The sequence below is a fragment of the Pieris brassicae genome, chromosome 2 (genome assembly GCF_905147105.1).
Source record: "Pieris brassicae chromosome 2, ilPieBrab1.1, whole genome shotgun sequence".
NCBI classification, from domain to species: domain Eukaryota; kingdom Metazoa; phylum Arthropoda; class Insecta; order Lepidoptera; family Pieridae; genus Pieris; species Pieris brassicae.
Window position 1 is genome coordinate 9903885 of NC_059666.1, and position 288358 is coordinate 10192242.

Consider the following 288358-nt stretch of genomic DNA (forward strand, 5'->3'; position numbering starts at 1 on the left):
TTAAAAGGACATAGAAGTTACATATATTGTGAGTCATATCATTATAATCGATTCTTCATTTCGTCAATATTATTTTATCACTTCATCATCACATTATTAAACTTATCAAATTAACATTAATTACATTTGTATATTTTTTTCAAAAAGTCGATTTTTAAAAACTCTAGTAGGAAGATCTTTTAATGTTTTTGGTAAATTATTATAAACCTTGATTTTATTACAAAAAATCACAGCCAATTTCAACCCATGTCTACTTGGACATTTGCCTATTCCCGTTGACTTTAAATCATAACTCATATGAATATGCGAGCGAGGGAATGATGCCAGTATTAACCTTTTTACTGCAGGGTCCTTCAGTATAGTAATATATAGTATATATTGAATATAAACTATTTAGACGTATTTGAAGAGTTCAATAAATCAAATTTTAGATCTAAAGTTGATTCAAATAAAAAATTAAAATCATTTATTCATATAACATAATTTACACTTATGAACGTCGAAAAAGAAATATATATTGAAAGCTTCTATATTACATTTACTGCCAGTTCACAAATCCAGTTCACACACAAAATAGAAGAACTGGCAATAAATTCTCCGCCACTCTTTCTAATCGCCAAGCTTTTTGATTTATTTACAGTTTTTTATACCAATTATTAATGAATGGAACGCGATTTTATTTCATACGCTTTTTCAGTCAAGCGAATACAATAACTTTGTAAGGTTTTATCAGAACTGCTTTTTATCTAATCTTGCGCAAGAAAGCAATTAAATTAATATTATACTATCGGGACTATCACAACTACCAATAAGAAGCTTCTTGCAATAGCATCGTTCCATTTGAGCAAGATTTTACTAGATTTTATTTCTTCATGTTACCGGATTGACATTATTAGTGCAAAACAATATTCCGTGTGTTTAGAAATGTATCTGAAGTCTGAGCTCTAGTGTTTAATAATTTGTGATTATTTAAAACCGAAGTGTCCAGAAATAAATTAATATTAGTATAATAAGCACACACTATTACAGTCTACTCTATACTCTTAGTTTATCCATATAGCATATCCATTATTCTTCTATATATATTTTACTCACCCGACCTCTGAGAATGGATTACGTTATTTTATTAAACACTTGGAGCTATAATATCTCCTAGGAACGCCCTACATTGGAAAGCTCAGCTCGAAAACTAAATGACGAGTGACATCTGTGGAAATCTTTTGTTTGACCGGAATTATTTACGACTCATTTATAAGTATATTCGAAGAAAATTCAAGAACCTAGTTTAACTAAAACTGTAAATTAAGTTTAATTTAATATAATTTTATTCGTCTCCTCCTGAAAAATTATGTTGTGTGTATATAAATATAGTTTTAGTTGGGTTTTGATAAATGGTTATGTTTAAAAAAAACACCGTTGCTCTGCATCTTCCCTCGCATTTACCATGGAAAGTATTCAGAGGAGTTGTTCGGACTAATACCTGTAATAGCTTCATTTCATCATCGGAAATAGAGGCAGAATACAAAGTACCATCCGTATCACCTCGACGACCGACTGCCACGCACCACCACTATGTGGAACTGCCCACTGAAGTGTTCGGTGATACTTCAATTTGACTTTTCGGGCCTCTGAAGAAAAAAGCGTACCAATTCTTCAAACGCTGGCAACGCCTTGCAAACCTTCTGGCAATGTGAGTGTCCATGGGCGGCGGTATCACTCATTAGGTGAGCTCCAGCCGTTTGCCACCTGTTATATAAAACGTGCCTCCAACTAAGACTAACCTTCCGAAAAGGTCACATAGGACTTGCATAAGTCAACGAATCACATAATTTAACGGGCCTTTTTTATTGCCTGTTGAGTGAACTGAGAAAAGTTCTACTATATACTAAATGTCTCAAAAGAAAGTTCATATTTAGTTTATCGATTTAAAAAAAGCAAGTCGTGTCAAAAAACTGTTTATTAAAAATAGTACCGTCCAAATGTTGTCTCTCGCGGTCGCGACACTCGTTTAATCAAACAATAAAATTACTTATGACGGCTCGATAAGTGGATTCAGTGATGGCTGCCATTTCGTGACGGATATTTTCTTTCAATTGTGCCAGATATGTCGGCTCATTGGCGTAGACTTTAGTTTTAAGATAACCCCATAAGAAAAAACAATCAGGACTGCGTGGAAGCCAATTTATGTCACCTCTCCTGGAGATCAATTTGCCTGAGAAAATTTTACCAACTCGTGGCAGAGACGTATTGCACGTGTGTGACGTTGCTCTGTCCTGCTTGAACCATGTTCTATGGTTATAGCCAGGAAAGTTTTGCACCAAGAAGTCGTCTAACATTTTTACATAACGCTCTCAATTGTAAATTTTCTGTTGAGACACCTGTTATTAATAAAATATCTATCATTTAATCGTGTCTTGCGCACTGTGAATATTATTGCATGTGATAGGGTATATTTAGTTACACACTGGCTGTAATCACAACAATAGCATTCTTTATAATTAGTTATAAAAATAGGTGTTATATTTTTTTATGTGCTTAGTTTAGTTTTTATATTAATAAGTTTTCTATTGTATAAGTATAAGCTACTGTAAAAATAGAAAACAAGGAAATAAATAAATATGTATTTGTTCGTGCCTAATGTGTGTTACATGTTTTTCCTAATAAATTTATTGTGAATGTTTTTGGCTGTTAATTTTGTATTGGATATATAGTCTTAATAGACAATGTAATAAATTAAGTTGGCAACACTACCTTTTTAATATGGCTTTTTATCTCTAATACTTTTGTAAAATGCTGTATCACGTTGTTCTTCTAATAAAACTGCAAGTCCAGAAATATATTACTTTTTATTAATATAACAACATTATGCATTCTTGTTGATTTAGGGTCTCCTCTTAGGACAGTATTGTTTTTTGTAAATAAATAAAAAGCCTTGAAAATTGTTTGTAACATTAGTTATTATTACCTATATTCAATAAAAACATCAAACCATCATAACATTTGATAGTATTATTATTGGGCGAAAAATTTGTAACACTTGACAAACCCAAGGTAGGTCATGAAGAAACAAGATGGAGCGTTCTAGTCTTCAGTAGAAACTTAAAGACAAAGTTAAAACAAGTGTAAAATGAAGCCTAATATAAATAACGTCGTAACAAATTCTAAAATATTAAAGTGTAAATGGGCAATTAACATTTCCCGCGTTTCTGGCGACGGATAGGTAAAAAAGACCCCCACTTGAAATGACCCAAAAAGGAAAAAGAAATAAAATAAAAGAGAGATGAGAGAGAAGTAAAAGAAACCAGAGGAGGCCTTCACTCGGAAGTCGTGTACTCGTTAAACATTGTGACTTATACTTAATTTAATACGAGGCACTGTCTCCTTAATAAACAACTTTTTGCCCTGTGCTTCTGGGAGGAGCTAGACTGGCTTAGTTTGCCAGGACTTTCCGCAAAACGAACCTTATGAGTATCTAAGTGCGGAAACTGAGCAGACATGAACTTCTAGACTTAATGTAATCCTTACTATGTAGTACTTAATACAGGATATTTTTCTTACTTAAGAATTAGGTTCATTACAGCCTAAACTTACAAGTGTGGTTACTATGTAGCAACTGACTAACATTACTTGTGTGCATTGTAAAATATAAAAATAATACATCTATCAATTAATTTCCACTTCTCGGACAAAAATTATTAGCATGACGCAATGCTAACATAAACTTTTTTGCATGGACAAATTTTTGCGTAAACAAACATATTTTTATTATTTAATATTTGATACAATTATCTGTACCTTACAGACTAGACACTCGACGAGACGTTACATGGGCGGCTGCTAAAATTCACATATAAGCTTCTTGGTTTGTTCTTGAAGGAGATTGAAAAGAAGTATGTTGACAATAAATTAACTCACCGATATACAGATTAAGTATTCTGATATACGAGCTACGGTCTGGATTTCCATAGTTGCCACTCTCGCACATTGAAATTGATTTTGCTTAAATGTATATAATTTAATTTTTTTCATCTCTTCGTGTATGTTGTTTGCCTATAAATGCTTGTCACATTAAATATTGTATTTTATTTCTCATGTACCAATGTATCAGTGTGCCGAGCGTAGACAAGCTTTTATAAATAAATAAAAAGGTTAACGCGAGCCTCAATGTCCCACTGACTACATAAGTGTAGAATGAAGAGACGCACAGAGGTTCTCGCCGAGTATTTACAATACATTAAAATTTAATAACAGTCAAAAACTTATACAGTAATTGGAGTGTGGTAGCAAACGTATATATATTCACGGGTATAATATTAGCCGCTAACAATTTAACAGGTTTCTGTGCCTGCAGCAGGATAACATACACCATTCTCTTTTCTCTCACATCAAACTTATCCCAGCCACACGCATACACGGCTCTTTCAAAAATCTCCGATGAGTCAATCAACTTCTGACACAAATAGCAATACAAGAAGAATACCAGAAAAGAGTTTATAAATATGGGACTAAAATTAACGCATTCCTGTAGGGATAAGTAAAAAAATAATGCGATACAGACGGCATTTGTGCCGAAATTCACGCCCGTGGGCATACCGTAGAGATCTTGAAGATTCTTGATAATATCTAAAGTTAGGACATGCCGGTTAATCAATTTTGGTAGCTTTTCTTTCATTTCTTTGTAATGGATCTGGTCAAAGTCCTGTTTGTCGAGTAGAAGCATCTCGCTGGATAGGAGTTGGTACATGGCTGATGTGTGAGCTATAAGGAAGAGGATTAGAGATTGAAAGGTGAGCATTATTGTTATAATGCAGAACTCAGGTAGTGTGAGGATTATTAGACAGATCTCACGGTTCGGGGAGGCTGTTAACGGCTCCAATCCTGCGAAAATATGGAAATAAGAGATTCAATATATCCATTATTTTATTAATTCAAATTAGTACCGTAATTTCAAATTACGGTCATACTTGAAATCTTATTTTTTAAGTCTTAATTCATGGATACAAGGCCTTTCGACGAAACAAATTACAAATATCATGATGGATCAAAAATATATTTATTTTATTATCAATCCATTATTTGTAATAGGTACCAAGCTGGTTGGAAAATGCTCCAAGTTTTTCATTATTAAAAGTTCGATATCGGCTCAAAAAAATATTTTCGCATTTCAGTAATCCTTCCCTAACCTAACCTAACCAAAAATAATTAATTATTTTTAATACAAATCCCGGACTTCCACGCGCTCCTTAACCACGTACTCGTGATATGTTAATAATTTTATAAATCACTTACCAACACAAGGCGTCATTGAGTAATAATTATTAGAAACATCAATGCGATGTGGCAGATAGATGAAAATAGCGTCAATCATGTTACATCCATTGAAAATAAAAACAATCTTTTTTACCACAGACAAAAGATTCTCGTGTTTCTTTAATAGACAATCAGTTTCTCTTGATAACCTATCATTTTCGGTAACTTGCTTCAAAACAGTTTTCAATAACGGTCTAAAAGTATATTTAAACATAGTAAATCATAATTATAGTCTCGGACACAGCTTGGGCAGATTTTCCACTTTGTATGAAAGCTTCCTTGTTCCTTTAGTGAAAAATCTTGGAAAAAAATATCTTAATTAAGCTTTAAGCCTTTCTTTAAATCCCTAATTCTGTATCCAACAACAAACTCAATTGAGCAATTCCAAAGAAACTCCACACATCAAAATACATCTAGTTTTTGTAAACTAGACGACTTCTTCAATACAAAGAGAGACTTGTATGCTCGCTGCAGCGATATTAAGGGCTCGATTCTGAGAAAGATGCATGGATCTGCTTAACGCTAGGCCTTCCTAAGGGACTTCTTCTGTCATTTTCACACGTATATATCCATTCTATAAGATACTTCCGTAAGTATCGGACTGTTCTCGTTTTAACATGTGTGTTTGAGAACAAAAATAAAATAAAAAGAACTACAAATGCATCACGAGTCTGGCTGTCCATTATTAGAATTGTGCCTTTCGGCTACTGAATTCACAGTTATATGCTTATTAGATTTATTGTTGTAATATAGTGTGAATATGTCTGCGAAACATCAGTCAAAGTCGTAAAGATTCTATGCCATATAACAGTTAGTTAAAACTTAAGCCAAAATCTACACCTTTAGAATCAAGAATAGAGATCATTCTTTGAACCCTGGCAACACAATTACGAGGCAGTGTAAGTGCCCATGGATGTCGGTATCACTTAACATCAAATGTACCTTTTCGTTTGGCTTATAAAAACATCTTGCATGACCTTTAGTGATTATAAATTGAAACTATATCTTATAAAACATTTTATATTACCTTTGTTTTATCCACCAATAGCAGTTAGTCAAAACAAATATCAGAATCGAGACGTTAAAATAGTTCTTCACGAAGTCGCTTGGCAATCGTGCGAACTTCGCTTGATAAACTATACTTCCAACTCCATATACGTAAATTAAAATGAACGCAGTTCCAATCCAAAATGGTACTAGAATATAAAAATATTATTTTACATAAACCAGCTCTTTATTTCCCTAACTGTTTCGACATTAAGACACCTAGTTTCTTACTAGGCAATTAGATCAAAAGCCTTCTGGTCTTAACACGCCGTTGATGTTTAGGTTTATTAATAAACGATGTCCATCACCGGAGCTAGAAAAGTCTATTGCTGCATAGTGACGATTGAAACACACGACCTCAGAGTTTAAAGGCACACACGCAAGACACTATTCACATAATATAACACGGGCAAAATGCACAACGGACCAAATGGGCGTCTAAGTGCTGAAACTGAGTCCACAGTCCACTTTAGAACAAATAGCAAACGGGCAAGAGGCTCACCTGATGTTAAGTGATACCGCCACCCATGGACACTCTGAATGCCAGGGCCTCGCGTACGCTCTTTTCTTGAAGGACCCTAATAGGAATTGTTACATGTTACATTTAGTGTGTAATATTAGTGAAGGTATTATATATATTTTAAAAAACTTAATTTGCCCCCATCGGCGTTTGTTTCTTCTTGGAACTAAACGGAAGTAGGAACTACATCCAATGGCACTTTCTATATACAGATTTTGTAAATAAATATATATATATATACTTGAATGCAATATACATTGTTACTATTTATGTCCGAATTTCAACTTTAAGACCTACGGATCCGTAGGAACGCATTCTGGCATTCTTGCCAGAATATTGACGAAACATTACTGACAGTTCCCACATATGAATTTAAACACACTATTTATTACTAAGGTAACAAATTACAGTATTAATTAGATTTCGATTCGACAGAGGCCTCACTACGTATTCCAAAAACTAATATATGGCACGCTTAAAAGTTAGAACAACTCTCAAATACATACGCACACACACCCATTTACATTCACGCATACTTGTAGGATTTGTGTTTATTGTAACACTAAGACTACTTACTTATTCTTTATAAAGTGTTTTTAATATACACCATGAATAATTGTTATCTACAGAGGCTCCCTAGTGTGAGGACTTTCGTTTGATCAATTTGTCACAGCTTTATTTCTGCCGTGAATGAAATTGTTGTTATTATTATTAATTAATTTTAAAACATTGGGTTATATTAAAGTAAGAAGATCTATATCTCTTTTTACTTTTTTTCAATGATTTTTTTAGAGAAATACATTTTGTATGACAAGTTCACTGTCCTATGTGTGTACAACAAATTTTTTTTTAATGTTTTCTTAGTACCTAGACGAAAACGATTTTGTATCAGTCCACCTAATTAATAAATACATATAAGAGTTGATTTTATTTATATTTTGTTGGAAGTAAAGATTCTTAGTAAATAGAATATTTTTATGTATCAAGCGTTGGAGATTTTTTAGACCCAAAACTTTTGACAACAGAGACATAAACAACTTAACTGTAATTATTATGACATATGAAATTTGCATGCCTATTTTTAATGGCTGACTGTGCAGTTTTTTTATAATTCATCTATTAAAAGGTACTTCCTTTCAAAAGAACATTTTTATTTATTAAGCGTAGAGATATTTTAGATCAGAAGTTTTGACAACAATAAAAAACAACTTAACTGTTATTATATTATGACATTGTGATAATTAATATGACATTTGCAATTTTTTTAATTGTTGATTGTGCGGATTATTATTTATTAACCAGAATAAACGATTTAAACCAAGATTACTGATTGTGTGGACTATCTCAGTTATTTTCATTTCATTATAAATTAATAAAACCCATACCAAACACTTTATCCCGTTCTAAGGAAAATCCAAGCTGCTTAGGAACTATATTAACGAACCATAAGATGTTTTCAATACGGTTTCCCTTTAGGTGATTTTTGGTTTCGATAAAAAAATTTGATAATTTAAAAACCATACCGACGAGCTACCTTTAGAAATATTAAATCACAATAGGTGACATAGCTTCAATTATCTTCATTACTACCTATATAAGAATTGTCTACCTATAATTATAATTTAGACTCTTTATACCGTCTGCATAAAAGTTAAAAGACGATAATGACATGGCTTAGTTTATCCGAAGGCCTTGTTTTTTTGAAGTGAATGGAAGTCGATGAAACGAAAAAGGGACAGACACATACATTCATACGATTTAACTTCCTAAGAGGAATTGATACGCTCGTTTCTTGAACCCTAAATCGAATTGGTACGGAAATATTTCAGTGGCCAGCTGTTTCTACATAGTGATGAAACTGAAGTATTTTCGAAGCAATTCTTGAAAAGGCGACAACGCACTTGCAAGCCTTCTGGCAATATGAATATCCATGGGCGCTATCACTCAACATCAGGTGAGCCTCCTGCCCATTTGCCTCCAAATACAACACATCTTAAAAAAATCTGAGCGTGTACACACGTAAGAAGTGAAACTTCTTTATGACCTTATTTTTCGAAAAATGATCTACTATATGCAACTTAACAGAAATGGATTAAATAAAGTTAAATTAGATAAAGTTTAACAAAAGGATTTTATCATCATACATGAAAAATTAAATGGATATCTTATTACTACTAAGATCATTACAGAATTTCATTAATTGTAATAGAATAATTACTATCATTGTTATCGTTATTATATATTTTTGTTATTAATGGCTTCGAATCTCGTCGGGTAACGGAAAAAATGTGACACGTAACCGAAAATAGTGACGGAATTTTTTTTCCAACGCCGAAAAAGAAGTTTCACTTCAAAAATTATGCTTATCAGCTTAGTACGAAGAAATGTTATAACACCTTCAATTATGAAGATAAACTTTATTTAATATCTACATAAAACCCCGTAATTGCTATTCAATCACATATTTAAAATTTTACAACAGTTATGAACTTATACAAAAATTGTATCGTCGTTGCGAACGTATAAATATTTATCGGTATTATGTCAGCCGCTAACAGTTCTATCGGTTTTTGGGCTTGCAACATAATTATATAGATAATTTTCATCTCCTTAATATTATACTTCTCCCAACCACACGCATACACCGACCGCTCGAACATTTCCGTCGCGTCGATTAACTTCTGACAGAGATAGCAGTACAAAAAGAATACAAAGAAACAGTAAATAAGAAAGGGACAGAAGTCTATCCATTCTTCGGTAGGTAAATAGAAAAAGAGTGCAATACAAATAGTGTTTAAGCCAAAATTAACACCCATGGGAAAGCTGTAGAGAGATTGAAGGTTCTTTATAATGTCCAAAGTAAGGACGTGGCGGAAAATGAGGGATGGCAGCTTGATTTTGATTCCTTGGTAATGATTTTCGTCGAATACTGGAGCATCTAGTTGCTGCATTTCTTCGGCTAGGAGACGATACATCGTGGCTGTATGAGAGATCAAAAGCAGCTGAAGGGTCTGGTAATTCAGGTCTATAATTACTAAAATGACTTCTTGTATGAATAGGATTGTTTTACAGATTTGCCGGTTCGGTGTTGCTGATAGTGGCTCCATGCCTGGAAACAACATGGCGACGGTATATGATAAAGTATATATAATGTACGGTATACGGTAATTATGGTAAATGGTTTTAATAAAGTCTCGAGAAACATGCCCTTTTATCAACAATATTTAACATTTTATTTTACAAACTAATTTATTTATTTATATTTGAACTAAAATTACATATATATTAAATTCCTGTAGTGTGTTAGTATGATAGATGCTGTATGTTATCAGGTTAACAGATAATGCATATTTTTGCGGGGTTATATTGAGTTACGATAATATTTCGTGTAATTAAGTTAAATATTTTTGTTTTAACCTGGTCCAAATCTCAGTGTAAATAGCCAAAAAATTAATATACATGTATTTATTTTCCTCCAATGTGGTATAAAATAATGAAAACCCAAAAAAGTCTTACCAACACAAGGTGTCATGCAATAATGATTATTAGAAATATCTACACGATTAGGAAGATATATGAAAATGGCATCTGTCCAAATAGAACCATAGAATATAATAATAATTTTTTTGACAACCGACATCAATTTCTCGTGAATTTCAAAATGGCCGGGTGACTCTTTGGCAAGTCTGTCATTTTCTTTTACTTGTTTTAAAACTTTCTTTAAAAGTGTTCTGTAAAAATAATACACAGAAATTGAAAAAAAACCTTAAATCCTCCTTTTTCTTAACTTTTTTTTTAATATTTTGATAAAGTATTAACATACATTTTACGTCATTATTTTCGACAACTCTTGAAATGTCTACAAGATTATAGTATATTTAGATTACCAAGAAGCGATTCGATTTCAAAAATATATTCTTCTGGAATCTAATATTAATATATACAATAATAATGCAATCGATTGTTGAGATTATTATGACCAGCGTCTGGCCTGCGTTGCAACTACGATACAAGCGACTGAATTGTACACATTTACACAATAAACAAAAATTCACAAAGAAAGTAGTAGCATACCATTATTACTAGGCTACTATTTATTATTTGTTATTCTTATGATATTAATAGCAATAGCAATAAGCATAAGCATAATTACTATTTATTTGGTCCATACATATGAAATTGGCGTTTTGTATGGGAGGAACAAAAAGTCGAATATTTTGAAATATAATATACTTAACTAATAAAAGTATGAACTATTGTTTTCTATGCACTTTTGCCATCTCATAGGTAGTTCATTGATCCCTTTACTAAAAAAAACAGTCGGACGGGAATCAATAAAATCTGTGAAGGCGATTTGGACTGCCCCATCAGAGTTAAATTTTTCCCTTGCAAGAAGTTGTCCAAATTTCGAAAAAAAATGGTAATCTGTTGGAGCAAGGTCCGGGGAGTACGGAGGATGTCTTAGACATTCCAATTGAAGTTCTTCTAATTGGGTGCCTACCAAAGGTTTCGATGAGAACATCGTGATTAAAGTGGCCAGTACGAAATACGCCAATCTCATATGTAAGGACCTAATATAATAAATTAATCAATAAGTCAATAGCGCTCCAACCTTTTCAGGTATGGGCCTCAGATTTCTGTATCTGTTTCATGAACATTAGTTAATGAAATAGGTAAGTAGGTGATCTATAGTGATAGCCTTCTGTGCCTGACGCTCACCGTCGACATTTTGGGTTTTTTAGGTCTAAGGCAAGCCGGTTTCCTCACGATGTTTTCCGTTCGAGCTAATGTTAAATGCGTACATAACAAGAAAATCCATTGATACACATCTGGGGATCAAACCTACTTCAGGGATGAGATATAAATATTTTTTTAAATATTTGAAAAATAAACAAAAGCGGTTAATTAAAATTGGTCTTAAACCAGCCAGATCTCTTGAACACCGATGTAGCAAATGATGAATGTTAAGTACGCTATTATTTATTTCTACATATAATAATTCTAGTGTATTATTTTTATTATAACACAACTTACGATTGTCTTAGCCACCAGTAGCAGTTATTATATGTGAGCAATAATAATAAAACATTGACATTACTCTTGATGTAATCACCGGGGCTTCTTGCGAAATTCAGTTGAAACATCACATTCCCCGCTACATACACGTATGTAAGTAGACCCACAGAAACAACCCAAAAGAGGACTGAAATAACAGACTTTACATTAAACTACGCTCTCTACATACACATATACACAGTTATCATATACATATTTGTCAACCAGTATATGTCAAGCATTTATATTGCTATTTAACAAAAACAACTTGTACGGGAACGATGTTGTTCGAATTCTAGTCGTGTTCGCATGTTGAAGGGACAGCATCGCTTTTTATATGTATGTATGTTTATGTGGGCCAAATAAAAAAAAGTGTTAGACTTATCCGTCTAACATGTATTATATTTATGCATACGCGAACAGCTCTTTTAAATTTAACAAGCCTTGGTGATCTCAGATTTATGCATGTTTCGTAATTATTTGTTTTCTCTGGCATAGGTGATCAATCTCTGCCTGACACACGCCGTGGACATTTTGGGTTATAATCCGGTTTCCTAACGATGTTTTCCTTCACGATGCCACTAGAACAAAACTCTTAAATTTAACAATATTTTTTTAAGTAAATACGTTAAAATGTCACCGTTAGGCTTCCGATTAGAACCTAAAGAGGACCCCGAAACACTTGGTATTAGGTTTACAAGCCAAAGTAAATTTTCTATTGAATTTTTCTGCAAACGGCTTTTAAGTCTAAAAAAAATATTCTTAATACATGATAACATTTTTACAATCAAATCTAGATTAACACAAATCCTCAAAGGGTTTGAATAAAAGTATTCACAGCTAATTGAGCTATTAGAAGTTGCTTTTTGTCGCAGCTTTCTTCGGTTTAGAATTTTTTTATTTTTTAAAGACGAAAGATATCATGGCTGCGTAATGTTGGGGAGTGAATTGGTATTACGACTCTCGAGGAGTATCTGGCGAACAGAAAACACAGCTGAAGAAGAAGCGACTTCAAAAGTGTAAAAGATTGCTAATATCAGAGCCTCCTGCCCGTTTGCCCCCTATTACTTAAAAACATATGAGCGGTGCTAAAGAAGAGATTCAGAAACTAACCTTTGCGCTAAGTATGTCAAAAATGTATTGGTAAATGGATTCTGACATGCGCTGCCACCACCAGGAGGCGATAATTGATGACGAGTACCTAAATATTGATGCATTTATCAAAATTTTCGTAAATACATGTGTACTTAGACTTAGTGTTACTAGTCAACAATAGTCATAGTTTAAAATAAAAATAGGTTTTTTTAACACAATTTACGTAAATATACATTGTTTACAACTTTGACAACTTGCCTATTTGTTTGATATGTTTATAATTTTGTATAATGCACTACATTATAGGGTTATAACTAGATATGGTACCTTTACTTTAGACAGTTTTTTTTTATTAAATTTTTATAAAATTATATATAGCATTCTATCTATTAGAATACTAGACTCAAACAAGCCTACGGGACGCGCAAAAAGGAAGGTCATCGCAGCCCATGGACACCCATTTTTAGTGGATGCGTTGTAGGCCTTTGTAGGAGTATACTCTTACTCTCACGGAAGACCTCCACCGGCAGTCGATTCCACAGTTCGCTCGTTCGCAAAACAAAGTGTCTTGTGACACTTGACCGTGGATCAGCCATCACGATGATGATCAATCTTTGAATTGATACGGCTCGTATTGTGTTGAAACGAGGCAGGACGGATCAAGGTTTCGTAGAATCCGCATAGAGACGGAATATCTCTGCGTAGAGAGAGAGAGAGATTGACAATCTGTTAAAGCCTTCGCTAAATTTGGCCAAAGGAAAAAGCTGGTCTTGGAATTTCTTTTAACTATATTTCGTTTTTTGGTTAGACAAAACAATGTGATCTTCTTCATGTAGGTGATATAATGAGTTGGATGATGGCTCAATTCTCAGGGATAACATGTCAGAAATATCGTAACCGCTAAACCGATTTTAATTAATCTCCAACAGAATCTCCCCATCACTAAAAATATCTTCTAATAATAATAGAAACAGATAAGCACGATAAAAATATTATATGTAAAATGTATTTTGGCAATTAAAAATGTATGCAGGTTTGTCCGTCAAATTATTTTCCCGCGGTGTATAATTACTGGGGCTAGGTGTTGGTGTAAAAACTGTGATTAGTTATAATAACCTGCAATTTAGTACAAAAAGAATAAAATGTATGTCTTTTTTAATATATAATATTGTGAATGTTTATTAAGGAAAGTTATATAACTATTAAGATAAAGTAAATAATGTTTGAGATTATATGTGTAAGCATGTGTTTGCAAAAAAACAGATCGAATTTTCAGAAACAAATATTCTTTTTTCATTATCAGATGCCACTTTATTTCTAAAGTTTGGCTGTTACTTGAATTTCGAGGTATCTTGGGCTAATCTAAAAAGTTCATCGGCTGTCGTGATGCCGGTCCATTCCCGTACATTCCCTAACCACGACTTCTTCCTTCTACCAGCCCGTCTCTTGCCTTGAATTTTTCCCACTACTATAAGCTGCAATAAGTCGTATAGATGATGACGCAAAACGTCTCTGAGATATGCGGTTTCCGTATTTTAAACGCTGCAAGGAGAACTATTTTGGACAAATATTTTGCTATAATAAATATGTTTAGATGAAAAACGGCTTAATGTTGTTGCCGATACTTTTATTGTTTTTCGAAGTAACCTCCGTTCCTCTCTACACATCGTCGCATACGATGGAACCACTGAAAAAAGCAGTGGGCCCATTCTTCCTTAGAGGTCTCTTCTATAGCATTTTCGTACGTTTTCACCGCATCTTCAGGGCTCCTAAAGCGAATAGCTCGAATTTCATATTTAGTTCTTGTGAATAAATGACACAGGGCGCCAGGACAGGACTGTATGGCCGAAGACATCATTATCTCGACACTTGCCATAGTCAAATATTCAACAGTACGTTTTACGGAGTGCGCTGAAGCATTGTCGTGGTGAAAGGGGGGATCCTGCTTCGAGGGCGCTGCTGTCGATTTTTTTCCAAGACAACAGGCAAACAGCGATTGACATACCAGTCTGCAGTAACTATGCTTCCATCTTCTAGCACAACTGTAAAACCAATTGTAATTTGTGGCACGAGATGGGGCTTCATTAAAAAATGCTAATCAGAACCTATCATAGCTTTGTTGTCGAGTAAGCACACAACGAAAGTCATAATAAATCATTGACCAAACATTTTCTCGCGATAGGTTCATTTTCACGTGTAACAAGAGTTTTAGTTTTGCCGCCAATTCACAAAAACAAAATGACAAATGAATATAATATACTACATTAGGTTACCAAAGACATTTTATAATTGAACTTAAAAAAAAATATTATCAATGTTTCTAACTGGCCAGTTCTAAACATTTTGTGTTTCTCATGTATTAGGGCCATCTATGAAAGTTCACTTGAACTGTGGCATCTGCCATGTCGTTTAATAGTACAACGATGGGAAAACAGATGGCGCCACGAGTAAATAGAAAGTTAGTATGCGAATTATTTGTCAAGGCCTTAGACAATACCAATTACGAATCCATCAGTCGTCAAGGAGACTACCGTAAAATATATAATTATGGCGCTTATTTAAAGATTGATTCGCATATATTTTAGGTAAATAATACTGTTGTATAAACTACTCCGACAAAAGTATTATTTACCTAGCCACATGACTTGCGAGGACTTTGCATCCGATGCGACTAGACATAATATTGACTTATTATCAGTTCATTATATCAATGTATTTTTTTAGGCATATGTTGTTATATATTGATAACCACAGCACTGTTTGTTTGTTTCGTGATAATTTATACGGTGATCCACTGCATTATTTTAACCGACCACACATTCTACCTACCACACATTCTAAGTCTTAGGATTATAAAAGAAATCCGAGAGAAAATCGAACTACATTCTTACTCAGTGTATCCCATGGCCAATTGCGGTGTCGAGTTCTACCTCACAATACGAAGGTTCAGTACATATTGAGGCACAGATATTGAGAGAATTATATTGAAATCAAATACAAAATAGTTGTGTTTGGTATCACTATCGCTATTGAAAGTTACAGACCCGTAACTAAAAGATCTTACTTTTGTAAGACCCAAAACTCGATATATGTTCCAGAATTATTTAGAATTGTAATAATTATCTACCATTAGTATTAATTTAGTGGACGACTTGGTTAAAAAGAAATCGTTTGTATCAAAAATAATAAGTACATTTCCTGATAAAAGTTTAGTACCAAATATTTTCGAATTCATTTTCAAGATTTCTGTTATTCTACATACATCAGATTTCCTTTTCCTCATTAGTTCCACGACTGAGCGTTTTTCAAGGCAATTTTTGCTGCGCACCACCGCTATGTGGAACCAGCTGCCTACTGAAGTATTTCCGAACCAATTCGACTTAGGGTCCTTCAAGAAAAGAGCGTACAAATCCTTAAAAGGCCGGCAACGCACTCGCGAGCCCTCTGGCATTGAGAGTGTCCATGGGCGGTGGTATCACTTAACATCAGGTGAGCCTCCTGCCCGTTTGCCCCCTATTTTATAAAAAAATTGTTGTTTGTGGTTTCCATTAAGAACCACGTTTCCAATTAATCACCTTACCACCAAATTCCAAAAAATACAGTAATTTGCTCACATACATTTATTAACCAAGCAATTGACTCCTTTTAGAAGCGACGACATCATTCAACACATTTAAAAAATATATCTTAATAAATATGGTATTTACAAATGACACTAAAATAATTAAAGCTTTATTCTGTGTGAAATGCCGAGTCTCGGCGGATCTCATGTCAACTTCTGTCCGAACTGACACTTCGCACTCTCCGAATAAAATCCTCAACCTTCCGACAGGGTCTTTGACACTCCTGATTGGATTCAATCAAAAAAGGTCCCATGTGATTGTCCAGTCCTTCCGCTCTCCGACCATGAGTTCGACTCAAGAAAGGCTCCAAATCTGGATTTGTAGATACCGGGTTACCTGCTATCCTTTTCTTTTCTTCCAACGCTAATCTTTCGACTTCCTTCTGACGCAACCAGACTGGAGAGTTCACATACACTCTGGGTCTCTCTCGCAAGGCGTTACATCTTTCCAAGGCTGGACGTCGTATCGGTATTGGGGGTCGATATGCAGCTGGTATGGGTACTCCTCTCCCAATAATCGTACAAAGTAGACCCTTTAAAGCTGCTCGGAAATCCTTCAAATGATACGCGTATAGGAGAGGGTTGATGGCAGAGTTTAGATGCGAGAATATAATACAAAAGTAAGTAATAGGATTTGGTATATCGAGCTCAGGCATGAATGCTTTTATAGCGTTCATAGTGTACAATGGTATCCAGCAAACGATGAAGAAGAAAACTATAATGGCAAGGTTCTGTGTCGCCTTCACTTCTCGTTTCTGTGCAGCACCAAGCACTCGTAACATTGTTCCGGCACGTCCTTGTCCACCTTCAACAGTTACCACGGCGCTCATCTGAAAAGAAGAAAAGACAATATAAACTTTTTACGTTAATTTGTTATAATAAGTGAGTAGTAGTGATAGTCAACCCTTTACGGTTCCTGGCCACAGATGGCATCTTGATAATTTTCATGATATAACATTGTTTATTTATATATGTGTCTACACAATGCTTATTAATCTATAAATTATAGAAATAAAACGTTTATTTAGCAGACACTACAGGCTTTAATTATTGTGTTAGTAAGAATAATCTTAAAAGCTACTTTTACTCGTATCGTAGTTGAGTTTATCTGTTAAAAACAATACAAATCTAGAAGTTTTATAATATTAGATATGTCTTGCTCAGTAAATATGCACTTAATACGTGGGTAACACTGAAAATGTTTAGAATTGGCCAGTTAGAAACATTTGTAATGATTTTTTTAATTACTATTTTAGAAATCTTTGATAACCTAATGTAGTATATTGCATTCATTAGTCATTTGTTTTTGTGAATTGGCGGCAAATCTAAAACTCCTGTTACACGTGAAAATGCACCTAAGACGAGAAAATTTCCGGTCAATGTTTTAATATGACTTTCATTGTGGGCTTACTCAACAACAAAGCTATAATAGGCCGCGATTTGTATTTCTGCTGCATTTCTTAATTAAGCCCAATCTCGTGCCACTATTTACAATTGGTTTAACGAGTTTAAGCGTGGACGTAGCAATCTCAATGATGATCCGCGTGAGGGTCGTACATTAACAGCGACAACTGAAGATAAGCACATTGCAGGCGCTTGATTGGAACCCGCAAGGAAAGCGGAAGCGTGGCCGTCCCAGGCAAACCTGGCGCCATTCAGTTGCGGATGAGGCAAAAAGAGCTGGAGCGAGGTTAAATACGAGGCTCAAGAACGAACGAACGCCCTCTGCCCCATCTAAAGGTTAAAGGACATTAAGTCAAAAAAAGTAAGTGTCAGCAGGGCAGCGCCTGGGCTTGGCTGAAACAAACTCTAGGTTGAGAATAGCTACTGAACCAACACTAATACAACGAAACGAAACGTATAAATTCTCTTTTTTTATAAGAACATTGTTATCTAAAGAAATCATTGGCTGCGAAAAACAAGTGTTTAGTAATATTGTTTCGCTTTTTCCTTATCGGAGTAGGTATGTATTTTCCGCTTGAAACCTTTCAAGAACAAGATAAAGGTAACGAATTTATTTTTTATATAGCCTTTGTTTCCTATCACAGAATCACGTGACAATAATGCAATTTTTAGAATAACACTACGTCTTATATCATTATTTGTGTTATAAAATACTTTTATAAATCATTAATTAAAAATACAATATATATTATTACTAGTACTTTGCGGTTAAATATTTGTCACGAAGTAGAGCAATACTTGATATTTTAATCATCCACTAAACATCGATAATTTTAAATGTGTTAATCCTTGAAATGATCGTATATGCAATAATGCATAAAGATTTTTTTTAGTTACAGGAGGATCATCTGATGTTAAGTGAAAAAAAAGTGGTGGTGCGTGGCAGTCGGTCGTCGAGGTGATACGAATGGTACTTTGTATTCTGCCTCTATATCCCATGATAAAACTCAGCTACAGGTCCGAACAACTCCTCTGAATACTTTCCATGGTAAATACGGGAAAAGATGCAGAGAAATTCCACATCATTATAAAGATGAATGAGGTTTTTAAAAAGTCTTCATATAACACGTCATGATATCATTTTACACTAAAGCACTGATCTGTCTCTTTGTATCAAACCATAATTATAATTTCATAGAACGAGATGTATTATTTTTCCTTACTATACCTGTGTAGTGTTCGTAAGCGTAATATTTCATGTAGTTTAAGCAATGAGGATAGCATTAACGTAACCATATTACACATTAAAATCCCTTAACTACGTTAGTAAGGTATGAAACATCACGCCTGTTTCTGTGGTGTCTTGAAGTCTGTTACAAGTGATTGCTATAGGTTGTTTAAATCTTGTGCTAATATTATCTGTATTTTTGTCTCTTAACGTAGCACATATCGAACGCATACACTGACGTCACAAGAGAAAGTATTGCGAAACACTTTCACTCAGGAACACACGGTTTCTGTGTAATTCTGTTAAGGGTGTTTTTTAGTTGACATATTCTAATTTAAATTGTGTGGAAAATGTTAATACCTTTTTTGTTTGGTAATTATTTTTTGGCGTTTCAATAGGTTTTTACTTATAAACGTGTATTTTAATTATTTATCATTACATACATAATTTATTATAGTAGTATGGTGTAAAGAGAAACACAGTCCACCAGGACGTCGAACAAATTTATTTACCAATGATAACATCTTTACGCAAAACAACAAAATATATTTTGTGGGCCAATATCACCAATCCATTAAGAAAACATTGATGCAAAAGAGTGTAGATAACGATCAGGTTGATATTAAATATTATTTTATAGGTATAAGATATATTATTGAGAATTTTAGAAAGAAATATATCTTATTAAACGACATTTAAAGTTCTCTCGTCTCCTCAATTATCTCCTCTTGTTACTCTCCAAGTTTTTTATCACCATCCAAAAATCACAAAATCATCTTCATGTCATCCACCATTCCATCGTGCGTCACTACGATGCGTCGCCTCCCAACCTCCACAGCCAACTTTTGATAGCGCAAAGCGCGCCAAATTCTAATTTAACAACAAAATTTGACAAACACGAAACCATATCTTTTCTAATCTTTGTCATTATTGAGTAGTAAAGACAATATAGTACAATAGCTCTTGGCGTTGAGTAGAGATGTGGGATCTCTCTGCATCTTCGACAGCTTTTTTCATGGAGAGTGTTCAGAGGAGTTGATCGGACGAATACCGGCAGCTGAGTTTCATCATCGGACGTCATGGCAGAATATCCATCCGTATCACCTCGACGTCTGTCGTTCCACAAATGAGCGTTATTTAAGGCAATCTCTTCCGGGCACCACCACTGTAGAACCAGCTGCCCACTGAAGTATTTCTGAACCAATTCGACTTAGGGTCCTTCAAGAAAACAGCGTACTAAATCTTAAAAGGCAGGGCTATTGCAAGCCTTCTGGCAGTGTGCGTGTCCATAGATATATTATATTATTTAACACCAAGTGAGCCTTCTGTCCGTTTCCCTCCGGATATATAAAAAAGATATAGTGACATAAAATAAGATTATTCGACATGTCTGGATATCAACTGGATAAGTTAAGCTTATCTAGTTGAACCGCAGAAAAAGCTGTCTCAAAAATATCTGCGTATGTTCTATACATTTTTCATACGAAGATATTTTTAACAGATTCAAATATCCACGGTAGACTATTATACGCATATGTTTTTATCTCTCATCTGTATCTAACGGCACGACTATACATCTAAAAATAATCCTGAAATAACCTTGATGCTTTTGTTTATCCAAACCAATCAAGACTAAATATAATATTTAATTTCAAAAGCTTAGTTTTTAAAATTGTCATTCAAAAATAAACCTGTACAAACAGGAAAAAAAGCTTTCGCTTATTGATATATGATGTATTCATTATTTTATAGAATCAGATTTCATATTCGGTCAAAAATCATATTTCAGCCTGCTGAGTTCTCTAAGTAGTAGTAAAATCTTAAAACATTGCAGTCGAACCGTCTTCGTAACAATATGTTTGAGTTGCGTCTGGGTTTTTTGTTGGATGTTTGACTGAGCTCGTTCATGAGGTCAACCATGTGTCATTCGACTGAGCCAATTATTAACATAATAAATGTTCAGAAATGTTGTTGATAAAAATGTTTAAATATTTTTGTACGGTACTTGAATGTCCTCTTGTTATACTGATATTTCATACATACATATAGCATAGTGCCTGGCTGCGAGCTTTGGCATTGTTTTCTAGAAATACCCTTAGACGTAGAAATTTATATATTAAGTACGTTAATATATCGCAAAACAAAAAAAAACAATTTTACTAAAGTTTTATTTATTTATTTTATTTAACCTTATTTCCTATCATAACAGTAACTAACTAAACTGGAACTTTATACGTATAAATACACCATACCGTTTATTTATAATTTTATGCAATAAAGTGTGGAGACACATGTTTGCCCAAAAATCACAAAATATCGTAAATTAGTTCGAATTGGCTTGACCATTAGTGTTAAGGAAACATGACGTGTCTCTAACAAATATAACAAGTAAAACAAATTTCCTTTTTAAGATTTCTTAGAAACAGAGGCGCTGGTTTGAAAGGTAATGGTAATCACTGATAACGTCATGTTGACTTAACACAAGCTATTTCCCGCGCAACTTCGGTCGCGTAGAAAAACATACCGAACGCATGTTTTTAAACAAAATCATGAGACGCACTTTTATACAAAATTAAAAATTTAATGAGAAAATATCTTATTGTTTACTCGTTCACAAATAACTCACTTTCAACAGTCGAAATAACTATCAGGATTTCGGAGCTGACCATGTAAGGAAAGAAGAAAATTATTTCGGTAATATAGAAGGAATAACATGTAATTGTTACATAAAAGGTCGCTTGCGCATAGGCATAAACAGCGGTATCACATAACTTAATCGCTGTTCTATAAAAAAAATCATCATGTGAGCCTATGTAGTAGATCTTACCTGTTTGACTACAACTCTATAAATATGGGTATAGAAAGCCGCCAACAAAACGCTAGGTGTCACAATCGTCGCAAAGTATAGGAACAGCAGATAGTTATAGTCCATCACTTCTACGAAGTAGCAGCCAGGCGATGGCCCCACGGCTGCATGCCACCCCAGTAATGGCAGGAATCCTACCAACCCGCCAGCCACCCAGCATACTGATATGATACCTGGAAAATACCAAAGATTTTTATAAATATTACATTTTTGTTTAACGCTACATATAAATTAGTTTATGAATTAAAATAAATATACTATACATTTTATAGTGACTGATTGTGCCTGTTCAGTGATTCACACCTATATATGTAAACTATGATAAAGGGGTGTTATATTTATTTTAACATTATGTATACCATTTCAGCAACTTATAATATTTCCTACCGAAATACGTGCCCTACAAGCCTAGATCTTGGCCTTAGATTTTAGGTGATCAGTCTTCTACGCCTGACACCCGCTATTGACTTATTGAGTCTAAGGCATGCCGGTTTTTATTGACCGTACGTCCGTCCTAAATATACAGAAAGTCCATTAGTGCACAGCCGGCCACCAAGTCCATACCCCAGCTCTAAGAGTCGCACTAAGCCATCACTGTTTATATACAAGGGGAGTAAAAACTTTATTATGTTTACATTAAGTCACGCTATAGCCCTCAGATTTGTTTCACTGATAACAACACGTCATCAATTTCTTAGTATAACCAAAGACAATAATTGCCTTCGGTATAACCTAGAAACAACCACAGTCTTAAGCCGGTTTTCTAGTGATATTTTCCTTCCCCGTTGCGCATGTGTAAATTGCGCATATAGAAAATCTGTTGATTCCTGCTTGGAGTTGAGTCTCAGTCAAGATGTAACGTACTTTCGTAAATAGATATATTGAATTTTTAACTACTACTTACATATATAAGTCAATTTATGTTCTTAATATAATAAGCATTTAGTTTGGGTATTTATTTAATTTAGTGTTTCAGTCTGACCTTTTATTAAAGTTAAATAGCACGACAATTATAAAATGTGAACTTTACACGCGATCTCTTCGTTAAAATTCAATAAGACTTAGTTCGTAGTAACATAGCTATAATATTAAAACCAAAAACTAAACAAAATTCCGTTCCTCTATTGATATAAATGAACGATAGAATGCAGACGCAACGAGTCGTTTATCGAACATTCTAGTCAGAACAGACAGCTGTTTTTATATTTAGTATCGTTTGCCTAATTAGACGTAATCTCATATAATGCTAGTAAAATATATATATATATACGTTTTTAGATGTATTTCACAATACTCAACTGCCATAAATAAAATTATTATAGATATTATGAACACAAATAACAAAAATTTATAGCTATGTAAATGTTTAGGTAATGATTCTTAAACGACGCAAAACAAATTATTACTTACTTTACTATCTTGTTATAAAAAAATATCAGAGCAGGTTAGACTAGTGACTCCAGCATGTTGACTGTCATCCCTGAGGTCGTAGGTTCGATCCCCGCTTTGCACCAATTGACTTTCTTTCCATGTGCACATTTAACATTAGCTCGAACAGTTAAGCAAAAGAACGTGAGGAAAAAAGCTTGCTTTGACCCAAAAATTCGTGTGTGTCAGGCACAGGATGCTGATCACCTACTTGCCTATTAGATTGACAAATGATCACGAAACAGATACAGAAATTTGTGGCCCAGACCTGAAAAGGTTGTTGCGCCACGAAATGGATAAGTTGTTAAATATTTTAGATGTATAGTATGAATTCCACAAAAATGTATTTTTATTGAAATCATGAGCAAAATCATTATAATTAATTGCTATTGAATCTAAAATATGGTATGTATGTATAAAAGTTTGGAATGTGAATATCCAAGACAATCCTTGTAAAAATGTCATAAACCATCTCCTTACTTTCTATTTGATAGAAATAAAGTCTAAATAGACCGTAACTGTTCCACCTCATTGTATATTAGCTGCACAAATAAATTATAGATTGTAATTTTCAATATTTACTTCCTAGTATACGATAATACAATATAATATATGTGCTCACATCTACCATGGGTTGATATATATACGTTATTTATATACTCTTTTATATTATTAGAAGTGTTCACCAGGCTAAAATTATAAATAGTGTATGAACAATTATATCAATCGAATTATTATTAGAAAATTATATTTATTTATTTGGTTTTAAACTTTACAAAACACCAGATTTTTTTCTGCGGTTCAACATCATTTTTCTAAGGCTTTGAGCAAAACTGTTCTGTAGTGGAGTGGCTTTCCATTAGATGCTTGTACCCACCTGCTGCCTAGAACGAGCCGTTCTATAGTGAGTTGGCGAGCCAGTTCGTTGGGATTACGGTTAACCGCTCTTTGTTGCTGCAGCTGCCAGTCTTCGGATTTCGTTTGATTGTTCTCATTTCAAGTGGTTAGTGAACGTTGTCTATACCATGTGTGGGCTAGATGATCTGTTTCTTAGGGTAGGAAATTAAACACTCCAATAATGAATTGATTCACTATAATTCACTTCACTGACTTTATAGTTTTGTATAACTTCAAACTTAAACTAAGGAAATACCATGAAGTTTCTCTTGCTTTTTAAAGCAAGTCACTGATCACGTGCTTGATACCCCAAACAATGATTGTATAGCCAGGTGTCAATATTTAAAATTTACTATTGATTTAGTTGACTAGTTATAGTTACAATCGAGCGTATTTATGTTGCGTGACATACTTTGTAAATTATAATCACTTAACATAGTCATTTCATAGGTGTGACCCCACTAGTACTTTTATTACGCGATCAATACTTCAAAAATGTTAATTTGTATAATATGTAGGAAAAAAATGTTATTTTTTTATTTGATAAAACAAACAGTAAATAGTTTTAAACGAGTGTATATTTGCAGTCAAGGGCATTATTTCAAATATATTCTACCTGTTTTATTTCCAGACTAGAATCTTTACAAAATAAAAATAACAACGACTTTTCCAGCGTAACTGTACCGGCGGGGGAAAAATTAAAAATTATATTCTGTGAATAAGGGAACCTTCAACATTTAAGATATTCTATAAATACGAATTCTTTTTAATATTTACTTTCATTAGTTCTATGGCTGATAACACATAAAAATTTCAACCTGTATGACGATAAATTATATGAATAGCCAGATAAGAGCCATGAAATAGGTAAGTCGATGTAACAAGCACGCCAACATTTAATTAGATAAATTAATTTAATTGCAATTGCAAGGAAGAAAAACAAATTTCGTAACACAAGTTTATTTACACTACAAATACTTTATAAAATATCACATATAACAATATAAGGTCTAAAAGTAAGTACTAGAATAAGAGTATAAAATGTCTTTTAAGGATATCGAAGCTGCCTGTAATAGTACCATTTATTCAGACTTACGATCTTTTGTGATCAAAATCGATCAATGTAATTTATTACAAATTAAGGCCTAAACGTAGGGAGATATAAATTTTTGTGTTTTTAGTTTGATAAATTCGAAAGTGAAAATACGCTTAATGGACCTATCGATTAAGAACTAATTACGATTGAATTCATTAAATTAATGAATCACGAGCATACTTAGGATGACTGTGATTATAGTAAACACAGGTACGGTCCTTGAGGCCGAATTTTTCTTCAGAGATTGGTCTGCATAGGACTGTAAGAGACGGCAGGGCACAGACCGCTTCATGTTTGACGTCGAGGTGTGTCTTATGACGTAACATTGCATACCAGGTGTCACTTCCACGGGCTTCCCCTTTACGTCTAAAGCGCTCGTTACTGTCGTATTGGTAGTTGTAATTGTCGTAACGGATGACATGTTATTGATTGCGCCATCGCTTGTTGAATTACCTGCGCTGGCGTCAGTTTCATTAAAGGGGACAAATGTTCCATTGGCCAACTTTTTATACATCGTATCGTGCATTTGCGGTACCTCTGACGCAGGTGCATTCACTGTCGTTACATTAGTCGTGGTTGTCGTCACTGTCGTGTTTACGCCGCCATTTTTAGGTTTCGCTTCTTCTTCGAAAATAAAACTTGTTATTAACCGACAGTCGATTTTCGTTTCCTCATAATCGCCATTTTCTTTTTTAATGCCAAACTTACAGATCTCGCCTGGCTGAGGCTTGTAACTTGAACTCGAATGACCCGAATGGCTAAGAGCGTATGCGCCTCCGGCTAGTGTTCCAAGGTTAAGCAATGCTAGTCCGGCCAATAATGTGCCATATTTACTACCAGAGTCTTTGTATTGATAGACGTAGGTGGGTGGTGAGCCACGGTACACAGGATAGCTTACGGGAGCCCCACCGTGGACCGGAGTGTACCTGATTTGTTGTGGGGGGCTGTAGTGGTAATGGTTGTGTATGTTCGTTGTATGGCCTGCTCCACTGCTAGGTGAATTCCCAGACAATCCTTTTCCTGCGGGATAACCATGGCTTCCTCCGGAGGAAGGATATGTATGACTGCCACCCGATGAGGGATTCGAGTGGCTACCTCCCGACGAAGGATATCCTGAACCACCACCAGATAAACCACCGGAAGACGGATAATGACTGCCCGATGATGGATATCCGTGACTACCTCCAGACAATCCACCTGAAGAAGGATAAGAATGGCTGCCTCCACTACCCGAAAGGCCACCAGATTTGGGATAACTATGTCTACCACCGCCAAAAGTTCGTTTTCCTTCTAAAGTATCCGTAACGGACAGTATAAGAATAGCACAACATAATGCATAAATATAACGATGCATATTTACTGTAGCAACTATATAACTGTCTTAATTAAACAATAACTAGCAAAACACAAGAAATACACGAACACTCGCGCGCACTGTATGAATCAACTGATTATATTTTGATTCATAAAGTCAGGCCTCGGGGCTTGCGTAAAGTGTAAACTACGTATTTTTTATTAAACATGGCAGGTTTGGCAGCTTGACAAATGTCAGAGTTTTTCACCCAATACTCATAGAATATACACGCGACTGCACGGTGCACTGTCCAATTACAAATAAGCAAAGCTTATAGTTGCCAGCTATAAAAAAATATAAAATAAAACTAATGATACAAAATATTAAAATCAAATGTGCCAATGATTCATGTAATTTAATATTACTTTCTAAACAACATTTCAAACTGTTTTATTAAGTCACAATCATGTGATTACATTATTTTTTAAATGCGCCATCTATCATTAATGTTTCAAACTTACATAATACTGAACGAGCATCCAGGAGGTTAGGTTTGTAGTTGGTCTGGGTTGATTATAAAATTGAAAACAAGTAATATGAGTGTCGCTTACGTTTATTAAATTTAAATGATTGTTATTTATAAGAAAATTAAATTAGAAATTACAATTTAACCTAACGAGAGAAAGGATTTCCTGTCAAAATCCAATACGGTTTTAAAACTATTACTTACCGCTAGGGCCCATTTCTTTTCACATTGCACAGAATAAGTAAACTTCTAAACCATTTTATAGGTTGAAAAGCGAAAGAGAATATGAATATTTATGACTGAAGAGCGTTTTGGTAAGTTACTTTTTATAACAATTGAAACCATTTATCCGCATTTTTCATTTTACGCAAGGTTGTTAAGCCTATAGATACATAAGGTAAGTAATATACTAGATAGAGTATTGTTATACATGAAACTAAAAATTAATTAAACCTTTTTACCTCGGGGTACTAGAAACAAACTACAAATTGATTACGTACATGCCTATAAAAATGTAAATAAAACAGATGTACACATGCCTGCAAGTCAGTTGCTAGTCAACCTTCAAACAATAAAATGTATATAAATCTAATTATTCGGACCTTTTAAAATGTCACAACAATAGACACTAAATTGAAGCAATAACCATTTAGCACTCGTAATCATTCGACGTGAAGGTTTTTGCATTTCCTTTTACGACAGTTTAGTTACCATAATGGCAGCGTCACCACTGCTCACGTAAAATGTTTCTTTCTTTGTTATTTACGCATATATTTCTAAGTGTCAACGGCAAGGAGGTCGAAAAAACCTACGTCGTATTCCCTGTACCGTTAGACTTTCCCCATCGGAACGAGAAGGCAGAACAATGCTGGGTAAGAATAGAAGATAATGAAATACTAGAGACGGTAGCTGTGTACTGCTACATAGCGCAAGGTTTTCTAAGAAATCACATCTATGATTATAACTCTAGGAAGATGACTGATGACAATATTGATGTAAGTCTGTGGAGTGAAGAGCCGCGAATTCAAGAGATTAACCCGCCAAAAACGATTAATCGAAAATCGGGCGTTGTTGACTGGTAGATTACCACTATTTTGGATCCTATCACTCATTTGAGGTTGTATGTAACCCAAGATGCCAACTGTAGACTTATAATGTATAGCAGAGAGGCCGAAACTAATTATAAGGTGGACTGTGATAAAATTTTATTCTTCATTAATGACCGCATGACGAACGGCGCGCAGTTACACAATATAACAACAAAATTGCCTGTGATTATCTTAATTGTCATGTTCATTATACTATAGATTTACTTAGTATATATTATGTATTTGTTATATATGTGTAGATTCCAATATATTTTAGTTTTTTCAGCTGTTTACATAAGTCAATCTGTTGTCATTCGTTAATATTAAAACAAATCGAAACTACAATGTTCTTCGGTTATGTTTTCAAAATTCGTTAATGCTTTTAAATAAAAACAATATATAAAAGTACAAATTGTATTTTTATTAAAACTAAATGCGTAATACTCAATAACCTGACCATACTAAATATCTAAAGTATTATTGGTGAAATAACAATAGATATAACTAATATTATTTATCATTTCTGACATTCACAACGTGACAAACAAGTGTGTATTGTCTTAGAAACAATACATGTTAATGAAATATAATTTAACCATGAATAACACACGTTATCATTTGTATACCTTTAATTCCAAACTCAAATGTGTTGGTGTATATTTTATAAAAACGCCGTAAAAAAGATGAAACTCTAAATTTCTTCATTCCGATTTCGTTAAGAATATATTTCTTGATGAGATTAATACAAGTCTTAGTTTTTGTATTAAGGTAGCAATCGAATTATTGATGGAAAACAAAAAGTTTTTTGAATGCAATTGTTTTATACCAAAAGCAATTAAAGTTACTTCTTTATTTCCCCTGTGTGTATAACGTATATTTTGGGGCTCATTATATTCATGTATATAATATATAATTTAAAAACTATAATCATCAGTTTAGTGAACTTCCTGGCATCTAATGACAGAAAACGGAATAATTGATTTTGGAAGCGAATATTGTTTTACTGGTGTCTGATGTTTTACAGCTAAAAGTCTACGAAATTTACTTTTACTTGTCCTTGGACATTTGGTTCAGCAATCTTTTATTTTTTAGAGCAAAACAGCAAATTCGCTGCCTACCAGTAATCGACTTCTGCACCCTCAGCTCACGCTTTGTTGCAATAAAAAGAGTGAAATTTTAGAAAATTCATTTCTCACTACCCTGTTGCGTCTATCAACAGATACGTGTCAGTCCTACTACTGCTATTTTGTGCTAAAATAAAACCCAAAAATTATTGTATGTGCATTTTCAACGAAATTGTTGGTTGTTAATCTGCCGCTGAGTAAGGGACCGTTCAAGTATTACGTCACGCAATTTTTGGAGACTCTTGACCCTCCACGAAACGAGCCTTAATGTTTTCTAACGTTTTCTGTATCCAATAGTAAAACGTTTCGTGACCACCCCCAGTGGCTCCTTTTACCTAGGTCCTGGAAAGTGCAAATGATATTAACAATAACGCGTCATTCAATCCCCGCCCCGCATCGTAACGTTTTACAAGAGGACCTTCCACCAAAATTCGTTACGTAATATTTGAACGCTCCCTAAAAAAATATTAATATTAATGTTAAAAATGTATACTTTAATTAAACGTGATAAAATACAGGTGTTTTGCGTGGGCGTGGGCCATCGTCGCGGTATAGCGTGTCGGGAAGCGGATAAGTCTCTTCCATTACCGAATCCCGAATAGGGCTATTGTTGATAGCGCCTTGGGGTTTTAGTTATGACAGTTTTATATATTTTATTCGCTTTAATCTTAAGTTGAAATTCAATAATATTATCCTACCATTAAAATACAGTCAAAATAATTACCGGATATAGGTATTGTACACAAGCCTAAACTACGCAATTAGCATACAGAGGTATTGTATTTCTAATTTGTTTTGTTGTTGTTTGTAATACTACATTTTTTGTACAAAAGTATTGTTTACAACCGTTTTTTAATGATAATTTTTAACCTCTTTACCTAAAATATATGTACTTCCATACAGTAAAATCCCCCGTCTTTGACCCAATAAAAAAACTTCATGTATTCGGCTCCCAAACGCACAAAAAAGTTTAATCCAATAAATAAAACAGAATATATATACAAAGTGAAACAGTTGTAATTTTGATATTAGAACATAAAATATGGATACCATCGTTTTGTAACACTATGTATAGTAAAGTCAATTTAATAGATCACATTTGACAACCTATCGAAATTAAATGGTGACCTTGTAACAAAATGAATTCGAAAACGGTTTAACTTAAGTATTGATAATGAAGGTAATTTTGCGTTTTACTTTCACAAATAAAGCATTTCAAAAACAATTTCTGTTCTATAAAGAAATAAATGTCGTTACGATGTTGCGTCAGTGAGACCTTTATCTTTTTAGATTCTATACGCTGTTACCCAAAAAATCTAATTTTGATAAGTGGAATAGAATGCATTGATTAGAGGAATATTTCACCATACATAATATCTACAATACTTTTTCATAATAACTGGATTTCATTCACATATGTTTGAAGTACGTATCGCTTGAAGCTGGTACTCAAAAGTGATCTATTACATTGGCATAACTATAAACTCACACATTGTTTTTTACAACATTTATTACATTATATTAAAAAAATTACGCCCCCTTGAGTCGAAATATAAATGTTTGGCTACTGTTTAATTGAGTTTTCGTACCGCGTAATTCCAAGTTTGCGACATCAGTGCTACAGAAATTGGTTTCGAATCTTTGTCATACATTGAGGTTATTTGTTAGGAAGTGCTAATGACAGTCTACTCTTGACTAATCATCGAGTGAATCATAATGGAATTTAATAAGCGCGTCGCGTTTTGCTTCTGAAATTAATAACCTGTTTTACATCAGAGTGAATAAATGTTCAATAGACACGCTGTTCAGTTTTATAATATTCATAATAGAAATAGACAACATATACAAAAATAATATCACTCAAATCTTAATTGTGCATTGTAACTATTGCTTGTTTTTTTTAACAGGCGCAATAAATCCGTTATATTAAAACAGAATAGACACATAGCCTTGTAAACAATGAAGGCAAACTATAATTTACCGATCCAATCCAAAAACACAGTAAATTACATTGTATTTACCTCACGTACGCAATTAAGTGATTGCTCTGAGTAAATGGTGTAGTGAATACGTATTCTACAACGCCTGGGACTGATGCCGTTTCCTCACGAGGCGATTGTTTCCTTTCACCGTACGAGTGTTAGAAGCGCGAATAGAAGAAAACGCTTATAGCTCAGCCGTGATTCGAACGGCTTCATGTTTGATAGTCGCACGCTGAAGTCAACACTGCTCCCATTTTGCTTACGAACTCATATATAAAACTTCAAACGTTAATCATAACTTCAGGTCACCTTAACCATAAACAATTTTGATTTTTCGAACCTAATGTATTTTTACTTTTCATGACGTAGAACTATGTTCAATTAAGTTGATATTCATTTGACCAAGTTCATTGCTGTGTCACCATGCACTACAAATGAATTACATTAATTAAATTTTATTATAGAAACTGTGTAAACGATGTTTGTATACGTTAAATTAAAGTAGAACCAAATAATTTAATTTGTTATCTTTATAAATACAAAAAAACTTGGGTCGCCCAAGTACGAATGGGAAAGCATCAATAGATATGTTTTTAAATTAAAATACAAAAAAAATTGTAAGTAATCTTCTAAGTATTTTATCGCGCCTACAAATTATGGTTATCCATGTCAGGTTACGCGGTTTTTTACGACGTTCACTCGCATTACGTAGCGCGTAGTGAAAATCCTGTAACCCTAGCCACAAGGTCAAAAGGGCACGTATCCGAGAAACAAATTCAGAGAATGTACAATTTTATGGCTAGCTACACTGAACTGAAAAAGAATCAGGAAATATTTGTATATAAAATATATACGCAATTATTTTATCGCTGTAGTACTGTAGCTTATATTACACTTTTTGATATATGTTAATAATCGTTAGTTATTAAATAATAGAATATTAATAATTATTTTGAATTATGTAAATATCAGGTCTGTTGGATATATAGTAACAAACGATATACTTTTAAAGAATAAAAATAAAATGAAATCACCAATATATACTTTTTCTGTGACCATTAAAAATATAGGCTCGTGTTTTGAAACAATTCCAAATTTAAAGCAATATTTTCCCGCCAATTAGAAGCGTTGTTTTATCTGTGGTGAATTACAACAATGGCATCGTATTTCGTATAATGGGATTTTGCGTCTATGATAACGTCGAGCTGAAACTTATTGACTGTCGACTACAAATACAGATAAAGTCATCCTTACGAATTCTCAACGGATTCCATTCCATGTAATTATGCGGGGAAAATGTAAAAGTTTTGATAAGAAACTTTTAACAGGAACGTGGGTACACAATACTTGTTTAAGATACATTAATTATATTTTCCTGTGTGGTAATTAAACTTGGCCTGGTAGTTTCTTTGGGATGGCGCACATAATATACTTATCTAAATAAGAATGTCCACAGGAAATCCATGTACGCACAAACAATAAGAATTCACAAATCGTAATAATTGTAGTTCAAATTAATGTTAACTAAAACTAGTATTTATACTACTTCTAGATAACCCCCGAATGTATCTCAGGGGCCTCAAAAGTTAATTTTATCTCATAATTTATTAGTACCTGTCGTGTATTGCTTTGACACTTCGTTTAGATGTCAACATAAAAATGTCATAATAATTTATGGACATATGTTGGAGAATCTTTTGTCTCATTTTACAGCTTTAAACACATTCTACTGCTGTTTATTTGCAAAGAAAGTGGTACATTCACATTGATAAAAAAACGCTCAATCAGCCATATGCAAAAGTCATAATAATTATCGTAATGTCAAAATAATAATTACTTATAATTGTTGTCAAAACATAAGTTAAAAACCATAAGGTCTAAATGCTGTCCCACACAAAAAAGGCACCTTGCCTTAAAAAATAATGAAATGTGTGCGTGTACTAGTGTACACACGTAAAAAGTAAAACTTCTTTATGACCTTATTTATCGAAAAATGATCTACTATATGAAACTTTACAGAAATTGGTTAAATAAAATAAAATTAGATAAAGTTTAACAAAAGGCTTTTATTATTATAGATGTGAATACAAATAATACAATTATTTCATTTTACCTTATTATTACAGAATTTCATTAATTGTAATAGATTTATTACTATCATTGTTATCGTTATTATATATTTTTGTTATTAACGGCTTCTAATTTCTTCGAGTCCACCATGGTAGGGACAAGAAAAAGATGGCACGTAACGGGAAAATGTGAAGCGTAACCCAAAAATGAACCGGTGTTTTTTCCAACGAAAAAATTAAAAAGTTTCACTTCAGAAATATATGTTAATTAGTTTATGTTGTGATGACTACAGTTAACGCAAAAAAAGTAAATACAAATGTAACATAGTGTCACGGCTTTATTTGTATAACACAACATATTTACGTACAATACGTTCAACTATTTGGGGCAGTAGTTCAATTTGTGTTTTACAACGTCAGCGAAATAAAAACCAATAACGCGGAAGAATTCACACTAGCTGACACTTTTGGTGACATTTATTTACTATACATCAGGTATTCAAATAACTGGTCTTTTCTCAAGACACGATTGCCGCGCACCACCACTATGTGGAACCAGCTGCCCACTGAAGTATTTCCGAACCAATTCGACTTAGGCCTTTAAGAAAAGATTTTTTTAATAATTTGTCTTTGCGTAAAGACACAATTTAACATTACGAATTAGCCTAACTTAATACTAAGTTATTTAAAACTAGCCTAATTTACTTAAATAGAGCAGTGTTGGTCTAGTAGCTCCAGCGTGCAACGCTCATTCACGAGGTTCGATCCTGGGACCAATGGACTTTCTTTCTGTTTTTAATATTCGCTCACCGGCTTCTGTCAGGCACAGGAGGCTGATCACCTACTCGCTTATTAGATTGACAAATGGTCATGAAACAGATTCAGAAATCTGAGGCCCAAACCCAATAAAATTGTAGTGCCACTGATTTTTTTATTTTTATTCACCAAAACACTTCTTAGTCTGTATTAAGACTATCTAAAAGAATTTATTACTTTGATGATTATTAATCATTATATTAGAAGAATAAAGGTCAGAAAATCTTCTTAGAAACGGCATTTAACGATGGCTACTTAAAGTTATCGTACGCCTAACGTCCTATGTGAGGCGTAACACAGGAAACCTTTTTTCGACTCACACATAATTTTCTTATATAGCTTTTCCTTTATAGCACATAATTTCTATATTTTTTTCTCTTGTCTTAAGCCTCATTTTTATTTAATATTTTCAATCATAATTATGTATCAATATGATTGTTTAATGTTTTTAATTCGTTTTTGTATAAATTGTTTTTTTTTCTCACCTTCCAGTCACTGTTACACACACACAAGTTAAACTCCTTAGTATTTTTTGTACCGTTAGTTGATTTTGATTGTATTGTATTGTAATACTAAGACTCACCAGTTACTAGCAACGGTACTCTGCCACTATTGATCTATCTACGATAGTAAACCCGACATTTTGATACATTTTCAATATAGTTTTCCCAATATATGTCGCAACGAGTTTAAACATTGAAGTCAGGATGACTATTAGGATTATCGGCAAATTTTAGTAGCTAACAGATTCCAAATTGTTATTTTAAATTTGGAATTTATTGGCTACTAGAATTTTCTAATAACTTTCGTACCGCCGGTATTTTTTACAAATTACACACAATAAAAACACGAATTTGTCTTTCGCTACGATTGTAAATATGATTTGCTCAATATCATTTGTTTATATATATAAACAATGTTTATAAATTTACATTTACTGTCAGTTTTCAAATTAAATCGTAGAACGGGCTAGAATGACTGACACTAAAATGTCCATCACTCTTTTAAAAAGCCGTTTATTTTTAAAAAAATATTGTAAGGGCCTGTTAGCCATTACTTCGTGCCGGCTAACAGGCCCCTACCGATTATAAATTATGATAATGAAACATTGTCGAAATATATTGGTAAATAATATAGTTAATTGGTGTTTTTAGGTCACAGATTTCTGTATATTATCATTTAGCGCCTTTTTGGTTTTAAGGCATGCATTTCTCACGATGTTTTCTATTACCGTACGGGCGAATATTCCTATAAGACATCTTGATTTCTCCTTAATTTGGGGGGAGGGACCCCCAAGCCATCACTAACCGAAAGGCCATTGGTAAAGCCACGACCTCAGTTATGAGAGTCACTACTGAACGACAACTTTAAGTTTACACAAAACCAAAATTCCAGAGAAAAAATCGCTTTACTCCGTGTAGCATTTCATTACTTATTTCTTATACTTGACGATGAACTTTGCCGTATCGCAAAACTTTTAGATTGTACGTCGTGACGTGTTTCATAAAAGCGTGCTTCGATTTGTCGACCAACTTGAAAATATATTCTGAACCATACACGCTGAACAGCGTGCAACTCTCATCCATGAGGTCGTAGGTTCGATCTTTTCTTTCTGTGTTCATACAAACTGTGAGAGAAAGCATCGTGAGGAAATCGGTTTGCCTTAGACACAAAAAATCGATGGCGTGTGTCAGGCACAGGATCAAATATCTCGTACTTGCCTATTAAATTGAAAATCATGCAACAGATACAGAAATCTGAGATCCAAGACCTAAAAAATATTGCAGATTCACTGATTTTTGTGTACACCTATTTAAAATATTAATTTAAAAGTAAAAACAGTACACGCTGTTCCCACATACTTTACGTACCAAAGTAGGCAATTTTGACCAGGTAATTTATTTTTATAGACAAGAAACGAAAGTAAGAATTCTGGCTTTATCTAAGGCCTATATTTCTTTTGTATCAGCGAACATCACTGAATTCTTAACAGACGTAAAATTATAATTATGTCACATAATAATTTCTAGAAATCACCCCATTTCATTTTTATGACAATAAACATGAAATGGGGTGATGTTGGCGCCTACGACTCTATTAATTTTATTGATCCATAACCTTTTCGCCGAAATAACAAAACAGTTATATAATTTTACAACTTCTATACATATATTATGTATAATATTTGCAACCTCAAAGACGTGGCGTTGTGGTGAAGCTAAAACTTCCCACATACATGTACGATATTTCAATGATTTTTCTTAAAAAATTAGGAAAATCAGAAATTCGCCGATTACGTTTGCCATATCTAGCTATCAAAATAATAAATGAGTCCTGCTCATTTAATGATTCTTAGACACCATGTGTGGGTAAAAACAATAACAGTAAGGAGTATACTAGCTACGGCTTGGAACGTCAGAATGGGCTGTAACCCAGACAAGGCAGTCCTGCCGAATTGCGTATTTATATTATATTGTATATATTTTTATTTATATAATAGAGTATTTTATTGATTAATTCCAGGACTGTGTTATCGGGAAGAAACTGCTTGCTCGGTCCTAATTTTTATTTTTCTATATTGAGAATTGTTTGTGATATGTTTTTATTGTTACGGTCCCTCATAGTCACTTCGTACCGCTACTCATGGGAAAAAGGCACTTATGATATACCCCCTTCTGAGATTTTCTGTCCCGTTAAAGGTGAAAAATTGGAGGTTGATATTGCCTATTTTTAATGTACGTTAATTGACATTTTTAAACTTTTGTTTCATTTTGATGGTCATCTGTTTTACTATTTTTCTCTTAGTGACAGATCTTACAATAAAACAAATTAATTTATGAGGCCAATGTATTCCCAGATCTGGAATCAAGCCAAAATCCTTGAGTAATTGATGCATATGACGTTAACAAATTTAAATATGTCACAATATTTTCTAAACACGAAACCAAATGAAGTACCAAGTATTAGTATTTATTATTAATTGTGTTTTCTACTCTTGCTTTAGTAACATCATCTTCTAATGTTAAGGTGTACCGCTCATGGACGCACACAATGCTCACGAGTGCGTAGCCACCCATTTGAGAATTGGTACGCTCCTGAAGGACCCAAATGCGAAATGGTTCGGTGATACTTTAATAGGAGCTGGTTCATCATAGTGCCGAAAATGAAGTGCCTTAAGAACATCGGACGTTGAGATGATACAGGCAAAGCTCCCTGTTCTGTCTCGACGACCGAAGACGAAACTCAACTGCAGATAATACAAACAATAATTCTCTCAACACTATCGTATTTACGATTAAAATACAAATCTGAGTAATTTAAGCAAGCAAAAGTGTTTACTGTGTTTCCACATTAAAAAAATATAAAAGAAAATAGTATAATGTTCGTTCCCATAAGCCATAAACAATTTTCCTTTTTAAAATAACATAGTACGTAACATTATCTTTATCCACGTTTTATAAGGCCTTGTAAATCTCAAAGCTGTGATGCCTTATAAAAAGTAAAAAGTGTTTTCCTTTGTACAACTTCGCATCTAATTAACAGCCAACCTGTCACCTCGCAGAATTATGATAATTAGACGCTAATTAGACACCGGAGTATCTAATATTCATTACGCAAATCGTCCTTGTACTATTTTTCTAGTTAACTAGACACCTTGCAACTAGAATCCCTTTAAAATAACCAGTATAAGTTCATGATTCTCATAGGAAGACAGATAAGTTTAAAAAAATGGCTTACACCTGTAACAGTAGTGTTCAGATTTCATTTGAACATTGACCAACTGCTGACACGGCTCAAGCGTGTTCCAAATTAAGCTGAAGAGTAATTTTGTTATATTTTATACGAATATTGATCAATTGCTGACATGAATTACGTGTGTTCCAAAATGTTAATAGCTGAAGGTGCGCAATACACCAACAGCTCACATAAATAATATTATGTATATGTGATAGGTGTAAGTAGTATTTAAGATATTGTCTTTGAACAATAAATCAGATTTGAATATTGCTCTGTCGTATTTATTTCTCGCTTCCTCTCAAAGTGGCGAAGACTACTTGAAACCCTTAATTATCGTGGTGAGCCTGCCCGATAGCTTTGACATAATCCCACCACCTCGAACCTTTGATCCTACCCGTAGGGCTCCGTCTGTTACCTTAGGTCTCTTGGTGCAGACATCCCGTACTTATTTATATATTCAGTATTTATGTGTTAGGGTACATGTGTAGGGCTTAGGGATCCGTAGGGTTGTTAGGTTCTTACATACATCTCACCCTCTTATATATTTAGTAATCTAGTGCAGCTTGCTCATACATACATTACATATACAATACAGATACTCCTGACATTCAATACATATACAGATTAAACACACATTTCACAGTCTGTACAAGTAGCTATCACAATTCGCGCAGATGTCACTGTCGATGACGTATAGAAGTCATAGTAGTCTCATTTCTTTACCTTGGAGTTTAGTAGAAAGTCTATATTTGTATGAAAATTTGTCGACACGAACTGTCATTAAGCGCTATGTGTATTTTCCATACGTCAAAATCGAATTGACATACCTAAGTGAAAATTCGCGTTTCTGAATATTTTACATTACTCCGAGCGTATAGTAAGCGACAAGCAAGTGTGTTAGTGTTTAACTCAAAGACAGATGTTTCATTGCCAGTTCTATTTGTTTTAGATACATTATTATTGATATTAAAAACATGAAAAGTACATAGATTGTATATTATTTCCTAAATATTGCCCCGTGAAACAAATGATGGTAACAGGGTCTTAAATATATCCAATAAAATGCAATTTATATTTGATTTACAATAATAGGAGAACTCTAAGTGTCTTACAAATGACCTTTCAAAGTAAATCTAAAAACAATGGAGTCGTTGATCCTCGATCTATTGTTTTCAGTTCAAATATTTGTTATAGCTTGAATGGCAAAAGTTCATTACGCTTTTCATCCAAGCTTTCCACGAAGTGAAAGATCACATGACGCATAATAAAAAAATCGATTACGTGTATAAAATTTATTTGTAACTTAAATTATTACATTTAATTTATTGGAAACATTGTTACGCGAACACACTTTTCAGTCGGATAACTTAAATGATTAAGAGGTATGTCGAGAGCGCTCTATTCTCTAAATTAAACCGTGATAAAGAGATTATGAAAAATAACATAACTTACCTTTCAATTAAGTTTGAGTTTTTTTGTATTTGTCTGTGTAAGTGCCATTTTACGTATCTTATAATTTATAAAGGAAAAGCGTTTTTGACATAAAACTATTTTAATACTTTAATATAGAACAAATATCTCGGTTATAGAAAACGGTGCCAAGCAACTACAATAAAATACCGGATTTGTTAATGGCCACTTTGAATTTCTGTAGAAATTCTAACATATTATTTTTAACTGTGGTACGGAAATATTGGTTTAAATACACCATAATGTGCGACGTGTAAATTGGAATCTCTTTTACAAGGTACCATTTTTAAAGTAACTAAATTATATAGTGCAACGAATTATTCTGCATGTTTGATAATAATAATATTAATAAATTCTTTATTTGCCAAAATAGTGGTACAATTAGATCGATCAACTACAAATACCCGCACAATCAGCCATAAACTTAGTCTAGCTATAAATACTGTCACAATTGAAAATATTACATTTGAATTTGGAATCTGTAATTTTTCATAGTTCATTGAGTTTTCTCATTTTGGCGCCAATATTGTACAATATTTTGTTTATATTCATTAAAATGGAGTGTGGCGATAAAGAGAACCGAATCTCTGTGATTGCATAACAGAAAGTAGGTATGGAGCCAAATGCAATTAAATTAAAAAATTTAAAACTCTCCATACGCTTGGTATTGGTAAAATGTTTGTGTACCGGACTATTAATAGGTACAATGAGAGAGAGAGAGAGAGTAGGGCTTGCTCTAAACGCCATGATATATTGCAACAGAAAAACCTTTTTTTTACTTTGTTTCAGTGTTTATGGCTAGACTAGGTATATAATTTAACTATTATTTATTACCTGCAGTTCAAAATATAGTTTAACCATATTTAGGGTTATATAAAAAGCCACAATGCGTAATAGGACCTATCCAAATAGGTGATGAGCTTTCTGTACCCGACATGCAGGCCTAACACAAGCCAGGTGCTCCACGATATTCGACACTAAGTAACTATCTCTCTCTTTAATCGGTCATGTATTCACTTGATCGGTCCATCTGGTACGGAACTGGAACGGCCACGTTATCTTTTGCCATCTGTGTCACCACCATTCTCCAAGTTCTCATCGCCTCAGCGCATTGCATGGACGAAATGAGATACAATACTAAGTAACTATACATTTATATAATTCATCAGTAATAACCATGTGCTAAAGTATGACGTACAACTAAATCACGTTTAAAGGAATATAAGCTTACACATTCACACAATACACCTACAGACAAAACGCTATACGCTTTTCACAATCACTGCATTGTACTACAATATTCATCTCTAGGTACTCTGACTGTTGTTTATCTTAGTAATAATAGTGAGAGTAAAACCTTATAACACTTGGCTTGAGGGACTCATCCTTCCTTGACTTGCTCTTACAACAACATTGGCAAAGTATGTAAATAGTAATGACAGTCCCAATAGTTATTGGAAGCCATACGTACACCGGAATTCCGGATGGCTTCATTGTCTCCGCATATTCCTTCAGTAGAGCACACGGTATCGCGTTCTTTTCCCGGGAAATGGTAGCATTGTGCCAGATAATACACTCCTGGTCTCTGGTCACTTGTAGGGCTGATCCTGTATGCGATATGTATGGTCTGACATCAATTTGAGGTGAAGTTATGTCCAACGCCTCGGGATTGGGGATCAAACTCTCCGGCGATCGATCCATGAACGACGACATCATGAAACATGGGAATGCAGTCTCCTCAAAATGTTTCTGGTCCATCACTTGCAAAGAACAATTTTCGTTTTTATTTATTGAGTAAAAGTGCGTGTAATCCCAATGTTCAGCCGAGGCTCTGCCAAGGTTGTACAACGCCAGTCCGCTTAAAAGGTAGCCGAATTTTCCATTCGATTCGCGATATTTATAAATATACGTCGGAAGTACTCCATGATAGACGGGATAGGGTGCGAAATTGGAGCAGCGACGACACATAAAATGTATTTCACTGGGCGGATGATACGAGTAGTGTGCGTGATGGGCTGTAACATGGTGAGAGGCTTTTCGATGATTTTTGTCATCGAAGCGTCCGCGAGGTCCTCCACTGATTTTACCATTAACTGACACAATTATAACAATGAATATTGCAAAATGAAGAGGTTTCATAGTGCAGTGCAAAGGGCGGGCCTCGACACGCGACTGTCGTAGGATTTCAGGAAAAGTCGGCTTGGCGCCGCAGGGAACGGGCGCCAGTGTGTCGCGCCAGCCCTGGATAAATGAATGGTGAATTCTTCAATGAAATATGAGGCTTCCTGGTATTGCTACAATGCACCAAAATAATTAACATTTACCGTTTCGCAAATATTACAAATTCATTGTCCAACAGACGGGATAATCATTCAAAATTTACGATACGTATGTTATTACGTCAATGTCTACCTGTACGACAAAGGAACTGTGTAATGTGTATGTACTGTTTTGGTCCGTATAAAACTTTAACGACTCGTAATATAGTGCTAATGGATCAACGTATTTTATGAGATGTCTGAAGTTGTCTATGCAGTCCACTTACAATAACGATATTTTATGGTAGCTTTGTAACATCACTGTCATATATTTTCTATACATATGATATATATATTAGATGGTAACAGTAAATCTGTGCTTGTATTTTTAAGGTATCAATATTTAGTAATGTTCCTCCTCCTCTTTCCTCCATATATATTTACTGTTGTGTGATATTCTTTGTGATCATCACTTAAACCTCACTGCGGGAAATGAATGAAAAACAAAAGACGACACTATGGCGTTTCGTTTAGTTGTCATTGGTCAAACGGAGAAACAGATTATGCATGTGAACAGACTGGAAAAAATAGTCTCACGCCACATTTAAATAATCTTTTGACATATATAAATGAAATCTTGCTGCATTATTTACATAAAGTTAATGTCGTAGTGGTTTACAGCGGTCTAGCGGTCAAACGTCGAGTTATATAAAATATAATCGATTCGCGTCTTTATGTTTTAAAGTTTTATGTGATTAGTCTAGAGTTTTTTTTATAGAACAGGGGGTAAACACGCAGGCTAACATGTGGTTAAGTAATACCACCGCCCATGGACACTCAATGCCAGAGGACTTGCAACTGTATTGCCGGCCTTTAAGGAATTGGTACGCTCTTTTCTTGCTTCAGAGGGCAGCTGGTTCCACATATGGGTGGTGCGCAGCAGAAACTGCCTTAATAACGCTCAGTTGTGGAACAGCAGACGTCGGGGTTATTCGGGTGGAATTATGTTGGCCTGTCCGTCCGATGATCTCAGCTGCTGGTATAAATCCGAACAACTCCTCTGAACATTTTCCGTAGTAAATATCGTAGAATATGCAGAATCTCAGCATATCCGCTCGGAAAGTTGACCAATAACAATCAAACGAAAGCGACTTCTTAGCTTCAACAGAACTTATATAAAAATAATAATAGTGACAATTACGAGCCACTGTTCTTAATAAACATCTCTCAAACATATAGGACATATGCGACAGACATATTATGTTTCAGCGCAGAGGAATCAGTCACCCACTTAGTCCTGGAATGCGTGACTGAGGCTTGCCCAACTATCAGAATTCCTCGGAGCAGTGAGGTCGCTCCGTGAAGCCTTGCGAAGTGTTAGGAAACTTCTGAGCATCTGGAAGGAGCAAGGCTGGACTTTACGCACAACGGACCAAATGAGCGTCTAAGGGCGTAAATCGTGTCCACACAACATACATATATACAACAATCAAACGCAACTCCATCTTGTATCTTTCGATTCGAAAATCAATCATAAAACGACTGGATGTATCTAGTAATTATGATTAAAAATCATCAGAAATCCACTTGCAAGATTAAACATATTACCGACCTATACAAGCCTTTACAAAAAGTAATAAATGTAAATTCTTTTCACTTCATTTTATTTTCTTTTTATCTTACGTAAACACCTACACTCATTCCGGGCTCCAATTGAACACGTCTTTTGGCCGATTGGTAAGGTATCAATTTATCATTAGTTAATCTAAATTAAAAAGAAAAGACCTGGCGATCTCTTGTCTTGGCATCTGATTTATGTATGTGTATGAGAACGCTTTTTAATGCACTATTTTGCTCGTGACACCACTATGTGGCATCAGCTACCCCCTCCAAAATATCCGAATTGGACTTAGGGTCCTTCAAGATAGGAGCATACCCACTCCTAAAAGGCAACGCACTTGCGAGCCTTCTGGTAGTATGAGTGTCTATAAGTAAGCCTTCTGCCCCCTTACTATAAAAGATAATCAATTATTTTCTTGATTAGCAAGTAGTTCTGTGCCTGCCACACCGTCAACTTGTGAGTCTAAGGCATGGATACCATACGGTGTTTTTCTTAGAAAGAAAAGTCTATCGATGACCAGCCACAAACCCACAACGTTTAGAGGCGCAAACTCAAGCAAATGTTACGGGATAAGTGGACACTGCCACTAGCCACCTGCGACAGGACCAATATCATGCAAAATAAAATATTGTATAAGAGTGATTTAATCAATGTCCTTGACATTGGAAAGGAATACTATCGTTTATTAAAACCTAAACATAACAATCAAATACACAGTACTTTATTACACAGTAATTTTCGTAACCAACATATGTCTTAAGAATAAATATAATTAAAAATTAATAAAAAGTAAATTAAAACAAGTTTAAAAGGGGTGGTCCCTGTGGCTGTGACCTTTAACTTAATACTTATTCGTTGAGCAAGGAAAGCACCAGCTCTGGGGTCACCAGTACTATCTATCAGGCGCCAACTTAAATCTTTTATTTACGCCTGTGCGCTTGAATCACACTGTCAAGGGCCTTTACGCTGAAGTCAAAGTAAAAAATCTTTATTCATATAGGTAACACAATGTAGTGTACATTGAATGAACGTATGAACGTCAAAAAAAGAAATACATATGAAATGCTTCTAATTTTACATTTACTGCCAGTTCTCAAATCAAGGGCGTAGAACGGAAGAGAAGAACTGGCAATAAACTCACCGCCACTCTTTTTAATCGGGATCAAAATCTAATTTAGAGGAAAGAATTAGAAATAAAATTTTATATTTATTTATCGAAGTTGAGTATCCGGAGCATCTTTGACATAAATTTTGGAAATAGATGCCAACCTGTAGGTGCCTCAGTTGTTACGGGATTTTAAAAGTGAATTTAGCAAATTCATCTTGTTATTTAAATAATTCTATAAATTACATTCAGTCCCCTTTGTGACTAATCCTGTGACATCAATCATTTTGAAACATCGCCATACCTATGAGCTATTATAATCGGACCATATGACGTGATATTGGATGATGAAACCTAATCAACGAAGCAAAGCCGGATTTAGTGTAGGGAAACCGGGGCCATAGCCCCGTGGCCTCCACAAAAGAGACTTTGGATGAAAAATGTTTTAAATTCCGACAAGTAAACACTAGTAAAAAAATTGTTTTCATATATTTTTATATGTTTGTTAAATACTAAAAGATTCTACTTGGTTTTACAGTAAATTATTTATAGAAAAATTCGACAGAAAAAAAATTGTTTATTTTATTTGGAAAATAATTTAGTAAATAATTTATGGGTCCTTCAAGAAAAGAGCGTAGCAATTCTTAAAAGGCCGGCACCGCACTTGCGAGCCATCGCATTGATGTCGCATGAATGTCCTTGGGCGGCCGTATCACATGTGATACCAGTGATATCCCAGTTCAATAAAAAAAGGGAATTACGCATGATTCCTTATCTTTCAGCCAGCGTTTGTACCTATTCATATGGTTATGAATCTCACACCGAAATTTATCAAATCAATGAATACAAAATATTGTAAAGACTATTTTTAGTTCATTGCCCATTCTTCTCCATATGAAACTACCTTTTAGAAGGGGCAACTTAAGTATTTTTTTGTAATTTTCACTTTTAAAAGATATAAACAGATCTTACTTGTTTAAGATAAGTGCGTGTTTATACCTACCTAAACGGCCGACAACGCACTCGTGAGCCTCATGGTAATGCGTCTCTGCGGCAGTATTACTCAACAAAACCTATTCGTTTTCCGTAAATAAAAAATACTTTGCAGAAATGGGCGTAGTTTAAAGTCGTGAATTTATTTATTAAATATTTTCGTACAATGCAATATTATTATTCAGATTTTCAATTATTTAAAAATTCGGGTCACGGCAATTTTGTTCTGTATTCGTGGCTAGATGAGATCAAGGCTAGTCCATACGTGACAATGGTGACGAGCCACGCCTCCACATAACGACTTCTTCCTGTGAACTGAGATGAACGATTTCCTGAACATTGTCCCCGTGCAATCCTTATGTCATCATACTTTTTACGTTTGGACTTAATATAAGATATTTCAACTATTTTTTCTGCTGTATATTTCTTCCTAAGGTCATGTTCAGTGCCTTATCCGATACTAATAAGTATAAAATTTAATCAATATTAAAAATAAAATAAATCAGTGGCGCTTTAACCTTTTCAAGTCTGGGCTTCAGATTTCTGATGATCATTTGTCAATATAATAGCCAATTATGGTAGCCTCCTGTGTCTAACACATGCCGTCGACTTTTTGAGTCAAGCCGGTTTCCTCGCGATGTTTCCTTCACCGTTTGTGCGAAAATTAAATGCGCACATAGAAAGAAAGTCCATTGGTCCAGCCGGGGTTTGAACCTACGACCTCAGGAATGAGAGTTGCACGTTAAAGCCAACACTGCTCTTAAATCAATATAAGTTATTGTCCACTACTTACCACCCTGTAATATACCTTCTGCTAAATAAGGTATAGAAATAAATATGTGTATAAAAGAACACTCATGTATATAAAACTAAATAACATACAAATTCATGCGCACCAGCGGAATCCAGAATACAATTTGAAACCAATTGTATTAACTACCTTGATGACTACATGTTGCAGTTAAAAATAAAGCTTGCGTTGATATTTTAATTTTGGCAAAAAGGCAAACTACAAGAGGTTTACACTGAAACCAACATTATGTCCCTGCCACTTCTCTATAGAGAATCACAAAGCAAAACATACCAATGCACCCAGCATTGGTATGCCATCCTCCTCAGGATAGGACAGGATTTTTAAAATCATTAAAATTGACTATTATATACATTTATCGCAGTCAAGTTATTAAAACGTTCACGTAGCAACCACTTACTTCCGCAAAAAAATCCCTCGAGAACCCATTACTGGATAAAAAGTGTGTAATATTATTCCGAAGTAATTTTCATAATAAATCGATTTCCGATCTTGTCGGTTTCCATTTCAAGATGTAGTTTGAAGTTGTAGAAAAAACATTTAAAGCATCGTAGGCATGTGCCTATCGCTCGCTTGTTAATTTAAAAGCTAAGGCATAGAGACTCATTACTTCATACTAAGAGGCTCAGAGTCGAGACTTACTGCTAAGTATGATTGATGTATTTTAAATTAATTAAGTGACGTACGGGATTCATCTTCCTTCTCAGTTGTATTCTTTATCTCTAAAGGTCGTGTCACTGTAAGGTGCCTGCTGCACTGCTTGTGATATCTCTCCACTTTCTTCTCTCGTCTCATCTATAGCTTCTCTTAACGCAGCTGTTATGGGAAGACTCGTGAGAATCAGCTTTTACCTTTCACCTTGCTGACGACCACCAGCCAGTCTAGGTTATCTAGTTCGCGATAGAACTCTATATAGCATGTTATTGAGTGTTTACGAAGTCTGTGTTGATCCAAGATTGATTGGTTAGATCTTTTAGCGGTCCATGGAATTAATAAACGCTGAATATCGACTTCGAAATTACTGCCTAAAACTTATTAAGGTTTGTTTAGGGTACGTTTAAGAAGGACGACTATGTAAACAATCTTGTTAGAAAACTTGATCTGCCTTAATAGTTACGATATCGCCTCTTACATTCTGGGCAGGTATATTTAAATACATATATATATATATATATATATATATATATTCTTGTTTTATAATATATATGTAATCGGGCTTATACCCCGACTATGCTACTACTTTATATAGTTATGCGTATAGATATAGCATTAGCAAAATAGCACTTGTAACTAGTGTGATTAAGTACTATTTATTTCTGTTAACAACTTTTTGTATTATATTTACAGCAAGCTTTTGAAAAGTGTCTTTTAAGCTTTTGTTCAACATAAGAAATATTATTTGAAGTCTGTCCCTGTTATGTCCATTCCTCCATTTTGTTTAGTTGTACCTGTCGTAGCTTACTTACTAGCTGTACTTGTACAAGTAGCATTTTGCTAACTCTAATTAATTGAGAGTGCGAATCCACAGTGACTTGACATCTGTGTAATAAGTCAGTCAGTAGATTTCAAACAACATTTGGAAGCTAACAGCTGTATCGCCGTGGCTATATACGTACATAAATTTTTTTTTCGTGTTTTACCTTTCCTTCGGATGCGTTATGGGGAATCTATTGTACACGGGCGCCTTCTCGCGCAACCTGACCTAGGTGATAGGTGTACAAAGTATAAACTCGATTATGTTTTTCTAAAAATACCACAGACCGCAATTATATAAAATGCAGATGTGAATTTTTTGGCCATATTCGATCCCATATTTTTATAAAAACATGGAGGGAAAACAAATATACGGGTTTTCTTTTTAACGAGTTTGGTGATAAATGACTTCTGTGCCTTCGAAAACAAAAGTTTGAGAAGCTATCAATTTACCAAAACAGTTTCACAATACACCTGACTAATATCGTCATGGTGCATTTATAATTGTGATTTTAATTATATGTATCAGAAAATATCTTAGCTTAAATCCAGACTTTTTACATCGGAAACCTTTTTTAATCAGGATGAGCACTGAATAATCAAGAATGGTGTGAGACAGGATTGCATCTTGTCATCTGCACTATCTGACTTATATGGAGAGTAGGTAATTGGGAACGCCATGGAAAATTGGGAGAAGGGTTTCCCAGTGGCCGGATAGAGATAGCAGACATACAGTATGTCGACGACACAGCTCTGCTTCATACATGGAATATAAGGAAAAACTGTTCCAAAGACTTCCTAACATATAATACGCTGTCGACAGAGCAAAAACTAAACTGATGAAACGTCGTCACGTGTCACTTGCAACATTCCTGGCATCAGTATTAATGACCGCTGTATACATCTCGGATCTCTAATCTTAAACGAAACAGCTCTGTCCCCGAAATAAAAAGGCGAGAACTGATCGTGAATACAGAAGGCAAACTATCACATGGCCGTTCACCAAAGAGATGGACCGATCATGTGAAAGACTCATCGTCCTCAATACTATAGGTACACACTGTCATAAGAGAGCCGCTGGACAGAAACCGATGAAAACAGATGGTAGTGATATATCAGAACATATACCTTGGTTAAGCTTTATAAGGATATGACTATTTCTTTTACGTTTAAAAGTGTGTATTTAAGTGAGTAGGTCTCAAAATAGGACGTGTCCGGGCACCGTAGTAAAACATTACATCGAAAATACCATAACCTATTGTTACGTGATCAAGTAAGGATTTTCCGGATTTCCGGCAAAGGGCCGATAATACTTATCATTAAGATTATATGATAAACCTACGTAGCAATCAAAATACAATGTTGGCAGAAATTATATGATTTATAAAGCAGTTTGTGAGCAGTGTTGGCCTAGTGGCTTCAGGTAGGTTCAATCCCTGGCTGTGTACCAATAGACTTTCAGTCTATGTACCCACTTAACATTCGCTCCAAGGAAAACATCGTGATAAAACCCGCTGCCCAAAAAGTCGATGGTGTGTACCTGGCACAGGAGGCTAATATACTGGCCTACTTGACAAATGAAACAGGTACTAGGTAGCGCCAATCATTTATTTTATTCAATTAACCAATAAGTCATTTGCAATTGTTAAAAGCTGTAATATTGAAATGACAGCTTTTATTTATTTAGAAAACGCGTGTTGGGTTACTATGACATTTTGTATCGGTGAACCTAAATTAGCAATATCATGTAGGTTGAGGTCGGTGACATGAATCATACGTATCTAAGAATATGTATAAAATACATTTCCAAATTGCTTACTTGAACTTCCATAAATCGTGGTTAATAATAGTTTTTAGCCAACTGGAAAGAGCTTACCGAATCCGAAAATTGGACCCAGTAACTACACGAAACGAAAGAAAGTGTACTTATTTGTTTGAGGAAGGGATTGAGTCACCTCAATGCAATTTAACGATACATAAAATAAATTAATCTAAAGATCGTCCGTTTGAATCTTGATTGTACACGAATGAAATTTTCCATTTTACACTCGTACGGTGAAGGAAAACATTGTGGGGATTGATAGGCCGTAGATCGACGACACAGACAGCATGTACTTGCTAAATATTATAATATTACTAGCCGCCCCCGCAAACTTCGTTTCTCCTTAATTTGATTTTACTTAGCCTACCTTTTTAGTACATACCAACATGGATCATTTTGCTAAGCTACCCCTGAGACTGTTCGGTTTTCCGGAATGAAAACTTTTTTGGTTTTTCTGTGATTTTTTTTCTATATAAACCTCAGAGTTCAAATCATAAGTTAAAAATAAACAAATAAAAAATAGGGGTTGATCGTAGAGGATTGAAAATTAAGGGTTTGTATTTTTGTCTATTGTATCATAAAAATAAAAACAAAAAAATTGTCTAAAGAATAAATATAGGGTTGGACCACCGCCTAAACATTTAGGGGGATGAAGAATAGATGTTGCCCGATTCGCATACTTAACCGATATGCACATAAAATTTCACGAAAATCGGTCAAGCCATTTCGGAGTTTAATGGCAAACACCGTGACACGAGAATTTTATATATAAGATTATAAATACAGAAATCTAAGTTCAAGATCTAGTGGTTGGGTTTTTTAATTTGTTCACAATTCAATATGCATATTCTTTCCTAATATAGTACATCAAAGAGAACTCAGCAAGTAGTTATCTTTTATTACTGTTATTATATTATAACAATTGATACTGTATTCCTTTCGCGATGACCTTATTCAATTTTTTATTGCTATCATGAGCTCTATAACCTGATTTCAAATCTTTATCAAAGGAAGATCGACTCTTTATTATACGTAATAAGTACGTACGATAACATGAGTTGTTGAAAGATATATTAAGTTTAAGATTTTATAAAATATTATTTTCTTTTCCATCATACCATTGGTTTTGTTTGATGTTTATGATCAAAGCATTGTAAGTATCTAAATGAAAGTCATTACCCAACGAATATATAAGCCTATATGATGAAAGTGTATAAACAATTCGTAATTTTAATAAAAACTCGTAGAGAAAACGGTTTCAAATTACGTAGCAATTGCTACGCAGTTACGAAAACGCGCACTTTTGTTCAATACATGCCGCGTAGTAAAAACTCAAAAGCTAGTTATTATAATGTTGCTGCTTGGTAAATTCCTGTAGTGTACCTTAAAACGTAAGACTATATAACAATAATTTTGTTGCAAACGGATATCATGAATAATACGACAGCCTATATACGTGGATTTAGCCCTAATGGGATGATTCATGGATATTGGAGATTACACTCAATATGTAGATCATAATTTAGAATGTATTTAACTTAAGCTTTCCGCTGAATATACGATGATGCTTCGGACCCCAATTCGTGTGATTTTCAACTATTTCAACACTCAGTTTAACTGCTTTTATAGCGTCTGCATTCTGCGCCGGTATTTATGTATAACTCTAATTTTATTGTAAAAAATATATTTACTCTGTTTTAGCACCACTGGTGCGTGTGTATTACTCTGTATATAGAGAGTGCTCGGTGATAGAGAAGTGAAACGCTCGAAAGTCAAGGTAAACATTAAATTAACAAAATTGTTTCTTTAAAGTAATAGTACATCTAAACAAAATATTCATCAAAACAATAGAGTTACCGATGTACGAGCTACTTTTGTCATTGTACGTGCTGCGGATAAGGCAACTCACATTTTATCGGTTACCTGTTCTAGGTGCGCGATGTCAGCAGTTAAACGTCCTTGAAGATTTTTTATTTTAATCCCAATGGCAGAGGATTTACTGGATGCAGAGTAACGGGATACGGGATTAAAATACAGTTTTTCTTTTAATTTCTTTTCAGTGTTACAGAACTGTTAGTGCAAAATACACTCATTTATTGTTAATATTATAACGGACAAGAATTATTGCTGTGACATTGTATAATAGCCCTGTCCATCCGTTTAAATCCGTTTTAATTTCCAGTCATTATTCAGAAATGTCAATCACGATGTAATCAAAAATCCAATTATATTTTGGAAAGCTAAAGCAATTAGTGGAAAAGTAACAATGTTTCCAAATGAGTAGCTGGGCCGATGTGAGTGGGTGTTAATTCTTACTCTTATCATCGACCAAATTTGTCCAAGGACTTCTGGTTACTGCGGTTTAGGTCTTCTAATGAGTTCTTAGAGTGTCTACCGTACCCTTACATTCCTACTATATTTTATTAGACAAATATTCAAGTAATATGAGACGTGGAATTATCATCTAAAATAAATTAAAATTGTAAGTATTGAAAATTAAACAAATTTCATGACGACATTTCGATGATGAGATTTTAATAAAAATATTAACTAAGAAAACACTTTTTAAACGGATTGAAGCTACGTATTATTATTAAAAACTTATAATTATTTACATGATTTTAAATTTTATTTCCGTTCTTCAATCCGTTTAAAAAGTGTTTTCTTAATTTGTAAAAGCTATGTAACAAAAGACAATATTAACTAGCCATATAAATGATGCAATGTAAAGTGTACACGCTTTAGAGACTAGTATTGTTTAAATTTTAATTTAAGCAGGCGGAAATTTTTATAAAACAATTGGCAGCCTTAAATTAAAACAAATAAATGACTAAATGACGTTCAGAGGTACTACTATATTTTTATTTTCCCTAAGTAATTTAGACGTTTAGCATGTACAACATAAAAAATTGTAGTACATTACTCATGTATAAAATATTATTATCTACTCTGTTACTTTTTATATGAATAAAGACTAAGTTACACTTTGACCTATCCCATGGAGCCGCTGTTGGTCTAAGGCGAGTTCATGTTGTTTTTTCGAGATATATGAAGTAAGTTTTATTGCTATGACAAAACTTTGTTTTATTAATGACAGATTTCTGCGTGGTTTCTACAATAGTTTTATATTGGGTTTCTCTTTCACATTGTTTTAAATAGAGGGTGATTCGAATAATTTCTAATTATCACGTTTGCTCTCTTAGACATTTTGTATTAAATATTATATAATTAATTCTAAAATATGAGCCATTTTATAAAAAAAGGGTTCTATAATAAAATGTAACGTATACAATATTAATAAGTAGTATGTTTTATAATTATTTATCTGGATCTAAGCCTTGATATAAACGTATTAGATAATACTCATACAATAATCTGTGCGATATAAAGTATCGAATGAAATCTTTATTAAAAATATTTAAATGATCTAATTACTTACAGATTGCCGTTTTCGTCCGAACATTCCTCGAATAACCCATTGGATGAAGTATCGCCCAGTAGCGATCCACAGATACTGCCACTAAACAGAAGATACTGATCGTGCACAGCATAACCAGCAATGACACTGTGAAGAGACAGGCGTAGAGATTTCTCGGTAGTCCAACTGAAGCCAGGATCGCAAAAGGGATCCCAAGCAAACCGACCAAAAAGTCCGCAATAGCCAACGACACAATATAATAATTCGTCCGTCGACGCAACCGCCTGTCTTTACGAAACACGTGTATCACCATCGCATTTCCAACAACAGCCACAAGGGCCACCAAGATCTCAAGACTTGTGTACGTCGCGTGAAGTTCCGGAGTCGGCGACCGATGCGGCGTCGGGCCAATCGTGCTCGACACCTCCATTTTCCAATAAAAACAACTGCTTTGAATTAAAAATAGACACGTTTTAATTTGACGCAAACATTACGAAGCAACAGTTTTAAAACCATTTTAAAATGTTAATGTATTGGAATGTTTTGAGTTTCGCGGGAATTTCAGTTTGACCGTGTCCCGATCGTGTGGCGCGTTTCCTTGTACTGCAGCCACAAGTTGGCGCGAAACCACGCCGGCCAACGGACGGGACGCACGCAGCGCGCACTTGTTGCGGACACAGCTCGTTTACCCTTGAAAGCGAAATTGAGACCTATAAAGCTAAACTGAGTTTAATAGGCCCTACATTTGCGCGACAATCCATTAGTTCGAGTATTTTCATCTGACCAGGAGTTTGAATTTACCATGGCGATTTTTATGAAAATTATTATATAATTGTTTTATTGGGCTTAAAAGAGGTGACGTTAGAAGAAATGATTTTCAAAGTAAAGGTAAATCTGAGAATAATTTCACTGTCGAGAATGAATGCTAAGATATCTTCTATCATTTCAATGAATGTCAAGTAATAATATTTGCTTTTTATGATGAGACATCTCCGCCTCATCATTCAAATTAATCTACTTAAATAAAATAAGTTTAAATGGGCAAAGAAAACTATGAATATGTTTTAACTATCTATTGTTTGAAGGACAATATCAGGATAATAAATTTTTAAACACAATAGTTATAACAAAACTGACAGAAATAAAATAGCGGGAATGTTCAAAATAGATTTTTTTTATTTTTTATTATTATGCTTCAGTCACACAACACCAATTCGTCATACTTATTATAACCATTTAAGTTGTATTATGCTTTAGTTATAATTAAGCATATACAACATTTTATATAAACTTTATATAAACTTATGTATATAAAGAAATAATATTTATTTATGGTAATATATAGAATTATTATTTACAAAATAAGGAAAAATCTTGTATATTATGTCTACTATAAATTATTATCATATTAAAATATAGCCGGCCTCATTGTACTTTTAAATTAAAAATATGTGTTAAATATACATAAGTCTAAAATAATAATACCCTTGGTATTGATTGATGTATACTAATATATATCTATTTACATATCTGAGATTATATTATTCACATTTTTTTTCTATATTGAATATGATCTTATCTATATTCAAAATGCCCGTACAACCAAGATCATTTAGGGCATCAGGCCTTAAAGAGCCAATTGATTTTTTTTTTAAATTTTGTATAGATGTAACACCAAAATGTTTATCAACCCATAACATAACATCTGCTTTGAGTAAAAGTCATGCTGCAACATTTTACCCTATTTTCATAGGGTGTATTAACCATGAATTGATTTCAAAATGTATATTCAAGCTGAACCTAATTTGTAATAAAATTCATATTACTAAATGTATAATTTTATATTTTAATGATTAAGCAATTTTTATTATCAAATTCTAAGGTCCATTTTGTAATTCATATCTCAAGTCACAATCCCATCTGTGTGCTAACAAATATGTCAAACTTATTGAAAAAAAAATGGTTTGACAGTTTCTGAATCTAGATTTAATTAGAATAGACATTGACATTCTAGAATACAGGACTAAGAATCTTCTTTTTTTGCTGTTTATTTATCTTTATAGGCAAAATAGACAATTTTGAGTTTATACCACAAATGAATCCAAAGACATTGATATCTTAACCAGTATGCACTCTATCAACAATGTGTTGAGGAATACCTATGTTAAGTAGTTCCTGTTTTTTGAGTGTTGCAACTTTTGGATAACAACTATGGAGTGCTTCCCAACACATTTCACTTAACTTTGGAATACATAACCACATTTTATATAACTTATTCTTTCTACATGTTGCATTTTGTAATGATTCTATGCCGCCAAATATATACATACATCCATATGAAGTGACTGCAGATGAATGGAAGTACAGTGGATTAGGAAGAACACTTTTTTGCATTAAATGCCACTGGAGTTCAGGTAAATCTAACCGCCAAACATCATTAAACACTGATTCACTGTCACTCCCCCCAACAACAAAAACTTGAACACCACTCTCTGTATCAATTTGAACTGCACTATGACACTTTCTTGGTAATGGTGCAATGGTTTTCTCTAAACTATCATCGGGCTTTGGTAATAAGCTTGACCAAGTATTGTTATCTAAGTCAAACATGGGGATTTCCATTAGTTCAAAGGCCATTTCATTGGTGCCTCCACCAATGATATAAAGTTTGTTATCAGCTTTTGCAATTTCATGTCTATATCTTCCTTGTGGTTCATTATCTTGTCCTGTGCCTATAAATGCAGGTTCCCATGTCCTAGTACGTAAATCTAATCTGTAATGAAATTGGCTCAAATCAAAAGATAAATATTGATATTGTACATACTACTGGATAGATTTCAATATATCTTGGGTAGGTTGCCTGGAGGACATTTAAAAATTGAACAAAGATTAACATATATAATAAAAAATCACATTTATATACATAAATATACACATTTTACAAAGGGTTCCATTTGCTAGTGCTTACTAGCAAATTGCAAACAGATCATCAAGCACAAAATATTTATTTTTCTTACCTGTGAATATCACAATTGTACTCATGACCATTTGTTCCTCCTATAGTATAAAAATAGCTATTGTGGCAGAAGATAGACTGCCCATATTGCCCAGGTGGCCTAGCACCTGTTACTTCCAGTATTTCTAGGCTATTATTACAATTTTTGGTATTCCATACTATAACATCATTACTGCATTTGTTACCAAAGTGAAAACCAGTACCACCATGTATCTAAAAAAATAAGATTTTCATTGTGTACATTTGGATCCTTATGTAAAAAACCATTCATAAAATCTAAATCAGTCTAATTACTGTACTCTTTCTGTCAAATTATGTTTATAATGTGATGAAAAGCAGATGTAATTGCACATCTGCTTTTCATCACATTATATGCAGACCTTTTTAATTAGGATATGAGAATGAAACATGCAACTTTTATTGCAAGAGATACTCTGTTGAAGTAAAAATTACATACCATAAGATGTCTGCCATTGATACACATAGCATTTGAAGCTAGTTCTTCAGGCATATTTGCAGCTATATCATGTTCCTTCCACAATCTTGTGGCTACATTAAAACTCCACAATTCCCTAAATAGTGGTTTTGTGGGTGACCATGTGGAACTGTTAAGCTGTATTTCTTTCAATAACAAAGAAGGGTTGTAACCTCCGAAACAGTAAACATTTCCATCATCACAAATAATTCTATGTCCACTTCTAGGTCTGGGCCATTTACGTCCTTCGAATTTAACTTCAATAACTTTAAATGGTTCAAATAAAAATTCCTTAACATTCGACGCCATGATTATTTTATAAATTCGATATTGATTTAATTGTTTGATTAATACAATTCGGTGGGCTACAATGTTATGCTTACTAAAATTTTGAAATGTAGATTAAGTTTGATTTTAGAAGTTATTTTGATGTTTAACAAGTGATATCTGACATTGATTGATTGAGATTTTTATCTGTTTCGTTAAAAACAGGGAACAAATCTCTTATCCCGGGAATGAAAGCACTATTACGAATGTTTTCTCAATTTTGACTTCCTTGAGTGTAATTTTTTTCAGAATTTTTGCAAATCATTTATGGCTAGAAAAGTTAGTTAATATCCCAGTCATTTTATTAAATTACCATCTTTTATTTTTAAATTTTTTTTTTTAGTTTTACGACTTTGTTCATCGGAGCAAGCCAAATGAGAAATTCAGTGTTATAGGTGGATATACAGGTGAAGTTACAGTCCATAATTAAAATCTATCCCTATATTAACAGTATTAGTTTTGTAGCAATGGTATAATCAAGCGATATCGCTCTTTTCTAGCGTTGTTATTTTTTATTTATTTTATTACTATTGACGCCTTTTTCCCGAAGAGGTTAGCATAGACTAAGTATCTCTCATTATATAAATATATAATAAGAATTATGTTTGTGCACGCCGTCCGCACGTATTATCGATGCTTGGCAGTGGTTATAAATTTGATTACTTCTTTCCTGGTTTTTGCTACAAGTGTGGCTTTGTTGATGCGGCTTTAAATATATAGGTAAATAATCTCCACTCTACAGTCCTCACATATCTACCCCTCTCGCTTCATCGACTTTCATGACATTCATCATGTATGCTCGTCGCTTATGAGAACTTTTAACTTTTTTATATAGAACGGGGCAAACCTGATGTTAAGTGATACCGCCACCCATGGACACTCTCAATGGGCTCGCGAGAGCGTTGCTGGCCTTTTAAGAATTGGTTCGGAAATACTTCAGCGGGTAGGAGGTGGCTACAGAGTGGCGCTCAGTTGTGGGGGCGGGGGCCTAAGGGACGCAGAACGATGAGATTCCCAAGGCAAGTTTGGCGGACTAGCCTTTTCTATCTAGCCTATCCTGTATTACCCTAAGCATTAGACGCAACTTTGTTTAAGTTGCGTCTATTGTCCTTGTCCATGTCCTTGCGAGTTCATCGTCCGAACAGAAATGGTGGTGGACATTTAATAACCTCCCGCGTGCACGGGGACCTATATCAAGGGTTAACACATCACACCTCTTTGGTTTTTAGATTTCTCCTCACACGAGTGACCCTGCACTACCCATGGTCAATTGGCTGTGATATCCCTTAAGCGAGCTACCAAGCGAGAGATGAGTTAAGCGAGTCACGAGACGATGATGCGAGTAAGCCCGTGCTTCCTTGTTACCTGCCATCACGTCTGCCTGTCTTCGCGCTCTATACCGTACGAGTAGCTCTGACGTCTACTGGCTGGCTGAAGAACGGTCGGAAAGGGTAGAGTTACCCTGACGAACAGGGTGAACTTACAGTGGATCTCTCGTCAGTGCAAAGAAGAAAGCAAAGCTACCAACGACTATGCAAAGAGAGGATCCAGAATTATGGTGAGGCTGGCTCGTACCCGCTCCTTACCTTACTTTTTTTGCAAATGCGAACCTGAATTCGCCAAAGGTGAGTCGAGGTTATAGCTATTGGGCGATAGTTGGACGAATCAGAGCCATCGCGTTTTTGAGGAAGCAGATGATCAGGTATAGGCACCGGGAAAGGCGTGTTAGGATTGATGCCAACTTAGGAGTGTAGGTACGTGGGACAATTGGGGGGATCCTAACAGGCTCGTCTCGCGCTCTGCGGTCATCTAAATTCGAGTTGCACGCGAGATCGAGTTCACAGGGGTGAAACGGAGAGCTGACAGGAATTCCCTTGGACATCTTTGGCGAGAGACCAGAAGGTTCAAGTTCCCGAAGAGAAGCGGCCCAAACTTTCGTCAAATCTGGCAATGTGCTCTTCGCCCTAGCAATCTCCTTTGAGGGACTACGAGGCAGAGTTATACACTTTTTAGAGAATTTCATGCCCTGCAGACCAACTTCGGCGGCAGATTCAGCAACAGAATCTGGAGCATCTGACGAAATGCATAATGACCCTTGGGGTAGAATCCAAAGACTGCATTCCGTCCCAATCTGCTGACCTACAGGTCAGCAGTATACTGTTGAAACGGCAACAGCCCGAAAACCGTAGCGACAATCAGACCATTTGTGTCAAGTCCTACATCAAGGTCAAATTTAGTAAGGACCTACCCACGTTATAGGTGATGTCAGAGCCCAGTTGCCAATGGTGCATCGGTACTGCACCGGTCTCGCCTGCGCATTTGGCTGAGGCTCGAAAGCAACAGTACTCCCACTGAAGGGACTGGAATAGGGAAAGGTAGACTGGACTTAGTGAAATAATTTCATAGCATTATTTTATCATAATTCATAATCTTACTTTACATCAGATATTTTTTATACATATAATAATATAGTCAAACACTAATAACGAATCTACGAACCAGAATCATCGTTGGCAAACATGATGCAAGGTTAAATTTAGTATTTTGTAAATAAAAACAAATATCACTTTTTTAAAGTAGTTTTTATTTATACGATTCTACGATGACAAAATGTGTTTAAATATATATTATATGTCTTTCACACCATGATAAATACATTTTTAAGATTACATCGTGAAATCGTTCCACATTAACGGATAGTTTAACGATCAATTTTATCTTGTTAATTCTTAGATGAAACAATATTTTTTCCCAAATTGGGAACACGAGAATTTAAACAACAAATGTAACTTATTATGAACTGTACACAAAAATTTGGACTCGCCAAGGATAGGAACAAAATCTTAAATATTTGAGCCATACGCTTTGTAATTTAAGCGCATGTCAAATTAAAAAATATATACATTCTCTATAAAATATAATATAACATTGTCCACATCGGCACCTGATACCATAAATGTTAAACGAATCTGAACACAGATACAAACTGAATGCAAAACTTAATGATTATGATAAACGTCAAACTCAGTTATTTTACAACTGGGTTAAAAACTTATGTTTCAAACATTTATCTTAGTTTAAAAAATTTAGCATATTGTGTTTGTCAATGCTACCAAACTGCGAGACATTGAATTTGTATTTATATATTTTTCCAGCTATGCTTACAGGGGCCGATCAAGTATTAAGCAGATTTACTAACATTTATTCCCCCTTCCACCTCCTCAAGTCAGCAAAGCTCTCAAAAACAATACTAACATATGCTACTGACATTAAATCGATATTTGTTGTGCAAAAGCGGGCCATAAGAGCGATCTGTAAGTTGTCCCCACAGGAGTCAGTCCGAAGGAATTACATATTTTGACTTTGGCAAGTCAATACATTTATGAGAATATATTGTACGTTTATGAGAATACATGTATGTGCGGAAAAATATAGATACCTTTAAAAATAATAGTAGCTTCCATAATTATAATACCCGTAATAAAGACAAAATTAGCGCACCAACCACAAGCCTGCATAAAACGAGTAATTCTTTCCAAGTTAATTGTATAAGTTTTTTCAACAAAATCCCTAGTGAGATACAAGTGCTGTCAATAAATAAATTTAAATCGTACATTTAAGTAAAACTGCTAGCTAAGGCCTATTATAATATAAATGAATATTTAAACGATCCTAGTGCTAAGATATAAATTGCTCCAGTATAAATAGGTAACGCGACTGAATCTCGCAAAAAAAACTGGGAACAAACCGTGATCCATGTGGTATCAAATTATTTCAGTATAATTAGTATTATTATTTTCTTATGTAGCCAAGTTCACATTTCTCGGATCGTTATGCTCGCTTAAATGTCATTGCCTGTGGCGTCCATGCGTCGGGTTGTCTATCTCCCTAAAATATGGCGAGGGGGCCAATGGCTGGCCATGCGTCATACTCGTGAACGGGTGCTACTTGTGGTGACTGGTCGTACTTGAATTCGTGTATGCTGTGATGGTAGTTATTTCGACTATGTATTTGCGTGTTGTTCCCACGAGAATGTAAGTGTGTGCTCCTATTTCACCATGCCTCCTGATGATAGAGGATCTTTGACAATCTGAGACAAATCTTTGTTTTAAATTTATTTTATTATTATTTAGTACTTAAGATGTTATGTGTAACACGGTGTAATCCTTGCACGTTTAACGTTGTGTAAAATAAAAAACTTGGCGATTAAAAAGAAGTGGCTGAGAGTTTATTGCCAGTTCTTCTCTGCCGTTGTACAAGGGCGTACATTTGAAACCTGGCAGTTAATGTAAAATTAGAAGCATTTAATGTATATTTCTTATTTCGACGTTCATAAGTGTACATTGTGTTACCTATATGAATAAATGATTTTTGACTTTTTTAATTTGTAGGAATGCTCAAAAATGCATTTCATTTTCAAGCATAGACAATGTGTAAAAAAGTATTACTATTGACGTAATCACCAGATAAGAAAATCAAAGACTATGTAATACTTGAACGGCCCCACAGATACTTTCATAATAACCGTAAGGTTATACAAATATCAAAGAATTTAAATAGTATACTATAGTATTATCTAATGGAATCTGGTAGCACAAATATTTAAGTTTATGGAAACCGGTTCATACCGGTTGCAAATAACAATTTTGGTTTGGATTTTTTCTTTTTGGACGGGGCGTTTGAAGGACTCGCTTGTAGAGCAGCTTCTATTGCGTCGCTCAGTACTAGAGAACGTGGGGCGTGGCTTTCCTCATTTACTTCAATGGGAGGAGGTACGTTATTCTTCCGAACCCGCCATGTTCCGCTCGTGCCTGCCATCTGAAATGTAAAAGGTTTATATTTATGATTTTTTAATTAAAAAAAATAGTGTAATCTGTACCAGCACCCAAAACACCAGCTCACTTGTTTTTGTTGTGAATAAGAAAATGTTTTCATCTGCGTCTTCGGACCCATGGTTATAAAAATAAATGTGATGTTTTGTAAAAAAATACTTCAAATACGAGGAAAACAAGCAAACAGACTGAGGTAGGAGAATCTGTTAGTGTAGTGTGCGATTCGTCGTATCTCAAATCTTGCTCTCATCTCAAAGCAAAATATCGCTCGCTTGGCTGCTCTTGTTACGTTAAAACAATCGTATTTTAGGGCACTTGTATATCGAGGTACCACTGTTGGAATGTGAAAACTAATTTTATTCAAGTGCTTGTACAGCCAGACAGACATTTATTACTAACGAAACACACACACTGAAACACAAAAAATAATAATAATAATAAAAAGGCAAATAACAAAAAAATCTGAAAAGATGAAAAATGTACATTTTAAGTGTATTACATACACACTGTGTGTACACGTGTGTGTGCTGTGGTAGTTACTGGCTCAGCATTATGCTGTGGAGCAGACGTGTTCCACAGTGCTGGTCTTTCTGCCAGGGATCACAACAGTTAGTTTCAGTTTTAATAATAATTGTAAAAATCGAGGTATCGCTGAAGTACAGTGATAAAGCAATTTTTGTTACCTCTTGATATTTTTCTTGAGGATTATCATCAGTCATATCTGCCTTAGGAACACAAAGATTTAATTGCTGGATCTAATACCCTTAGTTTGATTTAAGATTGGACTAGGACTACTTTAGATTAAAGTGAAATCATTTTGTACCGACGTCAAAAAAGCCTTTTTACCTTTGCAAAGGACGGTCCAGCAGAACCACTGGTAGACGGTATGGGTTGTTCGACCGAAGGGCCAGGCTCAAACAAATTATGTTCTGGTGGGCTTCCCAAGGGGGAAATAGGTGGCGGAAACAGCACATCAGAATTGAAATCAGGTTTAGGTGGACCCTCCATAGCGCGATGGTAAGCACGTTCACGACGTCTTTCTTCGCGTTCCTGGCGAGCGCGGTTGCGGGCACGGCGCTCTATTTCCACTGAAATTAACCAGAAATAGTAATATAATATGTAAATGTAAATTGCTCATCAGCCTTCATTTAAATATGAATATAATGTTTATTTATTTTTATTTATGAATAGCATATATTTCAAATATATATTTGAAGTTCATATTTATATTTAACTTTATATACTAACAATTTTCTGCTTTTTAATTTACAGGCGTGAAGACTGTACATTTCTTAACAACTGAAAATATGAAAATAAAAAATCAGGTCACAGAGTAAATAATTACCAGCGAAGTTTTCAAGTGCCTCTGGAGTGACGTAGGGTGGCTTTAAGTCTAGTTCGACGACATCAAAGGAGCAGTGAAGCGGCAAGTGGGTTGTGTATGGCATGTGTCTACGTGTCTGAAATAAAACAATTATTTATGTACAATGTATAATATACATGCCAAAAGGGTTTATATTAGGCCTAATTGAGTTTTATAGGCACACTTACTATCTTCTTCTATTTAAGTAAAAGCTACTTTTTATTTCAATATTAAATTAAAAAAGAAATATACAGTAGTGGTCAACTAATTAGGGACATGCAAGATAGTGAAGAACAATAGTTTCCTCCTAAGTTACCCTGAACTTTCCTCACAGGTCTCACTCCACGTCCAGAAAATGAACCCCACATTTTAATGTTTCCACCGCCATGTTTCACCTGCTTTTTTGTGAATCTTGGATTCATTTCCGCTTTTACTGGACGCCGTACGTATTGCCTTCCATCTGAAGAAATCAAATTAACCTTGGTCTCGTCAGAGAATAATACATTTTGCCATTGGGCGTAGGTCCAATGTCCATATTTACGTGCAAACGCCAAACGAGCATTTCTATGTTCTTTCTTCAACAACGGTACTTTGCGAGCCACTCTTCCGAACAACCCTGCTTCTACCAGACGTCGCCAAACGGTCCTCGCTGAGACACCAGCTCTTTCGTCTGTCCCAAACACTTCGTGTTTAATTAAAATAGAGCCTAGAAACGGATCTTTCTTAGCTAACCTGGTTATCATTCTATCTTCTTGCGGAGTTGTTTTTCTCGATCTTTTTGTTCTGGGCACATTTAAATCTGTGTTATTGCGTCTGACATGTTGCACCATTGTATACCATAGTTTTTGAACAACTTAAATGTTCTGCTATCCTTCGGTATGGCCAACCATGCTCGACAACAAACTTCATGATAATTTTTCGTAGTGTTGGATCGCAACTTTTATTTTTACCCATTTTTCTTTAAAATATTTTTCAAAACTTAAAATAAATATCGGGATTGCCGCCAAAACTACCACGAACCAATAAGAGAAGAAGTAAAAAAGTATTGAGATTCAAATTTTGAAAATAGAACGCAATATCTCAGTGTCCCTAATTAAATGGCCATCCAGCATTATTTGAACAAATCGCACTACGATAATCTATCAGCTATACTGTAATGAGGTTTAATGTTAAAGAAGTTGTTATTGTTTGTATAATCGGCCACATAAATGACTAATTATATTTACATGTAAGAGATATGGAATATGGTTTAGACTCGTTGGAAAATAAAAAATAAATTCACAATTCGCTTTAACCAAAGAGTGTCCCTAATTAGTTGACCACAACTGTATATGTTGCAGTAAAGTAGTTAAATAAGAGAGTTAATTGAATATCTAGACAGTTAATTAAAAATCGATATTCAATCAAGTTACCATACCATACCAAGTTTTTCTATCCACCTAGTCCTGGTGGATAGAAAAACTGTGCACAGTTTGTGTTTCCACTACATCAACTTCCTTTACATTAAGAACACTTATACAATAAATAAATAAATAAAAATAATATATTCACAATAAACGGTCACTATGTTAGCACTTGTACACACTACATTTTGTACATGCTTTTTTTACAAGTATTTAAAGGTCTACCAAAAAAGATTATGCTATTAATTATTACATAAAATGTGACATTACCTGTTCACCTAACGAGACCGTATCTCGATGCAGCACTCGTGACCGTATAAGGGGCGGAGCTGCCACAAGGGCGCCCCAGGAAGCAACCAGCAGCCGCACGTTCAAACTGTTTAGAAACACTTGTTGACCATCCTCAGCTGAAAATTTATAAAAAAATGTTATTCTTTACAGGACGAAAGTCTTACTTTATATTTCAACTAGCTGCCCCCGCGAACTTCGTTTCTCCTGAATGTGGTTTTAGTAAGCCTTAATACCGTGACACGAAAGAATAATTTCACTGTAATTTGATTTACACTTCGGTCTAAGTAACACGTGGTTGGCTATGCTAACACCAAAAATTAAAAAAAGTAGAAATAATTGAATATTCACGGTATTTTGTTTACTACAAAATAAATTTAATTTATACTTAAGCCTAAATAACACGTGGTAATCATGATATTGAATTGTAGCTTATATAACACGTTTGTCGGTTTACCATAGCAGTGCCATCTATTGATTACTTACTCAATCCAGTCGAAAAGTATTGACATCTGTTAGAATCTTTTGGAGTTTACAGATAATTGTGACTATAATCAAAGATCTAAGCTATCCTATCTCTTAAGTTGGACCAGACTGCTCACGGTGTGCCAATTTAATTTAAAATCGGTTAAGTAGTTTAGGAGTCCATTGCGGACAAACATCGTGACAGGAGATTTATATAAATTAAGATGAATGATGTAACAATAATTGTATTTGTAATGGCATATATTGGAATCCTATTTAATTATAATAATAAATCAGCATATATGGGTCTTGAGTTTACACCTCATAAACTAACACACAGTTAGTAATATCCTTACTAACTGTGTGTTAGTTTGTATAATTTTCATGTTAATATTATTACATAGATAGAAAAAACTTTATACCTTGATAAAAATAGAAGTATCTTGATTGATTCTCCCTGTCAACTTCAGTTATATTAATCGGATCTATATCTGTGGGACTGTCCCTAACATCCAAGTCTTCCAAAGGATTATCATTGAGATCAAACCCAAATTTGGGATCAGGTTCCGGTGGCATATCAGGTATTTCATCATTTATGTCTAATTCTGACAAGTCATCTAAGCAAGCGGCACCCTCATCTTCATCAAAATCAAACCAATCATATTTTTTCTCAGCTAAATCATGTTTCTCGATAACAAGTTTATCGTCTACCTCCTCAACAATTTTGGGTTTTACATGTTGCCTTTTTAGCTTTTCTTTTTTAATTTTAAGCATATTTAATGCTTGTTCTAAGTAGACAAGTTCTGTTGTATCTATTTCTGCTTGAATTTGAGCTGAAATCTCTTCCTTATCTCTCTCTATTATGTCAAGAATCTGGAAATATTTAATTATTAAAAAATAAAATTAAAGCACTTTCTTTAGTTATTTGTTGGGCTTTTTAAGTATTGGTTTTAATTCTGGTTCAATAGGATATAAACACACTATAAGTTTGCTAGTTAAAATAATAATGGTTATATTTCTATATAACTACCATTATTATTATTGTACAGCCTAAGAATGTTATTTTTTTATATATTTTAATCATAGAGCTGCACTGGTTTCTTACGAACATGATGAATTTTTATACAAGTAAATGCAAAATACAGCAAACACCTTAAAATTATAATAGTGTTAAGGACACGAATTGAATTTATAACTCTTATATGTATTGCATACCTGTTGTTGAGTAGCCGAAAATATTCTTGCATAAGGTGAGGTCAGCTGTTCCTCCAACGGCAAGACAGACGCGTCATTGATCTCTGTTATAACACCACGAGGTGGCGCTGCTTCAACTATTGTGGATCCACGTAAGCGGCGGACGAGACGCATTGTCACCTGTTTAAGAAATTAATACTTGCTATTACAGAAATCCTCTAATTCTTTAAAGAAGAGAAAATATATTACTGTGTACGCTACATCGATTTATTCCTGTCAGCCAATAAGCGACGCGTGTGATGAGTGAGAGCTACTTAGATTTAGAATTGATAATACAATAATTAATCTGTTGGAATTTTACTTTTTTACTGAAAAATAACTCAGAAACATCTCTTTCCAGACTTCTCTCATGTACAAGTGTAATGAGAATAATAGTTAAGTTATAAATATAATATAATAAAATATAATAAATAAGTCCAATGTCCAACATACCTCTTCTGTTGTATCCCACTTAACCAATCTGGTTGGTTTCATATTGGCCACATTGAGAGTCACAATACAGACAGGGCAGGGCGGTGGCTGCTTCTCATGAGTAGAGGTGTAATGCAAAATGCAAGCCCAGCAGTATACATGGCCACAGATACCTACACGACCAGCTACTGGATGACCCAAGCATATGGGGCATTGCCATTCACCAACCATCCTTACCACCTATAACAGTAAGGTAACACATTGGGTGAAATAAATAATCATCATCATTTTATAATTCCGTTTTGCCAGTTGAGAATAAAAAGTAGATTTTATTGGTATTGTTATTATATTATAATTAAAAGCTTTAACAAGAATGCATTTTTTGTTATAATTCTGGCCTTTCTCTAGAATTTTTTTAACTTTTGGCTCGCCATTAAAAAAGCTTGCCCACCACTGATCTGGTGGTGATGGTTTTCTTGATAAAACGTATTTTAATGTAAATTTAAGCACTTGATGAGAATCCCAAATTATTACTAAAACCTGTAAAAATATCAAACAACTTTTCTAAATTCACTAAAAATGTCAAATCAAATCAATGCTTTGCTCACAAGTGTCCACAGTAACAAACTGAGCAAGGCCAAATTAACACTGTGCACTATAACAATTTTCCTTTCTATATTTAGTTTTATGTTGTTCATGTTCAGTGCATATGTTTCTTTGTCTAGCGTTATATAGTTTGCAAAATACTTACAATTTCCTCGATTTGTTCCCATTTAATTGGAAGGTCGGGGTTTAACAGATTTTCTTTATAATCTCCATCTTGTTTGACAACAAATTGACAACTATAATAATATTATGGAAATTATTTATAGTTAAATAACTGTAGTATTTTTTTAACAGCAATGTCAGTCTAATAGACTTAAGTAATTTTAGTGTGCGACTGTCATCACCGCAGTCATTAATTCAATCCCAGGCTGCTTTAGACCCATAAGTCGATAGCATGTGACTGGCACAGAACACTGATCCTAATACTATTAGTAAACAGGTTCCTGATAACTGATGGATCTGGGCCTTAAGGTAGTAGCACCTATGACCTCTCTTCTCTTATTTAGATGTGAGATCATAGAATATAATTAGAAAAAAGTTTTATTAATAAAAACGAATACACTTGCTGATAGTTACTAACTTTTGTATAATACTGATTCCTTTGAAAGTTCTGATTATTTACCAAACAAATATAATTTTCATTGATGGTACTTGATATAAAGTAATTACTCACTAGGTCCTTAAGTACAAGTCATGTTCAAAATGATGGTGAACGCGGTTTTGGGGCCTGCCAACCTGCCTTCGAGGTGGAGGCCCTCTCCGCTCATTACTTCCTCGAGGGTAGTACATAAAGTTCAGCAAATGGTTCAAATTTTGCTTTTTGCTTCCTGGCATCAACAAAGAACCTATTTCAGGTTCTTCATCATTTTCTAGCCTGTAATATAGAAATATGGCAAATCAAAGATGACTCAATTTACACATAACATAAATAAAATAAACCGGCAATAATAATTTTACTACATGGGGATTTAATTGTGGATTGTACAACACTTAAGTAGTTAATTAATTTCATGTTCAATATAAAGTTTTAAAATGTTAAATATTTGATAAAAATGATCTCATAAATAAAAATAAAATCATTTTACCTGGTGTTCTCCGCTCCACCCACAGTAAAATTATTGGCACCAAGAGAACGGGGCTTTTTGTCAGCCTGGCCTCTTCCTCTCTGTACTGGTAAATTTTTACGGTAGTTTTCATTTTTTGGTACAGTACCCGATGATTCACGTTTTTTGTTATTCCTTGGCCAAGGTTTATATGTCGATTCTAGAAATTTATCGTAAAAAATAAAATTATTTATATTTTGAAGGGAGAAATAGTATTCATAAATAAATTCTAAATGATTTAATATGGTTTATTAATTGAGTAAGAACAAATTATTACAGGTTAGTAATTAACCAGACAATAAAATTGTGACATCACGAGATGACCTTTACTTATTTACCTGTACTTTTTTTACAGTCGACGGCAGTTGCCCTCGACTGTGGTATAGTAGATCGATTTATAGACTTTTTGTCCATTCTGGTTTCCTCCAACATCCACAATAGAAAAGCGGGAAGCTCCGCGAGCAGACACAGTAATTACATTCAAAGCCGACATTTTAAAAGGCCATGTTTATAGCTTTACACAATGAGAAAATAACAAACTCTGAACTAAAAATATAAGCTTTTGCTAAATTTACACAGAAGGACTGCGACACACTAATAAGGGAGTACTGGCTACTCCCTTTCGTCGGTATAACGACGAAAACGTGAAAAACCACAACTACTCAACTCGCCACAAATATGGCGACCAGCTTAGCAGCCGGCAGCCAGGCAGATAATACACTGCGCACTTCCTTTTAACGAAACCTAAATTGAGAAAAAATAAAAAAATATACCTTTGAGTTATCTTTATTTAAGAGTTAAACTTATTTTAAATTTAAAAAAAGACTACATAAATATGGTTAAAACCAGAATTAAAAGAAATAAAGCTTTGCTTTGACTTTTTCTTTGATCTTGTCTATGTTTATAATTTGAAAAGTCATAGAAAAGAAAATATTTTAAGAAACGATTTAAAATAAATTAAATTAATAATTATATAAGTACATACTGAGTATTATTTTTGTCAATAAATGTTAATAATGAAATAATATTGTAAGCAAAAAAAATAATTTAAATTTAAGTCCAACTAACTATATTTGCAAAATTTAATTAAATTGGTCTCAAAGCCAAACCACAGACAAATAGACTACGCGCCTTTTCTTTTATTTTGTTACAAAAGTTGGAGGGAAAATAACATCTTATGACGAGAAAGAAAGTTCGTAGATAATACATACCCTAGAAATTGTGCTAACAATTTATAGACTCCTAAGAATATAAAAACATCAGAAAACCTTAAGAATCTTCTGTGAGCATACACAATATCAGTAAATTATGGATTCCTTAACTAAATAAATGAATTTTATGTGAAATAAATTATCTTCCTTACAGTATTTCGGCAGTGAAACGTCTGAAGGTCCAGCAATGGATAAAGTAGATTTACCAACGGGCACACCCTCCGAGCCGGAAAATGCATCACAACCAGAGGTAAGTGCACTATTTTCAACTATAATACAAAGCAAGTAATAAAAACGCGGATACATGGTAAATTATTATATTAACATCAATGAACTACAATGATTATTAGTATACATACCGTATTTTTGGTTGTGGTTGTGTATATAAGATGGCAGATTTTTTATAATTAACGCTTATAAGGTCTATAATTGAACGTATATGAAGGTAGAATATAAGTACCGACAATATCATTGTTTGTTGAAAGAGCCGTGCTAAAATACACTTGGATTTAGAATAAATTATAATTTGAATTTATAGAGGGTTCTGAAAAACGGTGAGATAATTCATGAAAATCAAGTAGGTATAACACGACAGTGTTTTTATTTAAATTATATATAAATGTTCCGTGAAAGAATCGTAAATACAATAATGATTTAAAACTCGTTAAGACAGAGTACAAAATCGTTTTGTGTTAGACATTATGATAATCATTTATTGCCATGAACTACTTACATAAAAAAACATGTGTCCCAGACTCCTGATGTGGTAACAACTGTTAGGATATTTCAGGAGGTTGTGACTCTCCCATTACATCTAATGTGAAGCAATTTAAACCTTTAATTACAATGTATTAAAATAAATATATATATTATAGAGACACTACTTATGCGAGTGGAGCATCAATAAGAAAGGTATCATTAAAGAAAAAAAATACCGTATAATTATAAATAGAATGGCTGACTCACTATAACTTTGATATCTGGTAAAGAATTCGGTTTTAAAAACAAACGTAATTTTTTTTAACATATCCTTATCCAAATAATTACGTCGGTAAATGGTCCAAGAGTAATCGCGATTATGATGTATGGGTCTAAAATTCACAACAGGAGTGGTCACGTTGTACAATTTTCAAAAATCCTCAAAAATTACTTTAGGAAATCTGTTTATATTTTTTCTTTCCAGGTTATATCATCATCCATACGCTCAATGGCTTCTCAAAGGTGTGTCTTATTTATCTACTATACATCACATCTTTTTTTCCTTAGCCTATACAATAATTATGCCTAATAAGTAATATTATGTTGACTTAAGTTTCTACAATACAAGTGAATAGCTAAAACAGTCTTGATCTATAATGTTTTGACACTATGTTCGTGTGTCCGAGATACCGCACTTGCACTTATAATAACTACACTAGGTTTATTAACTCAAAAGGCTTAGTTCTCTTTACGCGTCTCAACAACATCTATCATCATATAAATTTCTCTCGCTATAAAACAATCATATCCATGAAATTAAAAATATAGAAATTTCCTTTAGCCAAGAGCTTCTCAGTCAGCCTCCAGACGAATTGACCCAATTTGAGAGATTGTTATGGTTCCAAGAACGCCGAATTGAATCTAGCCTTTGGGTACAATGTGACTCCTGTAACAAATGGAGACATATCCCTAATGTATATGAGCGACAACAATTGCCGGACAACTGGTTTTGTAAATTACACCCAGGTTAGTGTTTAAATCTCTTTACTCGTGTAAACGTAATTAAAGTAAGTTATTATATAAGAACACAACATAGAAATTTTAATAAATAATTTTCAATTCATTAATTACGCTTCTTTAGATCTGAAACATCCCTGGAATCCCCCTCCTCTCCCTTTTCAAACAACCCTCATCTAGAAGCAAGAGTTTTACGCCTTCGTCGTTGATATTTCCATGTGCTGCACTGCACGACTTATTTCTTGTTTCTTATAAAAACAGCAATGAAGTGGAACTCACAGGGGACATATACATCATATCAAAAAATCTTGCATGTTTTTAATTTTTATTTTCATCATAAATATTAATAAGTTAATAGGTTCATACATTATTAATATTTAATCAATTATAAAAATCATAAGATCCTATTAAACTGCGAATTTTATATAGATTCTGGATTTTACACCGTAGGGGAAAAACGAGATTTCTGATTCGAATTCTGTGCATTCATTTTTTTTTGGACTAAAACTATAAATTACGTCATTATATAGACACAGAACAGGTAATATAAAAAGATAGATAAATTTCCATATCAAAAATTGGTTAGGGATTTTAAACGACTGAGAATCGTTTCCTTTAAGGTAGATTAATACTTAAAACTAGATATAATTCAAATACAGATATAATTAGTTGCTCAGTACCAGAAGAAGAAATTCCCTTACAAGTAGAAGCTGATCTTTTACATAGTGAATATTCGGTTGGATCAATAGTGATTGCTCGCTTTGGGGATTGGCCTTGGTGGCCCGCTATGGTTGATGACGATCCTGATACGGAGCAGTTCTATTGGATTGATGGGCTCAGTGATATACCGGTAAGGCCAACAAATTGACTCCAGTGGGACCTGGGACATGGGTGCTATCAAATCGTGTTATATTCAAAATTGTTTAATTTGTGTATTTATACGTATCAGTAGCTATGACGACAAAAACTTTTAAAATAAATGTACAGAGAATATTAATTTGCCACAAACCAAAATAGGACCATTTGAAGCTTTCTTAAAGTATAGTAATCAGAAACGCAAATAATTTTTGGTTGTGAATTCATTTTACGCCTACCCACTTCTTGCATGTAATCTGTGTATACTTCATGCTTCAGGCTTTTTAGTCCATAACTATTATATTACAGAGTCACTACAACGTAACATTTTTTGACGATAATGCTACGAGAGCTTGGATTTCTACAAAATGTATCTTACCATTCGCCCCAAACAAGGCTAAAGTGCGAAATTGTAAAGAAAAACTTCTCAAAAGCCGATTAGAGCGTGCTTTACGGCAAGCCGAAGAGTGTGAAGCTTTAGATTTTCCGATGCGTCTAAAGAAATTTTCTTTTATAAGTCGCTACAACGGACCCATTAACGAACCGAAGAATTTTACTGAAGAAGAAATAAAAAAATACAACGCAAAATTAAAACAAAAACTTAATAATTAATATTAATTGAGTTTACTGAATATTAGATCTATCCTTGTGCTAATACCTACAGCCTAATACTACTTCTATGTTTTTTTTTTGGTAAAATAAATACGACCATCGCATATCAGTATCCCATTTTAACTTGATATAATTTTATGGAATATTTTTAAAAAGTAATTGCATGTATAATATACTTCATTGGTAAGATAACTATTCGCTAATTTTAGTGAAATACAATGATTTAGTCACTTGGCTATGTCATTGATTGTTGTATTTTATGATTTAACTTTTGGATTACTATTTTTAATAAATTTAACTTAGTAATAACTTAATTACGCGTTTTATTGGCTTTTTAATTGTAGCCATAGCCAAGTATGTATATAATATTGGCGCTACAACCTTTTTTAGGTCTGGGCCTCAGATTCTGTATCTGTTTCATGATCATTTGTTAATCAAATAGGCAAGTAGGTGATCAGCCTTCTGTGCCTGACGCACGCCGTCGACTTTTTGGGTCTAAGACTAGCAGGTTTCCTCACGATGTTTTCCTTCACCGCTCGAGCTAATGTTGAATGCGCACATAGAAAGAAAATCCATTGGTGCACAGCCGGGCATCGAACCTACGACCTCAGAGTTAAAAGTCGTACGTTGAAGCCACTAGGCCAACACTGCTTAAGTATGTATACCGAGGCATATAATGTTAGTAAAGGTAAATAATCGGCACGTAAGATATGTCGTTGAGGCAAGCTTGAGTTTCAAAACGCCAATTTCATATGTAAGGACCTAATATTAAACTCTTCCACCTTAGCCACTGGGGCCTTCGGACTGGCCATTTCATTGTTAGACTGGTCGATGATACTCCATCTAGTTCCGAGAAAGAGCAGCACCTTCCGTCCTCCACAGTCTGTACTCAGACACCGTGTTAGCAAACAACAAATTAATCAGTGAATAAGACATGCCCAAAATTAACGCTATGCTTATATTATATTATAAACCATAATAATGCATAGCTGCATTATATTTTATGCAAATAACATAATAAACTGTCGTACCGTGTGTTATTCACATAAAAGGTCTAAAAATCTATATTTATAGTCTTCATTATTCGTAGTATGTCATTATTTTTTATCTGTGAATAGATTAGAGAATAAGGATTTTTAGGTTGGAGTTCTAAATTTCATACTTTATTGATTTCAGAAAATATTAAATAAATAAGGGTTTTATTTCTCGACATATTAGTAGTAAAACCAAAGAACTTATACTTTTTATTCAATACAGTGGTATTGACAACCATGGCGACAATATCATTCGCTAAAAGTTTGGTTAACCCAGGTGAGCCTACAGGAGATTTTTCCAAGTTTAGATAACTCGATTTTTGTCCATTTTTATAGTTATTTAAAAAAAACTAACAAAATGGATAAAAATCGCACAAAATAACAATCGGTACAAATTAGTATTTTGAAAGTAGTTCAATATTCACATTCGCCCTTTGCGACATATTATGTAAATGTTTTCATTCTCTACGTTAAAAGGAATAGTCTCAGTTTTTTTAGAATTCTTTTTGTAAGTAAGAGACAATACCTACTAGGTCGTGATGAATGCATTGAGTTTAAGATACGATTTAACATTGCAGTTTTACCAGTATCCTTTCTGACAAGTAATATGAACTTGCCTCTTAAATCTTATTTATTTTTAGCACTGAAAGTATTTCTGAAGCAAACCCCATGTCCAAATGTACGTGTCAGTGGAACACCCGCTCTTACACCTCTAAGTATTATACTTCGTAGAAATTATGCAGAAAAACAAGTGTTCGAAAGAACAAAGCCACACTGCAATGTTGGTACTATTGGCCATGTAGATCATGGAAAAACCACATTAACTGCTGCTATTACAAGAGGTATTCCATAGATCATTTACTAAAATATTATTTTTTTATTATTGGTTAAATAATATGCTAATATTAATTAAGTTAGTTACGTAGTTAGCCTTGAATATAGTGTTGATAATTGTAATGCAATTCTCATTTTGATTACATAGTTTTGGCCGACCGCAACCTAGCACAAAGTAAAGGCTACACAGACATTGATAATGCCCCAGAAGAAAAGGCCCGTGGTATCACTATCAATGTTGCTCATGTTGAGTATCAAACAGAACAGAGGCATTATGGCCACACTGACTGCCCTGGACATGCTGATTATATCAAGGTAAACCAAATTAATTTTAGTTGTTGGCTTCATTACTATCCTGTCTGTAATGAAAAAAATATGTATTCAGCATGTTTATTAACTGTTCATTACATTATCTGCATTAGAAATTTAGAAAAGTAAAGCAGCATACACGGGTATCTCTGACCACATTCACCTTTGCAAGACAAAGAATACTTTTTTATTTGGTCCTATTGCTTTTTTGAGATTGTAATGTCTAATAATTAATTTCAAATTCTATCTATAGGACATTCAAGACTGGTGTATTTTAACAATATAAATTCCTTATGAAATTCCAGAATATGATTACTGGGACAGCTCAAATGGATGGTGCAATTCTTGTAGTTGCAGCAACAGATGGTGTTATGCCACAGACAAGGGAACATTTATTGCTGGCTAAGCAAATTGGTATTCAACATGTAGTAGTATTTATTAATAAAGTAGATGCTGCTGATTCTGAGATGGTAGAACTAGTGGAGATGGAAATTAGAGAGTTAATGTCTGAGATGGGATATGATGGTGACAAAATACCTGTTGTCAAAGGTAAGACAAAGTTTGTATAACTACAATCCTATTCAATATGATAGACAGTGTAGTTATGAGATTATAAGAGTTGATCACAAATGGATTACCTGGAAATGCTTTTACCTGGTAGTTAAAACTATCAGTCATCATAGTAAATAACTGGTTTATTTTGGAAATATCATCTTATACTTGATAACAACATTATTTCAAAAATATATGTTTGCTTTACTTTAATAAAGTTTAAATTTCTAAATTACATATTATTATAAATATACAACATTATCAAAATAAATCATCATTCATCAACTGGCATGAGGGACTATGTAGGACACAAAAATCTCTTCAATTAATTAAGCTCACATTAGTTTCAGTATAAATATGAACATAGCAAATTCAATTTGCCATAAAACCTCATATTAAAAACGTAACAATTAGCTAAAATTAATTAAACAAAACTTACAAAGTTATATACTTTGCATACACATTACAGCTAGTGTAGAGACAATATGGTTAAAAATAATTTATTGGCTAAGTCTTGTCATAGGTTCAAGATCATGTATAGATATTGTATACATACATAAATTGTATTTACAGGATCAGCTTTATGTGCACTAGATGGTAAAAGTCCAGAAATAGGTGCTGATGCCATCACTCAGCTTTTGGACGAAGTGGATGCATTTATTCCAACTCCAATTAGAGACCTGGACAAACCTTTCCTCTTGCCCGTTGAGTCTGTGCACTCAATACCGGGACGTGGGACAGTTGTTACAGGACGTTTGCACCGAGGTATATATTATTAGAATTCGATGCATAATTAGACACTCTTGTTCTTGTACATCCTTTACCAATGTTGACTTTTATCTAATGGCTAAACAGGGTTGTAAGAGGTATATCAGTTGGTAATATTTATTTAAATTAAGACACAATATCTTGCTTGCATATGATTAAAAATGTATTACCAATATATTTTATTAATGATATTTTTTTAGTTATAAAATTGAAGGAGATCAAAAACTAACTAAATTAGTCCAATTACACTTTTAACTACTATACTCATTTGCCACTTACAGTGTGATAAGAAACTAATTATTAAACATGATGGAGATATTATTAATCAATTCCATTAAATGTAATACTATACAAATATTTTATATTTTCAGGTGTATTAAAGAAAGGTACAGAATGCGAAATTGTTGGTCATGGTAAAGTGATGAAAACCACAGTCACCGGAGTTGAGATGTTCCATAAAACGCTAGAAGAAGCACAGGCTGGTGACCAATTGGGTGCCTTGGTTAGATCCATTAAGCGAGAACAGATCAAACGTGGAATGGTAATGGCTAAGCCGGGAACTGTTAAGGCCCATGACAATATTGAAGCTGCTGTTTATATCCTCAGCAAGGAAGAAGGTTCGTTTTGTCATATTAATAAGGTTCTGTGAAACAACTGTCATATTCACTTTAGCGTCCACGAATGGATTTTTATCAAATCTTATGATGTATTTTTTATGTGTAATATGCAGTTTAAACATGAGCATTTAATATTACTATTATCATTAATCTCTTTCAATTTAAAAAAAAACAAGTATTGGTTCAAATCATATATTTTTACGTAATTTATTTAAGGTGGTCGTGCAAAACCGTTCACATCATTCATTCAACTGCAAATGTTCTCAATGACTTGGGATTGTGCTACTCAGGTCACCATTCCCGATAAGGAGATGGTCATGCCTGGAGAAGATTCTTCGTAAGTATTCAATAATTCCACCGAAAATTATACTCAGTACTTTAGCTATTAGTTCACAGAGATAGTTTATGACTATACTTTTGAAATTTTTAGTAATATTTTTATTTAAAACCCGAAATTGTGTGAATTTAGTATGATTATGCTACAAAAGCCTATGCCTAAAAATGGGTACCACACGGCAATTTACAGAATATAATATAACATGGCTAAAATATTTATATAACATAATACAATAAACATAAGAACCATATTTAAAAAATGATTTTTGTAGTATTTGTACATATAAATAATTCACATATTTAATTATATGTGTTAAATAAACATAAACCATTTTATATATGTACAATATACATGTACAATCTTAAATTTTGTGGAGCTCAAATCATAAATGTATTTTTTTGTAAAAATACAAATAATAGTGTGTTATAAATATATAGTGTATAATATACATACATAGTTCTAAAAGATTCATTTTTTCAGATTACAACTAAGACTACTAAAACCCATGGTTTGCGAAACTGGACAAAGATTTACATTGAGACTTGGTGACATTACTCTGGGAACTGGTGTCATCACCAAGATTAACAAAGACCTCACAGAAGAAGATAGACTCAAGCTCCTAGAGGGAAAGAAGGCCAGGGATAAGGCTGCCGCAAAGAAGTGAACAGTTTCATAGTATTAAGAATAGGATTGTAGTTTATTGTATTATGCATTTAAAATAAAGGTGTAACAGACCCTTTCTTAGTATTTATTATTGTACTTATCTAAACATGTTTTTACCACTACTGGTTGTTGAAAACACTGGCTATTTATTTATCACATTCAGGGATGAAATGTTTCCAAGTATGCAATCTTGACTTTTTGTACACTATGTTGGTGTAGGTCCCTTAATAACTAGCAGTGACGTACAACAGACCACACTGTAGCGCCACAGCAACGTTGGTATTGCAATTGGTGCATATTTTTGTTTAGGAATAAAGTGAATTAATCGAATTCATCTTTCAATTGACCAAAAACGTATTAGGTTTTTGTATTATAGGATTTTTTAAACCTTGCTTTCACTATAAAGTTAGTTTTTAATTTGAATATGAATAAAAGGGAAGCACCATCTAGTATGTTTAGTATATGGTACACAATACTCAAACTATTAGTTTTAGTGTGATGCAAGATGACTCATGCCAAATGCCTGACCATACATGACTCAATAATTATTTAGTAGGTACTTACAATGAAATAGGTTAGGTTAATAGTAGAATTTTTTTGTTAAACAAAATACATAATATTTTTACAACTTTATTGAAAAAGTATCACCACAATTTATTTTTAAAATGTTGTTTAATAGTAACAAAAAATGGAATAGTTTATGTTAACAAAATGTTATGATACAAACCTCTAGTTGTTACATTTATTGGCGGCGCTTGGATTTGACACTCATCACATGCAACATTTCCTAAATTGTATTCATTTAATACTAAAAATAATACAAAGAATGAATTTCAACAGATCAGGACATAGCTTAATGATTAACGCATAAGCAATTCAATGTTATGATGAAAATATTGTTGCTTATAGCTTCACTGGATTTTAACTGAGTTTTTATTTACAAGTCTTCATCTTCCTCCGGGAGAGCAGTATCTTGAGCCTCTTTGAGATCTTTTTCAATTTGGTTTTGCCATTGTGGGTCCATAGTAACTTCTGGTGGGACAAGTGCAGGCATAGCAACAAATTCAAGGTTTCCGTCACCAATCAACTTTCTTGCTAGCCATAAGAAGGGCTTTTCAAAGTTGTAATTTGATTTAGCAGAGATGTCGTAGTACTAGAACAGAAAATTTAATCATTAAATTACACAGTGAGTAAAGCTTTTAAACTTAATTTTAATTAGAAAATATCTTATCTACTAGACTAACTTGTATGTATTAATTAACCATGGTATCATACATGTAATTATATATTTACAAAACAATATCAATTATTGCAACATATGTATTACCTGTAAGTTCTTTTTCCTGTGGAATACAATAGTCTTAGCTTTAACTTTCCTGTCCTTTATGTCTACTTTGTTACCACACAGTACAATAGGGATACCTTCACACACTCTGACTAAATCTCTGTGCCAATTCGGTACATTTTTATATGTGACACGGGAGGTTACATCGAACATAATGATAGCACATTGACCCTGTATGTAATAGCCATCTCGAAGACCACCAAATTTCTCTTGCCCAGCTGTATCCCACACATTAAATCTGATAGGTCCTCGGTTAGTATGAAAAACAAGGGGATGAACTTCAACACCGAGTGTGGCGACATATCGTTTCTCGAACTCTCCAGTCAAGTGTCGCTTCACAAAGGTAGTTTTTCCAGTGCCTCCATCTCCGACCAATACACATTTAAAAGTGGGCATATCATCCGTCATTTTTAAATATTTACTTGGTACTCTCCTGAAAATATACACAAATAATTAACATTACTAAAATAGAAAGCATGACAACATCTGAAAAGATTATGCGTATGACTTTTTTTGTTTACGTTACGAAACAGTATTTTTAGTAGTTTTACTAATCAAAAACACTATGATATTAGGATTTAAATTGTTCTTAAAACAAATGAGAACTGACAAGAAGTAATTTCAAGTTTTTGATCAAATGGCGCTCAATTATCCTCATAGGAATTTAGCTTGATAGTACCGAACACTAGTGAGAATTACACTATAATTACATAACTCATCACATAAATATAATTATAACTAGAAAGAATTAAGTATATAGAACTTAATCACGATATTTGAAAGCACTATTTACCAAGATTAACTAAGAAATTCGAGATTAAACTCCGTGGTCTTAAAAGTCGTTACGGCTCACAATGGCGTCACTTGACTAAACGGAAGAAAACTCTGACATCGGCTACTGAACGACAGTCCCGATGACAGCTCTAGTCAACTGAGATACCATAATTGTTTTAAAAAAAAATTATATTTCTTGCTACGACATCATCTTTTACAATTTAGTTTCTTACAAAAAAAAATTAAAGTATTATAATTTTATTAATATTTTCTTACCATTTCATGATATATTATAAAATATGTCATTTAAAAGAAGTTAATATGATCGTCTTCTACTCTTTTTTACTCATATCCGCAATACTGACGTCATAAGTCACAACCTTTGGCGCCATCTACAATTGGGTGCTGCTAGACACATAAAAATTACCTTGTTTTAGGCTGAATTTATCAAAATGTTATATTAAGCCAATCAAGACACAACAGTGTTTTTTCTTATAAATGCTATAAAAAAGCAATTTGCCCAATTTGATGAGGTTTAATAGAAAAATAAATGATATATATGTATATATTTTCACCATCGGAAATTTATCATTTTCGATTATTCTTGCAAGTATACAAGTATAATAATAAAAGCTTATGAATTAAGTAATATACATTTTAAAATGAAATATGTATTATTCTATAAATGTTTATATTTATAGTCATGTGCTGGCTAGCCTACATCCCAGCCATTTCTGTAGTTAGGCTTCTTCTTTTATGTATATATCTCTATATTATTAATGTATTAAAATTTATCCTGGGAGCCGCAAATCGTATGGTGCCTCCAGTATCTTACCACGTTTTAGTAATATTCTTCCCTTTCTTGCACTAAAACCTTAATGGTATAATCTCTCCTGCCATTACTACTTTATAAGCTTTATCCAAAGCGTTAGAGCTCACTTCCCGTCCTGTACTGTACAAGCATTACCTATCCATATCGTATACCTAACTTATATACTAACTGATTTGAAATTATGGTGATCATGTGCACTTTTTCTTTTTTATTCGACCTTCTTTAATTATTATCGTGTTCACTGTTTACATGTTTTATTTCCTATGTTATGTTCCATTAGTTTCTTCTAAATAACTATATGTCTTATGTATATTTGCACATTAAATTCTCACAGTGGTTGCCTCAAAGAAATCGCTCGAAAGAGATAAGGCTGCCAGTCAATTGTATTATATTTCTGTGCATGCTACGAAGTATTAATAAATAAGAGAAATATATTAATAATATACATTAAATAAAAAAATGCAAATAATAATTAATAGAAACGTCTTAATATTTTTTTAATGGAAGGATTGTTTTACACCTATCACCTCCCATAATTTGCCGCATATTCGCGGAATCCAACCTTAAAAAAAATCAGATCGAAACCGTGATAAGTAACCTTAGTTATATTATTGCAAAACAGTTTTTTTTTATAACATATTATCATTTTTTAATTAAGCGTGTTTAAGATGAAAATCTCACGCCACCAGTTTAATTTTTAAACGTTAAAAATTGGCTAGTTTTGTCAAGAGAAAAGTCAATCTACTTGGCAAAACATAAATGGAAACTGGCAACACCACAAGTTATTTCGTGAAAATTTTCTTCAGTTTACTGACGGATAGAAGTTTCGTTCGTTCGTTGTATCGATTTTTTGAGTGAAGTGAACTAGTGTTCGTGTCCTTTAGTTTAGTGACGTTCGTTAAGAAAATATCTGTGAATGGGATTGTGTAATAAGATAAAACCTTTATTTGGTGTGTGATTTTCTGTAGAGGATGACGAAGGACAGGTTTGCGGCGCTACAAGCGGTAAGCGGTGTTTTACTTTGGCAAGTCCTAGATAACCAATCGTTTTTGGGTGACCTCGAAATCATAAAGAAGTAGCATTAAAACTATGCGTCTTTTACTGCAGATTAACTGTTAGGAAAGACTCTTCACTATAAGGAAGATACTTATCTAATAGGATTCTTATCGCCCCACCCGTAAATGCTTTGAATGACCCTATACAGTCTGTGGTTACCTAAAACAGTTGTTGCATTTCGTGGGTTTTACCAATAACGCCTACATCGATTTATTCTTGTACAGACCTTAAAATCTTTGCTCTCATCAGGAAATATTTGAATGTAACCTTGTTGGTGATATAATTCACACCTAGTTTTTAGGTGGCGCACATCCACTTTGACTAAACTAAATTTTGTGAAAGCAATTATCACCATTTGTTTATCTGTGAGTTGACAACATTTCATTTAATAACAGGATTTTAATTTGCATTTAAACTATAAGGAAAAAGAGATTCTTTGAGCATGATAATTTTCTAATATATTATAAGAATTTTTCCTTGTAATGCAATTATAAAACTATGTAATGATTTTGATATTGTACATTTAAAAACATTATTATTTCTTTGAATTATTGTGATAAGGTGCATTTTTTTATAGTTATGATTACTCAGATTAGTAAGGGTTGTGATTTTTAACATCACCTAGAATTGAAGAACCTTGTACACTGAATGTAAAAATGTATACTTAAATAAGCCAGCAATTTTTATTGCTACACAAATTATACTTGCTACACCTGGCGATGGAACCAAGTTCTTTGAATAACTTTACTGATAGCCATAAATTAACAAATATCTTGCATAATAAAATATAGTTGATTTGATACTTCTGTTTTGTTTATTAAGTTTTTAATATTAACATGACACATTATGTTGGTATAAGTTCTTTTAATTATATAAACTAAGTTCCTTTGACTTAAAGCATTTCTGGATTCTTTAATTACCATCTTATTACAATACCATGATGATTTAAAGAAAATTGAAACAGGTCTATGTGTAAAACTGAATAAATAATAATTTTAATCAATGCTATAATTTGAGCATAATACAAATTAATTTATTCATATTGGTAACTATATATAATTGAATGTCAATATAAAAATTGGAATGTCAAAATTTTAATTTACTTCCCATTCGCAAATCAAGTCTAGAGCAGGTGAGAGAAGCTGGCAAGGAACTCTATGCCACCCATTTAATTAAAAACAACAAAAAATACAAGTAAAAAGTTAAGATTATTGTACTGTCATTATCTGAAAAATTTAGGGTATTGTTATGAAAAACCAAACTTGTTATTGTATAAATACAATGTTGTTTTATAAATTATAAATAGAAAAGTATTGATTATATATGAGGTATTTTGAGTTATTTTTTTGTAGCCATCATTAATCTATAACATTTTTTTCTTATTAACTTATTAAATATATTGTAATAAATCTACAGTATATGTTGCAAACTCTTTTATCTAAAATGTATGACAATTTAGGTGTACACAAACATTAATTAAAAATGCCAATAAATAATTTGAATGATACAAGATAAAATAAAAATACCAGAAAGTTTTGTTAAGCAGAAAAAAAATCCAGCAAACAGATTAGGTTCAAGATAGGCACTTAACAATGTTTTATTTAAAACCGATCAGCCCACTTCCGAATATATTCAGGTCCGGATAAATACTGTTTACTGTAGGCTCAGCACCAGGATCACATTCCAGAAAGAGAAACTGAATTTTAGAATTTTCTCAACCATCATCTCATCTATGAAAGAGGTGTTAATGCCTTATATCAAATGTCAAAGTCAAAATCTTTTATTCATATAGGTAACACAATGTACACTTATGAACGTCAAAAAAGAGATACACAATAAATGCTTCTAATTTTACATTTGCTGCCAGTTTTAAAATACAGCCAGGTCTTCTACAAGGGCATAGAACGGCAGAGAAGAACTGGCAATAAACTCTGTGCCACTCTTTAATCGCCAAGTTTTTTGTTTCACACAATGTTTGTAAGGAGCTGCAACCATTACACGATGTTCGACATGACTTCCCAAGTAGTTAATAATTAATCCTCTATATAATAAGTCCTCTATCAGCAGGGGCATGGTAAAATAGGAGAACGCACTTACGTTCCCGTGGTAACAACACTTAACACACAAATAACTAACATCGCCGCATACACTAATTCAAGTACGACCAGTCACCACAAGTAGCACCCGTTCACGAGTATGACGAATGGCCAGCCATCGGCCTCCTCGCCATATTTTAGAGAGAGACATCCTGACGCATGGACGCCGCCACATTATCTTGCGTAAAAGCCTTAGTAGGGGTTAGCGACACTCAGATAGGAGTAATTGGCTATCCAAGCTTGTAAAATGCTGCCAGCGTTTTAACATAAAGGAAATTTAGTACTTGACCTCTTTACAATTTTTATCTCGGAACTCGCGATCTGCGAACACAATAAAACAAAATAAATTGGAACGATTTCGAAGCGTGCAGTCTGTATTTTAAAACATAGTAAATATAATATGTTATATTTGATATGGTACAAATGCTTTAAGTGAGATGTTCAAGTATATGTACATTTAATCGGAAAGAATACAGCCCCGTCGTTCTGGTCCATTCGCTTTCGTTAGATTTAATTTCGTTAAGCCTGAAATATGTTGTTTCATTTTTTTTTTAAACGCTTAAATGGTTAGTTTTATATCAAAATAACAGTATCTGCTACGAAGCGTTGAAATATTTTGTAGATTGAATTGCTTACGGTATGATTCCGAAAAGAGACGTCACAAATGTATTGGATTTTGTTGACATACGGTAATCATAGTTCGCATTAAGTTTCGTTTCCTCACCTTCGAATCTCGCTATCAGTCCGTGAAAGAATTTACGACTTAGAAAATAACTAAGCTTAAGTTAAGCTTAAGCTTAACTAAATTCTGATAAAACAAACTTCTACTACTTTTTAATAGTTTTTTTAGTTTATTCAAAAGTTTGTATTAAGTACTTACAAAAATATTTAAGGAGACCCGGCGGAGGTTTTCTTTCTTGTTGTTCACAAAGAAAACTACTTTACGCCACATAATTTATAAATATTAAACAAATAGAACATGACATATATTTAATTATATGTAGTTAAGTTAACTGTGTGACAAACCTTAAAAAGGTTCGTGTTAAAGATTAAACCCGAAATATCAAATCGACATTTTCCTCAGAGTTTGTAACTTATAGTGATTAGTATCGTGTGGTTTGATAAGGGCTATCGGCTGTGCCAGCATCCGGCGCTCGACCTTCGTCAGGTTGACTCATAAACATCCGTCATCCTCGCGTCACTCCGAACAGGGCCTTGAACGGGGAAATTAAAAAATACAGTTGTAATTGATTCCGATCGCTCATAATGTACATGTTTGCGTTTGACGTTTATTTCAGATAATTTTTAAGCGAAGTCTTCTCGCCATTTGGCACAGCGCAAGGTGCGCGAAACTACATATAATATATAATAACTTAAATATAAATAAAAACAAAGTTAACTGAAACAAATATAGATAAACCATGAGTCACGATAAATTCTAAGTTATGTAATTTTCTTATTAAATTTAATGAATGTAAAGTTATGTTAAATAATTCTGTTTTATCCGATATTATCATAATAAGCTTTTAATTTAGAACTCGTTTGTTATCAAAGATGGGTTTCGATTATTCTGATCATTTCTGATTTCAATGTTTACAGTTTTATAAGCTCTGTTATCTGTGCTTTTGTGAGTACAACCCAATGCAATGATTGTTTTGGCGGAAAACTAACCTAGAAGTCCTGCGCTTTACAAGTGGGTAGACTAATATCTATTACTACGCTAAGTATTCGTAAAGCGTTAACTCACTTACTCGCTAAGGTATATCGTATGTTGTCGAATATAACTTAAATTTATTAATGCATAATAAAATTATTCATAATGTTAATATTTGAAATTTTCTAATGTACCCATAAAGAAACTTAATAAATTAAAATGTTTTTCATATAATATTTGGGCTAACAAGAGAAATAACCTCAATAAAAACAGAAAGCGTGAATCCAAATTACAAAGTTGTAAGAAATTTAAATATTCCTTGGGAAACGTTAAAGTTTACAAAGTAGGTATGAAAAATTCGCGATTGTTTTATCTAAACAACTTTCTTCCTTGAACTTAATCTGATTGCATCTAAAATTCTATCGTGCTTTTCTTTTGAAATTGTATAATTGACCTTGTTTTCCTGGATCGGAGTTCCTCCAATTTGGGAAATAATGTTTATTGCTTTTATTTTTTCTGTTGATTTTACATATATTTGAATTGATATTTAGTTGTTTTTTATTTACAGATTGTCTGTTAATTATATAAAAATAAAAAATTATCGATATTTGAGATACTTGTTTAACGGTAAATGCTCAAGTACTTCTAAACAAAACTATGTTTTTCAATCTAATGAAATTAATACTAATAATGCCGTCGCCACCTTAATAATATATCTAAGTTTTTAAGGTTAAATAGAGAGGCTATATACGACAAAAATAATAGAAAAAAAACAGGTATGTGTACTTATTTACACGCGTTGGAAGTTGTACTTCTTTGGCATAACAAGATCAAAAATTGTATTCTACGTTTGTAGAAAAAACGACACTAACAATAGAAAAAAGAAATAAGAAATCCATTGAAAGTTTAATTATAACGCATTATCTAGTTAAATAAAGTTCATTTCAATATCACAAAAAAAATATTTCTACATAATTGAAGAAATTTACTTTTTTTTTAATATTGACTATGCTAACTTCAGGGTGTCGGTTTTTTGTGACTGTTTGGTGAGCAAGCGCATCGAATAAATTTACTTTCATCATTTTCCCCTTAACTCTCTAAAAGAAGTATAACTACCAAAATATATTATTTTGTGTATGTAAATGTACATACACAAAATAAGCTAGAGACCAAGAGACGGCTTTGTCAGATGCGAAAATCGAATGTCAAAACGGTCATTCCGTGATAATTTTACTGTTCTTTTTAAAAACAACGTGATTTTTTAAAATAAATTGGTCCGTTAAAATTGTTCGTCTTCTTTGACGCTTGAGCAAATATGAGATAGTAACCGGTCGTTACTAATGACTTATTTCTAATTATATACAAACAAAATGCGTTTTAATTTGCATTCAAGCTCTGTAATATTGTCATAATTATAGTTATCAATGTTGTTGCAGCGTTCCAAGCGTTGAGAAACTTTTAAATTGAATTTCTGCGTTATTTTGAAGTGCTCTATTATGTACATGAAGCGTTAGGAAAGCGTTTTGAATAGAATACATTGTCATCGTACTTCTTTTATAATCTTAAATCCATCAACTAGTAGCTTTTAAACACGTCTCCCTTATACTACATAAAATTATCGTTTTGCGATCGCAAATGCTCTTGCGAGTCCTTCGTAGTTACATGTGTCTCCATGGCCGGTGTCCTGCCTTTCTTAACTCATAATTGACCTTAAGATTTTCTATTTTAACTACTAGCCACGGCTACATGTAGGTAAATACTAAAAGAATTTTGAATTAGACTTTTGAAGGAACATTGTATTGGATTAAACACGTTTATCACATTCTTACACATAACTCGTTGTCAAACCGTGACGGTTTACGAATGTAGAGTCAAAATATAAAGGTAATATATATATATAACTGTTAAACAGTACTATACAATAAATAAATCTTGGTTGATTTTACAGATATCTTGCTGCCCAGCTTGGCCTGTGTAGATTTTTTGTATTTTGGCAATCTAGTTGGATTTTTTGCGACCTCTTCAACAATAATTGTCATATTTCAGTCAAAGCCATAAAGGCATCGTAAACTAAATAAACTTCCTAGAGAATCACATTGTCTATTAAAGAAAACTGCCAAAATCCATTCGGTAACTTTTTAGTTTCTCGCGTTTATACCGAGAGTCGAGGCCGAGTGACATCATTTTATAATATGTTAAAATACAAGTTTTATATAGATGCGAATTTAAAAATTGCTAAACTCCTAAGGAAATTTTCTTAGGTGCCCGATTTTTTGCAAATGAGTTTATGTAATATCTTCACTGTCACATAGAAGACTATAAAAGTATCGTGGAATTTCAAAATGGTCTCGAGAAACGTCCATCCTATTTTCTACGTGTCCTGTATTCCTTTGTGCTCAGAACTTGTTACTAAATATGCGCTTTGGTTATCGTACTAAGAATACAATATAATTTCTATACGTAAAGAAAATAAGTGTGCATATATGTATATGTATAGAAGTTTGACTTTAATATGGCGATAATCCAAATAATATTTCTTAATGTATATTTCTGTACGATGACGTTCAATTCAGAGAGTTTTTCACTTGCAAACAAAAAAGTGAATTTATAAATTTGACGAGTACTTCTTTCTAATGAGTTTGAGAAAATTTGTATAAAATTGGTGTTCTATATATGAGTATATTAGTAGGTGGGATATTCAAAGTTAAAATTTGGTGCTCAGGTTGACTCTGTTCTCCTCTGTTCAAAACATAACGGATTTTTCTTGAGTCATAGTTCGTGCTTAGAGTTGAGTCTAAATCTAAAATAAAGACGTTACTGATCTTGCTTAACGATCTGTTTTACCATTTAATTATCGAAGGCAAAATAGTTACTTATTATGTTATACCGTAGTCATATGACTCAAAGACAGTTGCCTTTGTTAAAGACGTAATGGATAGGCTAAAAGTATGCCCTCAATGTATATGCTTAGACGTTTTCGATGCTAAAAGTCAATGCAATAAGTGAATAATAACTAGAAACCAGGGCAGCATATGGTGTTAGTCGCATCGGAAATAAACTCGGTTCCCAATCAACTTTGGCAATGCAGTGTAATACATAACTTGACGTTCGTGTGTTTAATACAGTTTTGAAATTACATACGTATGAAACTGCGGTCTTGATTATTGTATTCATTGATTTAGGGTTTTTAAAGCAACGAGTAACATTATTGTAGCTCAGTACCATAGTACGTTTGTAAACCAACAGGAATGTGGTTTTGGTTTTCATTTTGTTGCAGAATAATCTTATGTTTCATTATATGAACGTAATTATATATTAGATAACTACACTATTGAATAATTAAATGCTGTTAAGTCGATACAAAAATATAAAAAAATATAAATATAGAGATATCTATATATATGTAAAAATGAATTGCGGTTTGGTTGTATTGCTGAAAGTCGAGAATTGCTAGTCGGATTTGTCTAATTATAATCTGGAAATATTTGTGGAAGTTCAGGGAAGCTTTTAACGGAAAACAAATAATAAGTAAAGAAAAATACTAATAACGACCGTTGAATTTTTCCAATAAAAACCGTTAGGGAAATATTTTATGACTGTTATGAGGTTTGATTATTTAAAAAAATCTATTAAGTTATGATACAAATACATGGAGGGTGATATGAAGTTCATTGGGTCTTAATAGTTTAATATAAATCAACACATATGTGCACTGTAACCATATCTGGAATGGCAAAGAAATTTGACTTTTCATGTGTTAAAAGCTACGTGTAACTTGAATGAATAACTTTAAATAAGGCTTCAAGTACAAGCGTGTTAATGTCAGAAAAAGTTTATATGATAAGAATGATTTATGAGAATCGTTTCAAGCGATTATGTAAGTCTGCAAGAATAGAAGTAGAATTACCATTCTTTGCCTGAAGCGTAGTTTGAAAAGCGAATGGTATAACTTCAAGAACAAAAGGTTAAACTCCGCAATTTCGCCCTGTTGCCCCAGTACCAATTAGTACACAATCTGCACAAAAGGAATAAAAATTTGTTGATTTTTCAAACGATTTAGATGTCCAGCTTTATTAATAGTCGTTTTAATCTTTACAGGTAGTTTAGTTTGCGAATGTTCATGGGAAATTGCGATATTTACCAAAGCTTGTCAGTCTTGTTATATCATACTAGTTTTTACGCATATTTTTTACATTTACAGATTGTATTTTGTTTTTGTAATTCAAGTTGTTTGTACAAGTTGATGTACGGTACAGTACAAAATAGATTTTAATAATTGTGTCTTTTCTTTAGTCTCAAATATTACGCACAACGGACCGACTACGCGTCTAAGTGCGGAAATTGAGTCCACCCTACCTTACCTAGTCTCAAATATCGATCAAAATCTAGGTAAATTACAGACCATACAGGAACCGTCCGATAAAAATCTTCATTTTTTGAAATTAAAAGAATGTGAACCTGAATTCCATATGGTTCCTACATAAGTGTATTACGAAGCACTATAAGATAATCCTATGCTTACCTTACACGTTCAATTTGCACTTGACAATTTTTAAATAAATAGCTTATTTTGTTAAGTTAAAGTAGTTTGTTTAACATGGTTACAGAGCTTTACGTTATAAACATAAAGCAGAATTATATACATATGTGATAGTATGTCTTTGGTTAACATAGCTTTTACACATTGAAAGAAAACAATTTTTTAACCGGATTATAGCTATTTCTATTATTATAAACTTACCTACCTCACCGTGACCACGCACGCTGTAAAGCATGCGAAACGTCGGAAAATTTAAAATTAAGTTTATAATAATACAAATAGCTATAATCCGGTTAAAAAATTGTTTTCTTACATATGTGATTCTCAACCTGAGCTCATGCATTCAAACCCTGTACACCTGTTTATGATCTACAAACCTGAAGGGTGAGGTTAACAATTCTTAAATGTATTAACTACGTGGAAATGCATTTACACTGTGGGACTCGATCCTCACCAGCTATTAAAATACTGGGTGATACCAACTAAAACTTCTCAAGTAGTTCATACATATGCGTTAGAGAGGCTCCAGGGTCGCTCTCGCATTCTACGTGAAACTCAACGACTTAATTGATACCCTCAAAACGATGGATCGAGATAAGAAAGAGATAGTCATATCGTCTCCTAGTGTACCAACCCTAGGATTCACCCAAGAGCTTTCTCCTGTATAATATAAATTAAATGAATCTATGCTAAGTAAGGTTCAGAGATCTCTAAGTTATATTTAGCACTAAGACTCAACTCTACTAAGATATCATTACAATAACCTAATTAGCTAAAATAGCGCAGCAAGCATGTTGTTTATTTAGACGATGGGGGGTTACGAACGCTTAAAGCGTGACTAACACAACAAATACACACAGTAAAATACACCTTAATAGCTTACAATAAAGACGCCATTGAAATAATCCGAGTAATATTGAATAAGCTACAGCCTTGCTCATTGCTGTGTTTCAGGTCAATCTGTCTTAAATATGTAATTTGTTGAACACAGACAGCCCCTACGAAATTTCTATCCCCGAATTGTAGACGCAGAAATTGTGACATAGTGGCGTATTTTTAGACTTAAATTTAGTGGTAACTGTTCTACGAGATTTTCCGCGTTTCTTTTTCACGGTGCAGTTTATCTCAATAATAACTAGAGATGCATCCGATACCAATATATTGTCGATACTTTGGATTTGGCGATATTCGGTATCGGCGATATTTTAATTTCCGATGCAACGATACTTTTCAAAATTCGCGTTTAAAAAAAGTAATGTAACTTGTTTGATCTAGGCGTTGTAAACGAGGAACGTGCTATCTATGCCCGCTTTGTCTCCGCGTATTCCATTTCGCTAGAAACTTTAGTTGGCTTTTAACTGCTATCGCGCGTAGTATTTTTTCGATACCAAATTAAATAAAATACAGAATTACAAAAATCTTATCAATGCAAATTTAAATATTAACAGTTATTTATTTTATTTTAATTTAATTATTGCTTTATTTTAATAAGTAATCCATTAATCTTATCCAAAGTTTGTGACTGTTTATATTTTATAATTAAAATTAAAACCTTTAACCAAACATGATATAAAACCTTAATTTAATTTTAATTCAATAAGCGTTGGTATCGGTATCGGCGATATTTCTATAAGAGTATTGGCATCGGTATCGTATCGGCAAAAAAGCGTATCCATGCAACCCTAATTAAAACGTATACATTCGTGTTTTTTCACGTCCTTGCTGTTTCTGCTACTTATTTAAACAGAGAGAGAATCAAAAGGTTCACTAAAGAAAAATTAAGTAAGATATTTCGTGGAGGAACTAAATGTTCGTTAACGATTACCAAACCGTCTGTTATGTAATCCCTACCGCAGTCTATCTTTACCCTCAATGTTAGCTGTTTCCACGCACGTCTCTTGCTAAGTTATTTGTAGCATTTTGTATATAGTCTCTAGCCTAGCCTATAACACTTATTTTAGCCTATTTATTGAGCAGTGTTCGCTTAGCATGCGATTCTCATCCCCGATGGACGTAGGTTTATCCCCTATTGTGTACAAATGGACTTTCTGTCTATTAGCGCATGTAATACTCGTACGGTGAAAGAATGCATGTCCGAACCTACTTGTCTATGAAACAAAAACGATCATAGAACCGGATGCAATCTATCCAAGACCCATAACGTATAGGGTTATTATTATATCTGTGTCAATATTTTAACGTTAGTTATCTTCTATTAAATCAAACAAAAGCACCGACCACAGTGGCTTATACATATGATAGAAATGCGTACGTCATATTTATGGTATTAAATTTTAATCACGAATGAACGTGGTAGCAATGGTACCACTACGTACGTTAATACGTTTAAATAGCTGAATTAAAGTATCGATTAAATTAAGCATCATATCGCAGAGAACTTCGCAAAATAGGTCACTGACGTTAACGTGGTATGGCAACCACTTTTCGTTCAAGTAATGTACTTGTTTCTCTGATAGAATACTCCCGGTATTCAGTTCATTTTATTTAAACACTTACCGTCATCATTTTATAAATGTACACTGTATATTTAACATAATTAAGACTGTACAATGTACAGTTTTATTTAAGTATAAAAAATTTAAGAATTTTTTTTGATTGAACCGTTTGAGTGCCATTGGTTTTTACTCATGTATGCCTAAAATGCAAAAAAGTCGTTGAGTTTGATGTCAACTGATTTTGGACCTTTTCCACATACGCCTTGCAGTTTACATACGCGCAAGAAAGTTTTTAAGCGAGTTTTTCGAGTGAATTTTCGCGCACTTTTCAGCAATCATGGTCAAATCTGTTGTAGTCCAATTGAAAGAAATGTTTGCTTGCAAGAGGTGTGGTAATAGGCACCGAAGCATGACTACTTGCCTATTAGAAAAAAATAATCAAGATATTCTGAGGCCAAGACCAGGGGTTCTAGAGCCACTGCTTTTTTCAAGAGGTTTGATATAAAATACGATATAACAACCTATAATATATATATTACGTTCTATAGGAACTTAGTATCGAAATGAATTTCTTATATGTATATATTTTTATCCAACTACAACCAGAAGGAACGTTATTCTGTGTTTTCTTGTACACCAGTAATGCGTATCAAAATATTTAAGGCGTTCTGGATCTAATAAATAATGATCCTTTGGGACGCTGTTCCGTTTAACCTCAGTAAGCTATTTACAGTTAATCTGGGTTACATAAAAAATGAATACAGAGCGTGTTGAATAAATCAATAGTGATATATCACAAGGTTATAGTACCGTGTAATACTACTAACGCTTGACAATGCAGTTGAATCAAATAAAAATATAATTTATATAGGATTAGTATACCCTTATGAACGTCTATTAAAAGATGATATGCTCCTAAATTTAATTTTGCTGCCTGTTTTCAATTTTAAGGCATGGCTAGATAGGGAAAGGCAATAAACTCTACGCCACTATTTACACTTTTTATGCCACAAGTATTTTCCTAATGTTTTAAATAGCTTCAACACCATGCATATGACATCTTGGTGAAATTAATTATAATAATAAAAAATATTATTTCAAATTCAGACTAAAACCTTACCTATTGTTAGATTACTGTATTGACATTGCTTTATAGACAACAGATTGTTTATAGTCTACAAACAATCTACAATAACTGCTCCAAAGTAGCTTTATTGCAGAAAGTCGCACACACCCACACACAGAAACGCACACGTAGTCTACCATTTGCACAATACACGTACTTATTTTAGTTACTATGTGGTATAATATAGAATAAACGAATATGAATTTTAAATTGTTATATAGCTCCACACTGAAGTATTTTCGAACCAATTGACTTAGGGTCCTCCAAGAAAAGAGCGTACCAATTTTTAAAAGGCCGGCAACGTACTCGCGACGCCTTTCGCATTGGGAGTGTCCATGGGCGGCGGTATCACTTAACATCAGGTGAGCCTCCTGTCCGTTTGGCCCCTGTATAAATACAAAAAGCGTTACTCAGTAAAATAAATGATCATTTATATAAATAAATAATGTACTCGATCTATAGAAAAGTCTACAACTCGTAAAAATTTCGATTTATTAGGAAAAGATAACGTTTTATCTTAGCGCTGGGATTTCGCCGTGTAATGTATTACGTAATCCGACACATGAGATAAATTCTAGTTGTCTTTATTTAATCAGAATTTCGTAGAAAATAGAACTCGAGAAAGTTGTTACGTTTGTTATCGTATCACAATTAAACCATTGTTGAAGGCGTTATACGATAATAATGGTTTTTTAACAATAGATTAATATTATGTCCGCATCTGTCAATTGTACTAAATTAGTTTAACTGCCGGATAAATCATGTTGACGAACGAGCCTATTGGGGCATGTAATGCACTAAACAGTCATACCTTGTTACAATTATAATCAAAATTTATTCATGTAATTAACTTAATATACCTATGAACGTCGAAAAAAGTATGCTTTTAAATTTACATCTACTGCCAGTTCTAAAATAAATGGTGTAGAACGGACGAAAAGAACTGGCAATAAACTCTCTCTAAAAAGTATTTTTTAATCAAATGTCACTGACATTACATCATGTATTATCACATATTAAAACTGTTAATTATTGTTTTTAAATAAAAATTAATAAATATGAAAACCAATTGTTTCACCTTTATCAGTAAGGCGTGGTGAAATAGCAGCATGCATTATCGTGAGAACAACACGCAAACATACACGGTTATCGATTAAATTATTAATTTTATCTACCTTTTTTTCTGTCTAAATAAGAGGGTATTCAGAAAAAACTATCCGTCAAACATTATTTATGCATACTAATCCAAATAACTACTGATTCTCTTGCAGGCTTTTTACGGTACGTGATGGTTAATTTAAATAATGTATGTTGTTGTGGCTAAGAAGTGTTTTAGTTAAAACTGGGTTAAAATAGTTATATGACTGATGTAGTGAAGGAATGAGTTAACGGTTGGAATTTTTTGTAATGGGCAAGCGTTGTAGATGACATATTAAGAGGCCTATGATTCATCAAATTTCAAGTTTGCTAACTGGATATGTTTTGGCATATCTATTATAATATTCATTTTTGTATCTTGCAAATATCAATAAAGTGTACGAGTGATATCCGTATGGGCACCTCAGTATATAAATCCGATATACGTGGAAAATGTGCTTCAAAAGAGCGGAATGTTTTAATGAACAAACTCAAGTTACTTATGCTAACGAGATAGCATATTCATAGTTAAAAATATGACCGGTGTCGTATTGTGGATATTATTATATTTTCAAATTTTCATTGACATCTTTGAGTAAGTGTAATTTTGGTTTAATTTTAGAATTACACGTGTTGGTTGCACAATTTAACCCTCAATTATTCAAGGACGACTTAATGTCTATTACATTACATATACACGCCCATACTTAAAGTATCTGTAGACTGAATATTTACAATCTATTATGAATATATATATTATTCTCGGGTCACGGTGTTTGTAATTAAACTTCTTCGAAATGGCTCGACAAATTTTCGCGAAATTGTGTGCATATCGGTTAGGTCTGTGAATCGGACTGCATCTGTTTTATCTTTTAAAGAAAACACTTTTTTACCGGATTGAAGCTATGTATTATTATAATAAAATGATTTTACATAGCTTCAATCCGGTAAAAAAGTGTTTTCTTTTAACGTGTAAAAGCTATGTTAACAAAAGACAAAACTATCTATTTTATCTATTTAGACAAAAAAAAAATTGTTATTACTTTTTTATAATACAGCATACATACATTGAAATTTAAGGGTTGTAACCCTTAAATTTCAACACTACGATCAACCCCTATGTTTGATTTTTTAATTTAAATCTTATTACTTGAACTCTAAGGTTTACATAGAGAAAAAGTCACGGAAAAACCGGAAAAGTTTTATTTTCGGAAAACCGAACATTCTCTAGGGTAGCATAGCAAAATGTTACATGTTGGTATGTACTAAAAAGGTAGGCCAAGTATAATCACATGAAGGAGAAAGGAGGCGGAGAAGTTCGCGGGGGAAGCTAGTTATAAGATAAAGCTAAATTTCATAAATAAAAGTCCAGTAGATAAAATATAATCATAGCAAGTAGCAAAGGGATTCAAGGTCATAACATTCATGAATTTTAATTTTATTAATACCTGAATTTTATAAGTAAATAATTAAATGGAGCAGGTTAAAAGCCGTCGAGTGCCTTCCCACGAGTCGTGACTTCGTAATTATGTAGCGAGATTTTAAAATCGCGCTTTAACTGACCTACATCCGTTTAATACCATTATTGTCTTGGTACCGCTATCGAGCATTGTTTTGTTCGTATCCTCTATTTGTAAAGAAGTAAATTCGTAACAGAGCCGTTTGTGAATTCGACAATGGTGCTGTGAAACACTAAACTAGACAAAAATTTTGTAGTTTGTAAATTTTATTGATTTTATTTTAAGAGCATGGCTGAAGAAACCTTCATATTAAGGCTTAAATTGCTAATAAAGCAATAATGTTGAGAGATTAATGTTGACTGTTTGTAATACTCTCGGGTAAATTCAAACGATTTTCAGTCACAGCGCAAATGCCTGTGTTAGCACAAATGTACAGCATTGGCTCGCACTCTCTCGTACTCGTCTCGATAAAAGAGTTATATTTTGGTAAAGCTGTGTAGTAAGGGATTTCAAGCTAAGGGGAAATTAACTTTACATGTTGGTTACAGATTACATCAGCCAATTTATAAGTTTAAGTTTCTCCCAATACACTTCAAGGTATTTAGAATAATAAAAAAAATATCAAAAAAAAGTGTTAGGTATGAGTGTGAACACTCCGTTGTATACAGAATGCAATTGACATAATTAAATGAAAAGAGCCTTATCGCTTTCATACTATCTCTTCCAGGTAACCACTATAACCAATAATATATGTACTTATCGTTTAAGAATGTTTTATCTTGTTCTTTTGATTCCCTTATCCGTTTTTATTAAGCTCAAGACACTTATCTTACTATCGAACTCTCTTACTTTGTCGAATAGACATAAGGATCATCTTACAAAAGAATATGATCAAGTGTTAATAGTTATAAATTGATTTAACAGTTATAAAATTGGTTCAGCAACAAAACATCTCTTCTTTTCTTTTTTTCAGACGCAAGTATAAGTATGCTATATGTTCCGCTTGTGTGGCATTGTCTGTTTTACAATTTCGCTTTCGTATTCCGTGAAATCTTCTCGTTAAATTGAAACGTATGGGTTTAAACGCTTAATCCGTTTGCCTGTATCATACCCATCCCTGGTTTGTACGTGTATTATTATTGTTGTTGTGTTTGTGTGTAGCACTGATGTGAAATACGTTTATGTGCGTTTGACAAACTAAAATCTTCTTTAACACTTTAAGAAAAATTATGGAAGAATAAAAGTCATAGATATATTAAGATATCGTCTAGTTATAAAAAAATAACATTAATTTGTTGTAATTTCGTGTCGTTTAAGTCCTGTGTCCATTGCATTGCGGCAGTCATATGTTTCTATCACTGAATATTCCGCAAATCGCCTCCGAACTCAGGATGTATTTTGCTATGGGCGTCACCTGCTGCAGCAAAATGTAAAATTATGATATTTGAACACAAGGTTACATATTCAATCTAATTGTTATGGTTTGGAGATATATTTCCCTGATCTTAACGCATATAATCTAAAACTTATTTTATTTATATAAAATACCTACGAAGGTATTAAACCTTAAGCAATACTTAGCTATACTATATAATTAATTGTTATAGAAACTATCGACAACTAAGCAAATTTGGGAACCCATTTATCGTTTGCTATTTCAGTTTCCTTAACAGTCAATACCACTTGAAACGGCGAAACTTGTTCGATTGAAATACGTGTCTTGCGTATAAATTCACAACAACATCCACACGTCTATTATGTAATAACCAAATGTATTTGTTAGGTTTATTTTCGGATTTTCCTATTATTACCTGTATACCCTCAGGTTTTCCACTGTTTATACTTATAACTATTCATACCCATAAGCCTCAATTAGATAACTAATGTTTTTAAGTGATATGCGGCTTACAGTACGTTTATTATGTATATAAGAGCTTAAACGTAACTAAATGAGGAGTCACACCTGTGTCAGATTTTGAGGCCTTTTAAAGAATCAATATCTGCCTCAAGCTTCAGTCCTATACTCCAAACAGTAGGAATGGAATAGAAATTTCTGTATGCAACGAATTTTTTTTCTTCTGTATAATACCTATAGCTTACTTAACTTATCATAGATATATATAGAGTTAATTTTATTCTATCTGACGCGGGACGCTGTATATTATTTACATATTTTCTTAAGAAAACTGGGAGCAGACTGGCGTAGCCAATTTTTCAGTAATATTTTTAATATTCAGGCGAGTGAGGTCCCGCATTCTCGCGAGTCCCACCCCTATGTATTTGTTACGCAAGTGACGTACAATTCTATTGCAGAAATCTTCCAGATGCGAGGTTGAGGCTTCATAATGTTACGGCTTTCTGCCAGTTACCTTTAAATCGATTTGTTGCTCCAGGTCGCATATGGTCTCCCAACTATTGGACATTCTATAATGTGCAATAGTTGCAATCCATGTTGTCCAATAGATGCATTACTGTCTGACTGGTTTGTAGGTCACACGTACATGTCGAAACTGATTTCAAGTTAAATCTTTGCAGGTATTCAGCAAACGCAAACTCATATCCCGTTATGATCTGCATCATTTGTGGGCAAGGCAGCTCTTTTGCAGCCGTCTATGACATGTCTTATAAAGAATTTCGTTGTTTCGGCGATATGAGATTATTTTTACCGTTTCTCCCACTCCGATACTCCTGTCTAACTTCTTTCACGTTTCACTTCTTTCGCGAGCGTGAGTCACAGGATGATTTTCGTTTTTAACGACATCTTTTAATATTTCGTCGGTCTCCGGCCGTTCGAGATTGTTACTATGTTAAAATGTAGGCCTGTTTGTTTTGAAGGGTTTAGTAACTCCTTAAATGATGACCTCCATTCGATCTCAATATCGAGATAAACCCCTACTGCCTTCATACATAGTAGCTTCCTCTCGTACTCTAATATCCTGGGCCAGTGTTCCTGAGAGTAGTATGGAGGCGTTCAATGAAACTGTCTAGGTCTTGAAATCTTCTAGGTACTGGTTCCCAGTTTATTGCGTACTTAAGGTCGCAACTGGTACCCTGGCAGCAGCATAAATAATAATAGGCTCTATTGCAGCGTGATAAATACTGGTATAAGATAATATCTGCACTTAGTCTCCAGCTAATTTGGCTGCTTTAGACAGTTTGTATTGTCTTATTACAAACGTTGTTTGTATAGCCGTTAAATGTAAGTTTTTGATCTAGTCTCTCCCAATACTTTCGTTTTTTTATCCATGCTGATTAATACCGAGTACATGTTTAGGCGTGGGGTATGTTAAGCTTATTTTTTCGCGTTTCCACCGTGGCTTTGGTCTTGTGAGGCGCAAACTATACTTTGTTTCGTGCATCTCATTCGTGTACGAAGGCAAGCGTATAATTATAATTATTACTTTCTATCTAACTATCGGCTAACGGTTGTTTTTGATCAGCTTGTCCAAAACGACAAGAAGTTTCAAGAATGAAAATCTTCCCATCTTCTTGTCCGTCTGCTTCTCTTTCGTTTCCCATTCCGTGGGTATTAATATAATACCCACTTTACTTATACTTAAATTAAGTGGGGATACCAGAAGAAGAAGCATATAAAGAATAAAAGTGGTGGTATATGAGTTGACGTAGTAGAGGAAAATCTTTCTACTTTTCCACCAAGAAAAATATCAATGAAATGTGTCTGCACTAGAACGTTACAAATATTGAGTGAAATTCTGTTCACAACAAAGTTAATTCCTTCTGAACGATATATTGGCAGGCGAGTTTGAGCTTATATTGTTCTAATAATAACTTAGTAATCATATTAGGGTGCTCATACTTCCTCTTAGTAATAAGTTTCAATTATTACGGTAATAGAAAGGAAATGCTTGTTATAATGTTGGTATTTCTATGCACTAAATCGATTCAAAATTATTTTAATTAAAGTGCCTCGTAGCAACGGTAGCAACCTTCCCAGTAAATATTTATTACTAAGGAGGATATAATATGCTAGTTAGTATTAGGTGATTGGATTGTGATTTTTTATCCTGATTTCCCTTTACTAACCTGATAAGTTTAATTCATTAACTGTCACACGTATGTGACTCATAATGTATTAAGTTCATTAGTGGAACTATTGTATTGGAGTTAATAAAAGCTATATACACGTATAACAGCTTAATATATAACACAAACATTAATTCAAAATATAAGTGATGTTGACTTCCTGCGAAAATACATCAATTTTATACGTACAACACGAATATTTTTCACCGATCGTTGGCTTGTTTTGACTATCCTCTATAATACCTGCTCTATCCTCTATAATTCTCTAATTGCATTGCTACAAGTTCATACGATCTGTTATCATTTTCATTTGGGTGAAAACTGGAACTGGAACGTTTACGTCATCTATCGGGCGAATTGAAGTGGTTGCGTCAGCAATTTTATCGTCATATAACGTATTTACATGATGGTATTAAATGCATTGCGTGCGAGGGTAATCAACTATAATTTTTTATATAAGGTTAAGGTGTAAACCGGGTTTTCTATGACCCTGATTATATATATGACTATTTTTCTTGTTTGTTTCAATGTTTTTTTTTTAATTTTTTGTACGGCTTGTTTTGACGATAGACTCTTTATTTCTGTAGTAATGAGTTTTTTCCGACACGAGATTGTCTACTTGCATTATACATATAAAATATATAATCATCGACCATGCAATTATTATGTACATACAACAATTGCTGTACTATAAATGGCATTAACTAAAATTGAATTCAAGCCATCATATTCTATATAACACCGATAATCTTGCTACTGTAATACGCGTATATTGTGTATAAGTTTAAAATGTATTTAATAATCCAAATACGATAAAACACATTAAATTGTAAATAAAAGTATTGTATTTTACCCGGTACAAAACGAGAATTATACACAGCGAGTGGGCATTGTAAGACTTGAGCCCAGTCATACGTTCATGAAGTTTACGCATATGAACGCCATTTTGTATTCTGCTCGCAATTCGTTTATTAAATTTGTAACAGGGTGTAATATGAAATAGCCCTGGCCTTTACAGTATCCTGATTTCGTTCTTGTAGTTGATGAATTATTTACAAAGGTTCTCTCGTGAACATAATTAAACTAGGGCGATTGTTTGCCTTTCAAATACGTGGCTTTGGGGCATAATTGGTAACAGTAAGTAAATACAAAGTCTTTATTAGAATGTTCTTAATAACTATTTGTTTGTCATCGTGTCGACCACGACTGCTTTATAGAAGAATTAACGTTCAAATTACCAAGTTTACTTAGTTTCCTTAAGGAGTAAGTTTTCTAATTCAAGTCGAAATATAATTTTTGTCATAGTGAAATATTTCAAATCATTTAGAAATTCCTGTAGTTTTTTTTATAACAAACAAACGGGCAGGAGACTCATCCGATGTTAAGCCCTTGGGTTGGACACTCACATTGCTAGAAGGCTCACAAGTTCGTTGTCAGCCGAAAGAATTGGTACGCTCTCGTTATATTTTTGTCAGTTTACTTAAACCCTTAATTATGTAAGCATATCGTATGTAAATTCTCCTCTATCAATAATAAACAAAAATGAAATGTTTTTATCAATTATTATATATGATATTGATGTTTTACTATAAATTTAACTACCAGTTAGTTGTTAATCAGTTACCTGAACATTAATAAAAAAGCCTATTATGGGAATATCCCGTGGTCTTATCGCGTAATGGTTTTATCATAATGCCTATGGCGCTGCCAACAACTTTGCCGTGACCTACATACGGACTTCTTGCTAGTTCTATGACAAAGCCTGCGCGTTATGCATAGTAACTGAGCAGCTTTGCCTCCATTCATGTAAAAAATCGAGTATAAGAATTTTGCTTAAGTGCTGCGTGGTAGTTTGACCGATGTAGAGAAATAATATAATTATGTTTAGAAGTTTACGTTAATTTAATAAAACGTATATGTGGTTTTGTATTAAAAAGAAATTCATGGCTAATGGATCAAAAACTCCTTTGAAACGGCTTAAGCGGTATATGAGGTTTTTCTGTATTTTCGGTAGGTAATAAACCTAAATATATTTTTATATCCCTAAGTGGTAAGGATTGCTCACCCGAAAAATCATTTATTTAGTATCGGACAAACAATTTTATATATAACTAATAGGTTTGGTTTAAGCTAAAATTAAAGTGGAAGATTTTTTGATATGATTTATCACTTGCCAATTACATTATGTATATTTTTTAAAGTAAATCCTGCGTGTAGGTGGTTGGCTTGTCGATCGACCCTTCCATTTTCTCCGTCATTAAAAGTTTATCAAAAGGTTTCCATGCCCAAAAATTGCATAACTTATAAAAATATAAAAATTTGCTTAATGTTTACTCTTCTACCACCAAGTTTTTTAATAGAAATAGTGGGACTGCAATAATCTTTATAGGGCAGCTTTATATATAAGCATATATTGTAGCTCTAAGATTGAAAAGTACGCACTAACAGTTCTTTGGTCTTATCATATAACAAACATAAGAAAAGAAATAAATATATATGTATATCAATAAAATAATATAATATGTGAACCCTGAAATTTTAAATAAGAAGAAGGTATGCTTGATATGTATGAGTGATAGAATCTCGGTCGAAACAACTTTGCTTTTACATGTTTGAACATTGAATGGTGATCGCTATATATCCGGATCACAGGATCTTTGTGGGGACGGAACTGCCCGTATAAATTGAATAATGGCTACCCACCTCAACTAAGTGCGATCCATTGCCGAGCGATATTAAAGTTGAAATTTTGTTTGTTACAATATTCAGAATGCGACACATTATTTGGGATGGTCTTTAGTTTCAGTGGAGTCGTTATGTTTAATGCTAATAACATTTTAAACTATGTGCTTACTTCTTCAACATGCTATCATTTTTGAAAGATATATCGGTCAAGCTTCGTACGAATTGGTATTTTCATCAAATTGTGTTTACGATTCATTAGTTTTTGGTTAGGACTTTTTGTATTGAATAAAATAGAGCGCGACCAACAAGCTCTGTAGAGGTTGAAAAAAAAAAGTATAATACAAAGTGTAAGGTCGGAAATGTTTTTTTTTAATACAAAATATTTCTTTCTTTCTTTCGTACTCCAGCTAACTTTATATATAACAAAAACAATTATACTAGAGATATAGCCAAAGAATACATAATATGTACAAAAAGGTCAAAGATTTGCGAAACTTAGGATAGAAATATCAATAAAAATAGATTAAATATTTACAGCTAATTCCGGTGTACGCGTATACGTATAATGCGAAAGGGGTAGTACTTGAGGGGTGTGTTTGTGGGCTGTGCTCATGATGCTTTGGAATATTATATGCTTTTTCACTTCCTCTAAATAATAGCGTCCATCAAACATGTAATCTTTTTTTCAATAATTGGTATAGTTGGGAACTAAAAACTAATTTATGTTAAAGCTATAATTAACCGCAATGTCGTATCATTAATAGACTTTTATTAACTTATCGATAATCAGTTTTTAAAATTAGTTTTCGATCATAACCTCATACTTATTACGTACCTAATTATGTCTTAGGCATAATCTTGTTAAAGCATTTGAGGCGCGATGTACGATAAATAATGTGACCTAGATTATCTGGATTTAAAAGTTGTAAGCCCCGAACAGCAATATATTTCTGAGTCTGTTTCAAAGAAGTTTTCATTATATACTTAAACAATTATTGTTACACCGAGTATTGTATCCAGCGTGTCCGAGTAAAGCGGTGTTACTAAACCTATGAGAACTGGAGGCATTTAAAACCAGTGTTTAGATACATATAAACGTATTATTTGATTTCCTACGTGTTACACAAATTAAACCATTTTATCCTCGTGTTCTATAACAGTCTCGTAGTAATAATTGGTAATAATTGCAACGGCTCGTAGATTTAAATCTGGCGAGTTGAATAGCCGTTTTTGTTCATGGAATAAACCACGACTTGTAACTATTCCGACTCATATTATTATTATTAAGGCATAAATTACGCTCCAAATAATACGGCTGAAACCAGTGGCGCTACAACCTTTTAGGTCTGGGCAACATATTTATGTATTTGTTGCGTGATCCTTTTATTAAAAATATACATATTTGGTTCTAAAGCATCCCGGTTCCTCAGATATTTTCTTTCACTGTACTATGAGAGGTCAAAGCGCACAGAGACAGAAAGGCAATTGGTGCACGGGGACCTATGATGAGATGAGAAACTCACGCTAAAGCCGCTTGGCTCTATAGAAGTACATATTTGTTAGGGAAAACTCATTAATTAATCAACAATTTGAAATCTGATAAAAATATATTCGTTAGTCATTGTTAATGATTTTGGTTTATACTGATAAAAATGTTGCATTGTCTAGTAGTTTTAAGTGCTGGTTCAGATGAAGGTCTAAAAAGAGTATAGTACGATGTAGCGTAGAGTGAATGCTATAGCAACAATACAGTTCTTTTACTTTTATTGTTAAAGCGCTTGTTTTTATTCACTTATTTTGAGAACTATTCACGGAATCAATTTTTGTAATTTAAGCTTAAGTAATTATAATAATAGTTAAGCAGCATTTATTCCTTGAAACATTCGCAAAATATACATACACTTAAAATATATAAATATAATAAATTGTGTACCGACACAATTTATTATATTTATATGTACCGAGGCCTCTTCCAATTCTCTCTTCTTTTTTAATTTCTTCAAGCTTATGAGCATATAATTGATAACCAAGTTTCTAAAGGTGTGCTGTGTAATCCCCTAGTATGATATAAAGTTATAAAATTATTTTTCGGAAATGAAACCTAGTACCACAATAAATTCTTTTAAAAAAATTGTAAGAGTCCAGTATAACCACTTATGTATGTAGACACGCAATCAGTAAGACAATGACTAGAGATGATTTCCCTATAATGTCTTCTGTAGATTACGATAAATTAAACGTCAAGTGTCATGTTCAAATGCCATTTGGAATCGATAGCAATATCTAGTTTTTTGTTACAAATAATATATTTTTATAAACACGTTTAACTTTAATAAGATTCTAAGGTATTTGACTGTGGTAGCATGTTCATGGCCAATTGTACCTTAAACAATAAAATTCTCGCGAATTGTAAATCCATGCTACAGATTTTTGGAATGGGTTATTTATTGATACACACTTCATGTCCAATATATCTTTTTTTACAATTTTTTTATTTAAGAAACATTACACATTGCAACCGATGAGAAAAATTGAGGCCACCCTAGTTATAAGTATAGGGATAACTTAATCAACGACTTCATTGAAATGGAAATTCAATGGTCAAGAATTCGGTCGTTTATATTTCTAAAATAATTCAATTGTGCAATATTACAATAATTTAGAATGTCTATGTACTTGTTTTCGGCGACAATCAAGGTTTTTAATTTTATATAACTATATGGCTTAAAAGACCACAGAGTAGTGTTGGCCTAGTGACTTTAGCGTGCGACTCTCATACCTGAGGTTGTAGGTTCGACCCCCGGCTGTACACCAATGGACTTTTTTTTCTATGTGCGCACATTTAACATATACTCGAACAGTGAAGGAAAACATGTTTGGAATCCGGCCTTAGATCCAAAAAGACTACGGCGTGTGCCAGGTTCAGAAGGCTGATCACCTACTTGCCCATTAGATTGACAATGATAATGAAACAGATACAGACACCTGAGGCCCAGATGTAAAAAGGTTATAGCGTCACTGATTTTTTTTATATGGTTTAAAATATAATTATGTTTTCCAGGCGCAAAGCGATGACGATGACGTTGGGCCAGATGATGTCAACGTCGCCGTCGAGGGCGGCTACATGGACGAGTTCTTCAGTGAGGTATGTTAATTGCCGTTTTAGAAATCCAAAATTTACACCAAATTCCATCTCGAGTTGAATTATTTCTATTCATAATCGGATTAATGGTAAGACCTTAGTATAATGAAAATACGGGATAATTTAATGTGACTTTTCAACCTTAATAAATGTTGAATGTAGAGATTATACTTTTAATAACTTGATTTAAAGTAGTTTAGGATAATAGGAAATGAGATTGATGTAGGTACTTAAAACAGGAGTGTTTTTTTTAATTGTATAATAAAACCTCAGATTGTGATGAATAAAATGATACATTTTCTTGATCTGTCATGGGCTTAGTCTAAATAGGTCTGTCAGTTTTAAAAAAAACTATTTTGCTCTCCAGAAATGTCATTAGGCTATAAGTTAGACTACAGTTTTTTTCCTGTCTTTATTGCCTATCATAGGACTAGTACCTATCAATATAATAGGTCTGTAGTAGACTAGCCCACCACCAGTGGTCACCAGCCCTATAGGACATAAGATTAATATGTATACAACAATTAAGAAATTTTCGATGGTATAAAAAAGCTTTATTCATAACAAAACAAAATATGGTTGTGACAATCGATCTAACGCTACTTCTTACAATAGGGAGTGTGTTCTGAGCGAATAGATTGCAGTTCTACCGTGGTATATGTTTAAAACTAAAGGAATATAAGTTATATATGACACTACATTTTAAGTATAAATTTCTTAATCTTAAACAATCTCAAATAAATAAATATTGCACATATACTTTTTAAGATCTTGCTTCTTTTATTATATTATACGGGCAAACGAGTCTACGGGATGCCTAAAAAGTCATCGCAGTCCATGGACACCCATAGTTGTACAAGACATACAATAATAAATTATAATAAACAAATAACAATAACAAAATATATAATTACATTTAAAACTAGAATTATAAGGATGATGCTAAACTAAAATCTAAAAAAAATAATAATATTGAAAAAGTGAAAACTTATCTTAGGATTAATGATAATTAATATACAATAAGTAGCTAATTAAAAGTATTAGTTAAGTCTAACCTCCGTACGTCAAAAATGGATTTTGACATTCGGAAGTGATAGTTTTACTTTTTCGGTGTAGAATTTCAGAACTACATCAATAACATTAATGATTAAGTGGGGTCAAATATCAAAAGAAAATATGCTTTACGACCTCTTCCGTTTTCCTTAAATTAAAATAAATATTTTTCTAAATACATAAAGCTACTTCAAGTTGAATGGTCTTTAAACGCTCGAGATAGCAATCTCAATCTCATCAGGCTCTCAGTGTGTTTGACTGCGGGTTGTTCGAACGGCAATATTGAAGATTACCTGCACTCGAGGGCTTCGTACCAAAATCCTTTGTAAATGAGAATCTTAATCGCTCATACTGGTCCTTTAGACATGGTTTTTACCAGTACGCAGTTTTCTGCGATATATACTTTTGATGATGTTGATTATGACACGCGAAACGCTTCTTTTTTCTTGATCTTTTGCAAACGTCCACCCGTAACAAAGCTTATCAAAATTTGCTACACCGTAATGGGGTAACAATCTGTAAAACAGTTACAGTAACGTGTCTGCAGTCATACAATCTACTGGACTTTCTGTCACGTCCCCTGTTTTTTTTCTCCAACATTTTGTGAGGAACTCTCGCGGGTATAATTTCCGCCATTAAACGCAGAGCGTGCTCGGTATAAATTCGTATTTTTTAATTATCCTCTTTCTTGTGAATTGTTTCACTTTTATATGGTTATTAAAAGAGAATCATATTTCATGTCGTTCGTTCATTCTCCTTCAACTCTACAGTTCGTGGTCGGATCTCGATTTTGTGATAATCGCTTAGTGTATAACAAATCTGTAGACAATAAATATATATACATTTTAATATACTACGACAATGGTTATTTGGAATATTCACTTCTGTTTATAGTCTTGTTTTAACACTGTTTATTAATGTTTTATAACAAAAAATAAACGTCCTGCCAGCTACACATTACATGTGTAAAAACAGATATAACATGTTGTAAAACTAACAAATAAATAAATTCAATTACATTCCGCGAACCTCAACAAAGATTCTTGGAAATGAAAACATATTATTTGCACTTACGTATAAAAATTCCATCTATAATTTAAAATAAAAGATAAAAGAATACAAATACCACACAAATGAGAAACGGCTCTGCTAAGATCATATCATAACTGTAGCGTTTTATAGGTTGTGTCGTAAACATACACAAATAATTAATTATATTAACTATAAAAATACAACACGAAAATAAATCCTTGATCGTGAACAATGCCGATTTTATCGCCGTCAAACATCATGATAACGCTGAAGAATCGGCACGTGTATGGTTTTAGTTGTTATTTAATTAAGAGATCGATACTCATTGTGTGAATTAAGATGAAATAATAGAGTACAAATACAATATACAGCGCGAACTATGCGCTTGTCAAATTCAACACGAAGAAGTTTTTACACACGGTACTAAATCTCGTTGGACCCTTAGAGCTTTGAGATTATTTAACTTTCAGACTTTGAATGTAGATAAAATAAAATATTTTTTAAAATAAATTATGAAGTTTAAAATCAGCTGTGTTTGTATCCTACTTATCATCAGTAAGGTGCTTAGAATCCTACGTCAACCGTCAGTCTCAGCTGGGCACCAACAGTCTTTACTGTATGCACTACTTATACTTCGCAAAATAATTCATTAATTAAATTGGGAAGCAACTCAGAACATAAAACCTAACATCTAGCCTAAAAATTAGTAATTAATGCGTCAACAGGTCTTCCTACAGTCAGACTGATTTCTGCTTCTAATGTATCGGTTGTAGACTTTTATTAGTCTGTGGATTTATGCAAATGCTTTAAAACTAACTGTCACGTCAATGACGTTTATATTTGTAAATTTCCTTCTATCCTTATCTTATCTACGTTACGGCAAAGAGCTTATCTCAGATAACCATAAAGTGTTTGTTTTTCTTTACTTTCACTTTTCACAGTGTGACATGCGTTAGTTTTACTGATAGTTTGTAGAAATAATTCTTTGAATTGTTAATTCGTAATAATTATCGCTAAATTTATTTCAATCGTAGCACGTCACTGGTATTTTGATTAGAATATTTAAGTATCGGTTTAGTGTTTGGAAAATACATAATATTCTTTTACTCCTATTCGGGGATATTCTAATCCAAAGAGAGGGTCGAGGTAATGCGGAGAGGAAATTTAATCTCCTGTGCCATGTAGCCCCAGTTTGAGGAGCCTAATGCTATTTGAAAAAGGCAATATCACGAAAAAAATATCGATTATAGAGTGAACAGTTTATGTTAAATATTAATAATTAATACGAATGATTTCGATCCCCTATTAATTATACGTGTCAGCGTATCTAGATCCTCCATAACAATAATTACAATGATACCAATACAAATGCGCGTGTGTGCAAAATTTCCCGCTACAACTAGAATATTTTTTTATGTGGGCGGCGGTATCACTTAACCTTAGGTTCTTCTTCTGCCCTTCTATCCGTTTGCTCCTATTACATTAAAAAAAACTTTTATGTGTAGCGTAGAGCTTATCTATCTACGACTGAATCCTTTAGTCTAGACCTGTCCTAATGTAAAATCTAATGAGTTATAAACATATTAAAGTCAAAGTAAAAAATCATTTATTCATATAGGTAACACAATGTACACTTATGAACGTCAATAAAAAATAAATATACATTAAATGCTTCTAATTGTACATTTCTGCCAGTTCTTCAGCCTGCCGGACTCGTACACCGCATAGTTCGCGCTAGACTCATGCGCAAGGTTTTGCAGGTTGTTCCTTCATAAAGTGCACAAAAATCTGACCTAGACTAATATTTTACTATATATTATATTTTATACAACTAAATTTCACCTTTCTAGTGGGGTTGTCCGGAAAAGGGCCTCAAAGTCTAGCGGTCTTATTAAGTGTCCGCCAGCTTAAGGATATCGGGTTCGAGTGCCAGTTTTAAGTAACTTAAAATTTTTTATCGGCCTTTGCGAGGGTTTTGCGATACCGGGCGAGTGCTTAACCCCTACATGGAAGGCTCGGTCGAATTTCTAAGGCAAGAAGTGAGCATGCTACTTAAGAAAATAGACTGTGAGGTTTACGATGTCTATAATATCAATACGTTCTAGGCTGAGTATGGAAATTCAACATCTTGGTAGAATGCTTACGCGACCCTGAGTTACCCCAACAGTGACGTGATTGATGGGAGGGGTTAAGTGGATAGGGTTTTTAGAGTGAGTCCCAAGTCTCTCTCCGGAAATGCATTCCCATCAATAAAAAAAGGGCTGTTCGGAAAGTTATTATCTATTTTATAATGCATCAACATTCTATACAATTAAATCCATGACACCATTATTCTTTGGCTGTGAGTTTAATCTGTTTGCTATTCATCATGGTACCGCAATTCATTTGCATGTTATGTATGCCAGAATACGACTTACCTAACTATACATAATACTCTCCACATAAATCTGTCTGGAAAGTTAGACCTACGTAATATTTTGAACTCATATGATTATAACTTTATTCTTGACTATTAACTTATATTTTGTTTATAATTAAACCACGTTATTCACCAATTAAATTAATTAAAGATATTCTAACGAATAGTGAAATTCTATTATATGTTATGCTTATATATTATGCTTGATTTAAGGAAAAGCTTTTAAGCTTTTTGTAAGCTTGCTCATGCTTAATTAACTGATATTCGATATATTTAAGTCGAGGATTAGTCCTTAGTGTGACCAGTATCTTAAAAACCAGTTGTCATACGGGATCTTGCTGAATATTTTTACACAATCTCATTTCACTAATCACATGGGATTGTGGCCTTTTGCTGAGCACTCCTGTCTAGATGGTTCCTTAATGAAGCCTGAATCCGGAAGCCGAAATATTAATGTTGGTATATTTTGTGTATTAGGTGTAAACAATTGAATTATATTAGAAACCCACAAGAATTTGGTTGTGAATGAACAATATTCTATTATAATTTATATTAAGACGGATTCCTTGTAAATTATGCCATAAAACGGTCCAGATATATAGTAGAAATAAATGGGATTCAGTCTCATGTAATACTTCTAAAGTCACATTAGCCTAATTTTTGGAAAGTCGACCGCAAAGACGTAACATACGCTGTTGGCGACAGGGCGGCGACGAACGCCCATCGAGACGAACGACCTGTGACGTCACCCACTTATTGACCCTTGAGCCTTTTCATTTGTTCTGAATATATGCATATCAGTATTCAATAGTTTTAGTAATGTAGGCTTCGGAAAATAATCCACATAGCTATCTTAAGAGAAAACAAGAAATGTTTTAAAAATACATACAGTTTATAATAAAAATACAACAAATAAAAGTAGCATTTATATCCAATCCTTCTCAGATCTTATTCACTTATTTTAAATAAAGGAAACTTATTTCCTGTAGGATTATTGTGTTTCCGTCAAGTCTTTATCCCCTGACATTTTGAATATAATAAAACGTGTTGTCTGGTAAATATTTGAGTCTCGACTTTGTTACGTTCTGTGCTTTTTTTAAATTCTTGTAATTAAACCTATTTAGTAAACGTATATGAGATGTTTGTAAAGAATTGCTTACTTATAACAATTGAGTGGCTTGTTGATGAGTATATTGTCTGGGAAAAGAGGTTCTGCTTATATAGTTAGCACTTTTTAATCATCTCACATTTTAATACATAATTTGTCTGAAACATATGTCTATCGGAGACAAAATCTTTGGGTTAATTGATTTTGAGATGGGTACGTTTTAATGATTTGGATTGTGAGAGATAGCTTATTTGTGACCATGCCGTACATTCTACTGCGTTACTCGAAACAGAACCAATTTGAGTGTATCACCAACCAGACTCCAGAAGATAAACCATTCCTTATATGGAAATTGTATTTTTTACAACAAACTCCCAAAAGAAATTAGAGAATTATCACTAAATAAATTAAAAGAACTCGTTAAAAAGTAAATTAATAAAAAAGCTTTTTTATAAATTTGACGAATACTTAAATGATCCTATTGATTTGCTCCAGTTCAAGCAATGTAGTAAATGTAAAATTTACAATTAATTTAACTTCTTTTCTGACGTTCATAAGTGTACTTGTTTAATTATATGAGTAAAGTTATTTTGAGATTGAGTTTGAATTATTTATTTCTTTAACATATACTATGTCTTCTTGTTCTTAAACCTCCCGGCTCTGCTATAAATGTTTTGAATTTGAGCACAAGCGGGCCTCTTGCTCATCCACTGTGGTCCGTAGCAATGTGTACTACAGGTGCGGAAAAGCGGGACACAGTTCTGCCGGAGGTGACGAAGCACCACATTGTGTTGTATATGCGATCGAGAACATGTCGGCGAATCACGTGTTGGGTTCAAGCAATTGCAACCCTACTGTAAAGACTTGTAAGTCAGTGTAATGGAAGATGGTTGCCGAAGCAGCCAGTCATGGGGTCTCTTGGTTGGACAGCTTACGCGACATCAAGGGGTATAGTGGATAGGGCTTTTAGTGTGAGTCCCATACTCTGTGCGGTTATGAATTCTCCTCAATAAAAAAATAAAATAAAAAATGTTTGTTATTATGTAATGATGTATGAAATTTAAACATTTAAAATCTATTTTTCTAATTCCTCCGTAACCGTGAACTTGTACAGTTACAAATCAACAATTTGATTCAATATCAGCCATATTTTGAGAGATAACTATTCGTTATCTTTCTGGTTCAATAAATTGGTTAGCTGTGTACGAAAAATGCTCTCGGAAAATGTATATACATTTCTATCATTGTATTCAAAACCTATTTACTGTTTATATGATGGTCTACAGTTACAGGAATTAAAAAGATTTCATTACAGAAGTATGGGTTAAAACTTTTAAGTAAATGTAAATTAGATTTTTACTGTCGTTCATCAAGCTTGCCTTACCTACACGAATAAATAATATTTTGAGTTTGATTTTAAATGTGATTTTAAAAAATCATGGCCCTTAATGAACGATTTTTTTGATCAAATTTAATATTTAAAAATTCGTAGCCATTCTATATAAAATTAATAATTCGAAGTCGACAAAATATTATGCATAGCATAGTGTATGTGAATATTTTTAGAATGGATAATATTAACTAGTTTATCGATTTAATATGATTATGGCGCAGTTTTATTACGTTCTCTGAATTTCTCTGAAATTTTACAATATTTAATTAAAATACATTTAACATTCACAGTCAAATTATAGTTGTGCAGTGTGTTGTCTTATTATAAGTCTGATTCTCGCAGTAGGACAATATAATAAGTAATCTTATCTACATTTGTCAGTGTTATAACCTTTTAAAGGTTTTGCGATGTATTGAAGGTCCTTGTTATTTTCCCACGCAAATACAGTTCCAATAAATGTCTTATATTATTGCCATTAATAGTCACGAAACTTCTTATTTGTAAATTAAGTTAGGCTTAAATTACTGATTAGTCTTAAGTAAGGTTGGATCGTAATATTCCATGATGGCTTTGTAAAGACACATGTGAATAAATTTAAAAAAAAAATGATGTAACTCCGTAAACGTTAATATTGAAGTCTTTATTGTTATTACAACTAAGTATTGACATTTATAAAGCATTAGTGCGAGTGAGGTTTCCAGGCTGTGTTGCCTGTGAGAAAATATGAGAAATATTTTGCTCTGCACCTTTACAAATCAGCTAATTGCACAATTTTAACTAAAGTAGTCTTTCATTTCTTTCTGTAAAATTTTGTTTGCGCTGTGGTGAAAAGTGACAGATGAGTTCTATAGTGACAACGGTGGACTATTATGAATAAAAGTGCTAGTCGCTACGTTTTATTATGACTTTAGTTTTTAAATAAAATATACATCATTAATTTTTATCTTAAGATAAATGCTAGTCTATATATTAGTCAATTCCGTGAAGGTTGAGTCACGCGGTATGACATCATTGGCGTAATTCAATTAGCCTACCGCACTTGAAGAATATATTTAAACGTATTGAAGGGTGACCTCCTAACAAGACATCTATTTCATATTTATAAGAAGTACCCAAAGTAGGCCAATACGGCTGTGGGTGCCAGTATGTAACACGAACTGTATCAAAAAATAGCCACGCGATAGCGAACGAACTTATTTATCACCTTTCCAGAAGTTACAGCTTACTACTGGGTAATTTATAGATTGTATATGTTGTAGGTTGTATATACTGGGTATATATATTCGATTTTTAAAGGCACAGTTCTATAATAAGTTAGAGTGCTTACATTTTAAGGTTTTGACTTACTGTTTTGAATTACATTTTGACTTATAAATCTGTAAGTCATACAAGCTGTTGACGTCGTCATTTAATAATAATCCAGTAGTCGGTCTTGGCCTCAGATTTCTGCATGATTTATTAGAATTGCTGATACTGTTTGTGGCTGACACGCGTTATTGGGCCAGACATGTCGATTCCCTCACTTTTACTGTACGAACAGTTCATTTTTATCCCTGATACATTGTTTTTTTACCGTTCAATCATCACCTCCATAGCTAAAAATCAGTCACAGTTCACTTCTATAGGCATTTAGTTTTAAGAACTATGCCTAGTTGTGGATAGAAATACGACCTCTATGTATTTAAAAATAGCTCGTAATCCTCAAAAACCCCCAAAGGTCACTTGGGTGTCACTATGTATCACTATGGTCGGCGGTAGCTGCCTTTTATGATTTCCCGTAGGCTTGATTGCCCCGGGGTATCATACAACAATTATTAACGATTATTATATCAATTCTTATTACCTTACCCGACTTACATCATTCATTATCGAAAAATAAGTGTGTTTCCTACACACTTATTACCTAACTTTATGTTAATTTTAATCTTGGCTACATCTATTGTGGCCCACGCGATGAATGTTTCGTAAATAAGTCTTTTGTGCCGTAAAGTCATGTGATAGACGATTGTAGGTATTCATATTTTGTTAAGAGACATTATGAAAACATAATATCATTATCATATCAATTCGTACTATTGTTGTATACGACATCTAAAAAAGAAGTACTATGTCTCTTGCTTAAGTGTCATAGTCAGTACAATAAAGATTTAAAAGTTGTTGAATTTTATAAGTGTATGACGATCACGTATGAACATTTTAATTTAATAGACTGGAAATTTGTCGCAAAAATAAAGAGAAGGCTTAGGCTTCACATTGACCATTTCAAATAGACTCAAGGCAAAGAAACCTTGAATGAGACTAAACTTTCGTGTATTGTAAAATGAACCTATATACTATGCAATAAGAGCTATTTAATATTTTGTGTATTGATTTGGTCCTACTGTACGAAATGGTATAAAGGCTCAAAGTATCTCTCTGAGTTTGGAACCTTTTAATTTAAATGTTGGTATCTGAAATTGTGGTCGGGGTTACTCAAAGTCACCTGAAACTTTGTCCACTTGTAGTTAAAAATTCATGTCTGGAACTTCATTAGTGTCAAATGAATTGTTTATCTTTGTTTCATTAGACCCTCAAATTGAATTTCTTGAACCAATTTATTGATTAATGATTTATTTACTAAGTAATATGAACATGAATTACTTCATGTCTTAGTTTAGGACTCAGTTTGTTCTATTACACGGGGTTCTGACTAAATAGTAGGTAGGCAGGTAGGTAAGGTTGACTCATTTTCCGCACTTAGACTCGTAATTGGTCCGTTGTGCGTTAAGTCCTGGCTTGTTTAGCCACCCTAACTCCTTCCAGAAGCACAGAAGTCTCGCCAGCACTTCAGGGCTTCGCGGAGCGACCTCACTGTTCCGAGGATTTTTGTACGTTGATTAGCCTCAGCCTCGTATTCCAGGACTACGTGGGTGACTGATTCCTCTGCGCTGAAACAGCCTCTGCACAAACGGCTGTCTGTCGCGCCTAGGACAAAAAGATGTTTATAAAGGAGACAATGACCCGTAGTTGTCCCTTTCATTGACTAAATAGTAATAACGGGCGGCGCAATAGAACGCTAAAAAAATTAATACAAAAGGTATAGGCGAAATAAAATATAGGCAATTAAAAGTTTTTTTTTTAAATATCATTATCTAAATGACGGCACTCCTTTAAACGCGAACGCAGATTTGTGAAATCTCTTGTCAATAAATCTGGGGTGATAGCTGCCATTTCCCCACGTAGCCCCCAAAGTAGCTCTGACTTGACTCCTGATTTTTTTTTGTGGTGATTGAGTTGATCCCCAATCATCTTATATTTCATTTCAACTATTCCTTTTGTAATTTATTTTTTAAACCTATACTTGTTAAATTCACGTTCAATTGCGCCACCTCATATATCGCTAGGCAACCTGCCTACTGACACCCTCTCCCCCGTTTCTCTACTGGCTTGGTGATTTGAGTGTCATGATCAACATCAACATGGTTGCCTCCGTCGGTTTCTGAGAAGTGCTTTTATATTTGGTTATAATTTTGACAACGGTGACTCTATCAGTTGCTCGACTAGCGGGATAATGGATTTATTTATAGCACTATTATTGAGCGAGCTATCTCATAAAATATACCAATTTATCAAATATTATATAATAAAATACATATATATTTCAGATTCTTTACGAGTTTTATGTGCGATAGAATTTAAAACTACCATTTGTATGTTATGCCCATTGTTAAGAGACTTGAAGAGTTCTTTGCAGACGCTTTCACGCTCTTCAGATAATTACTGTCCCGGTTCTTTTTTATTATTCGAACGTTGAACCCTTTCCTTAATATTTTATGAAATGTAGGCGAATTGGATAATGAGGTTAACATTTCGGAAGGTCTTATGCAGATGCTTTGGAGAACATTTACATTCTCTGAATTACTAATTGCTCTGAAACCTGTGAGGGTCGATCGTGGCATTGCATTGCACTACATTGCCTCCAATCTTGCTAATTGCCGGAACATTAAAGCTTTTCATGGCCCTGCGTTAATTATGGATACAAAAAATACGATATAGTACTTAAACAGTGGTGAGGGAAGATGCCATTGACTCATTATCAATAATGTTATCTTGTTTCTAAATCGGAATGTAATTATTTTTTATTAGTAGTATTGATTTGACTTGGAAAAACTGGCATTATTTTGGGAGGCATAAAAACCTGTTTTTTGCCCTTAAAATGATAGATAAGGACGATAATTAGTTTTGTCTGCACCATGATAAAATGTTTGTAAATATCATTATTAATTTTCCTTGTTTGAGAGACTTTGTTTGAGTCTACTACATGTATGTGACAATATTTATTTTGATGTTTGTCCTCAGGTGGAAGAGATACGGGAGATGATAGATAAGATTCAGGCTAACGTCGAGGAGGTAAAGAAAAAGCACAGTGCCATTCTATCGGCCCCCCAGTCAGATGAAAGTAAGTGTGAATTAATTTTATCGCCTCCGCAAAGGTTACAGAAATATCACGTAAAATAAGGCAGCTGGAAATGTTAAAGCTTTAAAGTCAACGTGCAAAAATAAACAACGATTGACGCCGAGCTAATAATACCTCGCCCTTTGCACCCACGAGTGGATAAATCGTGGGCGTGTCTGCTATCTGTAGTGTTTCTTGTTTGTGGGCGGATTTTGGGTAGGCTCTCTCATAAAAGCGTGGGCTTCTAAACTGTTTTCAGAACTGATCCTTTAGTATTATATTGTAAAGTCTATAGTTAGGATAGGATAGCTAGGGATGCATGCAGGTACCCGCATTTTTTTAAATTTCTCTACAGCATAGTTGGGCATTTATTAATGTACGTATTGAATATACACATATCTATATGATCTGTCACAGACAGCTTATGGAGAATCAATAAATAAAGATATTTGATTAAAGACGCGTTGCTCAATTATCATTACTTTGTTTAACGAGGTTTCATTCACAAACTTAGATTAAATAATACGCAAAATATACGTTTAATAGTGTCCACAGCTTGGGTTGACCTAATTTCGACTTCAACTGGACTGAAACGAATGTTGTACAGTTATGTTCTGTAGGTACTGTTTGGACCACTTCGGAAAGTAAAATAGGTGAACATGAAAATGTCAAACTCAATCAATTATCCCATAAATATGTAATTCGGATCACGGATGCCCTTACAATTATGACACGAATTGCTAATGGAAAAGCATTTTATAATAATGAACATTTTAAAAATTCTTTATTAAGTACATGAGAGAAAGCTCTAAAGGCTGCTTGTGAAAGTGTGAGGCTTTTTGTGTTGCCCTGAAATGAGTCCGGGTATTTGAGTTATTTTAATATTTTTATCCATATTTAATAAAGAAAATTTTACTATATTGTTATGTAAAGGTACTCTTTGGCGACGTAAATGGTTTTCAGACCTGTTTTCTTCGCCAAAAGTCAATGGTGTAGCAAGGTTTCGTAGTATCCTACCATGTTTCAGTTGCAAAGTTACGCAATTTAACAATATTTTAGTATAAACGTGAATAGAAATGTAATATAATTTATATTGAAACCTTACTGTCTCCGTGGCCGACACCGGCCGTCCGTTTGTAACTGGGGTTGGGTTGAAATTCCAAAACAATGTTTTGCGGGTTGACATGTACGATGGTAGTACGCTGATTTCCACTTCGAAAATTATTTGCTTTTGTTTGGGAAGATTATGATTGACTAATAAGGATCATTAAGGACCGTTTGTTCTAAAAATATAAAGATAATAAATATTGTATTATTGATGACAATAAAAACGAACGTGCTATATAAAAATGAAACCAAGGAAAATTCTAGTTAACTTTAACGCTAAACAAAAGTAAATTATAAAGCAAGCTTTAATAAAATATATGACGAAGTATATACTTACATTTGAACTATGTCGACGATTACATTTCTCTTGGGAATCACTAACAGAACACATGAATAGACTGGAGCTGTACGAGCGTGTAGCCAAATGGATTTACACATTTTATTTGCCAAGTTTATTTCAAACTTTTCCGCAATTTAAAGTTGAAATTGAATTAAATAAATGAGGTAAATGTTAAAATCTTATTCAAGGCTTATTTGCTTTATAGCGTAATATTCTATGGAAAACATCTATCTTTCTAGAGAAATTCTGTAGCTCTTGGCTATTACGACTGATATTTGGGGTATAGAGCCTAGCCAGAACCAGAAAAATTGCCGGAAAGAAATAGCTTATTCTTAATAATAAAGTAAAAAGATTGGTACACCTACACAGCAAAGTGATGAATGAAAAAGCTATTCCAAGAGAGGTTTAAATCAAGTTCACCAAATAAATTAGGGCCACGTAAAAATTGTGGTAAAAATAGATGAAATGTTACGTGTCAGATGGAACGGTAATACTGCTGTGGAGGTAAATAAAATTAATGAGTACTTTGCCCTGTACATGTCGGCTTAGAAGAGGTCGTGTGGCGGATTGTTGTTACCGATGTCAGAGACATATTTCGTGCGGCCAAATTAATGCTTGTGGAAAAGGGAAATATGTTAACATTGGACTGAATAATTAAATATAATGAATCTGTCCTATGAAATGAATTGGATATTTTAACTTTTTTTTGTAATACCCTCATTTTTATAATTAATCAATGTTTTATTTTTAATGAACTTATGAGTTGTTTTTGTGTACCTATGTTCATTAAGTAGGATTTTTAAGTTATGTAGTGGTTGTTGTAATATCCTTAATTTTAAATCTATGTACTATCGTCATTGCTGTTTTTATCCTATCTATAATTTACTAGCATCTTTAAATTCTTCTAGAGGAATCTTATAATACTGTATGGTTTTTTCTTCGTTGTATTTCGAGTAGTGTTCGTTAGCTAAGTTCCATGACACTTGACATATATATAAACGTTTATCTTATAAACCAAAACAAAGCTAGACATACACGTACTTATTAAAAAAAATATGATTTAACAGCTAATTAAGTAACAATCTGAATTCTATTGCACATATATCTGAACAAATAAAGAATAAATATTTTTTTTTTGAAGTCACTGAAAAGATTTGAATAGCAACTGATTCAAAGATCAAAATGTTATTAAAAACACCCTGTGTTAAATAAATAATTAATTAACTAATCTGGACTAAATTTCGAAAGAAGTTACAATGTTCTTTAGCTATATTATATAAATAGCTGTACCTCCCTCGGTGGTTGCGTGATATTAGCCTTATAACATTCCTTATTCCGTTAATTGGACTATCAAAAAATAATTGTTCAATTCGAAGTAATTCCTAGTTAGTATTCAACCAAACTCAGCAGCTTTAACTATTTTGGTTCATTTAAGCGGAGGTTAAACAGGCATCTCTTGGACAGGCATGCCCTACAATAGCTCCCATATGACTTAAGATCAGTTGGGATGTTGTCATCTGTTTAGTTTTGTATAAAAAACTATATGAGTTTATAGCTATACTATATTTGGCATAAATAGTAGTATAACTTAGTACACTCGACACAAAAATGTATTAAATTACTATACATTTACATTTTCGACCTCTCAAATAAAATGCGTAGAACAGTCGAGAACTGGCAAGTAACTCTTCGCCCCTCTTTTTAATTGCATACAATTTTATATTACAAGATGCATGAAGAAGCTGCATTCATTACATCTTGCTTCACATTACATGAATATAAAAAACACAAACGTTTTAGCCTGCATGCCGAAATTCATGACATTTTAAGAGCGGCTTGATCTCTTGGCGTTGCGTAAGAAATGTGGGATCTCTCTACATGTTCTTCACCACCACATGCGGCACCAGCTTTCCGTCGAGGTATTTCTGCACCAATTCGACTTAGGGGCCTTCAGGTCTTAAAAAATCGGCAAAGCACTCGCGAGCTTTACACGTACGAAGCTACAAGTCGCCCATGTGTTAAGTCTAATTGAAATGTGTTTATGGTTAGATAAGTTCGTGTAAGTTATAAGACGACTTTACTGCTAATTGTATCACTTTGTTGAGCGCCCTGCGGCAGAGAAATGGCACTAGTTATCGCTCCGATTATATCTCAACTTCGACTAGAGGAAATCAGGCTGTGGCCTCCAGTTAATTGACTAACTTTGCGCCGTAGTGGACAATATAGCAATCTGCAATTATTGTTTGTTCGGTAACTTCTAGTTATGGCGGATATAATATGTATAAAAATATTTAGTTGTATATTAGGAGGAGTTGTTCGGACTAATACCTGAAGCTGAGTGTCATCATCGGACGTAGAGTTAGGATACGAAATTTCACCGGTATTATCTCGACGTCCGTCATTCCACAACTGACGCGCTTAAAGCGCTGAAGTATTTCCGAACCAATTCGACTTCCTTCAAGAAAAGAGGGTATCAATTCTTAAAAGGCCGCCAACACACTCGCGAGCCCTCCGGTATTTAGTGTCCATGGGCGGCAGTATCACTTAATATCAGATGAGCCCCCTGCCCGTTTGCTGTTCAAGAAAAAAATAAAATACTATTTAATATTTAACAAAAAAACGTGCGATAAAATATGGACTAAGTCAAGAAATGGCGTATAGTTTTATTTTTGGTTTCTTTAAATATGTATCACCTATGATATTCAAGAGCCAACTGAGATACTGTGAGATGTTACCTAGACGATATAACTTCGAGACGTTTATTTCTTACGTATTTTAGATTTGAAAACCATTAAAAAAACAGTAGCCCTACAACCTATATAGACTGAAATGCTGTGCGTTTTGGGTCTAAAGCACGTATAGTCACTATTAAGAAAACACGTTTTAAACTGATTGAAGCTATGTATTATTATTAGAAACTTATAATTATTTAAATTTAAATATTTACCGACGTTTCGCGTGCTTTACAGCGTGCGTGGTCACGGTGACTGAAGACAAAAGGTGTTGAATGTCAAAAGTATCACAGCTGTAGTGAAAGTTGTGTTATCTGTATTTATTACCCCGAAGTTGATATCGACTAATCTTTTTCTTAATGTGTAAAACCTACGTTAACAAAAGACAATACTGTGTACTCACGATGTTTATCTTCACCGCATGAGCGAGTATAAACGCGCATATAGACAGAAAGTTTATTGGTGATTACAGCCGGGGTTTGAAGCTCTGAGCTCATGAGAGTCGCACACGGAACATTGCTCGGCGTATTTAAGTAAAGACAATAATAGCCTTACGCAGTTCCATTATGGTATTTCTCTGTTCATGAAACTTATGATTAAAGATTTTAAGGAATACTAAAAAAATCCGCAAATGTGTACAATATTTTGCTAGATTAAGTTGTTGTAATGTAAGTTATCTATATATAATATATAAAAATTAATCCCTATTTCCCTTGGTCACGGCACGACCGATTTCGCTGATTCTTTTTTGCTGTGTTTGTTATTGTCAGGAGAAGGTTCTTATCAAAGAAAATTGAGCGGAAAATTAGAGAAAATTTAAGAATACTTTGGTACGATAGCAATTTTTTTTCAGTGCTTAGCGCCTTTTCAATTCAATTCAAACTTTTTTCATGTAACGTTATGGTATTTGACATAACATTGACAGAATATCGTCAAAGAGGATGTAAGAAAAATTAATATCGTATAAAACAAATGCTTCGATCAGAGTTATAATGTTGATAAAATACATGTAAAATATTTACAGTTGCTAATTGTTTGTGGCATTAATCTTGAAAGTCCATGTTTTTACATCCAGTTATATGTCGCCTGTTCCCGTGTCGGAATACCAACAAAACTATTTATATACGCGCCAGAAAAACAAACAAAGAATGGTGTATATCATAAAGCATTTTTAGTTAATTATACCAATTCGAAATCAACATAGTTAAGACTTAAGACATGAAAATGTCTGTCGGGTCAGCTAGTTTCATTATTGTTATTAAATCGCAATCGAAATGGGTCAGTGGAAGTATATATGTCTACCATCACAATGTGGAGCATGCTTTTTTAATGTTATTAAATAATGCAAAGTAAAATCGTATATCAAAATACAGGAGTGCTGTGCTATTGATCGCGCGTCACTGCACCAGACAAGCAATTAGATTTCGCTCCCACGCGCTGGCTGTATAAGCGTGGGTATTTTTATTATGTGGCGTTTATATTCATAACGCCGTGTGAAATATTAAAATGTCTGCACTAGATTGTGTGTGTGATTGTATTTTTATCTAGAGAGTTTGAGCTCGTAGGTTTATTTTTGAATGGCACACACTATTGTCTATGTACCTCAGAAGTAATAGTTGCTAGGCTGTACTTGGTGATAAAGTTTATTCACCGGCGTAAGAATCATTTATGGTAGGTACAGAAGCCTGATCACTGGCAACACTGACATGTTGGCCTCTTAGAGGCGTTACGAGACAAATTAAACAAAAATCGTTATGTTTTACCAAATCTAATAGTGGATAGTATAAAGACAGCCGTCAAAGACACCTCAATCTATTTTTCAATACAGTATTCTAGTCTGCGATTAAACTTTCTAGTCTATTACATTTGAAATATGTTTTGGTTTATCGTTACTGTCAATTATTATTGATCAACGTAATGTTATATAGTTAATATGGAAATTCTCTGGAAAAGAATGTTGATTTCTGTCTGATTTTCTTTGTAATAATTTCTCTAATGCTTGAAAAATTTCTCCGGTAAAGGGAATTTCAATTAGCTTTGTAACATGATTTTAGCGAGATTTTCTCTTTATGTTGTTGATCCCATCTCGATTTACATCCTTCTCGATCCCTGAATAGACCGAATTAACTCGATTTCTGAGTTCCAATAAAATTTTATAAACATGATCCGGAAGGAAAACTTATAACCCCTCCAATGTGTGGAGCAGATATTTTTCTTCTTTTCAAGCTTTCTGTGCTTGAGTTGTACGTACAACTGTAGAAATGTTTGTTTTTTATTTATTCGTGTTATTTGTCTTTAGGAAGCTATTATACAAAGAATATAAATACAATTTAAAGCTCAGTATAGTATATATATATATATATATAGTGGTGTGGTGGAGCAACCAAATCCCTAGATCGAAAGAATTAGAAACGGCTGTTGACGTGTTACCAAGTCGAGCGCTAAACGACTCTTCTCCCGACAAGTGTTCTCATTGCGCATGATTCTTTGTATCATTCCATCACCTTTTTTTTTGCGAATAATGGTATGTGATAGAAAGGGATGGGTAGTAATCTAAGTACGAAACGATTCCCTATAAATATATCTTTCAGTGCTTTAAAAGGAAACGTTTTCTCTACTTTTAATAAAATATGCAATTAATATTTTTATATAAAAAACATATCATTATATAAGTCGAATGTTGTTTCTACGCGCTAAATTTAGTAGTAGATAGATATACATTTTAAGCCAAGAAGACTAGTTAAAAAAATATACTTATAGTAATAATCTAAAGTAAACAAACAATACATTAATATTTTTAACCATTACAAGAAATGTTTATAGGGTAAATATTAAAGAAATAATATATATTTTTCAGAAACAAAGCACGAGTTAGAAGATCTCATGGCCGATATCAAGAAAACTGCGAACAAAGTTAGAGGAAAGTTAAAACGTAAGTTTTGTTATTAAAATAACTTGAAACTTTTATTGATTCCCACAGAAGAAATCTCGGGTAATTGCGACATTTGAACAGGTATGGTTTCGTTACTTGTCAGTGCAAAGTTTCAAATTATGAAATTATATCGACAACTGTATTTCAGGAGACTGATAATGACTTTGAAATATTTTAAGAATATACTTAGTACATCTGTCATGAAAGAAAGCAAGAAAAACTTTATTATACAAAATATATAGGATATTTAGGTAAAGTAAAGTGCACTGGCCCACACACTAGGATTCCCTGTGTTGTGGGCAGCCAGTCTCTTCCTTTTAACATATAAACTGTGTTTACCTTTATGATATGTACATAACACAAATTTATATTTAAACTATTTTTGCACGATAGGAATATTTTCCATATTAGCATAGGACAGGTTGACAAGATATTCTTTGAGATTTTTAGTAAGTGTATGTATTGTGAGTTTTGAAATGTTTCGATTCGATATCCCGATTTGAAAAATAAATAATAATGTTATAGTCAGAAGGTGGATGAAGTTGACGGTGGTATTGAAACGAAATAAGTTCGCGTATATCACCTGATTAATTTTGAACCATTTAACTGGAATTATCTTGTCCAAAGTTAAAATTTAAAACCGATTAAGAACATGTTCATGTGATTTACTGGTGTGTTTTTACATTCACTATTATTTTGATAACTGTGGGGCATTTTACGTGAAGCGGACAGCGAAAAAAAAATTGTTTATATTCGAGTTAATCATACCTCTTAAACGCAAATACGTATCATTTTTTTTATGATGTTTATTTTTCAAGTTCCGATTTTTTTGGATTAGATTTTTATAGGATTTTTTTTAATACAGTCAAAATCTGTTATAACGACATCGAATGGACGACTCATATTTAGTCGTAACAGCCGATGACGTTGTTATTAAGTACCTAATACTTTTACCCGCCGGGACTGTTGATTTTGATCAATATAACCGGTATGTTGTTCTAAACGATGTCGTCGTCGTTTTTGACTGTATCACGCTTTGCAAATATAGATCGTTTTTCCCTTTTTGATTGTAAAATAAATTTTGAAAAATAAAAAAGTTATTCATAAAGTTTATCTAAATAACCTTCGGGACTGAAATTGTGAATTAAATTTTTAATAATTTGACCAAAAAATACCTATTTCCGTCCATAGACATAGAGCAAAACATCGAACAGGAGGAGCACTCGAACAAATCCTCAGCGGATCTGAGGATAAGAAAGACTCAGCACTCGACGCTCTCTCGTAAGTTTGTCGAGGTCATGACTGAGTACAACCGTACGCAGACGGATTACCGAGACCGGTGCAAAAATCGGATACTCCGGCAGCTCGAGATCACCGGCCGTGCCACTACTGACGATGAGCTGGAGGCGATGCTGGAGCAGGATAACCCGGCTGTGTTTACTCAGGGGGTGAGTGTTTAACCGAGTTATAAATTTTCTGTAGTGAACTCACGTTACAAAATAATAATTGACAATAAAAGAAGGGATTTCCTCAGTTGGGGTAGTCATTTTGTTCCATTGTTCCAATTGATTGGGTTCCATTAGGTACTTTTTTGCAGAATAAGATTGATGAAAGAAATTTATTATAATAAGAAAAGTCTCTTATATGGCGTATAAGATTTTTATATTTAACTTCAGGTTTTAATTTGCTCACAATTGGAAGCATATTGAAAGCAATTATTGTTTAAATGAAGACAAAATAATACGCCAATATATAAACAAAAATCTAGTATCACAATACTTTCTTTATATTTTGGTATTCAGGATCCTTTTGATTGTATATAAGTAAATGTATTGATTAAACCAATACGTGACGAAGTTATTATGGAAATATTTTTAATTAAAAAACGAATCTGTACATCATAATATAATGTTAACAATTCCTAATTATTTTTATATTTATCAAACAAAAATCAAATTTATTACATTAAATGTGTATTCTTAACCTACACAGTAATATTGATACAAATTAAAAATGGATAAAATCAATTTAAAAAGTTTGGTCCCTGTGGCAGTGTACCTTTAACGCTGGCAGCATTTCCTCGGAGTATTGCGTTACTTATTCGTTGAGCCAGGAAAGCACCAGCTCTGGGGTCACCGGTAGAAGCAACTTAAATCGTTAATTAGCGCCTGTGCACTTGAATCTTACGGCCCAAGAGTCAAGGACTTGGAAGAAAGACTTTTATTTTTGCCGTTCGTTATTTGGACGTGAGCAGTGTTGGCCTAGTGGCTTCAACGTGCGACTTTCATCCCTGAGATCGTAAGTTCGATCCCCGGCTGTGCACCAATGGATTTTCTTTCTATGTGCTCATTTAACACTCGCTCGAACGGTGAAGGAAAACATCGTGAAGAAACCGGATTGCCGTAGACCCAAAAAGTCGACGGCGTGCGTCGGAAGGCTGATCACCTTCTTGCCTATTAGATTAACAAATGATCATGAAACAGATACAGAAATCTGAGGCCCAGACCTAAAAAGGCTGTAGCGCCATTGATATATATATATATTTGGACGTGAGTCTGGTGTAATGTCTATACTAAAATACTATACTATAAAAATGCACTCATATTTAAACAACAACTTAACAATTATTGTTATCATTTATTTATTTATAGCCTTATATCAGAAATACAAATTATATATATTATAACTATTGTTTTTTCTTAATCTACGATAACCGATTCTGTGTGCCTACGGACAAAGGCCTCCCCCATTGTCCTCAAATTTTCTTTATTGTACACTAATTTCGTCCAGGTCTTTCCAGCCATTTCCACGATTTCATCAGCTCACCTTTTAAATTGCCTACCTCTTTTTCTTTTATGGCCTCTTGGTTGCCATGGTGTTACAACATTGTTATGAAATTGTTTCGATTTTAGTTGTTTTATTTTTAATATGTTACGTCAGCAAACCCTGTTTTATCTCTTAAATTCTTGTTACTTATTTTGTCAATTCTTTTTTTCTTTATAATACTTCTTTCCATGGCTCTCTTCTTTCATGGCTGGGTTACGCTTAATCTTTCACATTGTGCTTTAGTAAGTGCCCATGTTTGGCAGCCGTATGTGAGAATTGGTTGGATGCATGTGTTGAAAATTATTCTCTTGATGTGCATGCTTGTTTTACAATTTTTCATGACTTGTTTAAGGGACCAATATCTCTTCCATGCATTTCCGATTCTTCTGTCTATTTCCTTTGTAGTTGAATCATGGTTGGTTATCATTACCGAAATTGTATTAGGGGCGACATGTCATTAACAAATCTATTGGTCCAATACAAGCGCTAACAAGCGTATTACCGCATAATACGGGGATGTATTATGCGATATTCGTACTATCACAGTAATTGCACTCACGTGCATAATGACCCGTACCAAATTAATGTAATACACGCGATATATGCGGTAATGGCAAGTTGGCCTATCCTTATAAAGTATGAATGTATGTTTGCATTGTGTGTATTACACTCCACTTACAAAAAATATTTATGAATTCTCATACCTCAATTTGACTTATCGCTAAGTCGCTCGCACTCCAGTTTTTATCTTCCATACATTTAAATTAATAAACCAAGTATGGGTTTGATCTATTCGGGAGTTGGGACTTCACGGCTACTTTAGAACTAAAAGGTGTTATGTATAAAAAAGTACAGTCTTCATATTAGCCACCGTCTCGCTTAGGTTACGAGGGAACGTGTACTTGATTGAGTGATTTTTAAATAAATCAGCGAGAAAGCTGCCTTTGAGTGGAATTCGTTCAGGAATAAATAACGTAACAAAATGTCTTTTAATACCTTGAATTTAACACAAAGTTGTATATCATCAGTTCAACTTTCAGAAAGCACGATAAAAAGTGCCAAAGCCAATTGTTTCAGGTATATGTTAAACTTAAAGAATTCCTTAACACCATTATCGCATACATAATACCTCCTTTACAATCTTGGAATGATATCCATTGAATGAATGAATGTTCGAATTGGAACAAGTATATTGTGTGTTAATATGTGCACGAAGAGACAATGCAAGGCCCAAGAATGAAAAGAAGAAAATAGAGGAGAATCCTGGTAGTTGTTAGTTATAGAGATCAACTGGAAATTTGCTAATATTTGAAGGGTCTGCCTATGGATTAAAAAATTTTCAACACTTCTAGACTTAATTTAATCAATTTCAACACAAGGTTTTGCGTACGTTGATCAAGATCTATTGCAATCAGTTACGTAAATGCTTGTACCAGCTACGATTATAAAACAATCGTGTTTATGGACGATTCACGTAAATCCTAGATTGCCATTGCTTTTCAAGGACATAGAAGGTGACATAACTAGTGCAGAGTTTTTAGCCAGCTCTTCGTTTCGACTCTTCCAATTGGGAGAAAATGTAAATTTCTAGTCATTTTATTTTTTATCAATAGTCTACAATATAATTAGAAAATCTTTCGCATTTCTCGTATAAAAATAAACTAATTGGCCAATTGTGTTAACATCACGGGTCTTGTTGGTAATAAATAACCCAGGGGGTTAAATAAAGTATTTTTTATAATACTTAACAGTTAAAAAAGTACGATAAATTTGCAAATCGAAGAAGTCAAAAGACTTTTCAAAAATCTTTCGCATTTCTCGTATAAAAATAAACTAATTGGCCAATTGTGTTAAAATCACGGGTCTTGTTGGTAATAAATAACCCAGAGGGTTTAATAAAGTATTTTTTATAACAATTTAACAGTTAAAGTGCGATACATTTTCCCTTTTATCCATAGCGGATTATTTAAATTTTCATAAACAATTCTTTTAGTAAGTAATATTATATTTATAACCTATCGGTAAAGCCAAGATCTTAATCAACGGATGAAATCACTCTTATAATTATGTAGTTACCTAAGAGTGTGATTACTCATATACCTCGCTCAGTGTTACCAATGCAATATGATAACTATGGTTATCAAACTTTGCAAGACAAACATAGTCAGTTTTCAAAGATTATAATTGAAAAGAAAAGTTTAAAATAATATTAGCTTTATTACAAAGTTGGCTATATATGTAGCTAGTTAGTTATAACTAAGTATAAAGAATGCCACTAAATATACCGTCTCACATGCGCACACGACACACGTTTAAATGATCGATATTTTTATTAATAACCGTTAATACTTAGATTACATCTAGGAACCGCTTGTATACATCTAGCACTTGACACCCAAATACACTAACGAGCTTATTTAAAAGATTTATATTTAACATATTATACTTATTTATATAGTAGAAATAACTATATTAATCCTGGTTTTAAAAACAGACTAATGTAACAATTTGATCAGTCGCAAGTGACTACGATGGACCACTCTTACTGGGCAGGTTTTCTGTGATTTTGAAGAAAAAAATCCTAACATTAAATTTCTATTATTATATAGAGATAATAATGTTAGAACTGTGCATTTTTTAATTAAGGTGGTCATATTTCTATGGGTGATACTAGTCTTAACAATAATAAAAATCTTTAATTACAAACTTAAGCGTTCATTCAATTAGTATAATATAAGATTTAACACACTGTACCGTGACTTACTTTTCATTAAACAATTTCAGATTATAATGGAGACGCAGCAGGCGAAGCAGACCCTCGCCGACATCGAGGCGAGACACGCTGACATCATCAAGCTGGAGACCTCGATCCGTGAGCTCCACGATATGTTCATGGATATGGCCATGTTGGTCGAAAGCCAGGTCAAACATACTTTGTCTAAATATTTTATCTATAATAGTAATATAGCTATTTAAGTCAAAATACATTTAATAATTCGTGTAAACTTGAAATGTCATTTATAAGGTTCGATTGTTTGATTTCGAAGGTATACGAAACTTAAACTAAAATTTTATTACAATGAGGGTAGTTGTTAAAACACTATAATATTAATTCCTGTTTCTAATCAACCAAATCATAAAAATTTTGCATTTTCCTGAATTCGTGCTAAATATTATATAGATTGATAAAATTATATTAACAAAGTGATAAATACAAAATATTGATGAGGTTGAAGTTTATATGAGATCTCGAAAACAGCCTTGTCCGCATAATGGACTTTGTTAAGAAAACTTATCAAGATTTATAGAATTAATGAAAGTGAAATTCATATTTCATACGAGAACTAATACACTAACAATTTTTTTAGAAGATACTAGTACAAAGTTTTTTTTTTTTTTAATTTGTTTAGAAAATCTTTCGATAAAATATTGTTAATCGATATTTAGGATTGAAAGTAGTCATGTTTATTTCACTTGATCATAATTACTAAGCCTTTAAAAACAGTAACGATGAATGATGTACAATAATTTACTTGAATTTAAAATTATTAGACGACGTGCGTGCTTTGCAGTAATTTTGGTCGTCAACCTAATTATTTTATAACTTTGCGATGGTGTACATTTTAATGTTGCCATAACAATAAATAATAATAATGGCTACAGGGTGAGATGATCGACCGCATTGAGTATCATGTTGAACACGCTGTGGACTATGTCCAAACGGCCACGCAGGATACAAAGAAGGCCCTAAAATATCAGAGCAAAGCTCGACGGGTGAGTTCGCCTCACAATTTGCTAATGCGTATTTTTTTTGTTTACCCTCCTACCCACAACCTCCTATCCTACGTTTTGTTTTCGTGAAATTCCATTTACGAATTGGTGATTGGTTCACTGGCTTTAATTGTTGAAATGGAAGTGGGCTTCTATTGTGTGCGTAATTTGCCTAACGTTATGAACTAACACTTATGTATGTCTTTGTTTATTCTTCGCCTGTTGTAACGCTATATGACCTAACACACTATGTATACCTATTTATAATATATTTTCGGTCGGTTCTAAACTTATTGTCATACGGCCGGTTCCGCCGTGGGTCTAATGTTTGAATTTCTCTACTAATTTATGAATTCTATTATCTATATCTATTAGATTTTCGGTTTTAACTACTAATATGAACCAATCGGCCGTTCGGAACCGCGTCCTATCCCCCCAGCGCCTTACCTTAGCGCGAGCAGGGCGAGTTAGTTGACCGCATCGAGCATCATGTCAGTGAAGCGACAAACTACGTGGAAACCGGCGGGGGCGAACTAGTCCAGGCCTACAAATGGGCGAGAAAAGCCAGGAAGGTATGGGCTACGAATTAAAATGGGCCTAAGATGGATCTAACCAACCTCTCTATCGACTACTTAACAATTTCTATCGACTAACAAGGAATGTTTTATTGACTAACAACCAGGAGGTTTTGATTGGCGAAAATAAATTCTTCGACTAACTACGAAGGTTTCAACTACTAAGAATGTTTCTACTACCAACTTCTCAGAGGTTTCAACGGACTAACTACTAAGGGTGTACCTTCGATCAACTACTGCGGTTTCCATTCGCAACTAAGAATATTCTAGAGGGAGACAATCCGATCAGGGATATGACAAATTTCTTCTTTATTTCGCTTCGTTCCTCTTCGCATGAACAATATTTGCATGAGTTGTTTTGATGTAAATTACAACTGAACTATTTTAATTAGGAGACATGCTCTATACACTTATACATTCGTTTATAACATTAAAACTCCATAAAAGGTAATCTAAATTCTAGTTCATTTGAAAGAAAGTACTCATACATTTTAGCTCATCCTAAACCAATGTAACCTAAACAATGTATAGTCTCTCACCACCACTTGCTTCATGTCGTATGGGGCCGTTAAAGTATTACTTAAGTAATAGGGTCCATAGTAATTATTTACTTTTACACATTGTCTATGCTTGAAAACGAAATGCATTTTCGAGGATTCCTACAAAAGAGAATTCCTACAAAAAGTTGTCTATGCTTGAAAACGAAATGGATTTTTGAGGATTCATACAAATTAATACGTTTATCTACTATTATTTTTGAGAGCTTTGCTTACTTTTGCTGACAAGAAGAAGGAGAGGAGGGGGGGATTGCAGTGAATCTGCTTACGTAATACTTGAATGGCCCTATGCTATGAGTTAAAGTTCATGAGAACTCGCAACCCGTGTTATATTTTAATGTAGCATCAAGAGCTGCTTTCGACGATTCTTTGAGGCATTGTGGTCGTATTGTGTGCTTTAGTCTGTGCTTTCGCTTTATCTATACGCTGTTTTTGGCATATTCCGCTTATAGTCTGTGCGAAAACCATCTTTTGATTTGAGGTAGCACTAAATTACCTTCATTGAAAACTCTTTTACGTCATTATAACAATGTCATAACTATTATATCAGTTTCCACAGACTAAAAATTTCTAATTTGCTTGTACTGAAAGTTACCAGTTTCAATACACAACATTTCCCTAATTTTTAATATTTAATTTCAAATCAGTACTTCTCTGTTTTATTTTTATAAGTGTGTTATGTTAATAACTGGTCGATGTATGTCTAAATCACACAAGTTAATTGTAGACCTGCTTTTTGTATGTCACTGTTATTTTAAGTAGCTGTTAAGTCGGTATTGGGTAGTTTTAATTCCGTTGCTAATAACCTAAAAGAAAACCGATAATTTTTAGTTTTGCTCAAATCAGTATCTTAGAACTATATATACAGCGTGGCAGCGCCAAAATTGAAAATAGGTTTCCTAGAATTAGAAAAAACCGGATAAATGTGATGGTGAAGTCGGATTGGTTAGGCCTACTCGTAAATACCTGGATGTCCAGGAGGTACTAGACAAGGAACAAGTTAAAAGTATGATAACCGATGAGCATACATGGTGAATGTCATGGAAGTGGATGAAGCGAGAGGTACCGTAGCAAGTGGAGATCCGTGATATCTGCCTACCCATTTCGGGAAATAGGCGTGATGATATAAATAAATAACTAAAAACTTTAAAAAAATCCCATGTCTATAGAAAGGCTGGATAACGGTTACGAAACTCTTTTAACGCACTAAGTTGATTGATTAAGAGAAGGTCCAGGGTCGAGAGCGACACACTTCCGTATGTTTAATCCAATTTGTTTCTGACATATGTACTTAGCGCTAAGTCTTGATTCTGTATCTGACCCTAATGATCTGGTAATCGATATACATTTTTAAACCTAGTCAAAGATTTAGTATAATTTATATAGAAATCCGATTTCATTGTTTTCAAATCGAGTTTACGACTGCAATTATTACGTTATTATCGATATATAGCGTTTGCTCGTCCGAGTCGAGTCAAGAGCGTCAAGTATTCGTATACTATATGTACTAACGTTGAAAAAGTGCTTTCTTTAAATGTGTAAAAGTTATTTTAATAAAAGACAATACTACGGTGCATATTATTCGTCGTATATTATTAGTGAACGAATAACAAAGAATAATTAATTAATTTCGTTTTGTACATATTATTTAGCTAATATTCGTCAATGTATATGTGTATAACTTGCAGTTGGTTTATGCATGTATCCAAAATAACTTAATCAATAAGGTTTTTATTATTAATTTAACGATTATTTAAATCCATTCCTTGGGACGGATTTGCTCCAGTTCAAATATTTATGGCTCTGTATTACAATTTGTATGACTCAAAATTGCGTTCATACTGGGTACATATAACCATCGTTACTATTACAAAAGAAACGTGTATTAACATGTATATGTCGCAGTAAAGTAGTTAAATCAGAGAGTTAATTAAATATCTTGACAGTTAATTAAAAATCGATATTCAATTAAGTCGCTAAAGTTCCGTCAGAAAAGTGAGTGAACGAGTTTTGTCTTTGGTTAACACAGCTTTTACACATTGAAAGAAAACAATTTTTTAACCGGATTAAAGCTATTTGTATTATTATAAATTTAAAATTATGTACAATAATTATAAGTTAAAAATCACAACGGTACTTAACAAGTTTTCACTTGAAAAAAGATGTGTTTAAAATATTAATAATATTTAGTTCCAAAATCAGGAACGTGATATATATGTATTTGGCGTGCTTTTGAAACTCCCCTAAAAAAACTCCCAAATATTATTACTTATTCTGCCCTTTACTCGGTTGTGAAACCCCTAAATCTAAGGGGAAATCCTCTGATCTGGCAACACTGCTCACAATACGTAAAAAACTGTTTAGTAACGAAAACCATATCGAAATTTATATCTAAGCGGTATATGTTCTCATTGAATATAGTCAATATATACGAATACTTGAAATAATTGTGGTCATGAAATCCGTGAATTAATATTTGGCGCTGTCACGCTCGTAGCATGTTTTTTTATCCATTTATTTTATTTTTCCCTTTGTCATTCCAGAAAAAAATCTTCCTCATAATATGCCTGTCAGTTACGCTGGTAATATTAATAATAGTGCTAGCTGTTGTGCTGAAATAGTTCAACGGAGCTCTGACGTGATCAACGAACAATCTAGTGAAACTGTACGCTGAGGCGTATTCTAAAACGTGTATCTCTCCTGAGTCGGCAATACATGTTGGAATACGGGCAATCGATAGTGCTTTGCAATTTCGTTAATTTTCATTCAATTGAAGTAATCCCCCGAACTAGTTGATAAAAAAGTGATTTTGTATTAAGCCATGCTACGTACAATAGTGTGAACGGAGTTGACATTGAATTAATGATTATAAAAGGCCGGCAACGCACTCACCTCTGGCATGGACGGCATCACTTATCACGTGAGCCTCCTATCTGTTTGCCGTGTGTACTTAAAAATGCGTACATGATTCCGCTTATCAAACATAAAAAAAGATAATATTTTTTTATCATTTATACATTAATTCAATGTACTATGTAACGCTCTAAAGTTCGACCGTGACGTCATCGTTTTACTTTGAACGGATAACGCCACGGATTTCAAAGGCGTGATTTTCGCTTAGTGCGCTAAATTAATTTGGTCTTTACAATTAATGCTACATTTTAAGACAATACGTGTAAAGTGCAATAAATGAAATTGTACTTCTAAGTGTATATAGTGTTTATGTAAATATTGTCTCGTGTGGAGCATAAACTTTGTTAATAGACCTGTTATTTCTTTCTATTGTTTCGTGTATTATATTTCAGATTTGGGTTTTTATACATTATTATAGCGTTTATTATCATTAGTTTTCATTAAAAATACAATTCGTTAGAATTCTTGTTTTGTCCCTATCTCTTTTCGTACTTGGCAAGTGAGTAAACAAAGACAACGCATTCTACTAAAGCTTTCAAGTTTATGGAAACCCAAAGCTGGGACATTCGAAACTTTAACTGCTATTATAACTTTGCATTTAATATTTCTAATTGTTCCTTATTTTTGATATGATTACTTGAGATCACAACCAGTATTCTTTAATTTTAGATATATTAATGCACATTATAAGTTTGAAGTGACTTCAATTTGATTAAAATATAGTGGACTTAAAAATGGCCATAGTTTAATTGGTTCTAAAAAACATACTATAAGCCTCAATTAGTTAAATAATGTCTTTGAATGAGAGCGATGGGCATATATTTGAGGCATATTGTACTTTATGAGTCAGACAAATTTGAAGTCACTAAGTATGTACTTACTAATACAATTACTTTAGACTGTTATTTATTAATATCGGAATGTTTATTTCAGTATTTTGTTCCTATTCGGTTGTTATAGGAACGCAGTTGACTTTTTAATTAAATTGCGTAGTCTATGATTTGAAAAATGTTGTAAGAACTTTGATGTTTTGTTGCCAGTTTAAAAATGTTTGTCATGTTTGATGTTATCTTCGCATTTAATTGTATTAATTAATAATTATTATAGTACATTTTGTAGTTACGAAGCGCACATGTACGTTATATCATATTGTTGCTAGTTAAAAAAATCTGTGATTTTTTTATTGTTAGTATTTGTAATCGCATATGTTTTTCTCTGTGTTCCGTATACGAATAATTTAAAAGCGAACTTCATTTTAATGTTTACTATTTGCGGGTACCCTTCATGACTGTGGAATTTATTAAGTTACGAGGGCTCATTTGTTAATAAAGATACAAACTATGTAATAACAAAGTGCTTTTGCAAAATGAGGGTACTTCTTGCATTACATTGAGGGTAGTATCAAAAAATAGCAATCATTCAAATGAGACCTCTACAATCGAACAACAAATGTAAATATGTTAATATTGAGAATTACATTTATTTATTTTATTTTTTTGGTTTATTTCTTTTTTCCTTGGCAAATGACGCACACACGGCCCTATTAGTATTTGGTATAAAGCGTACTGTTGCATGGTCTACTACAGAAGAAGATTATGATCCTTGTTTGCCTGCTCATACTGGGGCTGGTCGTCGTCGGCTACGTTTCGAGTTACTTCCTGTGAGGGCGGCGGCGGTTGAGGTAATTTGTGCGCAGCGGGTCACGAGGGAACAGGGCTCCGGCTTGCTTACTTACCAATTCAACGCATGTATATTGATTTTAAATAAAACAATTATTTATTACGGACAATAAATAAATGCTTTATTTAATCTCTGGTTTATCTGTGGCACAACACTTGATGCTTCACAGACAATTACATACTGAGTTAAAAAAAAATTGACGTCCACTATAAAAAAATATATATTTGTCAATGACTATTTAAAGACAGTTTTACTGATTCACGTATGACATATTTGACACCATTTAAACTCAAGTTCAATGGTAGATAATTCAAGTCCGTCAAGATTTAAAAAATTGTGTACCAGTTTGTATGAAATCATGGTTCTAAAACGGAATTTTCATATAGCTGGTAACAAAACACGCGTGTTCAGACTTTATACATAATTTTAGTGAATAAAGTGTGACCAACTTTAAAGACACCGTGTTTTGTTTGACCTAAAATAAAGGCAAAAGAAATCTTTTGACATTGACATTTTCGTTGGTTAATACAGCGTCAAGTAAGCAAGTTAAACCTCAACCTCGTGCCCGCCGGTCTAAACTAGTGTACTAATATGTGTTGTATTTGTCATTGTGCAGAAGAAGATTATGATTATGCTGTGCCTACTCGTGCTCTGCCTCATCGCGACTGCCTACGTGTATAGCACTTTCTTCTGAACGGGGCAGGTTGGACTGGATTCATCTGGCATTTAACGGTCCGTTATCTCGTTTGAGACAACAGGCGGTTAACGTGTCGGTGTCTAGTAGATCATCGCGTAGATATTGTCGATCAATATTTTGGAGATTATTTGCATGACGCATTGCTCCATTTCGTAGATAGATTATCATTTGCATTGGAGATCTAAAATTTCAGGGAATTGTTAAATTATGTTTCGCGAAAAATTCTAAATTGAGGCCCAGCCTAATCATTTGTGTCGATTGGTATGTGTTGTGACCCCCTAATTAGGAAATTAAATTCCCGATACTTGGAGATGGCATTATACATTATTTATTCACACAGTCTTAGTGCATGCTACACAGTATCCTAGGCAAAAAAAAAACTGCCTATTGAATTAGTTTTCGATGCCATTTTAAAATCATATATCCTAATATAGCATGGCCCATATAGTACTCATAATGAAATATAAAAAAAAACATACTCATTAAGTGAACTAAATATTGAAACATTTGAGAGTTATTTTACTTCTTAGACGAATGTAAACTAAAATAACCTTCAAATAATAAAACGTAAAAATTCAACTCGAGTGATACGTATTATACGCCATTTTAGCTATAAAAACATTTCTTTCGTAATCGAGGCTTATAGTACGTTGAAATCTAACAGCCCCTGTAAAATGTTTTCTAATAAAAGGTTTCAAAGTAATAGGACATAACTTTTCAGGAGCATGAAAGCAAGTTTGAGTTTGGTGCCTACGATCCACCCATACTATCTTCGGAGCTCCTTTACTTAATGTTATTCAACTCGTGTTACCTATATGTTATCTATAAGGATTCAATTACATTCCATTTTCCAAAGGAATTTTATTATAGCCCCGCCGGGACATAGGCATGAACGTCATCATGACACGAAATCTAGTTATTTTGCGCGAATTGTACTCTTGCTTCTACTGGTTCTAATCCGGACTACGTTTTGAAGTAGATCTCGTTACAGTAGTTCCTTATGTTAATATCCACAGATAGAAATTAAATAATATAAAAATGTGTTCTGTATTTAATCATGTGATAACTATAGCTCGTGAAGCATATAACACATCCGCGGTGTCAAGTTGAAATGTCAAATGTCACTTTGACACATGACACATTTGCGGACGCGTTGAATGTGCTTAACGCTTCAACACCATAGAGTCGAAATATCGACATTATATCATAAATGTGATACATTTAACTTCATGGATTTCTAATTAGGTCTGTTTTTGGAAATATTATAGTATAGGATTATGCGAGGTCTTTTGCAGTATGGTTATGCCATAACAGCCTTTATAATAGAGATTTTCCAAAAACAGCTATACTTAGCACATCTGTATATTGCCTTCCTACATTCCGCATAATCATGACTGCAGTAGACCGTAGTTCGGCAACGTTTTGTCGCGTGCTCCTCGAGTGACAGAAAACAGTACAAATTTTGTAGTTATAAAGCCCTCTGTTCACTGCTGTGATAAATCCTATACGCAAGGCTCGTTTAACGAAAATAAATCTCCGAGTATTAATTCGTCTTAGTATATGAGTGTTCACAGCGGCGGCAGCAAGGCCCTGTCTGTCGCGAGAGGCCGCGTCACGTGCCGTCATAGCAATAATGTTCGATACAATTTGTAAAATTGTTTTAAACTTTCGAATGTGTGATAGTAGCAGTTGTTTAGTTAACATTAAATGATAATTGTTATCGCGAGTAACATTTCGAACGGCGAGCGCTTCGGTTGAATTAGTCGGTTGAATAATTGTTCAATGTTAGCGGATGTTCAGTTCGGTAATTTAAGCCCTTCGTTGTACAGTAATACATAATGTAGCCGTTATAGCTAGTAATTAATTAATAATGGTAATTTTTTAATGAATTATTGTCAACTTATTACAAAGTCTTCAGAAATACGATGTAAATGTATGTATGACGAGCGGTACTTATGTAATATTACACGTAGAAATAAAGCTCGAAGTAAAGCACCAATAATTAAATTAGTATTTTCTTAATATTAATAGTATTTGCGGTATCGGATGGATTGTGAGTCATCGCCCGGACGTATAACGGCACTAAATATAAAATCGGACGGACGCCATCACGTGAGCCGAGCGTGCACTTGTAAAGAAAGCAATGTTAATTTTAACATTTATAGTGTAATTAGATTTTTATTAAGAGTAGGATTCCCTATAGTTGCCTTTGGAATCGTAGAGAATGTAATATAAAATTTTCTCTGTAGATTCATTACGGTGTCACCAGTATTTTTCACTTGGCAGTCAATTGTATCGCTTACGCGGGGCGCGTCTCGTGTGTCCCCATCGCGCTGACACTAGCTAGTTGCCTCTTTCATTGTCTCTAGGATAAGTATTGAGTCGATTTAGGTGAAGAAACGCTTGCTAGAGTGGCCTCCGTTAAGTCTGCCTCGAAGGCTGCGAACTCGACACCAAGGTAGGTAATATAGGTGCGACGCGACGCAGCAGACATTTCGCACAAGGACGAACGCGCGGCGCACGGCAGCACACCACGTGCCGGTCGTCTCGCTCGTTTCGCGTTTGTAACGTAGAGTAGGCAATAAACTTCTAGTCAGCTTTCAATGATCTCTATTTATCTATATCTTAAATCGTAATATTGCAGACGTATTATTCTGTTACTAGTACTGTAAGTGAAATCTTCGTGTTCAAATGTAACCGTGAAGCCGCTACGATCTTAGGTTCGTACCAGACGCGTTGAGACATATTAATCTTCGATATAGATATCGTCATATTCAGAAATACTTATCAATAGTATGCATATTGTTATTGGATTGCTAATTTTGTGTGTGAACACAATTAGTATAGTTTATATATACTTATGTGTCAATTCTTATAGCATTTTATTACATTAACAGAAATGATAGCTAGTAAGTGTTAAAGATTATTAACTTATTTTGAAATATCCACCGATGTTTCTTTGTTTCGAAATTTTTACGTTTGTTAATTCTAGTCCATATAAGTAACATTCCTTATACAAAGTTCATACGTTATTAGTAGCTATAGGAAAGCTCATTTTGAAATTCCTATGTGTTTTGTCCCGCTTTGTGAATTTATGCAACAACGAAAAAGGATGTATTTTTAAGATTTTATCAGCTTGCTTAAATACACGTCAGCATTTAATTCATTATTAAGTTGATTTATTTTAATATTTACCCTTACGGATTTAACGTAACTGTATTCCCTTTAATGACATAATACCTATAATCGTGGTTTATATTTAAAGTTGGTGCAATCGAGATTGCCCGAAATATGTGATCAAATGTCAAAGATCTTATTAAAAAGTATAGTCGCTAGACTTTTACATAGATTCTTCCTAAAATCGACTAAGTTTTGGGCTTTCTATTTTCAATTTATTCGATGTTGCTTCGCGTTGAATAATGTGAAACATTATTGATGTTTATATAGGATTTATTATGATTATTATTATTTTTAAAATGTTATTTAATCAGAAAATATTACCTAGATTGATTAGTAAGTAAAATTTTGGTTATTTTGTAAAAACTGAAATTGGTATAAAATATTCGTACAGCAATTTTCTTGTACTCAAAATAATCACTTATAAAAAGTACCTATATAGTTATAATAATTAATTCATCATTATTGTGGTTATGACATATTATTGTAAATTACATAACAGTGAGATTCCGAACACAATGTAAAATTCAAGTTAGATTTGTTTTATAGTTATATTCTGTACGTAGGTTATCAATCTGAAATTCTCTTATAATTATAAAATAAACGGTGTTTTCTGCTGTGATATGTATTTTTATTATTCCTCACGAAATTAACAGAAGCTACCGTATTACCACAATAAAAGACGAAAGGAAAAATAATAAACAACCTTTTACTATTGAAGTCTGTAGATTATAAAACATGCTTTATTTCCCGTCATTTACATTTTTTTAAATGTAATAGGAGGCAAACGGACAGTAGTCTCACTTGATGTTAAGTGATACCTTCGCCTATGGACACTCACATTGCCAGAAGGCTCGCAAGTGCGTTGATGGCCTTTCTAGAATTGATACGCTTTTTTCTTGAAGCCCCCTAAGTCGACTTGTCAGGGAAACACTTCCGTGGGCAGCAGGTTCCACATAGTGGTGGTGCGTGGCAAACACTCTATCTATCCAAGGGATATATAATTGAATCCCTTTTTCACGGCATCACGCGTGCTGGCTGGACCGATTTCGCTAATTTTATTTTTGTTGTGTTTGTTATTGTCAGAAGGTTCATAAAAAAAATAAGAATACTTAACCACCATATTAAGTAATCATTAAAAGTAATGCTTCGATCGGAGTTATTATATTGATAAAATAATTTCAGTCGCTAATTATTTGTGGCATTAATCTTGAAAATCCACGTTTTTCACATGGCCAGTTCCTGTGTCGGAATACCAAAAAAACTATTTATATACGCGCCCGAAAAACAAACAAAGAATGTTGTATATCATAAAGCATTTTGAGTTAATTATACCAATTCGAAATCAACATAGTTAAGACTTAAGACAGGACAATGTCTGTCAGGTCCGTTAGTTAAACTGTTTAAAGATAAAATTACTGTCGAACTATATTAATGTGACAGTGTAGTCAACATAACTAGTTTAGCACTAGTGATTGCCGAATGAAGCGACTTAAATACAGCTTCGGTGCTCTTCCCTCACAGACTTGACAGCTATTTTTTGCAGTCACAGATAAAACATGTCAACAGAGTCAATTGTCAGTTCAAAACACTAGGTTTCAGTTTCTGTTTGTATGTTTGATGTTAATTGACATTACATTCAAAGTTTTCATTTTTCACAATATATTCTCTGTTTGGTGTTTAGTACCCGTTTAGTTTTTAAACAAATTAAATCCTTTAAATTTAAAATATGAACGCACCTCCCACCTTTGAATCATTCCTTTTGTATGACGGAGAAAAGAAGTTAGTATTGTTCCGCTTGCGGTTTTAAACTAACAAAATCGTTACTGAAATCATAATACTTGTCTGGTTTTTTTATTAAAGGGTACAAAAAGAAGAAGATACAAAAGTAACAAATGCAGCTATTTTCACTGTAAATAAGGAAGATCATACTCTCGGTAATATGATCCGACAGTAAGTAGCTAATGTATTTGTAGTTACAACTTGGCTTGAGATATTTGATCAATAAATCCAGCTATTTATCATTACAGCCAGCTTCTTAAGGACCCAAAAGTTTTATTTGCTGGATACAAAGTACCACATCCTTTAGAACATAAATTTGTACTCCGCATTCAAACAACATCAGATTACACACCACAGGAAGCATTTATGAATGCAATTACAGATCTAACATCAGAATTATCTCTTTTTGAAGAGAGGTTTAAGGTGAACTATTATGACATTAAATTACTGTATTTTTCTCTGAATAATTAGTGATGAAGCTTCTTTGCTTAGGCAATATTTTAAACTATGAGTGAGGAATATGTTATATATGTAGCTGAGGTTATTTTAAACCAATTTATTATAGTGTATAGTGGTGGAAATACTTAGGTATTTTGTAAATATTTTAATTTGTTACTGTTAATTATCTAACTTTTTATTTTTGTTTCTTTCTATATGCAGGTGTGTTTTGTTTTTTATGTAAATACTTGTAGTATGGGAATAACCTGAATTTATAATTTATCTTCTACTTAACCTATATATACAGTATTATCTTTACAAATTTTAAAAATTCTGTTTCAGGAAGCTATCAAAGAGAAAAAAGATGGTTTAGATTGAGAAGTAAAGAATTTAAGTACTGTGATGTGACTGAAAATATGTTAGGTTTAAATTAAAAAGTTTGTATGTTTAAATTTTACAAATAAAAGGTTGAGACAAGTTTTATGTTTAAATTTTGTGACACCTATGCAGGTTCTGGCTAAGATAAGATACCAAATAAAAAGTCCTTCTTAGTGATATGATGTAAACAATTCTATGTAAAATATAATTGATACATATCCATATATAATATTGAAAGGCCGGCAACTCACTTGCAAGCAATGTAATTGTCCGTGGGTGGCAGTATCACTTAACATCAGGTGAGCCTCCTGCCCATATGCCTCCTATTTAATAAAAAAAAATATATAATGTTCACTTATGAACATTAAGAAAAAACTAACTATTCCAAATTTACTTACCTTTTTTGCTACCAGTTACAAATAACAGACAGTATGTTGTATGATATTAATGTACAGAACAGTTTTTCTAATTAACAAACATGTTTATATATGGCAGTATCTTGCTGAAAAGCACTGTGAATGTGGTTAAGTTGAATGAAAATAATATAATAATTTCGATTTCAATGCCTGTTAAGTTTTATTCAAATAAAATATTTTGTATGGGATTGCTTAATATCAAGGCATTTCCAAAAGTTATAGTCGTAATTTTTAGTTACAAAACCACTGCACCTATAGACGATAAAAAATTCCACCTTGATGGATCAAAAACACAAAAATATTTTTATAGTTGTACACATCCAGGAATAAAAAACATTTTATTATAATTCCATTTTATTAAAAAACTTGGTGTTCTTTATTGGACAAATGTGTATATTACTTGAAACATGATTGTGATGATTATTTTATTTGTGCCTACAGTCTTTTCTCATTATACATTATATCTGGACAATGAATATGAAAATCATTCCTAATATTCCTAATATATGAAATCAATACTTATATACAAATCTAGTAAAAATAAAACAAGATACCATAACAAGGTAAACAATAAATAATAATACCTAGAATGAAACAAGTAACAGTAACAATGGTAACATTAAAACAATAAATAGGTATTAGAAGGTTTCTTCTTCATCACAGTTCTCCGTAGCATGCCCAAATACTGAAACAAATTTTATAAATTTACAAAGTAGAATATTGTAATAAGGATTACTTTTAGCTTATGTTATTATTGTATTTAATATTAGTACACAACCTCCAATGTCAAGTATCAGGTATATTGACAGTGATTATTTACTTTCCTTGATTATGCAAAACCCAAATCAAGAGCTTCAGTATTCTATTTAAAGTTATTAGTTTGATAATAAAAATTTCTAACATATTGTAAATATTTAGACAAAGCTGCCCTTCTAATGTCAGTACTACTATATTTCTTAATCAATCTATATCTTAATTAATATTTATATATATATTTTAGTAGCGATTGTTTACTTTCAGCCAAATATCTATAGTTACCAAACAACTGGGGAACCTTGCATTTGCATAAGAACCATAGTGGATACATCTACATACTTCACTAATATTTAAAGGGTCCTTTTTTTATAGAACATTGTTATAGAGGGTGTTCTTAGATTCTTAATATTTTACCTTCACAAATATCGCAGTATTCCCGTGGCACGATCGGCTGCTTTTTGGCCGATGGCGGAGGGTCTTCGGGCAATGCCTGCTTGGGACAGTCTTCCGTATCGTGGGCGTCAAACACGTCGCAAATATCGCAGAACAAACGCGGCGCTACCGCTCGCGTTTTACGCCCGTTACTTTGTTGAATTGTTGAAAATTAATTAAAAAATACAACTACTTGATTATAGTTAGGCTATATTCTACTTACAATAACGGAGGTTCAGTGGTTAACGCCCCACCCTCCAACGCTTGTACTCTTGCCATGAGCTGCTCGTTCTTTTTTTGCATATCCACGATCACTGAATTCAAGAAATTCACCTGACCATCGATCATCTCTTTCTCTTCTGTTCTGTATAACGAGAAAATGGTAATTAAGTTTAAATTTCGAATATTATAATATTTGTGAAATTATATATATACTAACAATCTTTTTAAATAAATTTATACTATTAATTTGAAATAAAAACTTACTGAACCGAAATTACGTAAGTGAACTATTAACATAGGTATTACATTAAATTAAAAAGAAGAAAAAAAAACAATACTACTCTTGTCACCCACAACACGTCTATTGGCCCTATAGTACAAATGTTCAATTTATAAATGAACAATTTGAAAATCTTTCATTTCAATCCAGTCTCCAAATTTAGTCTGATAATTTTCTAATGAAGAAAAAATATTACACTTTTAGGTGAAATGTTTAGAGCGGGCAGCGCCAAAATTACAGTAACAATTGAAAATCAAGATGCATTAATATCATTCACCTGTCCTGCGCAGTATCTCCCTGTCCCAAAGTACCCATCGAATTATTGTCGTTTTTGTCACGTATTTCGTTTGATCTCTTCGACAACTCCTTTTGCAAAAGCACCTTTTCCCTATCCGCTATTTCGTATTTCGCTTTGAAATTCTGAAATAATACACCAATGTACCAATTCCTATCTCGAGTGCAAAATATATTGTCATACTTCATCAAGAAAAAAATATTAAATAACTCTTAAAAATAGATTTAAGATTGTCGTTTTAGAATACGATTATTGATCAAGTTCGCTTAGAAAGTAATAAATCTGCCATCAAATAACTTGTAAAAAAAATAAGCCTCAACGCACTTTTACCATAAAAAGTTGCGAGCTATGTCGGAATAACAAGTCGGTTAGTTCAGTCCCTACTTAAGAGACATCTGTTTTAAGTTATTATGTAATTAGATTCCTAACAACATTCTTATAGTGACCATATCAATATTAAAAACCTTTTATATTTTGACTTGGCAATCGCGCTAAACAATGTAATATGTATTACTTGTGAGATTTTGTGTTTTCATGCGGCTTCTAGTTCTATGCACAATGAAGTTTTAAGGGGTTCTAAAGGAAAGGCCGCTTGTTTACTCGCCGCGGATTTTATTGATATGATTTTCATCACTTACACATCACTAATATTAATAGGAAAGTATTCCTGTAACTAACCGCTTAATCTCTACTATCCTTATTTCAAAAACTCTCTCAGTACCTACATTATCCCTGAGTTACTTACATTGAGATCATCTTGTAACTTGAGAACGAGACTATCTTTCTCTTTAATTAGTGCGACTTTCTGTTCAACCTCGTTCTTCAAAGTCTGCAATGTCTTCTCCATATTGTTTAAGGCCTCCGAATAAGCATTTCTCGTAGATTGCAATTCAAGAGTTAACTTTTCTAATCTTTCATCCTTTTCCCCTACACTCGTTTGTTGGACGGTCAATAACTCTAAATTCTGTCTTAGCTCTAAAGTATTTTTCTCTGCAACCCCTAACTTATTTTGCATTTCAGCTTGCTTTTCTAAATCTTGTTTTATTATTTTTCTAGATTCTTCTAATTCCTTTTCGTAGTCATTTATTTTGGCTTTAAGTTCGTGTCTTAACCTTTTGCTTTCTTTTTTATATTCGTCAAATTGAGTCTGTAATTGTTTGTTGAGATCTTGGTAATTTAGTTTTTGAGCTTCGTTGATATTCGTCAGTTGTTTTATATCGTTATCTGACTTAGTAAGTAATGTTTGTAAATCATTTATTTTTTCACGAGCGTGCAAGAGCTCTTCGGTGTGTTTTTCGTGTTCTGTTTGTGAATTTTGTAATGCTTTTACTGTGTTAGTTAGAGATTCAACTTCAGAAATGTGTTTTGCTTTAAGTTCACTAGTCTCACGTTCTATTGATTCTATTAATTGTTTAGCACCATTTGTTTCACCTTTAATAGATTCATTGAGTTTATCAAGTTGGTCTTGTTTTTCTTTAAGTGTGCTTACTTTATCACTAATTTCATTTTTAAGTCGGGTTATTTCTTCATGCACACTTTTAATTTCTTTGTTGTTCTGGTCTATATTTTCTTCTTGAGATTTTAATAATGCGTCTTTTTCCTGCATGATTTTATTTAAATTATTATTAATATCTGTTGTTTGCTTAAGTTTACTAACTAAATCATCAAAGTCTGCCTTTAATTTTGTTGATTCGATGACGACTTCAGCGTGTTTTGTTTCTAGATTAGTTTTATCTGCGACTAATGTTGCAATTTCTAGTTTTAAAGTTTCTAACTGTCCTAATTGGTCCTTAAGCAAAGATTCTTCAGTTGAAGAATTTTTCAAAAGGCTCTCATGTTTCTGCTTGATTGAAGCTAATTCAGTATGCAAAAGATTCAATTCTTCTTCTAATTTACTTTTACTTTCATTTGTTTTAGTTACTTCATCATTTATTTGAGTAATTTGTCGATCCTTTTCTACTAAGATTTCTTCACTTGATTTTAGGTCAACTTGCAACATTTCTAACTTTAAGTTTAAATCCTTAATTAATGTTTCTTTTTCTACCAACGTTTTCTTTAGTTGAATCTCTTCAACTATTTTAGTTTCTGCTTGACTGTTCAAATCGGCAAGTTGACCTAGAATTTGATTTTTTTCTCTTTCGAATTGAGTTTTTTGATACGTCATTTGTGATGTCATGTCCTCAAGAATCTTTTGAAGAGAGTCCTCATGTTTTCTAGCTTCTTCTAGTTTATTATTAAGATCGTTTTGTGCTTCTGTTAACTGGTCAACCTTCTCCATCAATTTTACTTCTGACGAAGCACCCTCTGCTCTCAACAGTGACACTTCTTCTTTATATTTTTCAATGTCTATCTCAAGTTTTTTGCGAGAAGCATCAAAATCATTTACTAATTCTTTTTCTTTCATTTTTAGAATTTCAACCTCTTGCTTTAGAATTGAATTTTTGTCTAATAATTTGTCATTTTCTGTTTCTACCTCTTTCACACGATTATTTACTTCCATCATATGAACTTCAATATCTTTTAATTTTTGCTCTGCAATTTTGTATTTTTCAATATTTTCATCAATAGATTGAATGAGTTGCGAACGTTCTACGGAGAAATCTTCTTGTAACTTGAATATTTTTTGTTTTAATTCTTGTTCAATTCTACCATGATTATTAGCCACCTCCCTGTGTTTATCTTTCAGACTTTGTAGCTCCTTTTCGGTATCTTTTAAATGTACGGTGAGTTTATTAAATTGCTCATTCGAGTCTGTAGTTTGTCCTGTTAAATTCATATACTCACTTTCAATCTTTTCTTTAGTTTGCTGTAATTCGTTACATTTTTCTTTAGTACTTTCTAGCTGTCGATTCAATTCTCCAATTTCAAGTTCCATTGAAGATATTTTATTTTTAAGCGTATTATTAATTTCAGTTAATTCGTTTAAAGTTTGTTTTAATTTGGCGTTTTCTTCTTTAAGAGCGTTAAGTTCATCTGTGTTAATAGTGAATTGTGTAGTCAATGTATCTATTTCTAGTTTATTTTTGTCTAATAATTGTTTGTGATTTTCTATTTCTTTTAATAACTGCTCTATTTTAACGTTACGATCTTCAATTTCTTTTTTGTGTTCCTCAGCTATTTTGCTATGCTTAATATTGAAGTTGGCCGTTGTTTCTTCAAATTCGTCTTTCAATTTAACAATTTCCTTATCACGCTCATGGATGGTTTGTTTATAATCACTGATAGCTTTTTCATTCGTGGTTTTTATTTTGTTTGATTCACTCATTAATTTTTCGTAGTCCCTCGTTTTAGTATTTAAGTCCTGCTGAAGTCGTATTATTTCAGACTTGTTCCTTTCGTCTTGTTGTGAAGCTTCATTCAAAACACTTTCATAATCAGTTATTTTTCGTGTAAGTTCTTCTTTAGCCTGTGCTATATCCTCTTGCAACTTTTGACATAGAGTGTCCTGCTTAGATATAGTATCTTGTAATTGTTCTAGATCTAATACTTTAGCACTTAGTTCCATTTTCAATTTGCTAATTTCTTTATTTAAATTAACCTCGTGCTCCTTGGTAGTACCAAGAACTGAAACATTGAGAATTGTAATTAATACTCTACAGGAAGAATTCTAAACCAGTGTAATATATATATATATATATATACAATAATGAACAGTTTTCTTACCTTTATTTAACTCCAAAGTTTTATCATCTACTGTAGCCTGAAGCTGAGTGAGCTTCGTATTTAAATCCGTAACTATTTGGCTATTATCTTTATTTAAGAGTTCAACATTTTGTTTTTCAGTCTCTAATTTTAATTCTACTAGCTGCAATTTGGATGATAGTACAGATAATTGGGTTTCAAACTCCGTCTGAGCAATCGCCATCTTTGTTTTAGCTTCAGTAAGGGCTTTCTCTGATTCGGCTTTAACTTTCGTGAGTTCATCTGTCATGCTTTTACCAAGAGAATCCTTTTCGTTTTCTTTTTCCTTCAAGAGAGCGTATGCTTCGTCTAACAATTTTTGTAACTCGGATGAAAGTGCTGAAATACAATGGACGATAAATATTATTATTTGTCATTACTATCTTTTCTTGAAATATAATCTTAACAGTTTGAACAAATATTAATAATATTTGTTCATAATAGCATTAATGTTTTACAGGAGCTTAGTATACTCTTAGTTATATTTCGATATAGTTGAGGATAGTTTTGATTCCCAACAAAACAAATAATTTTCACGCTTTCAGCAAATCACGGTGCATATCTGTAGGCTGCAGACCGTGTTGATAAAGGACGCGGAGTCTCGGAATAGTTTATTTTATTAATTAAAAGATATGAAAAATCTTACTTTGTGCAGCGGTTAATTCTTCTTTATGTTGCTCGGACAGTGTTGCCATATCTGCATTTCTTTGTTCCTCGAGGCCTTGGAATGCATTTGATGTAGCCTCCGCTCGTGCAGACTGCAGAGCGACTTCTGCTTCTAACTCCCGAATATATTTTTCTCTTTCCATTTTCTCGTGCTAAAATGTTTAATATATATTTTGCAGTAAGTTTAACTTCGTAAAATCTCTATAAAGCGGAAAAATTATAATAAACAAGTGTGTATAAAAAAATTATCTACTGCCTAGGCTTTTTTAATTTATGTTATAATGTTCAGTTAGAAAATATTAGTTGGACAATATTATCTTACCTCCATGGCTTCTTTGTATCTCTGAAAAAGAGATAGAAATTATTTTAAGTTAATGTTTCAAACTGAATCAGATGGTATTTTTGCCTTTCGATTTCCTAATCATGATTTTTATTACCCAGTATTTAAAGAGATTAATTAATCAATTTCCGATTATTTATCTGAACTGTTTTGGTATACGCATTTAGCAAAAGCCAAATATTATAACATACAATTTTTTTAAAATATAAAACGGGTAAATGGGTAGGAGGCTGACTAGATGATAAGGTCATTACATATTGACTGCCAGAAAGCTCGCAAGTGCGTTGCCGGCCTCTTAGGGTCTTATATTAATCACATAACTATTTTTCAAGTAAAACGATACCCATAAAAAATTTAAAATCCCAACTTACATTATAATCTTCCTTATTAATATTCTCTTCTTCATTTCTAAACATAAGGTCTTCAACCTTCTGTCTTTCATCTTCTAGAAGCTTATTTAGTTTCTCAAGTTCTACTTTAAGTTTCGAGTTTTCTGTGCTCGCCTGTAAACATTAAAAATATCTTATCAAAATCAAAAAGCACGGTCCGTTGATATTTTATCGATTCTCAATATTTTCGAAAAATAAACTCCAATTTATATAACATTTACCTCAGAAGCCTCCTTTTGCACTTGCGCAAGCGCTGTTTCGGCTCTGTTAACTTGAAGAGATACTTTAGCGACTTCTGATCTTTCCAATTCCCTCTCCCTCATAAGACGCTCCAGGTGATGTTGCTTTTCACGAAGAAGTTCCTGTATATGTGTCTTATTTTAATAATTATAAAAAATAACAACATTTAATTTGTACAATTATAATCATGTTCCAATATATTTTTATTAAATAATCCTAAAATGATAATGGTATTATGAACGAGCAATGTTTTGTCGCGTTTATTAAAATTCAAAATGACACATGAGTAACAAAGACAAAACATTCTATAGATTTTTATGACTTACAGTATTTTCCAATAGACATCATTAATATAATATAATATGATTAGGAATTATTAAACAATTACAGAATATGAACTAAATTTTACTAATTATACATTAAAATAAAACTTATTAAATTATTTATTACATTGTGTGTTAGCCAAGGTAAGCGAAAAACTGTCGAAGGAGCACTTAAAAGGTCATTTTATGACAATGTAAAAAACTCGTGAACCAATAACCTTAAAAAATATAAATTCACTCGCGTCTTGGTTTTCTTATAATTGAAAAAATATTTCTTTAGCGTTCAATGTGTTTGCGGTGATCATTTCTGCTTGTTTTACATATTTTCTAGTAGCTAGATCACTGAAGCGCAACATGCTCACTGTTCCCTGTGTTGCATTTTCCTTTTACACGTGCCGATATAATATAAAAATGTTCTTCAATGTTTCGTCTAAGTAATTTCACAAAGGATAAATGTTACACACGACAGAATAATATTCTTAAAAGACTGGGTATCGTAAATAATACATGAAAATCAGGGTTGCTGATGATATAAAATTGAGTTGGTTCATTATTGGATAAGAGTTTGTTTTTTAATTTATATTTAAATAATTGGTTATTATATACATTTTAGATTTGCATTTTTTTACATTATCGACAACGATAGTTTTATTTTGTCAAACTTCTAGGCTTTCACAACTCATAAGAGATAAAATATCTGTTATCAAAAACCTTGTCCACAACACAAAGACTAATTATTTCGTTATGTAAGTAAATTGTTGCGCTGAACCTTGTGAGTTTATCCTTATCAACATCTCTTTTCAAGACCCGAAGTTTACAATAATCAAAGCAAGATTGATACATTATATTTATTTAACAATTCGACCCAAGAAGAAAAATAAGGAGAGCAGCTTCCAGGCAAAAACTGATAGTTATATATGTATAGAATGTATGTATAGATAACGATTTGGAAACGTCATTAAATTTTATATGAATTATGTATTGAGTCAATTAAATTATCCATCTGTAGTAAATAAATAAATTTACGTCGAATTTTGAAGTCTGAACAATATTTGGATTTCTACTACACATTTATACAATTTTAAATTATAGATAGAAACGCGGTTTTCAGGATTTTATATTTAATAAATTATAATTTAACTTTTACCGCTAAACCGCTTTGACTGAGAGAATTATTATTTTAAATTGAATTTCCTTATAATAAAGTATCCTATATATACTAATATAATTTACATTTAATTACGTATAGTTGACATCACATAAAAATGTATGACTAATCATTATGCAACCGAATAAGAACTGCATTGTTGAGTTTAATCGATTGGCAATTATGTTTTTTTCGTACCTCCACAGAATATTAATTGAAATCTGCTATTCAATATATTCTATGACTGCTGCGATTCTGTTTATGTCTGTGATAATTTATATTACGAATTTGAAAAATCTCGAGTTCTATATCAATGATACCAATTTGAGAGGTTTTCCCTCAAATTAAGGTAATCAAGATGTCCTGAGGTTTTTTAGGCGGTACTTTCTAAAAGATTTTTTTTGACGTACGGTCCTATACAATTTATAATAAGCATGGAGCATAAACTCTAAACGTGGTTTTAACAGAAATATCAAAAAGCTACGCGATGCATATTTGTAATAATCTCTCAAAGTTCAAACCGATTGTACAAAATGAACTAAAGGAGTTTTTAATTGATATTTAGGGGTTGAAGTTGGTCCTAGAGAACCGTTCTGGAGGCGTTGGCATCACTGTTCTATATCAACGATATCAGTTACTATTACGATAGTGTCAACTGTATTTTCTTTTATACGTTACAATTTGTTCACACGGAGCGCGATTAGATATTCCACAAACACTAAGAAAAAGGGACAACGCCCACTAGAAACCTGGGAAGATGAAATAGTGATAGCACGGAAAGATTGGATAATATTAGCGTAGGGACAAGTAGAATTTTGAGAAGGCTTTCACTCCGTCGGAGATAGTATAGAACTTACGATTTGTATTTTCCTAAGTTCTCATACGAATTATTAAGGAGTTGTTGAGTCATTACGTTTCTATTAAAGCGTATATTTCCTTTTAGTCTCGCATATTAACACCTACCCACGCCACGTGGTTATTAAGTCATCTCTTACTTTGCCAGGTCGTATAAGGAAAACTGTCTACACAATTTATCAATCTAAATTAGGTACTGCTATAAAAAAATTAATTAACGAACTGTCCGGAATTTAACGTTTAGATGACAGAGAGATATTATTGATTCGGGATAGTAGACATGTCGCAGCCAACTAGTTTAAATAGCCGTTAAATTAACAGCCTAGTCTGTATACTAAACGGCGCCGTTTTCAACTTTTGCCTGAATGATATTCAGCCATTTGTTGAAAACAACTAGGAAAATGACTTGAATCGATTACGTTACATTACTTGCATTTCCTGTTTATCTCAATTCAGTTCCACTTTCTGCCAGAAACTGTCAATATATATAACACTAGCTGACCCGGCAAACGTCGTTTTGCCCTGTATATTATTTATAGAAAACATTTTTTTAGTTCAATAAAAATAACTATGTGCTATAATAAAGAAATAGAGGTAACAATTAAGGGTTGTATGTATTTTTGTATGTTGCATCATAAAATAATAAAATTTGGGGTGGACCCATATCAATTAGGGGTTTGAAATATAGATAGTAGCCGGACTAAGACTTACTGAATATGCATAAAAAAATTCATAAGAATCGGTCGAGCCGTTTCGGAGGTGTATGGGAACGAACATTGTGACGAGAATTTTATATATATAGAGAAGATTAAGAATTTCTTGTTCAGCATTTTTATTTCAGTTACATAAACGTACGAGTGACCTAAGCATTAGCCAGTCAGTTTATTAATGTTAAACGGCGTTGTTTAGTAAAGAGGCCAGGATGTTGATGGAACGGCTAATTAAGCTAGATGGCTGCAGCAGACACACCGTAAGGCAAGTCCGTACTAAACTACGCTTAAATTCTCTTGCAGTTAAGAAAATTCTGTAAAATCCATTGTAAAGAAATAAAAATTATTTGTTTCGTTAATAATAATTTCCGCCTATAAAAATGCTAGTTTTAATACAGACAAATAGAAGATAAAATCCTCCACCTACCAGAGAATCATACACGTTATATGTATATAAAGAGCGGCGACACTATAGTACAAAATTCCACCAAAAATCCCTTTACCGTTGAATTATTTGCATAAAACCCCAAAATTAAGCTTCTAAAATTACTATCGTGCATAATTTTTACAGACAAAGCATCATAGATAAAGTTATTTCCATGTAAATGAGCTTCACGAAACTTGGCACGCTTCCAGCCAAGCACAGTTTGATTTAACATTGATTTTACGGCGAGTGCATGATATTCCTTCACCTTGAAGCTGCATGCGGTCCCTGCGTGTTTCGGTGAGAATATAAAACAAAAGACGATAGCCCGTAATTGGTTAAACAGAGGAATTATCAAATATATACACAACTACCCCTAGAGGCTTTGGCTTCCTTACCTTAAGGTAAGTTCAGAGTCCATAGTTAGAGCGCTGTGTCTCACTCCTAGTCAAAGTATTGCTTCTGATGATCGCCCTTAGTATTTTCTATGAAACCGATGGGACAATCTTGTATAAGCATAACTGCTAAACAATTTATACTCCGTTTTAAAAATTAAAAAAAAGATCTAAGGCCATTTTCAGAAATGTGTCAATCTTATATTGACAAAACTACGTACACATTTTAGAACACGGGCCTAAATAGTCTAAAAACGATTCAAATATTAAGGATATAATACTATATCCGTGCAATAAAACAACACAGTACATAAGACATATTTATTTACATAGGAAGAATAAAACCACTCATGTATAATAATTTATTATCACCAATTAAAAAACTACAACTAGAGATTATATTAAAAACGCTTAAAATAAAGGAATGCATTACAGTGAATATTTAAATCTTACAGGTACTGAAAAATGATTGATATAACATATATATATCACAGAATATATAGCTTGATTATCGGAACATGATTACAATTTGTACTCTATGTGCGATCACATCACAATTAGTTAGGTTAATACAATTTCGCATGGAGAAAACAATTTGGCAATTCCGAAGTTTCTCGAAGGAATTTCGGTGTTAATACGAAATGAAATTCCCATTTTGCGGCGCAGAGACGTGCGTACAAGTGCTAAACTTAAAAAAATATTTATTAACAATACCTATGAATCTAGTCTTAATGCATGTGTTCCGGGCATCATGGAACAAGATCTCGTGATACTTGAGGATGTTACTGAAGTATTGTTAATATTTCATGGTTCTGTTGACAGCAGCCCGTAAATTGTTAGACCAAAGTGCAGTAACCACTGCTATATAAATATTGCATAACAGTAATCATCCATATAGCGCGATAACACAATAACGCGTTTTCGTATAACGCGGAGATTTCTCTAGAGTTAGTTTTGCGTACCTTTCCCCGTTTCAGTTGTGTTTATATAAAATTAAAACCGTGATCCCAGTTTTTAAGTTCAAAAAACGGTTTTACGTGAATACTCCTGCAACGCGATTTCAAATTCGTCTTTAAGTTTCATAAATAGTACTTATAATTTATGTCAATGCAATATCAAAGATTTTGTCTAACCCGTATCCACTTAGTTTGGAGAAATCCACAGATCTGTTCAGAATATTTTCTCAAGTAAAGCACAAATGTAACTCCTGTCTACCGCGCTGCAATAGTGGGATACTGTACCTGCAGGGCATTCTTTGCGGAGACCGGGGTTGAGGACGCACGAGGAGGACCAACACGCTGAATCGTGACGTTAGTGACAGTGCGAATGCGCAACAAACATGAGGAGAAAACAATGCGTTAAACTCAAAAGTCCGTCCTATAATCTACGTATAAGTTGGCCAGTGATGCGCAGACGTCATTTGTCAACAATGTATGTGCCTGGCCAAGTTACGTGGATTAATACGATAGACACTTAGCGGTATGCAAATAAAATCTAAATGAACCAAAAAGCATTCAGTGCATTCACTACGTAGCTCCATTCATTCCGAGTCATCAATTCTAATTATAAAATATAGCTCAGCAGACATCGAAAGAATTTAATTACCTTTGTAAGCCGAGCCTATATTTAAATCTAAACGTAAATCTTAATGAGCAACTCTGAGTACTTTTAGTGCTGCTAGTTTCTATCTTCTAAAGTATATCGTCTCTTTCCGTCAAATTATGATTACGCTATGATAAAAAGAGACATGCAGCGCCGCATACTTTTCTTGGCCGAAATTGGTACTGCCGCGGTCGCCAATTTGGTGTGTGATAAATCTCACCATCTAATAAAAATCGAACTGAAATGTATTTATTATTATTCCTTGCAATGGCAATTTTTTAATTATCGAACGGTTCTGATTGCTATATGAAAATATATTATTAGTACAGGATGTATCAAACCTATCATATCAGTTGTTCCTAAGTTTGTGTCTCATTTATTTAAGCCTAGTTATTAGCCTAGCCTGTTATTTCTAGATACTAAACATTGTCTTATTAAGATATTTCAATAAATTATTAAGCTTGAATGACTTCAAAATACGTCCCTTATAATGGTTATTTTTTATCTACTGGCAATACTAATATCGATGACAGCAACGCTCTTAGTGGCCAAGAAAAGTACTTATGTGAATTTTAATAAATACGTGTACAAATATGTCGAAATATCTTTCGATTTCTAGGTATATTTTATCGCATTGAGATTAATTCATATTGAAATCTTATATGTACTTATACTGGTTAGAAACACCATGCTAATTAGTGCAAGAACTATGTAAATACACAACATACATCAGTCATACATTCGTTTAGGAATGTCTATATCACAGTTGAATAAGACAGGTAACTATTAGTTACCATTGCAGTCTTGAATATTTAACTACAAGCTCACTAAAAGCTTTCTAACGCCACACACTCAGCCCTATCGTACAGAGCAGCGTGAGCAGGTCACTCGCGCTGCCACTGTGTAATGGTATTCTTCCGGCAGCGGAACAGCAAGGACTGAGTGTAAATGTGATTGTAAACTGGTGAACTAAACATTGATTTACGCATAAATAACTAAAATATAATATAAATAATGGACCAACCAAAAGGGTGCCAGCTACAGACCGTAACAAAAAAAAAATCATGCAAACGGCAAGCCGATCATTACTTTTGCGTGTACCCCTAGTGATATGGATAATCGACTACAATTGCAGAACTATTTACTTGATTCAGTAACAATGGATGGATGCAAGGAACTATTGAATGACATTTGTACTTCAATACATCGTAAATACATAAGAAACATTAAAAATTTAGGAACGTGTTCAAATGTAAACCACATATGGATAATTAAACTGAAAGGGCGACACACAAGAGAAATGGTAGCTTTTCCCGAAGCCTGAAAAGTGAGTGCGCGAGGAGGGTAAGTCTACAAACAGGTCCGTAGCCGGGCCCCGGCTGGCCCGCGTCACGGCGCCGGGTCGCCCTCCCCACCGCACCACCTCCCCCCCTTGGGACAGAGCCCGAGAAACCGTCCCGCTACTCCCGCTCGACACGCTGCGTCGCGATCGCTCCGAACGCGAATCGAAACTCAACGCGCTCTCAGAACAGCGCCAGGACTTTGGCAGCGTTTCATTCAGACGGCACATCGAATCGTTTTTCGATTTGAAAACCACGTCATAATAGACCCGCGGATGAGGCAGCGCAATGAGGGCGCAGCGGTCGTGATCGACGTGTTTCACGAGTAACGTTTTGTCGAGAAGGCTGGGTGCGCTGCGGTGCGGCTTCACGAGGGGAGGCGATCGGTGGGAGAAGGGCTCCGCCGAGCGCGCGCGGGGCTAGCCTACCTGAGAACCCAGCGACGTCACCCCCAGTCTCACCCCTGCGCGAGAAGAGGCGATCGATGTGCCTAGGGATGTGAGGGAGTCGCGAGAATTAGATCGCCGCAAGGGTGTCGCGCGACCGTTGCTGTGAATCGCACACGCTCCAGGCTTGCGGTTCGATGGAGACCGAGATACCTTCGATATGGGAGCGAATAGACCGAAACGTGGAGCGCACTCGAAATATCTGTAAAAGTCGTTTCATTCAGTACAGTTACATATTCAACGACATCAAGTTTGAGGTTATCGACGTCTACCTTTTTCCTTCAACCGATCCGTCGTTTTTGCCAATAGGATCATCAAGTTCCACTCCAGCCCATACACCAGTAGCGAATTCAGTGACGCCTACATATCTCAAGATTCCTGCTTTGCTACCGCGACTGCTAGACACAATGACGCGATCACCCATTCGAAGGTCACCGGTAGTTGTGGAGATAGACGCATCTATATGATAAAATTGTATATGTAGTACACATATCTTATAAAAATACGTAACCAAAATGTACGAAACACTAACTCATCTTGCTGCTGACGACGCTTCGAATACTTCCATTGGGTGAAGCGGCGCGTCGTTGTCGAGCCAAACCTGATGGAGGTCGTTCGAAAACGCTTCCAACATCTGACACTGGTGAGGCGTCATGTGGAGCATGCGAAAAGAGTGGTTCACGTGTTAAGCGTGTAAGGCGGGAAAAAACTCCACGCTTCTCGGGACACTGAAAGTATCGAACCCCAGCCACCGAACCATCGTTCTTTCCTGTAAGACATTTATTCTATAAGTAACTATCTAACTATACATCAGACGTACGTTGTCACGCCAATTTACCAATGGGGTCATCAAGCACGATTCCGGCCCAATCTCCGGGGGCAAATTGTGTTTCTCCGATATAAGCAATTTGACCTGGTTTCGTACCACCAACCCAGACACGCTCCCCGATAATAAAACTGTCTGTGTCTTCAGTAAGAATGACACTGTGATCTGAAATAATAATTATACTAATTAAACATTTTTACTAAGCATAAATAATTTCAATAATGCCGTGAAAGAGGAAGTGAAACTTCACCGTCTCTAAAAGGTCTGAAATTTATAGCTATCTGAATATCGATGTCAACGCGACATTCTCTATTCTGAACGCATACGCGACTTGAATACTGCTGCGATGCAAGTGCAACGGCCGTCGAGGTCTATTTGCATTCCGGTTTACATATTACTACCTCACATTCCGACATACCCAGGAACTTTCGCCATACAAACTGCATTTGACGAAAAACAATTGCAGTTTATCATGCCTAAAACTAAATGCTTGCGAGCAAAAGCTTGTTCACCAATGAAAGGCCATCTAAAACCACGTGTACTACAATGCGCATGACACACGAACATTAAAAAGTGAAACTTGAAACGACTCTTAATCTCTCCATGTCCAAACCAATAAAAACTGTTACATGGAATGACTTAGAGCATATTGACCGTGCACACTCACCTGAAGACCGCCTGAGGCCAGCCTCGCTCAGCCGCCGAGGGTGCTTCTCCCACAAGGAATCCATTGATGTCACACTTGACCTGCTACTAGCTGTGATGATGCACATAAGGGACACACACATACATTAGCCACTACCAAATAGCACTCGTAGGACATGCCTTCGAACTAAATTTAAAATCTAAGCAGCAAAAACACATGTAAAACTAAACAAATTTTACATATAATTACATCAACGACATTAGGTAATTTAGAAAATACGTATATCTGTTATTGATTAAAATTCCGACAAAAACAATTCTTCTGTTTCATGCAAACCATTAGGACGTTAATTCGTTATTGATATCGTCAACTTGCATTTGGGTTAGGTAATTTAAATCAATTGCTAGTAGTAGTGGCTAGTATAGTTAATGGTACCTCCACCTATGAAGTTAACAATAGCATGCTTTAAACCTCTTCCAAGCCTATGAATCTATCAACATCTGCACTCAACATTGTAGAATCGTAATGGAGTTAACTCACTAGAAGCCTTTCGATGCATCCGACGTCTGTCCGGCAGACTGCTTGAGACTTCGTCTTCCTCTACTTCAATCAAATCTGCTCCATCGATGTGCAAAGCATAACAGTGAATGATATTATATACAGTGAAATACTTTCAAATGAATATGTCTCATGCGTGGCAAAAGAACGGTCATGCTGAACATTTTTCCGTTGTCACTTACCTGACAAATTCTTTCTGGACGAATCGTCGCTGAACTTCTGCCGCTGAGCTTCTGAACTGCCGTCTATGACAAATCGAAAACATATAAAGCAAAACATACGACATGCCTCATGGTAAATTGTGAACTGACAATTGACTACAAACAGCAATACAGAGACTTAAGCGATGTCCTTGTAAATTTCTAGAACGTTGAAAAATATGAATTGAATGGAAGAATATTGGATAAGTGAACACAACTGGTAAACAATGGTAAAATAATTGTACATAATATGGTTTAACCATTATGAAACTAAACATAAAAATATGTCACAACATTGTTCAGTTTCTACTATGTTAACGTATTAACTAAACGATTATTTTTTATATCTTTAGGAAGGTTTCTTAGAACAAACATATATGATAAACATTCTATCAATAAAAAATATACAACTGACGCCTTGATAGCATTTAATTATAATGTTGAAATCTCAATTTTGCACCAATCTGATTACTTACAAGTAACTTACAAACACCGGCGATCGTTCTGACGTTTGTCCGGTACTGATCTGGAGGATTAATCATCTGTGACAACTGCGCAACGGGTCGGCCTTGCTCATGCGCGTGGGCACACGAATCATAACAATGACATAACTATGTCTCATCTCGGGCCCTTCCCGCCTACATTCATATACGGAAGAAAGTTTAACCTTAAATCTTTTCCAGAATTTCAAGGCTACTTAAAACATAATTTATCAACAACTTTTTTCAACCAACACAAAATCTATCTGATCTATTTCCGAACTTCAACTTAGAGTCCTTCTAGAAAAGAGCATACCAGTTTCCTAGCAATGTATCGATGGGCGGCAGTATCACTCGAGCAGATAAGCCTACAGCCCGTTTGCCCCGTCACATTAAAAAAAACAAAAACAATCGTTTCAATGTATATCAACTTTCTGTTTTTCCGTAGTACGTTTTATATGTAAGAGATCACTCATCATAATTTAGGTCGGTATTCACGTGGCGAAGGATATGCAACCACAAAATGATCTCAATTCATCGTGTCTCATATTAAACTGTCACGTAATCATTGAATTGGTATTAATGAATGGTACATCATATGGAGCCTCACCTTAACTTGGAGAATTACACTTTAACGACGCCATATACGGATAATAATAATTATTCGTTTATTTGTGGAACTTTGATTAATTATAAAAATCCGCACGTTCCGCCATATAATAGGCATGCAAATGTTTTATTAATTATAATGATATCGTAAGAAAACGAACAGTTAAGTTATTTATAATCGTAGTCAAAACTATGTGGTCGTAGGTGGTGGTAGGTGTGGTGGTGGTATTACTATGATCTATAATCTAAAAGGTCTACCACGCTATAAAGGCAAGCCTTTAGAGTATTACGCGGCAAGGATTTTTTACTTCTAGGATCGTGATTAAAATATTATAATACAAAAGCGATAGCTCTCATATCTGAGTGGCAGAGTAACTGGAGTAAGTCGAGAGCATAGGAAATGTTACTCAGGATTATTTATTTATTAAGACTTCGTTGTGTATAAAAGGAGGTCAACTGGCAGCCTTATCGCTTTCGAGCGATTTCTTCCAGGCAACCACTGTGATAAGAGGAAACAAAGTGTATTAAATTAGGTAAGGTAGGCAAGAAGTGCAAAAATACATAGAACGCATAGCTATTGAGACAACACTAAATAGGATAAAAAAAACCAAACGAATCGAATGAAAAACAAAAGAGTCACACGTCAGTTAGTAGTTAGTAAGAATGTTAGGGATACGATGTTAATTAGCATTCTTGGTGAAATAATTTTAACATCGGTCCATCTTATATATTTAAAAAAACATATAATAGAATGCATATAGTAAGTAACCAGATTTAATTTAGTTAATTATTTGGTTTCTACCTGCATTTCTTACGCATTAATTAATTTGGATAAACATAGGTAAGAAAGTACGCAAGGAACGTTTCCCATTTTTCCCTGAGTGTATCGGTTTCAATATCGAATCGGGAGTAATTACTATAGACTCGTAGCGAAAACATTGCTAAATGGGCCCTAGTTGACACTATACACTCTAGATGTTCTATATTATTTTAACTGGTTTAAACGCTTTCATTTGTTATTAAAAAAAACCTGGCCTTATCTGGATAAAATTTAGTACTGTAACGAATTTTTCTATACAGTTAAAATATTACGTAAGCTGATTTACTGCAGTTTATACCCCATCTTGTCAGCAAAAGTAAGCAAAACTCTTTTAAAAATACATAAACGTATTATTTTTTTATAGGAATCCTCGAAAATGCATTTTGTTTTCAAGCATAGACAATGTGTGGGTAATAGTTTTGGTTGACTACTTCCTCCATCGGTTTTTATAAGTTGCTCAAAAATAATGGTAGCCATGGTAACAAAGAGGATATATATTCTTACTATTGTATAACACAGGTTAGAAATACGATACGAAATATATTTTAATTTATTTGATTAAAACGAATAAACATACTTCCCCGTTTCCCACTGGGGACACTAATCAATTCGGGACATGCCACAAAACTAGTTACAATCAATTTAGCTACATAAAACCCTTTTAACTTCATCACGACACGAACAAAGAATTGGTGTGTTGTGTTTCGATTCTGAATTCGGTTCCCGATGACACAATGTGGTCGTTGCCATGGTAACACTTTAAAAAATACATTTCTAATTAAGTCTTATGTCTAATTAAGTATTTAAAGAGACAAAATGATTAAATTAAATTAATTATTAAAATAAATGTAAGTTTAAGTAACTTCTAAAGGACTATAGACAAAAAAAATATGTTTATAACGTATAGTATTATATTATATATATAATAGTATAGTACCATATATGTATTTATATCGTATTGTAAACTATACACTTGTTGCTAACAAATATGTTTGCGATGATGATGTAACGCCCACACCGAGTATTTGCTCACAATATTGACAAGAAAACTTGACACCACGCTTAAATATGACCTTGAGTCTGGTCAAGTTCAAGTTACCATTGAATTGTTAAGAAAAAATGCATTTTAAACATAATTACCGTCATATACATAATTCCTAAAACAAGGTACTGAGTTTCTATATCCAAAACAATACGTAAGAAAACTTCTGGAAAACGTGGAACGTAGGACTTACGAACGTTAATTTCAATAGAACCATTTTATTTACACCACTAAAAAGAATAAATACCCAATGCTGAAAAAAAGATATAATATATTGAAGCATAACGGGCAGGAGGCTCACCTGATGTTAAGTGATATGAACACTCTCAATGCCAGAGGGCATAAGGCCGGCCTTTTAAGAATTGGTTCGGATATCCTTAGTTTTTAAGTTTTTCTGCGCAGTTTATCCCCCTCCAGAATACGAATTCGCACTGAAGATCATTGAACAATCATTTATGTTCGTCATTGTGCATGTAAGTTGCATGCGCAATTGTGGTAATTATCTAAACATCAATTAGATTCAATTAACGAGGGAAAATTGGTCTTTTCACGCAAGCTTATTCCACTGACAATTGTTCGTACGATGTGAAAACAATTTTAAGAAATTTCGACGCAAAAATCGACAACGAATGTCAGACAAGACCTGTTTAATATAAAGATGTTTTTGAAATATACTGCAATATTAGATTTGGCCTCATAGTTATTGACAAATGAAAAAATTACATATGATGAAGGAAAACATAAAAAAAGTCATGAAAAAAACTCGAATGAGAGTTTATTCTTCTCCTAAAGACACTTAACTAAAAGTAAATACTAATTTATTATCAACATTTCGGTATTTTATATACAATGTCAAATGTCAAATTCTATTTATCACTTGTCATCCTTCACTTGTAGCTTTACTCCCCGTTACGAGATAACGTGCAAAAATATACAATATTTACAATTTTTAACCTTATGTAGGTAATAATAATAATTCATAAAATTAATGAATAGAAAATTAAGACAAATTTAAAAGTTTGGTCTCTGTGGCAGTACACCTTAAACGCTGGCAGCATTAAAATACTTTCACATTAACAATTTGTACACAAATACAGAGAGGATCTTTTAAAAATACTATAAATAGATTGAACGACATAAGGCTCTTAGAATTAACAAAAAATCTACGTAGAAGGTGCAGTAATAAGCCCAGCTTCCACGGGGAAGTTTCAGCAATTCAAACGTATTTTTAAAGAGGTAATTTAACAGGAAGATAGACAAAATTTAGAACATCTAGAAACCCAGTAACCCGAGTGTAAATAGGAACACATTCGACCTAATTGGCTCACAGTACCATTACCGCGATCTTTGACTGCTCTCAATCAAGTGTAATACACACACTTCCTTAAGGCCCTATCCCAGCACGAATTGCTGTGTCAGTGTCTCAGGGTGGACTGCGGTGCGCAGTGGAGAGCTGGAGCACTGAGGCGCGCTGGCCCGTAATAACAATTAGTTATGTAAAACATTAATTAGTGTAATTTTATCAATTTTTTTTCTGAAATGGATTACTTGAATTGCGATAAAATATGTCGTGTAAATTTCAAGATCATGTCTATATACATTTTCGTCATAAAATGAATTCAAGGTGTCAAAAATTGGCTATGTTTGGATTTTTTTCTATCGAGCGAAGTTATTTAAATCGTGTATCGATCTTTCAAAATGGATACATAAACTACTCAACTCCACCATATATTTTTTCCATTCACCCTACTTCAAGAAACTATGACAAAAATAGAAAGAAACAATGTACTTTTTGCGACCGGATAGGTCTTTAATACAATTTGCATGTTAAGCTAGGAACTAAACTAGACAATTATAAAATAAAAACAGAAATGTTTAGGAAAACTGTAATTTTCCGCAAGATTCAAAAACACATTATTTTTTTAGAAATATTGTTTTGGCAATCGGGCAGGAGGCCATGATTTTAAGTGATACCACCGCCCATGGACGGCCTTTTAATAATTGGTGGACTCCTTTCTTAAAGATATTGGGAGATTAACTATTTTTATAGTTAATTGGCAAATAAATGCTCACAAAATCAGTATGATTTTCTCGTAAAACAGAGGTCAAAAGTTATGATGCCACTGGTATCATTTATACATATTCAACATTAAAGAGTACTTTGCATTGTGCAAGGCGGTGTAGGTACTTTAACATCAATCAAAGCAATAAAAATTTATATACCAAATTGATATCCATCAAGACTACATTATGAGCAAAGCTTATTTCTTAACGTATACATGACGCATACCCAATGACATCTGAACAATCCAAAAAAGGCGAAAGTATTTTATTGATTGTAGAAATCCTGTTTTCTCTCGCCTTACAATATATGTCTGTGTCATAGCCCACGCATTTTATCTCATTCGTATATAATAGATTTAGGGAGAATCCGGAGTCTAAATCGGCGATAAAAAGGGCGAATCGAATGGTGTGATGGTTGCAGCTCCTTACAAACGTTGTGTAATACAAAAAAAAACTTGGCGATTATAAAGAGTTGCGAAGAGTTTATTGCCAGTTCTTCTCTTACGTTCTATGCCCTTGATTTGAGAACGGGCAGTAAATGTAATATTAGAATTGTTATGTCGTACAATTGTGTATATGTAGAAATGACGTTCATAAGTGTACATTGTGTTACCTATATATAAATGATTTGTGACTTTGACTTGAAGAAAACCCGATTTATTCTCCACCTTAGTTCAAAGGTTCAAATTTAAAAATCAATAGAATTTTGACTAGCCCGACTGGGCTTGCCTAACGTCCTAAGTACGAAAGAAACGTAATAAAAGAGTACGGAAAACATGAAATTCGCTACGTAATTGATACTAAACGGAAACACAAAAATACATTAATTACAAACGAAATGAAACCACTTTTTTGTGGTACATTTAATTCTATGTATACGAGATGTAATCACGCGGTGGCTCTCACTGGTGTTGGTACTTATATTAGGTATGACCACCGCTTAATATTACTTTTAAAAATAAATCAGTGGCGCTATAACCTTTTTAAGGTCTGGGTCTCAGATTTCTATGACTGTTTCATGATCATTCGGAAATCTAATAGACAAATAGGTGATCAGACTCCTGCGCTTGACAAACTTTTTGGGTCTAAGGCAAGCCGATTTCCTCACGATGTTTTCCTTCACCGTTCGAGCGAATGTTAAATTCGCAGATAGAAAGTCCTTTGGTACAGACGTGGATCGAACCCAGGGATGAAAGTCGCGAGCTGAAGCCACTAGGCCAACACTGCTGTTGCAATATATACCTAATAGTGAATATATATTAAGATAATAGTTTTATGTAGCCAATCCCAATAATCTTCCCAACTCTGATATCACAACTACAAAATGTACTGTGGGTATAATATATATTAACTCATATAATAATGATTAGCATATGTTTTATATGAAAAAATATCACAGGAGTTAACGCTTATTGAACTCAGCTATCGCGGTAAAAACCACTCGACACATCGCGTTATGTAAACAATGTAATAAATTCGAGTATATCCTTAGAAAATATTCGAACGTGATACAATATTAATGTAAAATTCAGCCGACTTTCGACCTTATTCATTCGGTGTGTTAATTTATTTAAATTTTTAATCCATAAAACTTTCACATAAATATTTATAGGCTAATAACATATGAATTATGCGGTTATAATCGGTATACCTGTTTTGGAACAATCATCGCGAATAGCTGGTCACGTATGCGCCCTGCGAACGTAATATAAATAATTGTCCACGTCGAGCGGAATGCTAATTACACCGTCGCTTGTGTGTCACTTGAAACGACCTATAAATAATATGCATTTAATAGATACTAATAGAAAATCACGTGAAGTGCGTGTTTGAAATGTCCCCTTCTGTGTGTGCACTTCTAAAGGAACGGGGACGCCCTTCTGAAAATCTAGACTATAATATATAATTTTCCATGGTTCCAAATAGTGGTGAGGTGCTGCAAATACTGCCTTGGAAAACAAACGCTCAGTTGTGGAACGACGCACGACGAGATGATACGGGTGGAATTTCGTATTCTGCCTCGACGGCCGATGATGAAACTCAGCAGCAGATATTAATCCGAACAACTCCTCGGAACACTTTCCATCTCTACTGTATTTATAGACACATAAATATTATGTATCTAATAAATACCGATCACAAAACCTCGAGAAGTGCATGTTTGAAATGTCCCCGCATAAGCCTTCTAAAGGAACGGGCACGCCCTTCAGACAGGTAGGCTACGATATAAACAATAATATGTGATTTATGGATATCATATTTAAATAAAATATGAAAACTCTATAAATATACAAAATTTGTCTAGTTGTAGACAAACAAAAAAATATTTTTGTTTGATTATAGTAACAACTTTAGGTATAGAGAACGCCGAGTCGTGGTACCACAATGGATCCCTGAGACTTTACAAACTCGCCGTGGATTATCGCTGAGTAGTTGAGAGAATATAGCATATAACGTGTAACGAAACGACGTGATAGGTCTGCGGTCGTGATCCATCAAAGTAAAAAAAGCTAACAATTCATTCCATTTTCAAAAATGTATTCCTAACAATGATAAATTATAAACACTTGTAAAAAACACGACGTAATTGAAATAAAGAACTCCATTTTGTTATAAGAATATTACTAAGAAATTGTATTCTCAAAGTGCATTTCAACTCGTCATTGTCTTATTCTCACGCTTGCAAATGCCGTTTAGATTGCGATCAAAAGGCCGTGATAAATGAATTAAACGGATCTAGAACTGAACTAAAGCCTTGAGCCTTGTGAAAAATCGATACTCATTAAAATAAAACATGCTATCTACCTCATAACGTGCTCCAATTCTTTTCTATACCTACTTTGTGTGAATATCTATTTTAGCTATCTATTTATTTGTTGAATTTAACCATAACATACATAATGATATATCTAGTATATATAGCTGTCTTTTCTAAAATAAATGACAATAAATAAATGTTACAAAATACAATAAAATTACCATAAATTTTTGTTAAGCAGAAAAGAAAATTACCACCAAAACAGAGGATTACGTACGAGATAGGCACTTAATAATGCTCTATCAGCCACTACGAAAGATATCCAGCTCCAGATAAGTATCGTTATAATCGCGAAGAATTCGAATGAGAGGTGCCTGTCTAATAAGAATGATAGAATATTGAATTTTGGACTACTCACAACATACAAGATTTTTTTAGTTTAAATATATAACCATAAATTCTCAAAAGGCCGACAACGCACTTACGAGATTAGCATATTGATTTATTGCACATAGGAAGCCGCCAGAGATCGAACGACACAACGACTACGACCTCAGGGATGAGAGTCGCATATTGAAGCCACTAGGCCAACACTGCTCTTGGTCGTTTAACCAATATAACATCATTAAATGTATCTTCTTTATAATGTTACGAAGACGGGTTCACTGAAATGTTTCTCGATTTTTCCACAAGTTGGAGACGTTTTCAATAAGTTGAAATTCCGTTTCAGGAGAGGCTCTATCACGTATAAGAAAATTGTAAGTGTGCGAATAGTGAAGACAAGTGATAAACTACTGTTTGAAGTGCGCGTAATTGATGAAACTAGCGACCATATTTTGAGTATTTCTGCGGGTGCGGCTTATATTAATAAAAACCGTTGAATTTGCGGTATTTCCGATTCGATCCCCTAGTTCGCAACAACTCTATCTGTTACATATAAGACGTGTTTACCGCCTTTGTACTCAGTTATTTTTCCTAGTAAATTTTTTAACTACTTCAAGTATGACTCAGTTATTGCTACATATTTCAGCTATATATGCTTAGGCTAGTAAACAAAAGATAAAGACGAGTGACGCCATAATACTCACAACCAAGTATCTTCCATAAAAAGGTTTTAATGAGACGGAAATCGATTTAATTTCAATGCAATATTACTCATGAAGATTGCTTAATCTAATCAAATATTGTATCAACATTGGTAAGATATGATAGTGTTTATATTTAATGAAGACCCATAACAAAGACTTTACAATCCTGCGCATAGTTGATTCAATCCAATGAGACTTGCGTCATTCACAAATAACACAAAATTTAAGTTTAAAACATTAAAATTTTGTCGTTTTTGTAATTAGACGGAAATATGTGAGTTGTAATGTTTGCCTTTATATTTGGGTCGGTCGGTTCGATATTCGGTCGGATATTTTTCCAAATGTTTGGCTTTCAAAAACCAGTATTGATACTATATTTTTTGTAGCGACGTATACAAGTACCAAACTTGCTTTTTTAAACCGAGACAGTTGTTTACTGAGTTGTGTTCAGGTCTTCATTTGATAAACTTAGTTATGGTTCCGAAATAATTAAACAATATTTTAAAACACATATATTTTCTATGTAGAATAAAAGCGTCACGCGCCTACGATAAATTTAACCACGCAACGTTAATTTTAATGTTTATAGACAAAGAAAGGAGGAAGGTATATATGTATTAGCGTTAGAGCAGTGTTGGCCTAGTGGCTTCAGCATGCGACTCTCAACCCTGAGGTCGTAGGGTCAATTCCCTGGCCGTGCCCCAATGGATTTTCTTTCTGTGTGCGCATTCAACATTAGCTCGAATGGTGAAGGAAAAGATCGTGAGGAAACCAACTAGCCTTAGACCCAAAAAGTCGACGGCGTGCGTCATGCACAGAAGGATGATCACCCCCTTGCCTATTGGATTAACAAATGATCATGAAACAGATACAGAAATCTGAGGCCCAGACCTAAGAAGGTTGAAGCACCGTTGATTTATTTTTTTAGTATAAAACAGTATAACGCATCTCTAACCTAACGTTAAAGTGATAACACAAAAACTCTTTTGACTCTTACGAAACGAGAAACGTTTCGTTTCCTACGTCAAACGATAGACGACGTCAAAGTACGATACAGTACACACACTCAAATTTACCATTCACCATATTTATTATATACATTGAGAGGTGCTGGATCCCCTAGCACAAGTAATTGGTAATTAACCTTTTATCTGCGACGAAGTTGATGAATAGCTAGGCATATGATGACAGGAAAGTGAAAGTATGACACCTGATAAGGGAAACTGATGCCAGAAATATGATACGACGAAGAAATGGAACCTGTTACCGTACAAATTTCTTTGTATACAGAATACAGATTATATGAAGTTGGATTTGCACTCTATGTTTAGAGACAATAGAGGGGGCGGGTTGTCACTGATACAAACAGTTATTAATTTATGTTAAGGTAAACATGTGGCTTAACACTTAAGTTGTTAACGCCTCCGCGCCGAAGGTTTTATCAAATAATAATAGAAAACCTTTAAAACAGACATAGGCACCTATAGCTAATACAGAGCTAATTGTTTGACATTTGACTTAAAAAATCCTATTTTGATATTTATGACAATTTGCATGGTATTTTAATATGGCAGATGTTCTTTTAAAATTTTGTTCTTTATCAAATTTCTATGGCTATGATAACTTATCAAAATACTACGAATTGTCTAGAAGTTTGACATGAAGATATGGTTTAATCTTTAAGGTAAAAACCAAGGCCTCAACCAGTCAACTAAACATGTCTCCTTTCATCATGAGTTAACATAATTCGACAGAAAGAAAGACGAAAGACTTGTATAAATAAACATGGAATTTCCTGGATTTATACTAGACGGAGGCCAATAAATTTAGTGCAATTTACAAACAAAAAAAACTGAATGTATTAAATAATAAATAAAAATGTGTTTATTCATATTAAGTACATATGCATTACAATGTGTAAGATTTGGGAACCCTTTTAAGAAAAAATACCTGTGTCAGGGTTTCCAGCTCTTTCACAACAAACTTAATTATACATTCCTTAGAATATATTTATATATAATTTAATTACATCTTTTTTTATTTATTTTTGTTTTGATTATTCAACTGTTATCAACACGCTTGAGTGCATGAGTGAGTGTGTGAGTGCAAATGTGTCAGTGAGTGAGTTAATGAATAAAGTGTGTAACTACAAACTACGTCTCAGAAGAAGCTCTAACACTGCGTAGGGTGTGTTCATAAGCCAGTCCTGAATGCCCTAAATTATCAAGTTAAAAATCCTCCAGATTAAAACAATCACTCTTGAAACACTAGAATATACTACCATTTTCTAGACGATTGACAGCGGAATTGATGGTGACACAGAACCGTATTAAGTCAATTATACATACAACTGTATATTTAGCAGACAATGCAATTGATATACGGAAATACGATATAAGTTGGCTAGTTAAAGGGAATCTTCAATAGTCTAGACATGACGGCGACGGGGCGGACATTTATAAATCCTCTATAAACTATATACGACATAGTTGTCTTGGAAGAATTCCAAAGTTTTAAAGACTTCATACAATTGCCTAAATATGAGTTATGGACTAAATTTTCCGAGAAATCCTTGAAAACACTTTGTGTATAAATATTTACAAGTAATGCATAAAACATTAAACAAAGACCGTTCTTTTGTTTAACTCGCAAATAACATCTTACAATCTTAAACCAACATTTCATATGCAGACTTTGGAGTTTTAGGTTACTGAGTGAGATATATGTAATTCGACGGCCTCTTTCAGCGACTCCAAGTGGCAGAATATGACAAATTAAAATCAAACATTATCCAATTAGCATGGTACTGAATACAATGTCTTCAAATCGTCAAAACGAACAAAAAAAATGACCTTCAAGGTAGTCAAAACAATTTTACGCGGCAAATAAAAAAACATTAATATCACTTTAAGAAACTGGTTGTATTTAATCCGCTGGCGCCTCAATTAACAAATATCGCAAATAAATTAAATTAACTTACATATTTCATTTGTTACTTTCATTTATATCATGAGACTCGTATGCATTTACATCCATTATTTAAATCAACGTGTTGAGAAAGCAGTATTGGCCTAGTGACTGCGTGTGACTCTCATCCCTGAGGATACATCCCCAGCTATGCAACAATGGACTTTCTGTGTGCGCATTTATCATTCGCTCGAACGGTGAAGTAAAACATCGTGAGTAAACCGGCAGGATGATACTTGATGATATATTTTTTTATTTAAATCAACGTTGGACTTCTCTGGACACAATGAGCCCTTCCTACGAATCCACTCATTCCACTCGAAGCCAAGACAAGATGTCAGTACACAAGTCAGTCTAAAGACAATTGAGTTGATTTCCATTATGGAGATTGTGTATTATTAGTGCAGTAGCTTGAATTGTACGTAAATGTAAATCTATAAACATAAACTTCCTAGTAACACTATAAATACATTTACATATTTATTTTTAAACAATAATAAATAACGATTTTTATATAAAATAGGGGGCAAACGGGCAGAAGGCTCACCTGATGTTAAGTGATATGGACACTCTCAATGCCAGAGGGCTCCCGAGTGCGTTGCTGGTCTTTTAACAATTGGTACGCTCTAGCGCTATAACTACTAGAAAGATTTTAATGTCAAAAAATATTTTATTTAAATACATTCAGTGGCAATTACATTACAAGCCTTTATGACAAGGCAAAGGCTTGCCTCAGATTCTGTGTGTGTTCTTTAAGTGACTAACCTTCTGTGCCAGATGTGAATGACATGCTTCAAGACGTGCTGTTACGTTACCCTAACGCCGTTTCATACGCATCTTCAATACAGCTAAACAACTTTTCAAAGCGAACTACGTTACAACAATTCACCTCAAAAAATCTTGATGTATACAGAATGCGAAATTCCATTTAACCTCGTCGTTCATTATACATACGTAGCGCTTTTAAAGCCAATGCCTCTTAGCGTCGTATGTGTCCATGTAACACGGTAAATGTGACCAGATGAAACGCCGTCTCAATAAATTCAGAATACATCTATGTAAATGTACAATGTCCTTTCTCTCGGCATTAACTACTGTCGCCTACGTGAATCTGATACTCAACGTCACTTAATGAGTACTTCATATCACGTACAACAGTCACGTAACGACTACACCTGCTCTTTGCCACGGTTAGCCGACAATGTAATTGATCAATTTGGATGCGAATTGCGAATCTCCTAAGGATAAACCTTTGTTAGGTCATATTAATACGACACTGGGTTCCGATAGATCGATTAAATTAACCTTTAATTCGTTAATTCATACGTATAAGCGTATTAGATGATTATCTTGAGTTTTCCAGACTTATGTCAGAGGAAAAACAATTTGTTTTCCTATTCCCATTGCAAAACACAGGAAATGTTTCACACGCTACACAGTGGCAGATAGACAAACAGGGTAACAAGATTGATAAGGCTACCAGAGAAGCGAAAGACAGGTCGCACGGTGGACTGACAAGCTTAAAAAAAGAGAACATTGTGAGAAAAATTCTCAATATAGAGAGAGATGGAGCCAGTTGGAGAAGGTTTAATTATGTATTACTTAATGTTTATGTATACCACATTTAAAAAAAGATAGATAGTCCTTCTTATGTCTATTTTTATGTACTGCAAAAGTAACTATAAAATAAAACAGCAGAGATTCCATAGGTCTCCTACTTAGCGCGAAATTACTCCCGCATGTCAAAATCTATTAATTTTTTGTGATTTTTGGCGGGTATCGCTAATCTCTTCTGAATCTTGCTCCAAATATATATATATAGTAATATAGCAAATATAAAGTCCTCCCACAACTGAGCGTTTTTTAAGTATTTCCGAACTAATTCGACTATGGGTCCTTCATGTTAAGAGCGTACCAACTCTTAAAAGGCCGGACATGCAATTGAGAGCCTACTGGCAATCTGAGTGACCATGGGTATCGCTGAACATCAGGTAAGCTCGTTTGCCTCCCGTTAGGTATCAGTTCATAAACACTTTTCATTTATATTAAAAAAAAACTAAATAACATATTGACATGCTTTTCACGTACTATCTATCTATTTTTAAATGTGGTATACATATATATATATATATATATATAAAAACAACACTAGCATTATGTTATTTATGCCACTATCTAAGAATGAATCTCATGATTTATTATGCTTTTGATATTCTAACAACCGAGAGACTTCCATAGAACACACGGTAAAACAATTGTAAATTGCGAAGGTCATATACGTGACTTTGAATGCATGATGACAATTAAAATACATAAATATATACAAAATATGTATTATATTTGATGCTTTCTATGGCTTCACTAAAATCACATCCACACTTTTAATTTCTATGGATAGACAGAAATTTTCAGTTTAATGCTAACGGGTTTAGGAGAGGAAGGACTTAAGGTCTTTGAACATCGTATCAATTCCTAAAGGCCGGCAACCCACTTGCGATGCCTCTGGCAATGAGAGCGTCTATTGGCTGCTATCATTTAACATCAGGTGAGCCTCTTGTCCGTTTGTCTCCTGTTCTATTATAAAAAAAAAGGCTAGAACTTACGATTGTCAAAATCCAATACGTTTTTGACATACGGGAGACACACTTAGCAGTTTCTGAACATCACCCTAATCATTCAGATGACGAGAAGCGACTTAGATGCTTCGTTGTATATTAAACATTAAAATCCGTTAGTTAATTTATAAGTTTAATCACCATTCCCAGATTCGTTTCAAACCATGTTGAGAAGGTAATGAAGAAAAATCACACTCATTTTTGAACAGTTTCCCGAAATCTTCTTAATATTACCCTACATTTATTAATACATATATGAACAAATTAAGGTCTCTATGTTATTTAAAAAGCGTAAGCGTAAAAGCGTTCGTTTTTGCTTTTGATTCCTATTCAGAATATATTTTATACAATATAGTAACTAAAATTATACTAAATATATATGTTCCTAAGTATATACAAATTACTAGGGCCATACCGCTATCATTTTGAATATTACAGCAAAAACAAGTGCCCATCAATGGCAATGAAGTTAAAACTCGCTACGACCCTTTGAAGTCAAGTTCACAGCGTAATCAAGATTTTACACTTGCGTTTCAAAGTGAACTTGAAAGCCTTTGAGCCCAGGCCTTTAGGATTTAGAGCGTTTGCTTAACCCAAAGGTTACTGAGTAATTAATTTAAAAATAGCTGTTTTCACGTAAGCTTAACGCGGTCGATTCACTAACATCTTAGTATAAAACGATCGTATCTTGATCGGCATTTGTTATATTGAATAAATATCGTAACGAATGTAACTGACACGGTACCTTTAACCTACGTTTCCATAAGCACGTAATTATTGTATGAGCAGTTATAACATTAAAAAAAAGTCATAAAAAAATACGTCAAGATCTCAAATCGATATAAAAAAAAAATTATTCGATTTCGAATGCGAATCAATCAAATCGAACAACTGTACCTTTGTACCAAATCTTCATAAATAAACACAACAGTTGCATAATATTAGAGGAACGTGAGCTCATTTGTGTCACGACTAAACACAATTTACAACTGAATAAACCAAAATATAACAAAATATGCGGAAATTAACATGACATCACTCAGTTTTAGAGCCTTAAGAGTCGGCAATACTATATATAAAATATATTTGTGTATTTCAATAATAATAATTACTATTAAATAAAAATATTGAGGCTCTACAACAATTTTAGGCCTCAGATTTCCGTATCTGTTCAATGATCATTAGTCAATCTATCATCCTCCTGTGCCTGACACACGCCGCGGCCGTAAATTTTTAAGGCCTGATAGCGGTTTCCTTACAATGTTTTCCTTCACCGTTCAAGCGAATGTTAAATGCGCACATAGAAAGAAAGTCCGTTAGGAATCAAACCTACGACGTCAGGGAATGTCGAGGGAGTCGCACCCTGAAGCCACTAGACCAACACTGCTCTCACAAAGCATCTGAGTGACAACTGTCTTATCTTCTGTATCTTTCCAGTATTTAATTTGAATACTCATTAGACACTCAAAAATGTATCAAAATACATAAACTAAAGTATTATAAACGAATTGTTTGATATAAACATTAAAGCATTCGTGTTAATTAAGTGTAAATGATCTACACGATTGTGTAGGTTTAGCAAAATGACATATGATATCGAAGTCTTTGTATATAACCTTGTAAAAGGTTCTATTTTGAGGCATTTGTTATACGCAAATGTTCAGTCTCTGCCGAACATCGATTTTTGGGAGCAAGACATGCCGGCTTCCTCACAATGTTATCCTTTACTAGAAGCTAATTGCGCATTTAGAAGTTAAAATCAAAGGCGGAGTTCTAACATACAACCCCGGTTACAAGCTAACAACGCCTTAACAATTTCTGCTAATCAAATTTTCATATTAAATATTTATTTTATTTTTAAACATTTAACATTAACTCGTTAAAGTCTGTTAACAGAGTTACTAACGCAGTTAATTAAGCGGTTACGTTAAATTATCCTGTGTTTCATAACATAGGACTCTTGTATATTAATTAGCGGACTAACTAGACTAACATTGCTAACAAGATATAAATGAACTCTCAAAGGATGTCATAATCAACTATTTCAAAACAGTTTAAAAATATACATATATATGTTCATAAAAATCAAGGCGTATTTAAAAAATAACGTAAAATATATTTTATATTTATTTTATTATTAATAAATTTTAGTCACTTACCAGAAAAGCTAATTTTTGTTTCAACCGGCATTATATATTCCAATAACAATTTGTTTATTTTTATCCTTGAGACGCGTGCTACTCCTCCGCTCGCTGATAATACACTGGCAAACGCGATAGTACGCCCGCGCGGCTCGCGTCCCGATACCTAGCCTTCTGCATTACGGACAGGCTTTGAGGGAATTCACTTTAGCCTTTTGTTTCAAGATCCTTTGAAATCGATTTTAACACATACACAAAGTTAAATTGAAATCTCAAATACCAATTAACTACGTGACAAATATTATTTATATACAAGCCCGCTTATAAATTTACGACTCAATTACGACTGATGTGTCGTAGATATTAAATTTGGAATTTAAGACAAATAGACTGCCAGTTCCCTAATAAATTTACGACTTGTAGCAATTACGACTGATGTATCCTAGATTTGAAATTTAAGACAAATAGAGTTCCAGTCCCCTTATAAATGTTAGACTCGTAACGAATTTAATTTTAAATTGTTTCGTGTGTGGCCTATAACATAGATTATATTCCCTTATCATTTTACCAATTAGATATAAAGTCTTTGCGCTATAAATACATTTAAAATGTCTATACGATAACAATATCTTAGGTCAACGATAAAGCCATTCCGCACATACTTAAGTTCACCTTTGATATTCCTTTCACTGTTCACGATATCCAATACGCGAATATTTATTACGACTGGCGCCAATAAAAAATAACCTTCACAAAGTAAAAACGTTAAGACAGAAATACGACAAAATAAATTACAAACTATATTTCCTATTACCTCTCAAAGGATTGATACACGTTGAATTTGTTATCTGTGGTCTTAGGATTGGCCCCGGGTATATCTTTAAACAAATAATCCTTCGTGTTTAATCTATGATATGAACTTCTATAGTCTATACACTAAGAGTCTTTTTTCTAATAAGTCCTAAATAGTATTTCCGAAACCGAAAGGAAGAGCGTACCACTTGAACTTGAAAGGCCGGCAACGCACTTACGAGCCTTCTGGCAATCTGAGTGTCCATGGGCGGCGGTATCACTTAACATCAGATGAGCCTCCAGCCCATTTGCCTCATATTACATAAAAAAACATATCTAGACTAATATTAGATATAACAGATAAACACTAAAACCATAAATACTTAGAGAGAGTTGAAAAAAATTTTTTGTTCAAACGGGAGAAATATAGATATCCTTTTGAGAGCTTACTTTAGTTTTAACGAGATATCTAGAGATCGATTCCAGGAACTAGTACGAATAGAAGTCTTTATGTGCTGGTTCATTTATTGAGAAAAGCTATATACATGTGAGCGGGATCGCCTTTGAGTTAAATACTCGTTCAAACGACGAAGGAAAACCTTACGCCTGAAAAATGTCTTAGGGAGCGTTCAAGTTTTACGTCACGCAATTTTTGGAGATTCATGCCCCCCCCCCCCCCCAATCGTAACGGTTTACAAAAGGATTACCCCCCTCAAAGTTTGTTAAGTAATACTTGAACGCTCTCTTATTAGACGGCTGTAACTAAAAAGTATATAAACATATATTTCATTATTAAATCTACATCTATGAGACCAAAAATATTATAAAACTTTTCATTTTCTTACTCGTCCAAGAACACCTGCAAATGGCGTGCTCGCTAGACATTAAAATCAGTGCCATTTAGTTTCAAATAACTGTAGAATAATAGGCATGTGAGGTCAAAAGATAGTTGGAACAATGATGATTGCGTCAATATAGCAAATCATGGCAGGTTTTTCCTCCAAAAACAGTGTATACTGTAGAAATTAGTGTGTTAAGTATTAAGAAAACACTTATTAAACGGATTGAAGCTATGTATTATAATTATAAACTTAAAAAAGTGTTTTCTTAATGTGTAAAAGCTATGTTAACAATAGACAATACTATGAGTGTTAAGTAATTATACACTATATGTTTAAGAAGAGGGGTTGCGTCTTTTACCTACCAGCAACATATAAATTCAAAGAATATTGACTATATTACATTTGTACACTCATAAATGTAAAAACACATATATTTAATTTATAGTGCTTGAGGGTAAGCGGGCAGGAGGCTCACCTGATGTTAAGTGATACCACTATTCATGGACATTCACAGAAAGCTTGCGATCTTTGAAGGATTAGTACGCTCTTTTGTTGGAAGATCCCAAGGCTTGAAAATCGACGAACACCACTACATAAAAGTGGTGCCCAGCAAGAAACACTCAGTTGTGGAACGACATCGAGGTGATGAATAATGAGGGGGTGAAAAAAAATCGAACTTTACATTTAATGCCAGTTCACAAATCAAGGGCGTAGAACGGACGGTCTTAAGTGTATTTTTCTACGTAATAAAAGGGTTTTATAACACACTAAAAGCGAATCGCTGACCTGTAAGATGTATTTTCGACCTAGATTAATTTTTTATTTTTTTATTTATAGTATCCCTACACGCAATAAGATCTGGGGCCGAGAAGCTAGGTAGCAGGAACCTCCCCTTTCCTAAGAAGGGACTTTATTTGCTTAAAAGGCTTGTCTCCCGCCGGACCTGGGCAACAACTGCTACGGAAACATTTCCGGATTCTTGTGCAAATCATGAAGGCAAGATAATCTTTGCTTAGCATTCAGTTGGGCCAAAATCTTTTATATCTGAAAGCGAATAGGGCTCTGTTGTTGCCGCATTCCACCTAAGGCTATTGTTGGTGGCACCTTGGGGTTTTGGTGGATTTGCACAATCGCGGGTCCCACATAACCCTCCCGCTTTAAGCAGTTGCGGTAGGATATGCGCAATGCATTTTCCCAAGTAAAAAAAAATATCTTATAAAAGGGGTTTTCGATAGGTTGAATTGAATATGTTGCATTAAACTGTTGAGATGCATCGATCTTCATCGACAAGATAATTTAATAAATAACTCTAAGTACTGTGAGCTCATTATTTCTGCCCGCATTTGGAGACAAATTGATTGAGGATTGTTCAGGTCAATTTAAAACTTTCGCTATTTCGAGTACTGCGCATTCATTCTATTGAGTGAGTATTACGATTTGAAAAATATTATGTAACAGATCGTCATTTATCATCAGATTAGATGACAAGAAACGCAATAACTTAATGGATCTATAAACGTAGATGCATAATAAAGTCATTTTTCATGTATAATCATGTATGATGTGACTGTCCATGGGCAGCGGTATCGCTTCACATCAGGTGAGCCTCTTGCCCGTTTGCCTGCTATTACATAAAAATAAAAAAAAATGATGCCTAGGGACATATTATATATTTGTATACACTTGTACGAGCCAAGGCTGTACATTTTCCACACTCAGGCTTTCTTAGTTTTATAAGCGTGGCAATTTTCTAAATTATGGTAGTTACGCCCTGAGAATATAGCCAAACGTAGACACTATCTTCAACTGTTAATTTGCTTTCATTCGTTTCATAGCAATTAACCAAATCATGGTAGTTACGCCCCGAGAATAAAGCCAGACATATGCAAGGTTGGCTTTATCAAAGGGAATTTGAAGATTCTGTTGAGAACCTTAAGAAAAACTTTTTGGGAAATTTTCATTTCATCACATATTATCCAATTGGGAACTAACCACTTCGGTTAATACTTATGTATTTTAGCATAACAATAGAAATGCAGAGTGTACTAAGCAAATAATTTTCTTAGTACTCAGGTATTTCACAAGTACATCTGTTTACAATGGAAAGTGTTAAGTACATAGCCGCTGACGCTACAAGATTCCGCAATATTTTACCGTCAGCAATATAGTTTAAAGAAATTAATGAACATACAATAAATATGGCTACATCTCTAATTATTATTATTTAAAAAACATCTCTTCCGTTCAATATTTATGGGAAAAAATTAACAGTCCATTTCCACCCTTTTGACTAGAGACCACAGTGTAGTCACACTGTAGTTTACACGGTGACAAGCATCAGTGTAAATACAATTTGACAGAGACGAAAGTGTTTAGTTAATAGAAAATAGGGGGTAGTCTACATGGACAAATGTTACCGATTCGTCTAGGCGCGTTGTGTAAATAAGAAAGCATGTTAACAAAAACGTCAGCATTGTCTATAAAGAGTGAAAGTTCAAAGCTCAACGACTACTATATACGAGGCTTGTACTAAGTTATTTAAATAGAAAAATAACATTTCAAAGAAACTGTTTGTATAATTTTTTATTACACCAATGCGTAGTTTCTTTTAAGGTATTTTCTTTCCTCTTAAGAGAGCCGACAGACATTTATAAAATATCTAAACTTATTATTTAAAATCAACAAAATAATCTTCATACATAATAACTAAATTATTATAAGAATTGCAATTTAACATCTTTTTTAATTTCGTATCTTTAATGTTCTGGCCTGAAAGGTTTTTTATATAGAAGAGGGGGCAAACGGGCAGGATGCTCAACTGATGTTAAGTGATACCGCTGCCCACGGTCACTAAATGCCAGAGGGCTCGCGAGTGCGTCGCCGGCCTTTTAAGAATTGGTAAACTCTTGTCTTGCATTGTAATTTATGAACCGTGAGAAGAACTTTTAGGTTATTTTATTGATATTTTTAAATTATACATTGACATAGTACAGCACGCTGACCGGCGAAGCAAACACTTGACGCAACCGGAAAGCACGTATTTAACACAAATCCAGAACCAAAAATGGCTCAGAGGAAATACCTAGCAAACACTAAACAAGCCAATAATAACGAAAATGAGATAATTCAATCGGTTTTTGTGTTTACTTAATTCACTTATATGCTTAGAGAGCCACCCATTGGTCCATTTTTTTATATGTTCGCCGAGTGAGTTTACAGTATCATTGTGTATATTATGAACCTATATAATACTAACATCGCAAGAGACGAAGTCAAGCGGCCGGATGCGATGTCGTCGATTCCTTGGAAGATGGGACGGGCTTCGGTATGAGATGATACTTGTGAGGACACGTTTGCCTCATCTCCCTCGGACAAGCAAAAAAGCTGATTCAGCCGCAGAGCGGACTCAAATATGAGAGTCTTGTGTAGAGTGCATAGGCGCTAATTAAACACTTAAGTTAGCGCCTGGTAGATTGTACAGGTGACCCCAGAGCTGGTGCTTTCCTCGCTTAATGAATAGGTATCGCAATACAGCGAAGAAATGTTGCCAGCGTTAAAGGAACTGCCACACTTTTAAGGACTAAATTTGTTTTAATTTCCTTTTAATTATTACTATGTAGGATAAGAAAATTTTAAATATTACCACATACTTAATGTATATTTGAATGTTATAATTACTAATAAACATCATTTAATATTATATATTATATTTTTGATCTCGAAATTATCGTGTTGACTTAGTAATGTAAAGATAGTGTATTTATCTTAGTTAATGATTTTTTTTTAAATTTTGTATATGTATTTTAAGTCTCGAATGTGTAATTAAGTGTATACAGGGTGTCCCAAAAGTCGACGTCAAGTCGAAATTTTCTCATAGGTAATGCCACACCAATTATCAGAAAAAAAAAAAAAATAAGTCATGTGTTTTTGAAGTTATGGATATTTTTTTGTTATTCCAGAAAATGCACACCATGTGACAGTTTTTTCATTCCTGTTGTTACAAATATTTACTTTTTGCCAATTTTTTTTCTCTTACGTCATCCCGAATAGTGTTTTATGTAACCTATGATCCTAAACTCTGTGCTGATCACTCCAACTTTTAGGAAAATGTCATTTTATACCGTACCAAGTTTTCAAAATTAATTTACGCACTACTTCAACTGATCTTCCTGAAAAAACAAATGTACTACTCCAGTTTGGCAAATAGCTTTAAAAGTTAGCGCATTTAATAAGGATTCTACAGTGGTATAACACTGAGTCCATTATTTCTTAGATCGCCCATAAGATTTTTTTTTTAAACAAAGTCTGTTTTTAACAATCTCTTTGAAATTACAACAAATGATTCTAGCGCACCCAAAACGTTCCTAATGACCACAGCGTGGTTTAAATAATATGGAGAGAGACATTCCATAAAATGTGAGTGAGACAGATAGTGACGCTTATGACATACGGACGCAAATAAGTAAAATAGACAGTTTCTTTTTTATGATTAGATTTTTTTTTTTTTTATAAAAGATGTTCAAATTGCCGTCCTTCAGCTGCAATACAGGCTCGACATCTCCTTAAAAAAGATCGTGAAATGAAGCGGGCAAATCGTCCATTATTCACAAATTCTACTGTTTCCGCTATTCTCTGTCTAAGCTCTTCTATATTTTGAATCGACTTGGAATAGACTTTTTCCTTTACTGCTCCCCAGTAAAAAAAACAAGAGAATTTAAATCGGGTGAGCGGGCGGGCCACGAGATTGTACCACCCCGCCCTATCCATGTCTGGATACTCCTCGTTAAGGTGGTTTCGAACTAAGCGGCTGTAATGCGCTGGACAACCATCTTGCTGGAACCACATATCTCGTAAAATAGTAAGCGGCACGTCCTCCAGCAAATTGGGCAAATGATTTTGTAAGAAATCTAAATATATTTCAGCATTTAAAACTTCTGGTAACTCAAAAGGCCCTATGACTTTTCCGTTCAAAATTCCAGTCCACATTAGGAACGCTTTGGGTGCGCTAGAATCATTTGTTGTAATTTCAAAGAGATTGTTAAAAACAGACTTTGTTTAACAAAAAAAAATTCTTATGGCCGATCTAAGAAATAATGGACTCAGTGTTATACCACTGTAGAATCCTTATTAAATGCGCTAACTTTTAAAGCTACTTGCCAAACTGGAGTAGTACATTTTTTTTTCAGGACGATCAGTTGAAGCAGTGCGAAAATTAATTTTGAAAACTTGGTACGGTATAAAATGACATTTTCCTAAAAGTTGGAGTGATCAGCACAGAGTTTAGAATCATAGGTTACATAAAACACTATTCGGGATGACGTAAGAGAAAAAAAATTGGCGAAAAGTAAATATTTGTAACAACAGGAATGAAAAAACTGTCACATGGTGTGCATTTTCTGGAATAACAAGAAAATATCCATAACTTCAAAAAAACATGACTTATTTTTTTTTTTTTTTAAATTTTTCTGATAATTGGTGTGGCATTACCTATGAGAAAATTTCGACTTGACGTCGACTTTTGGGACAACCTGTATATTATAGTTTTATTCGAAATATCGTTTTTTAATAAATAGAACAGCACCTTGAACTAAGTGCTATCTACCAGCCATGGACACTCCCATCAGAAGCGATGAACAAAGAAGTACACATGCCTTTTCATCACAGCGTAAGCGACACAGTGTTGGACAGAGTACGCCACAAATTGTGCGCGAACATTTTATCAAGTCTTGCTTCCGCTACCAAAGCGAACACATTTATTTGTGGGCATTATGCGGGCATTATGCCAAGTATTTTTTGAATGATATAGAATATATTACAAAGCGCAACGTCTATATTAGCAACTGTCAGCAGAAAATCATTTCAGTGAACAAGTGTGCAACACTGTGCGCTCACAAAAGTTACACACAGCATTGCCGGTGGAGACAGAAGGCAAACGCAAAACGCGCTTTGCACAAAACTTGCGGAATTGTACCTTCACGTTTATCCGTTATCCGTTTATAATATTAACATAAATTTTCCTATAAGTGTTGACATATGCTTATATAGACATTCCATTGTTACCCTTTCACCGTCTTACAAAGTCCCGTTAACTCCTAGGAGACTCAGGACATCGTTCTTGTTTTATTTATTGTTAATTTTTACGGTGGTAAACTTATCGTCAAATGATTATTTCGTCTAGTTTTGAGTAAGATTATCAAGCTACTAATCAAATCGAAATAGGGAACACAATTTTGAACATTAAAATTTTTTATTTAAATGTAGCATGTAATTGTTGTAATTGATTTACATTTACTGCTAATTCTCAAATCAAGGGCGTCCAACGAAACGAGAAGAATAGGAAACAAACTCCGTCAGTTTTTTAATCGCCATTTGACTAGTTATCGCCGTAGATTTGGGAGATTTTATTATAAAAGAAGGGGCAACTTAATGGAAAAAAGCGTTGTCCAAACAGTCCTTCGTTATATCGTCGGTAATAAAAAACGTATTTGATTACTTTTATTATAATCACCAAAGTAAACTAATAAAGATGTCAGTGAATACTTTATTCAAATCGAATTTCAAAATCGAATAACCTTAAATTGGAAAACAAAGAAAAACAGCGAAATTCATGTAAATAGGACTGTGTTAAATGTATACGGTAAACAGCCGGTTACGAAATATTGCTCGTTCAAAACATCGCGTCATCTGTGGACATATTCGCGGAATTTTAATGTTTTTCAATACTAGCCAATGTATGATAATGTAAGTTAAGTACATCGATGCATAGTATAATAATTAATGTAAGATTCTATTACTTTCAAACAAACATATACAAATAAGTGATTAAAAAAAACATATATACTAAAAAATTAAATAACACACCCTATGTAGATTAAGTATAAAACTCTAAAGTTAAAATATACATTCGTAATTACTTAAATTAAACAAATACAAATAAAATCGAATACTTAAAATGTTTTATAAACCATGTATATATATCCAAAATATATAAATAGAACAATAAACTACTCTAATAAAAAATAATAAAATAAATATAAACTTGCTATCTCGGACTATGCCATCAATGCCACATCTAATAAAAAATCAAATTCGAACAATGTTCTATGTTTTGCTTAGTTGAATCGAGTTTATCATGTCTACCCACATTTTGTTGTTATTTTGTTTTGTTATTTCTTATGACGCTCTTATTCTATGCGCTGTAATTATTAATCTTAGTTTTACATATTGTTTCTCAGTAAGCGAATTATGTATGCAATACTTATGAGAAATAAATTTATTATTAAACCGTAAAAAGTATGCAAATTAGTGTAATCAAACATTTTCTTCATCTGTTCGTATAAGATACTAGCTGACCCGGCAAACGTCGTTTTGCCATGTATATTATTTCCAGGAAACATTTTTTTAGTTCAATAAAAATAACCTATCTACTATAATAAAAATAAGGGTTGATCGTAGAGGGGTGACAATTAAAGGTTGCATGTAATTTTGTATGTTGTATTATAAAAAAATAAAACAAAAAAATTTACAAAAAAATAAAAAATATTTTTTTTGGGGTTGGGGACACCCCTTATCACTTATAGGTTTAAAATATTGATAGTAGCCGATTCTCAGACTTACTCAATATGCATAAAAAAAACATAAACATCGGTCGAGCCGTTTCGGAGGAGTATAGGAACGAACATTGATTGACACGAGAATTTTCTATATATAGAGAAAATATTATTTTATTAGGAATTGACAGTCAAATAATAATCTTAATAAACCACAGTATTAATAAGATCAAAGATTTCCTTGACATAGACACATATTTATTTTCGAATTTACTGTCTACCGTGGCCTTTTTTGTAGCTTAAGGACCTACGTAATCGCCAAACTCCAAAAAAGCTAATTGTTTCTTTTCCATTTTTTGACATCGTTCCTTGAAGTATGGCGAATTGAAAAAATATATGGTGGAATTGAGTAGTTTATGTTTCCATTTTGAAAGATCGATACACGATTTAAATAATTTCGGCGGATAGAAAAAAAATCCAAACATGGCCAATTTTTTACACTTTGAATTAATTTTATGACGAAAATGTATATAGAACATGATTTTGAAATTTACACGTTATATTTTATCGCAAGTCAAGTAATCCATTTCAGATTTTTTTGATAAAATTACATTAATTTAATGTTTTACATAACTAATTGTTACTACGGGCCGGCGCGCCCTAGTGCTCCAGCTCTCCATTGCGTACCGCAGTCCACCCCGAGACACTGACACAGAAATTCGTGCTGGGATAGGGCCTTAAGGTCAAAGATTTTCTTCAAATAGACACATATTTCTTTTCGGATTTACTGTTTAGCGTGGCCTTCATTGTATGTTTTGTGTAGTTGGCAATGAGGTTTGATCACCTACTAACCAAAATAATTTAAAAAAAACACAGTACGTCTGCTACAGGACGTATCGAGAAAGAAAAGATGCTTCTCCTTCAGTCAGCTCATGTCTAAGCGCCGTGGTCAGCAAGGAAAGAGAGGACAATCTGTTTCCGCCTGTTTCTGTCCAACGCCTCTCTTACAACAGTGTATAGTCTTGAGGATGTGACGATGAAGTCTATAATGTAATTCATATGAATAAGTCATAGTATCAAAATCATTCAGGTATTATGTTACCAGGGGATTCGGTACTCGTTTGTTTTGACTGTTAATCACCGAGGTGTGACACCGCATCAAATGTTTGAGCACGATCTCACGAAATTAAATATCATTTGATTTGCGATATCTACGACCTATCATGAACGTAATAATAAACATCACTGGCTTTTCAGTTATCAAACGTTTATTTTTCGCGTGCCTTCGTCTCGTAAACAATTCTGGAAATAACGAAATAAGACAAATATTTCGCTATAAACGCAATTTGCTGCGTGATTCAATTACGATAATTTTTTGTAACAATTATAATAGTGTAGTGGATTTTTTTTATTATTGTCCCTTTTACTGTTTACATATGTTATTCTTAGTCTTCATAGTCTTATGTAGATTTGCTTTCTTGCGCTCAACTTATATTTTCTCTCATTAGTAAGTAGCTACAAGGCCCCCAGTAGCCCTGCTTTTTATTGAATTATTTCTGTATACTTGCCACGAAGTGTTAAATTGTTACGTATTATTATTATGTCGTAATTAAATTACGTATAACTAAACTCAAACTTCAACTAACTTTATTCATAAAGGTAAACAAGTACACTTATGAACGTCAAAAAGAAGTTAAACTAATTGTAAATTCACATTTACTACCAGTTCGCAAGTCAAGGGCGTAGAAGAAATGGCAAGAAACTTTACGCCACTCTTTTTAATGGCTAAGTATTGAGTCATATATATTGTTTCAACTGGAGCAAATCAATCCCAAGGATTAGGATCATTTAAGTATTCGTCAAATTAATAAAAAGCTGTATTGATTATTTTAAGTTTAACTATGTCTGTGCTTACACTTGAATTTGTTTTTTCTTTCCCCCTTCCCGAAGAAATGCGATTTGGCCAAAACTCGCCGATATCCAGATTGAGCATTCTGATAAACAAGCTAAGTCTGGATATCAATAGTTGCTCACATCACACTTTAAAATCGATTATCGATTAGTTTTTATAATTGAATTGTTTTAATTAATTTGTAATATCTCTTCATGTATGCCTATAACAGTCACATAAAAAAAATTGTATATTGTGGGTCGTTTAACAATGTATTAGTGTGCCGAACATGGGCAAGCTTTTATCAATAAAATAAAAGCACTAAAATGGTTTATAAAAACATGGGAAAACCTGTTATTGACGATAACCGTTTTTAAAACTAAAGGCATTTTAAATTTATTTATTTATATTAGTTAAGGATAAGATTTAGAAACGAGACTTGAGCCAGATTCCAATTTGTTTATGTACGTGTCGTGTCTAATTCTCACCATTAGAACTTATACTATAACTTATACCACTATCTAAGAAGTGTTTGTATACCCCAGCAAAACTTGTATTGGTCCTCACATTTAGGACTAGGAATTAAAGTAAATAATATTCTGTTAAATAAAATTAAATAAAAGTAGTCGATTTGGATTTCGATTTCGATTTGGCATGACTCTAAGGTTCCTAAAACTAACACAGAGACAACGCACGCTTATAACAAACTATTCTTAGCCACACTCTCAAATACACAGTGTACGTATATATGTGTAAATACGCAGGCACACCCATTCATATACTCATTCACAGATACTTAAGGGCTTACGCGACTTTGATTAGATGTAAGACAACTTTTTAAAAATATTTTTTTCAAACATGCACCATGTACCACCGAATAATTGTAAACCCAATACATAGGGGCTCTAGTGTGGGGGCGTTAGATCAACTTTGTCACCACCAAATTGCTGTCATAAATAAAGTTTGAATTTATTAAATGAAATATATGAAACCCGACTACGATATAAACCAACACCAATATGCTACCAGGCGTGGCGTAAGTGCTAACAGGCGAATTCGTTTCTTGTCACCAGTCACTAATCTTAAATTTGAAAAGAGGACCGTAATAAATGCCTCCCTTAGATATAAGCTAGATAACCAAGGACATCGGCAAAAAGCACTGAATTAGTAATTAAACACCGTTGCATGTTCCGCGCCTGCGCAAACAGACGAGCAAAGCGATAGCCCGTAATGATTTCAAGATCACGTTTCAGGTATATCAAATTACCTGCCATGTTCGTCAAATACCAGGATTTGTAGAGGTCATTGAACTTTTATTGCAAACAACGTTTTCTAAGTAAATAGCATTCGGAAACGTAATAGATATGCAAATCAGGATTTCAATGTACTAAAGTATAACATTTTCACAATTAAATAGACGTCAAAATAAATGTAGCTCACCGTCCACATTTAAAAAACTGTTAAACTGGTTACTGTCTACTGAACACGCCTCACGCAGAGTTAGAGATCAAACTTAAAATAACTTTATTCATATAGGTAAACAAATACACTTATGAACGTCAGAGAAGAAGTTAAATTAATTGTAAATTTACATTTACTTCCAGTTCGCGAGTCAAGGGCGTAGAGCGGGCAAGAAGAACTGGCAAGAAACTGAAACCTATCAAATAGTTACACACTCATACACATTACACTCTCTACTAACTTGTTAAAAAATTAAAAATGTCGTAATTTTTTTATTAAATTTGTTATGGAGTAGCTGATGTTTTCCCGTACTCGAGTACGAGATAATCAGGATTACATTAAGTCCATGACATTATGTTTAACATTAGTACATGACCTCCGACGGAGTGAAGGCCTCCGACAAATTCTTCCACTTGTCTCTCATCGCCACCATTTTCCAATCCTTCCCTGCCATCCCGTTTATTGCATTAAGCGGTAATACGTTTATGGCCCAAACTAATATAAGTGAAAGTTCAAAGAATCAAAGTTTACAATGTAATAATGAAATTACGCATCAATATGACTTACGTAAAGTTTTTTTTATAACTAAGACGATTAGCTACGTCAAACGTAGCGTTCATTGTAATAAGACGTCATTGTGTTATCCTTGAACTTTTCTTAGCGTTAAGACAAGATGTAATAATGTTTTTTTATAACAATACTCTCTTCTCCCCAGCCCAGTGTCCCAGTGTCCAGGGATTTTTGTATCTCTTACACTTTCACTAAAAATATACATAAATTAATTACGCATCCGTGCTACACGTCTCGCTATATACGATATGTTAAGTTCACTACCTTTGTTTAAAATAATTAAATCATTAAACGCCTTTGGAAGAAAAATAAAGACAGGTAAATTGAAAAGCTAAGTTTTCGGATTGAAGGCGTGATAATTAACTTTAATTAAATCTAGTTTCTGGAGCTGTCAAACCATTTCTTCTATATGAAATTTGACACATTTGACAGCGCTCAAGACAAGATTGTAGCTTGAGATAGGAATTAAACCATGGGCTTGAGTATGGCATGAATATATTTTTGGTATACTCATATTTCGTGCTTAATTTTGATTCTAAGAAAGTAGATTTAAAATGGGTTTTCTCCTTCTTCCTTTTTTATTTTTTGTTGCAAATGTTATATGGGAGCCAAAAAGTAATTATTATTATTAACTAATGCCGTTTAATATTTCTAAATTTATTCGATAGTGGTCATCGACATCTAATACGTTTTTTTTAAATTATTGCTAATTTAATTGAGGTACCTTATTCGCATTATGTGTATATTTATTTTTAATCAATCAATTAATAGGTAATCATTAAGTTAAATCTATAACTTTTCTACTCTTTTTGTATTTTTTTTTAATTTTATGTTATTTGCAATTTTCATGTTTTATAAAAATAGATTGTAAAATATACTATAGAAAATTGTAATATTTTTTAATAAAACAAACAGTTCTAAAAGTTATGAACAAGTGTCTTTTTGTTCCTTATTGTTAGTTTAGGACATTATTTCAATTAATTTCGTCAGTAATGTTTCATTTATATATTATGTATTTTCAAATTCCTTATAGTAAAGGAATATTTACAAATAACGATGAATGGATAAACATTAATTTTATGTTGCGTATATCCTAAAACGCAAACAATTAGCTGATATTCTACTCGACGAAGTCTATAACTCTCTAGAAAGCGTAAAAAAATTGTTGAATAAAGTTGTTAATCGATCACTCGATGGTTTGAGTAATGGCTGACAGGACTTCACAACCTGTGTCACAGATGCGTTGGCAGACTCATTTAATTGATACAAAATGCAGTTGCCGAAAACCATACAGCTGACTACTTGGTGAAAGTTACTACTGTGGCTATAAAACAATGCAAAACTTAGAAACGCGCGGTGCGTAGTGACACGTAATACAAATATTAGCCATACTAGACGAAATTTTGCCCAACATGGAGAACTAACTTCTCACGAGGATATAAGTCACTTCATCAGCATCACAATGATGGCTGGAAGTCTTCCACGGTTCGCTTCACAAGACACTTTCTTTTGCGAAATGTGGAATCGACTCCCCGTGTGGGTCTTCCCTGGGAGATACGACTTCCAATTGTTTCAATTGTATACTCCTCCCATGTGTGCATGAGCGACTGCTCTTTTTGCTCCCATTTGCCACTCTAACAAGACACAACAACAATAAAAAATAAAAATACAGTACTTCAAATATAACTACTAGACAACGCAGTGGAAGACAATAGCTGACGGTCCAAATGTTTTTTTAGAAAATTGTATTAGTCGTATAATGTCTTAAAGTAATTCAACTTTCATGTGTAAATTTCAGTGAAAGTAAATGGCATGGCGCTGAAGCAACTAGCCCAGGCTCTCTACAATAAACTGGAATGTATCGCAGTTACATTTGGCATCTCCTAAAAGACAACCTGCTGAGACCGCGTGAGAACGAGTGTTCACTGGATGATTCAAAGAAGTTCAAAGCTCGTGATGAAATCAATGCAAGTCTCCAGCTCATTTTTCAGCAATCGCTTCTCAAATACAGAGACGAAAACATGGAGTGGATATTTCTGAGGCTTTATAATTTATAGAAATTTATCACGATCAAGAGACGATCGCCACATCATCTTCGGTTCCCTTTCATAACTTTCTATTTGAAGGTCATCTACGTCGGACCTCTCGAGCGGTGGTAGTCATATAAAAAACTAATTGATCGCCAAACAAGTGACTCAGATTCACACCGCTGTAGCTGCTGCTTCAAGTGCTGGAATTGATAGACTGTTTTCTAAACTACTTAAATACCTAAATAAGGAAATATATATGTTGATCTTGTCACATTGTTTTACTCTGTTGTGACTGACAGAGAACTTTAAAAACTAGTGTTGTCTATTAATTAAAATTGTTATAATTTTGATTGTTATCATATAATAATAATTTTGAATATTCTAGTACATGTTATAAAAATAGGTGTCAAGTTTTCACTTATAATTCCTGGTACTTTGATCTTATTTATTGTTATTATATACTCGCCATGAAGTGCAGTTTTATACAACGCTTAAAATATATTAATCTGTATTGTTAAAAGTGTGATAAACATTTGATTATGCCTCGCATGTGGTGTCAAAAAATGCGTTTAAGACCGCTATGATTAGTGCCACATACTTATCTTAGCCGGTAAGAGCGTCACAGTAAAAACAAATTAACCATTATTAGGGGAATAGTTTGAAGTCTAACTAACTATGCAGGCTAACTTAATAATTTATTGAAATGTCTTATTATATTGAAAATAAAATATGTTTATTATGGAATATAAGATACAGGTATCACTTATTCCACATCATTAAATTTGTATTTCAGACTTCCCTACTCACCGGCAAAGAAGACAGAGGGTGCAGGCCGAGAGAAAAAGCCGAAGTAATAAAACTGTCGGTACTCTTTTAAAATATCAAATAATCATACATAATAGCAAACAACACTTATTTTAAAACAAAATTCGCATATTAATTAGACAGTTCTAGGTAGACTAGGTTCTAATTGTGACACAAACTTAGGAGCAACTGAAATGATAGGTTTTGTTAATAGTACAGGACTATTAATATAATATCTTTTCGGATACCTAACAATCAGAAACCGTTCGATAACTAAAACTTTGCCCTTGTAATTAATAATGCAAGGAATTAAAATATATATTGAAGTTAAATTTTTATTAGATGTTGGTAGATAGTCAAATTTGTCTGACATTTCAAAATGGCAATGGTAGCACAAATTTCAGCCGCCGGCTAACAAATTAATGGCACTGTATTACGATTAGTTTGACAGGACTACAATAAATCTAGTCTTTAGTCTAGATAAATGACTAGTCATCGCAATTTTATAAGATTTTGTCCTTATTTTAGACTTGAATTCCAAGGATATAAGGCCTACAATAAATCAATCGCGTGTCAAATGACAACAAAACTTTTTATCGTGCCTCGTTTCCGTAAGTTGCGCAATCAATTTGGCACGAATCGGGAGAACAATTTGGAAATGAAGCGATGAAAATCGAAAATAGCTTGAAGGTAATAACTAGCTATGACTCTGCACTTCATTGTCTTAGGATTTCCAGATAATGTTTCTTAGCGGCCTATTTTTCATTCCATCAACAATCAAAACCCCAGGGTTCAGTACTATGTCAAATGGAATGGAATAAAAAATATAGATGTTACAAAAGTTGCAGAGTTACAAACAGTGCGTATAAATAAGAGGCACGCGAAAAATGGCGAAAAAACGGTAATAAAATCTAAAAAGCCATCAGGACAAAATTCTAACAGATTCTGTTTTAATTTAATTTAAAATTGTATTATTATTGTAGATATGCCAAATGCCATTAATTCCCCCTAGTTAATTTTTTTTTTCGAATTCAGCATACTCCCGAGTTTATTTTGGTTTAGATTCAATTTAATATGGGGGAAGCTCTACCTTATAACCATATGGTACACTTAATCAAACCTATAAATCGAGGAACAGATACAGAAATCTGAGACCCAGACCTAAAAAGGTTGTAGCGCCATCGATTGTTTTTTTTTTTCATATAAATCGAGGAAATTACGTCATATCCTGTTAAATACATATCCACATCCTTCACATAAGTGTTTTGGTTTATTTTATTCTTCTTTCTTTTAAAAGCTCGTTTACATAGAGTCAACAACGTGCTCCATGCCTAACGTGACCAGACGTCCCGTTTTGTCGTCTGTCCCTTTTTGCAATTACGTGTCCCGGTGTCCACGGAATGAACTGTGCGACGCAAAATTGTCCCTTTTTGAGAAACCGCGCGACAATTTGAGCAGCAAAATGTATAAAAAACGTGCGGAGAGTTTCATTCTTATTTGAAATTGTCAACTATATTAAAACAAATTTGTTCTTCTGCTCAACTAACTTTAACATTTTGGGTACAATTTGTGATTCGTAACTTTTAAGCCAATTAACTTTTCTAAATAAATAACTTTAAAAAAGTGTTTTCTTCATTGACTGCTTATTATTTGACCTAAATTAAACCAATGTCCCATTTTGAGTCAAATAAGAAATGGTCACTTTATCCATGCCACAATGTGTAGCATGTGGCTTGTGGCATATTACACATAGAAAGCGTTTGCGGCATATGTGGCATACGGCAGCCTTTTTTAAAAATTAAGGTAGACAATTGTGCCCTCCCTTCAACTTTACCAGAATGTCAAATGAGGACTTTGAAGATTTTTTTTTATTATAAATATATTTTTTTCACACCACTCCATGAACATTTTACACAACAAAAATATACCCTACAAACTGTTTTGACGCACGAAAATTGTGGAATGGAATCCATTGTTCCCGGATACAAGCTGTGGGTGCTACAAATTGTAGAAAGCGGCACCTCGTGCATATACGTAACATCACACAACATCGCACATACGCCGAGGCAACATTGTGCCTAGATAATTTCCAAAGCATTGTGCTGTTTATGGAGTGTTACTGTTCTTCCTCCTCTTTTGATCGAGGGGATACACCATACAATATGGCTGATCAAGTAACTTTAGCAGGAGCTTGGTTCTTGCCACAATGTGTGACATTTTTAACTTTGTAGCATGCGGCTTTGTGGTATGCTCTGGTGTAGACCCATTTCGAACGGTACGTTCATGGTCTAGTTCTGTGTTCAAATTTCAATGCTGTTCGTACAACTCAAATTCAGTAGGTACACGCAGGACCCTAGCTGCACATAACATTCGGGAAAAATACATATATATACATATAATAGATTTCTTTCGCACGCAAAATCTCAAAAAAAAATAATTGCAAGTGTATTATTTTCTGTAGAATTTTATTTTTGATTATTAATAGAAAAAAAGAACAATTTTTTTTTTGGGAATCTCCTTCACCTTTTTCGACATGGCGGATAAATTGTTAAATTTAATTTATGTATATATAATTCTACTCGATCGGGGATTGTACAAACACATCTACACGTTGCAAATCATAATATTCCTAAATTGTCAATTTGTTTAGCGCTAAAGAGGTAAAATTGTTCTCAAGGTTAACCGCTCGCGATACAAAATTAGTTTTGGCATTTGAATGCAAACAAACGCTCCACGTTTTGCATAATAATATCAATTCCAGTTTAATATACAAAAGAATATTTTAATGGAATTCTGTTAACTCTGTTAGATATATAACTTATTCTTAGAAAGTCGTCATAAGAGACAAGACAAAAGTCATGGACTTTACTTCCAAAATAAGAAGACTTAAATGGCGATGGGTATAGACAAGACAGATGGAGTAAAATTGTGACACAATACCCTAGGGAAGGCAAAAGAAGTAGAGGAAGACCACAAAAAAAGATGGAAAGACGACATCAGACAGGTGGCAGGAATGATGTGTAACAGAGTGGCCCAGGAAACACATGAATGGAAAAGGTTAGAGGCCGACTCGCAAACGGATCTGCAGAAATCAAGCAAGATCCAGACATTAGAATAGTTTTTTTAACTACCCAATACCTGGTTTAATAAAGTCGAACTAATTAAAAGGCTACGGTATTATTATTATTAAAATGTCGTACGTTACATGCTCATTTGTCTCTTTTCGTTAGACTAAAAACAATTTGACAAAAAGAGACGAAACACTACATTAGTAATAAGAGTGTGATTAGACTGTGACAGGAATACTCAACAGAAGTGAAATATATTGAAAATTTAATAATAAAAATTTGATAGCACATAAGAAATACAATATAAATGATTTTACCAGACAATAATAAAATCAGTTATAAACTGACAAACACAAATGGAATAACATATATAAAATTTACGTTTTAACGTTATCTTACTTTCAATTACTGGAAATAATTATCGAAGCGACATGAGACAACCTTGAGGGGAAGTAATTATAAATAAAATGTATTACACAAAAAGGAAATTGGACTGGTTTTAAGAATCAATAAAAAATGTAGTCTAAAATGTATTTTGGTCATCATATCATGGAAAGGATACCGACTCTGTAGGTCAATAGCCCTGGGCTTGTAAAAAGGAAAATTCAACTTGGTTTTAACAATCAATAAAAAGTGTTCTAAAATTAAATTTATTTCACGCTACTATCATGAAAAATATTCTCACTCAGCAAATTTCACAACTGTAATTAAGGTATCCATCAAGGTATTTAAAATTCGACTTAAGGTCAAGAAAAGAGCGTACCAATTATAAAAATGCCGACAACGCATACAAGTCTCTAACACTGTGAGCACAAGCACAGTTTATGGGCACAATCACTTGAAATCTCTTGCCATTTTTCTATAAAAACAGATTAAAGCTTTTAATTTCAAAATTGCTAAAACCAGGCATTGATTAATCGTGCATGTCCAACTGAGCTACGATGTTTGGCTTAGACTCAATACCTTGGTAATTAGGTCGAGACTCGTGACCAAAGAGGCTAAAAAGTCTTATAAAGCTGTATTTAGTATGAAAGAGAATCTTAACTTGTGTTTTAGCAAATGAAAAGAATCTTTTTAAATTGGCATACTCATTTTACCTTTTTATTCAGTTTCATAGTATTAACTATTAGCCTTTATATCGCCTTAATGTTTTTTTTACTTGGTACAGTTTTTAGTAGCGACAAACCAACATTTTGCTATGGTAGCACTTATCAAAGAGACTTTTATAAATCTTTTAACAATTTTTCTTTCCATAAAACCATAGTTCAACAGCAGTGTTGGCCTAGTGGCTTCGGCATGCAACTCTCATCTCTGAGGTCGTAGGTTCGATCCCCGGCTGTGCACCAATGGAATTTCTTTCTATGTGCGCATTTATTTCCTCGAACAGTGAAGGAAAACATCGTGAGGAAACCGACTTGCCTTAGACCCAAAAAGCCGACGGAGTGCGTAAGGCACAGGAGGCCGATCACTACTTAAGACACAGTTGTTTGTAAAAGTAAAAAAAATATTTTAGTTGAATTTTCATAAATTGTTCTAGACACTTAGCTAACGTTATTCACCATTTTTTTTAAAATAAGGCCATACAAAACATTGTTCCTTGGCATTCACAAGAACGCAATTAGCCAGGTGAATGATCGTGTGCATCTAGAAGTCATAGTCGTAAAAAATTTCATACATTATCGTTGAAAGTTAACATTTTACGCCTTCTCAAACCTACTCATACCGCTAGCTACTGTACATGGTTAATACTGCGCTTACTGCTCACCGCCGGTGAAAGTGCAAAACGATACAAACGTGACTTCACACTTTACAAATTAAACTTGTTTTAAAAATAATGAAATTTACTTAATCTGAATATATAAATAATTTTTTTTTATGTAATAGCAGGCAAACGGGCAAGAGGCTCACCTGATGTGAAGCGATACCGCTGTCCATGGACACTCACATTGCCAGAAGGCTCGCAAGTGCGTTGCCGGCCTTTCAAGAATTGGTACGCTCTTTTCTTGAAGGACCCTAAATCGAATTGGTTCGGAAATACTTCAGTGGGCAGCTGGTTCCACATAGTGGTGGTGCGCGGCAAAAACTGCCTTAGAAAACGCTCAGTTGTGGAACGACGGACGTCGAGGTGATACGGATGGTATTTTGTATTTTTCCTTGACGTCCGATAATGAAACTCAGCTGCGGGTATTAGACCGAACAACTCTTCTGAACACTCCCCATGGTAAATGCGGTAGAAGATGCAGAGGGACCCAACATCTCTACGCAACGCCAAGGGATCAAGCCGCACGGAAAGTGATTGGTCGTCGACGATTCGAACCGCTCTTCGTTGAATACGGTCTAGTGGAAGGAGCTGGTACTGGGGAGCTCCCGCCTAGAGGTGAGAACAGTATTCCATGTGGGGCCGAATTTGCGCTTTATAGAGTTGCAAGCGGTGGCCCGGAGTGAAGTACCGTCTCGCCTTGCTGAGCACACCAAGCTTTTTGGAGGCTAATTTAGCCTTCCCTTCCAAATGACCGCGAAACTGGACGTTATTCGATATGTCAACGCCCAATATTCCGATGTTAGCTGAGGCTTTAAGGAGAGTGCCTTCAAAGAGGGGAGTAGCGACAAAGGGAGTTTTTTTAGCGGAAAACGCGCATACTTGTGTCTTCTTGGGGTTAAATTGGACTAGATTTAGTCTACCCCAGTCCGAGACTCCACGTAAAAGAGTTTCGACTTCAGACACAAGTTTGTTCCGGCACTCATCAACAACAGCCCGAGAAATACCTGCCCGGCCCGTGTAAAAAGTATCCCCAGTGCTGTCGTCCGCATAGCAATGAAGGTTGCTAAGTTGCAACATATCATTAATATGCAGAATAAACAGGGTCGGGGATAGGACACAGCCTTGTGGGACACCAGCATTGACGGGTTTAAGGTCGGAGCATGCTCCATCGATGACGACCCTAATGCTCCGATCAGCGAGAAAGCTGGAAATCCAGTTGCATAATTTCTCGGGGAGCCCATAGGCTGGAAGCTTTGAGAGCAGTGCTCTATGCCACACCCGATCGAAGGCTTTCGCTATGTCCAAACTTACGGCCAGCGCCTCCCCCTTGGACTCAATTGCCTCTGCCCACCTATGTGTAAGGTATACAAGGAGGTCACCAGCTGAGCGACCACGACGAAAGCCGTACTGAGAATCGCTAATCAGCTGGCTGCCCTCTAGATACCTCAAGAGCTGGCCGTTAATAATGGTTTCCATTATTTTGGAGAACAAGGAGGTTATTGCGATTGGGCGATAGTTGGACGGATCAGAGCGATCGCCTTTTTTAGGGATCGGATGTATCAAAGCTGTCTTCCAGCACTTCGGAACAGTGTTGAGGGAGTACAGGTACCGGAAAAGGCGCGTTAGGACCGGAGCCAACTCAGAAGCACAAGTACGCAGCACATTTGGGGGGATGCCATCAGGCCCGCTCGACTTATGGATGTCCAGGGAAAATAAATGTTTACGGATAGCACGTTGCCGGAATGTAACTTCAGGCATCGTAGTATCACACCGCAATAATGTCGGTGGTTCCTTCCCCTGATCATCCAAAGTTGAGTTCGACGCAAAGAGACGGCCTAGAAGATCGGCCTTCTCTTTTGCAGTATGGGCCAGTGAGTCATCCTCCCTATGCAGTGGTGGAATAGAGGGCTGACAGAAATTCCCTTGGACAGCTTTGGCAAGAGACCAGAAGGCTCGAGTTCCCGAAGGAAGGTGGGCCAATTTCTCACCAAACCTGGCAATATGCTCTGACTTTGCCTTAGCGATTTCCCGTTTGAAGGACCTAGAGGCTGAATTGTATGCTTTTTTACGTTCGCCGATAGCCGCATCACAGGATGTCGCCGCTTCTGCCCAGGCTTTAAAGCATTCACGCTTACGGCGCAAAGCCTCTTTGCACGAACGCCTAAACCAAGGCTGGGACTTGCCACCGACCGGCACCGCAGAGAATGGAATAAAAAGTTCCATGCCCTGCAGGACCACATCAGCGACAGAGTCAGCGACGGCATCCGGAGTACTCAACGAAAAGCAAATGGGCCCCCAAGGGACGCAAAAAAAGACCGCATCCCGTCCCAATCTGCTGACTTATAGTGCCACACACGGCGACAGTCCGCAAAGCTAGGCCGTAAAGGGCGCATGAGCGGCACAATGCTCCGTACCACACAATGATCTGATGAACCCAATGGCGGGTCAACAGAGACTTGGTAGGTCTCCGGATGTGAAGTCAGCAGAAGGTCCAACAAAGAAGGTTTATGACCATCCACATCTGGTATTCGCGTAATCGCAGGGACCATTTGCGTCAAGTCGTAGGCTAAAGCAAAGTCGTGAAAGGATCTTCCCGCGTGATCGATGGTTTCAGAGCCGAGCCAATCGGCATGGTGGGCGTTAAAATCGCCAAGTATCACGATTTCAGCGGTAGGAATCCTTTCGAGCAGGGAATCTGTAGCCATTTGGATGTGCTCAATGAGTCGGTCAGTTTCGGTATTTCGGGCTCCGGGAATCTTTCTCACCGCACGAAACGCGAGTACAAGAAGGCGAACCTTTTGTATCACTTTACGCCGGTTTTCTGAAAGACAGTGGTGGCCCCGGTCGTGCCTACCCGTTTGGCTGAAGCCAGGAGGCAACAGCATGGCACTTCCACTAGGAAGGGATTGACTGATTGCGCTGGTGAAATAACCTCTGTCAGAGGTTATTTCACCAGTGGGCGATGGGGTCGTCACGTCCCGACGCCAATAAAGTTATATCGTATATTTAAATTGCAAACGAATTCATGAAGCACATTTTTTTTAAGTCAATTTACATAATTGGCAGTAAACCTCCTGCTATCCTCTAATGTTTTCCAAGTTCATATTAAAATCACGGTATATTACCCCCATACGCTTCACCAATAGGTCGCTCTCCGGTGAAGAGTCGTGAAACCCATTAAGCAGCGAGAGTAACCGAAGAATGGGAGCTTGTTAACGCTGGACAGTGCGAGCCGAACGCACAGCAAAAAGGTTATGCTTCCGGCATGATCTCTCCCAGCAAGTATGCGCTTTTCGTCTCGTTTTTAATTACGCTTAAACCAAATTTGATTATAGCTAAATCTCTTCGAAGTTCTAATGAATTGTACCCTCAAACCCCTATCGAGAACTTAGTAAGGTAGAGGTAAGGAAAAAAATTGTCCCTTCTTTTATACAAATTTCTAAGGAACTTTCTCTACAAACTTACAATCATATCCCTATAATACCTTTCATAAGGGGAAGATATGACGCAACTGGTTTCAAGAATTGGAATATAAAAAGGCGTCCCGATAAATTAAATACTTTTTTGTATATGCCTGTCACCGTTTGATCGAGGTAAAACGAGGTAAATTTCTGTTCGCACATAAAACGAAAATTAGGAACGAATTTTAGCAATAACGCCATTTACAGAGAAAGTAGAAAACTTCATAAAACTACTCCCTTTATTGTGTATTATCAAATCTTCCTATTCAGAATATCATAAGATTCTAAAGTCACGCTACATCTGTGATAAAATGCCGATAGAGTACACAATGGGCGCAATCACCGTCTATGAACAGTTAGACAAAACCTTCGCTTCACTTCCTCATAACTGAGATGAAGTAACGGCACCGGATTATGTAAATAATGTAACAATGTCAGGAACCGGTATTCGTAACTAGAACAGGATTTTGCCGATTACAAGTTCAAAAAACATTAGCTTTACTTTCGTTTGTAACTGGATTAATCCTCACGTAATTCTAGTTTTCTAAAAACAAACTTCACCAATAAAACCAGACAGTTTCTATGAGAGATATTATTTGTAACATTGTTTTTGTTACTTAAATTATGTGTTTAAATAGAATACATTTTTTAAAAACAAATGCGCATCGCATTACTCGACATCATTAATCATCATTCACCAACATCCTCAAGTAATAATCCTTTAGATATATCAAGTGTTTAGTAGTGTGAGCAGTGTTGGGCTTCAGCGTGCGACTCTCATCCCTGAGTACGTCGGTTCAATCCCCGGCTGTGCAACAATGGACTTAATTTCTACGTGCGCATTTAATATTCGCTCGAACTGTGAAGGAAAAGATCGTAGGAAACCGGCTTGCTTTCGACCCAAAAAGTCGACAGTCGACTTATTTTAGATTGACAAATGATTATGAAACTTAAACAAAAATCCTAAGCCAGACCTAAAAATGTTGTAGCGTCACTAATATTTGTTAGATATATCAATACCGACCTACAGAAAAGCATAAACATGCGACTGGTGATTATTTTTGCATTAAGCGTCACTGTTATACATGAAACACAAATGCGTGGGCTTTCGGAGCATATATTATAGAAATGACTTCATTGGTTTGTTCGTAAACAAAATAATAAACGCATTTTTATGTACAACGCATGTTATATAGAAAAACTTGAGATTTCTGAATACAGAACCGTAATATTTACGTTCTAGTATCATGGAGTGAGAGAAATCGTTAAGTGCATTGAATCGTCAGATAATCGATGCGCACAAACCGAAGCAAATTACTTGTTGTAAATAGCATCGGGTGAAATTCAATAAAGATAAAAAATAAATTCCAAATCTGACAATAATAATTGTGTATCAATAACAACATACATACAAATAATATAATGTTTTTTGCCTATCAGATTTAATCTATGAATATATTGCAAATTTATATATGAACATGCGTAGGGCTTGTTAAATTAACTTGAAAAATACCAGTGGCACAACATTTTACATCTGGGCCTCAGATTTCTGTATAAGCCATTCTTACAATGAAGTTCCACTGCATCTGTCTTTAAGTATGAACTGAGGATTCTGGGGATTTTTGTTGTAAATACCTAACCATGTTTGTAAAATAACCAGTCACATCTCATACCAATTTTTTTTGTTTATGTAATGACCATTGAGTGAAAAAAATAGTTCTACATTTAATCTAGATAATATTCGTGTTAATAAAATTTATATTAATTGTATTTAAATTCGATATTAATGTTTTTTTTATCTGTATCAATTTGCACTTTATTGCATGCAATAAAAATAAGAAAAACAATACATATAACTAATATGGTACATTATATTTATCAGAGCTCCATTTATAACTTAAGACTGTATAATTACAAATGCAAGGCCTTGAATTCTATCGTAATATGGCTTCTTCTATTTACTTATTGTTTCATAAATCATGTTAATTTGAAAAAAAATGTCTTTGAATAAATACTCTATTAATATTATTTAAATATATATAAAACCAGTTATATTAGGAAATGCCTCTGTCATTTAGTTCATGTTACTTATGAAGCTGAGATCATCAACTTGAAATCATATTTATAAATAAGCCAAGGTAATAATAATACTTTATAATAGTTTACGTCTTATACTTCAAACACCATAAGACTAAAAAACACATATAAACAACTTTGTAATATATTTTAGATTTTATAAACTTTGGTGTAAGTGTTTTTTTAGGTTACAAGAGTTTGTTTTTTAAACTATAAAACAATCATAATATTTCAGTGTTACTTTTATAGTAATATATAAAATACCATATTTTATTTCCTTTCAAATGTTACCAATGTTTATCAGTTGTGATGATAATTGAAAACAACATTGAAAGTAGTGATGCAAAACTTAAATAAAAATATAAAATTGAATAAATATTACCTGAATAACAAGAATTAGTCTTTAAATGTCAATTGCAGTTTGTAACATGTAGTAAGCATGCCTTTATAAAAGATTGAGATATATTCCACTTACCAGATCTTGGTGATATCGGCACTGCAGGTTTTGGTGCAGCATTAGAGCACAGCCTTCCAATCTTTGATGGAGGCTTAAGACCAGATGGCTTCGAAAATGTATTAGGTCTTGAAGATTCTGATCTAGGTATCGTAGAAGCAGTGGTGCTTACAGATGTTTCCGAGGAAACCGACGACGGCGCCGGAGGTATTCCCGTCGTCTCCAACTCATTTTTATCACTCATTCTTTATTCACTTTTAGCACTTTTAATAAAACTCCCGCATCCTTATTAAATCATAACCGAGTTACTGAAATCGCATAATCAATTAGGCGACTGAAACATTAAAAATATGACGCGACTTAAAAACTAAAAATATCTTCGTTCCGCACTTTAAAGACGCGTTATCTGGATCACGGCCATGACAAGAGCAAATATATTAAATATTGTTCAGCTTCATTCAGTTTTACCAAAATCTATGTTAAAATACAACGTACCGTCATACACGCGTTCGAAATTAGTATTTTAATTATACATCTTACAAGATTTAAAAAAAAATTGGATTCTAACTGATAACCGTTAATACTGAGAAGCTGTAAGAATAATAATAGGATATAAAAAGCTTGGTATACATCAGAAAAAAGATCGCAAAATTTTACCGCTCGTTGAACCAGCTGGGCTTGACGTTAGAAACGTTATCACACAATTCACAGCACGAAACACATTTCACACTTAGATTAACTTGGCAATTCACTGCAAGTATAAATAACATTTACCGAATATAGCGTCTTGTCCGTTTTTACGCTCTAATTAGATGGCAATTCAGTAAAACAGATTTTATTATTTACGTCAACAAACACCTATACGAGATAGAAGAAAATCACACGACAAAAAAACTAAAACCTGTATGAAATTATCTAAAAGACAACTGACATTTCTGTCAGTACTTAGTACAAGAATAACAGCTATGTATTTACGTCTACCAGACTGACCATAGATGAAGAATCTGTAGACCGAAGTCTTGCGGTATCTGTACAATACAGTAATACGTTACTATAAAATTTCAATCGTATTTGAGTTAACAATATATTTTTATTATAGTAACTAATAAAAAAAGGATTAGAATGTTATTGAAGATTTTGTTTTTGATATCTAAATACGTCATTTAAGGATACGTTACCAAATATTCCGTTACTTCTCGTTCCAATCAATGACCAATGTATTTCTAAAATACTTAAAGTACCTCGAAATTAAAAATCGTAATTTGGGTCCCGTAAAATCTCAGTCTCCAATAAAATACGACGGAATTCTAATTTGTATTACATTAACGCTTAACGCTTACTTCGTACATAACTTTTATATAATAATATGTAATCTGAAAATATACACTTATTGTTAGAATAGGGAAATTCAAAACAGGTTATACGAAATTAGAGTCTCTTATAACTTATTCATCTGTGGACTATGGTTTGACTTTTGAGTCAACAAGGTGTACGGTTGTAGTGAATTGAATAATGATTATATCTATTAATTGTTGATAGCAATTGTTTAATACTTTGCGAAGTGCAATGTAACTAGTTAGTAATCCCTGAATATATCTTGAGTAATTGCAGTAATAAAAATGAATAAATCTATTTATTAATCCGCTTAGAAATAAAATAAAAATGAAGTTAGTGTTTAAAAACATTGAAAAAGATGGCAGTGGGTAAGTATTTATTTCTAAATATTGCCTTAGGTCATATTATTAGGTATTTACTATTGTTTATATCCATTTTCAGGAGCATCGGTCTTATATCTGAAGAATCTGAGGATATGTGGCATGCTTACAACCTAATAGCAGAAGGAGATTCTGTTACTGCGTCGACCGTACGAAAAGTCCAAAATGAGTCGTCGACGGGCTCTTCGACAAGCACTAGAGTTCGAACTACGCTTACTATAACCGTGGAAAATATTGATTTCGATACACAAGCATGTGTTCTTCGTTTGAAAGGCCGCAATATTGTTGAGAATCAATATGTGAAGGTAACTAAGTACATCAATAAATAACATTAATGTTCTTAGCCAGCCTAATTTGCAAAATAATAACTTTTATGTAAAATCTTAGATGGGGGCATACCACACATTAGACTTAGAATTAAATAGGAAGTTTACATTGCGAAAGCTACAATGGGATTCTGTAGCCTTAGAAAGAGTAGATATGGCCTGTGATCCAGCAACCTCGGCGGATGTTGCTGCAGTAGTAATGCAAGAAGGCTTAGCTCATGTTTGCCTTATTACCTCATCAATGACATTAGTCAGATCAAAGATAGATATAACAATACCTAGGAAGCGGAGAGGCTTTACACAGCAGCATGAAAAGGTATATTTTTTAAGTTAATATTTTAGATATTTCTATAAACTAGTTTAAAAAAATAATAATTTAAGAATTAAATCATACCTTTAAAACCACTGTTGAATATGTATGTATTTCAGTATCTTCCAATAGTGGCAATATTTAAAAGAATCTATGTACATCCAAAAATATAGATTAGCTAAAAAAATAAAATAAGTACATATTTTTAATGTTTTCTGCTTAACATATCTGCATAGTATATTACATACTAATAAATTTGCTCCATGTAAATAATCCATTTTAAATAGATTTTTTCAAAAAAGAATAACTATAAAATGCACTTGAATTTCTCCTGGTGAAAAGTACACAAACAAAATTGATTTTAATCTGACAAATTAACAACACATAGTAAAAAACATTACTGTTATTAATAAATTAGTTTTAACACTGATCACAGGATGGTTCTAGAGACATTAAACACAAATCTCAATATAAAACAAACAAAAAGAAACTTCAATCAAAAGTAATATTATTAGTAATAAGGAAATTCTTACATGTACTTTAACATTGCGCTAGAGCATCATTCAGAAAACAGTGGTTTATAAGAAAAATTAATCTTGCAATTCACATTTCTATTAAAAAATTCAACACTTTCAAAACACATTCAAAAATAGAAATCTCAAGTTCAAATTAATTGAACAAAGAAAAACCTACTATTAAACAGGAACAAAAAAAAAGATGAATGAATCTATAAGAAACAACAATAAGGCGAAATGGTTTAATGATATTACAACATATTGAAGTCAAGTGGAATAATGTATGCTTTAAAAGAACTAACACACAATAAATAATGGATGCCAAATCTACAATACAGACAGGGAATATAGACAACAAAAAGAAAGGAGATTCTGAACTAATAGCGAAGTTAACAATCTTGACACTCTTGACGTGACCCATACCATCATAGTTCAAAAACAGGAAAATCAATTATAACTCAAAAAGATTCTTCGAAAGTTATACTAAACAGAATAACAAAATATCCTTGAAAAAACCAAGCAAAAGAACAAGCAGGTTTCAGAAGCATGCTTTCAACTGTAGATGACATTCATGTAGTGAAGCAAATTATACAAAAGTATCACAAATATAACAGAATGTACTACATGGCATTTGATACTCTACGGCACAAATTTTATTTGTTCAGGACTAAAAAAAGGCATCCACAAACAATATATTACACTGATAAAAAAGTATACTGAGGCAGTAGAATAGAAAATTTTGAATATGGGGTGCCTCGGGCTTAAGTTGTAAGGCAAAGGGATCCTATTATAGCAGTTCTAGAAATGATATTCAGAAACATAGACTGGGAAAAAAGTTAGTTAACATAAATGGGGAACTGTTCCAAGTCATTTATTCATTTAGGTAACACAATGTACATTCACTCATTTGCGCTTTCTAGACAACATTGTCACATTCTCGGAGTAGCCTTGGCAACTGGAAAGCATGTTACAAGAACTTATTAATAATAATTTAACTTAATTCATACATAATAATTTAACTTAATTTCTATGTAAAATAGAATTTAAGAATTAAATTAATTGTAAGCTTGCCAATTAATTGTAAGTGTTTATAGTACTTCACATTTTTATGTACTAGGCATAAGCATTTTACAGCAATTAAGGCTATTATTATTAATAAGATGGCTCATATCCAATTTCAGGGACTTGTTAAATTTTATGAAGCTGTTATGCAAGGTATACTCAGGCACATAGACTTTAGTGTTGTCAAATGCATAATTATTGCATCACCCGGATTTGTTAAGGACCAATATTATGACTACATGATGCAACAAGCAATAAAAACTGATAATAAGCTTCTTATTGAAAATAAATCAAAATTCTTGCTGGTCAAGGCTTCATCAGGATTTAAGCACTCTCTAAAAGGTAAATTATAACATAGGTTATTGCTTAGTGGACATAGAGGATAAAACTAGGATTGAATACAAAAGGCATATAGAATCCTGAGTTCTGAGTGGAGAACATACAAGTATCTTAACCAATTATGTAAATACTTATATTATGATTATATCAATCATTTTGTGGTATTAAGTAAACATTTTTATTTTCAAACCGCATTTAGGGAGTTTTATAAATATGTATGTAATGTATGTAACTATGATTCAATCACACTTTATAATGCCTTTACAGTGTAGGTTATTTTGTAACAAAGTGATTTAAAAAAATTGTTGGAATAACCATGCGATCTGTTGCAGCCAGCTATACATAGTCGGTCCCAAAGTTCTGTCATAAATGGAAATAATGATAAAAACAAAAGTACTGATCAGTTTTTAATGAGTGAAATTAATTTATAGTACATTAATTAATTAATAGAAATAGCAAAAAAAATTATACGCGGCCAGTCGTTTATTATTTATTTCTCACTGATGCTTTTTTTTAAAGATGACTTCAGACTCTTCTAATTTATGGTGATGAGGAAGGATATGTGATAAACACATATCTTTCTCTCTAAGACCCGCCAAATTTTGTAGTCCAACGGTTTAAGGTTCGGACTGGATGAAGGCCAACCCTCAAGTTTAATTATATTTTGACGCTCAAACAAGCCTTGAGTGGTGTTGGCCTTGTGTGCAGGCGCAGAGTCCTGCTGGAACACGAAGTGATGTCCCGCAAATAGCGTACTGGGCAGGTCTTTGACAAGCCGATCCAAAACCGTCTCTTAGTACACTTTTACACTGGTTCAGTACACTACACGCGAGAAAAAATAAATAATGACATTTTTTTATATATTATGGCAATAGTTTTGACTTTATGCCAGTTTCAAGTTTTCAAGAAAGGTTGGAAAACTACACCCGAGAAAAATAAACAAAGACATCAAAAGTAAACATTATTTCTTTTTTGTTTTAAAACAATAGTGAAACATTCAAAAATAGAATGCAAGCAATAGTTCGAAATTTAAAACTAATGTGCCAGTGCCAGACTTTGGGACCACTTACGTATATTTGATCTAAAACTTTGTTATAATTACAGAAGTTTTACAAGAGCCATCGGTAATGGCCAAGATATCAGACACAAAAGCAGCGAGTGAAGTTAAATTGCTGGAAGGTTTCTACACAATGCTGCAATTGGAGCCAGCAAAGGCATTTTATGGAAAGAAGGATGTTATGAGAGCAAATGAAGCTTTAGCAATTGAAACACTAATGATTTCAGACAAATTGTTTAGGTATGCTTTAGAATCTATTTAGTTGGTTGTTAATTAGTATTTGATTAGAGAAAGCTTTGATAGTATTTGTACACTATCTACACTAAGAATATTACAACAAAAAAATTATCAATATTACTACTAATGATAATATTGAAATAATATTTATTATTTTATGACTTAGCTTATAGCCAAAACAGATTACACCATAAACATTCACATTATGTAAAATAAATGTTTGCTTATGTAGATTAATTAACGATTTCAGTTTACATAACTGTATTTAGGTGTCAAGATATTCAGCAGCGTAAGGAATATGTCGGTCTGGTTGACTCGGCCAGAGACAATGGTGCTGATGTCAGGATATTTTCTAGCATGCATGTTTCTGGTGAACGTGAGTTTATATCTATTATTTTAACAAATCTATAAATTAATTATAATTCAGTGGCCTCAGTCCTATTGAACTTGTCCTCAGATGGCATATATTTGGATATTTATTTTTGTGGGTTATTAAGTATATAACATGCCAGAAAATACGAAACCATTTTATCTAATAAAACACGTGTCTAACCTCTCGCACAGATGCGACACAACAGACCGTGTACTGTACACACATCTTTAGTTCTCGAATTCATCTGAAATCATTAAAAATTATCAAGTCGGTCCAGCTGCTTTCGATTTTAATTACACGCCCATAAGATTTATGTGTATAAAGATGGAATATGATTTCAGAGCTGGATCAACTCACTGGTGTAGCAGCAATTTTACGTTTCCCCATGCCTGAGCTCGAGGACAGTGATGCTGAATACGACAGCTCGGATTCTGATTAATTTTAGGTTATGCCAGAATATTGACATTTTAATATGCCGAGGAATACGATGTTCGTGTTACCTTACTACGGTTTTCTTGATTTTACATTTACTATTCGATTTAACGTGCTCGTACAGTTCATGAAGTCGAATAGTTATGTCAAATTGTATGGGTTACTAGGGCTTCAGTTATTTGGAGCTAAAAAGAAGGATGATCATTTTGTAGTAAACAAATTGCATGAAAAATCGATCCCAATGATTGAAAACGAAATGCATTTTCGAGGATTCCTAAAAACAATTAATAGCTTTGCTTACTTTTGCTGACAAGAGGCCTTCCTCTTGGGAAAGCTCTTTGGGGGCGTTGGGGGTTTATTACATTGCAGTAAATCTGCTTACGTAATACTTGAAAGAGTATTTTTGATACTAAGCTCTAGATTTCAATTGTATTAGATAGACATTGCTAGGCCAATTTAAAAGTTAGTGGGAATTTGTTTGGTTTTGAAGGAATGTTCCTGAATAGCTTATTAAAATGTTAAATGGATGTTAAGTTAAAATAAATAAGACAAAAACATTACTTTTAATATTTATTTATTGTTATAATAATGAAACAATAGTTGTGAGCCATACTGTCTTTTACTTGCTTTGTAACTTAATTGGCGTATGTGGGGTTATCTCTGGGACCTCGTGAATTTTCTTTATGTCCTAGATATTGAATCGCCTACAGCTTGTATTCGTACTCTGTAACTCCTTACTACCGAGTTTAGTTTTGTTTCGCGTAAGTCCAAGGTTGCCATATTACATATATGAAAAAACTTGCATACAAATCGACGGGAACAGTGTCTCGATTGAAAGTTACTGTACGAACGTAGGTCCCACTATATCTGTGTATTTATAAGATACATTGTCTCATTTTATATTTATTTTATCAGATCTTATGTTGTTAATTATTGACATGTTTTAACATAGATAATTGTAAATATATTGACACTAAAGTGTGATATTATAAAATTCCGTTTTACTGTTAGAAAAATTTAATTTCTGTAAATAATTCAATAGTTTTTGTTATTAATACAAATCAAGCTTTTACACGTGGTGTTTATTATTGTAATACATCTTTGAATGAATCCCTAAAACGGCTGTATAATGAATTTTCTGCCACCATTGTTTGGTCCACATTTTCTGTAAAGACACATCAGCAGTCTTCAAAATTCAGTTCTTTCATTAAAGGAGCGTGAAATTTCGTAATTCCGCGCTATGTTTGTAAGCATGGATAGCAATCCATTTTAAGCATATAAGCTTAGTTTTAAGAATTTCCTCGGTTTGCCTTATTATAATGGAAATTTACTATATGAATTATAAAAACAGGTACAGACCAAAAAAAACTTTCAATAATATTTTGGTTTAGTATTTATGGAGATCATAATTAACCATGTCAATACTAGGCCATATACTCTTAGGAGGAACAAAGAAAAATCCATCTGGAATTTTTGTTTTCTTATTCTATTATATTATAATAAGAATACAAATTTACATTGATAACATATTTATTAGCAATTATATGTCCATATTACAATGCTGCATTAAGAGCCTCCGCCTTTTGCTTCTGCTTTTCAGCTTTTCGTTCCTCTTTAACCTTTTCATCGTGAAGGCGCCTTTTCTTTCTTAATAACCATATATCTTGTTTCCTCTTTTCTTGACCGGCCTTCATGCTCTTGTACAAATTCCTGTGCTTCTTCCGAACTAATTTCTCTCTGAGCCTGTAAGCCTGCTTGTCTTCTATCTCTTTCTGGTAAGGATGCTCTTTGTGTGTGATACCAGTTTTGACAGCCATCTTCTTTTTCTGGAAATCAAAAACAATAAAATGTAGTCAAATGTTTTGTTTGTCAATCATTAAATTTTTGTAATAGTTTTTATATGTTTTCAGAATACCTTCATGAACATAGCAATCAACTATTTTTTTATTGATACATAAAATCATGTAAATTCTATTTAAAATAAATGATTTGATTTTTTGATATTTCTTCACATACATGTACAAACTTAATTATCTAACTTGAGTGTTGAAACTATGTCAAAGTTATTCTGATTCCAGAAAGGCTTGAATTAGAAATTATTTGGCATTAAAATACTTTTATTAAGAGACTAATGGACCTGACAGATGTTCTCCTGTAAATACTCTTATTGTAATTTTAATTCATTCTCAAATCCAATTGAACACACACAAATAAATTAAATTGGCCCGGCCATAGGAGATGAAACACTTTATTCTAAGTTTACATATCCTAGTCCTAGTGTACATATATTAAATTACTTTACCATTGTGCACCTTCTATTAAAATCTTACCTTTTCTTTAGATAATTTCTTTTTCTCGTCAACTTCTTCATCACCATTATCAGAAGCAGAGTCTTGAGCGACTTCAGCTTGATACTGCTTTGTGAGAATCTGCTCTTCTGTCTCAGATTCCTCATCACTCTTTTCCTCCTTGTCTTCATCACTTGCCTCTTCAATGTCTTCAGATTCATCATCATCATCACCTTTAATCAATGATCTACTTAGTCTTGTGCATTACAATAGAAACAGTTATATTAATTATCAAAGGTATGAAAAAGATTTAATTTTGTTGTTGGAAAAGATTGTGCAGAGGGACTGGTACCGGTACCTGACAAGAGGATGATCACCATCTTGTAGATGTAGAAAAAATATTTAAGCAGGGAAATGAGCCTACCCCATATATACACCTATTTCACTACTGTTTCCATGAATTTAGGGAAAGATTTATATTTAGTATGGATGTAATATTTAGTATGGATGTAATATTTAGTATCTCAAATCTTAATACCATATCCTACCCTTAGATTAAAAACAGTCACAATAATTTTCAGCTTTTTACTCACCAGGAGGCTTGTAATCGGGATCATTGAGAGCTCTTTGCTCTGGTGGTATGTAAACTTGGTCTTTTGTTTTGTCTATGAATGGTGACAGGTGAGGTGGCAAGGTTGCGCCCATAAGGTACTTATTTATGGGAAGTAAAGTTCTTGTATTTACACTGTCAAAAACCCATTGTGGCTGAACATAGTACCTTGATAAATACTGCTTGTCCATGCTTGGTCGGTCCACAATCTGATATGTTATTGACTCATCTGATTCATCAAATGTAGCCCCAACAAAGTGGTCACGGTCCCATGAAACTTCACCACCGAAACATCTAATAATGAAAACCAGTGGCTCTCTTGGTACTTCTCGATTGATGAAGAATTTTAAACCTTTGAATAGTGTCTTCAATACTTTAATCTGTTCTGCCTCCTTTCTGGCTTCTTCAATCTTGAGTGGATCTTGATCATCTGTCTCAAATACATCCATTTCAGGAACTTCTTCAACCTCATTTGACCCTACAACTTTAGCTAACGAAAGGTTCATAGCTGCAATCCTTTCAGACACATAAGCCTGCTCATCCACCAGGGCCTTTTCAGAATCAGAGTTAAAGCCAGCAGTCAATTTAGGAGGATATACCAAGTTAAGTGAATTGTAAAGTTTAAAATTGACAAATCCAAGCATTGTTATGTAAAACTCTACAAATGTTGACATTATTTTAAAGTCAACTTCATCTTTGCTTTGTGGCTGAAAATAAGAATAATAAAAAATTAATACTTCTATAATAATAAAAATCATTTTGTAGACTACATATAACAAATAGTACCTGGAATGAGAAATGATGAGGTACAATCCATGTTATTGTTTGTCCTTCTAATTCTGCTTGATAATAGTATCCCTTTACAGAGATAAATACTCTCCTAATAGCCTTTGCAACAATCAGTGCATGCATAAATTCAATTGTCAATCGTCTACAAAGCATAGACTGGTCTCTTGGCACCCTTTTTAATGAAGGAAATGTGCTGAACAAGAAGCATAGAGTAAGACAATCATCCAAATCCCTCAAGGCATCAACAAAAGTGGGATATCTTTCTTTTACAATATGGTCAATATTAATTTCAGGGTAGTCTCTGAAGTACTTTTTCACTTTGCCATATTCTCTCATTGATTTTGCACGACGAATTTTTTGTTGGAATACCTAAAAATCATATATGAACATAGATAGCTTAAAGGCTTATTAATGCAAGTACAATAATTTGATATATTAATTTAAATATTTAAGTACCTTTAACTCGCGGATCTTCCATATTATTGGTTCATGTAAAAGAAATTTTATATCTTTAGTATGATATAGAGTTTTAATGCCCCCAGCTCCTTTTTGAGCCCTTTTTCTGTTTCGAGGTTCACGAGGATATATTCCTTTTAAGATACAGATTCTCCTAAAATCTTTTAGAGTCAGTTGAAGTTTCTTTAATGCAGCCTTCCTGGTCATAAACTGCGCTCCCTCTCCAGATGAATACTAAAATGTGAATACAATAAAAGAAAATAAACTATTTGTCAGAGTAAAGACACTCAAATGGTTTATAAATTGATTTTTTATGAGAATTGCATAAGAAATAATAAAAACACGTGAACACGCTGTAATAGACACGTGTTTGGTTATGATTTGAAACTTACCTTCTTTTTCTTCTTAGAGACCATCGTGGATTTCTTTTAATTTATTATTGATGGTAAAATCTAAATTATTTTGTCAAATATGATATAAAAGTATTGAAACAAATATATTTTATTCACAAACTACGCATTTTCAAACTTTTACCATGCTTATTTTGACTTAAGTAAATGACAATACTTATCGAGATTTTCATTCGAGTCTGAGTTTTGACATTGACATGACAACAATGAACAGCGTAGTATTGATTGACATAATATTTAATCTTGTCTGTGGTTTGCAATTCATTATTAGGAGGAATCAATATTTAGTAATGAAGATGAATTAATAAATAGTAATGAAGTTTTTTGGACTTGCGGCGAAATAAAAAATGAAACTTCTTTAAATTTAAACTATTGTCCATTGACTAGGTTTAAGCACTTTAATTAATTTATTAGTCTGTTAGTTGTTTTTACCTAAAAGCATGGGTTCAACCCATTCGAAAGTCGATTGTGGAAAGAGCATATTAAAAAAAATCTTATTTAAAAATCTGCATTACAATGTAAAAATCAGATGAGAATAAAGTATATAGATATAAATTGTTAGAAAAAAGAAGTTTAAAATATAAAACAAAATTTAATTAAACTGGTTTAACTTCACAGACACACTCCCCTGTGTGGAGCGCGCGCAATCACGACGCAATACTTACAAGTGTAGGATAGTATTCGTAATTCTTTATTCAATTATTATTTGTAGGGCAAGTGAAACAAAATCACAAATTCTTGTACTTCTATAAACCAGTTGTAAAAACGTAGGCAAAATGAATACCGCAAACCGTATATTACCTAAATGCAACATATTGAACATTAAATAAGATTTGCTCCTTATATATCCATATACGTTCGTTCCACTGATGAAAATAACGGAATAGTGCGAATGAAATGAGTTTCTCCTTTTAGAGAGGAGAATTATTTAATTATTTTCCAATTATTTAAAAGAACATAGTATCTTCTTCTAGAAATGACTCTAGTTATTCGAGTTTCGAGGTATTGCTAATTACATTATTGCATAAGAATTATTTTTTGTATTGTATTTAAAGTTATTAATTTCTGGATTGTATTTAAAGTTATTATTTTTATGCTTATGTGTAAATATCTATATCTTATTATATCTAACAAAATAAGTTTTGAAAACGTAGAACCTACCACGGGACTGTTTATAAACAAACAATATTTTTTATTTTTTTAATAAAAATAATAATTTACGTACAGATAACTAAAATTAATTTATAAATAAAATTTACACACCATCCTTTGTAGTTGTTTTGGAGTTTTCCGATGAGCTGATTTGGTTTGCCCAAGCTCTAGGGTCGAACATCACGTACTGGAATGGATAGGCATAAGCATGGGGCCATGCAGTTGGTTGCGCTTTAACAGCCTCTTGATTGCCCTCCTTCTGAGTGTAGGCATTAGCTATAGCAGATAACATCTGAGGATAGAAGTACTGGAACGGAGAATAATATGGAGCTGGGTGCGCGCATGGTGTGCTTTTCTCATCTGATGTTGGAACATGGTACACACTCTTTTCGGTTTCCGTAGGCAGGGCCTGCGCGAATTGAATTGGTGTTGTCAAAACTGCTCGCTTTTGAGGAGGAACTTCATCAGAATCCCTGGACGTAAACGATAGAGGCAATTGATGGTTTTCAGAAGCAGACGCTAGAAAGTTAATTGGCTGGTCCGTGAGCCATTGAGAGTTGACACCATTATCTTCGGTGGCAGCTACGTATAAGTCCCCCGTTGTCCCATCAACTGAAGGTTTGACATAAAGGCCGTGAACTGGTTGAAGATTGCTCGGAGTCTCCCAGACGACGCCGCATTGTACAAAGGTTACAATAAAGGTTGAAAAAAGGATAAAACTGCGTTTAGCCATCTTTGCTCATTAAAGTGGAGGCGGAAATTAACGGTGGACAATTAAATGGCATTTTATATATGTCCAAGATTATATAAAGTTGATGAAGATCCAAGATAAGACTTATAGATAATTAAGACGAAAGTTTGAGTTAAGACACGTTTTTGTTATAATTTCATTGATTGTCACGTTGGTAAGATAAAATAAGTTTTCTAGACTGTAGAAAGTGTTAATTTACCTCTCTTACTCAGGAATTTCTTTAATGGTTCTGGAAATGGACTCTCGTACGAAAAAAACTAGAATTTGAAATTCGTCATACTTTTTTAGATCCCACCCACACCCACATAAATAAGTAGTAGAGGTCGTATCGGGTTGGAAATTATACAACTTTTAATAGCATTTTTCATAAAACAATTACAGCCCAACTAAATCTATACTTATAACACAGACAAAATTAACTGTTTGTTTAACTCAAAAACTATATAACCGATTTTCTTAACCTACATAGTAATAGTAAAAATTACTAATAAGACAATTTAAAAAAAATAAAAAGGTTGGTCCCTGTTTGTGCCTTTAACGCTGGCAGCATTTCCTTGTATTGCGATACTTAAGCCGCCTTTCTACTAGTCAACAATTGACGCGCAACAAAGTCACCGCGGAACGATGCTCTTTAAACAAACAACAAGCCGCGCGTCATGTTGGACGCCAGCTGACAACGTCACGCGCTGTTGGGCAGCGTTGCCGTACATGTTGAGCGTCACGTGTCGCGCGCCTAATGTTGCCTAATGGCAACGCGGCTTTATTCTTTAAGCGAGATAGGCGTCAACTTAAACCCAAAAGGGTACAAAATCTAAGTTGGAAGACAGACTCTTATATGTGAGCCCTTTATACGCTTGCTCTGCGGCCGCCCTTTTTTGTTTATCTGTGGTATCTGTGGAGGTGAGACGGGCTAAAGTCCACAAAAGTAGCTTTCTGTAATTATAGTGTGGAACCTAATAAGTTTTGAAATTCAGATTTACAAGATATCAGAGGATCATCCCACCTTCTTTCAAATCTCTTTCAATTGTACATCTGTTTATTGAATTGTTATGTTTAGGTTTTAATAAACATTAATTAAATATAACGAAGTCCGAAGCGAAGGGATACTTTTATACGTTTATTGTAACGTGTAATGTTACATTATAACATAATATTAATAAATTCGATTTATATCTAAGTTTTATTACCATAACGGACTATGCAAATGTATTGTATACTGCAATGTTATTTCGTGATTTTCACGCTTATTCAATATGAGTGTTTTACAACATCCCAGTGTTTGTTAGACAACGAAGAGTTCTCTCTTTGTGGCTGGAAATGTCCAGTGACGTGTATTAATTTCAAATTACTTAAGGAGTCGTTAACATCGTTATGCCCCGAAAAGTGGGAATGTTCTGTTGGATGTCGGTGCTCAGCTGGTTACGTGCGTGATGAATATAGCAAGCATTGTGTAATGATTCAGGATTGTCCTGGTATGTTGATAACATGTTTTAACGGAATAATATACTTGACTTTTCTACTTCGGGTGCCACTTTATTTCTAAAGGCTGGCTGTTAACTTGAATTGCCGGGGGCTCTTTAAGAAACAGCTCTTCAGCGGATGTGATGCCGGACCACACGATCCGCAACCATGACTCGAGCCGGTCTCTTGCCTTGAATTTTGCCCATCATTTTTTATTCACCCTGGCACCATAATACTTGGACATGGCAGGTAAACCAATAGGTTGATAGCTATTTATTATATAATATAATTAATTTTCTATCTCCAACACGTAAATATACAGTATGTACAATATTCTTAAAATACAAGTAATAATAATAATAGTTCCAAATTGATAATTAGAATTAAAATAAATTAAAAAAAATTGGTCCCTATGGACGTTTAACGCTGGCAGCATTTCCTCGCTGTATAATAAATATGAAATAAATTACTTTTCAAATGTATATCAAAATAAAATATATATTATACTATGTTACATATAGAAGTTTACTCTGCATTCTAGGTATGTAAGCAAATTAAGCAATAGGTTTTTAGGTCGTTGTTGAATTCTATGAAAGTATTGTGCAACACAATTATGGAACCTGAAAAATTTTCAATGTACTTTTCGGTATTAGATTTGATACAAGGTTGATATTTAGGACCTGTTGACCTAGTGACTTGAGCGTGCGCCGTTTATGCTTGGGGTCGCAGGTTTGTATTGACTTTTCTTTCTACGGGCGCATTTAACAGCCTACGGTGAAGGAAAACACCGTAAGGACATGTTTTGTTAAAAGAGAAAGTGCTGTAGACCACACTGGGATTTCCTGTGTCGTTGGCAGTCTCTTCTATTTGACTTAATAACGGCACTAGACGTAATAATTATTTTAACACTCACAATTTATAATTAAACTATTGTTACGCAATACGAATACTTTTCGTTTCGGCATAGGACATTGAGATGTTGTTTAAGATTGTTATAGCCCGGTCAATTTAGACATTCGAAGGTACATAGAGTCCCAAGAAGCTGAAAATCAGTATAATTTTTCAAAACATAAAATAGTTCCCCATCATTCCCGTGTATGGAATTTTTTTTATTCAATGTCAAAGGTATATATGAGTTTTTTTGCGATTTCCAGCAAACGGTAAGTTTTACCATAAAAGTACTATATTTATATAAATGTAGATCATAAAAATAGCTATAAAATGTATCAATACTTTTTCCTACGAGCTACAGTTTCTGAGATATTTTAAAAACTTTTCGATTCGATTCAAAAAGTTATAAAAGTTGTTATCGTCATAATATGCACACATAAGTCTGCCATTTACGATTGTTTTGAGCGTATGTTTATTTTTCGTAAGAACTAACTGAATAAGAATTTTGATTTATTTATCGACTCCAATGCCGGATTTTGAGGTGTGTAGGACTCGGGGCAATAGAGGAGTGGAGGACCCAGGTTCCAAATTACTCTAGAACTATAAAGGTAAAATTTCTTCAGTCGAGTTTTCCAATAAATTATTAATTGCGAATAATATTGAAAAAATGATGAATAAAAGATGAATGTTTGGTAATTCATTGAATCAGGCGTTACTTTGTGGATATCCAAATCCAATCCATATGTATGTATAATATATAGACAATATGTATAAAATTTGAAGATCAAAAGGAAAGAGTGGGATCACGGAACGAATCCAATCCAAGCTGCGGGCGAGTATCACTCAGTCATTGAGCTATTGGAATATATTCCTCAAGATGAGTGGAAATTGCAAGTGCTTATCAGGGCCAATTGACATTAAAAAATATAAAGTAAAACATTTTAATGTTAAATAATAAAATGGCTTGTTCAAGTTAAGTTTTACATAAGTTCACCTATTTTTGTATCAAATCTAAATTGACAAAAATAATGATTGAATTGCAATTCACAGTAACACAATCCTTATACTAACAAAAATTGCAGTCATGTATAAATAATAAGCACATTAAATTTGCACTTAGTACACAATAAGTTATCATGAAGGTTGTGTCTTTTGGTTTGTTGCTTATCACCGTGGTAGCGGGAGCGCCCACGATCATCAATTCGATCCCTAACTACATCACCGAGAGGCAACTGTTGGATCAATTACGTTATAAAAGAAAAATTACGCCTGGATATGGCGTTGGAATGCAGATGGGCGTGGGTTCACCAATTGCATTGTCATCTCACATTTCCTCATACCTACCATACCAATGGAACATGCGACCATACATGAACCCGTATGGCTACTCGAACTTCGGCTACCAATCACTGTATGGATGTGGACGGGGCCTTCTAAGATCTGAGGACCAGAACGACCAAGAAGAGCAAGAGCATTCGCCGAACAGGCATTCAGAAATATCACCGTCAAACTTGGCAAGTGTTGGGCAGCTTGTCACAACTCCAGGTGGACCAGCGTATGGTGTATTCCCTAATGTTCCAAGCAACGACTGCAATGTGCCCCTGCTTTTCAGCTGTGCCCCGACCATCGTTCCGGGGAAGGTATCGCGGGGATCTTCGCCGATATATGGTCTGCCAGGTTTCAACGGATTCCGTGATGTAGATTATGGGGTAGATCCTCATATGCAAGAGCACACAGTCCATGAAAATACTGCTATGGGTGACGCGAGCCACGTTGTGAAAGATTAATGTTCTATTATCATAGTTTTTATCATAATTGTAATAGCTATATTAATAAACTATTAAATTAAAATAATATAATGTTGTTTTATTTGATTTAAAAATATTATTATTTATTTTATGAATATATCATTTATTTTCCATCTGAACCTATCCTACCTGTTATCGTACAATTTATAAGATACATTCTAATCCTTTTTCTAGTTATCTAATAATATAGAGATATTAGTAAAAATACATGGACAGCTATTAAAATTTTAGTCTTGAAATATATATATCAATCAAAAAAGTATACCAAGTTATTTAGGTTGTGATTATTGTAGGGTGTGATTAATGTTAAGGATACTCAAATACTTTATTTTAAATTTTCTTAAATTCAGTCGGTTTTTAGATTTATTAACTAATTAATTTTCTTACAATACTGGGCTACCTCTTGTGACAGCTTTGTCACATAGATTAGTATAATACGTTACAGTACTTATATAATATTACTGTTTGTTAGAATATAGTAAGATATACTGATTAATTGTGTCCCCAAGGGAGTCGGTACGGAATAACTTTAAGGAATTAAATATATATATTAAATCTATCTATCACTATTCTTGAAGCCTTGTATGTACAAAAAAATAGAAACGATTTTAAAAGAAATGCTGACATTCACCAGTATAATACTCGAAAGAGAACTAATCTAAGCGTACCAATCAGGCTCCAGAAGATAAAACACTCCTTATATGAAAATAGTATACAACAAACTCCTAAGCGAAATTATAGAATTATCACAGAATAAATTCAATGCCTTCGTTAAACGTTAATTAATCAATAATTTTATAAATTTGACACAATTTAAATGATAATATTTGGGATTGATTTGCTCCAGTTGAAACAATTTGTATGACTTAATACTTGGCGATTAAAAAGAGTGGCGGAAAGTTTCTTGCCAGTTCTTCTTGCCCGCTCTACGCCTTTGTCTTGCGAACTGGTACTAAATGTAAATAAATTTAGAATCAATTTAAGTTCTTTTCTGTTGACATTCATAAGTATACCTGTTTACCTATATGAATAAAGTTTTTTGACTTTAATTTTGAAGAATAAATAAATAGTATTGGTGTCCGTAAAACACAAAACCATGAAGCCTCCTTTTCAATAAAGTTTAGTTGTACAATTAGAGATTACACCTGATTGAGGTAACTGTTTAATTCTCGTTCACAAGAGATCGAAATGCTGTATTCGCATGAACGATTATAACACACCAGTGGCGCTACAAGCTTTTTAGGTCAGATCTGTTTCATGATCGTTTGTCAATCTAATAGGCAAGTAGGTAATCAACCTCCTGTGCCTGACGCTGGCTCGCTTTTAAGGCAAGCTGGTTTCTTCACGATGCTTTCCTTCACCGATCGAGTGAATATTAAATGCACATAGAAAGAAACTCTATTGGTGTAAAGCCGAGAACCAAACCTATGACTCAATGATAGTAATAGTAGTAGCAAGAGTTGTAGCCACTGCTCTGAAGGATTATAAACATAAAATAATTCGTGACGGAGTCCACAACAATTTACCAAATATTCTATGAATCTCTTTAGAAATTAGGGCAACAACAATTATCTTGATTTGACAAACAATTTTTATAAAGTTTTTGATATAGTAGGAGTATATACTATCTATTTTAGACCGTAAAAGAAATATCTTTAGTATCAAAATATATAAAACTAAACCATGAACCATATCCTTATTAGGATTATTATTATAGATTTTTTAGTATATGTTTTAATCTTCAATCGACCACAAATGCTGCACGAAAAAGTTACTGGTTAGGGAAGGTACATCAACTAATCGTTTAACATTTTATGTAGAAATAAAACGCACGGAATCTTTTCATTTTTAATTGATTATGAAAAATTATTAATTTGAAAATTACGTCTGAATTATGTAGTTATAAAGGAATAAATAAACATTATTTTACTTCATAAGTTCCCTTTAAGACAAGTAGACGATCAGCCTTCTGTGTCTGACACAAGTCGTCGACTACATACATACCAGATCCTTAGGGGTTATCTCCACAGTACAAGCTTGTATTAAGTTTGCTCGTGATATCGTGTTTAAGTTTAAGTTAAGTCGTGAAATCAATATCAGGGAATTGAAATCACGACCTCAGAATTGAGAGTAGCATACGATCTACGACTGTAACTCATATTTAGGAATCGTACATTAAGACTTAAGTGTAAATAACGCCTTAAATTCAAAAACGAGGCGTAGAGCTGACTACAGTAGTAAAGATATATGGGAACTGTAATTGTCATAGGTCGTGCTCTCTTTTGTCAATCTAACCCGATTATAAGCGCTTTAGTAGTATCTCTATTATTGTTCTAGCTAAGTATGAAGGTTTGCGACGCGTACGTTTCAGTAATTAGTCAGTAATTTAGTCAATAATTCAGTAATTTTTTAGAACAAAGGGCAAACGCCCTTTGTTCTAAAAAATCCTTAAGTATGTATTATGTTGTAGATAAATCATATTTTGAGTTGATTTTGATATCTCTCACTCACTGATGAGGTGTCAAACGAACGATTGCTTCTTGGCACTAGATTTCTGTATGTATTTCCTTTATATATTTTTCCTTAATTTTATTAAATAAACCTAGTGTAATAATCATACTTCAAACACAAAGAAATTTCTGTTGGGTTATTTTAATTGTATTTATTATTATTAATATGTAACCCTTATTAGCTAACACACATTTTTGTAGCTAATAATCGCATTGTTTCACAGCTGGGGTTCCAACAAACGACTTGAACCACATCAATTTATAACCAATACAGATAGCAGCTATGGGTACATGTGAAGTACCTTTAATAATGAATTGTTAAAGAAATATAAGTTTGAATATATTTTAAAGGGAAATTATTATTATCTACGTAACTATATTCGTTCTTTATTAGCTGAATCAGTGTTGGAATTTGCTGAATTCGCGTGCCCTCTTTACAACACGTACCTGCTTACGTGATTGTATGAAAAACAATTATGTTCAATTTCTTTTTATTACTATGAATCAATTTATTTTTAATTATTACATTTTTAGTTATAAAGCCTGGGTTTGGGCCTTAGATTTCTGTATCCTTTCTTTGTTCGTCTTAGGCCTATAACAAGTCGTCAATTTTTGGGTCCAAGACATGCTGAAAGACGATGTTTTCCTTTGCCATATGATTGTATTAATGGGTGCAAGGGGTTTGAACTCATGATCTCAGGGTATAGAGCCTAACACTAGACTCGTCTTGGTCAAAAGTGTATGTTATCTGTTCATACATTGATGTTTATTTACAACACACAAATTTACAATATTCTTAACCTACATAGTAATAATAATAATAATTTAAAATTGATAAATATAAAATTAAATAGTTGGGTCCTTGTGTCAGTGTACCTTAAAAGCTAGTATATTAGTATTTCAAATTAGTAGTATTTTAAAGCACCAGCTCTGTGGCCACCGGTACTTCTCTCTTCTTTCAGGCTCCAACTTAAATTTTACCTTAAGAAACTTATTATATTCCGCCTGCCCTTTGTCTGCCTTTGAGCTTGAGGACAAAAGTGAGACGGGGCTAACGTGTCCACACGAGTACCATCCCATACCAAAGCCCGTCCCATCCTCCAAGGGATCGAACACATCCTACCCGGCCGCTTGCCATTGTTTCTAGTGAGGCCTGTTGGTTAGTTGGTTGGTTGGAGAGCCCTTGGCTAACTATAACTGAAGCCCTTGGCTAGAATTTTATTTCGATAGCGGTTCGATTGGCAAACTGTTTTCAATTTCTAAAGAAAACTACTGAAATTTGTACGTAACAATATCGTTTGTGGGTGGCTAACTTTTAATGGGTCCGATTTGGTACTTACTGAATTCTTTATTCATAAAAGATTACAGGTTACATATTAATAATAATAAATACAATTAAAATAACCCAACAGAAATTTCTTTGTGTTTGAAGTATGATTAAATACAATTAGTAAGAAATATTAATCACAGTTATTTTCACAGTTAATTTCTTTACTTATAATGTCTATCTTAGCAATAATTTGTAATTAATTTACAAAATAAATCAATATGTCACTAAAAAAATACACTTCACCGAAATTAAGTTATTATAACTTTCTTTGTCTCTATATACAATTGTTGTACATTGTCTATACAATTATGTAACAGAGATAAATATGATGATACATGACAAAATCCCGTGTAAAAAATATTTTGATATATTTAGCTCCCAGAAACGACTAAGAATCTTATATTCAATCGTATGTTATACTGATATATAAAATTGAGAAAAGAAAAATATCGAGTCTTAAGTTAAACTTAGGTCTGACTCCCATACGTCAAAATCTATTTGGGTTTTAATATACGGGAGTATTTTACGACACATATCCTTGACAATTGTTTAAATACACTTCGATAATAAATTCTGAAGAATCAGTATCTCATCATCAGTATCAGAGCAACATATCAAATATGTTACTTGTTACTATTTTTCTTAGGAGATAAATAGCTGATTTGACGACGTAATACGACGACACATAATTAAAATAATAAATGAATTGTATTTAATTGTGATCCAATTTTTTAATTAAATATGAAAGAAATACGCGAAAAAATAAGCTAAAATTACACATAATAAATGAACCAGGTTTAGTTAGCAAACATTTGTACAAGTGCACTGTGGAGTCCTTTGATTTTCTTATTTAGTGATTACGTCAACTGTAACTATTTACTTTTTTTACACATATTACCCAATTTATTTTTTTTACATTATCTATGCTTGAAAACGTAGTAAACCCTTCGATGTCGTTATTATATATTTTGACTGTACCTATCTATAAAATTTTACTTAGATAAGGCTTATTTTATTTATAATATAATATTGTTTAATACAAATATATATTCGGTGCCATAAATGTTACTGTAATTAATTGTCATATATATCATGGCTTTGTGATCATTGGCCTTATATGGCGTATAATCTAGAGATCCGATATAATAATGTTTTTCTAGAAATAATAATCCAGTGGCGTTAGTCCCCAATATGGGTCTTGACATCAGGTTGCATCCGCTTCTTTGATCAATTATTTAATAGACAAGTGTCTATTAAATAGGTGATTAGTCTGCCTTGTTTGTGATGATTTCCTTCCCCGTACCAGCGAGTCCTAGATAGAACATAGACAGAAAGTTTATTGGTGCACAAGCGGGGATCGAACCTCTGACATAAATTATGAGAGTCGATGAGGCCTCTTGGCCAATTCTATTCCTTTGATGGGCACAATCATTTTCTACATTCACCCCTTTAAGAAAAGAAGTCTGCCAAAAATCTGCTAAATTAGCGACGTTATATTGCACATTATTTAAAAGTAATTTCGAATCAGTCCTGCTTGAGAGGATCAGGATTTATCTGTCTATGTCATATTTAATTAATTAAAGTTCATCTCTTACAAAATTGATAATAATATTAAATGTTATAAGGGTGGTTATACATACGTTACAAGAGTAATGTTAAATATCATAAGTCTGTGTTAAATATTTAATCGATAAATTCAATTAGCATAAAAAAAAATAGATTTAGATTAGATTCATTTTGTGTGCCAAGAGATTATTTTATACATGTTCTGATTTATAAGTGTAATGTATTTAAATTGTATCTTAAACATACAATAATTAATATATATTTCTGGTGTATAAATGCCCTAATTTCGGAAAACGTTTAGCGAAGCAAATCTTTACTAACCCATACGTTTCTTTTTAATGAATTAAATCACGTTCAGTAATAATTGTAACGTTTCCATATTAAGGAATTTTAAATATAAATACCAATGTCCATCGAAGCTGCATCATTCACAACGACGACCCACAATGAAGAGAATCATAGTGTTATCTGCATTGGCGACTATCGCTATTGCAGTACCAGTGTGGGAAAATGGCATCAAGCAGGACCCTCAGCACAACACGATTCACAAACCCATCAAACGCGAAAGGAAGTCCACCATTCAAGAATCTCCAGCTGAGCTGTCATTAGGCAACGATGGGTCATCTCTAACTGGTATCTCCAAGGACCCACTCAATCACAAAACACATGGTTTTAGAAAACCGGTAATAGTGAAGAAGAAATTCGGGTACCAAATCTTTAGAGACTCTGATGAGGAACTCGCCCAAGCTCAGCCCCGTGAAAACTGCAGAAGGCAATTCAGATTCAAGCTCTGCGATGAAAGTGATGAAACTGCTGTGAACAACATGAGAGCAATCAATACTGAGAATGGTGAGGAGAGAGATGTTCAGCATAGCTTAAAAATGGCTAAGGAAGCAGTTGAAATATTGCAAAGGGATCTACAAAAGATCGAAGAAAGCACAAAAACCATGCACAAAAATCTTTTGGAAGAAGGCACTGAAGAAAAATTACACAGGAACATTGAACATGTTAAGGAAGCATCTCAATTATTAAATCAAAATATTGGAAACCTGGATGCTCTCGCTTTAAAAGCAATATCGTCCAAAGAAATAAACTTCGAGAAGACCGAGTCAAACCTAGAAGAATCCAGAATGGCTCAGTGGAAGGAGGCAATTGAAAATATTCAAAAGAATGTTGAAATTGTAAAAAACATAGAGGACACATTCAAAAGTGCGGAGCTTAGCCATGCATTATCTGGTGAGGATCTAGATGTATCGAATAAAAAACATATAGAAAAGTTAGATACGACACATCATACATTAGAAAAGAATCAAAAATCAAGAGCAAACACGGAAGCAAACATAGAAGGAAAATTAGAAGATATTCATCATAAGAATGCTGAAGTGGAATCTGATATGGAATCATATGCCACTGAAGCCAAACAAACACATGCTGGTCTTCATAGTGATAGTTTGAAACTTGACACTGTCAGAAACTGGGACATAACTGAAAATGTAAGACATGCTGATATTAATGCCAAGCAAGAGAAGAGTAACCTTCAAGAGTTTAACAGCGAGTCATCACAACACAAATTGGTAGAAGAAAAATCTTTAGAAACATTGAATAAAGAAGAAAAATCTGTCCAACATACTGATGCAGATAATTTTCAAGACAGAAAAGAAACGAAAAAGACAGACATGATCGACGAACTAGAAAAAAATACCCATACTAAGATTCAGCATGAAAAAACTATCAACACTGAAAATAACGAAAAATTGTTAGAAAGATCCAATGACTTCAATGCCATTGAAGAGGTTAGAAAACATAACATGCAAGATGAAACAATTTTAAAATCTGCAGAAGACAAAAATACTATGGGAAAAACTAGCGAATCAATTATCGCTACTATAGACGATAAGCATTTGAAAAACAAAGTAGGAAACCAAGATAACGATGCTGAAGCATCGGAAAGTAGGAATTTTCTTACAGAGAATATGTTTACAGGCAAAGAATCTTTAAATAAAGATTCACTAGGTGTTGAACAAATTATGCACAATGAAAAGAAGTCTATTATAGAATCTAACTTAAATTTATTAAATGCAGATGCTATAATGCGTTCTGCAGGCGATGTTAACGAACACGTTACATCATTTAAGAATGCAGAATTAGGTGATGCTAGTCACTTTCAAATGCGAGAAGCTATAGAACTAACTTCTGATGATAATAAAGGAAAATCAGCTACTGAAAAAGAACATGAGATCAACACCATGACTCAAGCCGAAGACTTTAAAGAAATTGAGCGGTTACGTAGCGAAATGAAAACAGAGGATAGCAATGATAAAGCACATAAGACAGATTTTGAAAAGTCTGGTGCAGTCGAATCTACTAAAATACATGAACACGTTGATTCTAAGACAGGTGCAGAAAAGCAAATAAATCATAACAATGCGGTTTTTCAAAAGTCCGTTGACTTAAAAAATATTGAAGAAAAGAACAAAAATTTTGCAAAGGATCAAACTACATCACTTAAAAATAATAACGAAAAAATGTTGGATCTAGGAAATAATATGCGATTTGTTGATGAATATGGCGATCACAACTTACCAGTCAACGCCGCCGACTTAGGAAATGATTATCAACAGAGAATGTCAGAGATGGATTATTTTAATAATATGAATTCACAGCACGGTGCACAACTGGAGGCAGACAAAAATCTTGACTTCCATACATCCTCTCATATTAACCAAGGTATGTCCGAGTGGGACAGGAATCAGCAACACTTCCACTCCATGTTACGTCCACCACCTTTCATGCCCTGGATGCACGACCGACTGAGAAGTAACATCGACTCGCTTGGAAACCATCATGAAAACTTGGGAAATATGCAGATAGATCACCATCAACACGAACACCATTTAAACAATATGCACTCAGACGGACATCACCACCACCATCACCACGCAGTGCCAATGGGAAGATTCGTTAACAATATCCAAACAGGCATTAACCACGATTTACTGAATGGACCTATGATGAGAGAAAATATGTTGGAAACCGGAGGATCTATAGATTTAGATAGTTCAATGCAGCCAAGTATGAAAATAAACATGCGTGATGCAGCAGATCAAAATGGAATGAAGTGGAATTATCAACCAAGTGGAAAGTCTGGTTTTGGCTCAGGTACAGTTGGTGTATTCCCTAACGCCAATAGTGGATGTGGGATTCCACTGTTATTAAGTTGTTCACCATCTGTTGTATCAGGAAGTTTGGCGAAGCAGTCCTCTCTCGGGTTTCCCGGACACAATTTTCGGTCTGGAGATGACATGAGATTTTACACAAAGCGTGATGCTCAGGGAATAAATGAAATTAAACCGACAAATATTAAGAACTTCTCCGCTACTAGTTGAAATGGAATCTATGAACCGATGAAATACGGTCGATTGTTACACGGCAAGGACGAAACGCTTTCATTATTTGATTGTAAAAATAGTTTAAGTAATTATTGTATTTTAGCTGAAAACACATCACAAAGTTAATAAAGCATTTTAAAATATTTGGATTTTCTTATATTCATATTACTTTTAAATGATACTAAAAAGTATAGTTTACAATATTAACTACCTGTATGCAATAAAGTAGTTTTAGTATCAATCTTTAAGTAAACTTGTTTATTTCTTTCAAAACATATTTACTCAATCAATAACTTATATTTAGGGTTGGCCTAGTGGCTACAGTGGGCGACCCTTATCCCTGAGGTAGATCCCCGGCTGTGCATCAATGGACTTTCTTTCTATGTGCGCATTTAACATTTGCTCGAAGGGTGAAGGAGAAAAACCTGAGAAAAGCGGCTTGCCTTAGAACAAAAAAGTCGGCATGTGTCAGGCACAGGAGGCTGATCACCTACTTGCCTATCAGATTGACAAATAATCATGAAACGGATACCAAAATTTGAGAGAGAAATAGGTTGTAGCGCCATTGATTTATTTTATAATATATTTGATTAATACATATAATATTAGTAAATAACACTTTTATTCAACACAATTATGTTAAAAGTCTATCAATGCACAGAAAAGTAGCTAGTATTGTGTTACTAACACAAACTGCGCATCTGCATTTTTAAATAGTTCAACATACTTTTATAATATCTATTGTTCAGAAAAGATTCAACGAAGGAAGCGAGCATTACATATTTCTACATAAAATGCATAATTTGAAACTTATGAAAATCACAAGTTTCTTACTGGTTTTTGGGAGAATTCACACGTTGCCGTGGGACGTAAGAATAACGCAAAAAGAGAATATTGGAGATATTAATAAACAGACAAGAATCTTTTTAGAAAATTACAGAAACAATCATATTGGGAAGACGGGAAATATTCTATTTAATGAAGACAAATATTTATCGTCTATGTTTAATTACATTCCGATTCAGTATGAACCAGTCTTGTCCAATAAAAAAAATGTCATACATAGAATTGAAGATGCGAATGGAAATCGAAATGTAAGAACCATAAAAGATATACTTGGCATGTGGGGAGGTATATTCAATAATAATTTAATTAATAATATACTGCCAACAATGCCAGTTCCACTTCCTCGAAGTGAAGATTACAAGCAACAAAAGGATTCCAGCCTAGAAGAATGTGTGGTGCCCGTGTATCTGAGCTGTATTCCAAAAATAACCTATGGTCCAATAGGCTATAATGAAAATCTGTAAATTATTTGCAAATATTACATTAATAAAATTAAATGGTGTTGTATTTTTGTTTTTCAAACACACGTATGTATTTATTTAGTATTTTGAAATTGTTAGATACTTTTTTTCCTAACTTATGCAAGTTAAATATTAATGTGATCTTAATAAATAATAATAGAATTTTCAGCTTTAAAATAAATAAAAAACTAATTCATTCAAAGACAAATTAAATACAAAAATAATAATATCATAAAAAAATTCAATTCCGTGCCGATTTTCAAGATCAATCCAGAAACGTAACATGACGAGATCTCGTAGGATAATTAGAGACTAAGTGATGAGAAAAGTTAATCTCGGAGCGTCGAATACATCCACAGCGTTGATTTTTTTTTGATATTTGAAAATCCCAGTAATTATAAAAATGTCTTGAACGGCGACGAAATTTTCCATTTCCCTAGGAAATATCTATCGTACGGAAGGGACAATGAGCGTAAAGGGACAGTGTGTCATTCTTTTTCGATTTATTAGACGTTGTCACGGCAAAACCGATCGAGAGAGAATCTATAGAGTGTGGAGAAGGCAAGGGATAACTTTTTACAGTGCTTATAATAGCTTAATCACACTGAGTGTTAGAAGGAATTTTCAGCTAGGTAGAGGAGGTTTTCAGCTGACATAAGATGTGGCTTAACGGCTGACATAAGTTCTTTCCAAAATAACTCCTAAGAAGTAATTCTAGAAATAACTCTTTTGTCGTCACTGTAAATGCTTGTATTTAACCAATTCTTGAGTATGTTTCGTGATTTATATTACAACTGTTCAATTATTTAAATAATCGGTACAGTTGTAATGAATATGAGTAACTATAAATATTTTTCTTTCTCGTGTTTTCGAAACTTACCTGACATCTCGCGAGATTATAATTTCGAATAATCTCGAATTAACGATCTCGTCTTGACATTGCATTCACTAAATATCATCAAAGGAGGTTCAGTCGCGCGTTAAACCATAGACAAGAACGTGAGAATCCCATAGTCATTAACCAGGATTCTGTTGACCAATGAAATTAAACATTTCGTCTTGTCTTTTACATTCTCACCCAGTGTAATATATTTTTAGATAACATAGATTGCCCACCTGGAGAACTTATGGGTACAAATTTGCAATGCATCCGACGACGGAATATTATGGCAACGAAGTTCCAATGGGATTATTATGACCGACGTGTCGATTGAATTAATTACATTGTAAATTCTAATGTTTTTTTCATTATCATATTAATCCGATTATAAATTAACGTGGGCGTGTAACTAACAGAATTGTGGCATATCATATAGATTATTCGGCATAGCATGACATAGACATAACATTTATAACTAACAAAATACACACAGAAACACATAAAATAACAATAATCAAAAATAAAAAGCATAATAATAGAGAGATAACATTTTTTTTTTTAAATGTTTAATTGTGTAAATTGTGTGTGCTGTTGTTGTAATTGGCCCTGGCTTAGCATAATGCTGAGGAGCATAATGGAGAGGAGGAGTTCCACAGCGCTGGTCATTCTCAGAAAAATGAATGGTAGCGGCCTCATTAAAAGATTGGTGATTTGCGTAAGACAAGAATACTTAATTGAATTAATTTACAAAAAAATACCCACGTAATTGACTACGGCAGTTTCGTGTGTTTTTAATTTGATAATAATGATTAATTTCACGCTGTTCGTTTCTTAAAGAATACTAAGTTACTTAAGAAGAGTTATTAGTTAGTTATTATCGTGATTTATGTGTCTTTATACTTTCTATTTTTAATGTATCATCTTTTTAGTTTAGTTTGTTTATTTTTGTTCCTGTTTAGTTTTGTCTTAATAAATGTGTATAACATATATTTTTGCACTACTTGCCTATCTTATGTAATTTTATACATTTTTATTTTTTTCTTTACTCACAGTGGTTGCCTGGAAGAGATCGCTCGTAAGCGATAAGCCAGTTGCCCTCCTTTTGATTTAATTATGTTCAATTTTTTTTAATATAGTGTTGTATCAAAGTGTAAATAAATAAAGTACTTTTTGGCCATTCTTTCGATTGGCATCATAAAAGTAGGGATGTTTTTTTTACATGTAAGTCGGTTCGATTCCCAGACTAGGCAAGTATTTTTTAGAAAATATTTGAATGCAGAATTACTAACTTTTAAAAGTAACAAAAAGTCTTCTTTCAGTAAAATACCCTTATATATATTTAAGATACTTTCCCTTCATGTCCCATAACTTGGGACGCTCTGTATTTATTCACAACAAAATCAGTTAGTTTAGTTTTAGTACTATTTTGCAAGGCTGAGTAAAAACTACAAAACTACTCATCTCAAATAAACTTAATTGCAGCTCACTTCTAGAAAAATTGCCCATTATGCATAACTCATGTTCCTGCTAACAAGAGTCGAGGCCGTGCTTTGTTTCACGTTCCTCACACCAAGTATGCTATGGTATGCTCAGTTTTGTATCACGCAGTCCGGAGTTACCACGAGCAATATTCAAGCCTTGTTTCAGCTATCGCGGAATATGCTTAAAAGGAATATTAAGAAAAGCGCTAAATCACCTGCATCTTAAGCACACCCCACATACACACTCACTTTAACACCATGACACAACACAGCCGAATTAGGTATTAATTATTTTAATTGTATTAATAAAAAAAATGTAATAGTTTGTTTTTCTTCTGTAATATTTGAGCCTTTTTGTTCACATTATACACTCCATGTTGTTTTTTATTATATATAATATAAGTTAGCTGTAGGAGTACGACATAAATAAAGAAATAAAATAAAATAACACACACTTATCCTTGCTGGCCAAGGTAGAACGCGGCCTCAGCTTCCTGATTAGGTAAGTCGTCACATTTCTTTTATGCTAATTGACTTCGCTAGGTCTACCCTCTCCTTCCCATTAGCGTTCATTCAAAGCGAACCTGACTTATGGCACTATCCCAGCACATATTGCCGTGTCAGTTTCTCGGTTCGCATTGGAGAGCTGGAGCACTGAGGCGCGCCGGCCCGTAATAACAATTAGTTATGTAAACCATTAACATTAATGGATTACTTGGCTTGCGATAAAATGTGTCGTGTAAATTACAAAATCATGTTCTATATACATTTTCGTCATAAAATGAATGACTAAAAAAGCGATGGGCTTACGACATCAAGAAGGTCTGCGAAGAAATGGATGGTGGAATCAAGGAGCACGTCCAAACAGAACACACATCTGACTTGTATATTTTTTATAATATGGCAGCCAGTTTGGCTTTATTACTACTTATTATAGTAAGAAATATATATTTTTATATATGTTTTTTTGATAGAAGCAAAAGGGTTCAACAAATTATAATATAAAATGATAGACCCATTCATAAAAATATCGATGACCGCTACGAAAGATTTTTTATCAGGCAAATTATTTATCCTTTACGATAATATTTTATCTTTAAATAAACATTAGGAGAACAGTCTGTAAGACGTGGTTGTGCAATATAAACATTTGATTTGCGTCAATAAATTCCCAGAAAAAATACGTCGTTCTGGGGCCTGAGACTGCGTGGTTCCCGGACAGATTTGACGTAGGTTATAAGTAAACAGATAACAAAAAATTTATATTTAAAAGGGCTGTAGTAAGCACTTCGAGTAGTAAGCTCAGTATACGTAACCAAATAACTGGTTTTCAATAATATTTTGAATAAAATTCGGCATTTGTTGATTTTAAAATGAAGTACACGTTTTGTGTTCTCATGATTGTGGTCCTTGTTGAGGGACGATATTTTCATCCAAGCGTCTATTCTCAAACTAAATCTGAGGAACTTCCCATGGTGAGTTTGACATAACATTCTATAATTTATAAGGTGATTGTATCATAAATCCGTGTCATACATGTCCATAATTTTGTTGCGTAAATATTTTCAAACAATAATTTCTCTTAAAATATTCATTTATAAATAGTCTTTATTTTATTTGAACAAACCATATACGTCGCACGACCATGCCACAAATTTGTAAGCGATCAGGTTCTTTTACGTTTCCGTGCAGCCATGAGGCCCATTATCCAAATTGTTTTCATATAAATAAATGTTTATTTCCAGGACATCTACCGCAATATGAAAGCGAATCGCTTCGTTCCTATCAACAACGTGATGTTTTTTAAGATATATGATCCGTGCATGAACGGCCTCAAACGGGATGTAGTGGGCATATGTCGGGAAGTATGGGAATAGACAAGATACAGATATTATATAGTAGAATGAGAACTACTGGATAACTCAGTAGAAAATGGCTTTCGTCATTTGGAAGTTACATACTAGACTAGTTTAATGTGGCAGGCAAACATAACATTTATGGAGATTTTTTTATAAAAACTGTAAAAAAATTAAATGTAAGGAAATCTGTGGACATTTAGACTTAACCTGTTAATCAGAATGAAAATGTACTCATAACTATTATCGGAACTTATCGAAAGGTCAACGAATTAGCGAGCCTTATGGTATCGATTGCAGAGCGGAAGATTTATTGATGTTTAATCTATAAATAATATTTTATCTGTAATTTCTTAAGTGATTTAAATGGCCAGACGGTCTATATATCGTGATATATAACAATATATAACCATATAAAATTTATGTACTAAAACATTAATTAAAACATTTATTCAAATAATGTAAGTGTCTTAACTAAAAACTCTTTCGTCTATTATTTATATATTTTATGTCAACTTGTAAGTCATACTTTCAACCGACTTAAGTCGGTCTTAAGACAGCCATCTATTTTATGAATAACGTATGTTTTGAATACTTGTATTTCAATGTATGTATGTATGTCTTTTAACTAAAGACCTCTTTCGTCTATTATATATATTCTATGTCAACTTGTAAGTCATACTTTAGACCGACTTAAGACAACCATATATTTTATGAATAACGTATGTTCTGAATACTTGTGTTTCAAAAACATACTTGTTATGCCTGCGTCATAAACTTTTTGTCATGATGTTTAAAATGATTTACATGCAAAATATCTGTCATACTAAATTAGCGATTTTTATTAGAATGAAAAACTGTTTATTTAAAATACTTTTACTTTTAAAAATTAAAATTCTAATACTTTTTCATACTGCTAGTGCTAATTTATTGACACCATTTCGAAAACTTTTTTTGTTAGAATCGCATGTTAAAACAGCGGTCCTGTCGACTTATTTTATCGCTTTCAAAATTGTGTATTTAGATTTTGTTTACAATTGGAATTATATTATATTAGAAATGAAACAGGTGACATGTTTTAAATTTTAATAATAACACAAAACAACACAGAAATACAATTTATCAGTTCCATTTATTTTCTAAAGTGCTACATTACAGACAACTGAAAGTTTTACTTACATCCATAAAAACAAAATCACATCGCTAACAGTTATTTCTGATTACAAACAGTTCAAACAAACAATTTTGAATTAATAAAAATTATTGATAATTGATTAATTTTCTCTACATACATTCTAAATTGCTGCGTTTTCTTATTGAATGAATTAGTGGATAAAATATTTCCTTGTTAATTTGGTAATAATTATAATTTACGTCACATGAGTGTCTGATGGAATGACAGGTCCAGGACTTAACAATGGCAAAATTTTTGCAATTTCACCCCATAAATAAAACGACATCAAATAACATCTTTACAAAAACACTCTGTCTCTTTTTACCCCAATTATTAAACAATTGGAAAGAAAGAAACAAAAACCTTAGTTATAACGGTGCAATTAGATTTTTTATGAAACAGTCTTTGGTTCGACGAAAGTAATATAAATATGATACATTTCCGTTGTTATAACTTATAAATTTTGGATCAAAGAAAATTTACATCACATAAGTGACGCTGGTGGCAGAGTGACGGCTCCATGGCCTGACAACGGCGTGGGCAAGGTTGCAACACCGCGTATCCAGGCTCCGCGTTCACAGCAAAACGACTCGACATTGCTAAGAGCTCGCATGTATATTGTTGTTACACCTCCTAAAATATAAACTTTTTCATAAAAAAAAATACTTGGACGCCTCAAAAATGCGGAAATGAGGATATCCCAAAATCTATAAGCGAATTGAAAGTGTTTTCTAAGTTTAAATTAAAAAGAACTCGTTATGACTTTTAGTTTTCAAGAAATTTAAGCACAAACACAGGAAATTTTACCAATATACCTCCGTATTTTGATGTCACTTTTGTGTTTGAACTATGCCTGTTTATAATTCAATATATATACAGATACCGGCAAACTTCTTGAGCATTAAACAAGGGAGCGGTGGACACACACATCGACTGATTTACCAATCACGCGATCGACACGTCACTCTCCCGCCGCCGCGCACCACAGTGATACCTAAAAATGCTTGTGCGCAGGCAAGGACATTTGTTCAAGATGTTTGCCGGTATCTATAACTATATATTCAATTCTAAGTATGATTTACCCCAAAAGCAGTTCTAACTACTAGAGAGATCGCGCATTCGAATCACGGCTCTGCACACATTGAATTTTCTTAACGCCTAGCGAGCTGATATCATATAAACGCATAGGAAAAAACCACTTTGGGTTTAGAAAACAAAGGTCACAAGCGATAAATGAATTAACAGTGACGAAATGACGACATGCCCAGAGATTCTTACCGATTATAATTAGCTGCGTGCCGAGGTAGGCGAGGGCGTGGCCATGTCTTGGTATTGACATCTCCGTCTCCTGTTTCCACTGCCTCTCTTTCCAGTCCCATACATCTATTGCACCTACGCTACTTGGTGTTTTGTCCTGTAAATATTTAACTCATGGAAAAATCGTGTGTCTTTAATTACAACAACGCCCCAATAAGGCACGGTTTACACATTTCTGTGTCTTCTTTATAGATTTTCCCTACCGTCATTTTTCAGAATATAAACCGTACAAATCCAGGCACCTAGTTCTTGTGTCTTTGTACTTTAGTTTATTTATAATGTATAAGCAAAGATAATAAAAAAATAAATGCAGTATCGTTACGACCCTACACCGGTCTAGATCTCAGATTGCATCTGTATCGATCAATAATATTTTATAGTCAAGGAGATGATCAGATCAGCAGATTTAATGTCTGACACAAGTGTTAAGGCCCTATCCCAGCACGAATTGCTGCAGGGTGCGGGTGCGGTACTCAGTGGAGAGCTGGTGCACTAAGGCGCGCCGGCCCGTAATAACCATTAGTTATGTAAAACATTAATTAATGTATATCATTTTTTTTTCTGAAATGGATTACTTGACTTGTGGTAAAATATATCGTTTAAATTTCAAAATCATGTTCTATATACAGTTTCGTCATAAAATGAATTCAAAGTGTCAAAAATTGGCTATGTTTGGATTTTTAATCTTTCAGAATGGATACATAAACTACTCAACTCCACCATATAGTTTTTCCATTCGCCCTACTTCAAGAAACGATGACTAACAATGGAAAGAAACAATGTACTTTTTTGGAGTTTGGCGACCGGAAAGGTCCTTAATTGCGCACACATAATAAACATTCCATTGTTGCAACGCCGTGATTCGAACACACGACCTCATGATTAAGGGACGCTTAACACACTATGCCAACACAAGACATTGTTGTCTAAAAATAAAATATTACATTATATAGAAATACCTTATCCGACATTTTTCCAGCTCCACCGATAATGTACAGTTTATCGTTCATAGAAAATAAAGTTGCGAAACATCTCGGAAACCGCAAACTATGAATTTCTGTCCACCTAAAATGAACACAATGACAAAATTCGCCTTAGTTGTCTATTTAAATTGTAAGTTTGAACGCATTTATTCTATAAAAACGTGATTAGGCATGTATGACCCAATAAATTGGTCTAAGGGTAATATTCATAGTCTGCAATAATATGACTCCCGTATGACATGTATTTCTGTAATAAATAAATAAATGTCAAAACCTATTGGATATTTAAATCAAATTTTTATATGAACCATTGTATAAAATGCGCAGAGGTGATGAGAACTTGGAGAAACTGATCGTGGTTGGTAACACAGAAGGCGAAAGACAACGTGGCCGTTCACCAACCAGATGGACCGATCAAGTGAAAGAGTCATAAAGAGGCGCTGGACAGAAACCGGTGGAAACTGATACTCAGACATGAGCTGCCGATTAAAGAGAGAGAGATTGTTAAACTACAAGTTAGACATTATTTTATTTATTGCACAAACACATAAAACATACAAAAAATCTAGATTAAAAAAGCAATGTTAAGCATTTTCGAGAAGATAAAATAAAGAGTTTTTCATCATCAACTCCGTACAGATAGCAAACAACGTGATGAGATGCTAATAAATGTACTACCCGGTCAGCATTGATAGCCGCATAAAAAAGCAAGTTGAAAAACAAATATTATATTCATTCATACCTAACAAGGCTATTGCAACATTAATACAAACCACAGTAGTTTTCAAATGTAAAATTACGTTTTGGATTATATTATTCTGTAAAAAAATACGTTGTGCTAAAAAAATGCTAACCGTCACTAATCTATCTCAGCCAGGGTTCGAACACACGACCTCAAGGTATAGCCTAGCCCCTATCACTACTAAATTATATTAGACATAAGACATACTCATTAGTTTTATAGTTATAGCACTCGACGATCTTGCAGACCGGTCGTTTCTTCTCACCAGTCATGCCACCTGCTACCCAAATGTAATCCCTGTACTTGACAGTTGCAACGGCCATCCTGGCCACGCCCATTGATCGTACTTCACTCCACGATCCTGTCTTTGGATCGAACTTTTCCACGGATCTTAATACTCTGGAATATACACCAAAACATCTTTAACGGGTGTAAAGACGTCTTTAACTATTAACTCGATGTTAGGTACTTTCCACATTCGTATTAGGCGAGAGTTGATGTGGAATATTGTAAATTCGTGTTGATATACGTCTACTAAGTTTTTTTTATACCTGCGCCTACATTATTGGGTGTTAAATAACACTATTAATTACCGCGCATAATAAATACAGTAATCCCCGCTATAACGCGGTAAACCAGGACCGCGTTGTAAGAAATCGCGTTGTAGGAGCATTCTCGTAAAACCGTTTAAACAATTCAAAAACTAAGACAATAAAGTAATTTATTTTATATTACAATACAATTAAAACAGATGCAAAGATACGCAAAACTAATTATGAACTTGAGAAATCATTAAAATTTCACACAAATATAACTTGAGAAATATCCGCGTTATATGAACGATATCAACTTATACGAAAACGCGTATAGGTGTACTGCGTTGTAGGGGGGATTTCTATATGTTTTATGACTTTTTTATTACATATAAACAAAAAAATCCTTAGTATATATCAAATCAATATTTAGACAAAAATTCATAAAGCATATTTAGACTTAACTAACGAGGTCTTAAAGTTTCAACGTTCTAAATTTCTTAAGAATTTGGCTACGCCCTTGGACAGTTATTTTTTTTATACTACAGGACACAAATGGACCAGAGACTCATATCTTAAGGGCTTTACTTTTATTGAAGGTCTCTTTTCTTGGAGGACCCTAAGTCAAATTATAAACCTTTTACCATAAATTTGAATCAATAATGTTTGAAGTAGGCAAACTCTGATTCTATACACATACCTGCCCTTTTTATCCTGCCCTCCAATAGCGTAAAGTGCCATTTTATGAACAACCAGCCCAAAATTCTTCCTCGGTATCGCGAGACCAGATTCGCTAAACCACGACCGAGTCACCGGCTCATAACTCCATACAGTTGAGACCACAACTGACTTCCCTCGTAAGTCATCTTCACGAGGATCTGCACCACCTTAGTATCGTAGTTGCAACAAGATTGGTATTATTATCACTATGGAATATTCGGGTTGCATCATGTCTCGGATTTGAATCCTAGATGTTATGGGCGAAAATTGCTGCCGTAACTTGAATTCACGTGTCATAAACTTGGGCATCATTTCCTTTTATAACATTACGATACGGGACAGGGATTGAATTACGCGTTATTGTTGATACTATTTTAGACTTTCCAGTACTTTACACAACAGTATGGTGACTTTTAGCCATAAAGAGTCACCGTGTGGTGGACGAAACTATTGGGTACAGAAAACGTTATGGCGCGTTTCATGGGGGTGATGTCAAGAATCTCCAAAAAATGCGTGACGTAATACTTTAACGCTCCCAAAAACAAATGAATTTCATGAATTCTTTATTAATAAACTAATTATTGGAATACAAATATATGCTTTAGAAACTTGAATAGAAAGCTGTAAGTAGTAAATGCATACTTACCGACTAGGAATACTCTTCCTCGAAGAAAGGCCACGGAATGATGATGCCTGGGTTCAGGAAGTTCCCCCACACTTTCCCAAATGTTTGTTACGGGATCAAACCTACATAATGTTTCGTATACAATATACATATATATTTTATAAAAATTCAGGGCCCAAGTCGTTGTTTATTCCGTTCCGGGGAAATTACTGAAAGCCCAAAACTTTGAACAAACCCGAGGGTGACAAATGCGTAGTGCATTTGTTAAATAAATAAATTGCCAATTAGTTAAATAAATAACCTTCTAGAAGTGGGTAAATCTCGACTGATAGAACTGAAAATAAACTGTAATAAACCCTGCTTTTGAAAAACGTTTTTTTTTCTTGTTTCTTGATTCCTGCTTACCTGTATATATCTTTTCCAGTATTTCCGGCCACGCCATATGGTGTATGGGGATCAATTCCACCAAATACAAGAACTGTTTCACGGTCCCAATTGAATAGAGAACCATCTACTATATAGTTCTTGTTTGACGGGCCCAAGATGGACGTGGATAGCTTGTTCCTGTAAAATTAAATTATATATATTGTTTTGGAAGTGAAACTTCTTTATGGGCGTTACGCGTCACATTATTCCGTTACGCGTCACATTTTCCGTTACGCGCTATCTTTTTCTTGTCCCTACCACGATTGATTCGAAGAGATTCGAAACCATTAATAACAAAAATATATAATAACGATGTCAGTGATAGTAATAATTCTATTACAATTAATGAAATTCTGTAATAATCTTAGTAGTACGAAGGCAAAATTAAATAATTGTATTCATGTCTATGATAATAAAAGCCTTTTGTTAAACTTTATCTTATTTAACTTTATTTACTCAATTTCTGTAAAGACATATAATAGATCATTTTTCGAAAAATAAGATCATAAAGAAGTTTCACTTCTTACGTATGTACACGCACATATTTTATTTCTTTTATTGAGAGTTATTGTGCGCTTTAACAAAAATATTGTTGGATACCTTTGAATCATTCTAGTTCGAATAGAATTTACTAGGTATTGTATAATAGTACATTCTAAATTTACTGTTTGATATGTAGATTTATAATAATTATTGGGTAACACTGAAAATAACAGTAATGGCGGGTTTTCTCAAGACGGATTACTTTTTTTTTTGATTGGATATTTAACTATTGGTGTATGGTTATGATGAAATCATTATTTTTTCTCAGTTTTGAATAAAAATATCTTCTAAAATTTAATTCCTACTTTACTTTAGCGTGAGTAATCACTGTACTGTTATTGCTATATATTAATATCTATAGTTATTTCCGAGGGGAATTATCATTTGATGTGATATTTTGAACAAAGTGTGTTGCCATAGTATATAGTGTTTAAAGTTCATAATAAATATTTATGACAGTTTTATTTACATTATGCCAGAGTCACATGAAGCAGTGTTGGCCTAGTGGCTTCAGCTGTCAAACCTGAGGCCGTAGGTTAGATTCCCGGCTGTGCACCATGTATGTGCGGCTTACCTTAGACCCAAGAAGTTCACGGCGTGTGTCAGGCACATAAGACTGATCACCTACTTGCCTAATCGATCCGCATCCTGTGCCTGACACGACGTTTTGGGCCTAAGACATGTCGGTTTCCTCACAATGTTTTCCATCACAGTTCGAGCTAATGTTAAATGCGCTATACAGTTTACCATATAATTTTTGTTACAGTTAGTAATAATTCAGTCTTAGTTGGTATGTTAGTGAACAAAACAAAAAGAAAGAAGGTGGAAAATAGGAGTTTCCTATACAGCATACTAACATTTTCAGAGATGCGTCTTTTTTGCGATCAATTATGCATTAATTTAAAATGGTTAGAGTGATAACAGTCGAATTAATTTGATAGAAGTATTAGTGGCTGAATTTATAACAAGTATATTTCGTTAATAAAAATTATATATCATTGTTTTTTTTTTCATTTATCTCAGATCCTCGCTTGTTTTTGCCACATTTAAGAATTATACATAGACACGTATTATTGCGCTGTGTAATGTTTGCTATGAGAAAGTTCTTATTATTTGTCCCAGTCGAAAGGGACTCCTCTACCTCTTGTCTCTTTGATGCCATATTGGAACTACCGCAGAGGGTTTTCAAACACCTCAGCAGGCTCATTCTGAATTGGAAACGGCTTCCTTTGTCTAATAAAAATAAAATACTTACATATTAGCTTTAGCAAGTGATTCCTTTGATTGATTAAAGAGTGACGCCTGTGGGCTGGATATAATTTGAACAGAATTAAGTCGGTTAACGGCATTAGGTCGGGACAGATTGCTGGTCTGTGGCTGTTGATCTACTGACTGAGAGTCTCTGTAAAATAGGTGAAATTACTATTCAAAAAGTAACTGATACAAACGTACCAGCGTGAACTAGAGTTGTCCCTTGATATATCTCGAACGTCGTTCGATAGGCAAAATAATTTTCGAGTAGAGGAGTACAAAAAAAATGTGTTCAATCATGATTGAACACATTTTTTTATGGAGGAGTATGGGAACGAACATTGTGACACGAAATTTTTTTATGTATGCTAGAAATCTTAAACAACATCTTATCTGTCCCATGCAGAAACAGAAAGTATTCTTAATGTACAACAATAGTTTAATTACAAAATGTAAGTGTTATGAAGAAATTATTGTCAAGTACTGTTAACATATCAAAAGGAAGAGAGAGCTGCCCACGAAACAGGAAATTCTAGTGTGGGGGCTGGCTAATGCACTTTCTTGTCACCTAAATATCCTTTTTATTATGTATAATAAAGTTATTTTAATATAAATCGCATTTGTCAACTAACACTATGAGACAAGACGAAATACGCAATATAAATAGTAAAATCTTAATACCTACAATAAAAACTTCCGAAAATCTAACTACAGTTAAGATAGGAAATATTTGGCCCTACAAAAGTAACATTTTTATTTATTATGTACCTCCTGTTTCCGGATAGAGCCGCAGTGGCAGCAGCTAAATAGCATGCTGCTACGCTATGCCGCTTCTGACTGCCGCGTCTTGTATCCTATAATAGTTTTTTTGTGAGTGCCCTAGATTTTATAGACACTCGGCTCTTTGAGTAGCAGAGAGAGTGCCTAGAACAACCTAAGTCCACCATATATATATATATATATATATATATATATATATATATATCCATCTCCTCACTCAATAGTATGGTAACCCACTATTACAACAAAAAAGACTTTTAGAAGTAACCACGGAGACTCATATTGGCTATTTGACTTGGAATGATGCTGCATCCGATGTCAGGGACTCAAGAGAATGAATAAGGAAAATTAAACAAAACGTAAAAAGTGGAACACGCACTCTCTCACTCCACAGCATAATGCTGAGCCAGGGCCAGTTACAACCACAACACACACATTAAAAGGCCGGCAACGCCCTCGCGAGCCCTCTGGCATTGAGAGTGTCCATGGGCACTATCACTTAACATCAGGTGAGCCTCCTGCCCGATTGCTCCTGTGCCATAAAAAAAACCAGTACACATTTAAAATGTTCCGTATTCCTTTTTTTATTTCCAAAATTTTTGTTTTGTTTCTTTTTTGATTATTATTATTGTTATCTTGTATCTTTCTGTGTGTGTTTCGTAAGTAATAAATGTTGTCTATGTCACTGGAGAGCTTAAGGTAGGCCCTAAGGCCCTAAGTAGGTCCTTAACTATAACTAAAATTGCATACAGTAACTGTTGCGCTTGTCCCTGGTGTCTCACTTGTCTCGCTGGTCGAAGACACTAATTCTTCGGTTGAATCTTTCTCTGGTGGTTCATGCACGTTGTTGGCCTGAAAGTCACTTTATGAGATAGTCATGTGATACAGCTAAAATGTGGTATTCGAATTACAACGCGATTACGAGCGTAACATATGGTTAATTATTTTCAAAAGTATTACTTAATTTGAATAGATATATATTATTATTACTATGTCTAGTAACTGTTTCCTATAACTATATATAGGATATATAGGATTTGATAAATCAATTATGGTACACGGGCCTCAGCAACACATATTTTATGGGTTATCTTGTAGAATATTAAAGGATATAAAGTAATTGAGTTTTTAATAAAACGCGTTTTGAAGGATGATATAAATGGATTTGGAATGGAGGTCTAACAATTTAAAATTCGTATAACTGTGTGTGTTAATAACGATCAAGAAGTAGAACGCAGGACACCGCTTACCTGGACCAAATACTGGACAATTAATGACATATTCAAAAGCAGCACCTAATACCGTGACTTACGTATGCTTGCCAAACATGAAAATTTAACAAAAAAACAAAAGATAAAATAATTGCATCTCGGGGGTATAGAACGCAGTATGCTGAATAACATAACTAACATCCATCCCTGACGGATTAGAACACGCTCAGACACTAAAGTGCAGGTGGGCCGTGTGGAGCGTCTACGTGACAAGAGATGGACGAAAACGATGACCGAGTGGGGACCACAGGGAAAAAGAAAGACAGGTAGACCTGTGGCTAGCTGCGAACACGACTACATAAAAATAGCTGGTTTCAACTGGATTCAAGTTGCACAATCTAGAGAGGACTATCTTTGGAGGAGGCCTTCACCTACAGAGGAGTTCTTACAGAATGAAGAATCTATTATTCTTTAATAGTAAGGTTAAGGAAAAACTAACACAAGTAAATTTAGTATACAAACTTAATTACTAACAAAACTAATAACTGTATATAAGTAAACTAAGGTTATCTAACTTCTTGTTTTGTAAGCTGTAAGAATTAAAAGGCTTTTTTATTTTTATTTATTTATTTTAACTGTGTTGGGATTATTCCGGTGGTGGAAAAAATTACATTTTAATCTTTGTACGATGTACATGTTGTGATTTCATGAGCTGTTTCTTGTAAGCTGTGGGTGTAGAGTACTGCGATATCTTATAAATGTGCTGTTTTATAGACTTTATCTATACGTGACTAATTACTACCTTAGCCGATAGATATCAGAGGAGCTGTCAGGCTTCGTTAAAGACAAAGGAACGCGCGAACAAATCATTAACATTCGCGAAATCATGTGTGAAAAACACACTAGCCTGATTAGCGCTGATTTTGATAAATTATGCAACCTGTTTTTAAAAGAGTTCAAAGAGAACTACACTCTCCGGAAGCCTATTCCAGTCAGCCATTACATGGTTTGGGAGAAAGTTCTTTAGAAAATGTATATTGTATGGTCTTCAGTTTTAAGAATATAAAAAAAATTAACGAATAAAAAGAAAAAAATCAAAAATTAATTACTATTTTTGGTTCAAAATTGCAGAGGTTAACTTGATGATCCCTGTTCGTTGGCTTACGGTACAATAAGTGTTCTTGTATTTTGGGCTGGGCCTGTATTCAAATTTGGAACTGTTATTTAAATAATTAGTTATACAGTAGTTTATCATACTCAAATATAACGCAGGCTGTAAGGAAAGTGAACAACACAGGCATTTATAGTATTTTTTTTAGAACGGGCAAACGGGATTGTTGTTAGGTGATACCAGCGCCCATGGACACTCTCAATACCAGAGGCTCGACAGTGCATTGCCGGCTTTTTAAGAATTGTTACGCTCTTTTCTTGAAGGATCTCAAGGTGAATTGGTTTCACTATTGGCTAGGGCAGTCATGCCCTAGTAGAGTGGGACTCACTATCATGGTGGGAAGGTCGTGCGTTCGAATCACAGCTGTGAACCCATGTATTTTAACACTCGCGTCCACGGTGGCGGCAAGCAATACAAGGAGACACACACACCGAATCGACAAAATTCATCAGGCGCAGAAGTCTGACCAAAACCCCAAGATCAGAAGATAAACTGGATTATTTGGCTCGATCTTCAACTCGTGTTCTTCTAAGTAAACTTTTAAGTGATGCAAAACGATCGATAAAATAAACGTTAAATTATACTCTCGTTTTTGAGTTCTAAAAACAATGGCTAACTAAAAAACTGTATGGACTGTATTTACATTCATGGATTGCGTTTGTTTCCTTTCCATTTCTGGGCTGTTTCTTGTTTCATGATTTCTTGGTACATCAATTGGTGCTCTATCGAAGGACTGTGTAGGACTTTTCTGTATCTAAAAACGGTATAATTATTACTTATAATAATAATATAAGGATGTGGACCCTTAACAAAGTATCAATAGTCCCTATCATTTTGTCCACTACGGGAATAATCCCAAAACAGCTACACGAATAAATCAAATTCTTAGACCTCCTCTGTTAGTAATATTAAATACAGAAAAAATAACCTGAACATTTCTACAACAGTAACTGTGTGTAAGAGCGTATCAGGATCATTTTATAAGCAGTTAACGAAGCAAATTCAATGTTATAACACTATCTAGTCAATACATTCTTAAAGCCTTTTTGTATGTACAAAAAATATAAAAGACATCAATCACAGAAATATTGCTGTGACAAAATTGATCTAACGATAATTCCCAGACTCCTTGTATTGTGGGTAGTTACCCACAAAACAAATTTTACCATACAATTTGTAAATTAATATTTTGAAATCGTTGATAAATGATATAGACAATAATAAGTCTAACTGGCAGTAAAAGTAAATCTAGAACTATTTTTTTATTATTATAACTGAATTAATGATATTTTAAATTTAATTTAACTAAATAATAGCCATGCTCTACGTTCATTATGTACATTAATTAAATATCTATCTTAATTGAATGATTAGTTTAACGACAGTATTAACGACTGTTAGGTAGACCCGTAGGCCCATTTTCTCCAAGACGTCAAAGGTTATGAAATGGCTGAAGGAAAAACCCAAAGACGTGTATTTGATGATTACACTTAGTCTAAATAAATACTTATTTCACCTTTGATTGGTTTCCAAAGAATTCGCTCATCGTTGGAAATTTCTCAGTATCAGTGAGCCCCATCAACACAGCCGGCGTGGGGAAATCTATTTTGGGTCTGCGCATTTCCATTTTATCTTGATCTTTTCCGCGAAAACTGCCTAATGATGTTATTGTGATACACATATTGCAATGAATTCACGACATTTATTTATTATTATTATTACAGAAAAACATACATTGATACATATTTTCTTATATCCGTGTATTTAGGATAATAAAGGCGTGGAGACAACAATCTAACTACAGAATCGATGACTCAACTATTTTCTAAGTAAATTTGAATTAGGACATCACAGTATTACTTCCGTTTCCGAGAAAATTATGAACAAACATACAATTGCGAAGTGCACACGTGCAATTAAGAACCTCTTAAAAAGAGCCTGGGCGCCGAAGATATTTAAACAAATTTAAAATGTATTTTATAATAGCGTTCAAATTTTTAAACTCGCGATAGAACTAAAGAGAATTTTGAATCTAAATATTGCTGCTGAGCTGAATTCGTGATTGAGCTCAAAACCTTGGCGTGGTAAGATCTTATATGAGGCATAACTGACTAATGAAGAACTGACTGACTAAGAAGAATGAAGAACTCGAGCCGATGGAGTAAAAATTCCTGGAACCAGTCAGCGAAGCGTTGGACAGCCTACATCTAGGTGAACAGAAGACATGGTCAGGGTGAAGAGAAGGCGTTGGATGCAGACCGCACGGAAACGGTCGTACTGGATGGATGGATGTATCAACACTTGATAACATGAGACTTTAAATAACCATGGCGTCACAATTAATAAAAGTAAACAAATCTTTTCGAATATTATTTCTCAGCATTAAATTTTGTACCCGGAGCGTCATCATTTCTCCGAGGTGGTTGCATCATGGCCATCTGCTTGTACATCTGTTCCTTTGGCACCATAAACTGCTCTAGATATTTCAAAAACTCTTTGTATGTCACATGATTCTGTGGAGTAAAGACAGGTTTTTGTAACGATAAAAAAGACTGACAGAATTTTGATTGGTAAACGGAGCGCAGTCTTTTGGAATTACGTTTATTTTTAAAAGCCGGCAATGCTCTAGCAAGCCTTCTGGTAATGTAAGTGACCACGGGCTGCGGGATCACTTAACATCAGGTGAGCCTCCTGCCCGTTTGCCGCCTGTCATATAAAAAAGATGGAAAATAAAGATACTCGGGCCGTTTGTCATTAAGGTAGCGGAGTAAATATTTTTTCAGATCCAAATATGTTTCACTGTTCGTCACAGGTAACTTTTTTTATTATTTTTCTTAGACTGTCCTAGTATTTGTAAATTAATAAAGAGCTTTTAAATATGCTTTTAATAAATTCATATAAAGCAGTATGACTTATGGGGGCACATTCACGTCTTGTTTTATCAGTTTTTAAAGAAAATATCTTACGTCTACTAAATCAAAATAATAATAATTTCGCAGTGAATTAAACCCAGAACGTCCAGGTGCACCATGTAGTTATAAGGAGCCTTGAATTCCAAGAATATCAAGTTTCCTCGTTTGTGTTTTATCAATTTTCGGAATTGAATTATTTGAACAAAACGTGCGTGCTATTTATATTGATGACATAACATCATTTTGCATTTGTATTAGTTGACAATATTCTTAAATAAATCACGAAAATTATGATATAAATAACTAACACATTAAATACATTTATAAAACATTTTGATAAAACTCCAAATGCTTTTCTTTGCTCCATTGTAACTAATGGACATAAAAACCACCCCAAGCTCAGATAGTTCATAAAATAATAAAATCTAGGTATTTTACAATTGGTATATAATATTAGGTCCTTACATATGAAATTGGCGTTTTGTATGGGAGGAACAAAAAGTCGAATATTTTTAAATATAATATATTTAATTAATCAAAGTATGAACCATTGTTTTCTATTGATCTCTTTACTAAAAAAACCAGTCGGACGGGAATCAATAAAATCTGTGAAGGCGATTTGGACTGCCCCATCAGAGTAAATTTTTTTGCCTTGCAAGAAGTTGTCCAAATTTCGAAAAAAATGGTAATCTGTTGGAGCAAGGTCCGGGGAGTACGGAGAATGTCTTAGACATTCCAATTGAAGCTCTTCCAATTTGGTAGCCGTCTGTTGTGCAGTGTGGGGTCTAGCGTTGTCGTTTTTTGGGGTTAATTTTCGCTTGGGGCAGGATTTGGCTGGCTGGCCAGGATCCAACCATAGCGCTGAGCGCTTCCGATTATCGTAAAGAATCCATTTTTCATAACAGGTAATGATTCGGTTTAAAATACCTTCATTATTGTGCCGGTTCAGTAATGTAACGAAGCAGTCGACGCACGTTTGCCGGTTTGCTTTAGTCAATTCGTGAGGTACCCACCTTTCAAGCTTTTTAATCTTCCCAATTTGCTTCAAGTGAATTAAAACAGTTTTATCGCTAACACCGCAGCCTGCAGCTAACTCGGACGTGGTTTGCGATGGATCCGCTTCAATAGCCTTCAATACTTCATTATCAACTTGGGTCTCAGGCCGTCCACGGGGCTTGTTCTGTAGGTTGAAATTTCCAGAACGAAAGCGTTGGAACCAAAAACGATTGTGTTTTCTTTTGCAAAATTACCGCCATACACATCATTCACCCTTCGAGTCGTTTCCGCAGGACTAGTGCCACGGCGGAACTCGTACTCGTAAATAATGCGATAAGTTTTCCATTTTGTAAAATGAGTGACGCAAACAGAAAAAAAACAAATGAATGACGGTCATCGAAGCACAAATATATGAGTAAATAGCTGTACAAATTTGAATTGGGAATTCCTTACCAAAGAGGAGAACATCGTGATTAAAGTGGCCAGTACGAAATACGCCAATTTCATATGTAAGGACCTAATATATAAAAAAAACAAAAACCTTTTCCTCTCCTATCCAATTCCTCTCAACTGGTTCGGATAAACCAAGAACATCAATCCAATGGTAATAATTCTTTGAATTGTTTCCATACCAATATTTTATTATCACGTAACTGGAATAATTCATTAACTATTAACGCAAGTTAGTCGCAAAGCAAAAATATGAAAATGTGATATTTGCTAAATATTTTTTAGTCACATCTTAATTTATAAATACAGAATTAAATGTAGTCCCGGTCGCATAAAATTATATAAAAAATTTAAAATATTATACATTATAAATATATGTAAAATAAGATATATTATTATATAACATATTAGCTTAGTGTAAATTCAATTGTATTTATTTAATTTTTGCTCCATTACATAAACATTACACTCGTTACAATGAGGATAATCAGATATTTATGAATGTACATCTGAGAAATTGACATGAGAACTGCAACTTCCTCACAATCGTATTTTATTTATTAGTTCCTACTCACGCTAAACCATCATCCACCATTTGCTGAACGTCTGGTTCGTTAACAATTTCGAGTATCTCGGCATTGTCTGGATTTCGTTTAATATCCACAAGTTGCCATGGAGATATTAGACCAAAGCGGACACATCTCATAACGTCTGTTACGAACCGCTTTCGAGAGGTCCAGTCTCCGTACAACCACCTCACACCAGCCATCAAAACCTCTATTTCACTGAAAATTGATCATTAATCGTTTCATGTTTTCAGAGTCTCTCTCTATGTGGTGAAGAAGAAAGACTCAATAACGGAGGGCTCGCAAGTTTCCGTTCTTTTAAGAATTGGTACGCTCTCTTCTTAAACCACCCTGTCGTATTGGTTCAGAAACACCTCGTCGGGCAGCATTTCGAGTGCCTTAAATTAGCAGCAACAAGTTTTGTGTGTTTTTTTTAATGTTATAGAACGCTCACCTGATGTAAAGTAATACCGACGCCCATAGACACTTACATTACCAGAAGGCTCGCAAGTGCGTTGCGGGCATTTTAAGAATTGGTCCGTTCTCCTAAACTAAATCAAAAGAACCAAATATAACACATTATTTTTCTGCTTATTTTAAAGTAAAACCAAATGCATGTATACATTATTGGCCAATTAAGGCAATGCCCTAGTGTCATTAGGAGAAGTTCCGACCAATCGAGGCCTCTCTCGACAACATACTACAATCCACATTCTTTGTCTCGCTAGGAACCCTTGCCAATATACAAACCTTGCAACACAAATATAGTTGGACTTCAAAAACGTCATAACTTCCTCTGGTTCCAGACCAAGAAAATCGCTAGAAGCTACTAGAGGCAGAAAGAATCTCTTTACTCGAGGTACCTGTAAGGGTTAATATTTTACTGTAAGACAAAGATGTTGGAAAAGATAATGGAAATTCAGTTTTATTATTATTAGAAAAACTTAAATGGGAAATTAGACCCAAGTTCAAGTGATATTTTTCTACTTCTCTGAAATTCTTTCGACAAAGAATCATGTACAATTTGGTTGCTGTAAAATTTAAATATTTAAAAAATACAGTGCTACTACAATCTCTTGATCTTGGAATTAGATATCGCTATCTGTTATGTCATAATTTTGTTCTGATTTATCACGCTGTCAATTTTGCATCTAAGGCATGCCGTTTTTCTCATAATGTTTCCCTTCACCAAGCGAGTGTTAAAGGCGCTGAGAGTAAAGTCTATAGACGACAGGGTACGAGACTATGACGTCGTTTAAGTCGAATGCTCAAGCCACACAGATTTCATACAGGTTTTTATTTAGGTTAGTTGATAAGACAAAACTTGAGGCGGAATTAGACACACGTATCGTGTTATCCAATAATTTATTTTATTTTCAGAATACATAATACTTACATTGATACCAAATATTAAGTTTCTAGATAATCTAGCAGTAAGTTTGATGAGTCAGCAATAAAACCACTCAAATATTAATATACGATTTTTTTGAACTAAATTTTAAACCCTTGACAGGCTTTGGCTTATAATACGTTACTCTATTCGTAACTATTTAACAACACTTTGCTAACTGTTTAAGGACCAGAGGAACCTCAAAACACACGCACACGCACATCTCAAGTGGACTTGAAAAGAAACCATTGGCGCTACCTTCTAAATTCATAAATCTGTATATATTTAGCGATCATTTGTTTTTACTAATACACAAGTAGTACTTCTGTGCCTGACACATGCCGGCGATTTGGTTCTAACTGTCCTACCGATTTTTCCTCACAGTACGGGCGACTGTTAAATACGCACACAAAAAGTCCATTAGTGCACAGCCGTGGTTCGAATCTACGCCAACACTGCTCTAGTCTCAGTCGACTCGAAAGTTTATAATATATAATAACTATCCTTACCATAAGTTCCATTACGGGAGTCAAATGCTGTACTCTCGCTCCTCTGTATAAAACAAACGCCGAATCTTCATTAAAAATATTATCATTGGCAATAAACGACCAGCATTGATCTTCTAGGTCTGTCTTGAAAAAAGGTTATATTAGTTATTCGAGCTTACCTTAACTTAAATTATTAATCTCTGACGTCAGACGACAATCAATTTCGATGTTGATTCAATACAGCGTTCATGTCGCAATGGAATTACGTGATACTCAATATTAAAATCTTGACTTAAAAAACAAACCTTTAATTCCAAGATATTGACTTCCGGCAAATAAATCAAGAACATTTTCCCTTTTCAACAGCTTATTGCTCTCTAAGCCACTTACAGTCATCCACTCGTAAATAATTTGGAAAGCTGTAGGCTTCACATTACTCTAAAAATTAAACATTTTTTCGAGATGACATAAGAATATGTGTTGAGCAAGTTTGGCTTTGTATATCGAGAGCAAACAACGTTCTCGTATATGGCGAGAAAACGTTGAGTATTTGGTATCGCGGCTAGTAAATAGACTAGCCGGTGAGTTATTAGATAGCCTAACGTTAACCAAAATAAAAAGTAAATTGAAAATCTGTATTTATATAACAATACATAGCAATATAACTTGTTAAAGTCACAATACAAGACAGACACAGCGCTAAGTAGGACTTAGCGTATACGTATCGTATTTACGTATCACGAGACTCGCATCTAAGTTGAAAAAGTGGATCTATGTGTCTAACTCCGTGTCACAAAAGAAGAAGAAATTCGAACAGAACAGAATATTTTAAACAAAAATAAAATAAAAATTTAACGCTATTCAACGGCCCATATGGCTAAATGTTTATAATAGTGCTTTACCTATACCTATATATAAATACGTGCGTGCTTAAAGCTTGTGTACACAAGATATATATATCTGTGGTAGCAAATGTCGTTTCGAAAATTGACGCAGATTCTGCCATATATTTCCTCTCATTGCCATTGCCATTAAGAAAACATTGTAAGCTGAGTTACGTCTTAAAATAAATAATTACGACTGGCAATATATGTAGGTGGGAGCTATAAATTTTAATAACGTGTTGTTAAAATGTAAAAGTTGATTCGGATAGCTTGGATTTCGTGAACTCAGGCAAGATTGTCGAAAATATATATCATGCTGAATAAATTTGTTCGGTAATTTTAGTTCATCACGTTAGCGTTAACATACGGAGGACTTCATTTTGTACACACACACACTCACACACATGGTTCCCTTAAATATAATTATTTTGTTAATGTTGCATTCTCTTACGGACGTATGATTGTTTATTAAGCATAAATTTGCACTACTTTTTAAGACCTGGCGATTTTAAATGGTGAAGTCCTGATGACCGATAACAGGCACTCTTACCTCTAACAAACCGGTCTCACATAAACAAGCAATTAAATTAAATATTATATAATATAAATATATAATTAAAGAAAATTATTTATTTATAATATAAATAACTGTTGCTTTATTTTGTACTCTATTTATGAAGTTTTTGTGAGTAAATAAAGATGATTATATTATTATAAATTATATAACATTATTTAGTAAATAAAGACAAACACTAGACACGTCACTTACATTAGATAATTCAATTTCCCGTTGAGGATTCTTGCTAAATAATGACGAATAAATTTCAAGTACAATGCGATGACAATGGAACTCTTCATTGCCGATATGGACGATACAATCGGTGTTTCTAGAAATTTAAAAATATTGTAAATCATTTAATCATAATAATAATTCTTTATTTTTCCCATATAGTATTTGCAACAAACAATATGGTTACAGTTAAAAAGGTATTGGGAGACTGGTTTCCAAGCTAGGTAAGTTGTGGTACCTGTAATATGGATAACCAGGGTTCCATTCCACAGTAGAGTTATACTAAGGGATAACAATAAGTACATACATGGGTAGGCAAACAACATTAAAGTTAAAAATAAAACAAAACAGTCAACTAGATTACTAGTTAGAAGATAGTAGTTGTATGGGTGCATGTGCATGTGGGAGGGTGTATACGTGTGTGAGTGTTTATGTGGTAGTTTGTAGATTGCGTCAGATGCTTTATCATTCTATATCGTTACAATATCTTTGGGTAAACAATATGTGCAATAAAATTGGTTATATATTAAATATAAAGTGGTTTTTATAATGAACTTTTTTATGTGATAAAATAAAAACACAGAGAGAAATCTGGTGCTTCTTTGGCGTGTCTTTCTAGTAATTATTATATCAAGAATAATTCGATACGGTATTTTAAAGTAAATAAAAACAAATCCTTTCCTTTCGACTAGAAAAATACGAAATATAATTTAAAAAAAATCGATTTGTTAAAATTGACCATTCGACATGTTGGAGCAATGGCAAAAGTATCGGCTGGCATTTTTATTATTTAATAAGATCATAGCCAATTTATATCCTAAGAGCCAGACGGCCAGACCTTCCTCATTTTATAAAAATTCAAGGTTTTCTTGTGCATATTCCTTATACAGGTAAAAAGGAACAGAGACTATAGTCTTTGGGTTGTGGTTACTTGAGCAGGTAACAAGTACTAAAGCTGATAAAATAGTACCTTAACTTGGTTAAAGTATAAAGCTCATTTTTTATATTATATTAGGGATAACTTTAGAATCTTTACGACAATTGCTACCCTCTGCTAGACACCCCTAAACTTTGATCAATTATAATTATACTTTCGTTATAGTATAAAAGCTAAATTGCATATATGTTACATGGGGACTTATGAAAAAATGTTACCCCAAAAGCCGGACAATTTGAATGGTTTTTACACCTTGCCAGACACATTAAAAGTCCGCTGTATCTGAGAACGCGAGGTAACAACAGTTCGAGCGGGTGCGAGTGAGATGGGGCGCTTAGTCGACAACCAAAACTCGATAGTCCCTGGTCGTTCTTACCTGTATAAGAATAGGCACAGAAAAAAACTTTCAGCTTTTATAAAATAACGAAGATCTGGCCGTCGTGTGATCTTGCTCCATTAGTTCAAATCAGTTATATCGTTTATTAGATTTGACAATATTAATAAATCTACAAATGGATACTTACATTTTATTTAAAATCCTTCTATAGAACTCCTGAAATAATTCTTGTTTCTTCGGCAATTGTACACAAGTCCAATCTACCGGTTCTGTCTGTCCATATCCAAGACTGGATAGATTACATGTTTCTTGTATTTTAGTTTTGTCCTTTATATTCCTGTCCATTACTGTTTTAACATGACACACAGTAGGACTCGTCTTGTGGCCATATTGCAGATGTGGTTCTGGGTGATTCTTGTACTGTACAATTTCGGCAATTAACCCTGGTTTTTTATTAAAAATGGTGTCTTAGGGAAATGTTGTTCAATATAGATACTTCGTATGTATCATGATCGAGTACCTCAAAATACATCACATTTATATTTCTTATCACAAACGCAAAAGTCAAATTAAGGGCATAACCGTACTTGCGGCCAGGTCGCAGTGGCAAGCGAGTTAGATACATTATCATGAAATGCCATGGAGCACTCAGCAGCCGCATGGTACTTAATACAGTACCTAGGTTTTCCAGAAACAACCGTTTTGTTCAGAAACATTTCCTTGGAAGTAATAGAAATCAAAACACAAACCTAACCTGATTGATAAAATTATTAGCATCAAATACAATATTGTCTTTATCATTACCGTGTAAGAATAAAAATGAATGAAGGAGATAAAATATCAATAAACATTACACACTAACTTACATTGGCATTTATAATTTTGTTATACTCATTATTTAAGTCTTCACCATTTCCTTCTATTTTCACTTTTACCTTTGCTTGTGTTGGATCGGCCAAAAGGACTCCAACGGTTGATGACTGAAATACTACCTACATTTTGTTAAAAAAAAGTCCCGTGTACTTAAATAATTGCTAGTATTAATCTGGCTGCAATTAGAAAAGAAACTTTGATTTGAATGTTAATTAAGATATATATATATATATAATTATTTCTTATCCTGCGGCAACCAGAAACAATAACTTTTGTCGGGAGTCGAATCTCGAGGCGGTCTTCGCTCATGTTATACTCTCAAAAAGAACTGAGGAGCCTAAACTGATACGCCAATAACTGTAAACTCACACTGTTAGAAGGCTCGCGAATGCGTTACCGGTCTTTTAATAATCGTTATGCTCGCTACTTACTTGATTAGATTGCACTTTTAAATTTCCACTTGGTGTTGGTTTGAAAGGAAACGTTGCATTTTTCTTATGTAATGTATCATTTGAACTGCATGAACTACAAAAACGAATTCTGTTACAATCAAATAAAATTAGTTTATGTACACTACCAACTTCTTTATCTTACAGTTGTCCAACTATCTACATAAAGTCTTGCGGGGAGTAGTGTTCTCCAAGAACTCGGGTTCGTTGTACCTAAGGGATATGTGTGATGGCGACGACCAAGGTTGTTTGCCAAGGTCACAAGTCTGTTCCACAGATGTTCGTTAACTAAGACTTTGTGCTTACTGAATGCTGTCTCCAACACAACACTATCGACATCTTTAAATGATTGCAGAGTGCGTTCACAGTAGCAATACATTACATCTGTTATTATTATATATTTTTTTCGACTTTATCCTATCGGTTTACTATAAGATAGTTCTTGCAAAATAAATCTTTATCGCTTATGGTCTAAAACTTTATGCGGTTTCTTTGATCAATTTCTTGTTTTCAAACAACTTCCCTGAGAAATCAACACACACACACAGAAAGCGTCAAGAAAGAAATATTGGTTTCCTAACGATGTTTTCCTTCGGCGTTTTAATTTTGTATAGAAAAATCAGTTAAAAAAGAAATTCCGTACTGTTTTATAAATAAATAAGTGGATAATAAGGTAACCTCGACATTTCAGTTTCAGTTGGCTCTCCATAAGTATAATCCAATCTTGACGCATACAATTCTGGATTCATGTCGATCTTTCCTTTCATTTTCCTTAAAAATATTATAACAAATGTTAATTGCTGAACTATAACATGGCAACAGAATACAATGATTATGCTTAGCACATGGAAGGTCATTTTTACATTATACATACTTTCGTTTGTCATTACTTTGTTTATTAATATACACACGCTTTTTTAATATTTGCGAAGTGCTTAAATAGTTTTTGATGAAATATTTATCTTATACTTGAACAATATAATCATATTCATAAGTTTGTTTTTTGTTGCCAGACATTTATATAGGTAGTTCAAAATGAATTAAAAAACTTAGTAATTGCTATGCTTTAATTCAAATTGTAATTGTATATGCATTGCTAAAATAGAAACAGGAGGCTTTGACATTTTATATGTTATTATGACAATCAAATTAAAGCCATCAAAAGTATATGATTTTCGCCTCCAAAACGTGCAAAAAACTGTCATGGCGTCAAAAAAGTAAAGGCGCATGACATGTCAAATTATATGACGAGATACAGCACGCGAAAATCTAATATTTTTCTAAAGTTTTACGAGCATTTTAGTTTTAAATCAAATTACAATTTATATATATATAACACAATGATTTGCCATTAAAATAGTAATGGGAAAATCCACAGAAAAGATAAGAAACTTAATTGCTAAGTTTTATGTTATTGAAGAGATCAAGGCCGATGAGGCTGTACTGGCCGATGACCAGTCGGCGAAGTGTTGGACGGCCTCCCACTAAGTGGCCAGATGACCTGTTGATGGAACGATGAACGACCAGTGATACTTTCTTATACTTACTTCCCTTTGAAATTCCAAGACATGTGCGGTGTCTCAATCAAACATCTAGAATATCTCTCCAATGTATCACCCGAACAATCGTAGTCTATATGAGGGTCCGTTGGGTAAAGACAGCTATTTTTATTATTAAAATAATCGAAAGCTGAAAGATTCATACAGTTAACAAGTTAGTGTATAAACAACTATAAAAGTAACATTCAACAAAAGAACATTAAAAAAAGTTTCTTAAGTTTTTAAGTTTTAAGGATTTCCGAAAGTATAGTAGCTCCATATATTCCTGCAAGTACATTGGTATTGAATCCCTAAAATGTAGACAATACGACCTAATGTTTTTACACGCTATTTGCAACGGTTTAATTGACTGCCCTTATTGTCGCTTTTACTTTTTCACACCCCTTCATCATACAGTACAAGGCAAACCCAACTATTCCAGATTCCTCGGTCTAATAAAAACTATTTACGTAACTCAGCCATGTATCGTATACCATCAGATTATAACACAAATTACCAGCAAATAGATATATTTAATATGACTAAAGAATGCTTAAAAAAATATTTAAAAAACTTTGGTATCTTTTATTAATAATGGCTTTGTTATTTTTCCTTTATATTAAATATTTATTATAATGATCAATGAATCTTTGAACTTATAATATAGAATTTAGTATGAATGTGTAATTAGTTATATTTTTTTGTATAAATAGGTAAAACTGTGCTTTATATTTATTTTTGAATGTGTATTCCGTTTTTGGCTTTTGTGTATAATGTAATTGTTTGAATATTGTTTAATGAGTAGCTTTAGGAATACTTTAATAAAATAAAAAAAGTAACAGGATTCACGCCAGTTCGGAGACTGTTGTTGGAGGGATGTTATTCACACAATAAATGAAACTTTTTGTTTGAAGCTGGGTGTCAACTGGTTTTAATAGTTTAAAACATGAGCTTATAACTAACATAAAATAAGGCGTAGTTGCGACGCTGGATTAACTAAAAACTAACATGGCTTATTTAAATCTACGTGACACTTCAGTCACCTATAAAGAATATAACTGTAGTCGATCTATTTGGACATTATCGGAAACGAGAATGTTATATTACAATTTATAAGTGTGAAAAACTAAATCTAATTTTGGCTTCGATGATTGCTATTTGGTTCGCGCTTCTAATTATTGACTTAAATATATATATAACTTAACTAATGTTAGGTTACATAACACACGGCCCGATGTTTTTATATTTGGGAAATACGTTGGTAACACTGAAAATGTTTAGAACTGGCCAGTTAGAAACATTGCTAAGGAAAACTTTGGCGGCAAATCTAAAACTCTATTACACGTGAAAATGAACCTAACGCGAGAAAACTTTCTACATTAAGCCGTTTTTCATTTTCCAAACATTTTCAGTGTTACCTAGGTATACATGTACTATAATGTGATTTTAAATAGATTCATTATTTTTCCAGTTTATTCGTTACAATTACAATAAACTAAATTACTATTGAGCAGTGTTGGCCTAGTGGCCTCAGCGTGCGATTCTCATATCTGAGGTTGAAGGGTCAATCCCCGGCTGTTCACCAATGGAATTTACATACGTTCAAACAGTGAAGGAAAACATCGTAAGGAAACCGGCTTGCCTTAGACCCCAAAAATCGATGAGTATCAGGCACAGAATGCTGATCACCTCTTGGATTGACAAATGATTATAAAACAGATGAAGAAATCTAAAGTCCAGACCCGAAAAGGTTATTGCGCCACTGATTTATTTATTTAAATAACGTTTGAAACCCGTACTTAGTTGCCCATTGCTTTAATCATAGATTAATAACTGTATATCTAATGATGATGAGTAGCTATGATAACATGATATAACGAAGCAAAAATATATTGCTTCCTTGTATATAAAAGGAATAGTTCAACGAAATACATAGGTAGGTTCCGGTTGTATGGCTAACTTGTCTACGTCTTTGACTTTACGCTATAATTGGACTATCGGAGATAAGAGATGATCACCAGCAAACCCTTCAGTTTTCTAATATATTTAACAAAGTTACTTACAATAATCACTCGTTTTGGTTAAATCGGACAAAGAATTGCTTCTATGAATCTTTGGTCTTATAATTATTTGATAATGTTCGTGAACTTGTCTAAAGTGTTTATGTCTTCGCCTTATTTCGTTACCACTTCTGAAAATTATATAGTTAAAACAATTACTGCCAAGACGTGCCTGAACAGTCAAGCTCTGCGAGTGCCATGCCTGCCCTTTAACAATTAATACGCTCTTTTAAGTGGGAAATAGCGGATAACATAGCGCTGTAATAATCTATGTTTTTGACCTTTGCTTCTGCTGGAAAATATATAAATGCATGTTCCAATCGTGGTAGTAATAAGCTATATTAGAATTTGGATGTAAGAAAATATACCAAATATATATTTACTTTTGAAAATTACATCTAGTACTCTTCCTCTTTGCATTTGAAATATCGTCAGTGCCGTTTATCTGAAGAAAAAGCAGACTTGTTTGTTGATTGTTATAAGTTAATTAAAGCCTATATGGGGCTACCCTAGTTCGCTAGACGCTTCTTCTACAAAAATATCTAGGAGAAACTTTAAACACAAAAATATATATGGTACAGACAAATAAAAAATATCGATGACAGAAAACAGTCCAAAGAGATAGTCAAATTGATAATTGTATTGAATTTTGGTATGGAATTCGGATAATATGTAAACGTACCTTTTCTAAACTGACACTCTTTTGCATTTCAAATTCATCGAAAGAGTAATATAAAAACATATAACATAATGTAGTAAGAATGTTTTTTAATGAAACTAAAAGAGCCCTAAACTCGTGTAAAATTTTTGACAGATTGAAGCTTTCGCGTAACTCTGTTTATGTCAAATGATTCCAAAAGGTTTTATATATATTTTTATCTTAAAGGCCTCAAAAACCAAGGAGGCTATATAGGCAATTCGACGTGTTTTTTTTAACCTGTGAATAAAACAGTAGCTTCGGTAGTTATGTGAAATTAAGAAGTCTGTTTGTATTTAATTTTTAATAGTTATTAAAGATTTGTAAATTAATTCATACAATAAATAAGGTTAGTTTTTTAGTGTTCTAGTATTTGTATGGCCCCTTTTACAGTAAAAGCTATATATTTTTATATGTCAATGTCTCTGTATTTTTGATTGAAACTAAGTTAAAATATAAATAGTTCACTTTACTAATTCCCTATTCGACCACACAAACTCTGCGACACTCCACCTAAGATCCTAGAATGAGCTTCTGGAACGAGACTTAGTGCGTACTTCTATTTAACCAATATATTTTTGACGCAAGGGTCATATTTCTGAATCTTACACCTTACTTACTATCTTAATTAGTTTTAACTTTGACAGTGTGACCCGACCAGATCCGCCCTTGTTAAAAGATAATTACAGATTTAAAGATTACTTAGTTAGTGTTCTGTTCGAATACCATAATATTAGGTCTATAATTTGTATATCGTCAATAAGGTACTGGGTTATATTGTATTTAGAGCGGTTCAATTCTAAAAAAACATCAACAAAGAATTATTTTAATATTGAAGTGAAATGAAATCCGTCAAGCAATTTAAGATTAAGGCAAGCGAAACTTATTGTAATTGTAAACCTATATACTATATTATGCATCAATGAACAATGAAATAATCTTATTTTAATGCTGTTCTTAGTATATATTGGTACCATTTAGTTGTTAACATCAGTTCTGAAGAAGGCAGTACTGACAGTAAGAGCTTTTATATTCTATAACAGATTAGTTTTTTTTAATATATCAGATAATTGCTCTATTTTAACTTAAGTGCCAGAAGAGCACGATGCTCTTCTGGTATCATAGCGTAAACACAGTTCGAAAGGAAGAGATGAAAGAGTTAAAAGAGTGCCATTGGACCGATCTAGTTTTTTTTGGATAAGACTTGAGTAGGGCAAATAAAAATGTAACAATTTCTATTTTATATTGTTCTGTTCTAAAGAGAACTAAACGTCAATACAATGTTGAATAACGTATTGAATTGGCACCACTGTCACGTACGTGATAAAATATCGTTTCCGAATTTCGTCCTCTATATCGAGACAGCGTTAAGCGACATATTATGTCAAAACGTATTGAATTGACATACGGGAGTTTGCTAAGTGTCAGCTCTGAATTTTTACCTTTTGAGATTGTATAACCAATTGTAATTAAACTGCCAAAATAAGCGCGCAGTTGTTTAAAAATATAAATAAGTATACTAACTCCTCAGAAGTTATGGATTTATACCGGCTTTATCGGTCAAATTTGGATTATTTACATAGGTGAACGTTTCGCTATGCATTGCGTGGCCAGTGTGAGACATCGTACATGTAAAGGCCGAATGATCCTTGTCTTGTTCAGAACTGAAACAAAATTTATATAAATTAGGGATATCCGGTCCGATTCACGAGACACTTCCTTTTGCGAACTAACTTTCCGTGGAAACACGACGTCCGAGAGTTTAAAGACTTTAGACTCCTCCCTCAAAGCCCGGCGTCGTACCTACTACAATGGGTGACCATGGGCAGTGATGACAGCCGTTTTTAGGCGCTTTCCATAGGGTAATTTACCCCCATATTTTTTTTCATAAACTTATTTAAAAAAAATAATCTAGAACGTGAAAACAGTACCACAAGACAGCAAGTTCAAAATTTAATATAGAATCACTAGGGTAAATTAAAACCAGTAAACTATGCTACCAATAAACGCTGCGTAAATAAATAAATTCCTGGCCATTACAGGATTACAGCATTTATTAACTGAGTCATCACCGAATTACTGCGAAGTTATAAACAAATATTAAATACAGGAAATGATTAAACATAACACGAATATTATCTACATTTAAAGATATTTTCCGAATGATAAGGTTTTTACAAGCACAGTTATACCAACCCGCTATAACTAAAATATATTTAGTGACGTAATACATATATATTTGGATTTCTCACATATATAAAGTAGTGAACAGGAATTTGTGCAGACAGTAAGATTCCGCATTGCTCGTAGACGTGTTTGTTAAGGAGTTATCGAAGTGAGTTTTCTAATACTATTAGAAGTGTTAAAATAATTGTTGATAATTTAAGAATTTCGGACGTTAGATAAGTTAAACCAGCGTAGAGAAACGGTATTATCGTCTGGTCTAGAGAAAGATCTAGTATAAAATAAGTTTATTCGTTAGTAGAAGTTGTTCATATCTTTTGTAATACGTAATAAAAAACTTTATTGATGACAGAAATATGGTTTTGACAAAATTCATCTATCACTAGTCCCAATACTAGGGAGCCCCTCTATTGTGGGTGAGTAGCTAACAATTATTCAGTTGTACAAGGTGCATTTCCCACGTACCATAATACTTACCTTTGGCCTAGACATCAGCGAGTGTGTTTAACATTCGTGCGGTGTAGCAAAACGTGAGGAAATTCATGCCTTAAATCCAAATAGTCCTCGGCGTGTGTCAGACACAGAAGGCTAATCAGTTGTCTATTACAATTGATCCCAAACAGATACAGAAATCTGAGACCCAGAGCTAAAGTTGTTGCGACACTATTTTTAATATTGCGCGACTGTATTTAATGTCATGATGCAACTAGTCACTAAGAGTTGAAATTTATCATCCATTTATCAAAAGTACAACAAAATACTTTGAATGGCGTCAAACAAATGAACTAATACTATTATTACGGTGTAGGTTAAAATTTCTTTTTATATATTGTTTATTTGATTCAATAATTAATAAATGTCCTATATTTTAAGTAAGCATTTTACTCGTGTATATACATCATATTATACTAACTAATCTATGCATCTTTGCTCGCTCAACGAATAAGTATCGCAATACAGTGAGGATGTAGTAATGTACCTTACATTACCAGGGACCAAAATTTTGGAATTTTTGAATGTACCTATTTTGATTTATTACTATTACTATGCAGGTTAAGAATATTGTAAATACCGTATATTTCTTTGTTGATAAATTATATACTGTAAATAATAAAAAATAAAACTTATCTGTACGATAATAACCATAAGATATTTTTACATTGAATGTATTATTATCATGTCAAGAGTTATAGCTATATTGTTAGAGTTTTGTTTATCTAAAAAACAAAAGAACTTTAGGTAAAGAGCGAATGATGACTCTTGCGGTTGAATTGTGTTTAAGGATACAGGAATTTAGTTATAAACGTTGCAACTGGATTTATTGATTTTCTATAAATAACGGGTGACTTTTGAAATATTATATTGTTAAGGCTTTAGGTGTTTTATTTATCCAATAAAATATGCCATCCAAAACATAATTTGTAAAAAAGCAACGCAGTTGTTCTACCGTAAAAACTTCTGAGTTCCAAGACGGATAACGAACGAACTAAAAGTCTTAAGTTATTACGTAATTAACTAAACTGACAAAATCTTATACTATAAATAGATTGTAGCAGATATCGAAATAATGTATTGTATGGAGACTTTGCAATATTGGTCTTAAAGATTGTTGTCTAATACCACGTTTCATTACAGAAATGTCTGACGAACAAGTTCAGCAAGCAGAGATGACAGAGGAGGAACCAAAAGTTGAAGAGGCAGGTGACAGCGATGACGCACCGGATCTTACAAACACGACTTTTACTAATGTTGTCGTTACGCCCCCAAATTGTCCCAAAGGATTCCAGAGGGGAGCTGACGGTGTATGCCGAGAAGTATTCTAAAATCACCATTTAAAACCCCCGTTATCTCACTCTCTCAGGATTAATAATCCTTTGTTTAAATTAATACTTGTCGTCTCATAATATGTTGTCTGATAATGTTTTTTTGTTGAAATTCAATTGGAATATTGTACTTTCTCAATTGATTGTATTAAATTTATTTATAATTTAGAAACTTAGTTTCAAATAGTGTTAGGTTTAAAATTAATATTTATGTTAACTGTGATCTTATAGGATATTATATTTCGTTTGCAAAATTTCATCAGTGTAATAAATGTTTCTAAATTTATACTGTTCGTTTACTTTAATTTTAATGGAAATAGGTTGATATTTCATTCGTTGTGTCGTATAAATATTTGTTAACAATATATATTTCTCCGATATATATTGTTAACAAATATTTCATTCATCCACAATACATTTAACAAGGCTGAAGCACCAGATAACTTATCTTTGTATATCGCAGTTGAGTGCACTAGCTTCTGCCTGCTGCTTCACCCTTCGGCTTACATGGAACTTGACAAGATTTTTGCTGCCTCTCCGAAGTTATTAATATTTCAGTCAATCTTCATTAAACCAGCTAAACGTTCCTCACGAATTACAGAATTCGCGAACCTTACAAAAATCCGTTCGATAGCTTTTGAGTTCATACAGACTAACGAAGTCTTCATAATATGGAAGCCATTTCCTTATGTGACACATAAATGGAGACGTTATGTATTTCGGTACAATATTTTGAAATGATTAAGCGTGAAGATCATGAATAATGTATAAATGTATCAGATTCGACTTCCAATACATTTTTGTATAGACATTTTAAATTATCATGCGCTGATTACGAGACCAAGGGGACGGTACACGATCGATAAGTCAATGGATCGACAAAGTATCATAAAACTTAGGCACTCTCTTGGACGCCATTTACCAAGCTGGAAAATTTGAAGGTGCAAGGTCTACCACGAGCGAACGAGTTCATGCTCGGAGATAAATATTTTATTAGTTAGACTCATCAATTAAGTGTAAAATATAGAAAGGCAATCATCTTCTTATCAAAACAATTTACAAAAGTACAACTTATCTCAGCTCCTGGGTGTATACTTTCTTCTAACTCATCTTAGACTAAATTACTTGTATTTTGCTATAATTATTTCATTTTTTTGTTTATTCACTCTATAATGATATGATGACATGCACCATGCATGCTCGTCGCTAATGGGAACTAGTAACTTGAACTTGGTTCAGGTATGAACGACAATGCCTACCCAACTCAACTTCAACATCCACGGTTGCCTTGTAAATGCTACATGTTAACCACATCTCATTCTTCTACATGGCCATAAAAGCATTCCCTTTCGTATCCTTATCACTACGTCCTCTTTTAACCCAGACAGGATAGACTATATATTATTATTTTGGCAAATAGTATGCTGAAACATATCATATGGCTTGCGCCGGGCAAAAAAGTCGTATAGCAAAATTTATTTTTTCAGATAAAACAAACGGTATAAATACATTATAACATTAACTAAATACATTATATATACAAATATATATATATATATCAAATGTAATCTATTTTTTATTTAACGATTTAATTATTGTTTATATGTATTTAGAGTTAGTGTAATTTGTTAAAAAAATTACTAAATGTACATTACAGTAATTTATCTTATTAGACTGAAGAGCAAAGCGTTGAACAATTGTTTCACTGTTTAAAAATAATTCCGAACGACATTATTATGACGGTAATTTCAACGAATGTCTAGAACGTAATAACTGATTTTGTAGAATTACAATCTAAGCTAAAACTATCTTTATGGTTCTTGCTATCTATTTCAGGAAAATATGCTCGTGTTTTTTGTATAACAAATGTTTAACAAACATTCTGAAAAAAATACAGTTATAGTACATCACCCAAGGGAGTCAAAACTGAGAAAACATTAAAACAGTAGTAATAGTGTTTCACGACTTTGGTCTCTAGGGCAAGCTATTTCACAATGGAAAATTTGTAAGTATGCATTAAGAACGTGTTATTTTAAGTTTTCACTTTTATGCCCCGATTTTGTGTGCATATATCGCCCAAAGTAACAGCTATGCTAAATGAATAATATTCTTATGACTACATAACTAAACATATAGATGTACTCAGATTATAAAACAGTAAAATTTATGGGAAATATTAGCTGGGACGCTAAAGGATTCATAGTGACGTCATGAAAAATAATGTGTAAGCACTGATGAATGTACAATATAAACACAGGCAGAAGATAACGACCGCATACCTGCGAAACTCCACTCGTTGGCTTCACCAAAAGTAAGTACGCTTTGTCTCTATATATTTTTATTATTAATTAAAGCATAAAATGTCCTCAAAAATAATTTACAAACAAAATTTTCTTAAGAGGTCTTCAATAAAAATGGGTTTGCGACGCTGGATTAACAAATAACTAATTTAGCTTATTTAAGGGTTCTTAAATCTAAGTAACACTTTCATAAGAGTATAGTCGACCTATTGGATATTGGTTTGTATTACAATTTTTGAATGTGAGAATAACCAAAGAGCTCAGTTTGGCTTCAAGTGTGCTATACTTGCTATTTGGTTTGCGTTTCCAATTATTGATTAAAATATATGTGTATCTTATAATGTAATGTTAGGTTACATAACTCACGGCCCGATTCTTTTATATTTAGGAAATATATATGTACTATAATGTGATTTTAAATCGATCCAATAATTTTTCAGTTTATTAGTTATATTAATAAAATAAATTGCTATTGAGAAGTGTTGGCCTAGTGGTTTTTCTCAATGGTTTTTATCCCTAAGGTTGTAGGTTCGATCCACGGCTGTGGAATAGAACCAATGGAATATCTATCTATAAATATACTCTCAAATGGTGAAGGAAAACATCGTGAGGAAACCGGCTTGCCTTAGACCCCAAAAAGTCGATGAGTGTCAGGTACAGGATGCTGGTTACCAACTAGCCTATCAAATTGACAAATGATCACGAAACAGATTAAGACATCTGAGGCCCAGACCTAAAAAAGTCGTAGCGCCACTGATTTATTTTTTTATTGAAATTACGTTTGAAACCCGTACTTAGTGGCCCATTAATCTTTAATCATAGATTATTAACTATTTATCTAAAGGAATAGGACTGTGAAAAACATTGGTAGGTTCCTGTTGTATGCTTAACTTGTCTACATCTTCTTTGACCTTCCCCTATACTTGGACTATGGGAGATAAGAGATAATCTCCAGCAATTGTTTAATTTGTTAATAAATGCTTAATTAAAAAGGTCACAAAAATCACTCGTTTTGATTAATTTGGATAAAGAGTCTTTGGTCTTATAATTATTTGATAATGTTCGAGAACTTGTCTAAAGTGTCTGTCTTCGCCTTGTTTTGCTACCACTTCTGAAAATGATTTAGTTTAAAACCATTCTTTTCTGTCTGGCAGTGTACATTTGTTGCATGTTCCAGCTAATGTTAATGACGATCATAAGTGTACATTGTGTTACCTATATGAATAAATGATTTTTGACTTTGTTATTGAAAGCTCATTTTTTATAAAACAAAAAGGGGGCAAAGGGCAAAAGGGTCCTCTGATTTAAAGACGTGCCTAAACGGTTACGCTTCGCGAGTGCCATGCCTTCCCTTTAAGAATTAATACGCTCTTTCAAGTATTTATTTAGCAAACGTTCGTTGGAATTGTTCGTATTTTAAACCTAAGAAATAGGGGATAACATAGCACTGTAATAATCTATGTTTTTGACCTTTGCTTCTGCTGGAAAATATATAAATGCATGTTCCAATCGTGGTAGTAATAAGCTATATTAGAATTTGGATGTAAGAAAATATACCAAATATATATTTACTTTTGAAAATTACATCTAGAACTCTTCCTCTTTGCATTTGAAATATCGTCAGTGCCGTTTATCTGAAGAAAAAGCAGACTTGTTTGTTGATTGTTATAAGTTAATTAAAGCCTATATGGGGCTACCCTAGTGCGCTAGACGCTTCTGGAACGCGTGAATCGTTCAAAATCTAACTCACTTGTACAAAAATATCTAAGAAAAACTTTAAACACAAAAATTTATATGGAACAAACAAATAAAAAATATCAATGACAGAAAACAATCGAAAGAGATTTGATAATTGTATTGGATTTTTGAATGCAATTCGGATAATTTGTAAACGTATCTTTTCTAAAATGACACCCTTCTGCATTTCAAATTCATCGAAAGAGTAATATAAAAACATGTAACATAATGTAGTATGAAACTAAAAGAGACGTAACCTCGCGTAAATTTTTGGACAGATTGAAGTTTTCGCGTAACGTATACGTTTTATATATTTTTTTCTTAAGCGACGTAAAACACGAAGGCTATATAGGCAATTCGATGTGTTTTTTTAATCTGTAAATAAGACAGTAGTTTCGGTAGTTATGAGAAATTAGGAAGTCTGTAATGAATATTTAATATTTATTAAATATTTATAAATTAATTCATACAATAAATAAGGCTAGTTTTGTTAGTGTTCTAGTATTTTTAAGGCCCCTTTCATGATAAAAGCTATATATTTTTCCATTTCTCTTTGCCTTGAGTAACATTTATCCAGTTTTTCCCCGCTAGTTCTATTACGTCATCCTTCCACCTTTTTTTTTGTTGTCATATACATCTCTTTCCTACCGTCCATTTTGCTTATTCAAGTTTCCATCTTTTATCATATTCATACATATAATGATTATTGATACTTATTGTTAAACCAAACATATTTAAACTTTTCATAAAGTAAATGTTATATTTATTGGCATAAATTATAATTACTGAGAATTATTTCATTACTATGAAGTTGAAGTGAAATCCGTCAAGCAATTTTAGATTAAGGTAAGCTAAACTATATTATGCATCAATGAACAATGAAATAATCTTATTTTAATGTTGTTCTTAGCTATATATTGGTTCCATTCACTTGTTAAAATCACTTCTCGAGAAGGCAGTACCGCCAGTAAGAGCTTTAATCTTCTATAATAGATTAGTTTTTTGAAATACCTTAGAAAAATTGCACTATTTTAACAAAAGTATCATGCTCTTCTGGCATCATAGCGTAAACACAATTCGATAGGAAGAGATGAAAGAGTTAAAAGAGTGCCATTGGACTGATCTAGTTTTTTAGATAAGACTTGAGTAGGGCAAATAAAATCAATATTTATATATTTTATAAGTGCACAATTGCTCGCCTATTTTGTGTCACCTCTGAATCTTTACCTTTTGAGATTGTATAACGTATTGTCATAATACCGCTAAAATAAGCGCGCAGTTGTTTAGTATACATAAAAAATACTAACTCTTCAGAAGTTAGTTCCGGGTTTATCGTTCAAATTTACATTATTTTCATATGTCAACGTTCCGATTTGCATTGCATGGCCAATGTGAGTCATCGTTCATGAATTAATTCGGGTTTATCGATTAATTATTGATATATGATAATGATTTCGAAACTCTTTAAATTATATATTTAATTAATAAATTATCCATAATATAAACTTCAAATATATAGTATTTTATTTTATACCTCTTTTAGGCTTTATTCTTTTGTAAAAACTTCCTGCTTCTTTATATAGTACCTGATAGTCCATGTTGAAATCACAAAAGAGAAATGTAAAGGCCGAATGATCCTTGTGTTGAAACTGAAACAAAATTTATGAAAAATGTGAGATATCCGGTCTGTTTCACACGACACTTCATTTTGCAAACTAGCTTCCCGTGGAAATGTCGCAGTAAAGTAGTTAAATCACAGAGTTAAAGAAATCTCTAGGCAAGGCTAGTAAATATCGATAATCAATCAAGTCGCTAGCATTTTGATTTAAATGAAGCAGCGTCGAAAACGTTTAATTATCTGTCTGACCGAAATCAGCGTATTGATTAACAATGTAAATCAAGACTCCGCCTTTCGTTGTGACCGTAAAGAACTGAGAGCTTGGCAATTCCGTGTTTTGCTTTATTGTAAATGGTTAGGTTAGGTTATGTTATAATAATCTTGTTGCCTAGGAATGTTTAGGAAACTCACGTGACGTACATAAATATTTGGATTCGCATAATAGTAACCAGGAATTTGTGCAGACAGTAAGATTACGTGTGTTGGTAAGGCAGTTATCGAAGTGAGTTTTCTAATACTATTCGAAGTGTTGAAATAAAATAGAGAGACGGTATTATCGTTTGGTCTAGAGAAAGATCCAGTATAAAATAAGTTTATTCGTTAGTAGAAGTTCTTAATATCTTTTGTAATACGTAATAAAAAACTTTATTGATGACAGAAATATGGTTATGACAAAATTCCTCTATCGCTAGTCCCCATACTAGGGAGCCCTTTATGTTGTGGGTGAGTAGCTAACAAACTTACCTTTGGCCTAGTCGTATCAAGTGGTAATAAGTATCGCAATACAGCAAGAAAAACTACACTAGCAAACCTTTTAAATTTGTTTTAATTTTCTAATTATTATTTTATTTAATAGTTAAATTGTATTTAATTCCAATTTATTATGTAATTAATTAACCTGACTAAATCTTACACTGACCCTATTCAAATTTTAAGTAAATAGATTCTAGCAAAAACCGTACAATTATATTGTACGGAGGCTTTGGAATATTGGACTTAAACATTGTTGTTTGATATTAATAAATAAATAATTACAGAAATGTCTGACGAAAAAGTTCAGCAAGTAGAGATGACAGACGAGAAACCAAAAGTAGAAGAGGCAGGTGATAGCGAAAACGCAACTGAACCTACAAATTCGATTTTTACTAGCGTCGTCGTTACGCCCCCAAATTGTCCCAAAGGATACCAGAGGGGAGAGGACGGTGTATGCCGAGAAGTATTCTAAAATCTCCATTTAAAGCCCCCGTTAAAGCCTGCCCATAAACGATGGATCTAGTTATTTCACTATCTAGGATAATAATCCTTTGAATAGATTAATACTTGTCGTCTCATAATATGTTGTCTGATAATGTTTTATGTTGAAATTCAATTCGAATATTGTACTTTCTCAAATGATTGTATTACATTTATTTAAGACTTTGAAATTTAGTTTCAAATAGTGTTTGGTAAAAAAACGATTAAGGTTTATAATTATTATCTATGTTAACTGTGATCTTATAGGTTATTATTTTTGTTTGCGAAATGGCATTTGTGTAATAAATATTTCCAAATTTACAGTGTTTATTTATTTCAATTTTTAATAGAAATGGGTTAATAATTCATTCGTTGCGTCGTATAAATATTTGTTAACAATATATATTTCTGCGATACTTTCATTTATGCACAATACTTTGAACAAGGCTGAAGTACCAGATAACTTATCTTTGTATATCGCAGTTGAGTGCACTAGCTGCCGCCTGCTGGTTCACCCTTCGGATTACTTGGAACTTGACAAGATTTGTGCTGCATCTCCAAAGTTATTTAAATTTCATTCAATCTACATAAAACCAACTAAAGATTCCTCAGGAATTTCGGAATTGGGGAACCTTACCCAACCTTACAAGGAACCGTACGATAGATTTTGAGTTCATATAGACTAACGAAGTTTTCATAATGTGGAAGCTATTTCCTTATGTGACGTAACGTATAAATGGAGACGTTGTATTTCAGTACGATATTTTGAAATGTTAAGCCTGAAGACTCTTAGGATCATGAATGATGTATAAATGTATCAAATTCGACTTCCAATACATTTTTGTATAGACGTTTTAAATTATCATGCGCTGTTTATGATACCAAGGGGACGGTACACAATCGATAAGTCGATGAACCGACCTCTGACGCCATTTACCAAGAAATGGAGTAGCGGTGTTGTCTGTCACAAGGGACGAGAGCATCACTCAGCAATAAGCAAAGAGGAAGAGGAAATAGATGGCCTTGGGTTCTTTAAAATTGGAAGGTGCAAGGTCTTCTACGAGCGAACGAGTTCCTACTCGGAGATAAATCTTGTATTACCTAGGCTCATCAATGAAGTGTAAAATATATAAATCATCAAAACAATTCACAAAAGTATATCTTACCTCAGCTCCTGGATGTATACTTTCTTCCAACTCATCTGAGACTATATTACTGTATCATTTTGCTATATTTTTTTTTGTTTATTCATGCTATAAATGACGTTTACCATGCAATTCGGAAATGGGAATATTTGTCTTTTAACTTGTCTAGTACCGTGAATTTGGTCCAGGTATGTACTACAATGCCTACCCAACTCAACTTCAACATCCACGGTTGCCTTGCAAATGCTACATTTTAACCACATCTCAGTATAATATGTTTTATATGACCATAAAAGCATTCCCTTTTGTATCCTGGTCACTACGTCCACTTTTATCCCAAACTACAGTATATATTATAATTTTAGTATATAGTATGCCGAAACATATCATATCGCTTGCGCCGGGGAACAAAGTCGTAAAAGCAAAATTTATTTTTTCTGAAAAATCGGAAGGTATTAGGTATATACGAAATACATTACATATATATATATATATATATATATATATATATATATACACATATATATGTATATATATATATATATAGCAAATGCTGTATTTAGATTTAGTGTAATTAGTTATAAAATAATACAAGTTACAGTAATTTATCTCATTAGACTGAAGAAAAAAAAAACAAACAAAAAAGCGTTCAACGATTGTTCCACTGTTTAAACATAATTACGGACGACATTATGGCGATAATTTCGACGAATGTCTAGAACGTAATAACTTATTACCACTCTTTTTGCGGATATACTATGACCTTTGTGAAACATAGATATATTATCACTACTTTTTATTTGTTTTTAAACTGCCTCATTAAATTCTGAAAAATTACAGTTTTAGTACAAGACCCCAGTAATTCAAAAATGAGAAAACATTATAACAGTCGTTACAGTGCTTTACGACTTTGGTCCCCAGGACAATCGATATAGCTTTTTCACAATAGACAATTTGTATGTATGCATAAAGAACGTATTATTTTTAACTTTTTACTTTTCATTATACCTCGTTTTTGTGTAAAAATATCGCCCAAAATAACTCCTATGCTAAATGAAGAAATTTTCTTATGACTACATACGCAGGCGTACTCAAATTAGGAAATAGAAAATTTTCTGGGAAATTTTAGCTGGGGAGCGCTAAATGATTCATAGTGACGTCATGTAAAATAATTGTGTAAACACTGATGAATGTACAATATAAACACAGGCAGAAGATAACGACCGCATACCTGCGAAACTCCACTCGTTGGCTTCACCAAAAGTAAGTACGCTTTGTCTCTATATATTTTTATTATTAATTAAAGCATAAAATGTCCTCAAAAATAATTTACAAACAAAATTCTCTTAAAACAATTTGTGCGCCTTTTTCTTTAAGAGGTCTTCAATAAAAGTGCTTATATTGTATCTTTATTATGTAATAATACTTTCAAATTGCTTTTTAAATAACATTTTGCATCTATTTCAAAATCTATATATTTCTGATAATCAAAGATACATAGTTCTATTCACTTTTCTCTCTTCATTACAACTAAAGGCTATATCATTCTATATTAAACAGTTTACCTGGCTTATTTACAAATGACTAAATAACCATTTTTACACTATTAATTTGCAAAATAATTATTGTTCGTAAATTATTCACAACACCTACTATTATCTATATTATGTCTATAACACATTAACATTAAAAATTTAATTTTAAAATTCACCGCATAAAGCAAAACAATACCTATATTATTTGTTACAACAATAATAACACTTGTAATTCCAAGTTTCTTACTCACTGTAAAAATTGATGCTTAAAATCTACGCAACACTTAGATAATATATATAACTGTAAATTATGTCTTATAGAAGTATGGATAAAGAAACCCGGGACACGGTTCGGGACGTAAACGAAACAGTATCGAAGGTGGAAGTTGAACATTCGAAAGCAGTACCTACATCGAATAGAACGAAAAGAACTCCGGAAATCACTTTAAGAAATATGATTGTTACCCCCTCCAATTGCCCTCCAGGATTTCAGAGAGGCGCCGACGGCATCTGTCGGGAAACTTTCTAAGCGATTCTATTAAGTTAATATTATTTAGTTTTATTTTACTATAAAATCTTGACTGTTTTCGATTAGCGTGTCTATTAAACATCGTGAAACTTGAAAATTTTCATACCATTGTAGACAAAAATACATGTTATATATACAAAAAATGTATTAAATTATAATAATTTCTATCTACAGTGTGACTAATATTAAATATTGTCAAAAATTAACATTTAAAATAGCAGACTTAATATTTAAGCCATAAATAATTTTCCCTATATTAATATATATATATATAAAGAATATGGCAGCAATTTTAATCTCATTTTAATCACTAAAAGAGTTTTTAACTAGCCAATGTACTAAGAGATTGCGTGAAGATTGTATGCGCTGCTTCATTTTGCGGTTCAGCTAATAGAGCAGACATAGACAAAAACAAATTTTGTCTATACACATTTGCCATTTTACTTTTAAATATGCCAAATGCGGTTAACGGGGAATTGAATAACAACTGCCTAACTGCCGTTATTCGACTAAAACTTAAGTTTTTATAACCCTGACATCATAAATTTCTACGCAAATTATAAATAACCTAGAGTTGCATAAGTTTTAACAAATGGAGCGTCACTCTCACAGGAATTCCTGGAAAGAAAACAGAATGTTATTGAAAAGAAAACACACTTTGCCGGGCAAAACGCGATACGCACCATTGAAACAGAAGATAAGGATAAAAACTTTGGAATTGATGACAATGAAAATTGTAATTATAAAAACACGTTCTTATCCAGTAAGGTGTATATTCTTTTCAACCTGTGATACTCGCGTAAATATGATAATCTAATCAGAATATATTTATCACTATGACAATTGTCAATATTGAAAAATACAAATGACAAAACTATAAACATGCATTAAAAACCATAATTTATTTCTCACATTTATTTTATTAACATTCACACATATTATTGCATAATATTTTTTGATGAAATAATATAAAATGTAACGCAGTAAAAATATATACTTGAAAAAAATAAAATAAAAATCATACTCAGTCATTTATTACTTAAAACAATAGGTACATACTGTATATATAAAATTCTAGCTATACTTTACAAATAAAAGAACAGAACCAAAAATACAATACATACATACACTAATTAGCCTACGAGCATAGTGCTGCTTAAATAATCACGATTACTTACTCGTCTTCCCAAGGACAAATATCATTTCTCTGCTTACGATCACTGATTCTGGTATCTGTGCTTTTACTATCAGCCTTTACGATATCCGAGTCAGCAGAGCGTACATCAGCACGTGTTATTGTTTTCACTTCCTCAGACACCGTTTTGGAATCATCAGACATCGTTTGTGCTACTGCAGGCACTTTCTCTACACTTTCATCTTCCACAATATCCTCGGAAGTAGCTAAAGGTGCTATCGGAACCCGAAGTCTCTCCACTGGCGATCGCTGAGAATCCTCCCTTCCTGAAACTATACTGAGAGGCGGTGACGTCATATCCAAACTCTTTTGACTCACTATCGTATGAGTTACATTACCTACAGCATCCACCTCTTTATCACTTTTTAAAACGTCTTTTACACTATCGGACGCTTTATCACTTTCACTCACATTGGTTTCCTTCACATCCAGCGTTTCATTGTGTTTATTATAAGCGTTTTGATCTATATCAACTGCTAAATCTTCACACCTGTCAGGAACTTCCGTATGTGAACTAATCTCATCAATTTTATCAGCGTCAACATCACTCGAATCTGAAATAACTTCGATAAGTGCTCCACCAAACATGATGGCTGGTTCGGTTGGAGTAACGTCTGTTGAAGCGAATACTGAGGAGGGCTCCTCAGACTGTATTAGCGAGCGTCTTTCGTCAGGTGAGCTTGTGCGGGGCGGTGAGTCGCCGGATTCTTCGTCTGGTGCTGAGCTAACACTAATAGTTGGAGTTGGATGATGAGGTGCGGTGGTTTGCGTGTGAGAAACTGAGGGTTGTGGGATTATTCGTTTTTGCCTCGGTGAATGTGGGGGTGATGCTAACGGGGCTAAATGACGTGGTTCGACAGCTGATAGGCGTCGTAAAGGAGGAGCAGCTCCTCGCAAGCCCCCATCGAGGGTGCTTTGCTGGGGAAGTCTCCGCATTCGTTCCCCACTCCCTACAGCAGCGCTCACGTCTGAGGAGGAACTGCCCGAATCCGCGGCTGAATCCTGTCGCCGTCTTGCTCCACCGTAAGGTAGCTCTCGCGTTGCTGATTCCCACGGCAAAACTTCTGACGTATCATCATCCGGGTCTCTGTAATTATTTTTTTTCTATATTTTTAATGTGGAGATATTTTATATATTATTTTTCTGTTAAAAAGTGACAAAACATACGAAATATTTAAAATGAAGACAGCGTCACCAATTTACACAAAGGAATACGATATTACCAGGGAGTGCTTATATAGGAGCCCAACGAATATAATTAGGAAGGGAGCTGTAGGTATAGCCGACGTGAAATATTATATAATATTATAAGTATATTCCTTTTTGCAAAGCGCAAAGCATAGAGTACGGACCCATAAACTTAAGAAAAGTTGAGAGAAACATTCACACCTCTGTCTCTTCCACTTTGGTGAATTGCCTCGCAATGTAAAATTTATTGTTTCCGAGTAAACAGAATTTCAATAGCAATAAACATATTTCGAGGTTTTCTACCAGTAGCTACCATGAGTGCGGTGCGAGAGGGTGTTTTTTATTATAGCTGCTCTTCAAAGACAAGAATTAGTTAAACGGAAACGGAAAAAAGTTGTTGGGTTAAAAAATGGATAGCTAGGATAAACAATTGTGATCGTTGTACGAAATTCTGAAGATTTTCTTAAAAATTTGTCCAAAGAATTCTGCCAAGGAACTTTAGGCACGTAAATGTTTTATGCCCCAGCTCCAGTCCCCAAAGATAATTTTACTTTCCTTATTTATTGCAAATACTGACTTTCAGATTTTAATTTTTGTACCAATTTCTTTAGGACCAAATCAGTGCATAGACACACAATTCAATCGTAAATGCATTAGGAGCTGCATTTCTCGCATCACTGTTTTTATAATTTTAATTTTCCGTGTTCCACAAACACTCGTATCAAGTTCAATGAACTTAATACGTATATTTTATCGGCAGCGCTAAAATTAAAAGGTTTTGTGTCATATTTGAGAACAATAAAGTCACTAAACTCCAATGAAAAATCTCGCACTCAAAACGGTTCAAACCGATTTGTACGATACTCTTATGAATATAAAACAATGTTATAGGAGATCGTGTTTATACTAGTCGAGATTCTCGTAAGTAAGAATCTAAAATTTTGATGTGTGAAACAGACGCCGGAAATGATCGCCTACCGATAAATCACTGGCAAATCTCGTATGCCATTTTTTCGTAGGTGAGAATTTAGTTGTTTATTGTTGATGATAGTCGCGTACGATTACGAGAAACTCTCTCCATCTAAATGTGTCACAAGGGGGAGTTCTCGTGTTTGAAAAACATACCTAAAAGGTATATCGCAAAGGTTGGACTGCGAATGGCTATGCGGCGGCGGTTCCGGCGGGCGCGGAGGTTGTACTGCGCAAACGGCCAACTCGTGTGCAGATCCCGATAACGAGCGGTCAGATCCACGTCGTCGAGATAACCCACTACCACTGCCAGACCCACCGCTACCGCTAGTGGAACCAGGTTTTTTCTTAACTTGGCCACCAAAGTTAAAGAACCTGTATAATAATTAAACATTTATTAACGACTATGCTTGACAAAACAATTTTAAGACAGTTTCCATTGAGCCAAAGGATATGTTACACTTATATACAATTGGGGTATATTGTTTCTTTCCTCTCTTTCCCACAATCAACAATACACAATCAACCGTTTGCCAGTGTTGTTTTGAGTTAATGTCTTAATGGAATTATAATAAATGTGTATGGTGAAATCGTGGTAGTGAGGCCTTATCGTATCCACCATGACTAAATCCAGGAGGTACTAGAGAAAGGAAAAATTAAAAGTACCCATAACCGATGAGCATGATGTCTTGAGGATGAAGCGATACACGCGAAGTATGTCAGGACCGGAGCAAGTGAGATTATGATTAATAGATGTTCTTTATCACAGACGAGCTTAGTAATAAGAAAGGCGTTTCAGAAAGTAATGAGATCGAAGCTTACTTGGCCTTCTTCTGATAAACATTCCGTCCTTCTGTAAGCAGTCGTTGGAAGTGATCGGACCGGATAAAACGAGGATAGCAGTCCTTCTTGAGCAGTAGTCCATAAACGTGGTCAGCCGCGTGATCCAGCGCGTACCGAGAGCCCGTTCTGCGACCTTCTGCTACCCTCTCAGCAGTCGCGCCATCTATGTTAATCTCGCAGGGTGCTCCTGGCTTTAGGAACTCTCTGGAAACGATGATCAAGTTGATTAAATCTCATTTCATTATTATTGTGCTTGCAATACTAAGCTGTCTGTCTGTACAACTATTGCCTTTACTAATTGACTATATGGTTGTAATAGAGTCTATATAGTACACTCTATATAAACCAATATATTAGTATCGTTTATATATCGCTTATTATATATCTCGGATCCCAAATCTTTTAAGACGGTAGCTCTGTCCCCATGATGAAATGGCAAATCGGCTTGGCGAAAGATGCCATGACACGATTAGGTGGTGATGTGGTGCTGGCGGCGAATACTCAGAATATCGTGGACTGCAAAGAGCACCAATATACCATCCTGTCCCAACTCTGAATACTAACTCGCCTGTCTACCATATGCTTACTACGAATTATATCTTATTTTAGCCACACAATGACCAGAGATGATTAGAACTTGGACAAACTGGTCGTGGTAACACAGAAGTCAAAAGATCACGTGGCCTTTCACCAACCAGATTGACCGATCAAGTGAAAGACTCATCGTCCTCAAAACTGTCTGCCATAAGAGAGGCGCTGGACAGAAACCGGTGGAAAAAGATAGTCCACTCCAGATGCTTCCTTGCTAACCACGAGGCTCAAGCATGAGCTGCCGATTAGAGGAGAGAGGTAAAATAATGTAGGATTATAATTTATTGTAGTTGTAATATATATATTTTTGTTCACATTTTCTAACAAAGGATATTTTAAAAAACCATATCCAATAAACCCGGTAGACCGTGGCTGCGTTGATGGGATGGAGGTGTCAAGGACCTCGAAGCAATGAGGGTTTGAAGTTGCTCGCAAGAAGCACTACATGGATTACGGTGTCAAAATAAGGAGTAAGAAATACTTCCCCCTGGAGCAAGGGGGCTGACGCCCACAAGGGGCTGTATAGCCATTGATGACACTGATGATATTTTAAAAATCAATTCTGAGGGATTTGATTTATGTATCCCTTTTTGCTGATGATCGTTTAGACGAACCGTACATTAGATATTTAAAGAGCCACCTTGCAAACAATCTTCTTCAAACTAAACAGTTATATAATTTTCAAATTCAAAATAAATACGTACTCAAAAATATCATCAAGCTTTTTGGGAATCTGCTTAGTACTGCTCCTCCGTAAGTCCATCACGGCCAGCCAGAACCGGATGTTCTCGTGGGAGTACTCCTTCCTGAGGAAGCTGGTGAACTCCTGCAGCCCCGTGGGGTCTGACACCAGCTCTTCGATAGACAACGCCCAGCGCTGTACACGCTTCTCGCTCGGAATTTCGACACTGAAATTATGTAAATTTGTCATGTTCAAAAAAATAATGAATATTGTAATTCAATCTAGGAATGATTATTCTAGAATTATACCAATGGCGCTACAAATTTTAGGTCTGGACTTCAGATTGATTGACGTGATCATTTCTAATAAGCAATATGGTGATCAACCGGTGTCTGATACCGTGTGTTTCTACTTTTTTGGGTAAAGGCATACCGGTTTCCTCACGATGATTTCCTTCCGTATGACCGTACGAGCGAGGGTTAAATGCGCACGTAGACAGAAAGTCCGTTGGTGCATAGCCGAGGATATAACTTACAACCCTAGGGGTGATAGTCGCAGGTTGAAACCACTAAACTGACACTGCTCTTTCTATATAACTACTAATTATAATTCGTAATTTCCAAAAAAAATCGTTTATATGTTAAAGCATCGTTTTTCAACCATAAAAATGTCGTCGCCCACGAAAAAGCCAAAAAGATAAGTAAAACAGTCAGTTGAAACCCCGTCACTGTAAAGTTATAATAATATCTACATAGCGCGCTATTTTTAACGAATCTTTAGTACCTATATGCAGTTTGTATTTATTATTTTTCAACAGACTGCGAGCCCCTTTTAAAACAATAAAAGACTCGCGTAAAATAATAATATTGAAACACTTCTTACATTGGACTGTTAATTTGCCAGAATAGTGAATCATCGCTGATCCAGGGATTGGAAGGTTGCGGTTGTGTGAGCAAAGGGTCGTATGGTGCGTAGGTCTCTGAGTAGGCCGTTAATGCTTCCAAAGCCACTGAAGTTTTCACTCTCGTCCTATCTAAGCTGGTTTTAAGGTGTTCAATCTAAAACATGAAAATAAATAATAAATTAATTTGTGTTAGCATATCTACCTTGCAAGGCAACCTATTTTTAGTTCGTAATTTTGTCAACCGACTTTTATTACTTTTTTTCCTCCAAATGTTGTATTCACCATATATTACTTTTATTACAACATGACATTCTAACAATTTTAGCAATTTACAAAGAGATACATTTATTTATCCAATAAAGTTGTATTTCTTGTATTTAAGCTTTGATATCTACTTACGATATTCTATATAACTAATTCACCGAGTTGTTATATAAACTTTGTTGTGTTAATGAATGTGATATTTTTGTTATTTTGTTTATTCCTACATAAATATGTATTTACAGAGTATAATCGCGGATGCTTGGAAGACCCATACGACTTCAATACAAAATGATCTCGTTGCGATATTGCGAGCACCCTCGAGATTGTGAACAAGTTACATGGATCAGGTTAGTGTCGCGCGTTCTTAAGTTCTCATATTATTTTCACAAATGTCAACTAGACATGACAACTTAAAAAGGCTTGTGGCAGGAAAGCACGCGTTACTTTATTTAATTATTTAATAATAACAAACCTCTCGTTGTAACTGAGGTATCGTCCTTTTCTTTGGCTTCGGATGCCGCGATCGCACTGGAACTGGGCAGGGTTCCAATGCGCTCGGCACTCCCGGCGGCGGACGAGCGACGCGCCAGTAGGCACGTTCTTGACTATCACTGACGATTTTATCACCCTTTTTCCTTTCTTTTGCTAACCGAACCTGAAAATATAGATAGGTAGATTAGGTTACGATAGGTTTTGGACGAGTTGTTTTTGAAAATAAATTATTTATGTTCTTATTAAAACAATCATGAATTCGTGATCAATAAACGTTGTTTGTTGACATTTAAAACACGCCTAGCATAAGCACCTCGAATCTAAATTGTGTTTATTTTTTACAACTGGAATGGATTTCAAAATTATTTAACGTCAGTGAATGAGGTCAGAAAGGAGGTTGGTTCACATAACAAACATTCAATGTTATAATATTTATCTAACATAAGTTAAAGTAACCAGATATTCTAATATATTTCTCCGACATTTATAATAATAACTATTACAACAGATTATAAAATATTCGTTAATTTGGAGATCTAGTATATAGGCAATTCAAATAAACCATAAGTATTAATGGTTATAAACTGATACAACTTTGACTTTGTTAATTTACGAGCTGTGACTCAAAGAATGACAATGACTGCTGATATCAGCGATAATTGTAAAGGCAAATAAATCATTAGTTTTTCTAAATCTGAAAGTACAATTCTAGAACCAACCTATTTTTTGACGCATAATTAATCATTCGTTTGGTTTCCACGCTTAAGAATATAAATTTATTCTAAATATAATAGCGTGATTCGAGTATTATAAAAACGTTTAACAGCAGCGCAGTTTAGTCATGTTTTGCTTTAGTATAATATTTTATTTCTTAATTTTCGAAATTTCGCTTTAGGAAAATGGAATTTTAACACCTAAGGGAGTACCAAGTGCGTATACATAGCCCTCATTTCAACGCCATGACAAGTTGATTGTAGCGTCAGTACATTATATGGATTTTCACACCTGTTCTTCTGCCTGCATAGTGATGAAATCCCACTTTGCAGCGAGGTTTTTCTTGAGGTTCGCCAACGCTTCTTGTTCATAGTCTTCAAGGCCATGCCTCTGTTTATTGCGTAGTGTTCGTTTGACGAGGTAGATAGCGTATTCAATATTGTCCGGACCAAGTGTGGGCGCACTTGAACCACTGCCGGCCACTCGCGGCGCCTGCCATGGCCAGTAGTAAGGACTCTGAGAAATTTTACAAATTTACGAAGTCTTATTTTATTACTGAAATAAATGAAACAACATATATCATTATTAAAGTGAATAATAGTAATAGCTCTTTAAAATAGTAGTCCATCGGTATGACTTTAGGTGCACTTCCTACGATGTAAAATGAGGATTATCGACCACTGTGGCCCGAAGGACCTAAGGCTAAGGTCGAGAGGATCCTTAGCGGTTGGAATAACTTTGCAACCGTGAATCAGGACATGACCTTATCCTACGGATCGTAGACGAAGATTGTAGGTGTCGCTAGTGTGTTATCAAATAAATAAATAGAAATACTTACTTGAAATCGGTATAGAGAAGAGTCATCTTTGAATACTAAGTTTTTGAGGTCGTTGACAGGAAAGAAGTAACCATATTGGCAAAGAAGATTTCCTAGATTTACAGCTTCAACTGAAACAGAAACATTTTACGATCATTAAAGGCAAGAGCGCACTTCGTCTGTCCAAACACCCCATATTTATAACAACTAAACTAGATCATTTAGAAGGAAGTTTTGTATTCTAATGTAATTCCTACGAACGACTTCAGGGCAAAAGTGAAAATAATACACTTTTGCCAATATTAAAGAAAGTATCCGTCATTTGGTGTTACAACAAATATTTCCAGTTGTTTAGTAGTATGAGCTTAGCCTTAAACTTCTGCTTTGGTACGATTATATCGAATTACGCAAAGTAGTCAAGTAGTCAATGAGTCTGTGGAGGCTTTACAAACTGTTATTAAACCTTAATAGGCTATATATAAAATATTAATATATAACTTTATTTAATATCAATAATTCTGTGTCTTATTTCTGTTTTATACAATATTACACGCTTGGACTTCATTTACAAATCGATTAAACTAAACCAAATAATGAAACGCCTGTTAAAAATTACATAGCAAAATAGCACTATAAGAACCTACCTTATCTTAAGAATACTGTCAATAAAATGTTAAAAAGAACTGTATATTAACACGCTTGAATTGGTTTATCAATATACAGACTATTATGTATTAGGGATTCATAATGAAACTGTGTTTCTCTAATTATCACTCGTATAGACACGCTCGAATCTCTAATATATTTTTTGTTAAATATTTATAAGAAGTGATGTTTCTTCAACTCACACTAATTTTATAAAATAAATTACACGAAACATGTGAAAAGATATGCATAGAGTTAACAGTAATATATAATAAAATTTACATACTATTAGTGCCATCTTCATAATGAAACCTCTCCATTAACCATTCAACTAGATCACAACCTGAAACAGAAAGTTGTTCTCTGAGCAATTTGGGGAATGGCATACCACGATAGTTTACCACTTGGCTATATTACAACTGCCAGACCAATAATTATGATGTCCTGTTGAAAACGTCTCATGTGGGAGAATATTTAGACTATAAGTTTTGACAACAATTAATATAATTATCTCAAATAAACAAAGATTATACAAAGACAAACTTATAGACAATTTTTATTTTGTTTTGTATGGAATAAGTTTTGGTGATGTTTCGAAACTGAAAACTTTTATTTAGCTAATTGAATGCACAGGTTCTTAAAGAATTTTTCTTGTAAGGTGAACGACCGAGAGTTAGAAACAATATCTAGTATCGATTTTATAATTATTTTCGTGAAACGTTGACTCGTTGTTAACTTATTTATGACATACATATATGTTTTTAACTTTTATTGTTTTACTTTATTATTTTGTGTAGTTAAATAGTGTTGTACTTAGATTTAACTTATTTGTATGAAATACAAAACTAATGACAAACATAAAAATTTAAAATAAAAAACTCAAACACAAGGAAACTAATACTGTCTTTTAAACCCCTGACAATGCTTGCTTTCTTACACCAGGTAAAGCACACGATACATCTTAGAAATGTTTTTCTAGGCAGCAGGTTCATCTGATGTTAAGTGATAATAAGTAATACAGATTTTCACAAACAGTTTTAGAAGGCTCCCAGTGCGTTGCCCGCTTAAAGTACCTAGACTAGTTTCTTGACGGACTTTAAGACAGATTGGTTCGCAAATACTTCAATGGTGGTTTCACACAGTGATGATACATTGCATTAAAAGGCGACAATTCAGTTGTGGAACGACAGACTAATCAAATTCAAACTAAATAATTGTAAAATGTTTACATACATTACAAACCAGCGGACCAAAAACACAATTTTTTCAGAGAATTAGTTGAGATATGAAATAAATTGCCTAATCATCACTTCACGATACGTCAAAGTATGGTGTTAGAATTCTGCAAACGAAAGAGGTTTTGTTCGCGCTTAGATTTATCTCTGAATTACTTATACCCACCTTCCACCGCGAGCGGAACGGACCCATTACGGACTCCGCTACACTCGTTACGATGATTTTCATACATGCCGCCTCCGCTTTGGTGGAAGCACATGTATAAAAATCATCGTTCAATCTCAAGGCGCATTAATGTTATCTAAATTAGTCTCCTTACCCATAAAAGCAGATGGAATGAAGGTGAGAAACAGTTTTTGACTGCGTATAGGTACACCTGTTACTGGATCTTGCATTTCTTTAACCAGACTTTCCATCTGAAAACATACAGTTACAATTAGACCATTTTCAATAGAGATAATTTATATTGTACAATGTTATAAAGAGAAGTGTTGGCCTAGTGACTTCATGCGACTCTCATCCCTTAGGTCGTAGGTTCGATCCCCGGTTGTACACTAATGGATTTTCTTTCTTTAACATTCGCTCGAACGGTGAAGGAAAACATCGCAAGAAAACCTTGCCTGGGTGCAAGACGACGTGACGGCAGACACAGGTGATCACACACCTATTAGTTTTACAAATGACCATGGAACAGATACTGAAATCTATACCTAGAGGTTGTAGCGATACTGATTTATTTATTATTTATAGAAAGTAATTTAATATAAATAAATACAATAATAAATTCATGCCCGAAATATCAGAACCCAGAACCTTTATTCATAAGAAACAAATTAGTTTCCTTAAGTACTCTTTTGTTTTTGTTGTTTGTGAAAAAATTTTGACGCTGTAATAAAAAGGTCTGAAGGAGGCTTAGTTAAAAGAGTTGTGAAAAAGAGAGTCAGATTCAGCAGCAAGACTTCTTTAAAATTTACCTTATCTCGTAATAGCTGTTTTGATGATTAATACCAATCGGGTTACAAATTTTCCTTAATTTAATTTTATCGCTATAATATGTTTGGCAGCCTTAACGTTTTTAATGTCAATATTTATACCGAATACTATATGACTTCGAGCTA

At 33.8% G+C, this 288358-nt stretch overlaps 15 protein-coding genes, 2 long non-coding RNA genes and 1 pseudogene across 41 annotated transcripts in view; 9 read left to right on the forward strand and 9 right to left on the reverse strand.

The window, feature by feature from the left end:
- Positions 1 to 4234: 4234 nt before the first annotated feature.
- Positions 4235 to 10409, reverse strand: LOC123720233. The gene is made up of 6 exons (XM_045676772.1): positions 10394 to 10409; positions 9970 to 10085; positions 8263 to 8407; positions 6338 to 6506; positions 5290 to 5504; positions 4235 to 4878 (listed from the first exon to the last, which is right to left on the reverse strand). The coding sequence occupies exons 1-6, from the start codon at positions 10407 to 10409 to the stop codon at positions 4235 to 4237; spliced, it is 1305 nt and encodes a 434-aa protein (XP_045532728.1).
- A 6289-nt stretch (positions 10410 to 16698) lies between these two features.
- LOC123720048 (adenosine receptor A2b) lies at positions 16699 to 53889 on the reverse strand. 2 transcript variants are annotated; one of them, XM_045676490.1, is made up of 3 exons: positions 53198 to 53889; positions 22109 to 22320; positions 16699 to 17479 (listed from the first exon to the last, which is right to left on the reverse strand). In XM_045676490.1, the coding sequence occupies exons 1-3, from the start codon at positions 53604 to 53606 to the stop codon at positions 16799 to 16801; spliced, it is 1302 nt and encodes a 433-aa protein (XP_045532446.1). In that variant the 5' UTR covers positions 53607 to 53889; the 3' UTR covers positions 16699 to 16798. The 2 variants fall into 2 exon arrangements, with proteins under 2 accessions (XP_045532446.1, XP_045532447.1); XM_045676491.1 differs by lacking the exon at positions 53198 to 53889 and adding an exon at positions 27593 to 27762.
- On the forward strand, positions 25782 to 28806 carry LOC123720049 (annotated as a pseudogene).
- Positions 53890 to 54889: 1000 nt separating the features above from the next.
- On the reverse strand, positions 54890 to 57040 carry LOC123720675 (kelch domain-containing protein 10 homolog). The gene is made up of 3 exons (XM_045677380.1): positions 56650 to 57040; positions 56194 to 56405; positions 54890 to 55949 (listed from the first exon to the last, which is right to left on the reverse strand). The coding sequence occupies exons 1-3, from the start codon at positions 56974 to 56976 to the stop codon at positions 55295 to 55297; spliced, it is 1194 nt and encodes a 397-aa protein (XP_045533336.1). The 5' UTR covers positions 56977 to 57040; the 3' UTR covers positions 54890 to 55294.
- A 3964-nt stretch (positions 57041 to 61004) lies between these two features.
- Positions 61005 to 69448, reverse strand: LOC123720160 (RING finger protein 10). The gene is made up of 11 exons (XM_045676678.1): positions 69058 to 69448; positions 68702 to 68879; positions 68290 to 68490; positions 67762 to 67852; positions 67032 to 67250; positions 66561 to 66719; positions 65768 to 66218; positions 64863 to 64999; positions 63172 to 63286; positions 62673 to 62914; positions 61005 to 61812 (listed from the first exon to the last, which is right to left on the reverse strand). The coding sequence occupies exons 1-11, from the start codon at positions 69149 to 69151 to the stop codon at positions 61603 to 61605; spliced, it is 2097 nt and encodes a 698-aa protein (XP_045532634.1). The 5' UTR covers positions 69152 to 69448; the 3' UTR covers positions 61005 to 61602.
- A 410-nt stretch (positions 69449 to 69858) lies between these two features.
- LOC123720167 (zinc finger CW-type PWWP domain protein 1-like) lies at positions 69859 to 73298 on the forward strand. 3 transcript variants are annotated; one of them, XM_045676685.1, is made up of 6 exons: positions 69859 to 70001; positions 70085 to 70180; positions 71114 to 71151; positions 71471 to 71655; positions 72306 to 72496; positions 72811 to 73297. In XM_045676685.1, exons 2-6 carry the CDS (start codon positions 70118 to 70120, stop codon positions 73111 to 73113), a joined length of 780 nt encoding a protein of 259 aa, XP_045532641.1. In that variant the 5' UTR covers positions 69859 to 70001; positions 70085 to 70117; the 3' UTR covers positions 73114 to 73297. The 3 variants fall into 3 exon arrangements, with proteins under 3 accessions (XP_045532641.1, XP_045532642.1, XP_045532644.1); XM_045676686.1 differs by lacking the exons at positions 69859 to 70001; positions 70085 to 70180 and adding an exon at positions 70362 to 70507 and having other exon boundaries at positions 72811 to 73298; XM_045676688.1 differs by lacking the exons at positions 69859 to 70001; positions 70085 to 70180 and adding an exon at positions 70362 to 70484 and having other exon boundaries at positions 72811 to 73298.
- Positions 73299 to 74220: 922 nt separating this feature from the next.
- LOC123719999 (elongation factor Tu, mitochondrial) lies at positions 74221 to 78303 on the forward strand. Its single transcript, XM_045676381.1, has 8 exons — positions 74221 to 74424; positions 74789 to 74989; positions 75130 to 75296; positions 75596 to 75839; positions 76416 to 76607; positions 76982 to 77227; positions 77444 to 77564; positions 78045 to 78303. The coding sequence occupies exons 1-8, from the start codon at positions 74385 to 74387 to the stop codon at positions 78226 to 78228; spliced, it is 1395 nt and encodes a 464-aa protein (XP_045532337.1). The 5' UTR covers positions 74221 to 74384; the 3' UTR covers positions 78229 to 78303.
- A 541-nt stretch (positions 78304 to 78844) lies between these two features.
- LOC123720000 (GTP-binding nuclear protein Ran) lies at positions 78845 to 80486 on the reverse strand. Of its 2 annotated transcripts, none has more exons than XM_045676382.1 (3): positions 80366 to 80486; positions 79555 to 80005; positions 78845 to 79380 (listed from the first exon to the last, which is right to left on the reverse strand). In XM_045676382.1, the coding sequence occupies exons 2-3, from the start codon at positions 79978 to 79980 to the stop codon at positions 79165 to 79167; spliced, it is 642 nt and encodes a 213-aa protein (XP_045532338.1). In that variant the 5' UTR covers positions 79981 to 80005; positions 80366 to 80486; the 3' UTR covers positions 78845 to 79164. The 2 variants fall into 2 exon arrangements, with proteins under 2 accessions (XP_045532338.1, XP_045532339.1); XM_045676383.1 differs by lacking the exon at positions 80366 to 80486 and adding an exon at positions 80183 to 80204.
- Positions 80487 to 81955: 1469 nt separating this feature from the next.
- LOC123717259 (syntaxin-1A) lies at positions 81956 to 139185 on the forward strand. Of its 5 annotated transcripts, none has more exons than XM_045673183.1 (9): positions 81956 to 82182; positions 106494 to 106577; positions 117918 to 118017; positions 125051 to 125125; positions 126317 to 126573; positions 130736 to 130873; positions 131615 to 131725; positions 137354 to 137448; positions 138866 to 139185. In XM_045673183.1, exons 1-8 carry the CDS (start codon positions 82150 to 82152, stop codon positions 137429 to 137431), a joined length of 876 nt encoding a protein of 291 aa, XP_045529139.1. In that variant the 5' UTR covers positions 81956 to 82149; the 3' UTR covers positions 137432 to 137448; positions 138866 to 139185. The 5 variants fall into 5 exon arrangements, with proteins under 5 accessions (XP_045529139.1, XP_045529132.1, XP_045529116.1 ...); XM_045673176.1 differs by lacking the exon at positions 137354 to 137448 and adding an exon at positions 138064 to 138150; XM_045673160.1 differs by lacking the exons at positions 137354 to 137448; positions 138866 to 139185 and adding an exon at positions 135398 to 137258 and having other exon boundaries at positions 81957 to 82182.
- Positions 139186 to 142931: 3746 nt separating this feature from the next.
- Positions 142932 to 144019, forward strand: LOC123720139 (DNA-directed RNA polymerase II subunit RPB11). The gene is made up of 4 exons (XM_045676643.1): positions 142932 to 143103; positions 143185 to 143274; positions 143352 to 143526; positions 143884 to 144019. The coding sequence occupies exons 1-4, from the start codon at positions 143051 to 143053 to the stop codon at positions 143917 to 143919; spliced, it is 354 nt and encodes a 117-aa protein (XP_045532599.1). The 5' UTR covers positions 142932 to 143050; the 3' UTR covers positions 143920 to 144019.
- An 825-nt stretch (positions 144020 to 144844) lies between these two features.
- On the reverse strand, positions 144845 to 177855 carry LOC123720010 (restin homolog). Of its 6 annotated transcripts, none has more exons than XM_045676401.1 (19): positions 177710 to 177855; positions 161091 to 161153; positions 160891 to 160965; positions 160372 to 160461; positions 159717 to 159869; positions 159411 to 159647; positions 159151 to 159337; positions 158861 to 159080; positions 156732 to 156788; positions 151618 to 151758; positions 151379 to 151510; positions 150990 to 151010; positions 150648 to 150819; positions 149984 to 150340; positions 147066 to 149884; positions 146303 to 146445; positions 145747 to 145887; positions 145506 to 145675; positions 144845 to 145020 (listed from the first exon to the last, which is right to left on the reverse strand). In XM_045676401.1, the coding sequence occupies exons 1-19, from the start codon at positions 177738 to 177740 to the stop codon at positions 144974 to 144976; spliced, it is 5256 nt and encodes a 1751-aa protein (XP_045532357.1). In that variant the 5' UTR covers positions 177741 to 177855; the 3' UTR covers positions 144845 to 144973. The 6 variants fall into 6 exon arrangements, with proteins under 6 accessions (XP_045532357.1, XP_045532359.1, XP_045532358.1 ...); XM_045676403.1 differs by lacking the exon at positions 177710 to 177855 and adding an exon at positions 161585 to 161822; XM_045676402.1 differs by lacking the exon at positions 160891 to 160965.
- A 28075-nt stretch (positions 177856 to 205930) lies between these two features.
- LOC123718381 (protein pelota) lies at positions 205931 to 211890 on the forward strand. Of its 2 annotated transcripts, XM_045674792.1 has the most exons (7): positions 205931 to 206155; positions 206229 to 206472; positions 206555 to 206809; positions 208500 to 208722; positions 209824 to 210016; positions 210283 to 210389; positions 210728 to 211890. In XM_045674792.1, the coding sequence occupies exons 1-7, from the start codon at positions 206115 to 206117 to the stop codon at positions 210823 to 210825; spliced, it is 1161 nt and encodes a 386-aa protein (XP_045530748.1). In that variant the 5' UTR covers positions 205931 to 206114; the 3' UTR covers positions 210826 to 211890. The 2 variants fall into 2 exon arrangements, with proteins under 2 accessions (XP_045530748.1, XP_045530757.1); XM_045674801.1 differs by lacking the exon at positions 210728 to 211890 and having other exon boundaries at positions 210264 to 210337.
- A 395-nt stretch (positions 211891 to 212285) lies between these two features.
- Positions 212286 to 215514, reverse strand: LOC123718370 (pescadillo homolog). Its single transcript, XM_045674779.1, has 6 exons — positions 215354 to 215514; positions 214962 to 215195; positions 214503 to 214874; positions 213700 to 214423; positions 213149 to 213339; positions 212286 to 212644 (listed from the first exon to the last, which is right to left on the reverse strand). The coding sequence occupies exons 1-6, from the start codon at positions 215375 to 215377 to the stop codon at positions 212372 to 212374; spliced, it is 1818 nt and encodes a 605-aa protein (XP_045530735.1). The 5' UTR covers positions 215378 to 215514; the 3' UTR covers positions 212286 to 212371.
- An 11732-nt stretch (positions 215515 to 227246) lies between these two features.
- LOC123719560 lies at positions 227247 to 230372 on the forward strand. Its single transcript, XM_045676192.1, has one exon. It carries the CDS (start codon positions 227287 to 227289, stop codon positions 230224 to 230226), a length of 2940 nt encoding a protein of 979 aa, XP_045532148.1. The 5' UTR covers positions 227247 to 227286; the 3' UTR covers positions 230227 to 230372.
- A 6482-nt stretch (positions 230373 to 236854) lies between these two features.
- Positions 236855 to 262721, reverse strand: LOC123719519. Of its 4 annotated transcripts, none has more exons than XM_045676189.1 (28): positions 262582 to 262721; positions 262283 to 262344; positions 261903 to 262030; positions 259849 to 259990; positions 258980 to 259072; positions 258284 to 258377; positions 257846 to 257971; positions 257167 to 257399; positions 255685 to 255802; positions 254337 to 254469; positions 254053 to 254171; positions 252904 to 253016; positions 252163 to 252372; positions 251679 to 251790; positions 249625 to 249742; positions 248746 to 248885; positions 247873 to 247983; positions 247168 to 247257; positions 245598 to 245699; positions 244836 to 244921; positions 244072 to 244218; positions 242253 to 242411; positions 241869 to 241969; positions 241203 to 241389; positions 240177 to 240368; positions 239204 to 239309; positions 238206 to 238341; positions 236855 to 237560 (listed from the first exon to the last, which is right to left on the reverse strand). In XM_045676189.1, the coding sequence occupies exons 1-28, from the start codon at positions 262639 to 262641 to the stop codon at positions 237412 to 237414; spliced, it is 3567 nt and encodes a 1188-aa protein (XP_045532145.1). In that variant the 5' UTR covers positions 262642 to 262721; the 3' UTR covers positions 236855 to 237411. The 4 variants fall into 4 exon arrangements, with proteins under 4 accessions (XP_045532145.1, XP_045532144.1, XP_045532146.1 ...); XM_045676188.1 differs by having other exon boundaries at positions 258284 to 258392; XM_045676190.1 differs by lacking the exon at positions 247168 to 247257 and having other exon boundaries at positions 258284 to 258392.
- A 900-nt stretch (positions 262722 to 263621) lies between these two features.
- On the forward strand, positions 263622 to 266889 carry LOC123720794. The gene is made up of 2 exons (XR_006756090.1): positions 263622 to 264931; positions 266416 to 266889. It is a non-coding gene; the product is annotated as an uncharacterized LOC123720794 (long non-coding RNA).
- A 1962-nt stretch (positions 266890 to 268851) lies between these two features.
- Positions 268852 to 273812, forward strand: LOC123720855. The gene is made up of 2 exons (XR_006756101.1): positions 268852 to 268914; positions 273296 to 273812. It is a non-coding gene; the product is annotated as an uncharacterized LOC123720855 (long non-coding RNA).
- A 2175-nt stretch (positions 273813 to 275987) lies between these two features.
- Positions 275988 to 288358, reverse strand: part of LOC123720030 — a 32866-nt gene continuing 20495 nt past the window's right edge. For all 8 annotated transcript variants that reach the window (XM_045676449.1, XM_045676457.1, XM_045676454.1 and 5 more), the window contains 11 exons: positions 287560 to 287656; positions 286291 to 286347; positions 285381 to 285490; positions 284834 to 285058; positions 283809 to 283991; positions 283051 to 283226; positions 282191 to 282394; positions 280875 to 281099; positions 280209 to 280427; positions 277879 to 278982; positions 275988 to 277318 (listed from right to left, as the gene is read on the reverse strand). In XM_045676449.1, the coding sequence (XP_045532405.1) occupies positions 277258 to 277318; positions 277879 to 278982; positions 280209 to 280427; positions 280875 to 281099; positions 282191 to 282394; positions 283051 to 283226; positions 283809 to 283991; positions 284834 to 285058; positions 285381 to 285490; positions 286291 to 286347; positions 287560 to 287656 (2661 nt within the window). In that variant the 3' untranslated portion in view covers positions 275988 to 277257. The remainder of the gene's footprint in view (positions 277319 to 277878; positions 278983 to 280208; positions 280428 to 280874; positions 281100 to 282190; positions 282395 to 283050; positions 283227 to 283808; positions 283992 to 284833; positions 285059 to 285380; positions 285491 to 286290; positions 286348 to 287559; positions 287657 to 288358) is intronic.

Bases quoted from the DNA above. Each gene is read 5' to 3' on its own strand.
- LOC123720160 (XM_045676678.1), bottom strand. From the start codon at position 69,151: ATGTTGGAGGAAACCAGAATGGACAAAAAGTCTATAAATCGATCTACT. The intron at 67,853-68,289 runs GTGAGTAATTAC...ATATTATTATAG, and splicing joins GACTTGTACTTAAGGACCTA to TTGTCAATTTGTTGTCAAAC. The intron at 66,720-67,031 runs GTATGTTGGACA...TTTCTTAAACAG, and splicing joins AGTGGGATACAACAGAAGAG to GTGACAATGCGTCTCGTCCG.
- LOC123720010 (XM_045676401.1), bottom strand. From the start codon at position 177,740: ATGCCGGTTGAAACAAAAATTAGCTTTTCTG. The intron at 161,154-177,709 runs GTAAGTGACTAA...GATTTGTCATAG, and splicing joins AACAAAAATTAGCTTTTCTG to ACGGCAGTTCAGAAGCTCAG. The intron at 150,820-150,989 runs GTAAGATAATAT...TAAACATTTTAG, and splicing joins GATACAAAGAAGCCATGGAG to CACGAGAAAATGGAAAGAGA.
- LOC123719999 (XM_045676381.1), top strand. From the start codon at position 74,385: ATGGCGACAATATCATTCGCTAAAAGTTTGGTTAACCCAG. The intron at 74,425-74,788 runs GTGAGCCTACAG...ATTTATTTTTAG, and splicing joins TAAAAGTTTGGTTAACCCAG to CACTGAAAGTATTTCTGAAG. The intron at 77,228-77,443 runs GTTCGTTTTGTC...AATTTATTTAAG, and splicing joins TATCCTCAGCAAGGAAGAAG to GTGGTCGTGCAAAACCGTTC.
- LOC123719560 (XM_045676192.1), top strand. From the start codon at position 227,287: ATGAAGAGAATCATAGTGTTATCTGCATTGGCGACTATCGCTATTGCA.
- LOC123718370 (XM_045674779.1), bottom strand. From the start codon at position 215,377: ATGGTCTCTAAGAAGAAAAAGAAG. The intron at 214,875-214,961 runs GTACTTAAATAT...TATGATTTTTAG, and splicing joins GGAAGATCCGCGAGTTAAAG to GTATTCCAACAAAAAATTCG. The intron at 212,645-213,148 runs GTAAGATTTTAA...TTTGATTTCCAG, and splicing joins AGAAATTATCTAAAGAAAAG to AAAAAGAAGATGGCTGTCAA.
- LOC123719519 (XM_045676188.1), bottom strand. From the start codon at position 262,641: ATGTTTTTATATTACTCTTTCGATGAATTTGAAATGCAAAAGAGTGTC. The intron at 248,886-249,624 runs GTACAAAATTTA...TAACATCATTAG, and splicing joins GAGAAATGATGACGCTCCGG to GCAGTTTTCGCGGAAAAGAT. The intron at 244,922-245,597 runs GTATGCAATTTT...AAACTATTATAG, and splicing joins GGACAAGCGCAACAGTTACT to GATACAAGACGCGGCAGTCA.
- LOC123720675 (XM_045677380.1), bottom strand. From the start codon at position 56,976: ATGGCGTCGAATGTTAAGGAATTTTTATTTGAACCATTTAAAGTTATT. The intron at 56,406-56,649 runs GTATGTAATTTT...TTATTTTTTTAG, and splicing joins TCAATGGCAGACATCTTATG to ATACATGGTGGTACTGGTTT. The intron at 55,950-56,193 runs GTAAGAAAAATA...ATTTCATTACAG, and splicing joins TACAATTGTGATATTCACAG to ATTAGATTTACGTACTAGGA.
- LOC123718381 (XM_045674792.1), top strand. From the start codon at position 206,115: ATGAAGTTAGTGTTTAAAAACATTGAAAAAGATGGCAGTGG. The intron at 206,156-206,228 runs GTAAGTATTTAT...ATCCATTTTCAG, and splicing joins ATTGAAAAAGATGGCAGTGG to GAGCATCGGTCTTATATCTG. The intron at 208,723-209,823 runs GTAAATTATAAC...TTATAATTACAG, and splicing joins ATTTAAGCACTCTCTAAAAG to AAGTTTTACAAGAGCCATCG.
- LOC123717259 (XM_045673183.1), top strand. From the start codon at position 82,150: ATGACGAAGGACAGGTTTGCGGCGCTACAAGCG. The intron at 125,126-126,316 runs GTAAGTTTTGTT...TTCCGTCCATAG, and splicing joins AGTTAGAGGAAAGTTAAAAC to ACATAGAGCAAAACATCGAA. The intron at 130,874-131,614 runs GTCAAACATACT...TAATGGCTACAG, and splicing joins CCATGTTGGTCGAAAGCCAG to GGTGAGATGATCGACCGCAT.
- LOC123720139 (XM_045676643.1), top strand. From the start codon at position 143,051: ATGAACGCACCTCCCACCTTTGAATCATTCCTTTTGTATGACGGAGAA. The intron at 143,104-143,184 runs GTTAGTATTGTT...TTTTTATTAAAG, and splicing joins TTGTATGACGGAGAAAAGAA to GGTACAAAAAGAAGAAGATA. The intron at 143,527-143,883 runs GTGAACTATTAT...ATTCTGTTTCAG, and splicing joins TTTTTGAAGAGAGGTTTAAG to GAAGCTATCAAAGAGAAAAA.
- LOC123720167 (XM_045676685.1), top strand. From the start codon at position 70,118: ATGGATAAAGTAGATTTACCAACGGGCACACCCTCCGAGCCGGAAAAT. The intron at 70,181-71,113 runs GTAAGTGCACTA...TTTTCTTTCCAG, and splicing joins AAAATGCATCACAACCAGAG to GTTATATCATCATCCATACG. The intron at 72,497-72,810 runs GTAAGGCCAACA...ATTATATTACAG, and splicing joins ATGGGCTCAGTGATATACCG to AGTCACTACAACGTAACATT.
- LOC123720233 (XM_045676772.1), bottom strand. The intron at 8,408-9,969 runs GCAACACCGAAC...TTCTAAAGGTAG, and splicing joins CAGGCATGGAGCCACTATCA to CTCGTCGGTATGGTTTTTAA. The intron at 4,879-5,289 runs GTAAGTGATTTA...ATATTTTCGCAG, and splicing joins CTCAATGACGCCTTGTGTTG to GATTGGAGCCGTTAACAGCC.
- LOC123720000 (XM_045676382.1), bottom strand. From the start codon at position 79,980: ATGACGGATGATATGCCCACTTTTAAATGTGTATTGGTCGGAGATGGA. The intron at 79,381-79,554 runs GTAATACATATG...TTTCTGTTCTAG, and splicing joins ACAGGAAAAAGAACTTACAG to TACTACGACATCTCTGCTAA.
- LOC123720048 (XM_045676490.1), bottom strand. From the start codon at position 53,606: ATGGAGGTGTCGAGCACGATTGGCCCGACGCCGCATCGGTCGCCGACT. The intron at 22,321-53,197 runs GTAAGTAATTAG...GGTATTTTCCAG, and splicing joins TCGGACGAAAACGGCAATCT to GTATCATATCAGTATGCTGG. The intron at 17,480-22,108 runs GTAAGATCTACT...TCTTCTTTTCAG, and splicing joins ATAGAGTTGTAGTCAAACAG to ATGAGCGCCGTGGTAACTGT.